The sequence below is a fragment of the Homo sapiens genome, chromosome 3 (genome assembly GCF_000001405.40).
Source record: "Homo sapiens chromosome 3, GRCh38.p14 Primary Assembly".
Lineage (NCBI taxonomy): Eukaryota > Metazoa > Chordata > Mammalia > Primates > Hominidae > Homo > Homo sapiens.
The window spans coordinates 167,175,175-167,435,305 of record NC_000003.12 but is presented as its reverse complement, the minus strand read 5'-3'; the positions used below and the strand labels follow the sequence as shown (position 1 = coordinate 167,435,305).

Below are 260,131 nucleotides of genomic sequence, written 5' to 3'. Positions count from 1 at the left end.
ATCAGGAATAATGTGGGAGGTCGGATTGAAGTCCAGGCCAGGAACAATGGTAATTGTGGGAGACTCAACAAAGAGTGAATACAGCTGAAGGAGCCAGGAAGCAGAAAGTATATGCATCAGGTGTGAGGAAGAACATAGATTTTGGAAATTATGAGAGCTGTAGAGAGTGAGATGAGTATAGTTTGTGATTTTAAGGGCCTCTAAAAGTATTAGGGCAGCAGCAGCCACTGCACAGAGACATGACGGCCAGCCTAAAATAGTAAGGTCAAGTTGTTTGGACAAAAAGGCTACAGGACGCAATCCTGGTCCTTGTGTAAGAATTCCGACTGCATAGCCCTTCACTTCGGCTGTGTGTAATGAAAACGGTTGGGATGAGTCAGGGAGAGCTAGGGTGGGGGCAGTCTCTAAAGCTGTCTTCAAGGAATGGAAAGAGGAGTGGGGAAAGGATTTAGGATCTATGGGGTCAGCTAGGTTTCCTTTTGTGAGTTTATATAATGGTTTTGTTAGGATGGCAAAACCAGGTATCCAAAGGCAAAAGTATCCACATGCCTAGGAAGGAAAGGAGTTGTTGTTTTGTAGAAGGGATTGGGGTTTGGGAGTTTAGCCAGACATGATCAGCAGGGAGAGCACATGTGTTTTTCTGAGGATTATGCCGAGATAGGTAACAGATGAGGAAGAAATTTGGGCTTGACTAAAGTAATGGGGGCTGTCTGTGAAGCTTTGCAGCACTACAGCCTAGGTAATTTGCTGAGCTTGATGGGTGTCAGGGTCAGTCCAGGTGAAAGCAAAGAGAGGCTGGAGTGAAGGGTGCAAAGGAATAGTAAAGAAAGCATATTTGAGATCCAGAACAGAATAATGGATTGTGGAGAGAGGTATTGAGGATAGGAGAGTATATGGGTTTGGCACCATGGGGTGGATAGGCAAAACAATTTGGTTGATAAGGCATAGATCCTGAACTAGCTTGTAAGGCTTGTCTGGTTTTAGGACAGGTAAAATGGGGGAATTGCAAGGAGAGTTTATAGGCTTTAAAAGGCCATGCTGTTGCAGGCAAGTGATAACAGGCTTTAATCCTTTCAAAGCATGGTGTGGGATGGGATATTGGCATTAAGCGGGGTAAGGGGGATTAGGTTTTAATGAGATGGTAAGGGGTGCATGATTGGTCACCAAGGAGGGAGTAGAGGTATCTTATACTTGTGGGTTAAGGTAGGGGGATACAAGAGGAGGACACAAAGGAGGCTTTGGATTGGGAAGAAGGGCAGCAATGAGATGTAGCTGTACTCCAGGAATAGTCAGGGAAGCAGATAATTTAGTTAAAGTGTCTCAGCCTAATAAGGGAACTGGGCAGGTGGGGATAATTAAAAAGGAGTGCTTAAAAGAGTATTGTCTAAGTTGGCACCAGAGTCGGGGAGGTTTAAGAGGTTTAGAAGCCTGGCTGTCAATACCCACAACAGTTATGGAGGTAAGGGAAACAGGCCCTTGAAAAGAGGGTATTGTGGAGTGAGTAGCCTCCATATTGATTAAGAAGAGGATGGACTTACCTTCCTCTGTGAGAGTTACCTAAAGCTCGGCGTCCGTGATGGTCTACGGGGCTTCTGAGGCGATCGGGCGGCGTCAGTCTTCAGCCGCTAAGCCAAGAAGATCTGGGAAGGAGTCAGGCAGAGAGCCTTGGGCCAGAGTTCCAGGGGCTCTGGGAGTGGCTGCCAGGTGAGTTGAACAGTCCAATTTCCAGTGGGGTCCTGCACAGATGGGACACGGCTTAGGAGGAATCCTGGGCTGCGGGCATTCCTTGGCCTGGTGGCCAGATTTCTGGCACTTGTAGCAAGCTCCTGGGGGAGGCAGTTCTGGAGGAACACCTGGCCACTGCGGTTTAGGCGTTTGGAAGTTCTTGTGTGCTGGAGATGTGGCTGGGGTTTGTCTCACAGTGGAGGCAAGGAATTGCAACTCAGAAATATGTTGCTACTTGGCTGCCTCTACTCTGTTATTGTACACCTTGAAGGCAAGGTTAATTAAGTCCTGTTGTGGGGTTTGAGGGCTGGAATTTAATTTTTGGAGTTTTATTTAATGTCGGGAGCAGATTGGGTAATAAGATGTATATTGAGAATAAGACGGCCTTTTGACCTTTTAGGGTCTAGGGCTGTAAAGCGTCTCAGGGTTGCTGCCAAACGAGCCATGAACTGGGCTGGATTTTTATATTTGATGAAAAACAGCCTAAACGCTATCTGATTTGGGATAAAGAAAAAGGAGTATTAACCTTGACTATGCCTTTAGCTCCAGCCACCTTTTTAAGAGTAAATTGCTGGGCAGGTGGGGGAGGGCTAGTCAGGGAACGAGACTGTAAGCCAGACGGGGTGTGAGGAGGGGAGGTGATAAAAGGATTATAGGGTGAAGGAGTGGAGGCTGAGGAAGAATTAGGACCTAGCTCAGCCTGGTGAGGAGGGGAGAGGTCAGATGGGTCTATAGAAAAGGAAGATTAGAAAGACTCAGCGACACTTGGCGTTGGGACAGAGGGGACAGGTGGGAGGGGAAGAAGGAAGATTTGGGGTGAGTTGCATTGGGAACAGAGACTAGAGAGGGACTGATGTGTAAAAGAATGCCTGGACATCAGCCACCTCAGACCATTTGCCTATTTTATGACAAGGATTATTTAGATCTTGTAGGATGGAAAAATTGAAAGTGCCATTTTCTGGCTATTTGGAACTACTGTCGAGTTTGTATTGGGGTCAAGCGGCATTGCAGAAGAAAATAAGATGCTTAGATTTTAGGTCAGGTGAGAGTTGAAGAGGTATTAAGTTCTTAAGAACACAGGCTAAGGGAGAAGAAGGAGGAATGGAAGGTGGAAGCTTGTCCATAGTGAAGGAGGCAAGCCCAGAGAAAAGAGAGTAGAGACACAGAGAAGGGATGGGGGGTTATTGCCCTCCAGAAAAGAAGAGAAGGGGTTGGGGCATGGAAATAAGGGGTTGGGGTGCAGAGATAAGAGGTTGGGACACAGAAATAAGGGATTAGGTTGCAGAGATAAGAGGTTGGGGCACAGAAATAAGGGATCGGGGCACAGAGATAAGAGGTTGGGGTTCCTGCCTCTCCCCCAGAAAAGCGGTACTTGCCGCTAAGGGTGAAGGAGAAGGGGTTGAGAGGTTCTTGCCCCTCCTCCAGAAAAGCAGGACTTGCCACAAAGGGTGAAGGACAAAGGCAAGCATCCTTGCATGGTCTGACACCTCTGAAACCTGGGTGAATAATCAGAGAGGTGTCCCACAATGATTAAACACCAAGGGAAGGCTGCCTTCCCTAGTCCGTGACCAGCACCGGAGCTTTGGGTCCAGGGATAAAACGTGTCTCCTTTGTCTCTACCAGAAAATGAAAGGGATTGAAATTAAGAGAAGGGAGAGATTGAAGTGTGGCACCAAGATTGAAAGGAGAAAGAGGTTGAGGGATAGTGAGAGAGGTTGGAGAAGAGAGTAAAAAGAGGCTGCTTACTGGATTTAAAATTGGCAAGATGTTCCTTGGGCTGGTTGGTCTGAGGACCAGAGGTCGTAGGTGGATATTTCTCAAGGAGCAAAGAGCAGGAGGACAGGGGATTGATCTCCCAAGGGAGGTCCCCCGATCTGAGTCACGGCACCAAATTTCACTCTCTTCAGTGTGAAGAGACCCCTAAACAGGCTTTGTGTGAGCAATAAAGCTGTTTGTTTCACCTGGGTGCAGGTGGGCTGAGTCCAAAAAGAGAGTCAGTGAAGGGAGATAGGGGTGGGGCCGTTCTATAGGATTTGGGTAGGTAAAGGAAAGGGGGGTTGTTCTCTGGCAGGCAGGAGTGGGGGTCACAAGGTGCTCAGTAGGGGAGCTTTTGAGCCAGGGTAAGCCAGGAGAAGGACTTTCACAAGATAATGCCATCAATTAAGGAAGGAAACAGGCCATTTTCATTTGTTTTATGGTGGAATGTCATCAGTTAAGGCAGGAACTGGCCATCTGGATGTGTACGTGCAGGTCACAGGGGATATGATGGCTTAGCTTGGGCTCAGAGGCCTGACACATTCCAGATGTATTTCTCACAAAGATCTTGATCTTTTACATTCTTTATTAATAGTTGTCTCTTTATAGGTTTGAGATTTATTTAAAAACAGCCTATGTATATTTTTACTCATGTCCATGTGTACAGACCACCAAACAGGCTTTGTGTGAGCAATAAACCTTTTTAATCTCCTGGGTGCAGGCAGGCTGAGTCTGAAAAGAGAGTCAGTGAAGGGAGATAGGGGTGGGGCCATTTTTTAAGATTTGGGTAGGTAGTGGAACATTACAGTCAAAAGGGGTTGTTCTCTGGCTGGCAGGTGTGGGGGTCACAAGGTGCTCAGAAGGGGACTTTTTGAGCCAGGAAGAGCCAGGAGAAGGAATTTCACAAGTTAATGTCATCAGTTAAGGCAGGTACCGGCCATTTTCACTTCTTTTGTGATTCTTCACTTGCTTTGGGGCATCTGGACATATATGTGCAGGTCACAGGGGATACGATGGCTTAGCTTGGGCTCAGAGGCCTGCATTCCTGACTTCTTATATTAATAAGAAAAATAACATAAAATAGTATTGAAGTGTTAGGGCAGCGAAAAAAATTTTTTTGGGGGGTGGTATGGAGAGATAATGGACGATGTGTCTCAGGGCTGCTTCAAGCGGGATTAGGAGCAGCCTGGGAACCTACAGTGGGAGTGGTCAAGTTGAAGGAGGATTTTTTTGTAAGGTGTGATATTGTGGGGTTGTTTGAAGGAGGATTTGTCATATAGAATGATTTGTGATGGCCTGGATATGGTTTTGGATGAATTGAGAAACTAAACAGAAGATACAAGGTCCGAATAATAGAAGGAGAAAAATAGGTATTAAAGGACTGAGAATTGGGAGGACCCAAGACATCCAATTAGAGAGTTCCCAAGGGGGTTCAGCGTAATTACTTGCTTGGTTGGTGAGTTTTTGGGCTCTATCCTTGAGTTTTTTTATGTTGTCATACACCTGGCCAGATTTATGTAGGTAAAAACAACACTCTCCATTAAAAAATACACAGCGTCCTTCTTTTTCAGCAGTGAGTAAGTCAAGGCCTCGGCAGTTTTGGAGGACAACTGCAGCTAAAGAGTCAACTTGGGCCTGGAGGACTGAGAAAAGTTTGTGATATGTCTGTGCTGCTAACAGAGAAGTCATTAGAGAGGCTACGGAAGGTCATGACAGAGGTTGAAATGCCTGCTATTCCAGTACAGAGAGCAATAGTGGAGGCAGAAAGTCCAAACCGACAAGCAAGGGAATTAGTGGAATAACCATTTTTTGTCATGTCGGTGTCCATGAGGGGAACAGGGAGCTCTTCAGTCCCATTTTCAAATTGAATTTGGGGATTATGGAAAACTAGTGTGCATGTGCCTGTCCAATTAGCAGGTAGACACATGTAGGTAGAGGATCCACAAAGGAAGAAGAGACCTGTGCAAGGCAAAACTGGAAATGCAAAGTAAAAAGATGAGAAGGAGTGCTGAAAGGGGCGTCTTGTACCCAGACTCTTAGGGATGCAGCTAGGGCGGCAGCCATCAGAGGTTGTAACGGGGACTGATGGGGTAACTGCATAGAGGGTGAGGTTCGATTTTCATGGTGTGTGAGAAAACGCTGAGTGTCTATGAGCAATCTTTCACTGTTATTTATGGGGCTGGATATAAGTAAACAAGAAGCGGGCCTGGGAGGAGAGTCTGATGAGCAAGGGGAAGGTAGCCAAGGATGGAGTGAAATACAGGGTAAGTGTCTTCCTAAGGAATAATTACTGCTATTGTTTTTAAGTTTGCCAGTATTGATAGAGGGCTTTTCTGTACAGAGCTGGAAGGCTCCAATTGTTTCAGTGATGTGTGTAGTTGGGCTTTGGAGATGAAGAGGGAAGGAACATCAAGAAGGTGAAAGGTTACCCAGGGGAATTCCAGTGGGCCTTTGCTGAGAGATACATAAAGGAGCGGCCACAGGAATAGTAGTTTGTGTTGTGAGAGGTCCAAATATGGGGGGAGTAGAGTTGATATAAGGAGAAAGGTTTTTTAAGTAAGTGCAGAGGAGGGCTGCAGCTTGCTGATGTGAAATGTCTGGGGATGTCTTGCTGGACCTGTCTAGAAAGTAAATGAGTTCTTCAGGAGGGTAAAGGTGAGGGCTGTTAAAGGAAGTTCAGAGGTATAAGGAGACAGGAGATATTGCCCAGTCTGTATGTAAGGCAGGGACAGCTGTGTAGATGCTGGAAGAAAGGGAAAGGCAAAGCCAGCAATTGTTCACTAAGGAGGGATTAGAAACGGCTAGGAGAGAGTGAGTAAGGTTGATAGTGTGGTAGAGATAGCTGGGGAGAGGTAGAGGGTGGCGTGAGAATGAGAATAAGAGTGAGTATAAAAGTAAAGAATAGAACTTTATCAAGGTGAAAGTATTGGAGGGTGCCCTGCCAGCAAAGATCATCTATCTACTCTAAGAGGGAGTTAAGAGTGGTTGTTGGGGACAGCACCAGGAGATATCAGCTGTGATGGCTTGGAGAAACAGCATAAACTGGCAGTGTAAACAAGAGTAGGCATTTATGAATAGTTGAGAATGGTGAATAGGAGTATGACTAGACAGAGACAGTAGGGATGACTAGATTTTGGGGCTCAGTCCAAGTAGTGGGGGTGACTGGATAAAGCCCTTTGCAAAAAGTAGGGTAAGGACAAACAGACCTAATAGAATGAAGGGATGTATTAGGCTCATAAGTGTTATTACTCTTCTTCAGAAATGCGAGTGAGTTTAAGGGAAGTAGGAGAGAGTACTTGTGATTTCCAGGAGGAAGAAGAGAAATTAGGCTGGCTGTCCAATGGACACAGCTTTATTCTGGAATGGCGAACCCAGTGGGGAGGATCCTGCAGGTGGAAGGCAGTTGGGGTACTATAGATGACTAAGTAGGGTCCGTTCCATCAAGGTTGTAGAGTTTGAGGGGTCAGATTCTTAACAAGAACTGATCATCCAGCTAGAGTGTCTTCATATGGCTGAGAATCTGGAGTAGGTAAGAGAAGATTAGCAGCCTGGTGAATTTCCTGTCTAGCCTGCTGGAGGACTGGAAGATAGTCTCCTAGAGGGCTGGTGTCTGGGACCTGGTTGGGACCGAGCAAGAAAGTGCATCCATATAAAAGTTCAAATGGACTGCACCCTGTAGCACCTTGAGGACAAGCTCTAATTCTGAGAAGGGCAAGAGGTAAAAGTACTGTCCAGCCCTTTTTAAGTTGGAGGCTGAGCATGGTGAGGTGTGTCTTTAAAAGACCATTAGTCCACTCTACCTTTCCTGAAGATTGAGGACAGTAAGGGATATGAAGATTCCACTGAATACCAAGAGTCTGAGAAACTGCTTGGGTGATTTGACTAGTAAAGGCCCGTCCATTATCAGACTGTATAGAGGTGGGAAGGCCAAACCAAGGAATTATGCCTGACAGAAGGGAAGAAATGACCATGGTGACCCTGTGGGAAAGACCTCTACCCATCCAGTGAAGGTGTCTACCAAGACCAAGAGGTATTTTAGTTTCCTGACTTGGGGCATGTGAGTAAAGTCAATTTGCCAGTCCTGGGCAGGGGCAAATCTCTGAGCTTGATGTGTACGGATGGGAGGGGGCCTGAACAATCCCTGAGGGGTAGTAGAATAGCAGATGGAACACTGAGAAGTGATTTCCTTGAGTATAGATTTCCATGATGGAAAGGAAGTGAGAGGTTCTAAGAGACAGGCTAGCAGCTTGTAACCTACATGGAAAAGGTTATGAAATGATGAAAGAATAGAATGGGCCTGTGAGGCTGGAAGGAGATATTTTCCTTGATCCAAGAACCATTTGCCTTTTGTGGGAAGAGAATGATAGGTGGAAGTTTCAGTGGGGGAGTAGGTGGGAGTGATTGATGAGAAGGAGAAAAACTGGCCATAAGGGATAGAAGTTGAAACGCTAGCTGCTTCTTTAGCTAGCTACCTTACCAGCATAAGCATTGCCTAGAGCAATGGGATCTGATGCCTTTTGATGGCCCTTGCAGTGAATGACTCCAGCTTCCTTTGGGAGTAAAACGGCTTTGAGATGAGTTTTTATTAAAGAGGCATTAATGATGGAGGACCATTGTGTAGTGAGGAAACCTCTTTCTGCCCATATAACAGCATGGTGGTGCAGGATATGGAAGGCGTGTTTAGAGTCAGTATAAATATTGATGTGTAGTCCCTTTGCAAGAGTAAGGGGCTGAGTTAAGGCAATGAGTTTGGCTTGCTGAGAGGTAGTGGAGGGGGGCAGAGCGGTAGCCTCAATGATAGATGTGGAAGACACTATAGCATAGCCTGCCTTTGCTGGTGAGTGGCAATTAGGCCTGGTGGAGCTGCCATCAATAAACCAAATGTGATCAGGGTGAGGAACAGGAAAGAAGGAAATATGGGGAAATGGGGTGAATGTCAGGTGGATCAGACAGATACAGTCATGGGGGTCAGGTGTGGCATCCAGAATAATGTGGAAGGCCAGATTGAAGTCCAGGCCAGGAACAATGCTAATTGTGGGAGATTCAACAAGGAGCGAATATAGCTGAAGGAGCCACAGAGCAGAAAGTATATGCATCAGGTGTGAGGAAGAAAATAGATTTTGGAAGTTATGAGAGCTGTGGAGAGTGAGTTGAGCACAGTTTGTGATTTTGAGGGCCTCTAAAAGTATTAGGGTGGCAGCAGCTGCTGCACGGAGACATGATGGCCAGTCTAAAACAGTAAGGTCAAGTTGTTTGGACAAAAAGGCTATAGGGCATGGTCCTGGTCCTTGTGTAAGAATTCCAACTCCACAGTCCTGCACTTTGGCTGTGTGTAGTGAAAAGGGTTGGGATGAGTCAGGGAGAGCTAGTGTGGCAGCAGTCTCTAAAGCTGTGTTCAAGGAATGGAAAAGAGGAGTGGGGAAAGGATTTAGGATCTATGGGGTCAGCTAGGTTTCCTTTTGTGAGTTTATATAATGGTTTTGTTAGGATGGCAAAACCAGCTATCCAAAGGCGAAAGTATCCAACCATGCCTAGTAAGGAAAGGAGTTGTTGTTTTGTAGAAGGTGCTGGGGTTTGAGAGATCAGTAGGACATGATTGGCAGGGAGAGCAGTGTGTTTTTATGAAGAATTATGCCAAGGTAAGTAATGGATGGAGAAGAAATTTGAGCTTCAGAGGGGGATAACCGATATGCTTTGGAGAATAAATATTGAAGGAGCAGGAGGGCGTCTTGTTGGGAAGATTGAAAGGAGGGGCTACAAAGTAGAAGGTCATCAATATATTGAATAAGGTGAGAAGCAGAGGGGTGGAAAGAAAGTAAATCATGAGAAAGAGCTTGGCTGAGGTAATGAGAGCTGTCCCTGAAGCCTTGCGGCAGCACAGCCCAGGTAAGCTGCTGGGACTGGTGGGTGTCAGGATCAGTCCAGGTAAAAGCAAAGAGCGGCTGGGATGAGGGGTGCAGGGGAATAGTGAAAAAAGCATCTTTAAGATCAAGAATGGAATAGTGAGTTGTGGAGGAAGGCATTGAGGACAAAAGAGTATACGGGTTGGGCACTACAGGGTGGACAGGCAAAACAATTTGGTTGATAAGGCGCAGATCCTGAACTAACCTATAAGACTTGTCCGGTTTTTGGACAGGTAAAATGGAGTTGAAAGGAGAGTTTATAGGTTTTAGAAGCCCATGCTGTAGCAGGCAAGTGATAACAGGCTTTAATCCTTTTAAAGTGTGCTGTGGATGGGATATTGGTGTTGAGTGGGGTAACGGTGATTAGGTTTTAATGGGATAGTAATGGGCATGTGATCAGTTGCCAGGGAGGGAGTAGAGCTGTCCCATACTTGTGGGTTAAGGTGGGGGGATATGAGAGGAAGACGCAAAGGAGACTTTGGGTTGGGAAGAAGGGTGACAATGAGATGTGGCTGTAGTCCAGGAATAGTCAGTGAATCAGATAATTTGGTTAAAATATCTTGGCCTAATAAGGGAGCTGGGCAGGTGGGGATAACTAAAAAAGATTGCATAAAAGAATGTTGTCCAAGATGGCACTAGAGTGGGGGAGTTTTAAGGGATTTTGAAGCTTGGCCATCGATACCCACAACAGTTATGGGGGCAAGTGAAACAGGCCTTTGCAAAGAAGGTAATGTGGAGTGGGTAGCCCCCATAGCAATTAAACAGGGGATGGACTTACCCTCCACTGTGAGAGTTACCCAAAGCCTGGCATCCGTGATGGTCCAGGGGGCTTCCAAGATGATTGGACAGCGTCAGTCTTCAGCCACTAAGCCAAGCAGATCTGGGAAGGAGTCAGTCAGAAAGCCTTGGGCTAGAGTTTTAGGGGCTCTAGGAGTGGCTGCTGGGTGAGCTAGGCAGTCTGATTTCGAGTGGGTCCCTGCACAGATGGGACACAGCTTGGGAGGAATCCTGGGCTGCAGGCATTCCTTGACCCAGTGGCCAGATTTCTGACACTTGAAGCAAGATCCTGATGGAGGAAGTCCTGTAGGAATGCTTGACTGCTGCAGCTTAGGCATGTGCAGCTTAGGCATTTTGAAGTTCTTGTGTGATGGAGGTGTGGCTGGGTTTTTTCTCACAGCAGAGGCAAATAATTGTAACTCAGAAATGCGTTGCTGTCTGGCTGCCTCCTCTCTATTATTGTACACCTTGAAGGTGAGGTTGATTAATTCCTGTTGTGGGGTTTGAGGGCTGGATTCTAATTTTTGAAGCTTTTTTCTAATGTCAGGAGATGACTGGGTGATAAAATTCATATTTAGAATGAGACAGCCTTCTGACACTTCAGGGTCTAGGGCTGTAAAGCATCTCAGGGTTGCTGCCAAATGAGCCATGAACTGGGCTGGGTTTTCGTCTTTACCTTGGGTAGTTTCTTTAAGCTTGTCATAATTAACAGCTTTGTAAGCTGCCTTTTAAAGCCTTTCAACTAGGCAGGAAATCATGTAATCTCGCCTAGCTATACCTGGGGAATCTGCCTAATAGTTCCATTGGGGATCCTCTTGGGGAACTGCTCTAATGCCTTCCTGGAGGTCTGGCTCATGGAGCTGGCAGTTGTCAGTGTGAGATTGGGCCAGAGAAAAACCTCTTTCCCATTCATCTGGGGAGAGGGTAGAAGTTAGGATGACATTTAAGTCACTCCAGGTTAAATTGTAGGACAGAGTTAGATGTTGGAATTCCTGTATATATTTAGTGGGGCCTGATGAGAAAGAGCCTAAACTCCAACTGATCTGAGAGAGGTCTGATAGAGAAAAAGGCACATGTATCCTGACTATGCCTTCAGTTCCAGCCATCTCTCTAAAAGGAAATTTTTGGGCAGGTGGGGAACAGCTAGTCACAGAACCAAACTGTAAGCTGGACTGGGTGTGAGGAGGGGAGGTGATAGAAGGAGTATAGGGTGGAGGAGAGGAGACTGAGGAAGAATTGGGACTTGGCTCGGCCTGGCGATGAGCAGCCTGGGGAGGAGGGGAGAGGTCAGATGGGTCTGTAGAAAACGAAGATTGGAAAGACTCAGCTACACTTGGGGTTGGGACTGAGGCGACAGGTGGGAGGGAAAGAAGGAGGATTTGGGAGGAATCACATTGGGAACACGGACTAGGGAGGGAACAAAGTGTGAAAAATGCCTAGATGTAAGGCACCTCAGACCATTTGCCCATTTTTCAACAAAAATTAGCTAGGTCTTCTAAGATAGAGAAATTGAAAGTGCCATTTTCTGTCCATTTAGAGCAATTGTCAAGTTTGTATTGGGGCCAAGCGGTATTGCAGAAGAAAATAAGGCATTTAGGTTTTAGGTCAGGTGTGAGTTGAAGAGGTTTTAAGTTTTTGAGAACACAGGCTAAGGGAGAAGAGGGAGGAATAGAGGGTGGAAGTTTGCCCATAGTGAAGGAGGCAAGCCCTGAGAAAAGAGAGGGTAGAGACATGGAGAGAAGGGGTGGGGGATTCTTGCCCCCCAGGAAAGTGAGGAGAAAAGAGAGGGTAGAGACACGGAGAGAAGGGGCAGGGGGTGATTGCCCCCCAAAAAAGTGGTGCTTGCCACTAAGGGTAAAGGACCAAGGCAGGCATCCCTGTGGTGATCAGACACCTCTGAAATGTGGGTGAATAATCAAGCAGGTGTCCCCACAGTGATTAAACATCAAGGGAAGACTGTCTTCCCGAGTCCGTGACCGGTGCCAGAGTTTTGGGTTCACGGATAAAACGTGTCTCCTCTGATGCTACCGCAAAAGGAAAGGAACTAAAATTAAGAGAAGGGAGAGATTGAAGGATGGCGCCAAGATTGAAAGGAGAAAGAGGTTGAGGGATAATGAGAGAGGTTGGAGAAGAGAGTAAAAAGAGGCCACTTACCCAATTTAAAATTGGTGAGATGTTCCCTGAGCTGGTTGGTCTGAGGACCTGAGGTCATAGGTGGATCTTTCTCACGGAGCAAAGAGCAGGAGGACAGGGGATTGATCTCCTAAGGGAGGTCCCCCGATCCAAGTCACGGCACCAAATTTCACTCACATCCATGTGAAGAGACCACCAAACAGGCTTTGTGTGAGCAATAAAGCTTTTTAATCTCCTGGGTGCAGGCAGGCTAAGTCCGAAAACAGAGTCAGCAAAGGGAGATATGGGTGGGGCCGTTTTGTAAGATTTGTGTAGGTAGTGGAAAATTACAGTCAAAGGGGGTTATTCTCTGGCTGGCAGGGGTGGGGATCACAAGGTGCTCAGCGGGGGAGCTTTTGAGCCAGGATGAGCCAGGAGAAGGAATTTCACAAGGTAATGTCATCAGTTAAGGTAGGGAACCAGCCATTTTCACTTCTTTTGTGGTGGAATGTTATCAGTTAAGGCAGGAACTGGCCATTTTCACTCCTTTTGTGATCTTCACTTGCTTCAGGCCATCTGGACATATGTACATGCAGGTCACAGGGGATACGATGGCTTAGCTTGGGCTCAGAGGCCTGACATGTATGTGTATATGTATACGCACACACACACACACACATATATATGTATATACAATTTTACTTTTGTGTCAGAGATCTATATCTAGTAAAGCTTTTTGGCTGCCGTTTTGCAATGTAGAGCTGTTGCTGGGCAGTGGTGGGCTCACCAGGAAATTATATTCATCTACACTTGCCTTTACGCAAGTGGAACTTTATAATTGGTTCTCATCAATGGAATGTAGTAGAGATGAATGTATCACTTGTGAGCCCAAATGATTAAGAAACAAGTGTGCCTCCCTAATTGTTCCCTTCTCTGGTACCAGCTTGATGCCAGTGCTCAAGGTGACCCTGTAAGCCATAGTTAGAAGATGACAGAATTTTACTAGTTTTGTGTGTCACAAAGCCCCTATGCAGCTTTGGCTAAAACGAATCAGTCATACCTGCATTGGACTTTAATCTGAGAAAGTTATATTTTCATTGCTATTTTGGGGGCTGTTTTGGTGACAGTAGTGGATGGTAATTTGGTATTTTCAATAGGGGCTTCTATACACAATGCAAAATATGTGGCATAATTTGAAGTTGGAGAGCCATAACAAGAACAAAAACAAAGAAATAGCAGGTTAGAAGGCAGGAAATCTTATTTAGTTGTGGAGCTATCTGGTAAAATTTTTGCCTGTGATAATTTGGAAACACACCATGTGAATACTGACCCAGTATCCAGCCAGAGACTGCATTTCCCATCTCCCTTGAACCTGGTGGACTGCTTGACCAGTTCTCACCAATGAAGTATAAACAGAAATGATATTTGTTACTTCTGGTTATAGTAGTTAGGAAGAGAATTTGCCTACTCTTCTTTTTCTTTTGTCCATTCCATTAGCTGGATTTCAGCATTTTAAGGGTGATCATGGAAGCCCTGTATGGAAGATGGCAGAGGCTGCACTAGCCATGGTCCCTGAATGTTTGCATGGATGACATCCATTCTATCCCCTGTGTCAGCACCACTGACCAAGGATTCCAGCAACAAATACACCTTATGGTGTTAGGCTATAGGAACTAGATAGCTAGTATTCATATAAGTAATACAATTATATTCTTTATACATGTTTTAAATATATTAGCATGTAGTGTATGTTATCCTAGTTCTGGACATGGTAAAACAAAGTTCTGGAATACTTATTAAATTTGCCTAATTCTGTGAAAGAAGATCATGAATGATATTTCAGTGTATTTGCCTATGAAAATCACTCAGATCCATAATAATAATGTATCTGCATCAAAGAGAAGAAAGAACAGAACATAGAAAGCCCCACTAATGGGATGCTTTGCTGTCTACCCCCATACAGGTCTCTTGGTTGAAATTCTTTCCATAAGAAAAAGGCAACATTTACCTTCTCATTTCTGTCTCTCTCTCTGTCTGTCTCTCTCTCTCTCTGTGTGTGTGTGTGTGTGTGTGTGTGTGTGTGGTGGAAATGAAGTGGCATCTTTTAAAAATATTTATCTTGAACAAATTTTTGACTAATATAAAAAATTTTGCGAGGAATGAAGACATTGCTTTGCCAATGATATTTAAAATCATGTGCTTAGTGCTCCACAGAAAACTACAGAAGAAAAGCTGATCTGAGCAAGTTCTCAACTGGCATCTGTGGAGACCAAAACAGATTTTCTGTTAGATTATATTCACATATTAGATTTGAATCATTTGATGTGCATTGGTTATTACAGAGCAAATTTTCTGTAATAAGCTAACTTTTTAGCAATTAACAATAGCTAATATTTAGAGAGACTTACCATTTCTGAGTAATATATACAGTGTCTTACATAAACCTCACCTCTCTGTCACCCTTTATAAAATGAGGAGATTGATTTTCCACAAAGCTAAGGAACTTTGCTTCAGGACAAATGGCAGAATTGGTCGTTGAACTCTGGTTCTGTGTCTCAAGATCTCATCTCCAATCACTAAGCCAGTAATTCTCACCCTTTGCTGTGTATCAGAGTCACTTGGAGGGCTTGCAACATGGCAAAACCCTGTCTCTACTAAAAAATACAAAATTTAGCCAGGCATGGTGGTGGGCACCTGTAATCCCAGCTACTCGGGAGGCTGAGGCAGGGAGAATTGCTTGAATCCGGGAGGCGGAGGTTGCAGAGACTGGAGATGGCACCACTGCACTCCAGCCTGGGCCACAGAACAAGACTCCATCAAAAAAAAAAAAAAAAAAAAAACCCACAGATTGCTATTCCCCAATCCCCACATTTCTCATTTGGCATGTCTGGGATGTGTCCTAAGAATCTGCATTTCTAAAAAGTTTCTAGGAGATGCTTGTGCTACTGGTTTGGGAACCACACTTTGAGAACAACTGAAATGAGGTATATTGCGTCTCTCATCTTATCATATACATATACATATATACATATATGTATATATGTATATATATTTTTTTGCTATACTCAAAATGATCTAATAATCAGTGATAGAAAAAAAGCCACCAGAGTACAAAATTTAATGAAAACAAATTTAATTAGAAAAGATTGCATTAAAAATCTATATGAGGCCAGGCATGGTTGCTCACGCCTGTAATCCCAGCATTTTGGGAGGCCTAGGCGAGAGGATTGCTTGAGTCGGGGAATTTGAAACCATCCTGTACAACATAGTGAGACCTCGTCTCTACCAGAAAAACCCCCAAAATTATGCAGGTGTGGTGTTTCACATGTATAGTCCCAGCTGTTTGGGAATCTGAGGTGAGAGGATTGCTTGATCCTGGTAAGTTGAGGCTGCAATGAGCCGTGTTTGTACCACTGCACTCTAGTCTGAGCAATAGAGTGACATCATGTCTCAAAAAAAAATCCATATGAAAGAATGTAAATAAATGATAAAGATGATGATTACTTATTGTATGAAGAATAAAAGCAAGACTCTTTAGCCAATATTCAAAGCCTTCTATAATTTTATCCCACATTTCTAGACCTCATCTTCACTCATCTGTGCTTGGTATACAACACACCCCCAATCTCCCACGTTGGATGACTGTTTAAGCTGCTTCCTCTGCCTTGGGATGCTTTTCTTTCCCGTTCTGCAAAATTTGTCTGAAAAAACTCTAATTTGGGTTCAAGACCTAACTTAAATGTTTCCTTTCCAAATAAGTCATCCAAGGTGTTGTCAACTTTACTTCTTCTAACACTTCCCTCTATTTCATAATAGTTATTTTTTGAGCTGCTCATACCACAATGAGACAAGAATGAATAATATCTTCTTTTTAACTGCATCATAAGGGGATCTTATCGTCTTTACATTTCCCATAAGATCTAGGACTCTGATGCATCCTGGAAATACTGTTCAGCAGTGGGTTATCAAATTGAAGTTGTCAAATACAAAATCAGATCAAGTTAGGAAAAACTTAGTTTATTGTCAAACAGAAAGTATACATCGTGATCTGGGAGATTTCAAATGACTTGATAAGAGGCTTGCCTTACGGCAATTACAGCACAGTTTTTACAGCATAAAGGAAAAACTATTTTTGACTGTTTTTTTTTTGTGATAGACTTATACATTAACATTCTTTTCAAGGCAAACAGGGCTGTTTAGTTTCACTGAATCATGCTGATAAGGATGCAAAGCTTATGTTTTGTGTTTATAATTGAAGATACCATTTTGGGGAATCAGATTGACTTAAATTTTGGCTACGTGGTTATAGGAAGTTGACCTTGGGGTATGTCTAAATTGTGGCTTCCATTTTTATTTTTCTTTAACAAAGTACATAAAGAAAATGTGGCATATATACACCATGGAATACTATGCAGCCATAAAAAAGAATGAGTTCGTATCCTCTGCAGGGACATGGATGAAGCTGGAAACCATCATCCTCGGCAAACTAACACAGGACCAGAAAACCAAACACTGCACGTTCTCATTCATAAGTGGGAGCTGAAAAATTAGAACACATGGACACAGGGAGGGAAATATCACACACTGGGGCCTGTTGGGGTTGGGGAGCAGGGGGAGGGAGAGTATTAGGACAAATACCTAATGCATGTGGAGCTTAAAACCTAGATGACGGGTTGATAGGTGCAGCAAACCACCATGGCACATGTATATCTATGTAACCTGCATGTTCAGCACATGTATCCCAGAACTTAAAGTAAAATTTAAAAAAAAAGTAAATAAAAAACTTTGTTTACCAATTCAGGTACATGTTGGCCTTATTAGTCTGTATAAGGGCCCAAAAGTTATAGATCATTGTATAACTTAGGACATCTTTCAACTGTAACAGTGACTCAAAAGTGATCCCCAAAATGACTTTAAAAGGACAAAAGTTTACTTTGTCAGGTAAAAGAAGTCTCAGTACAGTGGTTTGGCAGTTATCAGAGATTCAATCCCCTTTAGTAACACTATCCCTATGGTGTTGTTTTTATGCTCATGGTCCGAGGTGGTCTTTGGAGCCCCAGTCATCAAATCAATATTCTAAGAAGCAAGGTGGAAGCACAAGAGAAAGGTTCATATCCTTCCTTTAGGAGATTTCAAAGCATCCCATACAAAACCTACCCTTACAACACATTGGCAGTTCCTAGTCACATCATTACTCCTAAACTTGGTGGGGTGTGGGGTGGGGGGGAGGCTAGGCAATGTACAAAGCTGAAAATAATCAGGGTTTAATTAACTTGAGAGAATGCAGGAATGGGGATTTGATAGGCAACATGCCAAATAATCTCTGACACAATATTCAAATCCATACTTTACCAAAGTAAAGAATAGAAGGAATTTTCTAACATTCTTTTCAAGATATAACCATAAAAATGATTTTTGTATTTCAACCTTGGAGTATAATATGCCATGATATCATCACAATTCTAGTCATGGTCTATATTTCCTTGGTTTAAAGTTAATGTTCTACCTATTTGTCAATATTTAGGGAATATTTAGAGAATCACAATTTAATGTATTTGAATTTTCTTCAACAAAACCATCTTCTTTAGCATGGCACAATTTATCAAGACTTTTTATTCTCAATCTCTCCTACCTTTTTTCTTACAGTTTAATTGTAATAATGGGAAAAGCAATATTTCTTAAAGAGTTTTACTACTTTAAGACAATGCTCTTCAAATTTGGTGAGTGTTATAAGGCTAGAAGGTACTTATTAAAATGCAGAATAAAGAGCCCAGAAATAAGACTACACATCTACAACCATCTGACTGACAAAGCTGACAAAACATAATACTGTCCTGGACATAGGAATGAGCAAAGATTTCATGACAAAGACACCAAAAGCAATCACAACAAAAGCAAAAATTGGTAAGTGTAATCTAACCAAACTTAAGAGCTTCTGCACAGCAAAAGAAGCTATCAAAAGAGTAAACAGACAACCTACAGAATGAGAGAAAATATGTGCAAAGTATTCATCTGACAAAGGTGACATATCCAGCATTTATAAGGAACTTAAACAAATTTATGAGAAAAAAAAAACCCATTAAAAAGTGGGCCAAGGACCTAAACAGACACTTCTCAGAATAAGACATACATGTGGCCAGCAAACATATGAAAATAAGTTCATTATCACTGATCATTAGAAAAATGAAAATCAAAACCACAATGAGATACCATCTCACACCAGTCAGAATGGCTATTCTTAAAAAGTCAAAAAATAATAGATGCTGGTGAGGTTGTGAAGAAAAGGGAACACTTACATACTGTTGATAGGAATGTAAATTAGTTCAAACATTGTGGAAAGCAATATGGCAATTCCTTAAAGAGCTAAAAACAGAACTACCATTCAACCCATCAATCCCATTACTGGTTATATACTCAGAGGAATATAAATCATTCTACCGTAAAGACACATTCACGTGAATGTTCATTGCAGCAGTATTCACAATAGCAAAGACATGGAATCAATCTAAATGCCCAAAAATGACAGATTGGATAAAGAAAATGTGGTACATATATACCACAGAATACTATGCAGCCATAAAAAAGAATGAGATCATGTCTTTCGTGGGAACATGGATGGAGCTGGAGGCTATTTTCCTTAGCAAACTAATGCAGGAACAGAAAACCAAATGCCGCATGTTGTCACTTATAAGTAGGAGCTAAGTGATAAGAACTTGTGGACACAAAGAAGGAAACAACAGACACTGGTTCCCTTTTCTTCACACCCTTGCCAGCATCTATCTGTTATTTTTTGACTTTTAAAAATAAGTCTACTTGAGGAGGGAGGGTGGGAGGATGGAGGAGGCAGAGGAGCAGAAAAGATAACTATTGGGCTCTGGGCTTACTACCTGAGTGATGAAATAGTATGTACAACAAACTCCCATGACGTGTGTTTACCTATGTAATAAACCTTTACATGTACCCCTAAACCTAAAACAGAAGTTAAAAAAAGGCCCAGCCGGTCATAGTTTCCTAAACACAGAGATTGGTTCAGGGGAAATAATAATTCCAGGCAGGACCAAATTCCTTCCTTTGGATTGCTATACGGATCTTGAAGAAGAAATAATATCATTCTTCTGAGATTTCTAAATAGAGAGGATGTGAGACTGAGATTCCATAATGGCCATTTCTATCTGCTAAAGGCACCTCTGTAGAATAGAGCCAACTACAGATATGAGATTGTTGGAGAAAAAATATTGGCTGTGTGAAGGACCCTGTATCTTTTTTTTAGTTAAGAGACAGTCATTTCTCTTTCTATTTAAGTTTCCTTTTTTTTTTTCTGTTACCTGCGACCAGAAGAATCCAGACCAGTACATAGCAAAAGCAAAGAATACCAGGTATGGCATATTGGTTAGGTGCATGCCTGCCTGTGCAGACATTATTGTCTAGATTAATTAGCTATACCTCTTTAATTTATTTTTTCTGTGGTTACTCTACTTTACAACATTCATCTGTCACTTACCAATATTCTTTCTTGATGTATAATGTAACAACAACAGATACTTCCATTCACTTTCACCATTATTTGTGGATAGTGCTAACACAATTTACTTCCACGTATCATATAAATCCTATAATATACAGTTAAATGTTTGCCTTAAGCTGTCAAATAACTTTGTCAAGAATTAAATAATAAGAAAATATTTTATATTTACCCATGTATTTACCACTTCCAAGGCTCTTTTCTTTATTTAGATGTGTATTTACATTTTGGTATAACATTTCTTCCACCTAAACTTAAAAAAATTTTTTCTTATAGTGAAGGTTTACTGATGACAGACTCTTTCAGCTTCTGTGTCTTAAAATATCTTTTTTTTGCCTAAATTTTTGAAATTTTATTTTGTGGATATGGAATTCTTGGTTGATAATTTAGCACTTTAAAGACATTGTTGCACTATGTTCTGCGTGGTGGTATTCCTCATTCCCCTTTGGGTAATGTGGCTCAGTTTCTACCTGCTTTTCATCAATTTGATTATAATGTGCTGCAGTGTTATTTTCGTTGTGTTTACTTTGCTTGGGGTTTGTTGTCTTTATTGGATTTATAAATAGTAAATAGTTAAAATAAAATTGGGGGTATTTTGATTTTTATTTTTCCAAATATTTTTCTTCTCTCTTCATCTCTCTGGTCTTCAATTACTTGTGTGATAAATTATATTGCATTCCTCCACAGAACACTGTAGTTTGTGTTTTTCTCTGTACATGAGTTTGTATAGTTTCTTTCGTAGTGCCTTTAAGTTCATTTATCTTAAGTTAGTCGGTTCTAATTTCTGTTTAATTTCATCCAGTAAAATTTTCACTTTAGATATTGTATTTTTGAGTTCTATAAGTTTTATTTTAAAAATATATTTCCCTTTTCTTCAAAATTTTTAAGGTTATCCTTTAAATTTTTTAATATAGTTACAATATCTATTTTAAGTTCTTGTCAGCTAAATCTACTATCAATTTCATTTTGAGGTGTGTCTTTCTATTTACTGATTTCTCTTTTATTTGTGGATCACATGTTTTACTTCTTTGTAGATGTAGGAATTTTGTCTGGATGCTGGACATTATTACTATTATTATTATGCTGCGATTCTGAATTTTATTGATTGCCTTTAAAGAAAGTTGAGTTTTACTTTAGTAGCTAGAGAAATTACTTCCGGATCAACTTGATCTTTTCAAAGCCAAAGATAAAAAAGTCACCTATATACAAAAAATGATAACATGAAATGAAAGGAAATGATTTGTATGTAAAAGGGTAAAGTCCTGAGACAACTTCTGGGAACTACTGATCAATTTCTTTTCCCACTGATTATTAAAGTCAGTAAAAATAGTCACTTACTTAGTTTTACATACACATTTTTTTTTCATTATGTCTTCACATTAGCATCATTCCTTGATGGAAAACAGCAAAAATCTAGACTCCAACCAGGAAAAAGTAGCTACATATTCTCTCCCAGCACCCTGTGCAATTCAGGCAAACTCTTTCTTGAGTTGCTTTTCCTACCTTTAACATTACCTTAGAACTTTGTGAATGACCATCGTAGAGAAAAGAACAAGGAGATAACTTTAAATATCATGGGAAATACTGAATTTGACATGGAACTAATAATCTAAGAACAGATAGAATATGATTAAATGAGTGCTACTCTGGTGCATTTTCAAGAGATTATAAAAAGAAATTTTTACTTGATCAAACCATCTAGAGATTATTGAAGAAAGATAATTTGTAAGTTGGAGTATTTGAGCTATCTCAAACATACCAAATTATGGCATACCTTCTTTTTCTTTTATAGATATGCAGGATTCTGTAATTTGATTTTGACTAGATTTTATTAGACCAGTAAGTTAGGATAAAAAATATTAAAATTGAAAAATGCTAGAATAGTCCAATTGTATATGTGGGCATTCAAAGGAAAATGTAATGTTAGTAACATAAGGCATTTAAGTAAAGTCAGTTGTTAATTTATTAAGTATGTCTACACTATAAGTAGATATATGGTAGACATATAGTGATATACAGTATGATGAAAAATTAAACCAGTCTACTGCATGGTTCATAGGTACTTTCAGATTCAATTTAAATTTCACCACAGTGTTTTATACACTAGCAATCTTAAAAATAGGAATGTGATTTCCTCTTCAAATTTTTTTTTGGCATAGGATGCCCAAAATATCTAAATTTGGTCAGTTCAGTTAAATGTCCCAACAAAAAATATTTTCTTTTGGTAAAAATACTTTTTTACTTTTCAATTGTTAGGTTAAAGTTGTGATTGTATAATGTACAGCACTTGTTGAAGTATAGCTTGAAGATTTGTAGGGGGTGCCTGAGACTCTCTGAGGTCAAACTATTTACATAATATTATTAAAAATTTTTTGCCTATTTCACCTTCAGTCTTTCATGAGTGTGCAGTGCAGTTTCCATGGGCTACAAGATGTGTAAAATTACAGCAGACTGAATGCAGAGACAGATAGGACTCCATAGCTATTTTCTACTACACATGACATTAAAGAGATATGAAAAATATTAAGAAATGCTACTCTTCATGATTTTTTATTTGAAAAACACAGTTTAAAAATATATTACTTATGTTAACATACATTGAATTTATTAGTTATTTTGAAATGGATTAATATAAATATTAATTGCTCAGTTTTATTATCTAATATGACAAATATTTAACTCATTGGCATGCCCAGTAATTTTTAAGTGTGGAAAGGTATCCTGATACCAAAAAGTTGGTGAAACCCTGATTTTATATATATATATATGTACACACACACACACACACACACATACATATACATATATATCTGCCACATTGACATTAAATAGTTAAGCATTAAAAGAATAATCTTAATGAGTAACTGGGGGGAAAAGTGGAAGCATGCTTCTGCGAAACTGGGAGTGTATGACACTGAAACAGGCACATCACAGAAGATATCTGTGCAATGCGGATAACTATATCAGATACTACAGCATCAAAACCCTTTTTTTTCCTCACACCATAAAAGAAGGCAGAATAACTATAAAATTCTTCATATGACTACAGACAGATGGGTGAAAGCAGAATATAGCCATAGGAAGGTCCAAAGAGAATCAATGCAAATTTGAAAAAAAAATTTCTTTAGGGAATATACAATCATAGAAATTGTTTTTAGAGAACATAAATTAAGAGAAGAGCAAGACATATTTCATTTTCCCAGTGTTTACAAAAATCTTTAGAGTAAATAAGAAGTTCAAGTAATGTTTAGTGAAGGCTTTTTGGTTACAGAAACTCACTCACATCTAAACAAGAAAGAAAAATTTATTTGAGGATACAGGGGTGTTTGATTACCAAGGGAGAAAGTACAACCAAGCTTCAGGAGGGATCAGAACCTGGAGGTGACCAACATCAAGTCCTCAGAAGGTTATTAAGTTATTGTCCTTCTTTTTGGAAAACTATATTTTAAAAAACATCTTGGTTTCTCTCTGGGATCCTGATAAATTCATTTGCTTCTGTAGATTGCCTATTTTGCTACTCCATGCGTATGGCTGAATATGACCCATGTAAGTCCTCATGTTTACAAGGCAAGCCACCAGCAGAAGTTGGCTAGCATCATTAAATTCTGACTCCAAATGGTTAGAATAGTCGGACTGGCCCAGTTTAGGGTATATGTCCAACCTTGATCAAGGTAGTTATTGCCTAGAAGTGTTTGGGCACTGAAGCTCATGAAGGACTGTGTTAGCTCTCAAAGAAGTGACTTGTGAGCTAGACAAACATTGCATCTCAGTAGCAATAAAAGATATGTAAGTATACCCAACAAATTTCTACTTATCTCTAGATAATTTAGTTACCCTACTCAATGTCTCAGCCAATCTAATTTTAGTACGTAATCACCACAGCTTTAGTGATTGGTGTAAACACTCTCTTTACATATAACTCTAGGTAACTGTCTTGATAGAAGTACCCTGGGACAATTCTCTTTATGAAGCTTGGGCTCTGAAGCAATTGCTACATTGTAATGAACTGTATTTCTTTGGGCAATAGACTCACCTAAATTAACCTATATATAAATGGGAGCTGATATGACCTGAGAAAATAACTGTGGATATGCATAGTTCTGTAATGGAATCTCACAGTTGGCTTAGCATTGAGATTAATTTTGAAGTACTGTGTCTGGAGTGTTCCTTGAAGACCTGTTCACTACCGGTATGTTACAACCATATCCAACTGCATCCATACAATGGAAGGCCTAAATGCTATCCCTCCCCGACAGCCTGAGTTCATGAGACATACACCACCAGTTCTCACATGCAACAACAGGACTTTCCTGGAACAGCCAAAAGATGGGCCTATTTTCTTGGAAATGCAGTCTGCTCCCCTTCAATCCTGATTAGAAAATGCTGAGAAAATGTAATTGTTCTTTTTTGGTCATGCACCATGTCTTTTGTCCTTATAGTTAATGGGAGAAATTGGAAGTGGCATTAAAACTTGCCTGTGTCTTGCCAACATCTGTGCATACGTGTCTCTATGTGAATACTCACTTATTTAAAGGGGAATAATCATTTCTATAGCTCCACTTTTGAAACTGGAAAGTTGATCTTAATCAGACTAACTTAGTAACTAGGGCAATATGACATATGCTGCAGTGATAGTTCTTTTTATAAAAAATTCATTGAAAATCCCCATTCTCAATGCTTATCATAGCTGTGCACAGAAATCATATCTTTCTGGTCTTTCACAGATCTAGGGACTTGATCTGATGGGAAAAACCTCCATACCATTGTATAACACAGCTAACAAGTGGTGTTCCCAAAAGAATACCATTTCAAATGTTGACATCAGGTGGTGGTAATAGAAAATAGGACAAGAACTCACATCTCTTAAATCTTCTCTTGGCTGCCTACTGCTGCTCTGGATTCAGTGTCTCCCTCAGACCAAAGCAAGTGAGTCTGTGTTCCATATTATAAACCTCTGCAGGTCCTCCTCCAGCCATGTCTTCTCTCTGAAGAGTTAAAAGTCTGCAAAGTCAAGGGAATTGTGTCTATTCAGAATTTGGGACTCTCTCTCTTTAACCATTCTTTGGATACCTGGAACACTAAAATTTGCTTCCCAAACAGCACCAAACCAACTTCCGAGGTTTATGTAGGGCATTTCCTAGAGGGCATCCTCTTTAGGAAATACTGTCCTATGAAAGGACCCATCCCAAGATTAAAGAAATAGCCAAAGGACTAATGTTTACAGTGGCAGAGATAGAACTTGGACTTGCAGTTTGGGGTGGGCATGCAACCAGGCCTTTTCCTGTGTGGGATGGAGGTAGGGATGGAAGACAAGGGAGGTAAGTTACTCCTTACTGAGGATTAAGAATTGGTTCTTATTATGATACTTTTTTTTTTTCAGAAACCCAATAAATACAAGAATTCTAAATTCAAACTTGGCCTTCCAAGTATTATAAAGATTTATTTATTGAAGTAGAAGAATAGACATATTTCTTTTAAATTTTTGGCTTGATTTATAACTTTCAAATACTTAGATATATGATATGTGGGCCTCCATTTGTACTCTTGCCCAGTAATCCACAAATGGCCAGCACACCCAGATTCTTAAGAGTTTCCAGGAAAGTTCAAATGCTTTATTAATATACAACTTTTGCCCTGACTCTAAAGTATTTGTGTCATAGGGTGAGCTGGATAGAAAGAGATAGAAACATTTTCCAGCCTGTGATAGGACAGCCTAAACTGGAACGAAATCAAGCAGAGCAGCTTGTTTATGTCTCTCTCAAGCCCAGACCTACATTTTATCCCTTTATATTCAACCTTCAAAAGCAAGGGGAGGCAAATCTAAAGAGATGACTGCCAAACAAGCATGGAGGAGAAAAGGTTCACTTTAAGACTTAGAGAACAGGAGATAAAACCCAACTATCCTAGGATTTCTTGTCTGAGACCTCCCTGGTTCCTGATAGACATTTCCTCTGTCTACACTTGACTATGATTTCTTAGTGAAGAGGCATTAAATATTGTCACTGAGGTGTTATTTGTATTTCTTGGGTATTTATTTGGTTAAAAAAGCTATAGGTTGAGTTCCTTCTTCTACATGGGTAGCTACACTTGGCAGACAAACATACAACTACAGTTAAGATTCTTATGCATAGAGCAGGCCAAGAACTGCTCTCAAGCAGTGCCCTTTACAAAATAATGCTTCAGTGAAGTCAGTGTCAACCCAGATGCATCCTAACTTACACAAACACAATCTGAGATGATGCCACAGGGAGAGCTAGGTTTGCTATTGCCCAGCATTCAAGCAGCAACATAAATACTACAGATTCAAATTTCTTATTATCCCTCATCTGGTAAATTAATTCCATAGTCTTTTTTTTTTTAATTAAACCTTGAGATATCTCACCATTCTGCAATATTATCACACTCAATATTAAGGCACAGTTCAGATGTCAATAAAGTTAGCAAAGTCAGTATTACTCACTACTGATCTTTTAATGAACTGCCATATTTTCCGGCAGGCCAAAATGTCGAAGCCAAGTTTAAGCATTATCCACGTGGTCTGCTTTCAAGCTTGATATTATATCTTGCTACACAGCAACATTAGTGCTCATAAAGCTTAATGTTTCCGGGGCTCACCCTCTGTGTAAGCAGGTTAGGTGGCTACTTCTGTGACCTGATTTCAGAGCTTGCAAACCTTTTCTATTCCTGATATTTTTAAACATCTATTCTGCATCTACCATTGTACTAAAACCTGTGCTAAATGCTACTGCCAGAAAGACACAGTGTTGGCCTTCCAAGTCATTAGAGCGATGAAAGTGGCAGACATGACTGGCTTGCTATGGTGTGGAGAATTCTCATAGTGGAGGAGCTCCTTGTCATTAAGTAACTAGGCCTCCATGCTGCCTGTGTTAAAAATGCAAACGTGGGAGGTGAAACTCACTGGTCTATTAAAATCTGTATTAGTTAGGTAAAGGTTAAGCTGCCATTTAAGAAAAAAGTAGATCGCAAATATGGTCGTTTTAAAAGATCTTTAATTTCTTAGCAAATGTTTTCATCTGCATGATCAAAAGTTGAATTGCAAGCATGTGCATGTTCTGGCTTACAGCAGGGGAAAAGAACAGATGTTGAGGGCAAGCAATTTGCTTTTAAACCGATGAAGCAGAAATTGCGCTTATCATTTCCATTCATATTCCCTTGGTGATAACTAGGTCACATTCCAGAGACAGCTGCAAAGGAGTCTGGAAAATGGAGTCTCCAGCTGGGCGGCCCCATACCTTGTTTGAACTCTAGTATTCTGAAACAATAGCAGTATGGATTTTGATAGAAAACCAACTAGCAGTGTCCACTATAGAATCACTCAAAACTTCAGCATTTTCTGCATAGTCCATTTAATAAATTAGCTATTGTTCTAGTAAAATTTCAAGGTTATGAGACACACAACGGAATATTCTTAAAAGGGTGAGAGTCGGTAGGCACTCTGCAGGATAATTGGGCCTGATTGTGAGTTGGGTGCAGAATGGAAACAGTAGTCATCTAAAATAAACTTGGAGAAGAATTTGGTAGCTAAAGATAAACTCGAAGGCACAATGAGGAATCATCTTGGAACACGGTGGAGATATTATACTGAGCTGGTGATATAACAAAGTCAAAATCATCTCAGAGCTGTCTGTGAGCGCATCAGTAATTAGAATACAATTGACCCTCGAGCAACACAGAGTCGACTGCGTGAGATTTGCTTTCACCTCTGCCACCCCTGAATCAGCAAGACCAACCCCTCCTCTTCCTCTTCCTCCTCAGCCTACTCAAGGTAAAGACAAAAATGAAGACCCTTATAATTACCTACTTTACTTGATGAATAATAAACATATTTTTTCTTCCTCATGATTTTCTTAATAACATTTCCTTTTCCCTAACTTTTTTGTGGGTAAGAATACAGTGTATACTGTATTTTGTATTAATAAAAAACGTGTTAATTGACATTTTGTTATTGGTAATGCTTCCATTCAACAGTAGGCTATTAGTACTTAAGTTTTGGGGGAGTCAAAAATTATACGAAAATTTTTGACTGTGCGAGGGATTGGCAGCCCTAATCCCCACATTGTTCAAGGGCCAACTGTACTTACATATTCAGTTTTTGCAAACAGTATTGTACCTATTTTTGTTTCTCCAACTGGAAAAGGCATAGAGGTATGGACATTAGCATTGGACATTTCTACCTATAAAATATTTTAGCATTAATATCAAAAAATCATTTAAAGTTAATGTATTTACACTTGAGATATTTTATGCTGTTTAATTTTTCACATCCTTATTTGGATTTTGTTAGATAAATTTAAAATGCATAGTGAGGGTGATAAGCACATATTTATACTTATTCATTTGAGGTTTTTGAAATGCTGGATGCAGCCTGGATTCTTTAGTTATATGATGATCTGGCGCCACCCAGCAGACTGGGCAAGCATTAACTCTGTGACCACTTGAAAAACAAGGGCTGAGAGTGGCTTTCACAGTGGTGAGTCAGTCTTCCCAAACAACAGACTGTTCTCCTGGTTCTTATGTCAGGAGGCAGTCAGGCTATTCAGGAACTACTTGGATAAAACTGATCTTTCAAGTTAGATTATTTTTTCAAATGCCAAATCCTACATACAAATTAAAAGATTTTCCCAATTTGCCCTATTTCCATTTCTTCCCCCATTTTCAAGAATAGAATTAGGATTTGGCTCTTTGTTTGCAACTTCCCTGATCCTTTCCAATCCCTTCACCTACATTTCTGGAGATCATGGTAGAGAACTGAAAGGGCTTACTCATTTGCGATCAAATTTGAATTGTAAACTACTTTCCTAGCTACGTCCATGGTGTTCAAACAGGGAATTATTCTAAGGAGAAAATGTTTTTAAAATTTATTTTATTTTTAACTTTTATCTATTTATTTATTTGATACTGGATTTTGTGACTGGCTAATTCTTTTGTAATTTGGGTAGAGATGGGGTTTTGCCATGTTGCCAAGGCTGGTCTTGAACTCAGGCTCAGGTGATCCACCTGCCTTGGCCTCCCAAAGTGTTGGGATCACAGGGATGAGCCACTGTACCCAGCTGGAAATATCTTACAAGACTGTGATTTAGATTTCTCTACCATTTACATTTTTTCCATACACCGTTTAATCTCATAAGTTCCCTGGGGAGTGTCTCCAATTATATAAATTACTAAGAACGCTGTGCCAAACCTTACCACTGTTTGTGGTGAAAAATATAAGTAGGCTTTTGTCCAAATTGCCTTTAAATGTTTATCACATTCTTCTTTATAGATTTACGTTTTACCTATACCATTCACACAGACAGTACTGCTTATAAAAAATGTTATTGAAGACTATTGTCTCTGAAGATGTAGCTTAGGTTGAAAATCAGCCAAACTACAATAATGAAAGAAACTACAATAATCTATTTGGGAAGAATTTATTAATTTTTTTTTTAGACTGAGTCTTGCCCTTGCAACCCAGGCTGGAGAGCAATGGCACTATCGGCTCACTGCAACCTCTGCCCCCCGGGTTCAAGTGATTCTCCTGCCTTAGCCTCCCAAGTAGCTGGGATTACAGGCACCTGCCACCACCCCAGGGTTTTGTATTTTTAGTAGAGACGGGGTTTCACCATGTTGGCCAGGCTGGCCTTGAACTCCTGACCTCAAGTGATCCACCCCTCAGCCTCACAAAGTGCTGGGATTACAGGCGTCAGCCACCACGCTCGGCCTGTTGGTTTCTTAAGCTGAAGAGAGTACCTATTGCTTCTTTCTTACAACTCAAGCAATAGGCTTTTAAATTATTGGTGGTACCAGCTTACCAGGAATACCTTCTTCAATTACTAATTTCAGGTTAAGAGTTCCTATTTAGCTTAAATATCAAGCTCCCTGAAAGAATAACCTATACTAAGTTTTTCTTCACCTTCATATTTTTATTGTTTTCAATTTAATGCAGCCATGTTCCTATCACACTTCTTCATGAAAATTACTGGAGTCAGGAGTAACTTTTTGTTCACCAAATGTAATGACTGCTTAAGTCTTCACCTTTTCTGTACCACTTATCTCGCTTCGACATTATCTTCTTAAATTCCTATCTCTCTTTGGTTTTTATGACACACTTTTTCTGGTTCCTGTCTCGTTATCTCATCCTTTTCTTCTTTTCTTCATTGCAGTTTCTTCTTCTGCTGTCTGCACTGTTTATGTCAGAGGTCAAGGGTTCTGCATTTGGTCTTCTTTCTATCCTCACTGGAGTATTCCTACCATTTCAGTGACTACAACCACTGCAATTATCTCTAACCTGACCTCTTTCCTGATGTCATACTCACATATTGAATTGCCCTGTAGACATTTTTAACAATGTCTCACAGACATTTCAAAAGTGTCCAAAAGAGAGCTCATTGCCTTTCCTCTCAGATGTGCTTCTTCTTCTTCACAATGTTTTTAATAAAAAGCATCCATGCAGTCTCCTAGCAAGAACCCTTAAAAATTTTAGATGTCTTCCTATTGCCACCTCTCCCTTGTATCAGACATCTAAGTGACCAGTTTCTATTATTTTCAAACACCAAATATATCTCCAGTTTATTAGCTTCATTCTACTCCCCCCGACCAGTTTCTGCATTAATTAAGGCCATCATCTTGTTTCACTAGATTATTGTTATGGCTGCTAATTTGTAAACCTTTTCTCTGTCTCTCCATTCTTCAATATCTTTTTGACAATGCCACCAGAGGGGAAAAAAAGCAAATCTGGTCATATTATTTCCATGTTAAATGATTGTTCTATTAATTATTGACAGAGGAATGCTGAAATTGAAGTCAGTCCAATTTTCCAACAAGCCAGGTGTCTATAGAACTGAAGCTTGAGAAACTTACATTTGTATAATGAAATGCACCTGCTGTCTGTTGACCAACTTCTTTTCCTTGTCCCTTCTGTTGTCCTTCCCAGCTATATAAACCCTTGAATGGGCGTGGAGAAAGGGGGAGAGTGGGAGAGTGAAGAGTGGATTTAGGGTTTGCCTCCCACCTCTCCAGCTGACATCACCCAAATAAAATCTTCTTCTCTGACAATACTCATTGTCTCAGTGATTGGTTTTCTGTGTGGCGAGCAATGGGACCTAGAGCAAACCCCTGGTTATTCGTAATACAATTTCCTACTATAACTATGAATTTGTCTATTTCTACTTGCAGAAATGTTAATGTCTTCTGTAGATTCGCTTATTTTTTTGTTTCTGTAAAGTTTTGCTTTGCTTACTTTTAAGCTCTATTATAAGTAGCATGCACACTTAGAAATATTATGTATTTTTTTAACGAATTCCATTTATCATTATGAAATATCTCTTTATCTTTGGTACTACTTGTTTTGAAGTTTACTTTGTTGGCTATTCATATAGCCGAACCAGGTCTCTTATGATTAGGAGTTTGCTTTCAACCTATCCATGTTGCGTTTAAAATGCAATTTCTGTAGAGGGTGTACAGTATACTGTTAGTATGCTGACTTTTTTCGCCTCTGACAATATTGCTTTTTCTTCAGAATGTGTAGTCATTTTACATTTAATGCAATTATTGATATGATTTACTTGAAGTTTAACATCTTATTTATATTTTTAATTTTTTGTTCTTCTTTTGTTTCCTTGATCTTACTTTCCTGCCTCCTTTTAATCTAGTATTAGTTTAAAGTAGTATTAAGTTAGCATTCTATTTTATATAACCTGTTAGATTTTTATTATACTTCTTCATTTTATTTTTAAGTAGTTGCTTTGCTTTAGGGACTAAAGTATGCACATTTAACCTACCATATTCTATACTGAATTAATATACTCCACCTCACATATCATAGAGGACACTCATCAAATTATAATTCTATTTATTCCCATTTCATGTTTTTTAATGCTCTTAAGCATTTTACTTTTTCATATATTATTAACCTCACAATATAAATGTTTCATTTTAAATAGTGAAGTGTCTTTCAAACAAATTAGGAGAAAAAATGCTTGCATATTCACCTTGTTATTTACCATTTTTGGCATTCTTCAATTATTTTTGCAGATCTGAATTTCCTACTGGTATCATTTCTCTTCAGATTGAAGAAGTTTTGACATTTCTTATAGTGCAGATATGATGGCAACAAATTCTCTCAGCTTTGATTTATTATTTATTCATTTATCTGAAAAAGTATGTATTTTACCTTTAGTTTTGAAGGCGATTTTTGCTGGATGTAGGATTCTAAGTTGATAATCGTTTTTTAGTTGTTTTCTTTTAGCACTTTAAAATGTCAATGCGTTGGGTTAATGAGATTGTTACTCCCTCTTACATGATGCATTCTTTACTGTGGTACCCGTTAGAATTTTTTCTTTCCCTTTGGATTTCAGTTTGACAATTATATGCTTATGTGCATTTTGCATAAATTTACTCCATTGGAGATTCAGCGACCTTCCTGGATTTGTAGATGTATGTATTTTCAAACATATAAGGAAACTTTTCAGTCATTGTTTCTCCAAGATCTTTTGTACTCTGACTTATTCCCTCTCCTATCCTTCTGTTCTTCCAATTACAGGTATATTTGACTGCTTGATTTAACAGTTTGTTATGTCTTTAACAGTTTGTTATGTATTTAACAGTTTGTTTATGCCTTTTTTTCTATGCTTTACTTTGGATAAGTTCTCCTGACCTGTCTTCAAGGTCACTAACCATTTGATTATTTTGTGATTTTTCTGTATAGTTCATCTATTTTTTTTTTTTACATATTGTAGTTTACAGATATATAATTTTTAACTAATTTTTCTTACTTATTTTATTTTATTCTCTGCTGAGATTACCCACCTATCCACCTATTCTCATATTTTCCTATTGAAGATAGATCTTTTAAATTATTTTCTGCTAATTCCAGTATCTGGATCATCTGTGGTTTGCTTTTGGTGATTTTTTTCCCTTGCGCGTGAGTCCTATTTCTGCCTCTACGTAGGTCTCGTAATTTGTTATTGCATAGTAGAAATTAAGTATAGAAGAAAAATAGGGTTAGAGGATTAACACTGGGTTTTTATTTTCTTTTTGCCAAGAAATTTCAAGTTATTTTTTCATCTGTTGGCTAAAGTGGGAGTTGATTGTTCAGATTTCACCAAGGGTTTATTTATCTGGGACTGAGATGAAGCTTCCCTCTTGTTAACCCAATCGCCAACATTCAGTTTTCCAAGGAAGGGCTAGTCTCATGGAGCTTATCAGGATTTTATTTGGGATTCCTTGCAATATCTTTGAATTTTTAAATTTCAGGTATGGGGAGAATATGGGAGATGCAGCAGATTGAATGATTTCTGTCTGCTTATCAGTTCTTACTTCAATTTCATTGTTTTCAGCAAACTTGGGATAAGGTGGAGAGAATGACTGCGTTGAGCAAACTATTACTGTGCTTGGTAGTCTTTCAGACCGTAATGTAGCCCACGATCTCCACTGTTGCCAATAGCTCAGATGGCTTCATTTCCACCCAGTAAAGTCCTGGGTCTTGACCATTCTTCTGCTCGTCCTGCATCCAGACCTGCCAGATCTCACTGCTTACTTATAATGGGCACCTTTCTCTGGAAATCAGTTCATCAAGCCTTTCATGGTTCATTGACAGTCCCATATGGAAATATGATTTTTATTTTATCTTTTGACATTCTCATAATGTCAGAGGTGTGTGAACCAGAGCAACTCCGTCTAGAACAGGAGCTGGGTAAAATGAGGCTGCGACCCATGGGGCTGCATTCCCAGACAGTTAAGGCATTCTAAGTATAGGAGGTTGGCAGAAGATACAGGTCATAAAGACCTTGCTGATAAAACAGTTTACTTCAAAGAAGCCAACTAAAACCAACCAAAACCAAGATGGTGATGAGTGACCTCTGGTTGTCCTCACTGCTACACTCCCACCAGTGCCATGACAGTTTACAGATGACATGGCAACATCAGGAAGTTACCCTATATGGTCTAAAAAGGGGAGGCATAAATAATTCACCCCTTGTTTAGCATATAATCAAGAAATGGCCATAAAAATAAGCAACCAGCAGCCTTCCGGGCTGCTGTCTATAGGGTAGCCATTTTTTGTTCCTTTACTTACCTAATGAACTTGCTTTCACTTTACTCTATGGACTCGCCCTGAATTCCTTCTTACACGAGATCCAAGAGCCCTTTCTTGAGGTCTGGGTCTGCACCCCTTTCCTGCAACAATAAGAGCTAAGGTCTTTTGTGTCCTAATTGGAAGCAGAAAGTGCCTAGTGAACTTTTAAACGTTTTTTGATACTCATTTCAAATGTTACTTCTTAGAAGTTTTTTATTAAAATTCTCATTTGAAACTAATTCTTCTGTTGTGGCCCTGATATACAATCTTAGATTATTATCTATATTAGTTTAAAATAACTAGTTGTTTATTGGATTTATTTTCTAAAAGACAATACAATATTTGAGTCCAAGGACCACATTTTATTCATCCATTTAGTGTCAATAAATAGTGGTAGATTGTGTTGTGAAATGAAAATAAATCTTGGGGATCCCAAAATCACTAAGCTAAAGGGAAAAGTCAAGCTGGGAACTGCTTAGGGCAAACCTCCCTCCCATTCTATTCGAAGTCACCCCTCTGCTCACTTATAAATGCATATGTTATTGCCTTCTTTGGAGAGGCTAATCAGAAACTCAAAAAAATGCAACCATTTGTCTCTTACCTACCTATACCTGGAAGCCCCTTCCCTGCTTGGAGTTGGCCCGCTTTTCTGGACCAATCAATGTTCATCTTACATATGTTGACTGATGTCTCATGTCTCTCTGAAATGTATAAAACCAAGCTGTGCTCTGGTGCATGTGTCGTCAGGACCTCCTGAGGCTGTGTCACGGGTACGGGCCCTCAACCTTGGCAAAATAAACTTTCTAAATTAACTGATACCTGTCTTATATATTTGGAGTTCACGGTACTATAAGGAATTTAAACAGCAAGAAATCAACAAGAAAAATCAAATAACTCCATTAAAAAGTGAGCAAAGGACATGAACAGACAATTCAAGACATACAAGTGGCCAACCAGCATATGAAAAAATGCTTATCATCACCAGTCATCAGCGAAATGTAAATCAAAACCACAATAAGATATCATCTCACATAAGTAAGAATGCCTATTATTAAAAAGTCAAAAAATTACAGATGTTGGTGAGGCTGCGGAGAAAAGGGAATGCTTATATACTGTTGGTGGAAATGTAAATTAGTTTAGCCACTCTAGAAAGCAGTTTGGAGATTTCTAAAAAAACTACAAAGATAACTACTATTTAACCCAGAAATCCCACTACTGGGTATATACCCAAAGGAAAACAAATCATTTTACCAAAAAGACACATGCACGTGTATGTTCACTGCAGCATTATTCACAATAAAAAAGACACGGAATCAACTTAGGGTTCCATCAATGGTGGATTGAATAAAGAAAATGTAGTACATATACACTACGGAATACTATGCGGCCATAAAGAATGAAATCATTTCCTCTGCAGCAACATGGTTGTAGCTGGAGAGAGTTATCCTAAATGAATTAATGCAGAAACAGAAAACCAAATACTGAATATTCACAGTTATAGGTGAGAACTCAACACTGAGTACACATGGACACACAGGAACAGTAGATGCTGAGGACTACTAGAGGAGAAAGGGAGGGAGGGGGAATAGGGCTAGAAAAACTACCTATTGGGTAATATGTTCACTACCTGGGTGATAGGTTTAATCATACCTCAAGCCTCAGCATCATGCAATATACCCTTGTAACAAACAAGCATGTGTATCCATGAGGCTAAAATAAAAGTTAAAAAAATGGTGTAAATTCTGTGTCACTATGAATACATAATAATCTTGTTGAGTATACCATATTTTCTCTTACCTCCATGACCTTGCACATGCTAAGGTCTCCCCCTATGGCATAAAATTCCCATCCTTCCTTTACCTGTGAAACTCTGGCTTATACTCCAGCGCCCATCTCAGTCAATCTTTTTTCAGTCAGATTTTCTTGATGCTCTTTCAGAGTACCTACCACATAACAGTATATGTTAATTTTAATTATGTTCCCTACCTCTAGCACCAGAGTGCAAGCTACTGACAAGAGTAGACAATAGTAGAAGGGAAGCAGCTTAGAGTGGTTGAAAGACCATTAGTTTCAGTTGTAGATATACTGGGATTTAAATGGACTGGGCTTGTACTTAGTAGTTCTGAAAACTTTAGCAAGTTTATTAAATTTTCTGAAACTGCAAAGGTACAATCCCTGACATACAATTGGTACTCTATAAATGGGAGTTGTTATTGTGTGGTATTAGAAATTTATTGCTACAAAGTATTTACAAAATGTTTAGTGAATGAATGAGTGAGTGCATGAGTGAGTAAGTGAGAATTTTTTTTTTCTTACTAAATAGAGGCTGAGAAGTTTAAGGTCCAGTGTCTGCATCCGGTGAGAGCCTTCTTGGTGGTGGGGACTCCGAAGAGTCTCAAGGTAGCATAGGGCATCACATGGTGAGGGGGCTGAGCACGCTAATTGTTAGCTCAGTTCTTTCTTACTCTTCTTATAAAGCCACCAGTTCCACTCTCATGATAACCCATTAATCCAGTATTTCATTAATCTATTAATCCATGAATAGATTAACCCATTCATGAGGGCAGAACCTTAATAACCCAATCACTTCTTAAAAATCTGGCCCCATCCCTCAATACTGTCACATAGGGGATTAATATTTAACATGAGTTTTGGAGGGGACAAATATTCAAATCATAACATCTTGTGATAATGCCCTGACTACTTAAGAACAATTTACTTCTGGTATAACACATGTCCTAAAATTCTGCTAAGAGGTTGCAAATATCAGATATCTAAGAATTTTTTTCACGTGCTATCATAATTCTTTAGGTAATAAATCCAACCAGTTAGTGATAATAAATGTTCATTAAATATTTATACAGTAGGTTTATATATATTACATAATAAAATTCACTAGGTATAGAAAATATTTTCTAGCTAATAGGACATACATATCATAATTTAAGGCCTATAATTCTAAAGTTCATAAAAATCCAGACTGAATAATTTTCTGAAGCAGTGAAGATATTTTATTTTCCATAATAAAAGCATATTATTGACAATGTTATTGGGCCCTTTAAAGAATCTTATGCCTTTTTATATTTGTTGTAGACTGAACAATACTATATCTGACACTTCAAGATAAAATGAATTTGCATTTCACAGTTAAAGTCAAGTTATCTTTTTTTGCTGTGATAAAATATTCTTAAAAATGGGTAAGACGTTCTGACACAGCTACACATTTCTGAAACATAAACAAAATGAAAAATTTGAGAGCCCACAAATCAGTTTTCCATTGTAGAGATTCATTATCTGTAATCTTGCTTGACTGAACAGCTCTATGACTGAACAAGAATTGAAGCTCGTTCATTTTTTTTTCTCATCTTGTAGCACATTCATGAAACAAAGTGCCAGAACAAAATGGGCACACTACCAACTGTGTGCATTTTTCTTTTAGATGTTAGGATGCTGCCAGCCCAAACATGCTTTGTTTCTTTACCCCTATCCTCTCTGCTTGATTGTTGTCTCCTTAATTTGCAATTTGCTGAGCTTAAACTTATTTTTACAAGCAAACAAATGTAACCTAATTTTTTTTTTTTTGCAAGTGAGTTTGTTTAGTATTTTGAAAATCATATGAGTTTTTTTTTTTATTTCTCCAAATGAAGCTGATTCAGCAGGACATTTTTCCTTTTGAAAGGCAAAGCCATTTCAAGTGAAAGTTCTTCTAAAGATGATTTGTTTTTTCTTAGCCTTATAAGTTTTGTCATCATCTGCATTTCTCTCAGCATAAAAGGCTCTCTCCTGCCTTTCTCTCTTATTTATTGACTACTGTGCTAACAATAGTTTTCCTGGAAGCAGAAAAATTTCTTACCCTCTGACTTCTTGCTGGTCAACACAACTCTCTACTTTGACATGTTACATTTGGGAATGAAATATTAATATATGAGACCAGGCAATCTTTCGAAGAAGATAAAGTAAGGGAATAATCCATTCTGATAATTTTTTTCATGACATGAAAAAGAAAAAAGTGTGTTTTTGTGCATGTGCATATGTTGGAATGGGATAGAAATAAAATTTTATTTATTTTTAAAAGAATTTCATGGGCCATCCATACAGTGTATGTGAGGTGACTTGTGAACATTGACAAACTCAGGGTGGGGTTCTTCATTCAAACAAAACGTAGCAAGTCAATTGATGGCTGTAAGAAAAACCCAGAAAAATGCAAAGAAAATGCAGTCAGCGAAGACAAATGAGATGTAGGAGAAAGCATTTTGTAGAAAGGAGTCAGATTTTTTTTTTTTTTTTTTTTTTTTACCACCAAGAACCTCTTCTTCACGACTAATATCTTAGCAATTCTTAAGGTGAGTAGTTGAATGCTTTATGTTTATAAATTAAATACTCAAGGTTTCAATTTAAAAAAGGGAAAAAAATGAGCAATGCCATCCTTTCCATGTCAGACAAGAGCATTGGGCATTACTCCCTGGTCTTTTCCAATAACAATAACCAGATATGACATTGTGGCAATATTTTATTTAACATAAGACCTGTGAAAAGGAAAAACATAGCAGCATTTTTTAAAGGAGACACAAATGGTCTCTGCTTTTCACAGGACTTAAATAAAATATTCCTGAAGTAATTTTTCCCTATCTCTGTCTTCCTCATATTTTTGCTCTCAGGAAGAAAAGGGCAAGAAAAATTTCTAAAGTAACTTTGTTCAATTCAAATGTTCATTAACAAAACTTTAAAGACATTAGGGTGTCATTATCATCAAGTCTATTTTAGAAGTTTATTTTTACTTAATCAGTTACATACTCTCATTCATAAACCATAAACGTTTTTCACATGCCAAAGCATTTGTGCTTAGTTTCAACAAAACAAAGCAATACAAAATGAAGTGGTGCTACTTAAAAATAAGCCCAATCTGGGTAAAGAAAATACCATTTTTACTGCTAATTTCTCCCTGCTAGTGCTCAATCTAATGCCGGCAGACTTCTGCCTCATGTCTTGTTGCTACACATGGCTACAGGAGCTACATTCTGTGCCATCCTATGTGCCACTGAAGTGTGCTTCAAGGTCAATGTCGCCCCTAGGAGTTGCACAGCATAGAAATCCTGATTCTCTCAATCACTCAGGCTTACAACTATGCAAAGAGATTTCCATTGTCATTCATTTATACATTCAACAACAGAACCCAGGTAGGAGTAGCTGACACAGAGCCAGGGAAATGTATCCTGCAACAGTCAGCTCCACTGCAAGACTGTAGGGCAGATAAAGACTAAAGATGGTTATGAGGGCAAACAAACATACAGTCAGCATAACTTAGATCTATTCAGGAACTGTATTTTTGCATGGATTAGATTGAGCACTAGTAAGGAGAAATTTTGCCAGGAAAACAATGAATTCCGCAATCATGCCATGACAACTGTCTTCTTCCTCAAGTGATTTTTGAGTAAGGTACAATGGAGGCAAAATAAAACACAGAAATACTTTCACTGAGGTTTGTACCCAAGCCTTAAAGTAGACTCCAGGAAGCTAGAGGGAGAAGGTTCCATATATGTCATGCAGAAGTTTCCTTATATGCCAGGTAAGCCAATTCCTCAAACCAAAGTAGGCTACATGGCTTTCTCTCTTAATTCCCTATTCTTGCAATAGCTCTTCCAAATTTGCAATTTATGATATGCATAGACAAAAAGGCAAAATAAGCTAAAATTGAAGGGAACCCTCAGCCTTCAATCCGTATGCACAGTTTTTGGTGGTACTTTTGATAGTGACTTGGAAGTGAGAATGCATCACTAGAAACAAGGTTATTGTGATTTTCCAAACTTCACAGTTTGCAAAGTATTTTTATTATGTGCACTCTTGTGAACCTCATCACAACCTGACAAGGTTAGAAATCACTATTGCTGATATTTTATAAATGAATGCTAAGAATCTGTCCATTGTTGCTGCATGAGGAGCCAGGATTCCACTTCAGATCTCAGAATTATTTACTCTATAATTTTTCCATGGTACTAGGCTGCTTTTCTAACTCTGGCACTCCTGCCTGTTATTGTACACCCAGTAAAAGAGCATTCACATCCTCATTTCTGTATAAAAAGACCAGTATTGCAAGTAAAACCAGTTAGTACCAGAACCTATAACTGTTATTTATAAAACTTAAAATTAAAGCATGTGATATTCAAGAACATTATTTCCTTCTAAAAAATAACTTTACTCATTCTTAAAAAGCCAAAGGAAACACCCATCTAGTTTGATCTATAAATCCCCATATTATTTTTTTCCATTTCAATCTTGGCCTTCATTCTTCTAGTTGCATAAATAACTGGAGCATTTCTGAGAGGATTAGGGAACAAGCTTTAGAAAGTAAAAGAGAAAATGTTAGGTCTCCTCTCAGAGGATAAGTGTATTAGAGTTAATTGGGATGCTTGAACCAGAGGTTGGTTTTAATATGCCTCTATTTCCTTCCATGGCTCTCAAGACAGAGCTAACTCATGGCTCACAAGACAGAGCTAACTTACTCATCTAATTTGTCCTTCCATCAGGGTGGTGCTTCCATATATGATGATTGGACCATTGCAGGTGTTCCTGAAATGAACAGATTCTTGAGGTCCACCTCGGATCGACTAAATCAGAATTTCCATGATTGGACCCTTGATATTTATGAGCACTTAAGTCAGAAATACTGCTAGAGAGAGATTAACCTGATTCTGCATGCAGGAATAAACCTTTTATTGAGGAACTAATTTCTCAATATGTCAAGTTTTTGGCAGCTTTCTGTAGCATCTATTAGAATGAATCAACATTAATGAAGGCTTGCTTCTTTGGGCCGTGTAACCTTTTGTCTCAGAGGATTTGGAATATTAGATTCTTACCTCTCTTCCCAATGGCAGAAAAAAAAAATGAGTTTGAGAGATGAAAGGACAGAATAGCATTTTTTATCAAGTCAATTGTTATTTTCTACTTAACCTCTCTAATCTGCTTATTTTGGGGGAAAATAAGCAACTGTATTCTTTGTCAAGATTATTAAATCCTAAATTGTGTCCATATGCATGTGGCTTCTACTTGATACAATCAGAAAGAAAATAACACCTAAGCCAACAATCTCCAACTATTTCCAGTGGGGATAAAACAGTTTTAAAGTCTTCGAATAGCAAATATTGCTTAGCCATTAGCTTTGTAAAGATTGAGGAAAAAATTAAAAAGAGAACACTGAAAAACCCTTTGAAACGTTCAGTTATGGTACAACTCCACCCAATGGATTTCTGCTGAATTTCACTTGTGTTGAGAAGCACTGTATATACTAAATGCCATCTGAATTTATACTTAATTAATTATAGTTATGTAAAAAGTAAAGTATTAGTTATATAAATAGAGAAAGAATTGGAAGAGAATACATCCAGATATAAACAGATTTTGGTATGTATGGAAAATCTGGATAAAATATATATTCTACTTTTAAAATACTTTCTACATTTTCATTTATCTATCTGTATCTATTTTACATCTATTTAAACTTAGTGAAAAAGTTCAATAAGCATAATTTTACAAGAAACATTTTATGGATATAAAATGTGAAACATGTGGAAGGGCAATTTTTAGGCTGTCTTCACCATAAAAAGGTTACGCGGCTTTAGCTCTTGTATCATGTTTTTAATTAGTTGTGACTTGTAATCTAATAGTTCAATAAAATAGAAGTGAGATAATTGCATTTTACTTCCACCTTTTCCATTAACTTGGTTTGCTATTATGGACAAATAATTTAATATCTCTAGTTTCTTCTTCAGTGAAACGCAAACAACTACATTAACTTTTATTTTCACTCTAGCATCAAGAACTAATTGAGGCAATGACTGGAAAGAATCACAAGTACGTGAAGAAAATATTTATTAACATTCTGCAAGATAACATTATTACTTTATTTCTTGGAGCAGTTTATAAATACTAGCAACTTAACCCACTCTTTGATAAATAAACCCAAATAAGCAATTTTGGTAAAAAATAAGCAAGATCATGATAAAATCAATAAAAATGAATAAAATAAGTAGCAATGGAAATTTGTTACTTGAGCATAAGAAATTATTTGATATGCCTCATGAATTGGTTAAGATGCTAAAAGGAGCTTAAGCTGCTAAACAAACAAAATCTAAATATAGTGGCTTAAATAACATAGAAGTTAATTTTTCCTTTTACTTAGGGTTTCTCTGAAGATGAGCATCCAGACTGGCAGGGGGACTATGTCACTCAAATTTCACTGGTAAGAATTTATTCATATAGCTAGACTTTGCTGCAAGGGAGGCTGAAAAATGTAATCCTTAAGTGGTGTACTCCATTGTCCAGGGAAAGAGGGGCAAAAGGGGGTTTTGTTTTGTTTTAGGCTAGCTAACATTCTTCTAGTTATACTTACATCTTGGTCTCTGAAAATAGTTCATGAAATCATTGCATCATTGGATGGAAACAATATCCTACATTTATTCCTCATTCCATCCCATGGCTTTAAGTTCCTTTAGTATGATGATTATTCCCAAGTTTATATTTCCAGCTTTAATCTCTGCCTTGAACTTCAGATTGGTACACTAAACAGTTTACTTACCCATTCACTTCGATGTCTAACATCTCAAATTCAACATGTCAAATCAGTTAATAGCATTAACATCCACCTAAAATCTGGAAGCCCGTTTTAATTCCTCTGCTTCAGATGAAGTCAATCACCAACACTTTCTTTTTGTCTTTCTTTCTGTGTAATAGAAACCATGAGTTTTAGATGAGCACCTGGCATCTCATCTACAGACCATATCTCTAGCTCCTTTTGTAGGAGGCAGATGGGGTTCAATGACTAATCTCTTTTCAGTGGGATATACGCTGAAGCCATCATGCAACTTTCAGATCATGCTTATTAAAAAAGTGGAGCAGCAACTAGAACTTTATACATAGCTGGTGGAAATGCTTTGGAAAACAGTTTGACAGTTTCTTATAAAGTTAAATATAAACTTACCATACTACTCAGCAATTCTGGTACTAGATGTTTACTCAAGAGAAATTAACAATTCATCCAAAGGAAATGACAATGCTTCCACACAAAGACTTGCACATAAATGTTTACAGCATATTTATTAATAATAGACACAAACTGGATACAATTAAATGTTCATTAAAGAGTAATTATATAAATAAATTATGTTATATTTATCCAGTAGAATAGTCCTCAGTAATGACAGGGAACAAACTGGTGACACACATATTAACATGGGTAAATCACAAAAATGTTATGCTGAGTTAAAGAAGACTTACATGGGAGAGTACAAATTGTGTGATTCCATTTATAATGAATTCTAAAACCAGAAAAATTATTCCTTAGTGGCTAAAAGCAGATCAGTGGTTTCTTGGAGCTTCAGGTGGGTGAGGGTATTGATTGCAAGTGCATAGGGTAGGCAGAAACTTTTTGGGAATTTTATGTATAGATAAATATATCTATATTTATCTTGGAGCTTCATGTAGGTGAGAGTATTGATTTCAAGTGGATGGGATAGGCAGAAACTTTATAGGATTGTAGATATAGATAAGTCTTGATTTATATATATATTTACTTGATTTATCTACATATAAAATTCTAATATATCTTCATTCTAGTAGTAGTTACACAGACATACAGCATATATTTGTCAAAGTCATTGAAATGTAAAATTTAACATATTTGTGATTTATTGTATGTAAAGTATATATATCTGAATAAATTTGATGAAAAGAAAGATGACTTTATTTACAGTACAGACCAATGGTAATAATTAAAAGTCAATCATGTTCCAAAAAGGCAATTCTCAGCCTACCAACCAAAAAAAGCCCAAGGCCAAACGGATTTCCAGCTAAATTCTACCAGAGGTACAAAGAGGAGCTGGTACCATTCCTTCTGAAATTATTCCAAACAATAGAAAAAGAGGGGCTAATCCCTAGCTCATTTTATGAGACTAGCATCATCCTGATACCAAAACCTGGCAGAAACACAACAAAAAAAGAAAATTTCAGGCCATTATCCCTGATGAACATTGATGCAAAAATCCTCAATAAAATACTGGCAAACCAAATCCAGCAGCACATCAAAAAGTTTATCCACGATGATCAAGTCAGCTTCATCCCTGGGATGCAAGACTGGGTCAACATATATAAATCAATAAATGTGATCCATCACATAAACAAAACCAATAACAAAAACGACATGATTACGTCAATAGACGCAGAAAAGGCCTTCGACAAAATTCAACATCCTTTCATGAGAATGACTCTCAATAAACTAGGTATGCATGGAACATATCTCAAAATAATAAAAGCTATTGTTGACAAACCCATAGCCAATATCATACTGAATGGGCACAAGCTGGAAGCATTCCCTTTGAAAACCGGCACAAGACAAGGATGCCCTCTCTCACCACTAGTATTCAACATAGTATTGGAAGTTCTGGCCAGGGAAATCAGGCAAGAGAAAGAAATAAACGTATTCAAATAGGAAGAGAGGAAGTCAAATTATCTTCATTTGCAGATGACATAATTGTACATTTAGAAAACCCCATAGTCTCAGCCCCAAAACTGCTTAAGCTGATAAGCAACTTCAGCAAAGTCTCAGGATGCAAAATCAATGTGCAAAAATCACAAGCATTCTATAAACCAATAACAGACAGAGAGCCAAATCATGAGTGAACTCCCATTCACAACTGCTACAAAGAAAATAAAATACCTAGGAATACGACTTACAGGGGATGTGAAGGACCTCTTCAATGAAAACTACAAACCACTGCTCAAGGAAATAAGAGAGGACACAACAAATGGAAAAATATTCCATGCTCATGGATAGGAAGAATCAATATCATGAAAATGGCCATACTGCCCAAATTAATTTATAGATTCAATGTTATTCCCATCAAGCTACCATTGGCTTTCTTCAAAGAATTAGAAAAAAAAAAACAACTACTTTAAATTTCATATGGAACCAAAAAAGAGCCCGTATAGCCAAGATAATCCTAAGCAAAAAGAAGAAAGCTGGAGACATCACACTACCTGACTTCAAACTATACTACAAGTCTATGGTATACTACAAAGGCTATGGTAACCAAAACAGCATGGCACTGGTACCAAAACAGATATATAGACCAATGGAACAGAAAAGAGGCCTCAGAAATAATGCCACATATCTACAACCATCAGATCTTTGACAAACCTGACAAGAACAAGCAATGGGGAAATAATTCCCTATTTAATAAATGGTGCTAGGAAAACTGGCTAGCCATATGCAGGAAACTGAAACTGGACCCTTTCCTTACACCTTATATAAAAATTAACTCAAGATGGATTAAAGACTTAAACATAAGATCCAAAACCATAAAAACCCTAGAAGAAACCTAGGCAGTACCATTCACGACATAGGCATGGGCAAAGACTTCATGACTAAAACACAAAAAGGAATAGCAACAAAAGCCAAAATTGACTAATGGGATTTAATTAAACTAAACAGCTTCTGCACAGCAAAAGAAACTATAGTCAGAGTGAACAGGCAACCTACAGAATGTGAGAAAATTTTTGGAATCTATCCATCTAACAAAGGTCTAATATCCAGAATCTACAAGGAACTTAAATTTACAAGAAAAAAAAACATCAAAAAGTGGGTGAAGGATATGAACAGACACTTCTCAACAGAAGATATTTGTGTGGCCAAAAACATGAAAATAAGCTCATCATCACTAGTCATTAGAGAAATGCAAATCAAAACCACAATGAGATACCATCTCTCACCAGTTAGAATGGCAATTATTAAAAAGTCAGGAAATGACAGATTCTGGCAAGGCTTTGGAGACATAGGAACACTTTTACACTGTTTGTGGGAGTGTAAATTAGTTCAACCAATGTGGAAGACAGTGTGGCAGCTCCTCAAGGATCTAGAATCAGAAATACCGTTTGACCCAGCAATCCCATTACTGAGTATATACCCAAAGGATTATAAATCATTCTACTATAAAGACACATGTACACATATGCTTATTGCAGCACTATTTACAATAGCAAAGATTTGGAACCAACCCAAATGCCCATCAGTGATAGACTGGATAAACAAAATGTGGCACATATACACCATGGAGTACTATGCAGCCATAAAAAAGAATGAGTTCATGTCCTTTGCAGGAACATGGATGAAGCTGGAAACCATCATTTTCAGCAAAGTAACATAGGAACAGAAAACCAAACACTGCATGTTCTCACTCATAAGTGGGAGTTGAACAGTGAGAACACATGGGCACAGGGAGGGAAACATCACACACTGAGGCCTGTCAGGTGGTCGGGGGCAAGGGGAGGGAGAACATTAGGACCAATACCTAAGGCATGTGGGGCTTAAAACCTAGATGGTGGGTTGAAAGGTGCAGCAAACTACCATGGTACATGTATACCTATGTAACAAACCTGCATGTTCTGCACATGTATTCCAGAACATAAAGCAAAATAAAAAAGAAAAGAAAAGAGGTAATTCTCAAAAATAGAAATACAAACTGTCATTAGAAAATGTTGAAGCTTATTATAAAAGAAATGCAAATTTAAGACATGATCTTCACATATTAATTATTAAATAAACAAACAAGGGTGTGCTTTCATTTTCTGTCTTTCTTCTTTGAGTCTCATTGGCTTGAACGCTAGCTTGATGGCAGGAGCTGGGTCATTTATCTTAGACCAGTAAATACAAAGTGACATGTTGAGAAAGGCAGAACAGCACAATGGAAGGAGCCTAGGTACCTTTTACCCTCTGGACACAACTAAATTCTGGATTGTGTTCACTTACATGCTAAGTGAGAGAGAGGTCAACGTTTATTTTGTTTAATCTATTGCTATGTCGGATCGTGTCATAGTAGCCATCCTGCATTCTAATGCAGTGATTGAGTCCTTAATACCATAACTTAGTGATTGTCTTTTCTGGAAGATTGCATTAATATTCTCACTGATCTCCCTGTCTTTAACTCTCTATAGCCAATGTCCTCTGGTTGCCAATGTTATCTTATAAAAATATAAATCAGTTGTCACTCCTCTGTTTAAAGCCTGTTCGTAACTCCCTATATTAGTTGGCATGGGATGCAAACCCCTTATTTTGGCCTTCATCTCCTATCTTACTGCCTATCCCTCCATATAGTCTTATCTCCTAACATTTTCACCACATTTAAACCACACTCTCATTTGTTCCACCCTAGGATATTGATGTTCCTCTTCTAGAAACATTCCAGACTTTTGCATGGCTTGCTCCTCATTTAACGTGGCTCTTTGCAAATGTTGCTCAGAGAGGTTTTCTGTGACTATTCCACCTAAAATAGGATCTCATCCTAGAAAGGTGTCTGTTGATCTGTTTTATTCTCTTGATGAAATAAACTAAAACCGGTGTATATTTTTCTATCCCATACAATAGAAACTTAATGAAAACAAATAGGTTGTTACTTGTGTTCAAGGTGCCAGCTTCCAAAACAATACCTGGCATACGGTAGGTATCCAATGGCATGTTTGAATTAATAAATGAATGTTCCTTAATTCAGCGTAGTTTGAATCATTTTAAATTGTATCTTCAGGGTCATCCATAAATACACGTGGGTCATCCTTCACTCCTCAGCCTCTCATCTAGTTAATTCCAAGTCCATTGATAAGATTTTGATAACTAATAGCTCCTTTCACTTCCCTTCAGCTTTGCTTCCTCTGCTTTGGCCTAGTCCATTAGTATCTCCTATACAACAGCGATGACCTCTTAATGAATCTTCCCTTCACGGAATTGTATGACTTCCTTCCACCTCTTCTCTCTTTCTCCACGTCTCTTGAGTCCCTTGTATGTTTCAGTAATGCTAGAAATTTTTAGATTCTCTATGCTTATATTCTAACTCACTGCAGGGAAATTTGTATATGCTTTCTTTTTTCTATCCAGAACAGTAATTTCACCCACGCTCCATACCAGTATGATGTTCCTACGCAACAGACTAGGCCAACATTGAACATCATTGTGACTGAAAATCATTATGCTACATTGAACATCATTATAGATTATGCTAAGAAGTCTTTGTTGAGCCCCAACTATTGAGCAAGTATCCTTTTTCTGATAATATTCTCACAGTTTTAGCAGTTATTATTCTGAATTCTTGTCTGTGTCCCTCATCTAGCCTATATTTTTCACAAGTACAGAATACAAATCTTTCTGTTCATAGTTATGCCCATTATCTGTAAGAATGCCTAAAGCATAGTAGGTCCTCAATAAGTGTTTGGTGAATATCTGAATGAGCATTACCTTCACCAAAGCTAGCCATGTTAGGTGCATTGTAATTTTCTGAATTAATGTGAAAATGGGTACATGGGTAATATTAACTCACAATGGGCATAAGAATGATACCTTTCTTATGGACAAAGTTGTGACAAATCTTTTGAAATATTGTGGCAGTAACTTTCCCAAAGGTAAGGCAGTTATTATAAAATATTTTACAAAATCTAATGAAAAATCTGCCCTTGGGGATTGGAACTGTAAGAGAATAAAGTTGATGAAAGAAAATTACTGTTAGACATCTCATGTCAAACAAACCTTGTAACTCTTGTTTTGTGCCTCCTAGCTTGAGTGCATAAGAGAAAAATGCAAATTTTCCAAATGAAGTACAGCAAACAGTGCATAAATCTCAAGAAGACAGTATGATACACTTATTGAAACTTGGCAAGGACCAGAAATAAATGACTTTTTCTCTGAAATGCCAGCTTTTTTCTTTTTAAGATGAGCTTTTCCCTAAAGCTATATCAATTATAAATAATTGTTTGCTGGCAAAACTGGCACAGCTAAACTTAAAGCAAATAAACTAAGAAACTTAAGTGATTAAAAAATAAACAAGAGATTTTAGCTTTTTTTTGAGGAGATGACTTCAAAAGCATGCTAGAACAACTCACTTATATATGCCTATGCAAGAATATTAATTTGCAATTATGAGAGTTACAGATCAACGCTCTACTGCTGTTTAAAAGAATTCTCTGGGAATCTATACTTTGGAGTTTCCTTATAAAGAAAGTTACTTTGGTTTTACTTTATGATTCTTCTGGTAGTCATTTAAGTCAGGGTTCTCTGTTCTGCACAACCAAAACAATCCATCCTAGTTTAAGTAATTAATAAGGGAATTTTATTTTAAAGATGCAGGAGTGTATCATTTTTGGATGTAGCTAGTCTTCAGGAAGGGGAAAATTTCCAGAAAATCTGAAATCTGTCTCTCATCTTTGCTTCCTTCTCTCCCTGCCTCTACTTCCATCCTTTATTTTTTCTTTTTTTACCTTTTATCCTTTCTTTCTTTCTTCTGTCCAAATGACAGAATATTTTTGCCCCATGATTTTCTCTCTCAATCTCAATCTCTTATTCTCACAGGAGAGTATCTGACTGGTTCAGTTTGGACTCCTGTTCAATAAACCATTACAAGGGTAGGTTGGGTCACATAATGAAACATGGCTGCCAAGACTGACAGATTGTTGGCAGGCAAAGGCAGGAGGAAGAGTGGCAGATTATTGTTGTCCACCATATCTGCTTATCAATCCTTGGGTGGAACTAAGAAACACTAACCTTATACAGTTATGCACCATGTAAGTTTCAGTCAGTGACGGGATGACATATACAATGGTGGCCCCATATGATTATAATGGAGCTGAAAAATTACTTATCGCCTGGGGATGTCTTGATGATCCTGACTCTGTGTAGGGCTTGGGTAATACATGTGTTTGTGTCTTAGTTTTTAACAAAAACAGTTTTAAAATTAGAAGGAATAAATAGAAAAAGGCTTATAGATAAGTATATAAGGAAAAAAAATTTTGTGTACATCTGTACGATGTGTTTGTTTTGAGTTGTCATTACAAAAGGGTCAAAAAGTTTAAAAAAATTATAAGTTTATAAAGTAAAGTTACAGGAAGGTAAGGCTAATTTATATTAAAAGAATGAAATTTTTAAAAAAAATTTAGGGTAGCCTAAGTTTATAGTGTTTATAAAGTCTATAGTACCTACTCACTCATCCAAAGCAACTTCCAGTTCTGCCAACTCTAATTACGGTAAGTGCCCTATATAGGTATTCCATTTTTTTTGTCTTTTATACTGCATTTTGGCAGTCCTTTTTCTGTGTTTACATATGCTTAGATACACAAATACTGACCATTGTGTTAGAGTTGTGTATAGTATTCAGTACAGTAGCATGCTATAAGGGCTTATAGTCTAGAAGCAATAGGCTATACCAAATAGCCTAGGTGTATAACATCTAGGTTTGTGTCAGTTCACTCTTTGATGTTTGTACAATGACAAAATAACCTAATCACATATTTCTTAGAACATATCCTCATCATTAAGAGACACATGATTGTATTAAATTGAGGTTATAGTGAAAATAATGTTATTTATGTTCAAATAAAGTGTTCTGTTTTTTGAAACTGACTTTCTAAAGACTCCATCATGTGAATTGTGTCTTCACCTTCTCTGGACCCATATATACACCAACAATTTAAAAAGTTTTGTATTAGGAATGTTGATATTGGCAATGCAAGCTTCAATGACCAGTGCTAGTTCTTCTTTTTTACCAGCTGATGTAGTGCATGCTTGTCTGCAGTAAATGCATGAGAACACTGAGAAGAATAGATGATTACAGGAATAAATTCATTCAGGTTGCCAACCTCATTTGCAGAGACCCTGCAGTAAAAACACTGCTGGATAAAGAAGGTCACATATGGGTTTTATATTGGTCTATTTTAGGAATGCTGAATGAATGCCTCTCTCAATACTATGTCTTCTGTAGTTTCTCCGAGAAATCCTTGGACAATTTAAACTTTTCCTTCAGCTCTGGTTACTATCTGATTACATGCTGATGGTAACCTAATATATATGGTTGTCTCCTAAGTAACTAGAGCTATGTCATATTTTTGTATTCCTCCCTACTGCTATTGCAAAAGTAAAAACTCAGTCTGCCCTGCCTTCTTGACCCCACTCTCTGTGAGCTTATTTATTCTCTTGCTCTTCCACGGCTGGTTATCAGTACCATCTACTTATTTACCAAGCTATCAAATGTAGAGACAAGCAGCTCTGTTCCATATTCCTAGCTAACCATGTATCTGTACTTTCCAAGCCCTATTGAGAGTTTACAAAATCCTTTGAAACTGTTTCACTTGGCCTCTGCCCTCTGCCTTGATTTATTCAAGACTTATTATTTCTATCTTGGACTAATATAACCATATTTTAAAAGTGTCTCTTGTCCTCCTCTTTTCCACTTGCTCTATTTTTACATTGCCACCAGAATTACCCTTGAAAGATGCGGCTATACACATACTGAGATGCTTAAAGATCTGCTTTAAAAATTATTTGAGGGTATTAAGAGGAGAGAAGAAAAGAAAATTTCACAGTTTCCATTGTGAATAGGGTAACATTCAAAGTGCTTTTTAATGTGCTCCTAGCACAACTTTTCATTCTTATCTTTTTGCCACATATACTATGTTTGAACCAACTAGAAATTCTGCCCATGCCACAAACATGTAATGCTCCCATTCTTTTTGAACGTAGTACTTAATACATTACATATTAATTAGTTGCAAACTCTCACTTGAATTACTCAAGGACAGAGACGGTGTCTTTGTTCACCTTTGTACCTATCTTAGGGCCGTGCCTGGAATAGAACAGGTGTTGAATAAATGTTGATTAAATTTAACTATGCTCATTCAACAAGGCTATACATTTATTTTTCAATTTGGAAGACACTGCACATTGCAGGAATCGAAAATTTATCATAGGCCCTGATGATTCTCCTCCATTTGTGAAGCATCAGTAATAATTGCCTTGTGTTATGAAAATTTATTTGCTTAGAAATTCTGTGTCATGGATGATAGGCAGAAATTACAAAGCCGAGAAAAATTATAAAAGGCCAATGTCACCTCTTAACTCTAAGTTTCTTTTTATTCTTCCTCAAGTTTAGCCATTCGGATGCATTTAAATATATTTATATCATACTAATTTGGTTTTTGCTAAGGATTTTTTGTAATTTTATGTTGTCTCTAAAGCTCAGTTTTCTTGACAAGTTGAAAAACCCCATACATATGTAATAGGATGTTATATTTAGCATTTACCAAGGCATAAAGAAAGTAGATGCTTCATGTAAAAGTAAAACCACATTTCAGGGCTTGTAAAAAAGGAGATGGTAGGAATTTGGTTTTGCTACCTTGAAATGCCCACAAACTTTTGCCTATAAAAGAATCTGAAGGGCCAAAGAGCAAATGGAAATTGAGAGAATACTTCTGGAAAGCTGCAGATATGATATTTGTCCCATTTTCTTCCAAAGGTTTGGTATTATCAAAATATAATTGCAATACTTAAAAACAAGATATTCTTTAAGTAGAGAATATACATGTGATACAGTTTAATTCATTAAGGACGGAATTATTAGAATGGTAAAGCTGGTTCAAAGAAAATTTGGTAGCTGACTGTATATAGGAATTGAGATAAAATATTAGTATGAGATTTCTAGGTTAGATACAAAACTGGTTAAAGTTGTATAGTGCAATAAAACCATTAGCTTTGAAATTATTTTATTTAAAGGAAAGACATTATTTACATATCCAGATACAAATGATATGAAAAATGCAGGTGAAAAAATCTTCAAATAAACATACAACATTACACAGAGACTTTATCAATAGTTAATGATAAGAAAAGCAACACTTTTTTTTAGAAAATCATGTAATGCTCAGATTATCTTAAACAGTATTCTAGTATGGCATTGAAAAGACATGCTGTTTTTGGCTTTACCTTATTTCTAAGTTTTGGATAATGCTTGTTTACAGTCCCTGACCCTTATTTCAAGCTTAGTAAAATGAGTCATGTAAATCTGTGCTCTTAATTTCTGCATTGCCGGTAATTTTTATCTCTTTAAATTGAATATCTCCAGTTCAGAAAACTTGTATTCAAACCTTGTCTCCACTGTGGCACAAAGAAGCATGAGTTTGGAAAAACCCTCAGGAATACTGTGCTCTTGATATAGTTGTGGTAAACTGTGTGCGGCATTGCTGGTGTGCCAGTTAAACGCATTTTACTTCAGTGGAGAGAATATCATCTCTCTAGAGCTGTAATTGTTTTGACATGTTTCATTTCATTTTGTCACTAATCATCATTCTGAAAGACAAGCACTTCATACTTTTTATTTTACTATGTGACTTAGCATAGGCTTAGTTTTTGTCTCTGCTTTGCCTTTTCATAACTGTGCATAAGCTATTTTTCTAAATATAAGATAATGTTCTTTTAATGCTTTCAAAAAGTGCAAGAATACTTTATACATTATTTTTATGAGTTTAATTTTACTATTGTGTAAGTAAATGCATTGTAAGAATCATTTTTTGGAGTAAAAGTCCTTTGTAGAAGTGAGGAGAAGTTATTTGCAAAATAATCTTTACTGGGACATAATTGACATGTGTTTACTGTTCTCTCTGGACTGTTTCTTCCTCTAGTGGCCCATGTCTTTCTCTTTCCTTGCATTCAGATACTTCCCTGGCCATCTACCCTAAAACAGAACTCAATTAGTTTCTATTTCTTTATTTGGCTTTAGTTTTCTTCATAGCAGCTGACATGCATTTATACTTGTTTATTGCCTTTCTGCTCCTGTTAAAATATATTTGAAAATAGGAGGGGCTTTGACGATTTCTTCACTCCAGTATTTTTGGGATCTAGGAAATGGACTTTCAATAAATATTTGTGGAATAAATAAATAAATGAATAGATCAGTAAATGGACGAAAGCTGAAAATATCTTTGGTAATTTGAAGAGCGCGCCTGTATGGGAAATAGTCTGTGCAAGAAAACCAGTAGTATCGCACATCCACCTGAAACTAGTTCTTGTATTAAAGTTAAAGGAAGGACGTGGTAAAGTTATACCATGAACACGTTAATAGCAACCATCATAGCCACACCAGCACCACTGTTTCTTACTGTTTATTAAGCACTCAATATGGGCCTGGCTTAGAGCTAAATACTTAATATTTATTGTTTCATTTACTCTTCCATACTACATTACGTATGGACTAACTGTACTGTTATCTCATTTAAGCAGTTAGACTGAGCATTGTTACTTGCTCATGGTCACACAGCAGGTAAGTTGTGGCAGTACTGGCACTCAATCTTGAATCTGCCTGACTCCAAAATCCAGACTTATAACCAGAAGACTACCATTGTCTTCTCTTATCCATAGTGGTTGTAATCTTATATAATTGAATATGCCAAGTGAAATCATTATTTTTTTTTAAATGGGTATTGGCAGGCATAGTAATGTCAAAAGTAATGGTGTAAAGATTAGTACATTAACTGTAATAGTTAGGATTGTTAGTCTGGTACCGAGACAGATGCAATGTGGTTAAGCATAGAAGCCTATACAGTGCAGTACCAACCACACATCCTACTTGCAGTATTTAAAAAGGGAGATAAAAAACAGCATATTTAGGAAGCCAAAGATAAATTCACTACAGGTGCAGCTTTGTTCGGAAGAGTTGAGTTGAGAATTGTGGGTTAACTGTGTGTGTGTGTGTGTGTGTGTGTGTGTGTGTGTGTGTGCATATATTTGCTTTTGCTTTTTGTTTTATACCCATTAGACTCCACGGGTCATGTATTCGGTACAAAGAAAAGAGAGTTCTGGACTTTTGAAGAGACCTGGAATCTCTATTGACTTTGCCTATGGTAGCCATTGATAAATCATTTAAACATAGCATAAATGTGGGAGTTCTGAGACTAAACTCCTTGAATTAATTTGTAGGTCTGCCATTTGCTAGCTTTGTAATTTTGGATTAAGATAGTCAAATTTTTTGTGCCTTAATTTTTTTAGATTTAAGCTGGCTTGCTATGAGGAAGAATCAAATATGACATATAAGTCTCTCACTTGTGCTTGGAATATGACACATGCTCAGGTTTAGCACATACATAATCTCCAAGATCCTCTCTGGCGGAAAGCTTCCAGAGCCTGTTGAGTTTTTCCGCCCTTTTCCTTCCTGTGATCACCATTCTCTCTCATTTCGCAGGCTCCTTTTCGCCCTCTGCCGGCGGACAGTGGCAGAACCCAGCTTTCTGGTTGCTATGGGTACCGAGGTAACGCGGTAACCAAGGAGACCAAGACGGAAACTCCCGGCAGCTATCCGCGGCCATCCGGCGGTGGTGACGCGAGAGGCTGGGGTCTCCAGGTGGGTTGTCTGTCTGCGGGTGGATGAGAGGGGAGGATGGTCTCTGAGTCCGCCTAGCGGGCAGCAAGCCCGGGCTAGTTGGTGCGGGGAGCAGAGCGGGCAGCGCGGCTGGGAAGCAGACTCAGCTCGGGTGGAGCTGGAGGCACCGGCCCAGCAAGTGTTTGCTGAGCCCCTGCCATAGGCTGACATAGTGCCAGGCCTGCAGGCAGCAGGACGGGGCCCTGGCCTCAGGAGTTGAAAGCCTTTGGTATACACCAAAGACTTCCCAGCCCAAAATGCTAATGGATAAATGAATCAAGAGTGAACCCCAGACAGTGAAATTGGGGACTTCATCAGTTGTACCCCTTCTGCAGCCCGACCCTTTCAAATACTAGCCCCTTTTATCCTTTGAAGTCATTTGCACCTTATGAAAAATTTGGCACCCTGAGAAACCATATTTCATCCCCTTTTGTAGCCTTTAGTCTGCCTGCGCGTTCACATGCACCCACTTACTTCTTGAAGTCTACTCCTCACAAGTAAGGGCTATGGTGCGGGGTGCCCGATTCCTGAGAAATCTGAAGATGTGGAAGTTTATTTTTTCTTCCCAAAATCAGCAGTAGAGGGACTCAGGTATGTAAGGTTCAGTTATATATATTTTATAGCTTGACTTAAAATCTAAAGTTAACAAGGCTCATTAAAAAATATAGTAAAGTTGAAACTACACAGGATTAAAATTATACAAACTGTATGCTTATGCAAATGTAATGACTCCCTCTGCCTTTCTCCAATTTAGCTTATCTTATAGTCTACACAGAGGGCTGCCCTGACCTGTCATAATTTTACCAATTGTATTACAAATGAATTGTTTGAAAGTAGTTCCTTTATGTCTTTCAAGACACTTAATAATTCTTGCAATTATTTTATTCGCTTTTTAATTTTTACCTACTTCCTTCACCAGAGTGTAAGTTCAGTGAAGACTGGTATTATACCTGTCTGGTTGACCTTGATCCTCAGTGCTTAACCTGACACCTGGCAGGGAGAGAGTGTTCAATGTATATTTGTTGATTGCTCATCAAGATCGTTAGGAAACATGGAAAAAAGAAAACAAAAAGTTTAGTTGAAGTGGGAAAGAGGGCGTGTTTAATTTTTTCCGTAGGGTAGGTTGTGCAAAAAACTAAAAGCAGTAGAAAAAAAATTACATACTTAGCACATTATTATTGGCACTACATTATGTATAGGGACTGTATTGATTGCTGGGGTTTCAAAGGTCAATGGTAGGACCACTCTCAAATATTTGGGCTACTTAGGGAAACAAAATCTATATAAACAAAGATGCAAAAAATAACACAAGGTAACATACAATAGCAAATGAGTTTAATAAACATGGTCTTTCTATACAAGGAGAAGCTCGGTTTCGATGGAGGGAATCTTCATGATACAGGCAGCCTTCGAATTGAGCATTGAGTAGAATAAAACTTGGTGAGCAGAGAGGTAAACACTAAAGCTCATTATGTAAAAAAGATGAAAGCAGAGATGCTAAGGGTAAAGCACAATCTTGATGCTCCATTTTCTTCTCTAGGTAGTTTCTAAGGCTGTGCCTTCTCTAGGTAGTTTCTAAGGCTGCCCCTTTCCCTGAACCGTGAGCTCTCTGGAGGTCTTATAGAAGCCCACAGCTTGACAAGTCAAGTCACAAATCAGACACCTTTTGTTTAATATCCTGCAAATTAGAGGGGGAGAGGATCCTTACCATTTTCTACATGGATAAGCTGAAGCTCAGAGATTTCTATCACACAAAGATCTTATGACTTTAAATCCAGTGAATTTAGTCTACCTAGGTTTTCTGACCTTAAATTCAGTGCCTTTTAATATTGTTTATTATTTTTAATCAAAAGTATTTTAAAATGGTATCTTGTCCCTTGATATCTAAAGGCAAAGTTTCTCAGTTGTTCTCAAGAGAACCTGCCTATAGAGCATAAAAAATGGGCAACTTGGGTACCATTTAGCACCTTGAAGCAGTATTTTACTATCAGATATCTTGTTTGGCTGAAAGATTGAATGCAACCTGAAGTCAATACCTATATTAGTCCATTCTCACACTGCTATGAAGAAATACCCAAGACTGGGTTATTTACAAAGGAAAGAGGTTTGATTCACAGTTCTGCAGGGCTGGGGAGGCCTCAGGAAACTTATAATCATGGCAGAAAGGAAAGCAAACACATCCTTCTTCACATGGTGGCAGGAAAGAGAAGGATGACAGCTAAGTGAAAGGGGATAGCCCTTATAAAACCATCAGATCTCATGAGAACTTACTATCACGAAAATAGCGTGGGGGAAACTGTCCCCATGATTCAATTATCTCCTACCAGGGCCCTCCCACCACATGTGGGAATTATGGGGATTACAATTCAAGATGAGATTTGGGTGGAGACACAGCCAAACTATATCAATACCTGCTTTACTTTTAGAGCTTTTGCTATGAGAATGTGGCACACATTTATTTAGTAGGACACTCCAGCACAAGATACTATTCTAGAAATCATGTATTATCAGTTCTTGCCTTATAATTTTTTAAATATTTTAAAAAATATATATATTTAAAATAAGGATAATTACAGATAGAAGAAATGTGAAAAGTAAAATTCTTTTAATTATTAAAAGCAACTATTTTAAATTCTCATTTAACATTTCTTTCTTGGGTCTCTGATTTCTAAGTACTATGGTACTAAATGCCTAAACATGTTAATTCACCCAAAGTTGTTTGCTAATTAGACCATTTCAAAATATTGCTACAGTAAGGGAAAATCCCTATTTATGGTATGGTTTTTAAGTCTTGTGCCTAGCATGATCTGAGTCATTAGAAGAATTAACTAAACTTAGATAAGTTTTCAGTTACAAAAAGTGGCCCATCTTGTAAACAGTGGTTTCCCAAACCTCCCATTCTGCCAATGGTGTTCTCTTGCACCTCTGGCTGAATGCTCTGAGTTTCTACCTGTATAGAGCATTGTACGTTCCTTGTTTCCATTCTGTGGCAGTAGGTTTTGATGTGTGGGTTGCTTTCTCAAAATAGGAACATGTGTAGAAGGATCATCAAACCATCATGGACAATTTTGGGTTATATTGGGTATTTTGTGTGAGGAAAAATGGGGTTGTAGACAGAAAAATAATGTAGTCTAATAAATCAGGTAACTAGAAATTTTTCCAAATCACTACTAAATTTTTGGTATTTAGTTATAAAAAAAACTGAATGACCAAAAGACACAAGGAAGTATAAGTTTTGCATAGTAAGGAGTTTATCTGTATTCCTCTGGTTTTATTAGGTGTCTAAAATTTTGTGCTTTGCTATTCTTGCTGCTGACATTGTTATATCCTTGCTATCCCCAGAAAGGTGACTAAATTCTCTGTTGGCTTTACAAAAGGAAACAGGCAGAATAATATGACTCAGAATTATAATCTCCCCTTTTTCTTCATACAAGGAAATTAGCTTATGTAGGTGACTAGATAAAATATGTAATTGAGAAGAAGCCTTACTAATTGCATTCAGTGAAGTGAAATCCCCCTTGAATAAGACCATTTATTGGTTAAATAACATTATCAGCAGAGCTATAAATCTGAGTCATCTTATTGTAATGAGATTTACAGAAGTTCGTTCATTTTTTGTATCAGTAAAATCAATCATATATCAGTTTAGCTTTATATATGTACATACACATAAAATTATATTGTATATCTCAATGTGTAAGCAAAATTATAGCAATTTAGATTATTTAGATTATTTTAATAATCAGACAGATTAACTTTGGAAATTATTTTATCTCTTTAATGATAATAATAACATTATGGAAGTTTTTGTGACAAAGTTATCAATTGTAGGCAAGAGGCCAGTATTTGGATTCCCTGAATATGATCAGAAAGCAATACAGATTCCATGTTATGGAGCAGGATTATTCCTGGAGGTTTTTGAAAGGTGCCTTTGGTAGCTGCTATTTGATGAAAATGGGACAAATATACTACCTACAAAAATGAGGGAGAAAAAAGAGAATTACATTTGAAAATGCTACCACCTCCCTCCCAAAAAGCAAACCAAATCTTAGTTTGCCATTCCTATGGTATCTTTATTTCTTGTTGACACTTAATTTAGCTTTGAGAGACAGGACTTGGTGGTTGAAAATTGAGTCTGAGTGAGACGCCTGCTGTAGATTCTTCTATCAAAATGCCCCATGATATTGTGGTTGCTTTTGTGGATTTCCCCTTGATTGTGAGGGCCTCAAGGGAAGACACCACGGCTTATTTGCCATCATGACTTCAATACCTGGGACCACTAATAGGGATCACAAAGGAACAGTTAAATACATGTTTGTGGATTGAAGGTACAAACATAACTAGTCCCATAAGGCAACCGCTACCTTATTTAAAATGTAGTAATTATTTTGTGTAATTCCATTTTGCAATTATATTTAGAGAATAAATTCCTAGAGAATTTCCTCCAAAATGGTGAAGATCTACCCTTTCAGGTTAGATTTAATTTTTGGAGATAGTCCAAGTAATTTGGAGGTAGGTTTGAGTGAAAAAAAAATAGTTGCTCCTATTGCACAATCATTTTTAATTTCAAATGAGGCACAACAAGATGAATTTGTGTGTTTGTTGGTGTATAATGGATTCTTTTTTTTTTCTTTTTTGAGACAGAGTCTCACTCTGTCACCCAGACTGGAGTGCAGTGGTGCGATCTTGGCCCACTGCAATCTCGACCTCCCGGGTTCAAGCGATTCTCGTGCCTCAGCCTCCCAAGTAGTTGGGATTACAAGTGTATGCCACCACGCCTGGCTAATTTTTGTATTTTTAGTAGAGATGGGGTTTCACCATGTTAGTCAGGCTGGTCTCGAACTCCTGACCTCAAGTCATCTGCCCACCTTGGCCTCCCAAGGTACTGGGATTACAGGTGTCAGCCACCGCGTCCAGCCATAAAATGGATTCTCTAGACAGTTTCAAAAGAGGCGTCCCAAAAATGTTTTCAATCAGTGGTTGCATCGTTGAAATATAAGATAGTCTCCCAAAGGAACAACGATGAAGAACCACTTATTTGGTTGTGTAGACTTTGATGTCACAATAGCCTTTTATTAGGTAACTCCAGTTTTGGTGCTGTCCTTCCTTAAGTCTTAGAGCAAAGCTTCTAGACTTACGTTTTCCCTGCTAAATCCCATTAGACTCTTGTTAGCTACAGAATAAATTCCAAATGCTATAAACTTGACATTTAAAGCCACTCATTATTGGGCCTCAGCCACTATATCTAAACTCATGTTTATTTTTTTTCTTCCACGTAACCTGCACACCAAGCAAGTGTAACTATTCATTAGTCCCTTATCCAAGAGCTATTCTTTCCAACAGTATGGATTGTTCATCTAATCCATATCTTTATCTGTAAGCCTCCTTTCTCCTTCAAAGCTTTACTTAAATGCTAGCCAGCTGAATTCTCTCTTTTCTTTCACTTCCTATATTATCACATGTATAAATTTTATAGCCCTTATAATTTTTACCTTGTTTTATGGCTTTTATATTTAGGGTCCTATATGCCCTATTTGACTCTAAACCATTTGAGCTCAGAAAACAAACCTCCCTGGGCCTTGACTCCTCTCCATACCTCTCAGCACATTGCCTTGTATATAGCAGAACCTTAATAAATGTTTATTGTGGTTATGAGCACACACATAGGAACACATATATAAATGACAGCATCAAATGGTGTGGGCATTTAAGTCTATGGTCACTATAATATTGACTCATATTTCTTTAAAAGCTCTTAGAACTTGGAAATTTTTATTCCTATAAAAATCTAATAGTTGTTCATGTGATTTAGTAATTCAGCATTACAGAGTAAATTATTATAGAACCATGAATAATTGGGATACTTGGGAAACAGGGTGTTCTGAATAATTTTATTTTCTGGTTAACTCAAAGTTAAGCAGAAAATCCTTTTTGTTTCTTGTTGAAAAATTCTTTCTAAAATATGCTAATTTCTGATCTGAGCCAAAGAGTATCATTAAAATTTTCTTTGATAAATGAGGATATTAGAATGCCTTTGGGTAATTATTACATACCTTAATTTTCATTTTATATAACCATATATATATATAAAAAGGATATTGGGTTTAGATTGTATCTCAAAGATTCTTTTCGTTTCTCTCTGCACGGCCTTGGATATTATTTTTAGATAGAACAAATACTTGGTATACTTTTATAGCCTTAGCAATAGAAAGAGCCAGAATATGTGCTTTAGTTTGTTTTAATGAATGTATCCTTCACTTTTAGTTGACTATTTCCCTAGTCTTTTGCTATACAGTTTACCCTTGAACATCATAGGTTTGAACTGTGCAGATCCACTTATAAATAATTTTTTAAAAAATAATAGTTACACTTGTGTGCCTGTCCCTCTTGCTTTCCCTTCCATGTCGTCTACCACTTCCATCTCTGCCACTCCTGAGACAGGACCAACTCCTCTTCATCTTCGTCTTCCTCAGCCTGCTCAATGTGAAGCCCCTGATCATGATTCACTTCCACTTAATAAATAGTAAATATATTTTCTCTTCTTTATGATTTTCTCAATAACATTTTCTGTTATCTAGCTTACTTTTTAAAAGAATATAGTATGTACATACATATAACATGCATAATATATTCATTGATTATGTTATCAGTAAGGCTTCTGATGAACAATAAGTTAATAGTAAAATTTGGGGGAAATTAGAAGTTGTACACAGATTTTTGGGGGATTGGTGCCCCTAACCCTTATGTTGTTGAAGGGTCAGCTGTACATAAATATTGGTGAAATTTTAATTCCATCAGACGTGTTACATTTCTAACTTTATTAGCACATAAATAGTTACATAACTTAAAATACAGTCATTTCTAGGTTTCCACAGGAGACTGGTTCCAGTAACTCCCTCACACCCTGCAAACACCAAAATCCTAGGATGCTCAGGTTCCTTATATAAAATGGCATAGTATTTGCATATAGCCTACACATAACCTACTGTATACTTTAAATCAGCTCTTGCTTACTTATAATACTTAATACAGTATAAATGCTATGTAAATAGTTGTACTTTTTTTGTATTTTTTATTCTAATATTTTTGATTATCTGGTTGATATGTGGCTGAAGGGGACAAAGGGCTAACAGTGTATAATTTTTGCTGTTTAAATTTTGATTCAGCCTTTTTGCTCATAAGGTTTTAAAAACATTCCTGAATTATATGGAGTTTTGAATTTGTAACTTATACTGCTTCACCTCTGCCATAATTCTTTTGTCTTTGTTACTTTTACAGAAGTGTTTACAAATCAGAATAACTTTTAGACAATATTAAGGTGGTAATCATGAACAGAAAAGATTTTGTAGTTCTTCCATGGGGAAAACCTGGAAATTCTGTAAAGCTAAAATATAGGTGAGTTCATATATATTTATTTCTTAATAGGAATAGTTGCAAAGCTTCTGTATATTGTAATTTTGACTATTTTGTGAATTCTTATCTTCATTTTTCACATTCCTGTATTTTTATCTATAAGAATATAGCTTTGAAATACTATAAATCTATAATAGTTTAAAAATGAGGATTAAAAATATTTATTCCACAAGAACCAATGTGACAAGTTATAAAGGTTTGGTTCATTACCTATTAAAGTAATACAACAGAATGTTAAACATATTTTTCATGGCCCTTATTCAAAGTTAAGTAAGGATTACCCTGAAATTTAGGGAGACTATTAGGATAAGAGACCCTAACCAGGAAATAGAAAGCACTACATACTTTAGCCCTTTACATAAAGGATGTTATGTTGAATTGACCTTTTCCAGGAGAGGTCTGTCCTAGATGACTGGGAGATGCATTCAGCCAGAGCCAAACAATTACTGGCATCCTGGGAATTTTATGACCTTGCAGGGGTATGGGAGAGTATAGCTCCCTGTTTGTCTTTGATGTCACCTACAGTCACTGGAAATACTTAGGGCTTTCCTCTTCAATATCAGTAAGAGCCAGCCAGCATAGGATGAAGACAGACTTTTTTTTTTTAGACGAAGTCTTGCTCCCTCACCCAGGCTGGAGTGCACTGGCACGGTCTCGGCTCACTGCAACCTCCACCTCCCGGCCTCAGGCAATTCTCCTGCCTCAGCCACCGGAGTAGCTGGGATTACAGGCGCACGCTACCATGCCTGGCTAATGTTTGTATTTTTAATAGAGATGGTGCTTGGCCATGTTGGCCAGGTTGGTTTACTCCTGACCTTAAGTAATCCTCTCACCTCTACCTCCCAAAGTGCTGGGATTACAAGTGTGAGCCAGTGCACCCAGCCCAGACTATCATTTTTAATTGGAGTTTCTGAGTTTTTTGATCCAGATCAATAGTTTTGTGGTTATTTGGTGTCTTCAAAGCTATTCTAATGCTCTCTTCACTTTGAGATATGGGGTATAAAAGTATTGTGTAAACTGGAAATGTTATAAAAATATATGGCATTATCATTTTTAGGTATACCATGTATTTGGTGGGGAGGGGAGCTATCTAATTGCTAGGACTACCAATTTTGTTAATAGAAAAAGAAAAAGGGACATGTGTTATTTGATTTTAGTGACATATTTCAGGGCCACGTGTCTATACCTGTAAACATTTAGCCAACAAACATTAATTAAGTGTGCATTTTCTATACACTGTGCTAGGGAATGATGGCTACAAAAGCAGGAAGTCATAGTCCTGGCACTCCGAAAGCTTAGAGAGAATATGAATGAGTACAGTTACACTGACAATATAGAATGAAGCATGGTGTGATGTGTAAAGGCAAGGGACTAGGAGAGAACATGGCTCAAACTGCTAGAGCAGGAGTGAGGAGGTACCCAAGTTCTGAGTGAGAGATGCAGTTAGTTGGGTAGTTATTGGGTGAAACTTATGCAAAGACACAGAGACCACATGATTTTGGGGACTTCTCAGAGACCACATGATTTTGGGGACTTCTCAGACATATCCAATTGTCTAAGAAGAAAGGTGGAGAAAAAGGCAGGGTCTAGATGATAACTAATGTGTATGTCATAGTAAAGAGTTTGGAAATAGGTTGGAATCACTATTCCCTGGCCTGTACGTCTCCCTGATCCACAAACCATTAAAAACCAGGACAGGAATACCCACTCACAGTAATTACCGTAGAGTTCTCTTTCTCACTTTTTCCGTGTTCCAAGCCTGTTCTCCTTGGACATTGCCTTTACATTGTCTGACATTCTGGTGTTCTTCCAGTCCTCCTGACCTCTTTCTCAGCCCCTAAACCATTTCAATCTTATTTCTAGCCCTTGGATTTGTTTTGTTGATTAGAAATTATTTTCTAATTTTCATATCATCTGTGTTGCCTCTAATCACGTAGTTTGATGCATAATATTTAAAATAACAATTTTTTTTCTATATAGGCAACATACATATTTTTGCTGAACTTATCATTTTGGAAATCTTAAAGAAATCTCTTAAACAATAAATTAAATAAATAAAGCTAAGGATCAACCTTAGCTTTCCTCAAGTGGCCTTGCTTTCCCTTTATGGCTCCGTGTATAACATTGTCTCCAGGGGGAATCCTCTGTTTTGTGTGAGATCCATACAATCCAACCTTGCATAAACTTGACCGCTTGGTCAGTAGGCCACTCTTTTTCTACAGCCTTAACCTTTTCCTCTACCACAGTGGGACTTCAAAAACGTCAGAAGTCTTCTAAGCAAATGAGTGACACAATCATATTTGTTTTTTTAACTCTTCTCCTGTAAGCAGTTTGTGAAGTGTGGTAGGCTTTCAAGACTTTAAGCATGGAGATAAACTGTTACTCATCCTGAACTGTACCTGTGGCCCATTTCAGAATGGTCTGTTTCAGGAAAAGACACCATTGTCCTCCTGACAGCTCAAATAAGAAACATGGGATTATTTTAGATTTCTTCCTTGTTCCCTCTCTAATCAGTCACCTACTTCTGGTCAGTTTCCAACTTGTTAATTATATCTTCTTAAATTTCTCAAAAGCTCCATTTTTCTCTCCATTGCCCCTGCTCAGTCAGACTAGCCCAAATTCTCTATTATTTGGATTACTGGAATAGTCTACTAATTGGTTGTCTTGCTTCTAGCCTTGCACCCTCTAATTGATTTCCTTTGATACAGCCTGAGTGATCTTTCTAAATGTAAGTCTGATCAATTCTCTTAAAACCCTTTAATGATCCTCATTGTTCATACAATATAAATCCCAATTTCTCATCATGGCTTACAAGGCTCTTCATGATCCTATCCACTTCAGCAGTTTTATTTTTTGCTACTTTTCCTATTCTGCACTTAATGTCTGGTCACAGAGAACTTCTAGTTCCTTGACCCACCCATTGCTCTTTGCTACCTATGTCCACACTCCTTTCTTTCTGGAACACTGCACTCAGCACTTCCCTTTGACTGGCTAAGTCCTTTCATCCTTTAGGTTTCAGCTCATACTTCACCTTCTCCAGGAACTGTTCCTGCATTCACAGGGCTGGGGTATGTGCTGTTTCTTTGTGCCCAGGTAGCCCCCTGTACTTCCCCAATGACAGCACTATTCCACTATATTTCAATTACCTTTATGCTCATCTATTCCTCTCAATACTGGAAGCTCCATTGTATTTCACATCCTATCACCTAGCAGTGTTTGTTTGAGGTAGTAGCTGCATTACTCATTGTGGAGTAGATACAATGCAAATAAATGCCTCTCTTTCTGTATCTTAGCCAGCTTCTCTGAACCCTCTGGACAGCCCTTCCTATCACTTTCTGTATATCTTCCTCGATTGTGTCCGCTTAGGACATATCCTTGGCCCGCTTGCTTTTTGGTAATTGCTTGCTACCTCTAGAAAGATTTCTCCTTTATGAACTTTATTATGCCTTGATTTTGTTCCATGCCATAGCATGCGTGGGTGCCCACACTGCTTGATTGTAGTAAAACACTAATGTAATATTGAAGGAAGAGATTTGGACTTACAATAGTAAAAGCTAGAGAATTAGTTTGGGTTAGATCTATGAAAGAAAGAGTCGGTGGCTAATACTGATAACCAGACTTCGTAAAATGAAGAAAATGTCTTTTGTCAAAAACTTAGTGAGTTTCAGATGTTATCAAAATCTCTTGTACAGGAAGCTCCCGTACCAAAACTGTTAATAGGGGCTTTATTCTTAATAGGTCTCAAACAGGTACTACCTTTTCCTCCTCATCATACATATATGACATAAAGGTAGAGATTTAAAATTTTGGAGGTGACCAGTTCAGCAAAAATGTATATTTCGTCTATTGTTTTAAATACTGTGCTTCAAACTACTTGACTACATTGGAGGCAAAACAATATGAAAATTGGACAATATTTTTATTTCGTTTTCTGTTTGTATGTCATAGATATTTGTTCATATATAAAAACATGCCTTATATATGAAGTTAATTATAATTTTGAACCCCTAGCAATGTAATAATTAAAACAAAAGTCTAAGATTTGAAGAGATAATTTGCTTCAGGATTTTGATGGAAGGCAAATGCTAACTTTAAAAACCAGATTTCGGAGAAGTACAAAAGAAATAGGTAAAATATTTTATTTATTATTCATGATTCTAATTTAACAGGAAAAGATTATATAAAATTATTTTGGCTTCGCTTGTTTTTCTGCTTTCTCCATTTAAATCTTATGTCTTCAGAAATGCTCAAGAACTGCGAATGGAGAAAGTACAGTTAGAGTTTGAGAACCAAGAGATGGAGAAGAAACTGCAAGAATTCCGATCCACAAGAAACAAAGAAAAGGAAGATAGAGAGTGAGTGAAACTCTTAGAGAATTTTAGATGAATCAACTAAATTATATAAAGAACTATTTTATATACTGTTGTCATTCCAATAAAAACATTTAATGGATGGATAATTTCTGACTTTTCCTGATGAACGAGCAATAGCAAAGGCCTTCTATTTTTTGTTTTTGTGCCACTTAGATGAGACATGTTGCTTTTTAAAATTACCATTACTTTTGTTTCTTCTGAACATTATTGGGTCTTATCCTTTCTTATTTCCTTTTTATTTAACTTTTGGCTTCTCATTGATTTATGGTCTGGAATGTTTATGACAGCAGTGCACACTTTACCTTTTGCTCTCAGAAAATTGCCATCAATAACAAATAAACACCAGTTTATGTTTAGAGCCATTTTTATGTATTCAAAAGCTTTTGGGAGCAAGAGTTCACATATATATACATAATGAAGATCTGAAAAATAAATGCTATTACATATATATATGTATATATATATATATATATACATATATATAATCAGAATTGCTCAAACCCTTATGTATATTTAAAATATATTTAGCAAATGCTGGTTAGCTGAAATTTTATTAATGAGAACTTTCTAATATTATGCTTATATATTTGTACTAATTATACTGAATTTGTTGTTTTGTTATAAAATAATATAAATGATAACAAACAGAACTAATAATTATGTGATGGAAATTCTCTCTTCTTAGCTCTAGGCTAACTCCCAGCCCATTTTCTAGCACCCATTTTAATGACTAAAAATTTTCTCCACAAATGTCTTATCTTTGTGTAAGTATACGTATATACATGTGTGTGAATGTATTTTGTTTTCAGTGAGTATATCTGTTGCATATATTGTATCGTTTACTTTTTTTTTTTTACAAATGAGTTCATCTAAAAATATGGGAATTAATTCATGTCCTACTATTTTACTTAATATATCTTAATGCTCCTATCACATCAGAATGCATTGATGTGATAAGAAAATTAGCCTAATTTTCTTAGTGGCTACGTAGTATTTTTTGTGTGGATATAATAGCATTTATTTTTCAGATCTTTATTATGTTTTTAGTATCTTATGATTATAAATGCTGCCATGAACATGCTTCTTCATGTATTTTCGCTTACATATGCAAAGCTATTTGTGGGATAAATTCCTACCTCTGTAATTTTAGGTCAATGTGTTATTTGCATTTTACATTGTGATAGACATTGAGAAATTGTCTTCCAAATAGGTGTCAAAAGTTCATAATCTTTTCCTACAGTGTATGAGAGTGCATGTTTCATGTCCGTTTGCTGGTACTAAATATCACCAAACTGTTTGTATATTAAATTAACTTTTGTTTAGTCCTCAAAGTGATGACCATCAAATACCTAGAAGTACCTTCTTAACGTTTAATGACAATTCAAATGTGTTCATTATACTTTCAGTAGTATTTATCTTTAGAGTCCATTTCTTTGAAAAATATGCATAACTTATATACATACCCCCTCTAATAGAGCATTGGTTTAATCAGAGCATCTCATGTTGTATGTCATCCAGGATGACAAAGTTTATTATGTGTCTTGCTGCTTTTAATGACCCAGTGGCCAATTCTTTTACCTTCACTGATTTGGACTTAGTTTGGACTTCTAAATGGATCATGATACTCATCTGAGAATCGGAGTTGCTGGAATCAGCCCTGATAGTGAGTTTTTCTTAGCTGTGGAAGCTTTTCTAGATGATTCTTAACATTCTAAAGCTTGACTGAGTTTTCAGAATAGTTACATTGTTTTCTGAGGTCACACAGATATTAAATGTCATAGCCAGAATGAGAACCTGCCACTCACTAGCCAGGAAAATAGAAGTCTAGTGCTCCAATCTTAATTATTTATTCTGTGTGATGTTGGGCAACTTTTTGTCTTATTGTTATTTTTTAATGATAATTGGACTCTCTGCCTTGATAACTTCAAAAATATTTTGTTATGCTCAAGTAAACAAAGCTCAAGTGCTTTAAAAACTGTACAGCTAAAGTATGCCTTCTTTGTAATCTCTGTTATGTTTCAATGTGGGAGATCATTAGAGGTTTTAACAAGGAATTCATCACTTACTAGATCCACTGAATATTTTGGGGTATTGGTTTGCTTGCTTTTCTTCTTTACATTTGTGGACATTTAGCTTTTAAAATTTCATAAAGACCTGTAAAGTTTCCTACAAATCAATAAAGCTATCTTTAGTCATTGTGAATATCAAGGAAATAGAATTCTTCATTTGTGTTTGGACATTTCATTTTATTCATTTCTCCACAAAGGTCATAAATATGATAAAGCTACATTTTAAAATTACTGAGGATATTGTGACATTATTGATATTTATTTTTCATGTTTTGCTTGTTTACTGCATGTTAACAACTGAATTTCCATTTTCTGAAACAGGAACACTGTATTTCTTTTCATTAAAGGGAGAAATGTGTTTAGTGATTACATTTTATCTTGTTTATATATATTAAAGGTCAAGCGAGTATTACTGGAAATCTGGAAAAGTGGGCAAATTGGTCAATCAATCATATATGATGTCACAAAATAAAGGAAATGTTGTTAAGGTAAGAAGATACTATTTGATTCTTATGCATTTTGCTAAGCAAGAAGATATTCTTTTTTAGGTCTTGCATTTTCTTCTATACTCAGGAATATACTCTTCTTATTTTAACAACTTTGCATATTATTCACTTGTTGATTTATTTTGCAGGGTAATATGCAACTTTCATTATTCAATTATGTTTTTGTTTTTCAGCTACAAACTGATTTCAAAATTTTACCTTGCAGTGAATTTTCCCACATCCCAAACTGAATTTTTCCATTCAGTGTGGATCTGGTTTAAAGTATATAAAATAGAACTAAATACTTCTAAACTAAGGTGAAAGCTATTGTTATTTAATATAACAAATGAGAGACTTTATTCCTACTTTTATATCACATTAGTTTAATGTTTTATATTCTGCTTCAATAATAATTTATTATTCATATACTGTTGATTCCATGTGTAAAGATACTCAAGAAAAAAATACTTTTCAGTTTCCCAGCTATAGAATTGCTGCTCCTTTACTGTGTGCTATAAAATATAATATTATATTTAAGATGAAAATCAGATAAGTGTCTTTACATAAAGAAAACAATTTTGCTTCTGGATTCTTTAGTGCAAGATTCGTGACTTTGTAAGTATTAGCTTACACAGTTTTTATTTTTTACGTACCTATCATTAAACTTTCATTGGGTCAGTTGGAATCTACAAAGATCTTACTTGGCGCTTCTAAAGTTTTTGGCTTTGAGAAAGCGTTTTATTCTCTGGTGTCATTCCCTATCTTAGGGAAAAATCAATTATAAAAGTTTTGACCCCAACGTTTAAAAAAAACTTATCTCACTAGAAACAGGCTATTTGTAAGACTATTAAAATAATCTAGAGGTCAGATGAAAGGAGGCTGAATTAAAAGGGTAGGAAAACATATATAAAGAAAAATATGGAACCATAAAACAGTGAGAAAGGAGAGGAGGAAGTCAAACATATAATTGATATTACAGGCTGGATTGACTAAGAGACAGCATAAAGAAAGGACTTAGAAAAGTACGGGGTATACATTTAGAGTTTTGTTTGAATTTTCAAGTGATAGTTGAAGTTAAGGGAGTAAATGTACTCCCTAGGATTTGTAAAACATAGAGAGGTGTAAAGAATAAAGCTTAAAGAAAGCCAGTGTGTAAACTATATTGGCAAAGAGAACTTTAATATTCACTCAATAAGCTCAATAAGTTTTAATACCAGTCAACAGTTTCGCTTCTTTTCCTTTCTTATCTCATTAAGTGCTTATATCACTCCTAAGAGGATGTTATTATTATTCCAGTTTCACAGATGAAATAACTTAATATAAAAAAAAACTAAATAACTCACTCAAGGTCAAAAGTCAGGGCCAAGATTTGACATGTAAGCTCTCAGGCTTGTCTAAGATAATTTGCCAGCTCTCTAGTGAAGAGAGATTGAGAAGAAAAAGAATGGCGAAGTAAAATCGAAGTAGTTCAATGTTATAAGGACGAAAGTAAAGGAGAACATTTTTGGAAAATATGAAGTCAATAATGTCCAATATATTGTGTAGTGAAAAAAGTTTTGAGTATCTATTTAGACTAGTGTTTCTGAAGGGGGCAATTTTGCTTCCCAGGAGACATTTGACAAAGTCTGGAGACATTTTCAGTTGTTAACATTGAGAGGTATATTTTTGTTGTTGTTGTTGTTTTTGCGTATTTTTTTTTTTTGCTAAAGATATATAGTGAGTAAGGGCCAGGGGTGCTGCTAAACATCCTACAATGCACTTGACAATCCCCACAACAAAGAATTATTCGGCCCCAAATGTCAGTGATGCTGAGGTCTAGAAACTCTGTATTAGATTATATAGATTAACATTCACTTAACCTTTCCAAGCCTCTATTACTACACTTGTAAACTTGCATAATAATACCTACTAACCACTTCAAAGAGCTTTTGAGCAATGTCAAAAACTCTTGAAATATGTGAAACCACTTTGTAATGATACCTAAACATTACATTAAAATGTCTATTTCTGGATAATGAAAATATTTAAAAGACCTAAATTTGATGATTGTGTCAATATTAAATAAGAGAGTAGATTTCAATTGGTTGAAAAGAAAACGGTGGGAAGCAATGAGTAAAGACTATTGTTGCAGCCAGCATGAAAGCAGTTGGTGACCTTTCAAGGGTTTAATAGAATCAAGGAAAGACTTTATTATATTCTTTTCTAGAATTGTCAAGATGATGTGGGCCAGTTTGTAGAATGAAAGATGGACATCCTAGTAGAGGAAAGAGTCAAAATGTAGATGAAAGAGGTGCCAGTTGCTGGGTGTGTGGTCTTTGAAGAGGTAGTCCATTAAAGAGGCCTTCACCAAGGAAAGGAAGACATATTTTTTGTGTGTGTGTGAGACAAGAAAGGTGGAAGAAAAAACAGGTGGCAATGAAAATAAATTTTAGAGATTGTTTTTGACAAGTGGTGAGGTGGGACACTGAAAGATTTTAATGGGAAGACCTCAACTTTCTTAGGACAGTTGAAGACAATATCGTCTGCTCAGGTGAATTAAGGGAAATGGGATGAATTTGAGTTCTTGGGAATGAAGAGGTTTGGAGTAGCCACTGTGGGAATTGTGGTTGGGGATTAGCAGCAAATGAGTAAATGGATTGCCAAAGAGCCATATAGCCCATTGAGGCTGATCAGCATGGATTTGTAGGAGGCTCTATAGTATTATTTTTATCACAGTGGTACATAGATATTGGAGGCATCAGAAGGAAGAGATAAGGTGATTGAGGTTGGCACTGAAAAACTTTAGAGTCTGAGATTTTGAAGGTGTGGCTATTCAGAATGCTGCTTACATGCCAGATTTGGTTATAATGGTGAGGTGGCTGAAGAGGCATTTAGATGTTCACAGTAGCCAGCATGTTGGAGGGTCTTCAAACCAGGATGTCAGGTGAACATGTGCATTGAAGTCTCTAAGACTGTCAAGCAGAAATGTGATGGAGAGAAATACCGAGCAGGTTGCTGAAGTTCAGGTGGAAGAGACCCTAGATATTGACACAAGCAATAAGTGGATGGTGGGGACCTATAGTAGAGGCACCTTTGCTGAATCATGATAGCACAATAATATTCTGGAAACAGCACTGAAGAGCAAATAGAAAAATTTTCTCTTTCCTGGTATGTGAAAGGAAGTGGAAAGGGGCTAGGTCCTGTGGGAAGTGCTTTGGTGAAGATTGTGTCTAAGCAAAGGTGGCTTTCAGTTGATGTAAACTTTTGATGAAACATTTTTGGGAAAGGTTTAAAGCATAAGATACATAAATGACTATTTAATAGAAGATCCACGGAATGGCAGTGGGGGCTTGGAAGGAAGGACAATTAGTACAGAATTGCGAAGTTTCAGTAGCTAACTGGGTTGACAGTGAGAACGTCTGAAAGATGACTGTAGGAGAAGTTTGGGCTCAGTGTGGCAGATGAAGGCATTGGTGGGAGTTCGGAGGTATTTGTGAATGCCAGGGAGGCTGATGATGACAGCATATTCTGACCCCAGTGGCATAGATAATATGTCTGTGTGGTAAATCCACTAAGCTTTCCTGGCCCCTGATAGCACCCCTTCAATACCTACTGGTGGAGGAGTCAGCATGTTAATAAGGCATAGGCTTTAGTATATTAAGTTCCTGACATTTGTATATACAAACATATGCAGATATCCATCTTTCTATCTATATGTATATATACATATGCATGTATTATATATGTATATGTACATGCGCATATATGTGTATATGTGTGTTTGTGTAAGCATGTGTATCCTTGGTTCAACCCTACCTCCAACCCTTTCCCTAACAGATAAAAATCAGACCTATGAGGAAATTCTATTTGTCTAAAAATAGCAGCTAGAGGTTTGTTCACTGAAATATTTTTATGCAGTTTGAATCACTTGAAATAAATATGGCTGTATTCATAGAGCAGAACAATATTATTCATAATAATAAAAACAAATTATACAATTTCCCTAATAATGGGTTCATTTTGCTTGGGCATATCTATCCATTCCATCCAGGGTAGCCTACAACCACACTGATCATGTTTCAATTCAGATGTATCATTAAGGTAGTCATACTGGATAATTTGGTTATGAAAAATGAGATTAGATTATCTGTAACTTGTATAACATTAGCAATTTAAAAATAAAAGTGTGGTTCATAGAAAAATTGATGATTTCAATCTTATTTTCTTTTCTGCTGTGTTTAGTACATAGCATCTGAGCAGTTACTTTGAAGAATGTGAAAAATAACTGCCCCTTTGAAGCAAAACCACTAGATTCACTGAGAATAATTAGGCCTACATTTTCAGATGACTGCAGTTGCTACAGCCATAGATATAGAGGCAGTCATTGTTCTCAGATTCTCATGTACAAATTGAGCAATTGAGCATGCAAATTGCAAATTGAAAACTAGGCCTGAATTGACAGTATCTATATAAATGCACACCATCCTTCATTCTCGTTTGTGTACTTTAAATGTTGGTTTTAATAAGATCAAGGCAAGCATGTTCAATTGGCAAGAGTATTTTACTTCCTAAAATATTAAAATCCCAAAATTTTAAGTGATGATTTATTTGAAATATCTAGCAGTGAATCTTATTTATTCATTTTTTTTGGCTAATATTTAGGAAAGTCAGTGATCACAAATAATACTTTTGAAGGATAAGTCTGTGATGCTTACACATGCAGTTCTCTAAATTGGGCAAATAAAATAATATGGGTTTCTATAGTAGTGTAAGCAGAATAGCTTAGTCACAATTCAGTTTAGATTCAGCTTACACAAATATTAGACTGTGTGTCTCAGAAAGAGCAGAAATAGAAAAGATGTATTAAACCTTTACAATATTTGAATACTAGCAAATAATTTCATAATGAGATATAATGGTTTTTGTTTAAAAGCCAAATTATGTTTTCAAAAACTGGTTTAGATATATTTTTAAAATTTATTTTCTTTTTTATGAATTTCTATTAGATTAATTAAAAGGTACATATATGCTTTAATGATGATCTCCTATTAATTTTATATTATTCTTTAAAAATAAATTTTTGTTCGAAAAGCACCAAAGCTACAGCTTTCTAATATTTTTGTTGGCAACTTTCGTTGAATAAGATAATATATACCTGACAAATAGTATCTATTTTATTAATACAGTTTTCTGCTGGAAAAGTGAAATTAAAATTGCTGAAGGAACAGATTCAAGGTAAATAATTTATCACCATGTTAATAAATGCTAAAGACATCCCTTTCTTTTACATTGTAATTACAAATAAAGTTAAAGTTTTAGAATTGTCCGGGCAGTATAAAGATTCTAAACCCCCAAATCATGACACATTGATTTTCAACATAAATTTTATTCGGGTGGTTAGGGGGGCTTTTGTGTCAAAAAATGTAAACTTAGTACATGATTATAGTAATAGTATTTTTCAAAAGTGAGGACTTTTACAGCACTGTTCCTTAAATTTTATTGATGTAATGTTTTAATAAGGAAGATAATTTAGCAGTGTAAATTATAAATTAAAATTTCACTCTAGAAAATTTTTAAAAATAGAAAAATTGCTTTATATTTTAATAAATTATTTAATAATAGCAAAACCAAAAATATAATTTGAATTTATAATAATTCCCAAGGAAATAAGATGTTTTTCTGGAGGATAGTAAACACAAATGTTGCATGATTAATATAGTTTGGTAGAAAAAATTCAGAAATATATATAATATATATTTATATACATATATTTATTATGAATATATATAATTATAAATGTTTAGAATTTGTTCTATGTGGGCTTCAGTTTGATACAGAGATGGGAAGTATGCATAGTTTCATTAATTTATCAATTGGAAAATTTAACATATTTTTAAATGATTGGAGTAATATTATTTTTTATCTTGCAGAGCCAGTGAAACCAACAGTTAATTATAAAATGGCAAATTCTTCAGAATGTGAAAAACCCAAGATAAATGGGAAAGTATGTGGACAGTGTGAGAACAAAGCTGCTCTACTGGTATGTACGTTATATAGTATATATACATATACTGTATAGTAGGTATATTAAGCAGTTAGAATAGAACTTTCACATGGCCTCATACACCTCTCCCAACTTAACTTGCTTGGTAGCCATATACTTTTTCTTCATTACTGTTACTGTGGGTTGAGCATGCATGCTGCTGGGGACAGTCAATACCTGTACTTATTCTCTGAATCTCATCTTCTCATTCTTGTTTAAAGACATCAGCTTAGACCTTGTCTCCGCTCCTTTGAGTCATACCTATTAGCACACAAACATGTTGCAGTATATCCCATCCAAAACCAAAACCAAACCAAAACTACAACAACAATTCTTTTTGACCTCCAAGCCTGCACCCCATTATTGTAAAACTCTTCTGAAGAGTTGTCTATACTTGCTGTCATCATATTCTATCCTCCCATTGTCTATTTTTTTAATATTGAGGCATAATTTACTATGAGATGGATGGACTTAAATGTACAGTCAGATGCCTTTTGATTAATGTGTCCACCTCTATCAAGACCTAGAAGATTACCTTTACCCTGGAAAGTTCTCATGTGCCTTTTCCAATCAGTCCCCAACACCAAGGCAACTACTGTCCTGATTTTTAACACTATAGATTTAGTGATATCTGTTCTTGAACTTTATGTAAATGGAATAATATAGTATATACTTTTGGCTTCTTTTGCTCCACATGATTCATCCATGTTAAATTTATTGGTAATGTGTTCATTTGTATTATGGAGTAGTATTCCATTGTACAGTTATAACACAATTTGTTTATCCATTCATACATTGAATGACATTTGGGTTGTTTCAATATTTTTGCTATTATGTTTAAGGCTGCTATGGACATTTGTGTATGTCTTTTTTTTCTTTTCTCACAAGTGACATATTCTCTCTCTTTTTTTTTTTTTTTTTTTTTTTTTTTGAGATGGAGTCTTGCTCTGTTGCCCAGGCTGGAGTGCAGTGGCGCAATCTGGGCTCACTGCAACCTCCGCCTCCAGAGTTCAAGCAATTCTCCTGCCTCAGCCTCCCAAGTAGCTGGGATTATAGGCACGCGTCACCACGCCCAGCTAATTTTTTGTATTTTTAGTAGAAATGGGGTTTCACCATGTTAGCCAGGATGGTCTCGATCTCCTGACCTCATGATCCGCCTGCCTCTGCCTCCCAAAGTGCTGGGATTACAGGTGTGAGCCACCACGCCTAGACTATATATCCTCTCTTAAAAGCTATAATGTGAAATGAAAAAATTACAGAAAATTATGACTTCTGACTGCTCTTTAACTTCTCATTGGTACCAATTTCATGAACATTTAAAAAATTATAGTGAAATACATATAACATAAAATGTGTCAACTTAGCTATTTTAAGTATACAGTTTAGTAGCATTAAGTATATTAACATTGCTATGCTTCATTCACAGAACTGTTTTCATCTTGCAAAACTGAAACTCTGTATCCATTAAACAATCACTTCCCCATCCCCATTCCCCCCATCCCCTAGTAAATAGTATTTTACTTTCCGTCTCTGAGAATTTGACTACTCTACCTCATATAAGTAAAATCATACACTATTTGCCTTTTAGTTACTGGCTTATTTCGCTTAGCATAGTATCCTCAAGGCTTATTCATATTGTGGAATGATAGGATTTCTTTTTTTATTATTTTTTTATTTTACTTTATTTTATTTTATTATTATTATACTTTAAGTTTTAGGGTACATGTGCACAATGTGCAGGTTAGTTACATATGTATACATGTGCCATGCTGGTGTGCTGCACCCATTAACTCGTCATTTAGCATTAGGTATATCTCCTAAAGCTATCCCTCCCCTCTCAACAACAGTCCCCAGAGTGTGATGTTCCCCTTCTTGTGTCCATGTGTATTCATTGTTCAATTCCCACCTATGAGTGAGAATATGCGGTGTTTGGTTTTTTGTTCTTGCAATAGTTTACTGAGAATGATGATTTCCAGTTTCATCCATGTCCCTACAAAGGACATGAACTCATCATTTTTTATGGCTGCATAGTATTCCATGGTGTATATGTGCCACATTTTCTTAATCCAGTCTATCATTGTTGGACATTTGGGTTGGTTCCAAGTCTTTGCTATTGTGAATAGTGCCGCAATAAACATACGTGTGCATGTGTCTTTATAGCAGCATGATTTATAGAATTTCTTTATTTTTTAAGGCTGAATAATATTCCTTTGTATGTATGTGCCATATTTTGTTTAACTATTCATCCATTAGTGGACACTTGGGTTGCTTCCCCCTTTTGGCTATTGTGAGTAATGCTGCTATGAACATGAGTGTACAAATACCTCTTTAAGACCCTGCTTTCAGTTCTTTTGGGTGTATACCTAGAACTGGAATCACTGGATTCCCATTCTCTCTTGAATTCTCTCCATTCAGTCTTGGGTCTCCACTACTATCCAGGAACTGTTTCTGTCAAGGTCAACCAGTGACTTCCACATTCTCATATACAATGGTCAATTCTCAGTTCTTAATGTATTAGGAATATTTTATAGTACAGTATCCCTCCCCTTATCTATGACTTTCTTCATTCAGCTGGCTTCCTCTGGGACACTATGATTTCTTGATTTCATTTGACATTGATATCTGTTTCTTCTCTGTTCTTTGCTGGTTTTCTGTATTGACCTCTTAATGTTGGAATGCCACAGGGCTCTAATCTTGTCCATCTATACTTACTCTTTAGCAATCTCAACCCCTCTGTTGGCTTTAAAGACCCTATCTATATTGATCATCCCCTAATTTACACATCCACCTTATACCTCTCCCCTGAAGTTTTGGCTCAATCTACCTACTCAACACCTTTATTGGATGTCTAATAGGCATCACTATTTTAATGTGTTCAAAATTAAGCCCTTAATCTTTTTCCAATAAATAGTCTTCCCTCACAGTTTCCTCATATCAGTAAATATCAACTCAAATGTTACTTACATTGATAGCCCTTTGTAAAATAGTAAAAGCTGAGTTGCACTCTCCAGTTTTGTGAAGCTAGTTCATTTGTCTATGTAATATTGATCATCATTGATTATATGTTTATTTATTTTCTACTTATCTGCAATGTAAACTTCATGAGGGTAGGAGTGTAGTTTTGTTCACTGCTGTGTGCCTACCACCTAGAATTATGCCTGCAGTGTGGTAGGCACTCAACAAATATTTAATGAATGAATTATTTCTTTGAAACTATTTCATAATATAGACATTCTCTTAATTTACACATATTTTCCTTTCAGTTATCATTGAAGGTACTGCAGCATCATTTGCAATTTTAAATATAACACATAGGTAAAAAGCAGTTTCCTCTTCAAAGAATTTAATGGTTATGTATACTAATATTTGTATATTATGTTACAGTTTTAGAGAACTTAGCCATAATCATTTCTGACTTAAATCTATATTGTTAGGTTTATTTAATGGCAATTTTAACTGGACTCTGAGTTCGAATGCTGCACATCTAATAAAGAGCTAATAACAATATTAAATGTAAAACCCCCGCTCTTGGTAGTAGAATACTCTTCTTATTACATTATATTATTTTCTTATTTGATATGATGTTTGGCAGTAATTTAAGGAATCTTAAAAAAATTGCTGTCCAGAAATTTGTAAAAATTATAAACAAATGCTAATATTTCCTAAGTTAAAAGTGTGAAAGCTAAAAGGCACTTACAGGTTGAATTAAATTGTTGGGATCTGCTTCTAATGATCTGAAAACGAATTATACAGGAGCTATGAGTCAATATTTTTTGTGACTCCTACTCTGTGGTAAGCACTTGAGCCATGGAACTTGAACAGTATGACACAAGTAGATAGGGCTTGACCCGAAAATAAAGGATCTGTTTTTCAAGAAAGAAGGAAAAGTAAGAAGAAGGATGTCCCAGACAAGATAAGCAGCAGGTGCCTTGGCTGGAAAGCACAGGAGAGTGACATTGTATGCAGTGATTAAACAGCTGATTTACCTGAAAAACACTGTGTAGACAAGCCAGAATTTAGAATAAAGAATTTAAACATTCTTTAAAATGATTTTGAGAAAGAATGTTATTTTATTTGAATAAAAAGAATATCCCATGTTAGTTGTCAAAACATAATAAAAAGCTATTTAAAAATTCAAATTAGGCAGATTTAGTGAAGTAGACCATGGTATTGTTAAACTCTGATGTTATCTTGTGTTCTTAGCATCTGTCATTGCATATGGTTATGCTGACTGGATAATGAGTGAATATATATATTTGAAAGCCACATATGTGTATATATGAATATATATATAAAGGATATATATATCTATGTATATAGATATAGATATATGTATATCCTTGGCCTTCACCAGGGAAAATTGTGTATGGGAGATAGGAGTTAAGGGCTTGTGTTTTGGGAGTTTGAAACTCAACTTTACCTGTTATTAGCTATGTGACCTTCAGCAAATGACTTAATCCCTCTTTATCTCTGTTTCCTCATTTGTGAAATAGGTTACTACGGATAACAGTAATCTGTACCTCAAAGTTATCACACGTAATGAGTTAATACATGTAAAATATTTAGCATTGTGTCCAGCACATAGACGGAAGACAATAAACAGTGTGTTTTGTTGTTGGCAAATTTTTAAATGACCTATCCATTTACATATATTGATGGCAAAGACGAAGCCCAAAAGTTCCACTTTTCTTATATATTAATTTGGCAAATGTGAATAATTTAATTAAACTCAAATGGATTCTGAAGCTTAGCACAACTGATCTGGCATTCATCAAATTAACAAGATATTTGTTAAAACTGCAGTTGGATATTCCATCATTGAGGAAGCATCTGTGGTGGGAAGGAGTCCTTATTTACATTTTTAGCATGTTTCTGCCAGTTGTACAAACTGCCTAAAAAGATTTTCCAATTGGAGGTCATTTTAACTCAATTTTAATCCAAATATCCTTGTATAACAAAATATATAAGCTTACTCTGCAAGTCCAGCATTGATCTTCCAGTCTACAAATATTCGTTTGGCTACTTTTACTAAAAGTATGTTGTTAACAGACACTTGGCTTAGAATTATATGCTGAAACTCATTTTCAGTTTTCTGCATTATAGTGTAAAAACAGTGCCAAATGTTTAGGAAAAATTCACTTAAAATTAGCAAGTTATATTAAATAAAAATTATGCAGAATATATTTTGAAATCCATATTAATATAATGATATAACCATGTATTTATATAAAATTATAGTTTTAAAGTTTATTTTACACTTAAAATTACGGATTTAGGATAATGTTTTTATCATTTCTCTAGAAGAATGAAGCTCATGAAACAAGAATGGAAAGAGGGGACTAGTTTCTATGCTAGGGATAGTGTTTTTTTTTCTTCAGATTAAGTAAAAATTCCATCATCTTTTAGCTAATCACACTTGAAAAACATACATTTGGATTTTGATACATACCAGACCATGCATTCTTTTTAAATACTGAATTTTATTTTATTGTGGATTTTATCAAGGTTTTTCGATATAAATGGTCCCTGACTTACCATTTTTCACTTACAATTTTTTGACTTTATGATGTGTAAAAACAGTATGTATTCAGTAGAAACCATACTTCAAAGTTCGAATTCTGATATTTTCCCAGGCTAGTGATATGTGGTAAAATACGATGCTAGGAAGCTCATAGTCAGCCATGTGATCATGAAGGTTAAAAAAAACACAAGATATTCAACAATTTATTATAAAATAGGTTTGTGTTAGATGATTTTGCTCAAATGTAGGCTAATGTAAGTGTTTTGAGCACATTTAAGGTTAGCTAGGCTAAGCTATGATGCTTAGTAGGTTATTTGTACTAAATATATTTTCAACTTACAATGTTTTCAATTTATGATGGGTTTATTGGGCAGTAGCCACATTGTAAGTTGAAGAGTGTCTGTAACTGATCACTATTTTAGTTTATTGTAAATGATTAATTTAAAGATTAGTAATGTTTGTTGTGGTTAAGGGTTTAAGCTTTGAGCCACATGGTAGGATTGAATTCCTGTCCCCACCACTATTAGCTTGTATGACTCTGGACAAATTCTTCATCATTATGTTCTTTTGTTATCTCTTCTTCATTATGGAGATACAAGGGTGATTGTAAATTTATAGAGTTGTTGTGAGGATTAAATGAGATAAAACATATAATATCACTGCTCTGTTATAATTTATTATTATTATTTTTATTTTTATAGATTTAGTTGGTACAAGTGAAGTTGTGTTATCTGGATATATTGTGTAGTGATGAAGTCTGGGCTTTTAGTACCCATCATCTGAATGGGAACATCATAGCCACTATGTAATTTTTCAGTCTTTACCCCTTTCCCACCCTTCCAATGTATGGAGTGTCCAGTGTCTATTTTTCTACTCTGTATGTCCATGTGTTTAGTTAACACCCATTGTTTAGCTCTCCCACTTACAAGTAATACATGCAGTATTTGACTTCTTGTTTATGAGTTATTTCACTTAGGATAATGGCCTCCATCTAGTTCCTTTCATGTTGCTGTAAAAGATGTAAAATCATTCTTTTTCATAGTGGAGTAGTATTCCATGGTATATATCTTACAATATTTTCTTTATCCAATCAATTGATGAGTGTGTCAGAGAAGCCATTAGGGTTTTCTAGGCATAAGATAACATCATTAGCAAACATAAATAATTTGACTTCCTCTTTTCCAATTTGGATGCCTTTTATTTCTTTCTTTTGCCTGATTGTTCTGGCTAGGAATTCCAGTACTATGTTGAATAGAAGTGGTAAAAGTAGGCATCCTTGTCTTTTTCTAGTTGTTAGGGGCAACGTTTTAGACACTTCCCAGTTCAGTAAGATGTTGGCTGGGGTTTGTTGTCTTATGACTTTTATTATTTTGTGAATGTTTCTTCTGTGCCTAGGTCGTTGAGGGTTTTTATCATGGAGTGATGCTGAATGTTATCAAATGCTTTTTCTGCATCTAATGAGATATGATATAGTTTTGTTTTTATTCTATTTATGTGGTAAATCACATTTATTGGTTTGCATATGTTGAAACATCCCCCATCCCCTGGATAAAACCCACTTTATTATGGAGTAGTATCTTTTTGATGTGTTGTTGGATTCAATTTGCTAGCTTTTTTTTTTTTTGAGAATTTTTGTATCTATGTTTATTAATGGTATTGGACTCTTAAGTTTTATTGTGTCCTTGCCTGGCTTTGGTAGCAGGGTTACCCTGGCTTCTTAGAATGAGTAGGGAGTATTTCCTCCTTGATTTTTTTGAAATAGTTTCAGTGGTATTGGTATCAATTTTTCTTTTTATGACTGGTAGAATTTGCTGTGAATCTGTCTGATCTTGGCTTTTTTGTTGTTGGGAAAATTTTTATTACTGATACAACGTCACTACTCATATTGGTCTGTTCTGGATTTCTATTTTTTCCTGTTTCAACCTTGAGAGGCTGTGCGTTTCCAGGAATTTATTCATTTTCTATATGTTTTCTAGTTTGTGTGTGGAGATGCTCATAGTAGTCTCTGATGATCTTTTGTATTTCTATGGTATCAGTTTTAATGTCACCTTTATCATATCTTATTGTGCGTATTTGAATCCTCTCTCATTTTTCTTAATCTAGCTAGTGGTCGATCAATTTCATTAATTTTTTCAAAGACCCAATTTTTCATTTTGTTGATTTTTTACATTTTTTAGCTCAATTTTATTTATTTCTTCTCTGATCTTTGTTATTTCTCTTTTTCTGCTAGCTTTGGGTTTGGTTTGTTCTCTTTTTTTATGTTCCTTGAGATCTTTCTATCTTTTTGATATAGGCATTTGATGCTATATACCTCCCCCTTAGCTGGCTGTGATAAGGAGGGGTGGACTGATCCCAGGTCACCAGCTGAACACTGGTGGGTCAGCGATGGCTATGTTGTGGGCCAGCAACCAGGAAGGGCAGAACATTCTCTAATGGAAAGGCCAGCAGACAGTTTTGGGAGAGACTGACAGGAATGGGGTGCTTGATCTGAATGCACCAGGTCATGCATCAGTAGTGGCAGAGCATGAGAACACCCAGCTTCCCCTCTTGCTCCCCAGCCCTGCAGACAGGAAGGGCACCAGTGGTCTCTGGGCAGGACTCAGACCCTTGGGGTATGGGCTCCAGGAATGGCACCTTAGTGCAGCTGCTCAGCACTTGGAAGCCTATGGGACTTCACATGAATTCTAGCCATTCCTCTGTGTGATATCCAGGCACCTCTCTAGGCCAGTGTGGAGGCCTATGGGGCTCCTAGATCTCTCCATAGTTAGGATTGCAGAGGTCCATGGTAGGAATGAGGAGCATTGGAAATCCTTCACTTACTCCTTCCCTGGGTCCAGGTCCCAGTGACCCCAAGCAGGAAGCCCTGTTTCTCTTTTCTTCACCCTTGGTGTCTCCCATCATCTCTCTTCTGAATTCCAGTGTTCTCTCTCAGGCAATCTATTTGAAATGTGAATATCTACTTGATACTTTGGCTCCTGTCTATAGAAAGGCACACCCAAGCTGCATTTAATCATCCATCTTGAACCTGACATCCAATTTCCATTTCCTTTTCTCTTTAGTTTCAGTTTTGCTTGGCACCATCATAGGTACGAGTATTTTACATTATTTAACTTGTCCAACAATTTTAAAATTACATTTTTAAACATCATAATTTGGAAGTTAAATATAAACTTGCCCATAATCATTTTATCAGTTATTAACATTACAGACATGGTAATGTAGTTCCATCTAGTATTTTTTTCTTATACTTTTTTTTTTCCTTTAGAGATGCTTGTAAGAAAAATTTTAAAGCCATACTTTGAGAACCACCAGTAAAGGAGTACCTTCCAGGGAAGTGTATAGGGATTTTGGAGGGCAAAGAGTATGCATATCACTTGAAACTAATTATGTCATGTAAATCCATACAGAAAGATAAAATAACTCATACAAATGAAGGAGTTTTCACCCAGAGATAATGCTGTTTAGTTTTTACCAGGTCAAGAAGTTTGACCTGAGGCTACTGGTTGTTTTATAGTTTATTCAGAAACTATGCATACATCCATGCATCTAAAATATACACCCCAAACCTACATTAAAACTACATTTATTTTGATATGAGAATAATTAGTGTTTTCGAATTAGTTTTCTTCAAAGAGTTAAGTCTTAACTGGGACAACTAGTCCCAGTTAAGGGACTAGTTGAGAAGCCTGGGACAGGCTTCTCAATTCTGATGATATAGGTATTTAATTAGAGAAATAAATATTAAAAAACAAGACATCTTTATGCAAACACTTTCTAAAAATCATACTATTTTATAAGATTGTATAATTTTTTAAAAAATATCTTTTTAGGTATGCCTTGAATGTGGAGAAGATTATTGTTCAGGATGCTTTGCTAAAGTTCACCAGAAAGGGGCACTAAAGCTCCACAGAACAACTCTTTTGCAGGTATGGCTTTCTAAAATGATTTACTTGTAGTGTGTTTATAAAATGTTTCCACATAAAGACATTTAAAATGTCTTTAGTTATCTAGAACTCAGGATGATTTACGCTAATTTCTAAAATTCTATTATATACAGACAATCCTGATGCATATTTTTAAATTATTTTATTGAATACTAATCTAGACTCTATTTTACTATTTAAACTGTTTTAACGTAGTTGCAGAAACAGCTTAGAGTCTTCAGATTATGTATTCTGACTGTGAACTTGACACTTAAAAATTAGAAAATATTTTATCTATTGTGATTTCAAATGAACACATAGGTTATTTTAAATATTATTTCTATAGTTTTTAGGTATAAATCTCTTATGTTTTCAAGTTTATTTAAAAATTAGTTCTTATTTATCTTTGCCCATTATTATTTAGGAACGCTTATCTCTCAGGTTTCTATTTTTCCTTCTGTACATATAAGGACCTTTTGTTTATCCTTATATAATCATTGATTTTGGAAATGCCTAAACTCAAACCCTGTCAAGTGGCTTTAAGATTCTAATACTTAAACTATAAATAGAATTAGATATAGACATGGCATTACACTAGTTACAGTTAATGATGCATTGCTTTGTCATAGATTTTATTCATTTTATAGTAATTTATTCAACAAATATTTATTGAGTACTTTCTAGAAGGCAGGGTATGTGCTAGGCTGTGACCTTATAGAGATGAATAATGGTAGGATCCTACTCCTAATTAGTTAAGGGTTTTAATATTATCTGTAGGCAAAGGAATAGAGATAATCAGATCTGTGTTTAGAAAGATTACTGGTAGATTTCAATCTTTGCGTTTACCTGAACATGCTAATAAATATCAGTAGCCATCAAGGGTGCTGATGACCCAAATAATGATAACCACAAAATGTAAAATATACCTAACTAATATTCACCAAAGTCAGTGACTTTTGAGTGACCACTCAATGTTTAGCGCTTCTGGGCAGAAAGGATGCAGGGAGAAAAAAACAAAAACCAACCTGCTACTTCTCTCTCTCATGGTATTACAATCAGATAGTCATAAGAAATGAAAATTAATTGATACAGAAGTGAGTCTAATTGTTAATATATGAATAATATAGAATTTAACAAAAGGCATTCTACTTTGTAGATAAATACTGTAACAAAATTATCACAGATGAGTTCATATTAGGAATTTTTCATTCAATGATTTATTGAGCACATTTTCTGAGTTATCACTCAGTGACGTTAAGCCCTGTGCTAGCTGTTGTAGGAGATACAAAGAACAATGAGACATGGCTCCATTTCTTCAGTATCTGAGCTTCAAGATTTATCCAAATTTGATTTTCTTCTTCTTGCTCTCTCTCCCTCCCTGTCTTCTCCTCTCCCTCCCACATAATTTCAAAAGATAGACTTTGCTGTGATATGGCTTATTGTGATCCAGATGCAGATACGACACCAGTCAAATAATTACTGAAAGCAACATGGCATACAGTATGCTTTCTAAACGTTGAGCATTATTTTGTTTTGTTAATATTATTAAAGTGTATGTATCCTGTATCTTAACAGAAGAAAGTGATCATTGTAGGTTGGAAATTTGTAAAATTCCAAATGTAGATTGGATTAAATTAGTGAGAAAATATCTACCGAATATACACTTCATATATATATAGTATGTTTACTGTTTCTTTTGTATAACTTCCTTCGGGTTACATAGTTCTTTTGCACAGAACATGTATGGCAATCTACAGACTCTCTCTACTCCCTTTCTATCTTTATTGAGCCATAATTGACAAATAAAAAATGTGTACAATTAAGGTGCATAATTTGATGTTTTGACATATATATAGATACACATTTTGAAATAGTCTCCAAATTCAACATAATGAATGTTTCTATCACTTCACATTACATCACAATTTCCTCTCTTTCTTTCCTTCTCTCTCTTTCTTTCTTTCCTCTTTCTCTCCTTCTCTCTCTTTCTCTCTCCCTCTTCTCTTTCTCTCTCTCCTCTCCCTCCCTCCTTCTTCTTTTCTTTTCTTTTTTTTCTTTCTTTCTTTCTTTCTTTCTTTCTTTCTTTCTTTCTTTCTTTCTTTCTTTCTCTTTCTTTCTCTCTTTCTTCTTTCCTTCCTTCCTTCCTTCCTTCCTTCCTTCCCTTCCACCCTCCCTCCCTCCCTTCCTTCCCTCCTCCCTCCCTTGCTTCCTTCCTTCCTTCCTTCTTTCATCTTTCCTTCTTTTTCTCTCTTTCTCTCTTTCCTTCTTTCATGGTAAGAACACTTAAGATACTGCCAGCATCACATTCTTTGGTTTTGATTGCAGAGGAGGGAAGGTTGGTAAGCCACAAATAGTAAAATGGTATTTAAGTTCCTAATAAATCTCATTGTAGAATATACATTTATCTCTAAAAGTTAGCATACATGGATTACATAATATGTACACAAATCAAAGAGCTTGGCAAGGAACTATGATTCTTTTAAAGGTTTCTTCAAATATTGGGATTCTTTTATGTATATAAATTTAAAGTTAAATACAATAAAGAACTATGTCTCTTCCTTGTTCATGTTACTCCTTTATGTTTCCACACCATCTGTGGAGACCAAAGTTGCTACTTGGTGCTGCTGTTGGGGAGAGTCCTAGGAAGTGTATTGTCTACTAGGGAAGTGGAATTGTGAGGTTGGCACTTAGCAAAGAGCATACACAGACTTCCTGTGCTGGGAGCTAAACCTATAATGATGTTATTCTCTTTTTTATAACATTATTTCACCTAACGGAATTACTAAGGAATAAAGTACTTTGAAGGAGACAGCTTTTTTGTTCAGCTAATTCTTAAAGCGAATTTGTCCCTTTATTCATAAAACAAAAATTTTAAATGAAAAGTTTTTAAAAAAAATTTGGATTCTGCATGTATGTGGTTTCATGTAGTATTTTTCTTTCTGTGTCTGGCTTATTTCATTTACTGTAATGTCCTCCAGGTTTATCTATGCTGTCATAGTTAAACATATCTTCTTTTTAAAGGCTGAATAATATTCCATTTTTTATACATAGGTGCTTTTAGTACTAAAAAGAAGCAACTGTGTGAGGTGATGGATATGTTAATATGCTCAATGGTAGTTATCATTTTACATGTATATGTATGTCATGTGCATGTACATGCATACCAAAACATCATGTACATGTTTGTATACTTTAAATATATACAATAATAAATAAATTAGATAGATGTTTTTTGAAAGAAACTATTTCAAATTGTACTACGTACTCCCTCCTGTAAATAGAGCACAGTGAACAGTTTCACTATGTGTGAGTGACTCATGCCTGTTATAATAACCACCTTTATTATAAGAAATAGAATAAGAAAGAGGCCTCAAATAGCTGATATAGTGTTTATGATGATATATTCCCCCTCAGAAATTCACTATTCTGATTAGTACTTAATTTTTCTCCTTTATTCTGGTCTTGCCCATTCTCTGTCATCATTTCTTGATTTTAATCAATTGTCTTGTAGCTCTCTGCCATTTTCTTTCTATCTCTAGTCTCTGTTTAACCTTTCACTTCTTTTTTCAGTCAACATGCTTTTTTGTCTTATTGTTTTTATCATTTTCCTATGCATAAAGTTTTTGTTGTTGTTGTTGTGCTTTGGCTTTGATGGCCATTTGGTCAGATATCTCTTTTTCTTAGCTCTCACTAACCAATCTTGTAGTGGTTTTTGTTTTTTATTGTTAACCATTAAAGTCATAAGGCTTTGTTGACTGCTGAATCCATTCCTAATTTGAGAAGTTAGGGAAGACATCCGACAGATGAATATTAAGCATTGCTATATAAAAAGCAAGTATTCTAGGCTGACGGTGATTACACTTTATATTCTTTAACCTGTGCTGTCATTTGTGGTTAATATAAAGTGTAGCCAAATTTGATAGTTGTAAACTGTTTCAGCCTTTATCCAACAGCCCAGTAGGTCCTGTGAGTTTAGTCAGTATGGATCATTTTGTATCAGCATACCTTGTTTTACTTACGATCTCTGAAAAATTGAAGGCAAATATTTACATGTTGACTAGTGTTGTAATTTCAAAGGGCCTTTCCTTTGATTTATGATTGATTTGTACTTGGCAGTGATTCAAAACACTTCAAGTTTCTTTGCCTTTTCCAACCTCTGTTAAATATTTAATTAACTGAAAAATGAGGCATAAATGCATGAGAGGCAATTATTAAGGATTAAAATTTTACTTCTACATGTAGAAAGATTGTCAACACTAAGGGTTGAAACAAAAGTTATTTTCAGATGAGAAATGAGGTCTTAATATATCAGGCATTCCTATTTCCTTTTAGCAACGTAAGATCAGACAGAAGAGACAATGTTAATTAGAGAGAATAGAAGATGAGGGAAAACAAACAAAAAGCATTCTATTTGTGAAGTATGACATGCACAAGGGGGGTTAGTTTAAGTAAATTATTAATAGATTATGGTAAATACATTTTCTTAATTGGAATGGAAATTTTCTTAACTGAAAAGGAGAAACCTTGGGAAGGTGGGTGGTATTAATGAAAGAAAAGATAATTGAGGTAGAATTTCCATGCAGTTTTGGTTACTGTAGCCTTGTAGTGTAGCTTGAAGTCAGGTAGCGTGATGCCTCCAGCTTTGTTCTTTTTGCTTAGGATTGTCTTGGTTATATGGGCTCTTTCTTGGTTCCATATGAAATTTAAAGTAGTTTTTTCTAGTTATGTGAAGAAAGTCAATAATGGTAGCTTGATGGGAGACCACAGAAGGGGCAGAGTTGAGAAACGCAGTTCCTTCTCTCAGAGTTACCAATAAGATTGAAATATGTGGATGACAAGTAAATGTTCTCCCAAAAAAGGAATTATCATAAAGTCACATGATTTTAGAGTCCAGGTATGTAAATATTTTGAAAAAATGTATGAATTTTCTATTTGTAAGTATTAATGTTATACTTAAGAAAAATAAAATATTTTAAATGTATGTGAACAATTGAGTATTGTCATATTTTTAACTTATTTCTTAAATATGAATAATGCATATTCCTTATACTACAAGTGCATGTTCATTCCCTTCAATGATTGTTATCACCTGGCATTTCTTCTATCAAAAGATTTTAAAAACCATGTTGCTATCGACTATCATATCTTCTGATAAATTTTAGGACCTTGTGAGAAGGACTCTTTTTTGTCTTGTTCATCACTGTATCCTCAGTGCTTAACATTGTACCTGTGCTGTATAAATCAATTTTTTAACAAATAGAAATGTGAATGAGTCCTTAGTGGTTTGATTAAGCTCCTGAAATAGCGTAAAACTGTATTTTAGGGCAAAATTTATTTTTCTCTGAATTTTGAAAGCAAGGGAATTTTTAACCAAGGATTGGATAATTAAAAGGATTTATGGTATGTTAAGTTGTTATATCAGTGAAGGGTTAACAAAAGCTTTTCCTCCTAAATGTGAGCATTTGACCTTTAATTAACTTTCTCGCCCTTTCCCTGGGAAACAGATAAAGGTAGTCATGTCAACTACATTCCTAGGCAACATACTTATGGTAAGTGTAACCTCTACTTGGCAAATTACATCTAAACAAGGAGAACTATACATACTTGAAGGAAGATATAGCTCCCTGAGTGCAGTGGGCTTTGTAACTGAAACATTCCACTATGGAACTAGCTCTGGAGCTATGAGGTGGGGATTGGCTCTGGTGGAAAGTAAGGTTTCTAAATCAGGTGTATTCCTTATCTACCTGAACTGTACTTCTGCTTGAACTCCTGCAAGAATACCACCAAAAAGGAACAGCTGATGCTGTCCTGCTGGCAAACTGTTATTCCTGTCCTCATCCTTCTGAATAGACTGATGCCAAGAGGATTTGATAGCAGTCTTGAGATTTTAAAGGTTTAGTTAACACAGGCAGACTCTGGTGAGCATGGCATTTAAGTCCTTGATGAGTCAGAATTTGAAACATAGAATGTTGGGATAGCCAAAAGACAAATGAAAAACACTTGTCCAGGAATCATTGACAAAAAGTTTTTAAGAACAGCATTATTGCGATATAATTCATATACCACACAATTCATTCATTTGAAGTGCACAATTCAATGAATTTTAGTATGGTTACTGCTAAGTGAAACTATTAGCATAATTGACTTTAGAACATTTTTGTCACCTCAAAAAGAAACCCCATACCCTTTTGCTCCATCCTCCTCCTATCTCCCTATATTCTCGGGACCAATACTCCTTTCTCTCTCTCTAGATTAGCCTATTCTGGACATTTCATATAAATAGAATCATGTCATATGTGGCCTTTTATGAGTGGCTTCTTTTACTTGCATAACGTTTTCAATGTTCATCCATGTTGTGCCATCTATCAGCATTTCATTTATTTTTAAGGTTGAATAACATTTCATTGTTTGATATAGCATATTTTGTTTATTCATTCATCATTTGATGGATATTCGGGTTGTTTCCACCTTTTGGCTATTATAAGTAATGCTGCCATGAACATTTGTGTACAAGTTTTTTGTGGCCATATGTTTTTAGTTATCTTGGCTAGATACCTACTGGTGGAATTGCTGGGTCATATGGTAACTCCATTTTTAATTGTTTGAGGAACTGCAAGACTGTTTTTCAAAGTGGCTGCAGTATATTGCATTCCAATCAGCCATGTACAAGAGTTCTGATTTCTCTACCTCCTAGCCACCACTTGTTATTATCTGACTTTTTGGTCTAACATCCTAGTAATATGAAGCAGTAGCACATCGTGGTTTGGTTTGCATTTTGATGACTAATGATGTCAAACATCTTTTCATGTGCTTGGTGGCCATTTGTATATCTTCCTGGGATAAATTTTGACAAGAATTTTTCGAAGACCTGGATGTGGGACAGTTCAGTAGCCTGCACTTTAGTGAAGTTATATCTGTGCTAATTACTTTTAGATGCCAGTTCTAAGAAAAGCTAGGGAAGGGGAAATAAAGACAATTGAAAGGGGTAGGGAGAATGGAAATTAGAGTTAATGAAGAGTTGGGAGAATGTAAGTGGCTTAGTGAGTATATTACAGCAGCAAATGACAGAGCAACTGACACAGTAGAGAGGGTAGTGGCAGTACAGGGGCTTAACCCAGAGATGGCATGAATCAACCTTAAAGGGAGAGGTGAGTATTTCTGTGATGTTTATGCTGAGGAAATTTTGAAAGATCATATTTATATATGCAAGCTCAGAAGCTTGCAGGGCTATTGTGAAAATCACATTAAATGCCAACAATTATAAAAATATTCTGCTCATAGAAGGTGCTCCATCCATTAGGTTTTATCAGTCAGGATACAGTATTAGTAGAAATTCAATCCCATTCCTATATTATCTACATTTAAAGCCCAGAAAACAATGTAATATTAATGATGAGTCCAAAGGATTAACAAAAAGATTAATTTTGTGTTGAGGGCTGTTTTCTTTTTTATTACAGCTCTATTGAGGTATAATTGGTAGATAAAAACTGCACATCTTTAATGTACACAATTTGATGGATTTGGACATGTACATATACCCATTATATCATCACCAGAATAATGGTAATACATCCATCCATCACCTCCAAAAGTTTCCTGTGTCCCTTGTTGTTTTTTTTTTTTTGTGGTAATAACACTTACCATGGACCAGAAAGATATTATGATAATTGAAATAAGTAAGTTACAGAAGGACAAATACTACATAACTCTGCTTATATGAGATATTTTAAACAGTCAAATTTATAGAAGCAGAAATTAGAATAGTGGTAGTTAGTGGATAGGGAAAATAGATATTGTTCAATGGGTAGAAAGTTAAAGTTAGCAATATAAATGAGTTCTGGGTACCTGTTGTACAACATGGTACCTACGGTTAATAATACAGATGGATGCATGTAGGGGTGTTTTTTTAAAAGCATTATGGTTACACATATTTTGGAATGGTTTTGTATTTTAAAAACCCATACAGTAAAAGTTTTAGAGCTCAATTTATCAGAGTATATATAAAAATACAGTCTTCCAATTTATTCACACATAGAGGATAATAGAATCTCAATTTTGGAGGGGACCATAAAGATCATTAGTCTAACCCACTGTCTGAACCTTTAGTCAATCATGTTGATGCAGAATATTTGAGGGACTTTTGTAATTTGCAGGTGCTACCTATGTTATCTCATGATTTCTTTCATGGAACCTGACAAATTTTTACAGTAGTTTGTTTGCTATATGTTATGTTCATTGGTCTTTATGGGATACCAATTATCTAATTGTCATATAACAGCAATACTATATTTAAAAACCAAATGTAACAAATTATTGATTGCTACTTGTTAGTAAGTTTATTCTTCTATACCTAAAGATGTTATTCATTTCATTTCATATGAAATTTCTTCCTTATGTAGCTCAAATGAGCTCATGATTTTTTTCATGGAATCTGACAAATTTTACAGTAGTTTTGCTTGCTGTAATATACGTTATGTTCATTGGTCTTTATGGGATACGAATTATCTAATTGTGATGTAACAGCAATACTATATTTAAAAACCAAATATGACAAATTTTGTTGCTATTTGTTAGTAAGTTTATTCTGTTATGCCTAAAAATGTTATCCATTTCATTGCATATACAATTTCTTCCTTGTGTAGCTCAAATATGAACAATTGCTGAAAGCAGTTAACTCATCTGGATGCAACATACTTGTAATATTAGTTGAAAAAAATTGCAAGTACTTGCTAAGATAATTAATATAGTGCATAATTATATGGCATCAAAACTGCAAATAGAAAGCAAAATTACAGGTGTGAGTTTCTTATGTTATTTTGTTTTTGCTATTCTGTCTCACTTTTGAGATTGCTTTCTAAGTAGAATTTTGTAGTGTAATGAAAATTGAAAGGCACAGTTATTTAACCAAAATCCAATGTTGTTATGTTTCCTGAGACCAGGTGCTTTAAACTTTTTTGACAATATGTTACTTTTTCAGCTATTCCATTTATATGTTGTCTTATTTTAAAATATTTTAACTGGATTTGATGTGTTTTATTTCATTATTTTCGTGTTATTTTATAAAGTACTAAATATTGAGTCCAAACTGAGTCCAGATTTCATGTTATTTTATAAAGTACTATATATTGAGTCCAGTTTTATTTAATCTATCTATTAAATAATAAGGTGCATTCATAAGCAGGAGCATGTGTCCAGGTCTTTGCTTTTTTTGCCACTCTATGGGTCAAGGAGGAATAATAATACATAAATCTTTAATTAATAAAACCAGATAGAAATCAGACCTTTAGAGGAAAGGTTAATCTAACAGTCTTTTAAGAACTACTTAAAGTAATACTTACATGATGTTGGAATAAGCAATAAATTTCAGCCACATGAATTTCACATTTGCAGGATTTGATTTCTATCTAGCTTGCAATAAGTAGTTTTTTATACCCTTGATATTTCTGTACCACTACTCTTGCAAATACCATATCTGTTTTTAGAAATATGATGAGCAGAACAGGATTTAAGAACATGATTCTGCTGTTAGTTCTTCCATTGCAATTTTATTTCATCTAATAAATATTTATTTTCCTCCTGTTTCTCTATGTATTTAGATGGGGGCTTTTCCTCAAATTTTTTTTTCTTTTCCAGTTGTCTTCTATATACAAATTTCTTCCCTTTGCTTCTCTACCTTTTCCAGTTGGCCCAAAGTTTACTCCCCTGCACCCCCCAACCCTTTCTTTTGATTCTAACAGTAGATGAAAACTTTGATCCAATCATTTATGGATAGCTTCCTTTAATTTTCAGCGAGAATTCAGACTTGACTATGATAAAGCCTATTTTCAGGGAATAAATTTGGTCTAAGACTATCTATAAAGAAGGACCCATAAGAAAGGTAAAATAATAGTTTGCTTTAAGAATATAAAACATATTTTAATAATGTAAAAAAATTGAGAGATAATGCTCACCTTTTTCATTCTTGTTTAATGGATTAAGATGTTCAAAATTATGTATTTTTTATATGAAAATTACTTTTATTTTGCAAAGATATTTTTACTAAGTGGAAATTTGATGGGTTTATTGCATCCTGCCATAGGTCTATGATACTTTGAGGAATTTATTTGCTTGGTGTAACTAGTACCTGCTTGATGTAGTTAGGTCTATGATAATATGAATAATTTATCTACTTGGTGTAGTAATTTCCTTATAGCTCCAAACTTAGAGAGATTTAGTCTAATTTGTTATTATCAATTTTAGATAATAGGATCCTCATACTCATAGTGCAATGTATTCCATGTAATGTGTAAATAGAAATATCCTGGCAAAATAATCTGTACAGGTTTCTTTGGATAAATAAACTTTAGCAAATGTTTTGATGACTTCTAATAAAAGAGTTTGTTTTACCATAAATTAAAGCATAATTCTTCAGTATACATGTGTTGCTGCCACAACACGGTATATGATTCTTGATGGAAGAAGCCGGAAACCATCATTCTCAGCAAACTAACACAGGAACAGAAAACCAATCAACTCTCACTCATAAGTGGGAGTTGAACAATGAGAACACATGGACACAGGGAATGAAACAACACACACCGGAGCCTTTCGACGCGTGAGAGGCAAGGAGAGGGAGAACATTAGGACAAATACCTAATGCATGCAGGGCTTAAAACCTAGATGATGGGTTGAGAGGTGCAGCAAACCACCATGGCACACGTACACCTATGTAACAAACCTGTACATTCTGCACATGTATCCTGGAACTTAAAATAAAAACAAAACAAACAAACCATTTCTCATTTGGAAAATTGCCCACCTAATTAACAGGGCTTGAGGGAAGATTAGGGCTAGGAGAAGGCCACTCAAATCCTATGGTGCTTTGTAACCAAAACCCAAACAAAAACAGTTAACAAATCCTAGTTAAAACACTAATGCATACTTCTTGAGGACTTGTTCTTACTTCTTGGTGATGTAGTTCCCAGTAGTAATTCACTTCTAAGAGAGATTATTTTTACCAAAATGAAAAATCTAAATCAAGATATAGCCTCCTTTATTTATCTGTTGCTTTAAAGTCAGAGGAGGTGTCTTTACAGCTTCTTTGTGCTCATAGTTTTTCTAGATGGCTTAACTTAGTGAAATGCAGGGTTGTTGAAGTCCCTAAAACAGTCAGAACTTAAGCTAAGGGGAGGCATTTTTATATATTTTTCAGGTTTTTTTCTTATGGTTTTCATATGTTGTTAAGATTTTGGCTTTAGTTGTAAGAAAGCTTGCCCCTGATTGCTTCAAAACAATAACACGTTGGGAAAAAAACCTTAAGAATCAATAACACTCTGGAGTTAATACAGACATCATTGCCCTATTTACCGACTGCATATGAGGTAATTCACATCAAAGAAATCAGAACAGATTGTACTTTGAAATATTCTTGATATGAGAAGGAAGTGTTTTCTCAAAAGCCAGGCCAAAAAAAGATTTATAGAATATATATAACAATTTTAAAATTCCCATTAGTCCATAACTTGATCATCCTGAAATGATTTTGTAAATAAAGCCTTCCAAGTTCCAATCATATCGAACAATCACTGCAACCAATAAGTTTATGTTACTTGAGTTCTGCTATAACACAATTTTTTCTCTCTGTGTGTATATGTGTGTATCTCTCTCTCTACCTCTATATCACTTTGTCTAACAAACTCAAATAAAATAACAGAACTCTTCTGCAGAGTTTAGAGTTTTCAGTTTTTAATTCAAGGCTGTGGTTACAATAAATCTCTTCTAAAATTTTGTGACTGAAAAATCAATGCAAGTTAACACTAGGAAAGGAGACATTCTCATTCCTTTCCCCCTCAAACTTGCAAAGTAATACAGGTCTAAACTATGTGTGAACTTTTTTTTTTTTGATCTGGAACTTCTGGATCACTTAAGGAGATATGGCTATGTCAACATGATTATTAATATTTATTGCTGGATAGCCAGAGTTTTGGATGATGATGGTAGTTAGAATTTTGAAGCACTGACTATACCATAAAGTATATCATTTTTCTAACTAAACTAAAACTTTTATTCTTGGGCTTTAACTTCTACAAGGTGCCATCCATTCCAAAATGCTATAAAATATCAACCCTCTTTACTTTGATTAATGATACATTGTCAGAGTGATGAATTCTTCTAGAGTGTAATTTGAAAGATAATATCATTCTAGGCAGAAAAAAAGTTTAGGTGAGAATTTAGAACAGTTACCAGATGAAATCCTACCATTATACAGTGTAGTGAAGGATGTGGGGGAATCTGGAAATGCTGGCAGTAAATCACATCTTTTGGCTCTAGTTTAGTTTCTATCCTAGAGTGAGATATATGATTTACTATGTGCCTTGAAGGCTGTTTTGGTTTGATTTTAAAACATTTTTAGCATGTAGAGCAGTTGCACAGGTAATTTTATACATTTTCAGTCTCCTCCTGCTCCTATTGTTACCTATTAATACTTCACATTTAAATTTTTATACTTAGAAAATGGAAATAAAACTATCTTTAGGTTGAGTTTTAACATTTGAAAATATTTTATTAATATATGGTACAGTGTTATGATACTTAATATGTATAGTTATCTATTTTAAATATTTTCTAAAAATAACCTTCATATTCTTATTCATTGTTGTTACTCAAAATGATTATTGTTATATTATTAAGTGAAAGGCAGTGTGTTTTCTTTTGTAAATCTAGATATGCTCTTTTAAGAAAAGACAAAGATTATACGATATGCCCATTTAAGAAAAGACAAAGGTTATAGGATAAAAACTGTTAACAGTAGTTACTCTGGGGAGTACTATTTTGCTATAAACCAGATTTGTACCAAATACGGGCAGTTATTTAGATTGACTACTGATCTGAGTGTGACAATGTCCTAGATAAACTTTTTTTTTCTGAGATGGAGTCTCACTCTGTCACCCAGGATGGAGTGCAGTGGCACAATCTCGGCTCACTGCAACCTCTGCCACCCCAGTTCAAGCGACTCTCCTGCCTCATCCTCCCGAATAGCTGAGACTACAGGCATGCAACACCAGGTTCAGCTAATTTTTTGTATTTTTAGTAGGGATAGGGGTTCACAATTTTAGCCAGGTTGGTCTTGAACTCCTAACCTCAAGTGATCCTCCCACCTCGGCCTCACAAAGTGTTCGAATTACAGGCATGAGCCACCCTGCCCAGCCTAAATAAGCTTTTATCAGCTCATGTTAATATAATTAAACTATAGTTATATTGATTCTTTGGCAATAAATGAACTTCGAATTTTAATCTATGTTATAATCCTCATTCTTTTAGATACCACTCACCTTTTCCCTGCAGTTCAAAAACTGTAAGTTAGCCGAAGTCACACAGCTTGTTATGTGGTGACCAAGTCTGGGTTGAAATTAAGTCTGTTGAGTTCCAAACCCATACTCATAGATATAGAATAAAACGTACTCTGTGCTAGTAGGACCTATTTTCAGCAGAGAAAGTATGCTTGAAAATAGGAGGAACCTCCATTCCTTAAATTTTTTATATGGTATGACTATGATTTATTTCTATATACTTGGTCAAATATAAAAATAAACAGGCAAAAATAAGTTAAAAGCAAAGAAACAAACAAAACTAAACCCCTTAATCCTTGCATATGCAATTGAATACAGAATTAAAGTTTTGTGAGTTTTTAAAGCAAAGAACAATGTTCAAATCTGTTAGAGACAAAATTTAATATTTTCAGTTTCGGGAAATCAAAGGTAAAACACATTTTCTGTATCACAAAGACTAACATAAATCTAGTAGGGAAAAAGGTTAATTAAGCTAGAATAGATAATTTGACTCTATTTCAAGTCACGACATTTTGTAGCCATTTGACTTTGGCCTAAGCTTTCTGAACTTGAAATTCCTTGTCTATGTAATGGGAATCATAATATCTGCTCTCTTTCTTTGTATGATTGTTCTAAGATTAAGAAAAGTAAGGTATACATACACAGCCTTACAATGGAGAAAAGTAATGTTTAAGAGTATGATGTTCTAGAAAAGAACATTTCCATTTATTTGCATTGTATTGATTTCATTTATGTACTAAAGTAGCAGAACTTTAAGATAGTCAAATATGGAATTCTATTTTATCAGTTACCTATGATGTTTATCTTATTTTTTAGCATAAAAAATGTGGGTTTTTCACTATTTCTGATTCTCTTAATATGCTACCTAAAAATGTTATAACAATTATTATAACATTGATAGCAGGATTCATTTTAGGACAGAAATAATCTTTGTTTTGTGTTACTTAAATAAACATATATTTGAATGATAATTTTATATAAAATTAATCCTATAGCTTTTGATATTTTAAAAAAAATAAAATGAAAACCAAACATGGAACTAACTGCCTCTGAAATCTACAGACCTTTATTCTAGGACATTTTAAATGAGGCTTAGTTTGGATTATTCTGTTTTAAAAATGTTGGTAAAACTACAGATGTTTCTGAAAGAGTGAAGCATTACCATTGACTTGAATTTCTTTTAAAAATAAAAGGACTATATAGGCCTATATAGGTTTTCTGAGAATCATTGGGAAAATTTGGAGCAGATTCCACAGATTTGCATACAGACAGCAATATATATGCATAGGTCACGTTCATCATTTTTCATAGGTATTTTATTAATTCAGTATGAAATAACACTAGTTAATTTGATGTTCACTGATATATTCCAGAATCAGACTGCAATGAATCTTAATAGATTTACAAATGTCATAACTGAAAAAGTTTCAATGTAATGTTAGCTATCTAAATTGGCAACTAGATGAAAATTTAAAAATAGGAGCATTTTCATGGCAGAGTACAAAATAATTTTATCTGATCCCTGCTAAATTTTTCTTGTTTGGAGGATATTTGCTAAGAAATAAGAGCTACTTCCTGTCTTCCTCATGCCAAGTTCTCACAGAGCATCTGACGATTCTGAATCTTACCCCTGGAGTTTAATTCAAACTCAGATAGGATCCTAAATCCTGCAGTCCCTAGGCAGACTCTGGTAGTTTCTGATAGAAAACCCTTCAGAGAATGGGGCCTTCCCCAAATTTGCCAGTTCTTTGTCAGTCACTCTGACAGCATGTGAAAAGTTTTTCTTTAAATCCCTTTTCTAAATTACTTATTTTAATTCTGTAGCTCTTTTCCTTCCCTGACACCTTATTTTTACCGTATGCTATTTTTCCAGAAACTGTAGTAGCCATAAAATCATTAAAATATATATGTTTTTTCCTTTTGTGAGCTTATGTGATATGAGGAAATGTGAAATCAATATAGTTAGGGCTGGTAGAGATCTACGCAGGATATTAAGAGGGTAAAGAGGGTAAATACCGTGTACAGTTGGGGTAGTGCAGTGTGCAAGGAAGGGTTCCTAGACTTGTTGGAGTAATGGCGTGAATGCAGAGGAGAAGCAAAAGCCTGCCAGGTAAAGATGATGGTAGAGGAGAGAAAGCCTCCCTAGTAAGTGAGCCTCATGAGCAAGGAACAAAATGAGAAATGACTTGGAGTTTATTAAGGAACTACAGAGAGAAGTGCTTCCTGATGTACCCCTTTGGATAGTGAAGGCTTTCTAAAGACGTTTTATCACCATGGAGTAGTCATTACTGCTTATTCAGTCTCCTACTAGATTAGCTATATTTAGTTCTTTATTTATGATGTGCACAAAATATCGCATCTATCTATTTGGGGGTGTGCATAGTGGAAAGTTTATGAGTCATTAGACTTATACACACCTGAGGTCACTTCCTAACTCTGGCACCCACTCAGCACTGTGACCAAGGGCAAGTTGTTTAAACTCTCCGAGCTTTAGTTTCTTTTCTTTCTTTTTTCTTTTTTCGAGATGGAGTGTTGCTCTGTCGCCAAGGCTGGAGTGCAGTGGCTTGATCTCAGCTTGCTGCAACCTCCGCCTCCTGGGTTCAAGCAATCCTCCTGTCTCAGCCTCCCGAGTAGCGGAGACTACAGGCACACACCACCATGCCTGGCTAATTACTGTGTTTTTAGTAGAGATGTGGTTTCACCATGTTGGCCAGGCTGTCCTGGAACTCCTGACCTCCAAATGATCTGCCAGCCTCAGCCTCCCAAGGTGCTGAGATTACAGGAGCGAGCCACCACGCCCGGCCTAAGCTTTAGTTTTCTTAATTCCTAAAACAGATAAAAATATTTATGTTTTAGAATTGCCTTGATGATTAAGTGATATATTGTTTTTAAGATGGTTTGAATTGTATGAGGCCAAACTAGTTCCCTCAGTAGATGGCAGCTGTCACTATTATACTTGTTGATACAAATGCCAATTTGTCTTTTTAAATATTAAATTGAATTTATTTAATTCTGGGAGTCATAGAATAACACAAATATGAGTTAATGTATATAAATTATTTAGGTTAACATATGAGGCGCTTTAATTATATTGTTACTTTTTTAATAGGCAAAATCTCAAATATTATTCAATGTATTGGATGTTGCCCATCAGTTTATAAAGGATGTTAATCCAGATGAACCCAAAGAGGAGAATAATTCTACAAAGGAAACCAGTAAAATTCAACATAAACCCAAATCTGTACTTCTCCAGAGGAGCAGCTCTGAGGTAAACTGAGGAAAATATAGTAGACATTTTCTGACATATGTAACTATGGCAGGTGCCATTCATGTACTTAACTTGAGCTATAGAATTTCACCAATAATTTCATCACATTTTTATTTCATATGGATTTGTTCTTCATTAACCAAATACATCTTGACTATAAAAATATTTTCAAGAAGCCTGCTTTGATTCCACTGAACACTACTCTTTTTGGTGAATGATCTTTTGACCATATGTCTTTCTGGACATTTTCATCCATGTCAGGAATTGGATGAGTATTTGGGGAAAACATTTTTTTAAAAACCACAATGCAATATAACAATTTTATATTAGTCAGGACTTCATTCAGAGAAGCTAAAAATACAAAACCTTGCCCAGAGTTTTAAGTGACAGGCAATTGCACAGTTATATAAAACCAGATTTATACCAAATTCTGGCAGTTATTTAGATTGACTGCTGATCTGACAACATGCTAGATAAGCTTTTATCAACTCATGTCTATATATTTATAATAGACATATTGATTCTTTAGCAAGAAATGAACTTCAAATTTTGATCTATGTTATAATCCTCATTCTTTTAGATGCCAGTCACCTTTTCCCTGCAGTTCAAAAACTGTAACTTAGCTGAAGTCATTCTGCTTGTTATATTTTGACCAAGTCTGGGTTGAAGTTAAATCTGTTGCGTTCCAAACCCATGCTCATAGACATAAAAGAAAATGTGTTCTATGCTAGTAGGACCTATTTTCAGCAGAGGGAGTGTGCTTGAATTTTTCAGGAGTGTCAGCATATTTGTGTGGATTTCGCTTTCTAATAGACCTGTCAAGGATGTTTTGTGAAGAATCACTGCCTCCTAATTATAATAATAATGTATTGAAGACCAGACACTGCCCTAAATATTTTACACATTATCTCCTTTTGTCTTTTCTTAATTATTCCTCTTTTTCAAATGAGAGAATAGTGGCAGGGAATAGTTTTTATAAATTGCCAAAGGTAGAATTGATAATGGAACTTAGATTTCAGCTCAGACCTTCTGACTCCAAATTTCCTGCATTTAACTATTTTGCAGAGACTGTGGTTTTAAAAGTTTCTTCTTCGTGCCTCCCTTTTCATCTAATTAATCCTATCAAAAATAAATCAGCAACTAACTTTTATTGAACACCTTATGCTAGGCATTGTGCTTAATGCTTTACTTGCCTTATCCAATAATCTCAATAACCATGTAAGGTTTGTGCTTTTATTACCCCAATTTAACAGATGAGAAAGATGAGAGATTCAGTAACTAGCCTTACTAGAAAGTGATAGAGTAGGCTCCTCTGTGTTATTTATTAATCTTTACACTAGATGTTTCTTCTGGTCTTCATAGGTAACTATGCATGCTGTATACATTGTCTGCCTCATTGTCTTAACTTAAAAACCATTAATTCAATGATTTCATCCAGGAGTGTATATTAAAATCAACTAGAGAAACATTAAAGAAATACATATGATTGAGTTCAGCATCTCCGTGGGTGGGGTTCAGACGTGTGTGTGTGTGTGTTTGTGTGTGTGTGTGTGTGTTTAACTCCTCAGTGATTCTGGTGAGTGTTCTTGTTGGGAGTCACTGCTATATACGACAGAGTACACAATGAAGAGATAACCGCTTCATAGGCTTAGTGTTCCTCTGTGCCAAAGAGCAGTGCTCCTCCAACTGTAATAAGCATCATAAGAATTGGAGATTGTTAAAAACTTGCATTCCTGGGTCTGCCACCAAATTTGGATTTTTAAAAATATTTACATCTGGGTTAGGGCTCAAGAGTCTTATTTTTAATTTAATGGCTAGAAGAGCCAAATGGTACCAATGCCTGATGCTTCTCTTATGGCCTTTTTAATGGATCAAAGCCAATGGCACATCCTTGGAAAGAGGTACAGTTCACGAAAGAGCTTACATCTTATAAGCCGAAACCTGGGTTTGAAATAGTGATGCTGTTTTTCTTATAGCATTGTAATATTGGGCAAGTTACTTAGCTTTTTTGCTCTTCTGTTTTCTCCTTTGGAAAGTGGGGATATTAAAACACATCATCTTACAGGGATATCATGTGCTTACAGGGTAATGAATGTACAGCATTGAATTTCTATGTGCGTCTTCAAATTTCTTTTAGCATTGGGCAAGGTCATATTGGACTCTGAGTGGACGTGATATATGACAGTTTTGAGCTGAAACGTTTAAGAGCTAATGTACAACCCTCCAGCTTTTTCTACCCTGCCACAGCTATGTGGAAGCCAGGTATTCCAATGGCATAACTCCAATATGAAAATGTCTGACATCTCTGATTCATTGCTTGGAAGGAAGCTTCCCTGGAGGGCTGCTGAAATTGCTGCATGTTGAAATCATTTTGTATTAAGCCACTGAGTTTTCAATGCTTGTTCATTAGTGTAGCATGTATACATACATACACTGACATATTGCTTACTGGATACCAATAAGTACCTTCTCACAAATACTCCTAAGACTCTATCTTTAAACTAAATTTATCCTGTCTTTTCCAAAACCTATAAATGTTATTGTTGGAGGCGCCCTACCTAGCTTTCCAAGCCAACAAAGGCAGTTATTTTCTGTAGTATTTTCACTTCCTCCTCTGCACATTCAGTTGGTTACCTTTATTAGCCTTCTCAGGCTGCCATAACAAAATACCTCCAACTGAGCGGTTTAAACAAGAGAAATTTATTTTCTACTGTTCTGTAGTCTAGAAGTCCCAGATAAAGGTGCTGGCAGTATTGGTTCCTGGTGAGGCTTTACTTCCTGGCTTTTAGATGGCTGCCTTCTTGCTGTGTTCTTATGTGGCCTTTCTTCTGTATGCACATGCATACAGAAGGGGAGTGGGGGAGAGAGAGAGAGAGAGAGAAAGAAAGAGAGGAGAGAGAAGAGATATATGATGCCTCTTCTTCTTCTTCTTCTTCTTCTTCTTCTTCTTCTTCTCCTCCTCCTCCTCCTCCTCCTCCTCCTCTTCCTCTTCTACTTCTGCTTCTGCTTCTCCTCCTCCTTCTTCTTCTTCTTCTTTCTTCTTCTCCTTTTCTTCTTTTCTTCTTCTTCATGTGAGACAGAGTCTTGCTCTGTTGCACAGACTAGAATGCAGTGGTGTGAACTCAGCTCACTGCAACCTCCTCCCATGCTCAAACATTCCTTCCACCACAGCCTCCTGTGTAACTGGGACCACAAGTGCATACCACCACGTCCAACTATCTCCCTCTTCTTAACAGGATACCAATCCTATTAGATTAAGGCCTCAACTTCATAATCTCATTTAACCTCAATTACCTCCTTATAGGCCCTATCTCAAAATGTAGTCACATTGGGGGTTAGGGCTTCAACATATGAATTTGTGCACGGTGATGCAATTCAGTCCACAATAGTTATCATGTCCCATATAGGCTCCCAGCTAAAAACTCTTGAATGTTTGGTCATTTATTCTATCCTTATTGCTCTTTTAGATACTGAAATTTCTTCTTTAAAAAAAGGTTTATAAATGGAAAGTGCATTTCATTCTCTTCTAGGAGTCAGGCAACCCTTCTGGTTTTGTATGTATTTTTTACACAAACGTTAATATGTTTTCTCTACAAACATGTTTGCTCTGCATTTTTTTTCACTTAACTTTGTAGTTTTTATATTCACATAAGTACATCCTACAACCTTCTCATTCTATGTAGTGGCTGTAAAATACTCCATTTATTGGATGTGAAAAGACTTTTAAAAATCTATCTTCCACTGATCAGCATTTATGCTATTTCAGTCTTTTGCCAGTATATGCTAAAATATAAAGTATAATTTTGAATAATGTGGTTTTGCACAAATGTAAGTATATCAGTATGATAAAATCCTGAAACTCCTAGATAAAAAATTATGCATTTGTAATGTTGATCAATGTGGGCAAATGTCTGTAACATTTTAATTGGTTTCCTTGCAGCCAAACACACTATTTTATAATTTCCCTCTCTTTGCCACACTGGTATATGGGACTTTACAATGGTTTTACATGTCCAATGGGTTTAAGCTCCTCTGTGCAGCAGGCAGAGCCCTTGATATTCTTCCCCTGCTTCCTTTCTACCCTTTATATTTTCTCATTCTTTACTTTTTGCTACATCAATGCAAACTGCTTATAGTTCCATGCCACCAATGCTGTTTGACTCCCATGTCCTAGCATACGTATCATTTCCTTTCTCTGGAATGCTGCCTTTGGCACTTTTTGCTTATGGAATTCTTGTTTTATCTTTCAAAATCCAATTCAGACATCATTTCCCCTGAGTTTTACCTGCTTCTTGCACCTTTTTCTGTTGTGGACTTATTAACCTGTGTTTCTGTGGCCAACGGTTAGCATGGTGTCTAGTGTCTGACAGGTCCTCAGATACTTTTTGCTCGTATTTAAAATTTCTTATATACGTCTTTAACAATATACCCTGAATTGTACTCTAACAAGCTGCCTGTTTATTTTTCAATTGCGGGCTGAACATAGAGATTTATACTCTCATGTCTTAAAAGATACACATGGATATTTAGCAATTTGACCAGTGTAGGTAATCCACATTTGATAATTCAGCCATTGGTGTGGGTTTTACTTTGCTTGGGTTTCCTAATGTGGCTGTTCTCTCTGATTCACTGCATAGCTTCCAAATACTTCCTTCATTTTCTTGTGTGCTTGGACTGGATTTATATTTTGTACTGAATTCATCTCTCCACAACCATCATTAATCTGAGGAGCATGCATTGTATTACATGCATCGATGAACTTCTTCATTCATTCCACTGACTTTTAATGAACACCTACTTTGTGCCAGGCACAGGTCTTGGCACTAAGAAAAAAGACAAAATCCACAACTTCATTATATACTAATGGGGAAGGACAGGCAATAAATAAACATATAGAATAAAGTCACATGGGAGTAAGTAATGGGAGGAAGAATAAAACAGTTAAGGAATTATTAAATGGGGGAAAGGGGGCCTATTAGTTTTAGAATTGGTAGTGAGGAACTCTCTGAGTAGGTGATATTTGAGCATTTCATTGAGTCAACAAAATGAGGGAATGGCTATGTAAAGATATGGAGAAGGCTCATTCCAGGCATTGGGTATAGCTAATACAAGGCCCTGAAGAGGCAATGTGCTTGATGGGTTCTCAGAACTGCAAGAATGTGAGACTAGCTGGTACAGGGTGAATGAAAGGAGAATGGAAGGAGGTAAAGTAAAAGGCAAGGAAATACAAGGTTGTGTAGGGCGGTGTAGGTCCTGGTAGGAACTTGGGGTTTCATAGACAGTCAACAGAGAGTTTTGAGCAGGGGAATGTCTGATCAGATTTACATTAAAAAAAAACCCTGTTTTTTTGATATGAGAAGGTTGCGGGGAGTAGGAGATTGGAGGCGTAGGGAGAATGGATACAAGGCAATTGCACCTTTACAGAGAGAACACTGGTGAACAGCATAATGATAAGTCATTAGTTCTGTAGGCTGTCATCTTCATGATTTCTGAAGAGACCATTTATAATTGCCAATAGAGTTTTAAATAACAGAGTAAAGCATATAAATAAGCACAACTTAAAAATATTCTAAGTTTAAAAAGTCTGATTTGTGATGACTAATAATTAGTTCTACCTGTATTTTAAAACACAGAATTTTTTTATTAAAACAATTTTTGTGGGTAAATACAGAAAATTTAATAAAGCATGCCTATGTATCCTTTTAATTAGGTAGAAATTACAACGATGAAAAGAGCACAACGTACAAAACCAAGAAAGAGTCTGTTGTGTGAAGGGTCATTCGATGAAGAAGCTTCTGCACAGTCCTTTCAGGAAGTGTTAAGTCAATGGAGAACCGGAAATCATGATGACAACAAGAAACAGAATTTACATGCAGCAGTAAAAGGTATGGCTTTTTTTTTTTTTTTTTTTTTGAGACAGAGTCTCACTTTGTTGCCCAGGCTGGAGTGCAGCGGCGTGATCTTGGCTTACTGCAACCTCCACCTTCCGGGTTCAAGTAATTCTCCTGCCTCAGCCTTCTGAGTAGCTGGGATTACAAGTGCGTGCCACCATGCCTGGCTAATTTTTGTATTTTTAGTAGAGACGGGGTTTTGCCATGTTGGGCAGGCTGGTCTCAAACTCCTGGCCTCCTGACCTGCCTGCCTCCCCTCCTAAAGTGCTGGGATTACAGACATGAGCCACTGTGCCCAGCCCGTATGGTTTTTTATACCATGAATGTTTTAAAATGAAGCTGACTTTAGTTTATTTACCTCCATTCTCTGTGAATATAAATGTGATATTCAAAATCTATAAACACTGGGACAGCAGTTTGCTATAACTCCTCAAAGGAGTATGCACTGTGTGATCATTGGTGAGTGGTTTAATATTTATAGGCCCTGAATTGGGCACTAGGGGGATTTGCATTTGTTTTCTGTGTAAATTCAGACTGTCAAATGAATGGATAATTGGATTCTTTCAGTTCTTCTTCTAGTAGAAATTTTTGCCAGGACAACTATTGCTTTTTTGAGCAGTAATTGTAACACATAAAATGGGAGAGTCTGTGAGATAAAGAGGAATTTTTTTTTTTTAGAATATTTGACTTAAAAATACAATTTTAAGGACCACTATGAACTTCAGGAGGAGAATTGATTTGCGTTCTCATTGTTTTTGTTTCTTTTTGAACTACTTTTCGTTCTTTTTTTTTTTTTTATAATTTCGCTCCTACATTCTAGACATTGATGATCCAGATGACTGAACAGTATGTTGAAGTTTCCCAGTATGTCTTGAGGAAAACCATAAGTTTTAAAAGTATTCAATTTATTAATTTTATTACTCAGAATCTTGTAGTGTCTTCCAATTGCTTTTCATTTAATATAAAATGTTAGATAATAAATTTCAATCATGTATCTTACTTGCCAATTTTACTATTTTTATTTCATTTTTTTTCCATTGGAGAAACTCTTCTGACTATTACACTTTTATTACACAGTGTAATTTCTAATCTCAAAGTATCAACAATGTCTTCTAATTATAATTAAACTTTTAAATAAATTTTCTTCAAGTATTTTTCTACATTTCTTTATCACACATCAATTTCATTGACATTTTCAAGACATTATTTGGATGCTGTCTTCTTAGTAGTTTATATCTCAGTATACACCTCATTTCTCATTGGCTGTGTTATTTTATGTGCTTTATGCTTGCTACTTCATGCAATTTTTTTTTTGACTTGTCAACTCTGAAAAGTACTAATTATTCTATAGAAATTCTTCTTTGTCTGCTTTGGAAGCCATAGTATTTAAAATAATACTGTACCAAGTTGAAAAGTCACCAGATCAGAAGTATAACTCTTTTAAAATTTGTTCTTCATAATGGAAATAACTGTATGATAAAATAATGAATGCTTATTTTGAAAGACTTGGTTATAACAAAAAGTTACCAAGAAGAAAATGAAAATACCTCAGTCTCATCATATAGAGAAAATCCATGTTAACATTTTGGTACATGTTTTTCAATAACCATAGTTATGTACACACACATACTCACACAAAAAAATGAGGTAACACTAAATACTATTAGTTAACTTGCATTTTCACTGAGATTCTGTAATGGGCAACTGGCCATCTAAATAGAGATACACACAATCATTTGTAACTCTTGTAGAGTATTCTATATGGCATGATTTAATCAGACATTTATCGATGGATATTTTATTTCTAATTCCCAGTATTTAAAAGATATTATGATGGGCATCTTAGCTATTTGTGCACTTACATATTTACCTTAAAATAAATTTCTAAATATAGAAATGTTGCCTCAGTGGTGACTTGTTTTATAAAATTTTAATGAATATTGTCAAACTGGCCTCCAAAAAGATTACTGTGTTGGTTGTACTCTCACTGGTAGAGTGTGACATGACTATTTTCCTGCATTTTCTGGTTCTTTAACTTTAGCCAGTTTGGTTGACAATAAATTATTATCATTATAACTGGCTTTTTACTGTTATTTGTGAAGTAGACAATATTGGCTATTTTTGTCATTACCTTTTATTTTTATTATTTGCTAATATTTGGGCACAAGTAATGTTTTACATATTAGAGGTATACAACATTACTCTCAATAATAATTCTATCAGCGAATATTGAGTACACGCTATGTGGTGGGGTCAAATGATGTGCAAAAGCAGTAGCAACTTCGTCTGGAACTTACAGCCTAAGTGGAGGTCAAAAAAATCAAATGATTAGTATAATTTGGATGAAGAAGTGCAATGCCCACGTCCATACCAGGTGTTATGGTTTGGCTGTGTCCCCATCAAAATCTCATCTTGAATTGTAGCTCCCATAATTTCCACGTGTTGTGGGAGGGCCCCGGCGAGAGGTAATTGAATCATGGGAGTGGGTCTTTCCTGTGCTGTTCTCGTGATAGTGAATACGTCTCACAAGATATGATGGTTTTATAAATGGGAGTTCCCTGCACAAGCTCTCTCTTGCCCACCACCATGTAAGAAGTCTCTTTGCTCTTCCTTTGTCTTCTGTCATGATTATGAGGCCTCCCCAGCCATGTGGAACTATGAATCAATTAAACCTCTTTCCTTTATAAATGACCCAGTCTCGGGTATGTCTTCATTAGCAGCGTGAGAACAGATTAATATGCCAAGTGAAAATAGCAGGCACTGCCTCTTTTCAACTGTATCACACGAGTTTGGAAAGCAAGTAGAAGAAGACATTTAACAGTGTTAGATTAAGAAATAAAAAACAAATCAGATTAGATGAGATTGTTTTTATCAATGTAGATGTACTCGCACAGGATTTGGATCTTAGTGTTTTGTCTCAAGCACTTCAGGAATGGCAGTAACAATTGGGCGGGTTGGTTAATTGAAAACTGGACTTGATTTGAAAGTTTATGAGATTGAGATGCTGTAATTTCCCTGCCATTTTGTAGAAGAAGAAGTTGGAAGGCTTTGGGAGATAGGAATTTTGGAACCGATAATGTGCAACCTATTTAGCTGTCATTACCAAGGCATTAAGCACCGTAATACTTAAAAAGGTTTGTTGTGGCCTTCCTCTATAGGCTGAAGATGACTGGAGGGGAATGCTTCAATGGGACCAAGCATCCTGATTTCAAAGAATGGAAATGATAGAGGCCAGGTGTTGGCACACAATCTTCAAAATTATGGTGAAAAAGTTACCGAAGTAAGGGTCAAGGAGGAGTAGTGATCAGTGTTTCAATTCACAGAGATTTCTGACGATAATTGGTGTGCCTAGGAATGAAAAAGTCATGCAGCCTACTGTTTTACCTATAGTAGAAGAAAATTTCTGTTTAATGGGCAGAGAGCCGGCTTCAGCCACCATATTGGGGATTCAGTTTTTTATGAAGTCCTCAGACCTAAGCCAGGTCACAGCTCTGGAATCCCTTAATTAAGAAAGAGACTGGGTCTGCTGGCTTATGTCTGTAACTTCAGCACTTTAGGAGGCCAGGAGGTTAAGACCAACCTGGGCAATGTAGTGAGACCTCATCTCTACACAAAATTTAAAGAAAAGTCATACATGATAATGTGAACCTATAGTCCTAGCTACGTGGGAGGCTGAGGGTCAACAATTACCTGAGCTCAGAATTTCAAAGTTACAGTGAGCTATGATCATGCCACTGCACTCCACCCTGGGTGACAATGTGAGAGCCTATCACAAAGAAAAAAAAAAGAATTTTGTTTGCTTTCCATTATCACTAACATTTAATATTGTGAGATTTAAAAATTTTTGCTTAATAGAGATGATTTTGTGTATCTCTTATTACAAATGACATGAAACATCTTTTCACATATTTCTTGACCATTCAGCTTAATAGTATGCTTTAAATTTCTAGTTTTCTAGTTATTTCTGTTATTGATTTTTAACTTGGTTTTGTTTTAGTATTCTAAAATCTCATTTCCTTCTATGTGAAAGGCAGGTACTTTCAATGGCCTAGAAAGTTATGTGTGATCTGAAGTCCATTATCTCAGACATCTCATCTCCTGTTACTCTCCTGCAGGCATGGCTGGTTTCGTTTCAGCCACTCTTGACTTCTACCCGTTCTTCACATACTTTAGGCATACTTTCCCATCAGGACTTTTGCACTATCTATTAAGGAAAACACCCATGATCCCATCAATTTGAGGATGGAGAATCTTATGCACATTCTTATACAATGTAGCCAGTGAACCATGAAAGAAGGGAGCAAATAAAAACATAAGTTACATACCTTATTTGGCATTTCCCAGGGAGCCATGCCTCATAAATCCGTAAGTTTGTTTACGACAAGCAATTCTAAACAAGAGCTAGCATTTTAAATACACCATATAGCTAAAGAGTCTCCTCCCAGCAAATATTATTAATTCATTTGCCTGTAGGTCCAGTTATCAACATATTCACAAACAAATTAACCCAGGTCACCTCCCATCTTTATTTCTTGGGAATGTGCCATTGGTAAGGGAGAAAAGTGAATCACGGGCCAGCTGCTTTATCTTCTTCCTCTTCCATCACCCTTCTGTGTTTAGAGTTTATATCTCAAGCACAGTGGCTCTTCTCTAACATCTAGACAGCAAAAACAAAAGAGTTCTTTCCCCCCCCCCCCTCTTTTAGCTCTCCTGTCAAGAAATCTTGTTTCAAAATGAAAAGGGGGACTCATAGTGGAGGCATTTCTTCTCTCTCATGACTTGCTCATGTCCTTAACTCTGCTCTTTCAGTTCAAGGGATTCTGATCAGTGTTTTCCCAAACTTTTTCCAATTGCTTTCTTCAACACTGCTCTACTCTTTGGGAAAAATAGAAGTGGGATTCCTTACTTTATTTTTACTTTAATTTGTTTCCATTGCTGGCCCGTAGCTGTTTCTGGCAGTTAATCATTGAAGTCTACAATATGAGGCTGGGACACCCTCTAGCCTTAGTTTATAAAAAAATGTTTTTCCCATCTTTACTATTTCCCTTGATTCTCCTACATTTTTTTTCCCCTGTGATGTTCAGTTTGGAGACAGGAACGATACGTGGGAGGGTGGAGAGACTAGTAATCATGGATTTACACTGCTTTCTTTCCTAGATATCTTCATCAGTTTTAAATATCTCTGAATAGTGATTTTAATTTAGTAGTGCTTCAGAAATATCTTAAACATCTGGAAGTAAATTACCATGTAGATATAAATTTGTGAAGAAAATTGTCTCCTCCAGATGTCATTATGAATTATTTATTTCCTGTTTCTCATAATGTGTAAATATTATTGTCAGTGGCTATAACACTTTATACATCTGTGTATTATACCTTTATGTATGTGTTTATACAATGTACAATGAATGTTTGTATTTATAATTTTTATTTAAAAGAATGAGTTGCTTTAACAAACCTTCTGAATCATAAGATCCCTTCATTTCAAGAGATTGTTGAAGAAAACTGTCTATCCAGTCCCTTAATAAATTACCAATATTTAATACTTTTGCATTATTTAAACCTTAACCTATTGATTGTATAAGTAAATATTAAAGCATATATGCCCCAAAAATGATGAGTTCTACATCTTAAGAGAAGATATAGTAATTTGTAAACTTGCTTATTTTAATTATGCACATTGTGTTTATTTTTACAGACTCATTGGAAGAATGCGAAGTACAGACTAATCTGAAAATTTGGAGAGAACCACTTAATATTGAACTTAAAGAAGACATTCTATCCTATATGGAAAAATTATGGCTTAAAAAACACAGGAGGTATTTTCTGAAATTATAATACTATTAGGAAATATGAAAGTTATTTATGTTTCTTTCTTGTATGACATGCCTTCCTATAGCAATTTTATATGTATATTTCATATTTGCATACATAATTTTAAAGCAAGATTAAATCCCTGTGAAGTTGCTGTTCCAATAAGAATTTTAATTCTATTTATGTATATGATGCATCATTAATTTACAGTTTTCCTTGAGAAATGGAAATGTGTATATAAGGAAAAGGCGCAAATGCAGAAATGAATTTAAGAAGAATAATAAAAATAATGTGATAAATGAAATATTACTTTGAGAAGACACCAGTTTTTTATATTAGCACTAACATTTGAGACTATAATTTTCAGAATCTAGTTTTAAATTAATTAAACATTTTTCTAATTTTATTAATAGTAATTAAATATACTTTATTCAAAGAGATATCACCAGATACAATCAGCTAGAAACTGTGGCAAAATATGGGTTATTTTTTCGTAGATCTGAAGTGAGGCCTGAGATTCTGTATTTCTGAATTTCTAATAGCTCCCAGGTGATAATGGTTGGATGAGGCTGGTCTCTGGTCTTTTTTTGAGGTGCAAGTTGTTGGAGGAGCTCTCTAGAATTTGCCTGAGAAGTGGTCATCACACCCTTGCTTCACCTTCAGTTACGCAAAACCATCTCCCGAGGTGGCCCATTCCATCTGTGGAAGAGATATTCATTGAACTGTAATCTGTTTCCAGCTAATTTCTAAACTTGGTTCTAATTCTACCTATTAAGCCCATACAGATAAAATCTAATTTTTCTTCTCCATGGTATCTCTTCAGATTTTTGAAATCAGCCCTCATGTTTCCCGTGAAGCCTCTGCTAGATAGGTTAATACCCGCACCACCACTCACCTTCAACTGTTTGTAATGTGCTAGATTTTTTTTCTTTTGGATTATTTTGAAAAGAAGATATACAGATGGGTTTCAAAATAGCACAAAGAATTCCCAAATAACATTCACTCAGCTTTCTCTAATGGTAACATCTTACATAAACATAGTGCATATCAAAACCAGGAAACTTACATAGGGACAATATTATTGAGAACTGTACATTTTACCTTAATTTTATCATCAGCATTTTCACTATTATCCTTACCCCATTCCAGGATCCAGTCCAGGATTACACATTGTATTTTTTGTCATATTTCCTTATCCATTACAGTTCTTCAGTCTTTCCCTGCCTTTCATGACCTTAACACTTTTGAAGAGTACTTGCCAGGTGTTTCATAGAATGTGCTCAATTTGGGCTTGTCTGATGTTTTTTCATAATTAGACTGAGGTTATACACTGTGAGGAAAAATGCCACAGAGAGTATGTGTCTTTCTCAGTGCGTGACATTCTGGGATCGTGATGTCAATATATCTTATTACAGATGATGTTAACCTTGATCACATAGTTAAGGTGGTGCTAAGTTTCTCCACTGTAAAATCACTACTTTCCCTTTATAATTGATAAATATTTTAGAGGAGACACATTGAGATGATACATCAACTCTGTTTTCCCTTAAACTTTCACCTCCTAATTTTAGAGTTTGTGAGTGAATTTTGCCTGCAGCAGTTAGTACTCTCCTGCTCTATTGCAGATATTCTATTTCCTTTGTTCCTTCTAAATTTATTAGTTGGAATTCCTCTTAAAAGAAGTGTTCCTTCACCCACTTTTATTATTTTTTCTTTATGTCAACTCATGAATATTTATTTTATTTTGGGGATTGATATCTAATATTATTGTTATTTATTTTGCAACTCAAATTATTTCTGCCTTGGCCATTGTGGACTCTGTCGGGTTGACTCTTCCATCCTTTTGATTTGTTGTCATCAATTTTTTTTTTTTTTTTTGGTTAGTTTGCTTTGAACATCTCTTTTTTTTCTGGAACTCAAGATGCATTTTCCCTGCCCAAGCCAAGGAATTGTTTTTCTAAAAAATACTGGTTCCCTTTATTGGAGAATGGTGCTCAGAAACAAAGATCTGGACTCTAGGTGTGATCATTACTATTCTGGTGCCACAATTCTAGGCCTTCTCAGAGGAAGAAACTGGGAAGTACACACACACACACGTGCGTGCACACACACACACACAAATCCACATACACACATATAAATTTTTTTCTGTATCTATCCATCTGGATATCTATTAAAGTAACATGCATTCACACCCAGGCATTCCGAATCCAAACCAGCATCACATGATTCATTTCCATTCTCCCTTTGCTTATTTGACAAATTTCTTTCACTTACAGTGAGAAACTTGGCTTTCATTATCTATAATATATTTATTAATTAGCCCTAAAATATATATGTATGTATACATACAGTAGTTTCAGAATCACAAATATCACTGAGAGAAACAAGGGACAATTAATTTCAAAATTACTGTTAATAATATCACTGAAAGAAACAAATTTTCCACCTAGAGTACAGTCTTTGTGTGTCATGCTTTTATCTGTAGCCTACGGTATCTAGGCCAAACCATGTTTTCCAACATTACTTTGGCCATAGTGCTCATTTATTTCTTACCTCCTTTAAGGTTGGTATGACTTTCATTGGGTTCAGCCCATATCCTCACTGATTTTTAAAATTTGAATAAACTTGTGGTGTACAGTTCTATGGGTTTTTAGCAATGCATAAAGTCATGTGTCTACCACAGTACCCCTGCCCCCACAAAAAACAGTCTTACAACCACATTCCCTTGAGCTTCCTCTTTCTTCTCTTCCCTTTCTTAGTCCGTAACAACTATTCATCTGTTGTCCACCCTTACAAATGTGCCTTTTTTTGGAGGTCATATAAATGAAATCATACAGTATCCGTCCTTTCATGTCCTTCATTTAGCAGAATGCATTTAAGATTCATCCATGTTCTTGTATGAATCAATATTTGTTCTGGCTGGTTTCCAGTTTTTGGCAATTATCACTAGGTCCTTTAAAAATATTTTCATAACAGGTTTTTCTTGAATATAGGTTTTTAATTCCCTGGGTAAATACCTGGGACTGTGATAGGTGGGCTATATGGTAAGTGCATGTTTATTTTTATAAGAAACTGCCAAACTCTTTTCTAAATTGACTGTACCATTTTGCATTTGCTCCAGCAAGGTACGAGAGTTCTGGTTGCTCCAAATCCCTGCCAACACTTGGTATTCAGTTTTTTTTTCTTTTGTTTGACATTTTAATAAGGCGTGTAGTTGTATCTCATTGTAGTAGCTTATATGGCAGAGGTTTAAGGTAATTCATTTATAACTAATGTCCAGGCTGTATATATTTTTTAAAGTATGATGCCCATAATAGCTCTTCAGGCTATTTTTTTTGGGGGGTACTGTGGTCCATATGACTTTATGCATTGGTAAAAACCCACAAAACTGTACACCACAAATTTATTCAAATTTTAAAAGTGAATGAGGATATGTGTAACAGTAGTGTGTATCTGTTAATTGCCTTTTTCTAATTAACAATTGGCATATAAATGTAATTCCAAAGTCACTTGTCAATTTTATCAAAATTTTAATGCCTTTGAAAGTTGCAGAAGAGGCATTACAAAGGAAGTACGTGGTTAAGAACATGGTTTTTGGGAGGCAGACTCCTTGAGTTCAAATTCCTCTTCTGCATTCACTACCTGAATGACTCAACAAGTCGGTACACCACTTTGTGTCTCAGTCTCATCCTCTGTAAAGTTAAGATCATACTAGTGCCTATTTAATATCTAATAAAATTTAATGTACCAAAATTAGTTAGAATGGAGCCTGGTATATTTTAGATTTTGTATCCATATTAACTACAAATATCACTGAGAAGGCTCTGGCTTTTACATGGGGACTTTATGAACTTGCATGGTATGGAAAGGCTGTGCAGCTACTCATATTCTTGGTTAAAAAGTGACCCTTCTCTCCAATAATTTGGTTATATACTATGAAACCAAATATACACTCTTGACCTCTGTGAATTCCTGGGCTTCACTGCCTTCCATATGAAATGGGCTGCAGCAGTCTTCATTGTTAATTAAGTAATAGATACCACAGCCTGAACACCTTACATTTTTATTGTAGGAGCCTATGTTACCACCCTGCTGGTAGGATGGAAATTTAGACAAATGCCCTCAGGTTCCCGTAGAACTCATCAACACAATGCCAAGACTGTGAACTAAAACTCACATTCATAAATTAGCTTTTTAAGTAGCATGGTGTTTTTAATGGACTCCATGTGGCTTTTGAGAGAACACTGACTTGTAGCATAACTTTGATTTTTAGCTTAAACAAAACTCAGTAGGATATGCAATTTAAAAATCTTCTGTGATGTCAAGTTGATTTACACAGTTTTTTTTTAGTACATTAAGATTCTGTTATACAATTGTACTTATCTTTGAATTAAAGGTACAGTTACGGTTTCATCATTAATTTTGTATACTCATTCATTTGATAAATAAATCAAGAGCTTGTCTGGGAAAGTTTCAGGTAATATATTTCAGTCTCTTAATTGCTTCTTTCTTATTTTGTAGAACTCCACAAGAGCAACTTTTTAAAATGCTACCAGATACGTTCCCACATCCACATGAAACCACTGGTGATGCACAGTGTTCTCAAAATGAAAACGATGAAGATAGTGATGGTTAGTTCATACTTGATTAGATATTTTTAAAATGTATTGTCTCAAGTTATATACACTAAGCATTAATCAGAATCTGCTTTTGGTTTTCTTTAATATATTATTCTCAGTTGTACCATGTAATCTTTTCTCTTTAGATGAAAATCATGTACACTCACTTCTTTCCCTTTCCCTAGATATACTTTGCCTTGATTTAGATAGTTTCATTTAAAAATTGAATGCTAATAAATGTGTATTTCACTTGAACTGGGAAAATTGACAGTATTTGTATTTTTGTGTAGATACACATGAGAACACTCTTCTTTTTTGGTGGCTATCTTATTTGAAGAAATTATAAAGTAAGATATATTCTTTGATGATATTATTTGTGAATCTTATTTCCTAGGTGAGGAGACCAAAGTACAACACACAGCTCTTTTATTGCCAGTAGAAACATTAAACATAGAGAGACCTGAACCATCTCTAAAGATAGTCGAACTGGATGATGTAAGTGCATAAGTGCATAATGACCATTCATGATTTTTAACAGGGAATTCATAATGTATACTTACATCTGCATATTATTTTCAATAAGATTTCTCAAATAACTAACATAGTTTAATAGGAAATTTACAAGTGTTTGGGTTTAAATATGCTTATAAGAATAAAACAATATTATTCTGAATGTAAACAGTAAATTTGTGAGCTAAACTGGTATTGTCAATTTTTTTGGATGAATATATTATGGGAGGTAAGAAGACATTTCACTATTTTAACTTATAGATATGTAGTTTGATATTTTATTAGTTTAGTTCTCTATGTTATCAAGTTTTTAAACAAATATCAGTCTCGTTACATGGTACCTATTAAAATATAAGTGTAAATTTAGTTTCTTGAATGTCATTTAATATTATTTTCCGTTTAAATGTAGAAATAGTGTGTAAGACTTAAGAAGTTCAGTCAAATAACTTGAACATAACTTGAACATATGTAGAAGACACCAATAGCATCAACTAGAGCCAGACCCTGTCAGAGCTAGAGCTCTGGACTGAAGGTTTAGGGTGTGATACACTCAGTGCATTTCTGACTTTCTAGTAATATAGTAGCTGAATGTGCCACTTGTCCTAGATATTTCTCTTACTGTGGTTGTTAAGAAAATGACTAGAATGGAGAACTTACCTCTTTTAAATACTGCTTTCTTCCTTTCTTCTTTAGGTTGAAAGCTTCTGCTATTTTTGTTATTTGTGTTTTTTGGCTAACAACATTTTTATTTCTCCTCTGGATAAATTTGAGAGACTGGACAAAAACACACACACTACATACATGTGGGCATGCCATTCATTACATTGTTGATACACAGCGTAAGTTTATGATGAGCCAGTCAGAGAACTGACAACTTCCTAGTCACTAATCTACTTGGCAGGTAGTAGCTACATACTTAAATATAAGTTATTATTGTTGGATTGGGGTATTATAATAGTGATAAAGTAATTGACATATCAACCAATGTCAGTTGAATTTGTTTAGTTCTCCTAGAACTTATGTGTTATAAAATATAATTAGAGCTCTCATAACATCATTTGTAGGAAAAATGTACTCCAAATATCACCCATAAGTAAGTTGGTTAATGTGTAATAAATTTTTATGAACTTACTAATATTATATAACATTAATTTAATAAGACTTATGAAGAGGAATTTGAAGAAGCAGAAAATATTGTGCCTTACAAAGTTAAATTAGCTGATGCAGACAGTCAACGAAGGTAAAACCTTTCTAATTAACTTTGTGTGCATATTGAGCCCCCTCCTGACACACACACAAAATCATCTGTCTTTTTAAATGTGAAATATGTGGTGTGAAAAAACATGTGACATTAATGTCAGAGTATATTTTACTTAACCCATGCTTAAATATGTATACAATATTGCTGATATTTAATAACATTCAGCAATTAGAAAACTGTCTATAGTGATAGGTTTGTACTCTTACCTAATATTTGGATTATTTAATACATTCTTCTGAACTTAGGGGTTGTTATCCTCTGAAATGGTTGATCAACTTTGATATGTTTCATATGAGCTTTCTTCTTCTCTCTAAAGATACTCTGGATTTTGTTCAGTTTTCTATGAACCCTAAATAAAAAGTTTTATAAATGATTAGGCTGAGAGACTAAAAGAGCTCCTGTACTATAGATTACTTCCTAGGTAGATTTTAACGTATAATAAAGTAAACAAATGAAGTATAATGGTTCACTTTGTAATTGCGTTGTAGAATTTTCTCATTTCCAAATGAAAAATAATATCTAACTGTATCTGTTAGTAATGTTAAAACAGTTACTTTCTGCTGTTGAAACTTCAGGATTTGTAAACAGTGGAGTGGAATTCCTGTCAAGTATCCCCTCTACCAATTCTTGATTCAGATCAGTTTAGGCCCCCGTCCACATTTTGCAATAGCTATGGGCCTGAGTGATTCCCCTGAACAGAAAAATCCCATGTTTAGACACACAGAACCAGCTCTCTAGCAGCAAATGTGCTTTTGGAAGTGGGGTTTTGGCGGGAGACAACTTTCTGTTCAGCAGATAAGAGGTTTATATGCACCACTCTATCTCTAAGGAAATGAATAGCATTTCTGTTCTCTAATCGGATTCTTTTATATATCTTATCACATGTCTTTGCTTTGACTCCTATGTAAGGTGTTAGAGAAGGCAGAGAAAGTTACTGATCATGATTTGGCAGTAGTTTTACAGCTTTGGTTTGGAGGTGCCCATAGAACTACATTAATTTTCTCTCTCTCCTGGAGATCACGAGTGACACAAGAGGGCCTTTTCGGTTGAATATAATCCAGAAGTTTTATAATGGTATTCTGTAGAGCTTATATAAATATCAGGTATTACTAAATATATTATTCAGTTCATAAAGAATGTTATTTAAATTGTAACTATGCATATAGATAGTAATCATTATTAAACTTTGAAACCTAAATATCACATACTGCTTTTAAACTCATATCTTGTTGATGAACAAATAATATGTTTATCTAGTAGTAAAGCCTTGATTTCATCAGATTTTAATGAGCTTGAAAGAGAACACTCCCTTTTTAGAAGAAACTGTAAGAAATCAAACTTATTTCAATATATTTTGGAAAACAAACTTTCAACTGAAATTTTGCAGTTAAATTAGATTTGGTCCAGTTACCTATTCATCTTAAATCCACAGTGTTATTAGTTACTTATAGTTGAGAATGTGTTCACATAAGGTTAAAATAAATATTAAATTAATGTAAATAACCCTATTAAAGTTTTACTATATTTGTTTTAATGACTTGGGACTTTTAAAATTTTCTTTTTAAAATCATTTTTTCAACTCTATTATTTTGTTTGTTCCTACATGTGAAAGTTGTGCTTTTCATGATTGTCAGAAGAATAGCTTTCCATATGAAAATGGCATCCATCAACATCATGTTTTCGATAAGGGAAAGAGAGACTTCTTAAATCTTTGTCTGAGAAACAGCTCTACTTATTATAAAGATAATTCAAAAGGTAACATTTTTCTTGTTGCTGGATATTATTAACAGTGCATGTTGATAATTTACTATTGCAGTCTATAAAAGCTTTGTTATGCTGTTCATTTTAAAACCAAAAAAACCTCAGTACTAAAATGAAAATTAGTTGAAAATATAATTTTCTAGTAAATATGCAATTTAGTCAATGGACAACAGTGTTTGTATGTGTAAGAAAAATCAGCCAATATAGGGCACTCTAAAAGTTATTATAGACTCAGCTAGCATTTAAAAGATTACATGGAAGGCCTTTCAGTGACAAAAGTCTGACTGGCACCCTCTTGCTCTCACTTGCACTAAATATTTTTCAAAAATATTCAAATCTGATATAAAGTTTCACATGAGAGATGAACCAAAATAAAACAAATCACTGGCCGGGCTCGGTGGCTCAAGCTTGTAATCCCAGCATTTTGGGAGGCGAGGTGGGTGGATCACCTGAAGTCAGGAGTTTGAGACCAGCCTGGCCAACATAGCAAAACCCTATCTCTACTAAAAATAAAAATAAAAAAAATTAGCCTGGCATGGTGGCAGGTGCCTATAATCCCAGCTACTCAGAAGGCTGAGGCAGGAGAATCGCTTGAGCCCAGGAGGCAGAGGTTGCGGTAAGCCGAGATCACACCGTTGCACTCCAGCCTAGGCGACAAGAGCAAAACTCTGTCTCAAAAAAACAAAACAAAACACATCATCTTGCTTATATATCTATGTTGCTATTACTAGTAGTTCCCTAGGTACCTGTAGATTAGAATGCTGTGTTCATATGTGTGGTTTCAATTTCCAGATTGTGAGATCATTTAAAGACAGTCACAGCAAAGTATCCTGGCCTAGGAGTCAGATTTTGTTTCCATTTGTGCCTTTAAATCACTGTCTGACCTTGAACATCTCACTTACTTGCTTAGACTTCATTTTCCTAAGCAAAAATGTAGGAACTAGATAATTTTCAAGCCTCCTTTTAACTATTAGATTTGATCTACCTAGAATTTTAAGAAAAATTAATAAATATATCGTATGTGAAGATTAGATTTTTGAGAGATATCGGAGGGCATATTTGAAATAAATAGTTGTAAAACTGATGATTACATTCTGATTGGGCAGCAGAAGATAGAAAGCAGTGGTAGATTTGTGTAAATCCTGCTGGTCTTGACATTTTCAAATACTAAACCACTAAATTATTATGGCCAAATATAAAGTACAGCCACATGGGAATTTAGGGACAGTATTCCAATCTTGTCCTGAAGATGAGTATAGTTTGATCAAGCTAGTTCCTGATGTTCCTGTTGCCTCTAAGAAAATGATGCACATAAATGCCCATGTAATTGTTACTTTAAAGACACATTTTTGAAATGTTTACTTTTTAGAGCAGTTTTAGGTTCACAGCAAAACTGAGCAGAAAGTACAGAGAGTTCCTATATACCCTTTGCTCTATACACATACATAGCCTCCCCCATTATCAGCTTCTGCAACCAGACTGGTACATTTACTACAATGGATGAATCTACTTTGATACATTATTGTAACTCAGTGTCCATAGTTTATATTAGAGTTCACTCTTGGTATTGTACATGCTATGAGTTTTGACAAAAGTATAATGTGATACATATTCACCACTTATAGTATCATACAGAATACCTTCTCGTCCTAAAAATTCTCTGTGCCCCACCTGTTTATCCCTCTCTCTGACCAACTCCTGGCAACCACTGATTTTTTTTACTGTCCTCATAGTTTTGCCTTTCCAGAATGTCATATAGTTAGAATCATACAGTACATAGCCTTTAATAATTGGATTCTTTAACTTAATAATATGCATTTGAGGTTTCTCCTTGTCTTTTTGTGGCTTGATTTCTCATTTCTTTTAGTGCTAAATAATATTCAATTGTATGAATGTACAATAGTTTATTTATCAATTCACCTATTGAAGAACATTTTGGTTGTTCCAAGCTTTAGCAATTATGAACAAAACTACTATAAATATTCATGTATGGGTTTTTATTGGGACTTAAGTTTTCAACTTATTTGGGTAAATACCAAGGAGCATAACTATTGGATCATATGGTACAGGTATGTTTAGTTTTGTTTTAATAATTGCCAAACAGTCTTACCAAAGTAGCTGTACTATTTTACATTCCCACCAGCAATTAATGAAAGTTCCTGTTACTCCATATCCTCACCATCATCTGGTGCCAGTGTTTCAGAATTTTTCCATTCTAGCAATTGTGTAGTGATATTTCATTTTTTTTTTGATTTGCAATTCTCTGTTGACATATGATATCGAGAATCTTTTAATATGCTTATTTGCCAACTGTATATCTTTGTTAAAATATCTGTTCAGGTTTTTAGCTAATGTTTTGATTGGGTTGTTTATTTTGTTATTGTTGAGGTTTAAGAGTTTTTTGTATGTTTTGCATAACACTCTTTTATCAAATATCTTTTCCAAATATTTTCTTTCAGTGTATGGATTGCCTGTTTATTCTCTGGACTATTTTTCATAGTGTATAAGCTTTTATTTTAATAAAGTTTAGCTTATCAATTTTTTCTTTGATGTTGTATCTAGAAAGTTATTGTCATAGCCAGTGTCATCTATGTTTTATCCTATGTTATCTTTTGAGAGATTCATAGCTTTGCATTTTATATTCAGGTGTGTAATCTATTTTGAGTTAATTTTTGTGAAGGTGTAAGGTCTGTGTCTATATATATTGTTTCACATGTGGATATCCAGTTGTTCCAGAATCATTTGCTTAACAGATTATATTTTCTTTGTTGTATTGCCTTTATTCTTCTCTCAAAGATCAGTTGACTGTATTTATATAGGTCTACTCAGGATTCTCTATTCTGTTTCATTTATCTATTTGTCTACATTTATTCCAATACCACACACTCTCTTGATTGTTATAGATTTATAGTAATCTTGATGTAAGGTAGTATCAAGTCTTCTGACTTTGCTCTTCTTCGATATTGTGTTCACTATCCTGGGTCATTTGTTTCTCTATAAAAAGGCGGGGATTTTGATTGGGATTGCAATGAATCTATAGATCAAGTTGGGAAAAAATATCTTAACAATATTAAATCTTCCCATCCATGAACATAGAATATTTCTCTATTTATTTAGAATTTTGATTTCTTTAATCAGAATTTGTAGAATTCCTCATATAGATCTTGTATATAATTTTTAGATTTCTATCTATGATATGGCTTGGCTCTGTGTTCCTAACCAAATCTCATCTCAAATTGTAATCCCCATGTGTCAAGGGAGGGACCTGGTGGGAGGTGATTGGATCATAGGAGTGGTTTCCTCCATGTTGTTCTCATGATAGTGAGTGAGTCCTCGTGAGCTCTGATGATTTAAAAGTGTGTGGCAGATCCCCAGCCCTCGCCAACATGTAATACATGCCTTGCTTCCCCTTCACCTTCTGCCATGATTATAAGACTCCTGAGACCTCCCAGCCATGTGGAACTGTGAGTCAATTAAGCCTCTTTCCTTAATAAAGTACCCAGTCTTAGGTAGTTCTTTATAGCAGTTTAAAAATGGACTAACAGAGAAAATTGGTACCAGAAAAGTGAAGTAGTGCTGTAAAGATACCTGAAAATGTGGAAGTGACTTTAGAACTCGGTAACAGGCAGAGGTTAGAACAGTTTGGAGGGCTCAGAAGAAGAAAAGAAGATGTGGGAAAGCTTAGGACTTCCTAGAGACTTGTTGAATGATTTTGACCAAAATGCTTATAGTGATAATGGACAATGAAGTCTAGGCTGAGATGGTTTCAGATGGAAATGAGGAACTTATTGGGAACTGAAGTAACGGTCACTTTTGCTATGCTTTAGCAAAGAGACTGGCAGCATTTTGGCCCCCTCCTCAAACTAGACATCTGTGGAATTTGAACTTCAGAGAGATGATTTACAGCATCTGGCAGAAGGAATTTCTAAGCAGCAAAACAAAGCATTCAAGATGTGACCTGGCTGTTTCAAAAAGCATATAGTCATATGCATTCACAAAGAAATGGTATGAAACTGGAAATTATGTTTAAAAGGGAAGCAGAGCATAAAAGTTTGGAAAATTTGCAGCCTGACCATGTGGTAGAAAAGAAACACCCATTCTTTGGGGAGAAATTCGAGCCACATGCTGCAGAAATTTGTATAAATAAAGAGGAACCAACTATTGATTGCCAAGACAATGGGGAAAATGTCTCTAGGGCATTCCTGAGATCCTCACAGCATCCCCTCCCATTACTGGCCTGTAGGCCTAGAAGGGAAAAATGGTTTCATGGGCCAGGCTCAGGGCCTCACTGCTCTGTTCACCCTCAAGACATGGTACTCTGTCCCAGTGGCTCCAAGTGCAGTCAGGGTTAAAAGGGGCCAAGATACAGCTTGGACCTTGGATTCAGAGGGTGCAAGCCCCAAGCCTTGGTGGCTTCCACATGGTGTTGGGCCTGTGAGTCACAGAAGATAAGACTTGAGGTTTGGAAACCTCTGTCTAGATATCAGAGGATGTACAGAAATGCCTAAATGTCCAGGTAGAAGTCTGTTGCAGAGGCAGAGCACTCATGGAGAACCTCTACTAGAGTGGTGCAAAGGGGAAATATGTGGTAGGAGCCCCCACACAGAGTAACCACTGGGGCACTGCCTAGTGCAGCTGTGAGAAGAGAGCCACCATCCTCCAGACCACAGAATGGTAGATCCACTGACAGCTTGCACCATGCAAGCCAGTGGTGTTAGACAGCAAGTTTTATTAAAGTAGCAGTGTACAGCAGTGGCAAAGGCAGTGTTCCTTTTGGAACAGATTTACCCCATAAGCACTGTACCCAGAGTAGCATCTCAGAGGTGGCTCTGCAGTAATATTTTTAGCCACTTTTAATTACATGCAAATTAAAAGATGAGTTACTCAGAAATTTCTGGAAAAGGGGTGGCAACTTCTGGGTCATCAGGTTGTTGCTGGGGAAACAGGTGATAACTTCCAGATGTTGCCATAGCAGTGGTAAACTGACATGTCACTGGTAGGCATGCCTTTTTTTAACTTTTAAGTTCAGGGACACACGTGTAGTTTTGTTACATAGGTAAACTTGTGTCATGGGGGTTTGTTGTACATATTATTTCATCATCCATTTATTAAGCCTTGCACCCATTAGTGATTTTTCCTGCTCCTCTCCCTCCTACCACCCTCACCCTTCAATAGGCCCCAGTGTGTGTTGTTCCCCTCTAAAGTGTCCATGTGTTCTCACCATTTAGCTTCCTCTTATAAATTATAAACTAGTGCTTAGTTTTCTGTTCTTTTGTTAGTTTGCTAAGGATAATGGCCTCCAGCTCCATCCATGTCCATGCAAAGTACATGATCTTGTTTTTCTTCATAGTATTCCATGGTGTATATGTACCACATTTTCTTTATCCAGTCTGTCATTAATGAGCATTTGGGTTGATTCCCTGTCTGTGCTATTATAAATAGTGCTGCATTGAGCATACATATACATGTATCTTTATAATAGAATGATTTATATTCCTTTGGGTATATACCCAGTAATGAGATTGCTGGGTTGAATGGTATTTCTGTCTTTATGTCTTTGAAAATCACCATGCTGTCTTCCATGATGGTTGAACTAATTTACATTCCTACCAACAGTGTATAAGTGTTCCTTTCTCTGCACAACCTCACCAGCATCTGTTATTTTTTTTACTTTTTAATAATATCCATTCTGACTGGTGTGAGATGGTATCTCATTGTGGTTTTGATTTGCATTTCTGTAATGATGAGTGATGTTGAGCTTCTTCTTATAGGATTGTGGTCACATGTATGTCCCTTTTAGGAAAGTGTCTGCTCATGTCTTTGCCCACTTTTTATTGAGATTGCTTTTTTCTTGCAAATTTCTTTAAGTTCCTTATAGAAGGTGGTTCTTAGAGCTCTGTTGAATTCATGGTTTGCAAAAGTTTTCCCCCATTCTGTAGTTTGTCCGTTTATTCTGTTGATAGTTTCTTTCACTGTACAGAAGCTCTTTAGTTTAATTGGATCCTATTTGTCAATTTTTGCTTTGCTGCTATTGCTTTTGGCATCTTTGTCATGAAATCTTTGCCTATACCCATGTCCTGAATGTTATTGCCTAGATTGTCTTCCAGGGTTTTCATAGTTTTGGGATTTACATTTAAGTATTTAATCTATCTTGAGTTAATTTTTGTATATGGTATAAGGAAGGGGTCCAGCTTCAATCTTCAGCATATGGCTAGCCAGTTATCCCACCATCATTTTTTGAATAGGGAATCCTTTCCCCATTGCTTGTTTTTGTCAGGTTTGTTGAAGGTCAGATAGCTGTAGGTGTGTGGTCTATTTTCTGGGTTTTCTATTCTGTTCCACTGGTCTATGTGTCTGTTTTTGTACCAGTACCATGCTATTTTGGTAACTCTTCAGTATAGTTTGAAGTTGGGTAGCATGATGCCTCCAGTTTTGCTCTTTTTGCTTAGGATTGCCTTAGCTATTGGAGCTCTTTTGGCTCTCAGCTTGACTGTCATTGGTGTATAAGAATGCTAGTGATTTTGCACATTGATTTTGTATTCTGAGACTTTGCCAAAGTTATCAGCTTAAGAAGCTTCTGGGCTTAAGCTATGGGGTTTTCTGGATTTAGCATCATGTAGTCTGCAAACAGAGATAGTTTGACTTCCTCTCCTACTATTTGGATGCCCTTTATTTCTTTCTCTTTCCTGGTTGCCCTTGCTAGGACTTCCAATATTATGTTGAATAGGAGTGGTGAGAGAGGGCATCCTCGTCTTGTGCCAGTTTTCAAGGGGAATACTTTTGCCCTTTCAGTATGATGTTGGCTCTGGGTTTGTTATATATGGTTCTTATTATTTTGAGATATATTCCTTCAATACCTAGTTTATTGAGAGATTTTAACATGAATGAATGTTGAATTTTGTCGAAAGCCTTTTCTGCACCTGTGTGGGTGTGTCTTATGGAGAGAGGTACTTTTGACTTCCTTGTTTCCACTAGTTCTAAATACTATCTGAAATTGGTGAGTTATATAAACATTTGATTGCAACAAGCAAGTCCTTTGTAAAGCTGTAAAGCATTTACATCACAGGAGACAGTTTTATTCAGAGTTTCTACTATTTTACATAGTCTACTTATAGAGATATTTGTCTTTGGAACAGAGTAAGGGATAACCAGAAGAAGCTATATTCAGTCTGGATAATGGTGTACATTTATTTAAAATGAAAGTAGTATGGTATAAACATTCAAAGAATTTTTATTTTTCAGAAAATCTAGACCAGTGTTTCACTACTGTGTTACCCACTATAATCACCTGGACAACTTAGCAAGGGGAAGTTCAAAAGACCAATGCCTGAGTTCCACTCTCAGGATCTGATTTAATTGGTTTGGGGTCAGGCCCATACACTGACAATTTTAAAGAGTGCCTTCAGATGATTCTACTGTGCAACCAGGTTAAAAACCGGTGATGTAAACCAAATGATTTATTTAAAGCAGACATAATGAGGTAGATGACTAATACAATCTTGTTCACTTTGTAGCTTTCTAGAAGCAGGTGTCCCTGCTACACATTTTCTGTGCCCCCAACTGCTGCTCTTCTTTCATCTGGCACATTTCCCTGTGCCCTCTCTTTATTGCTAGGCATGCTAGGGAAAAATGGCAAAATGAAAAAATGTTCCCCCTGTGTTACTTCTCATGAATTACTGTTGTAAAATTTGAGTGAGAGGAGGAGGTGGGAAAGTGAGAATTGAACCACAGGCTGAAATAAAAATTTGCATCAATTTTAAGATTTCATTGCAAAATAAAATATTACCTTCTTTTACTAGTCTAGCTCATTAATGTTTGGTTCTATAAGTGAATTATGATTACCACTTATGAATATAAGCATAGTAAAAATATTTTAACACTAAAACATCAGTAAAGGAATTTGTGAAATAGTGTTTATTGAGAAAGTTTTTTTACCACAGAACTTTTGGTTTATTAACAGTTTAATTATTTGTTTAAATTTATTTATGTACCTTTTGTAACTGTGTGTTTTTAACAGCAGAAACTTCAAACACAGATTTTGACAACATCGTGGATCCTGATGTGTATTCTTCTGACATTGAAAAAATTGAGGAAAGCACCTCCTTTGAAAGAAATTTAAAGGAGAAAAATATAGGTTTAGAAAGTAATCAAAAGTCTGATGATTCCTGTGTATCACTTGAAAGCAAGGACACTTTGCTAGGTAGAGATTTAGAAAAAGCTCCCATTGAGGAGAAATTATCTCAAGACATCAAAGAATCCTTGGAATTGAGCAATCTGTATAAGAGGCCAAGCTTTGAAGAATCAAAAACTACAAAGTCATCACTGGTAAATCTCTATTATGTTTATTATATTAAAATTTTATAAGAAACCTCATAAGAAAATGTCTTAGTGACACAATACATTCTCAAGTTACTTCCTATTAAAGTTAAAATGTGCTGCCTTATATTATTATGAGATAGTTGAAGAGTGACTCATACGGGAGAGAACATTAATGGCCTCTAGGACAAATTCTAATATGAGGAATGCCATTTTAATAAATGGCTTTCTGTGATAAATGATACTTTAAGGCCCACCTTATGCAGCATAGTAAGAGCATGGAAAAGTAACAACTTTTCCAAATGAAATTCATTATGAATAATACAGTATAATAAATACTTTCTAGTTTTTTCCGATAATATAGTCAATGGTCAAAATGAAATAAATGCAGATATCTAGACAGAACCAGTTACTGTGGTTTAATGTAAGTATAAGATGAAGAAGGTAATTCTTTCAGGAAGATGGCTAATAAGGAAATAGAGGTGTAGATTTTGTTTCTTCTCATAGGAAAGGTAAAGTAGCTCATTATTGCATTGTTACCATGTTTTAAAACTATATTTGAATTTCATTCTATATACTAGAAATCTTTACTAATTGTAATTATTAATAATACATTCTTAGGAAATTTAAGTGAGGCAAACATTTTTAACAATGCTTAAAAGTCATTTAAAATGAATTCCTATGGTTCCTGAAGAGGGAAGCAAAAAAGCAGAAGGATGAATACTTGAGTTGCTGCTACTTCTGCTTGGAGGATTGGCTTTCTGTGCCCACTTTGTGGCAGATATTGTACCTTTGTGAGATAAGAAATTGGAACTGAGTCCTCTGCAAAAACTTAGACCCCTAAATGTCTGATCAGTCATTAAAGGAGTGCACTAGGAACATACCCATAGGTGCAACAAGATGAAAGGAAACTGATCTCTGCAAGTGATCTGGGCTAGGCCAATAAAACGTTTCACCTGGAAAATAGATATCTTGGGCTTTCATTTAGCATAGGTTTGGATATACATACCCAAATATACATTTGCATATGTATTTCTTGCTTGGAAACTTGAAGCCAAGACATTAACATTATTGTTAATCCGTGCCTATTAATATCCTGATGTATCTGACAGAAGTAAGTACTAATACTTTATAAAAGGACATGCTTACACCTTATCCCACAATAGATTCCACAAAATAAAGCTCCACTTCAGATGGGCTTATCTTCTCGTTCCCCCAGTGAAGAAAACGATTGATCATAGCATGCATTTCAGCAGAGAAAACAAGAACTTCAATTTCCAGATTTCCACAGGGCAACATGAAGAGTACCAGGTGACATCTATATAAACAGTGAGCTGTGTAATAAGTGAGGAATCCTGACCTTAAGAAACCCGATCTTTTACACTGGGCAGTAAGCCTGCCAGACCTTTGTCCTAGAGGAAGACTATCTTCATTACACTAGACAGTAAACAAACCTGCTCTTTGCTCTAGAGAGAGAGACTCAATCTCTATCCTGTGAGACTATATTTAAAATGTTTAAAAATAGAAAGGAAGAAATAAAAAGAACTTAAGAATAAGACAGTATGGACTGCTCCATTTATGAAGGCCAATAAAAATTTCTAACATTCGAAATATATTTATTCAAATTATAATAAAATGGATATAAACAGCATATTAAATACAAATAAGGAGAGAAATATTACCCTGGAAGATAAGTTTAAAAAATTGCTTGTATTGCAGCAAAGACATATGAAGAGTTAGTAATATGACAGATTGTGAAATAACAAAGTACAATTCCTGAACAATATAAATAAAAACAAATTCGCATTATGACTTATTTTTGAGATACCTCATAGACAATCTTAAAAGCAATAAAAGACAACAGATAATTATCTCCAAAGAGCAATTACTAGATTGACATTAAATTCTCATGCACAGCAACAGATAGCCTCAACAGTGTAACACAGTGGAACATTATCTTTAAACTTCCAATAGAACTGACTAACAATCTAGAATTCTAAGGCTTGCAAAACTTTCATTCAAGACCAAGAATAAAATAATGGCAAGTTTAGAGAAAAATTCAGGTAATTTAGTTATTTCGCCTCTTGAATGAACATCTGAATGATATACTTAAAAAAGGAAGAAATTAAACCTGGAAGGAAGAAGTAGGATGCAAGAAATAATGGTGTGAGGGGAAAATGGCAAATATATTAGATGTATTACAAAATAATTATTAGAATGCCCAATTTGAGAATTATAAAAGAAGAAATTTGAATGAGGATAATATGTACCATAACTTGTAAGACTGTTAGATATGTATGATTAGAGTTAAAAGTACTAAGATTCTGTATTATAAAGGAAGGTAGAGATCATTGTAGGGATTGTTGACTTAGTGTTTTAGTTATACATGTTAAATACTTTGAGTAACAATTAAAATGTTACAGACATAATGTATGTCATCCAAAATACTAAAGGAAAAGGGGACCATAGAAAATCCAATTAATTAAAACAGTCAGGAAATAAATGCATCAAAGGAAAAATAGTATAGTTAAGTATTGGGTGTACAATTCCTCTTGGGTCTCTCATGTTTTTTTGCACATCTTTTGAGCAAAACCACTGACTCTATTTGTTCCAAAGTATATTTTCAAGGGTGCTTGTATAGATAACAGCCTTGAAATATAGAGATTATGTCCCTCTTCAGAGCAAAGACTAGGTTTGTTTACTGTCTGGTGTAATAAAAATAATGTTTTCCTCTGGCAAAGGTCAGGCAGGCTTACTGCCCAGTATAAAATAATTGGATTTCCTAAGATCAGGATTTCTCTCCTGTAACACAGCTCAGGGTATGTGCAGATGTCACGTGGCTCTCTTCATGATGTCCTGTGAAAACTGGGTTCTGGGAATTGGTGCAAATGATGATACTCTGGCAACTGCTATTGTTGTGAGTGATAAAGTCATTTGTCTCTGACCAAGGAGTCTTGTGTCTTCGTCCAGCATCCATGAAACTATAACAGGCTTGCACGTAGGATAAAATCTCAGACCCTTCACAATTCTTGACAGCAAGTAGAAAGAGTAAAGCTGACGGGAATAAACCCAATCATATAAGTAATTAGAATAAATGTGGATAGTGTGTGTGTGTGTATAGTTATTTTACCAGAAACCTGCTTAAAACATGGGGTGGGGGGAGGAATTTCAGAGTAAAGGCAAGCACTAATTTAAAAAAAAATTTAAGGTAATAAAACATTATCAGGGTAAAGGGGACCATTATGTACATGATAAAATCAACTATTTAATAGAAAGATTAAAGGAAATCTGAATTTGTATGTACCTATCAATATAGCCTCAGATATATTGTAGCAAAAATGGACAAAACCACATGGTATTATTGACAAATCCATCAATCCAATAAGATTTTCTATTAGTAAAGATAGAGAAGATTTGATCAATACAAATAAGTTTAAAGAACATATTTTGAACCACATACTCAATAATTAGAGAATGTGTGTTCTTTGTAAGAACACATGGAACATTTACAAAATACATGTTACAACACATTACAAAAATAAATCCACAAAGGAAGTTTCAACAAATGCTAAAGAAATCATATTACACACGGTGTTTTCCAACCATAATACAATAAATTATAAATCGATAGCAAAATGCTAACAAAATTAATACAATTCAAATATGTCTAGGTTTTTTTTTTTTTTTTTTTTTTTTTAACGGAGTCTTGCTCTGTTGCCCAGGCTGGGGTGCAGTGGTGCCATCGTGGCTCACAGCAAGCTCCGCCTCCCGGGTTCCCGCCATTCTCCTGCCTCAGCCTCCCGTGTAGCTGGGACTACAGGCGCCCACCAGTACGCCTGGCTAACGTTTTGTATTTTTAGTAGAGATGGGGTTTCATCGTGTTAGCCAGGATGGTCTCGATCTCCTGACCTCGCGATCCAACCGCCTTGGCCTCCCAAAGTGCTGGGATCACAGGCATGAGCCACTGCGCCCGTCCAAATATGTCCAGGTTAATGAAAAAATTAAAATAGAAGGTAGAAATATTTAGAACTGAATGTAAGCAAAAACATCACAGGTAAATAATGTATAGGATGAAACTCAAATACTACTTACTGGGAAATTTATAATCCCAAATGCAAGAAAAAAGTAAAAATTAATGAACTATGAATCTGACTCAAAAGTAATAAAGCAGTAATAAACTCAAAGGAATTCACTGGGAAAACTCTTTCCTGCCGTTCTCTTCAATTCAGTAGGAGAGGATAAGGAAACATGTATTGCCCTCAGGCCCTGCCTATTTATCCAATCCACTTTCTCAGGGAATCTTTCATTTAGTTAGATAGTCTGATGATTTGCATCCCATTGAATTCCTGGTCTACTCTCAACTGATCAGAGTCTGTCAGGATAGCTGTGACTTACATAGCACCAATAATTTACAGCAGGGTTCCTTTCCTTCTTTTATATGTTAATGCATACTACTCTATTCAATTAATGTAACAGGTGTGTCACTAAGTTTAGATGTTTCTTAAAAGGAAGGTGTGTGACATGAACATATAGAGGGGAACAGCATACACTGGGGCTTATCAGAGGGTGATGAGTGGGAGGAGAGAGAGAATTAGAAAAAATAACTAGTAGGTACTAGGCTTAATGCCTAGGTGATGAAATAATCTGTACAACAAATCTCCATGACACAAATTTACCTATGTAACAGACCTGCACAAGTACTCCTGAACTTAAAAGTTAAAAAAAAAAAAAAAAAAGGCCAGGCACAGTGGCTCACGCCTGTAATCCCAGCACTTTGGGAGGCTGAGGTGGGTGGATCACAAGGTCAGGAGTTCAAGACCAGCCTGGCCAACATGGTGAAACCCTGTCTCTATTAAAAATACAAAAATTAGCTGGGCGTGGTGGCAGGTGCCTGTAATCCCAACTACCCAACTACTCAGGAGGCTGAGGCAGGAGAATCGATTGAACCCGGGAGGCGGAGGTTATAGTGAGCTGAGGTCGCGCCATTGCACTCCAGCCTGGGTGACAGGGTGAGACTCTTATCTCGTAAAAAAAAAAAAAAAGGGTTGGTGGGGGAGATGGGAATGTGTGTGTGGCTGGTATACATTCTTGTTTTATTCAATTTAAGACTATCCATTGCTCAGTATAAAATATTGCTCAGTGTAAAATATGTTCTGACAGAGCTAGTTCAGGAAACAATCTGAATGAGTGTTTAAGTGCATAGGATCCATAAAGTTCTCAGCAGCTCAAAGCTGCTGACATAATCAAAAACCAGTGACTGTTGTAAAATGGCTTACATGGTTATTGTTTTTTTTCAATTAGGTGAGACTAAAGGTAGTCCTGGACAGTAATAAAATAGTGTTAGGTAAAGCTTGCCTTTTCCTCATGGGGGATATTGGATTGAGAGATTTGAAGTTTTTTCAGGAATAATCTGTCATAGGATTTTAAAAGAATTCTCAACAAACTAATGGGTTTCTGACTCCAGGATTGCCCCTTTTATAAATAAAATAATGTTTTAATCCATTCCTAGGTAATTATATCTGAGGAATAAAAAAGTGTAAATAGTTTCACAGAAATTTTCCACCACTGGTAAGACAGGACTTAAGCTGAGTGCCAAAGGTTCTCCCTGAGCATCTTATTATAGGAGATGGCCAATCTCTATAAATAATTAAGTTGTTGGATCACAAGAGAATTTGAAGAGTTGCAAAACAAAAGGTGAAAAGCAGGTGGAGGGGAGCTGTAAAATAGAGCTTTCTAAAGTGGCCATCATAATTGGTACTTCACAGTTTGCAGACTGAGTTCCTGCTTCTGAATAAAGTGGTTGAATCTACTTTCTTTTCATTCCTAAGAACTATACCTGAACCTATTTCCCTCTTTTTCTGTCCTAGTAGAAGCCATTCCATCAGAAGAAATGACTTAGAAATCTATGGTGCTCCATCCAAATTGAGTATAAAATTGTTCATTTTGTACTTCAGTTTTCAGAAAATGATTTCTGTGTAAGGTAGTACTTCCTACGGAATTAAGTACTAATTTGTAGGGCAGTAGTTAGGAAAACAATGGACTAGTTAGGGGTCCTTTGTTCTGGCTCTAAAACTATCAATAGTTAACTTTGTAAGTTTGTGCTAAAAGTAGACAAAACATAACTATTTTAGGATTTTTATCTGTAAACCAAGACATTCAAAACTCTTCCAGATTTGCGATTGCATAATTCAAATATAAGCTTCAGTAGAGTGGAAAGAATTCTGTAATTGTTTATTGGTGTCTGGGAGGGCCAGGGGATATGTGCTGAGAATTTTGATTTCGATTTGTCTTTGAATGACATGCTTTATTGGTCACTAGCTTTGTTCTTTAATATGATCTCATTTATATAATTTATAAATTTATAAAAAATTAAAGCAAGTTGCTTTACATTGATTTATGGGAACAGACTATATTTGGGCATTAGTTAGATTCATTACGGAATTATTAAAAACTGATAGCTACTCTGATTATACTATAACCTCATCTAGAGCTCTTACTAATGAATTCCTAATCTGTTTCTACTGGATTCACATTTTTTAAAATCCCAGTTATATTCAATCCTAGAATAAGAACATGTAAAAATGAATTAATAGGGTGGCAGGATAAGTCTAGGTTTCAAATCAGGCAGACCTATATTCAAAGCCTAGGTCTGCTAGTTTCTAGCTATATAAACGTCATAAATTACTTATCTTCCTCTTGCCACAGTTTCCTACTTTATATTTGCTTCATGATGAGTGTTTTGTTAACTTACATTTTTTTTTCCATGACCATTGTCAGGGCAGATAGTTCCCATTGGTATTTCACCTTCAGTTTTGAAATTATTTTATATATAGACAAAGACACTAGTTCAAAGCCACTGCGTGTGAAAGTAACTCTGTATTCCAGGATAATTTATGTGCAAAGACACTGAGGGATGAAAATAAAGGAAGAAAGAGAAAAAAAGTTTATTTTATTTCATGAACTTCTGTCCTCTTTGGATTAGTATCAACTTTCAGAGAATTACTGTAACTGTAGTTAGAACTTCCTATATATAAATGTTGTTTTATTATTTGTCTCCACTGTTAGAAACTAAACTTGATGAGGGAAGAATTTGTGCCAAGTATATCAGATACCAAGTAGGTATCTGATAAATGAATATGCTTGTTTGTGTTAATGAGTTAGAAAATAATATTGTTGAATATTTTGTTTCTTAGTTGTTACAAGAAATAGCCTGCAGAAGTAAGCCTATAACAAAACAATATCAAGGACTTGAGAGATTCTTTATTTTTGATACAAATGAAAGACTCAACTTACTTCCTTCTCATCGTTTAGAATGCAACAATTCCAGTACTAGGATTACACTTGCAGGTAAATTTCTAGCTCATTTTTCTAAAACAGTCTGTTCTCATCTTAGGAAATACTGAGCAATTCTGTTCAATGGATAAAATCATTTTCTTCTTGCCAGCCTAAAATTATTAACCTTGTATTAGTTGCCATATATTTACATTTAAGGTTACTATCAGAATGTGAGAAACTATGACTTACAATGAAACTAGGAAAGATTTTTTAGCATTTAGAAGTGTGGTTATTTTAGACCTTTTAGTGTTGCTGTAAAGGAATAACCAAGGCTACATAATTTATAAATAAAAGAAGTTTATTTGGCTTAGAGTTCTGCAAGCTGTATAAGTAGTATGGTGCCAGCATCTGGTTGGTGTTTTACATTACTGCCAACAGGGCACAAATGTTCCGATTATTACATATTCTTGACAATACTTGTTCTTTTATTTTTTTGGTGGGGTCGGGGGGAGAATAGTCATCCTCATGGGTCTGAGGTGGTACAATATTGTAGCTTAGATTTGCATTTTCCTAATGATTAATAATGTTAAGCATCTTTTCATGTGCTTAATAAGTAATTTGTATATACTCTTTGGAGAAATGTCTATTCAATTCCTTAGCTCTTATTTTAATTGGGTTATTTGTTTTTTCATTGTTGAGTTATAGGAGTTCCTTATTATATTCTGGATACTGCTTCTTCTTAAGATATATTATTTGCAACTATTTCCTCCCATTCTGTGGATTGCCCTTTTACTCTGTTGATAGTGTCTTTGGATGCAGTTTTTTTCCAGTTTTTATTAAGTCCAATTTGTCTACTTTTGTGGCTGCTCTTGCCTGTTCCTTCAGTGTCATATTTAAGAATTCATTTCCAAAGCCAATGTCCTGGGCCTATACTTTCTTCTAAGGTATTTGTAGTTTTAGGTTTTACATATAGGTCTTTGATCGATTTGAGTTTATTTTTGTACATGGTATCAAAGGTCCAGATTCATTATTTTGCGTATGGATATCAAGTTTTCCAGCACCATTTGTTGAAAAGACCTTTCTTTCCCCCATTGAATGGTCTAGGCACCCTTGTCAAAAATTATTTGGCTGAGAGAGTGAATTTTAAGTGTTCTCACCACACACACAAAAAAATGATTGGTGAGATAATACATATGTTAATTAACTTGATTTAGCAATTCCACAATATATACATATTTCAAAATAAGTTTTATACCATAAGGATACTTTTTAAAAAATCATTATAATTTGATTGTATATGTGAGGGAGGATATATTTCTGGGTTGTTTATCCCATTTCATTGGTCTGTATGTCTGTCTTTTTACTGGTATCACACTGTTTTGATTACAGTATCTTTGTAATAAGTTTTGAAATCAGAAAGTGTGAGTCTTCCAGCTTTGCTCTTGTTTTTAATATTGTTTTGGCTATTCAGGGTCCCTGGTGATTGCATGTGAATTTTATGATGGGTTTTTTTATTTCTACGAAAAATGTCATTGAGCTTTTGATAGGGATTATATTGAATGTGTAGATCACTTTGGGTAACATTGGCACCTTACCACTATTAACTCTTCCAGTTCATGAACATGAGATATGTTTCTTTTTATGTGTGGCTTCTTTAATTTCTTTCAGCAATGTTTTATAGTTTTCATTGCATAAGTCTTCCACCTCCTTGGTTATGTTGATTTCTAAGTTTGTTTCTTTTTTAGGCTGTTGTGAATGGAATTGTTTCTTTAATTTCCTTTTCCGATTGTTCATTGTTAGCATATAGAAATACAACTGGTATTTGCCTATTGACTTTGTATCCTACTACTTTGCTGATTTCATTTATTCTAACATATTTTTGTGGAATCTTTAGTGTTTTCTACATATAAGATCACACCATCTGTGAACAAAGATAATTTTACTTCTTCCTTTCTAATTCAAATGTCTTTTATTTCTTTTTCTTGTCTGTTCTGGCTACTTATATTGAATAGAAGTAGCAAAAGCAGGCATCCTTGCCTTGCTCTAGATCTTAGAAATGTTCTATTTTTCACCATTGAGTTTGATGTTTGCTGTGGGTTATTAGCATATTACTTTTATTGTGTAGAGGCATTTCCCTTTTATTCCTAGTTTGTTGGTTGTTCTTATCATAAAAGTGTGTTGGATTTTGTCAAATACTTTTTCTGCATAAATTGAGATGATTATGTGTTTTTTTCTTTCATTCTATAAATGTAGTGTATTACACTGATGGATTTTCATATGCCGAACCATCCTTACATTTCAGAAATAAATTTTATTTGATCATGATGTATAACCGTTTTTAATATGCTGCCGAATTTGGTTTGCTTGTACTTTGAAGATTTTTACATCACTGATTATAAATGATATTGTTCTGATGTTTTCTTTACTTGTAGTGTCTTTATTTGGCATTAGTATCAACGAGTTGATGTCCCTCCTCTTCAATCTTTTGGAAAAGTTTGAGGACTGGTGTTATTTCTTCAAATGTGTGATAGAACTCACCACTAATGCAATTAGGTCCAGGACTTTTCATTATTGGCAAATTTTTGTTAACAGATTTAATCTCCTTACTAGTTTTTTTTATATATATATATATATATATATATATATATATATATATATATATATATTCCAATTTTTTGTTTCTTCATGATTTTTTTTTAAAATTTCACTTTAAGTTCTGGGTACATATGCAGAACATGCAGGTTTGTTACATAGGTATACACGTGCCATGGTGGTTTGCTGCATCCATCAACCCATCACTACATTAGGGATTTCTCCTAATGCTATCCCTCCCTTATCCCACCACCCCCCAACAGGCCCCAGTGTTTGATGTGTCCATGTGTTCTCATTGTTCAACTCCCACTTATGAGTGGGAACATGTGGTGTTTGGTTTTCTGTTCTTGTGATAGTTTGCTGAGAATGATGGTTTCCAGTGTCATCCATGTCTCTGCAAAGGACATGAACTCATCCTTTTTTATGGCTATATAATATTCCATGGTGTATATGTACCACACTTTCTTTATCCAGTCTATCATTGATGGGCATTTGGGTTGCTTCCAAGTCTGCTATTGTGAACAGTGCTGCAATAAACATATGTGTGCATGTGTCTTTATAATATAATGATTTATAATCCTTTAGGTATATACCCAGTAATGGGATTGCTGGGTCAAATGGTATTTCTAGTTCTAGATCCTTGAGGAATTACCACACTGTTTTCCACAATGGTTGAACTAATTTACACTCCCACCAACAGTGTAAAAGGATTCCTCTTTCTCCACATCCTCTCCAGCATCTGTTGTTTCCTGAATTTTTAATGATCACCATTCTAACTGGCGTAAGATGGTATCTCATTGTGGTTTTGATATGCATTTCTCTAATGACCAGTGATGATGAGCTTTTTGTTTGTTTGTTTGTTGGCTGCATAAATGTCTTCTTTTGAGAAGTGTCTGTCATATCCTTTGCCTACTTTTGGATGGGGTTGTTTGTTTTTTTCTTGTAAATTTAAGTTCCTTTTAGATTCTGAATATTAGCCCTTTGTCCAATGGATGGATTGCCAAAATTTTCTTCCATTCTGTAGGTTGTCTGTTCACTCTGATGATAGTTTCTTTTGCTGTGCAGAAGCCCTTTAGTTTAATTAGATCCCATTTGTCTATTTTGGCTTTTGTTGCCATTGCTTTTCGTGTTTTAGTCATGAAGCCTTTGCCCATGCCTATGTCCTGAATGGTATTGCCAGGTTTTCTTCTAGGGTTTTTATGGTTTTCGTTCTTACATTTAAATCTTTAACCTATCTTGAGTTAATTTTTGTATAAGGTGTAAGGAAGGGATCCAGTTTCAGTTTTATGCCTATGGCTAGCCAGTTTTCCCAACACCATTTATTAAATAGGGAGTCCTTTTCTTTTAGTTGTTTTTGCCATGTCTGTCAAAGATCAGATGGCTATAGATGTGTGGCATAATTTCTGAGGGCTCTGTTCTGTTCCATTGGTCTATATATCTGTTTTGGTACCAGTACAATGCTGTTTTGGGTTACTGTAGCCTTGTAGTATACTTTAAAGTGAAGTAGTGTGATGCCTCCAGCTTTGTTCTTTTTGCTTAGGGTTGTCTTGGCCATGCGGGCTCTTTTTTGTTTCCATATGAAATTTAAAGTAAATTTTTTCCAATCCTGTGAAGAAGTTAATGTTAACTTGATGGGGATAGGATTGAATCTATAAATTACTTTCAGCAGTAGGACAATTTTCATGATATTGATTCTTCCAATCCATGAGCATGAAATGTTTTTCCATTTGTTTGTGTCCTCTCTTATTTCCTTGAGCAGTGGTTTGTAGTTCTCCTTGAAGAGGTTCTTCACATCCCTTGTAACTTGTATTCCTAGGTATTTTATTCTCTTTGTAGTAATTGTGAATGGGAGCTCACTCTTTATTTGGCTCTCTGTTTGTCTGTTATAGGTGTATAGGAATGCTTGTGATTTTTGCACATTGATTTTGTATCCTGAGACTTTGCTGAAGTTGCTTATCAGCTTAAGGAGGTTTGGGCTGAGACAATGGGGTTTTCTAAATATACAATCATGTCATCTGCAAACAGAGACAATTTGACTTCCTCTTTTCCTAATTGAATACTCTTAATTTCTTTCTCTTGCCTGATTGCCCTGGCCAGAACTTCCAATACTATGTTGAATAGGAGTGATGACAGAGGGCATCCTTGTCTTTTGCTGGTTTTCAAAGGGAATGTTTCCAGGTTTTGCCCATTCCATATGATATTGGCTGTGGGTTTGTCATAAATATCTCTTATTATTTTGAGATATGTTTCATCAATAGCTAGTTTTATTGAGAGATTTTAGCATGAAGTGCTGTTGAATTTTGTTGAAGGCCTTTTCTGCATCTGTTAAGATAATCATATGTTTTTTGTCATTTGTTCTGTTTATGTGATGGATTACATTTATTGATTTGCGTTTGTTGAACCAGCCTTGCATCCAGGGATGAAGCCGACTTGATTGTGGATAAACTTTTTGATGTGCTACTGGATTTGGTTTGCCAGTATTATTGAGGATTTTCGCATAGATATTCATCAGGGATATTGGCCTGAAATTTTCTTTTTTTGTTTTGTCTCTGCCAGGTTTTGGTATCAGGATGATGCTGGCCTCATACAATAGGTTAGGGAGGCGTCCCTCTTTTTCTATTGTTTGGAATAGTTTCAGAAGGAATGGTACCAGCTCCTCTTTGTACCTCTGGTAGAATTCGGCTATGAATACATCTGGTCCTGGACTTTTTTTGGTTGGTAGGCTATTAATTGCTGCCTCAATTTCAGAATTTGTTTTTGGTCTATTCAGGGATTCAACTTCTTCCTGGTTTAATCTTGGGAGGGTGTATGTGTCCAGGAATTTATCCATTTCTTCTAGATTTTCTACTTTATTTGCATAGAGGTGTTTATAGTATTCTCTGATGGTAGTTTGTATGTCTGTGGGATCGGTGGTGATATCCCCTTTGCCATTTTTATTGCATCTATTTGATTCTTCTCTCTTTTCTTCTTTATTAGTTTGGCTAGTGGTCTATCTACTTTGTTGGTCTTTTCAAATAAACAGCTCCTGGATTCATTGGTTTTTTGAAGGGTTTTTTGTGTCTCTATTTCCTTCAGTTCTGCTCTGATCTTAGTTATTTCTTGTCTTCTGCTAGCTTTTGCATTTGTTTGCTCTTGCTTTTCTAATTCTTTTAATTGTGATGTTAGCATGTCAATTTTAGATCTTTCCAGCTTTCTCTTGAGGACATTTAGTACTATATATTTCCCTCTACACACTGCATTAAATGTGTCCCAGAGATTCTGGTACATTATGTCTTTGTTCTCATTGGTTTCAAAGAACATCTTCATTACTGCCTTCATTTTGTTATTTACCCAGAGTCATTCAGGAGCAGGTTGTTCAGTTTTCATGTAGTCGTGCAGTTTTGAGTGAGTTTCTTAATCCTGATTCCTAATTTGATTGCACTGTGGTCTGAGAGACTGTTATGCTTTTCATTCTTTTGCATTTGCTGAGGAGGGTTTTACTTCCAATTATGTGGTCAATTTTAGAATAAGTGTGATGTGATGCTGGGAAGAATGTATATCCTGTTGATTTGGGGTGGAGAGTTCTGTAGATGTCTATTAAGTCCACTTGGTCCAGAGCTGAGTTCAAGTCCTGGATATCCTTGTTAATTTTCTGTCTCATTGATCTGTCTAATATTGATAGTGGGGTGTTAAAGTCTCCCACTATTATTGTATAGGAGTCTACATCTCTTTGTAGTCTCCAAGAACTTGCTTTATGAATCTGGGTGCTCCTGTGTTGGGTGCATACATATTTAGGATAGTTAACTCTTCTTGTTGCATTGATCCCTTTACCATTATGTAATGGCTTCTTCGTCTCTTTTGATCTTTGTTGGTTTAAAGTCTGTTTTATTACAGACTAGGATTGCAACCCCTGCTTTTTTTCTGCTTTCCATTTGGTTGGTAAAATTTCCTGCTTTCTTTCGTTTTGAGCCTATGTGTGTCTTTGCACGTGAGATGGGTCTCCTGAATACAGCACACTGATGGGTCTTGAATCTTTATCCAATTTGTGAGTCTGTGTCTTTTAATTGGGGCATTTAGCCCATTTACATTTAAGGTTAATATTGTTATGTGTGAATGTGATCCTGCCATTATGATGCTAGCTGTTTATTTTGCCCGTTAGTGGATGCAGTTTCTTCATAGTGTCAATGGTCTTTACAATTTGGTAGGTTTTTGCAGTGTCTGGTACCATTTGTTCCTTTCCATATTTAGTGCTTCCTTCAGAAGCTCTTGTAAGGCAGGCCTGGTGGTGACAAGATCTCTCAGCATTTGCTTGTCTGTAAATGATTTTATTTCTCTTTTGCTTATGAAGCTTAGTTTGGCTGGATGTAAAATTCTGGGTTGAAAATTCTTTTCTTTAAGTATGTGAATATTGATCCCCACTCTCTTCTGCTTGTAGGGTATCTGCTGAGAGATCTGCTGTTAGTCTGATGGGCCTCCCTTTGTCGGTAACCCAACCTTTCTCTCTGGCTGCCCTTAACATTTTTTCCTTCATTTAAACCTTGGTGAATCTGAGGATTATGTGTCATGGGGTTGCTCTTCTAAAGGAATATCTTTTTGGTGTTCTCTGTGTTTCCTGAATTTGAATGTTGGCCTGTCTTGGTAGGTTGGGGAAGTTCTCTTGGATAATATCCTGAAGAGTGTTTCCCAACTTGGTTCCATTCTCCCCGTCACTTTGAGGTACACCAATAAAACGTAGATTTGGTCTTTTCACACAGTCCCATATTTCTTGGAGGCTTTGTTCGTTTCTTTCACTCTTTTTTCTCTAACCTTGTCTTTCCGCTTTATTTCATTGAGTTGATCTTTAATCTCTGATATACTTTCTTCCGCTTGATCTATTCAGCTATTGACACTTGTGTATGCTTCATGAAGTTCTTGTGCTGTGTTTTTCTGCTCCAGCAGGTCATTTATGTTCTTCTCTAAACTATTTATTCCAGTTAGCAATTTGACTAACCTTTTCTCAAGGTTCTTAGCTTCCTTGCATTGGGTTAGAACTTGGTCCTTTAGCTCAGAGGAGTTTGTTATTACCCACCTTCTGAAGCCTACTTCTGTCAATTCGTCAAACTCATTCTCCGTCCAGTTTTGTTCCCTTGGTGGTGAGGAGTTGTGATCCTTTGGAGGAGAGGAGGCATTCAGGTTTTTGGAATTTTCAGCCCTTCTGCACTGGTTTCTCCCCATCTTCGTGAATTTATCTACCTTTGGTCTTTGAAGTCGATGACCTTCAGATGGGGTCTCTGAGTGGATGTTTTTTTTGTTGATGTTGTTACTATTCCTTTCTGTTTGTTAGTTTTCCTTCTAACAGTCCAGCTCCTCTGCTGCATGTCTGCTGGTGTTTGCTGGAGTTCCACTCTAGACCCTGTTTGCCTGGGTATCACCAGCGGAGGCTGCAGAACAGCAAAGATTGCTGCCTGTTCCTTCCTCTGGAAGCTTTGTCCCAGTGAGGCACCCACCAGATGCCAGCCAGAGCTCTCCTGTAAGAGGTGTCTGTCGGCCTCTGCTGGGAGTTGTCTCCCAATCAGGATACACTTGAGGAGGCAGTCTGATCCTTATCAGAGCTCAGACGCTGTGCTGGGAGATCTGCTGTTCTCTTCAGAGCTGCCAGGCAGGGATGTTTAAGTCTGCTGAAGCTGCACCTACAACCGCCCCTTCCCCTAGGTGCTCTGTCCCGGGGAGGTAGAGGTTTTATCTATAAGTCTGTGGCTGGGGCTTCTGCCTTTTTTTCAGGGAGGGACTCTTGAGAAGGCAATCTGGCCATGGTGGCTTTGCTGAGCTGTAGTGGACTCTGCCCAGTTTGAACTTCCCAGCAGCTTTGTTTACACTGTGAGGATAAAACCACCCTCTCAAGCCTCAGTAATGGCAGACACCTCTCCCTTCACCAAGCTCGAGCATCCCAGGTTGAGCTCAGACTGCTGTGCTGGCAGTGAGACTTTCCAGCCAGTGGATCTTAGCTTGCTGGACTCCATGAGGGTGGGAACCGATGAGCCAGACCACTTGGCTCCCTGGCTTCACCCCCCTGGCTTCTGTCTCACTCATGTTCCAGGTGCCACTCGGGTATGAGAAATAAACTCCTGTGGCTAGCTCGGTGTCTGCTCAAGTGGCCACCCAGTTTCGTGCTGGAAACCAAGGTCCCTGGTGGTGTAGGCACCGGAGGGGATCTCCTGGTCTGAGGGTTGCGAAGACCACGGGAAAAGCACAGTATCCGAGCCAGAGTGCAAGTTACAGTCCCTAATGGCTTCCCTTGGCTAGGAGAGGGAGTTCCTTTCCTTCCTGGGTAAGGTGACACCACACCCTGCTTTGGCTTGCCCTCCTTGGGCTGCACCCACTGTACAACCAGTCCCAATGAGATGAACCAGTCCCAATGAGATGTACCTCAGTTGGAAATGCAGAAATCACCTGCCTTCTACATCATTATCACTGGGAGCTGCAGACTGGAGCTGTTCCTATTTGGCCATCTTCTCTTCATGATTTTTTAGTTTCCATTTTGAAAGCTAGATCTTGGTGTCATCTATATTCTTAGGCATCTTATGTATTCAAATGTGTTTATTCATGTAGAAACAATTATACTTTATGTTGCATTGTTATATACTTTTTAAATTTTTAAAATTAAAATATATTAATTTAATGATTTTTATTTTGTAATAAGATTTTGTATTTCATAATATATATCACTGTTGTAAATATTCTTTATTCAGTTAAATATTGTCCAGTAAGACATAAATATAAAACTAATAAAATGGATTTTCTTCTTTTCAAACTTTATGTTATCTTACTGTTTTTCAATTTCAGAAGACAGAGAATGGATTCCAGACCATAGCTTAAGTGAATATGCTGATAATGCAATTGTCTTGGGTGTTCTGCAGGGTGCTCAGAGTCCATCATCAAGTAGAAAACAGCAAAAGATGGGTAACATTGACTCAAAGGCAGCAGTGCCATGTTGGCAGCTTACTTCCTTTAGTAGTTTGCTTTTTTAGCAGTTTAGTAGGCACCTGCAATTTAGTTTTTGAAGTTCTGTAATTTAAATTCATTCATTTTAACTAAATGTCCTCGACTTTTCTTCCAAAACCAAAGCATAAAAACAAGTGAGCTCATTTTTCCAAAGGCATGAATTATCATCTTAGTTATTTTCTATAACAATGTATTAGGAAATAATATTTGCAAAATGTAGTTAAGGATATGGCATATTTTGAACAATCCTTATAAAATACATGGTTTCATTACTCACTCAGGAAGCAGTATGTTTATACCAGATTTTGCATACTCTTTCACTTGATATATATTATGATCAGACAGAGCCATATGTGAAATGATTGACTTAGGTTAAGATGCTGTTTCTTGCTGGGATTGAGAAAGCTTAGTTCTAAATATAATTCTGTATGCATTGACCCTGGAATCTTCATTTCAGTTCATTACCTCTATTCTCTAAACAAAGTAATTATAAGATTTTCCATAGAATAATTCTTTTGACATACTGAATATCTATTTTGATACTTTCCTAATGAGTGTATACAGAGCATATAACATCATTAAAATCACTACTATTATTAGGACATTACTGTTATCCCATTATACCAGCTATAGTGGGTTTGCTCTATGCCAAAGTAGGAAGTTGTAGTAGACAACTAATGAATTCAGGTAATTCAGCATATATTTTGAGGATATTAGCACTTGGATTGGCCCCGAGGATAAAAGAGATATGTAAGTAATATTCCCTGATCTTATTGAGCTCACAGTTTAGGAGGAATACCTGAGAAAGGGGGCTATTTGCCTTGGTTTAAAGGCTATCTTCAAGGCAGAAATTTAATTGCATATGATTTGCCTCTCTATATAAGATATATATGTCTCTCTTGCCCTAAAATCTATGATTAAAACTCTCTGGCTATCTTAGATCCTTTCCATGTGCATTTATGTTGAGAATCTGTCAGATATAAAATTTTTAGGGAGAAAACAATGTATTTATGATTTTTTTGGCTCTATACTTAGATGCCTATTTTTACATCAAAGTCGACAGCAACTTCAAAAATTCTGGTTGCTTCCCTCTGAGGCAATCAGAAAGAACTGCTTTAAGTCACTGTATATTGATGAAAACAAATTCATATACGTGCTATGAGAAATTTATTACAAAGACAAATCTACAAATCCATAGTCAAATGCTTTTAAGTATCAATTTGGACAGATCAGTCAAAATCAATAATTTGCTATAAAAAACATTTGTTCAAGCACTACTGCCAGACACTGTTTATACAAAACAAACTCTTATCTCTATTGCTTAAGAGCTTAGAGTCCAGTATAAAATTTTCTCAAAAGTCGCTGTGGGCATAATCACCTGGGAAACCTCTTGCAATGCAGATTTCTGGATCTGACTCTTAGGGATTCTGATTAATTAAGGCTGAGGTAATGCCTAAGAAATTGCATTTATTTTCTGAACAACAACAACTCCGTGTTATGCTAATATAAACAGTCTGAATACCATATTTTGAGAAAAGTGCTATAAATTTTTTGATATATATAAAATGTGTGTGTGAATATGTAAATTATACCACATATAAGTTTTATAAAAAGACCTATGAGTAATTTACTTTTGGACCTTAATAGGTAATTAATGATAATATGTCCTATCAGCTATAATAGTTAGATATATAAGCAAGGTTTTTTTTTAGAAATAGAGATGATAACATAATGACTTTGCTATTGAAAAGTGTAGATTGGCAAGATATTAGAGACTAGGTAACATTCAGTTGAGTCTTTAAAAAGTTATAATATTTACCAGTTAGAGAAGGTAGGAAATGGCTTTCTGAACAGAGACAATGGTCTAAAATAAACTAAAAATTGCCTGGCTCTGTCACAAGTTATAGAAATCTTGTATTCTGCACTGATGCCAGTATATAGAGGAATTCCCATTTCCATAACAATTAAGAAGTCATGAATGTAAAAACATCGTAGCTATGTGTGTTTAGCAGCAAGTTTATTCATTCTTCTCATCCCTGCCACAACTTAATCCTCCCCTAGCCCATCTTCCTGCCTCTGGAAATGGCAACTGTATCCAAACATTGATTAAGTCTGAAATTTGGGAGTCATCTTGCCTCTCACTCAGTGTATCCTATTTATTTTTAGATTCTGCTGATTTCAGCTCTAAAATCAAGCCCAACACTAAACACTTTTACCTTCACTATTCAAGATTAGTCCAAGCCATTTGTCTTCATCTCTCATTTGTCTCCCATTTTCACTTTTACTTCTCCCAAAATCATGTTGCTATAATTCATTTCCATTATATTCTACTATTTATAGTCAGTGAGTGAATTGTTTTTACTCATAACAGTATTGATATTTATAGTTTATAGGAAGTGAATCGTACTTTCCATAAATGTAAACCATATATTGTATCATGCCATTCTATTGTCTAAAGCATTCCATGGATCCCTATAGAAAGTAGAAAAAAGTATGCCTTACCATGTATCACACAGCAACACCTTGGTTGGCTACCCGTCTCTCCTAACTGCATCTTCTCCTACACTGTAGCCACATTTACTTTCTTTCTGTTCTTAAGCCACTCTCTTACTCACTTCTTAGCCTTAGAATTAGATCTTACCTCTTCTCCAGGATGCTCTGAAATTTCCCTCTCCATTCTCACACTCTTCATATGATTGATTCTTTTCCATTATTCAGCTTCAGTCCAGATGCTACCTCCATAGAGAGACCTTCTGGCACCACCCTATCTAGTGCTGGTCTCTTGAGTTCCTCTATCACATTTACCTTCTTTTATTTTTCTTGTAAAAGCTATCACTATTTAACATCATCTTATTAGCTTTTTTCCTGCTTTCTCTTACCCTTGGTTGGAAAGAAATCAAGGACTAGTCTGTCCTGTTCATTGGGGTATCTTCAGTAATGGAACAGGGCCTGGCCTATTGTAAGTGCTCAGTAAGTGTTTTCCAATTAGTAGAGTAGGCTAGTAGAACTGTGTGTTAGTTTGGAGTGCAACTTGAGGGTGGAGGTGATGTCTTATTCCCTTTTGAATACCCCAATCCTGACACAGTGCCTGGCAGTTTTAGAGGGTGATAAATAATTTTATAATTGAATTTGATTGAGTATTAATTCACAAGCTCTCAGAGTTGGAAGGAATTTAAGACGTTCTACTATCCAGTTCCTGAATTTTGTATTTCACAGGTCATAAGCTGTTTTCTAATTCTATAAGATAACACAATAACATTCTTAGTTACCTAGTTTAGTATTCTTTCCACTTAACCATGCTGCTAAATAAAATTTGTATATAAATTTAAGAATTCTTAGAAAATACATTTCTAAGAATTCTTTTTATGTATAAATTCTCAGCAGTTGATACAGTGAAACATGAATGTCAATAGACAACAGTGTTTTGCAAACTTTATTTAAGATCAAAATACTGGGTCCTTTGATAAGAATATTATTTGTTATTAAAACGCTACCTAAAATTATGTTGCTATAGTTACATTTCATCTAATTCTATTGTTATATTTAGAATAGCAATAACGATTATCATTCAGTGAATTATTCCTATTTTTTATATCCTTACCAGTAATATTGTATCCATTAATATGATTTAAAGTCACTATTGAATTTTATCTTCCCAATAGTTGGCTTAGTTTTATTAGTAATCATAGAGCATATATTCTTCAGTTAACACCAAGGAAAATTTATTTTGTTACATTTAGAATATAACTGATCAGTGTTAACCAATAATTTCTTATGATTACATTGACAGTGATGGCGCATGTTACTCCAAAAGTAACTTCTTATGCTTTTAATCTACAAATTGAGATTTTTTTTAAAAAAAATATGGAATGATCCCCTCAATCATGGCATTTTTAACTAGTGCCAGTGTTAATGTTGTGTTATATCTTAAACTTAACCGTAACATTAGTACCCTTATATATTAAACATTAGAAAGAATGATATATTGGCTTAAAAGAACAATAAACAAAATCAAGAATCAAACTGGGGCCTCTTCTGTCTGTTTCTGTGTTTTAGTTACTTTAAATTACACTTTGAGCATATTTCCAGTAAGAAAGATGGTCTGTTTCTTTGCTGTGTGCTAAGCATAAGTCTGACCTGTCCTTTGTGTACTTTTTCTCAATGGGGATCAATTACCTTTAAATACTGTGGCAATCAAATGTTCTTATTAGTGTTCGTACTCTTCTAGATTTTCTGAAGGGCATCTACATTATATTAAATTTTTCTTTCTTCATTTCTGTGAATTGGCAGAAGTCCAGTCCTTACTCATAGTATTTTCGTTTGGTTTGTTTTTTTAAAGAGTTGTGAATTCCTTTAAATTTTACCTTGATTGAGACATATCATAGTACAGATACTAAAGTGTGGTTTACCCCATAGAGTAGAACTTTTGATTTATATTGCGAATTATTGTTACACTCTCTGACTTGTGCAGCTACTGCTATTGCCTGTGCTATTGCTTCCTTATGTAGACTTGGAGAGTTTGGTTCTTGATTGCTATAAATATGGTTCTTTACATATTATAGATAAAAGAGGAAATCATTTCTAACTTATAGTCATAAAAATAATTCTCAGGGATAATTATATATATATATAGATATAGATATATGTTTTTAACACTTAGGCATATTTTAGCCCATTATTTTTATCTGAGCACAAATAGACACAAAAGATCAGTCTTATTTTAACTTACTCATAATTTTATTTCAATTAAAATTATTTTAAAAATTGATTTCTGAAATTTTCACTAAAGTTGGTACCCTTTGAGACTTACCTTGGCCAATTTTAATTGCTTAAATAATTACATACTGTATTGAGAGTCTTCTTGAGGTATTAGACACATTCGAAGTAGATTTTTTTTAAGTTAAAAAAAGACAAACTCCACTTTGGTAGGCTGAGGCAGGCGGATCATGAAGTCTGGAGATCAAGACCATCCTGGCCAACATGGTGAAACCCCATCTCTACTAAAAATACAAAAATTAGCTGGGTGTGGTGGCACGCGCCTGTAATCCCAGCTTGGGAGCCTGGGGCAGGAGAATCGCTTGAACCTGGGAGGCAAAGGTTGCAGTGAGCCGAGATCGTGCCACTGCACTCCAGCCTAGTGACAGAGCAAGACTCCTTCTCCAAAAAAACTCCCAAAACCCCCCAAAAACAACTCAATAGTCATTAAATATTTAATACATGATTACCGCCTGTAGTCACTTTTTTGAATTTTATATTTTTTGTTGAGTCACTAGAGTGAGAACAATGTTATATGGCATAGGTTCCATCAAATTAGGGTTTTTATGATAATGACAATTGCACCCACCTAATAGTTTTACAAAGCCAGTTTGTGTTAAGGGAGTGCAAAGTTATCTTATAATATAATTATGTTTACTATAAATATATTTACCTAAATCAGAACAATAATTTATTACATTAAAGCATTTACCTGCCCTATGAATTTTTAAATATGTACCTTGAAAACTGTCTTGGCCTTATTAAGTAATATTTTGTGAGAAATACCAAATTAGAAATTAGTTATGTTGTGTTAGTATAAGATTTGAAGAGATTTTTTTTTCCTACTGTTAAAGGAGCAAACATGTTGAAGAAACCAACTAAGTCAACTTTCAAAACAGGTGAAGACAAAGTAGCGACTGTCCTAGAGGAACAATGTAATAACCTAATTTAGATCGGTGCTTCTGGAACTTTTCCAGAAGAGAGTGAGCTCATCCGTAGGAAAATTAGAGACGTGATCTCAATTTCTTTAAAGCCTGTGTTTTTCCAAATATTCATATAGATTTTGTAAATTAGTCTCTTTTGTTGCCATATTTTTAAATGTAAGAATAAATTACATATCATCAAGTAAAATTGGTTTACTAGGAAGTGGCACGATGCTTTTTCTAAGGTTTTTTTTCTTACAAGGTATTAAGTTTGGTATTGTCCTGGAATTTAAGACACATGTCGTGGTGCTTGGCTTTGGAATACGTTATAAAATTGTGTGTTGTTTCTCTACAAAGTTGACTTAGTTTATAGATATTTTCCTTTGTGAATATTAAAATTAGTTTGTTTTCCTCTGAATGTAGGAAAATTAGGAAAAAAATACACAGAAGTGTTCTTTATGACATTGGAAAAGTAATTTGAGATTAAGAAAATGTGGTTAGCTAGAAAGGGTGATAGTCAAAGTTAACTTTTCATAAACTCTGTTACATGAACTTAACTTCTCTGTGTGCAGGGACCTGGTATTTTGTATCTTTAAGTACTCATTCAAATTTTTAAAAGTTGATTTAAAAACTTTTTACTTTTAATTTTAGGTCAGAAATCACAGAGACCTTCAACAGCAAATTTTCCACTTTCCAACTCTGTTAAAGAAAGCTCCAGTTGCCTTTCATCCTCTCATCCTCGATCAAGAAGTGCAGCTGCTCAATCATCATCTAGAGCTGCTTCTGAAATTTCAGAAATTGAATATATTGATATTACTGACCAGAATGAGCTTTCCTTAGATGACACTACTGATCAACATACTTTAGACAATTTGGAAAAAGAATTACAAGTGCTGAGATCTCTTGCAGGTAATCCTATTTTTTTTTTCACTTTAGATAATGCTAATTAACTCTGCCCTCAGCCGGATTCTTCATATCTTGCGCTAACAAAACAAGCCAGCAAACAAGAAAGCTTTCCTTTTTCTTCTTTAACCATCAACCGTTGTGTCTGTTTTCCTGGAAATCCCCGATATCACTCTGAATATGTTTAAAAATGTGTGGATGCCCAGCCACACCAAAGATGGACCCCATAGCCTATAAAACACAGCTAAATTGTGGAATGAATAATTTCATGTGCACGGAAAAAATCTTTTTTTCTCCTTTCTGCAAACCCACTATAGGATTAATCTCTGTAGCTTTATGTAAGCCGCTGTTCAATATCCTTATTGGAAAATTGAGCCATTAGATCTTTTAAAGCAGTGCTTTTCAAGCTTAAATGTTTATACAGATCATTCAGGGGATCTTGTCACCATGAAAATTCTGATTGAGTATGTCAGGTAAGGTAAGATTCTGCATATCTAACAAATACCCAGGTGATGCCAGTGCTGCTAGTTGGCAAACCACATCTTGAAAAATTATACTTGCGCATTTTATTTCCAACTTAAGTGGACATAGTCAGCAATATAGTGACCATATTCTTGAACATGTAAAGGTCTGGCTCAGTAGCAAAACATCAGGGGAATTAATCCTTTTATTTGCATTATAAAGGCACTCACACAGTTTGAAAGAAGCCAGCTGCAGATACAGGAGACAGGCTAGAAAATTCTTTGGTCCCATATATTCCACACTTGCTTTTCCGTTGTTTTTCCTGTTAGTGGTCTCTTCCTTTATTGATCTTGGAGTAACGACTTTGCTATTGTTCTATAAATTATACATCTTTGTTTTGAAAAATTAAAGCAATACAAAATTACAAAAAAAGAAATAAAAACCCACCACAAATTCTAACTACTCTTAAAATAACCATTATTAACATTTAGTGAGAATCATTTTTTACTTATTTATTTATTTATTATTATTATACTTTAAGTTTTAGGGTACCTGTGCACAATGTGCCATGCTGGTACCTCTGCATACATGTGCCATGCTGGCGCGCTGCACCCACTAACTCATCATCTAGCATTAGGTATATTGCCCAATGCTATCGCTCCCCCTACCCCCACCCCACAACAGTCCGCAGAGTGTGATGTTCCCCTTCCTGTGTCCATGTGTTCTCATTGTTCAGTTCCCACCTATGAGTGAGAATATGTGGTGTTTGGTTTTTTGTTCTTGCAATAGTTTACTGAGAATGATGATTTCCAATTTCATCCATGTCCCTACAAAGGACATGAACTCATCATTTTTTATGGCTGCATAGTATTCCATGGTGTGTATGTGCCACATTTTCTTAATCCAGTCTATCATTGTTGGACATTTGGGTTGGTTCCAAGTCTTTGCTATTGTGAATAATGCTGCAATAAACATACATGTGCATGTGTCTTTATAGCAGCATGATTTATAGTCCTTTGGGTATATACCCAGTAATGGGATGGCTGGGTCAAATGGTATTTCTAGTTCTAGATCACTGAGGAATCGCCACACTGACTTCCACAATGGTTGAACTAGTTTACAGTCCCACCAACAGTGTAAAAGTGTTCCTATTTCTCCACATCCTCTCTAGCACCTGTTGTTTCCTGACTTTTTAATGATTGCCATTCTAACTGGTGTGAGATGGTATCTCATTGTGGTTTTGATTTGCATTTCTCTGATGGCCAGTGATGGTGAGCATTTTTTCATGTGTTTTTTGGCTGCATAAATGTCTTCTTTTGAGAAGTGTCTGTTCATGTCCTTCACCCACTTTTTGATGGGGTTGTTTGTTTTTTTCTTGTAAATTTGTTTGAGTTCATTGTAGATTCTGGATATTAGCCCTTTGTCAGATGAGTAGGTTGCAAAAATTTTCTCCCATTTTATAGGTTACCTGTTCACTCTGATGGTAGTTTTTTTTTTTTTGCTGTGCAGAAGCTGTTTACTTTAATTAGATCCCGTTTGTCAATTTTGGCTGTTGTTGCCATTGCTTTTGGTGTTTTAGACATGAAGTCCTTGCCCATGCCTGTGTCCTCAATGGTAATGCCTAGGTTTTCTTCTAGGGTTTTTATGGTTTTTGGTCTAAAGTTTAAGTCTTTAATCCATCTTGAATTGATTTTTGTATAAGGTGTAAGGAAGGGATCCAGTTTCAGCTTTCTACATATGGCTAGCCAGTTTTCCCAGCACCATTTATTAAATAGGGAATCCTTTCCCCATTGCTTGTTTTTGTCAGGTTTGTCAAAGATCAGATAGCTGTAGATATGCGGCGTTATTTCTGAGGGCTCTGTTCTGTTCCATTGATATATATCTCTGTTTTGGTACCAGTACCATGCTGTTTTGGTTACTGTAGCCTTGTAGTACAGTTTGAAGTCAGGTAGTATGATGCCTCCAGCTTTGTTCTTTTGGCTTAGGATTGACTTGGCGATGCGGGCTCTTTTCTGGTTCCATATGAACTTTAAAGTAGTTTTTTCCAATTCTGTGAAGAAAGTCATTGGTAGCTTGATGGGGATGGCATTGAATCTATAAATTACCTTGGGCAGTATGGCCATTTTCATGATATTGATTCTTCCTACCCATGAGCATGGAAAGTTCTTCCATTTGTTTGTATCCTCTTTTATTTCATTGAGCAGTGGTTTGTAGTTCTCCTTGAAGAGGTCCTTCACATCCCTTGTAAGTTTGATTCCTAGGTATTTTATTCTCTTTGAAGCAATTGTGAATGGGAGTTCACTCATGATTTGGCTCTCTGTTTGTCTGTTATTGGTGTAGAAGAATGCTTGTGATTTTTGTACATTGATTTTGTATCCTGAGACATTGCTGAAGTTGCTTATCAGCTTAAGGAGATTTTGGGCTGAGACAATGGGGTTTTCTAGATATACAATCATGTCGTCTGCAAACAGGGACAATTTGACTTCCTCTTTTCCTAATTGAATACCCTTTATTTCCTTCTCCTGCCTAATTGCCCTGGCCAGGACTTCCAACACTATGTTGAACAGGAGTGGTGACAGAATCCCTGTCTTGTGCCAGTTTTCAAAGGGAATGCTTCCAGTTTTTGCCCATTCAGTATGATATTGGCTGTGGGTTTGTCATAGATAGCTCTTATTATTTTGAAATATGTCCCATCAATGCCTAATTTATTGAGAGTTTTTAGCATGAAGGGTTGTTGGATTTTGTCAAAGGCTTTTTCTGCATCTATTGAGATAATCATGTGGTTTTTGTCTTTGGTTCTGTTTATATGCTGGATTACATTTATTGATTTGCACATATTGAACCAGCCTTGCATCCCAGGGATGAAGCCCACTTGATCATGGTGGATAAGCTTTTTGATGTGCTGCTGGATTCTGTTTGCCAGTATTTTATTGAGGATTTTTGCATCAATGTTCATCAAGGATATTGGTCTAAAATTCTCTTTTTTGGTTGTGTCTCTGCCCGGCTTTGGTATCAGGATGATGCTGGCCTCATAAAATGAGTTAGGGAGGATTCCCTCTTTTTCTATTGATTGGAGTAGTTTCAGAAGGAATGGTACCAGTTCCTCCTTGTACCTCTGGTAGAATTCGGCTGTGAATCCATCTGGTCCTGGACTCTTTTTGGTTGATAAGCTATTGATTATTGCCACAATTTCAGATCCTGTTATTGGTCTATTCAGAGATTCAACTTCTTCCTGGTTTAGTCTTGGGAGAGTGTATGTGTCGAGGAATTTATCCATTTCTTGTAGATTTTCTAGTTTATTTGCGTAGAGGTGTTTGTAGTATTCTCTGATGGTAGTTTGTATTTCTGTGGGATCGGTGGTGATATCCCCTTTATCATTTTTTATTGCGTCTATTTGATTCTTCTCTCTTTTTTTCTTTATTAGTCTTGCTAGTGGTTTATCAATTTTGTTGATCCTTCCAAAAAACCAGCTCCTGGATTCATTAATTTTTTGAAGGGTTTTTTGTGTCTCTATTTCCTTCATTTCTGCTCTGATTTTAGTTATTTCTTGCCTTCTGCTAGCTTTTGAATGTGTTTGCTCTTGCTTTTCTAGTTCTTTTAATTGTGATGTTAGGGTGTCAATTTTGGATCTTTCCTGCTTTCTCTTGTGGGCATTTAGTGCTATAAATTTCCCTCTACACACTGCTTTGGATGTGTCCCAGAGATTCTGGTATGTTGTGTCTTTGTTCTCGTTGGTTTCAAAGAACATCTTTATTTCTGCCTTCATTTCGTTATGTACCCAGTAGTCATTCAGGAGCAGGTTGTTCAGTTTCCATGTAGTTGAGTGGTTTTGAGTGAGATTCTTAATCCTGAGTTCTAGTTTCATTGCACTGTGGTCTGAGAGATAGTTTGTTATAATTTCTGTTCTTTTACATTTGCTGAGGAGAGCTTTACTTCCAAGTATGTGGTCAATTTCGGAATAGATGTGGTGTGGTGCTGAAAAAAATGTATATTCTGTTGATTTGGGGTAGAGAGTTCTGTAGATGTCTATTAGGTCTGCTTGGTGCAGAGCTGAGTTCAATTCCTGGGTATCCTTGTTGACTTTCTGTCTCGTTGATCTGTCTATTGTTGACAGTGGGGTGTTAAAGTCTCCCATTATTAATGTGTGGGAGTCTAAGTCTCTTTGTAGGTCACTCAGGACTTGCTTTATGAATCTGCTTGCTCCTGTATTGGGTGCATATATATTTAGGATAGTTAGCTCTTCTTGTTGAATTGATCCCTTTACCATTATGTAATGGCCTTCTTTGTCTCTTTTGATCTTTGTTGGTTTAAAGTCTGTTTTATCAGAGACTAGGATTGCAATCCCTGCCTTTTTTTGTTTTCCATTTGCTTGGTAGATCTTCCTCTATCCTTTTATTTTGAGCCTATGTGTGTCTCTGCACGTGAGATGGGCTTCCTGAATACAGCACACTGATGGGTTTTGACTCTTGATCCAATTTGCCAGTCTGTGTGTGTCTTTTAATTGGAGCATTTAGTCCATTTACATTTAAAGTTAATATTGTTATGTGTGAATTTGTTCCTGTCATTATGATGTTGGCTGGTTATTTTGCTCGTTAGTTGATGCAGTTTCTTCCTAGTCTCGATGGTCTTTACATTTTAGCATGATTTTGCAGCAGCTGGTACCGGTTGTTCCTTTCCATGTTTAGCGCTTCCTTCAGGAGCTCTTTTAGGGCAGGCCTGGTGGTGATAAAATTTCTCAACATTTGCTTTTCTGTAAAGTGTTTTATTTCTCCTTCACTTATGAAGCTTAGTTTGGCTGGATATGAAATTCTGGGTTGAAAATTCTTTTCTTTAAGAATGTTGAATATTGGCCCCCACTCTCTTCTGGCTTGTAGAGTTTCTACCGAGAGATCCGCTGTTAGTCTGATGGGCTTCCCTTTGAGGGTAACCCGACCTTTCTCTCTGGCTGCCCTTAACATTTTTTCCTTCATTTCAACTTTGGTGAATCTGACAATTATGTGTCTTGGAGTTGCTCTTCTCGAGGAATATCTTTGTGGCGTTCTCTATATTTCCTGAATCTGAATGTTGGCCTGCCTTGCTAGGTTGGGGAAGTTCTCCTGGATAATATCCTGCAGGGTGTTTTCCAACTTGGTTCCGTTCTCCCCGTCACTTTCAGGTACACCAGTCAGACGTAGATTTGGTCTTTTCACATAGTCCCATATTTCTTGGAGGCTTTGCTCGTTTCTTTTTATTCTTTTTTCTCTAAACTTCCCTTCTCACTTCATTTTATTCATTTCATCTTCCATCACTGATACCCTTTCTTCCAGTTGATTGCATCGGCTCCTGAGGCTTCTGCATTCTTCACATAGTTCTCTTCGAGCCTTGGTTTTCAGCTCCATCAGCTCCTTTAAGCACTTCTCTGTATTGGTTATTCTAGTTATACATTCTTCTAAATTTTTTTCAAAGTTTTCAACTTCTTTGCCTTTGGTTTGAATGTTCTCCCGTAGCGCGGAGTAATTTGATTGTCTGAAGCCTTCTTCTCTCAGCTCGTCAAAGTCATTCTCCATCCAGCTTTGTTCCGTTGCTGGTGAGGAACTGCATTCCTTTGGAGGAGGAGAGGCACTCTGCTTTTTAGAGTTTCCAATTTTTCTGCTCTGTTTGATGATGGTGATGTACAGATGGGTTTTTGGTGTGGATGTCCTTTCTGTTTGTTAGTTTTCCTTGTAACAGACAGGACCCTCAGCTGCAGGTCTGTTGGAGTACCCGGCCGTGTGAGGTGTCAGTCTGCCCCTGCTGGGGGGTGCCTCCCAGTTAGGCTGCTTGGGGGTCAGGGGTCAGGGACCCACTTGAGGAGGCAGTCTGCCCGTTCTCAGATCTCCAGCTGTGTGCTGGGAGAACCACTGCTCTCTTCAAAGCTGCCAGACAGGGACATTTAAGTCTGCAGAGGTTACTGCTGTCTTTTTGTTTGTCTGTGCCCTGCCCCCAGAGGTGGAGCCTACAGAGGCAGGCAGGCCTTCTTGAGCTGTGGTGGGCTCCACCCAGTTCGAGCTTCTGGGCTGCTTTGTTTACCTAAGCAAGCCTGGGCAATGGCGGGCACCCCTCCCCCAGCCTCGCTGCCACCTTGCAGTTTGATCTCAGACTGCTGTGCTAGCAATCAGCGAGATTCTGTGGGTGTAGGACCCTCCGAGCCATGTGCGGGATATAATCTCCTGGTGCGCCGTTTTTTAAGCCCGTTGGAAAAGCGCAGTATTCGGGTGGGAGTGACCCATTTTCCAGGTGCTGTCTGTCACCCCTTTCTTTGACTAGGAAAGGGAACTCCCTGACCCCTTGTGCTTCCCGAGTGAGGCAATGCCTCGCCCTGCTTCGGCTCGCGCACAGTGCGCGCACCCACTGACCTGCGCCCACTGTCTGGCACTCCCTAGTGAGATGAACCCGGTACCTCAGATGGAAATGCAGAAATCACCCGTCTTCTGCGTCGCTCACGCTGGGAGCTGTAGACCGGAGCTGTTCCTATTCGGCCATCTTGGCTCCTCCCAAGTGAGAATCATTTTAAACATCACTGTTTATATCATAAGTAAACATAGAAGAATATATATTTAGTAGAATGAACAGATTGAAGGAACATGATAAAAATTGTACAAAAATAGGTTTATGCACTCCATAATATATATTTTAAGTATATATTTAGCCAACTTAATAAAAGGAAAATCAAAATCAAATTAAAATTAATTGTACATTTCAGATAAATGTTTTTCCACCACAAAAATATTAAGTTGAACTTATTATAAATGAATTTCCGATGCCGCAAAAGAAACAGCACTCGAATATAAATTTAGTTTCCTCATCAAGGCAATTTTCTTTTGCAAAAGGGTGCCACTTGTGTCAAACAAGGTCACAAGTGCACACTGAACAAAGGACACCAGGGGGTTTTTATATCCTTAACGCGATCCCTATCTCTGTGTCCTTCCCCCATGGGCTGGGGTCAGACTGCAAAATCTGAGCTCATCTGATTGGCTACTTGTAAATATTTTTCTAAATATGGAAAGGAGGGGGACGTGAGGTACAGTGGTGGAGCTTGTGAGACGTGCAGTTTCAAGGGAACGATGGGTACAGGTAACCAAGGGAACAGATGTGAGTTATTGATTAGAACTGACGGGAAGGGGGTAGGCTGTTTACAGTAACTGTTGGCAAGGAGAAACAAGAAAGTTAAGTTGGAGAACAAAGGGTAAGGAAGTTAACAGGCTAAACCTTTTGAAAAGAAACTCAGAAAGATTCATTGTATCTTACAATTCCTCCCTTTTAAATTTTTATAATCTTTTCTCTTCAGACCTTTTTAACATGTTCTGGCTTTGCTGTTCAACTTGGTCTTCTAAAAGGAAAAGCTTATCTGAATAGGGTGGAGGAGAACTAAGGGAGGTTTTAGTGAGTGTTGTCTTTATAAGCTTTTGTACTAGCCCACGGATGCATGGTATGATGCAACACCTAACAAGAATAAGCACACCTATCATGACTGCAAGAGAAGTGAAGATTGGGGCCATGACTCCTTTCCATTTACCAAATCATCTTTCTAGCCATCCTGAAAGAGGGCTATCAATTCCAGAATTTTTAGCTAGTTCATTGGACAAAGCAGTCAGTCTCTGTAAGGCCTTTGTTATGCTTCTGTCGGGGGCAGTATTGTTTGGGATAAAGGTACAACATTGGGTTTTGATCATAATACAAACTCCACCTTTTTCAGCTAACGTCATGTCTAGGGCCATTCTGTTTTCCCAAGCCATTTGGCTAGTAGGTCCTAATTGCTCAACTATTCCTTTGACAGCATTTCTAGTGTAATTAATAAATCATTGCTGATTATAGTAGATATAATTTATCCAATCTACATTTTTATTAATAGTTACCCATGGAAATAATGATTCAAATCCTGCAGCTATTTGATCTCAGGCTTTGAATCTATCAGGTACCCCCTGTGGGACTCCAATTGCATCTAAATAAACGTCAGAGTCAAAAGACCCATAAGGGGCTTCTTTTATTTTGTGGCGTTGTGTTTTTTCTTTTTCTGGTTGATGAACTGCCAGGGTGAAAGGGATAGCCAATTGGACAAGAGCACAAGTACCGCTCCAGTTACCTGGCAGAGTGTCCAGTAAGGGTCCACCATAACACCACCATACATCTGCTTGAGGATGACTAAGGGGCGACTGATGGGTAAGCTCCTGCAAAGGCTTAAGCTCACTGCGTCCTGCTAAGCTGCCAAGGAACACTAAGTTCTCCCCCTGTCATGAGAGACACGAGGTGAAATGAGCAGAAGACCGAAGCTGAATGGCCCTTGGGGGCTGACCCACAGGGTGTTGCACTTTGGGATATAGCAGAGAGAGAGCTTGCCACAATTTGTTGCCCCAAGCCATGGAATCTTAGAAAAGAGCTACCATGCAGCCCATGCCCAGTTGACTGGGAGACCATCTGAGTGGAAAGGGGATGATCTGGGCCTCTGGCCAGCCATGTGCACGAGCATAACAATTGCTTTTATTTAATGTGAGACAGAATATTTGATCCATTCCAACCAGGCGTTTACATCTTGATATCCTGTTTCAATTTCTAAAGTTTGCCTTAGACCATCTACTGCTACAATATCTACTTTAGTATTATCATTAGGTATAGAAGAGATGGCAGTCTGATTAGAAGAAAGCTCAGAAGGAGAAGAGAAGGAAGGGGGTGAAGAGAATGAAGGATTAATAAAACGCATTTCAAAAGACCCTATGAGGTCTGTGCAGCCAAGTTGGCTCCTATGTTATAGAAGCGACTTAAAGTAGGTTTAGGATCAGTAGAGGTGGGAATGAGAATAGAAATGTATATGGGATTACATTGGTTACACTGGCAACTGGGGGAGGTGCTCTCCTTAGTAAAACGAATATATGGTTTTAAGGATATACAACCACTCGCTGATGAGGTCCAGCCTTGATATTCGGTTTTCCACAGGACATCATTCCAGCTATGACAGACTTGTTTTCCTACATTTGTTAAGGAACAAGAGTCTTGGTAGGGGGCGCCTTTCACTTTAAAGGGGCAGAGATACTTTTCTGAGGCTGAGAGTTGCCTCTGACTTTGGAGATCTCTACAGGGTATGACTAGACAAGCGTCAAATGTAATAACTTGGGGTGTGTTTGATTTAGTTAATTAATAACAAGGTGGTCAGCATTGGAAGGTGAAAAGAAGAATGGAAGAGAGTTAAATTTTTCTTAGCTTTAGTTTGAGGGGGTTTTCCCCTGGAATAATGGCCCATGACTTCGGGGTGGACGGTGCTTTCTTGACTCAAGTGTCAAGTCTCTGCTGTCCGGACTGCAGTTCAGTGGTCAGGAGCACTAGATAGGGTCCTTCCCAGGCTGGCTCAAGTTTGCATTCTTTCCAGCTTTTGATGAGGATATGATCCCTGGGCTGATGCTAATGGACCAGGAACTCTAGGAGTGGTGCCTGTACCATGAGACCTTTGGCTTTAAGAGAAGAGAAGGTAAAGGAGAGACCAAATATGTAATTCCTGAGGAATTGATCTTTTGTCTCAAACGTAGGGATATAGGTAGTGGAGTGTAAATAGGGCAGTCCATAGGGCATTTCATAAGGAGAAAGGCCTATATCCTTCTGAGGTGCAGTTTGGATTCTTAACAGGGCAATAAATAGGAAGACATTTGGTCCATGGTAACTGAGTCTCTAGAACTAATTTGGTTAAGTGATTTTTTAAAGTTTGATTCATCCTTTCTACTCTCCCTGATGAAGATGGATGCCAAGGTGTATGATATTCCCATTTAATGTCTAGGTCTTGGGACAACTTTTTAATGATGTGTGCTGTGAAATGGGTTCCATTGTCTGAGTCAGTGTTCTCTGTTAGTCCCAATCTAGGCACTGTATTTTCAATTAGTGCTTTTACTACATTATTGGCCGTTGCATTTGAAAAGGGAATAGCTTCGATCCAGTGAGTGAGGTGATCTACTATTAATAACAAATACTTTAGATGAGCAACTGGGGGCATTTCCGTGTAGTCACTCTGAATACTTTGGAATGGTCTTAGCCCTGGATTCCTCCCCACCAAGGGAGATTTCTTTATAACTTGTTTGTTGGGTTTTTTTTACATATTAAGCAACTGTCCATGACTTGTTTGGCCAAGGTATAAATTCCTATACACCCATGAACTCTGAGAACTACGTCACACATGGCTTTGGGTCCCCAGTGGGTCCCTTGATGCAAGTGAGGCAGGATTTCTCTCAGGAGAGGTTTGGATAGCATTTCCCTTTGGTCTGGTAATACCCATTTTCCTTCTGAGTTTTCTTTGGCCCCTATTTTTATTAATTTTTCTTTTTCCACGGCTGAGAAGACAGGGACTGCAGTAGAGGAAGACAAGGGGTTAAGTGAAAGACAGGTGTTCCAGATGAAACGGCAGCCTGCTTGGCTATCTGATCTGCTAAGTTGTTTCCCTAGCTTTCAAAAGAAAGGCTTTTCTGTTGTCTGGAAACATGAACAATAGCTATTTCTTCAGGAAACTGAAGATTATCTAATACTTGGGTGATTAACTCCTTGTGAACAAGGTCTTGGCTTTTGCTATTAATAAGACCTTGTTTAGTCCAAATTTTTCCAAATGTATGGGCCACCCCAAAGGCATATTTAGAATCAATATGGATGGTTCCTTCCTGCAATTACTTTAAAGCTTGGATGAGTGCAAACAACTCACAAGTTTGGGCAGACCAATTATTAGGCAATTTGCCTGACTCTATTTCTTCAAGAGTTTCCCCATCAATTACTGAATACCCATTGTGTCTTTTTCCCTCAATCACCCAGGAGGAACCATCTATGAATAAGTGTCATCCTGTTTTGAAGGTGGTATCCCCTAGGTCTGGTCTGACCTTTGGTAGTCAATTAAATTGAGACATAGGTGCTCCCTGTTTAGAGTTGGATCTCCTGTTAAGAAACCTGCTGGGTTGAGTGAATTATCAGTAGTTAAGGTTAAATCATCTTTTTCCAGCAAAATAACTTCATATTTCAGGATTCTGGAGTCAGTAAGCCACCTCCCAGCTTTTTGATTTAGTATTGCTCTAACTTCGTGGGGTGTGCTTGCAGTCAACTTTACCCCTAAAGTTAACTTTCTGCTTTCTTCAACTAATATTGCCATAGCAGCAACAGAGTGGATGCATTGAGGCCATCCACAAGTGACTGGGTCTAAAACCTTTGATAAGAAGGCTACAGGCTGCCGGCAGCCACTGTGCTCTTGGGTAAGCACTCCTATAGCCACTCCATTATTTACACTGACAAAAAGGTGAAAGGGCTTTTCTAGAGAAGGCGAAGCTAAAACTAGGGCAGTCATAAGCCTTTCTTTTAATTCCTCAATTTGGTTGACTTCCTCAGAAGTCCACAGGAGATGGTCAGGTTTTTCTGGAGTAGGCTTCTGGTATAGCAGCTTACTGTGTAAGGCATATGAGTCAATCCATAAGCGGCAGTATCCAACTAATCCTAGAAATTTTCTGAGCTCATGCTTAGTTTGAGGCAAGGGTAAATACACGATGCCTTCAACTTGCTCCGGCACTATTCTCCACTTGCCTGCACTTACGAAATGGCCTAAATATTTGACCTCAGGTTCTGCATACTGAAGCTTTTTCTTTGAGACTTGTAGCCCCTCAGAATGTAGATGATCAAGGATATGTATGGAAAAACTGGTTACTTTTTCCACATCCTCTCCTGATATGAGGATATCATCAACATATTGGAGCATGCATGTATGCTTTGGAACAGAAACCTTTCCTAGCACTTGTTCTAAAATCTGACTAAAGAGGTTGGGTGAGTCTGCAAACCCTTGGGGCAAAACTGTCTGCTGATACTGTTGTTTTTACCCTGACTGGGTGTCTTCCCACTTAAAAGTGAATGTGCCTCAGCTATCTTCAGCTAGGGGACATGCCCAGAAAGCATGCTTTGAGTCTGTTACAGTAATCCATTGATGGATATATGGAATTTTACTGAGAATAGTGTAAGGGTTAGGGACAACAGGGTGAATAGTTGGTACTATTTGGTTGATAGCTCTAAGATTTTGTACTAACCGGTATGACCCATCTGATTTCTTGACGGGCAGTATTGGGGTGTTATAAAGAGACATACAAGGCTCAAGAAGCCCATCTTTCATGACACTTTCAATTATGGGCTTTAACCCTATCTGTCCTTCTGAAGGAATAGAGAATTACTTCCTCCTCACCACTTCCTCTGGGGTTTTTAGCTTGATGTGGATTGTGGGAATCTGAAGTTTTCCTTGGTTTCCTTCACAACGAGTGAATACATTTCTCATCTGTGGTGGTGAGTAAATTTAATGAGGCAAGGAATCCTTTTAGACTAACTTATAAGACTATGCCTAACTTCAACATTAATTCTCTTCCTAATAAGTTAGTTCCTGCCTCAGGGATCAATAAAAATTGGATATGAGTCAATCAATCTTAGAATTTAACTTCTGTACTTTCTAAGACTTTTGCTTTAAACCCTTCCACTTTTATCCCAGAGACTCAAAGGTCTTCTGAAGAGCAGGCAATGTCAGATAGAGGGAAACAGAGGAGCGAGCGGCCCCTGAATCGACTAGAAAGGTGATAAGCTCATGATTGGGTCCCACTTCTAAATGTATCAAGGGCTTCTGGTGGGACTTGAAGTAAAAGAGACAGAGCCCCTGAGCCCCCTACTCCTCCTCAGAGGTAATGAGGGAAAGGGCTTGTCTCTCCCTTTGTAATTTGGGACATTCTCTTTTGAAGTGGCCTGCCCTTCCACATCTGTAACACCTCTCTTGTCCTTCTTCTCTCCCAGCTCCAGGACTTTGCAACGTTGTTCCCCCATACTCTTTAGAGGGTCTGGTAGATGAGGGTCTGGGTCCTCTAGATGGAGGCTTGGTTCTTTTAAACGGGGGTCTGGACCTGGTATAGTTTCCGGCCCCCTGGAAGCTTTGTTTAGAAGTATGTGGATTTGGTTCCACCAAGTTTTGCCCTTTGTTTTTGTTTCTCTTCATCTCTTCTAACATATACTTATTGATCTTCTCTGAGAAGTTCACTCAGAGGTCGGTCTTCCCAATTTTCTAATTTTTGTATCTTCTTTGAAATATCTGGCCAACTCTTAGTGACAAAGTGGAGTTTTAACATTCCTTGTCCAAGGGGGTCTTCTAAGTTTAGGCCTGAATATTGTCTCGTTTGGTCCTTCAATCTGTTTAGAAATTTCATAGGCCCCTCATCTTTTTCCTGTTGTATATCAAGTGCTTTAGAGAGGTTGTGGGTTCAGGGTACTGATTCCCTAATTCTCTTTATTATCATCTCCCTTAGGTCTTGTATATTTTCCAAGTGAGCTGGGTTATTATTGTCCCACCAGGGGTCTTGGCCAGGAAGCTTTTGATCTGCGGTAGGAACGTCTTGACTGGGAGGGTGTTCACGCTCCCAAATTACCATAGCAGCCCTACTGATCATCCCTCTTTCTTCCCCCGAGAAGAGAATGCCTAAAATGGACATTAACTCAACCCAGGTGTGTAACTGAGGTCCCAGGGATTGATCAACTTGATCTGCTAACCCATAAGGGTCATCTAATAATGGCTTAAGTTCCTTCTTTAAATTCCAGACTTGTGAACTAGTTAGGGGAGCACTTACAAAGCCAATAGCACCTCCTCCTTGTGGTACCTCTCTCAAGCGGAAGAGAGTCAGAGCTGACTCCATAGATGTGGAGGGAAATGAGAAATTTTGGATATCTCTTTTACATTGTTCTACTTCATGTTGGAGTTCCTTCAGGGAGGGGCACTTAGGCTGAGAGGGAACAGGTTTATGGCATGATGATTCCCAAGAATCAGGATTATAAGGAGGAGGAATAACGTAAGGAGAAGAAGGATCTGGGGCAGGATCCAGGGCAGCAGCAGCTGCCTGAGGGGAAGGATTGGGGGCAATGAGTGGGGGAAGGTGGTCTAGGGGATCCCATGCGCTGGAGTCCTTAGCCATGGAAACCAGGTTTTTTGAGTCTTCATTGTCGGATGCTAGATCGGGCTTTTCCCTAGTTGTTTTTAAGGGATAGAGGAGAACAGGTCCCTGTCTCTAACAAAGAGCATAGTCCAGTTTCTCTTGAGAACACTGAACTTTTATCATTTACATGTTGAATTAGGAGTTGATACATTACATCCTCATTTGACCCAAACTGGCCAGAAGATTGAGGGCTTGAGGAGTGGACCCTGGGTCCAAACAAAACAGCAATATTTTATCATTTGTTGCTTTTTCTTATGTTTAGTTCTCTCAATACCTTTCCAATATTTTAACATGAGACCTAGGGGACTATCTGGGGGAATATATTTATTGCTATCTTTATCCTTTTCACTTCTCATAATACTTGGGGTATTTCCCATGTTGGGTCCTAGTTAGGCTCAATTTCTCATATTAGAAATTTCTTGCCTATCCTTCCCTGGAGGCTTATTAACGCTCAATTCCCTTGTATGAGGAATCTCTTGCCTATCCTTTAGCCCTACCTGCTGAAGGTTCCTTGTACCCTTCTTTAGCTTCGTCCACTCTGGATGCTTCCCTTGCAGAAATATTTCAGGTCCCTCTTATCATGGATGGTGGGCCAGTATAAACCCCTGACGGGACCCCCAAAGGGCCACCCTAAGCCATATGAGGTGACCGTGGAACCGCAGATTGGACTTACTCTGCACAGCAGTGGTAATTGTTACCATTCACACACTTTCAACTTCCAAGGAAATACTTTGTCGCCCCTGTGACTTTTCTTACCTTGGTTTGTGCACAGAGTTTACCTGGTCGCTGCAGTATGTGAGCCCCATTTTCCCAAGCTGCCGGCTTGTTCCTTTCCCGGGTTGCTGAGAGGCCGGGTTTATTCATCACACTGGGTGGGTCTCGATTCCTCAACCTGAAGCCACTGCAATGAGGTGGCGGGGCGTGCCTTCTCACGGGAAAGGACCGGAAATCCCTCCCCAGAGAAGAATGGGCTCCCCATACGAGCCACCAAATTGTTATAAATGAATTTCCGATGCCTCAAAAGAAACAGCACTCGAATATAAATTTAGTTTCCTCAGCAAGGCAATTTACTTTTGCAAAAGGGTGCCACTCACGTCAATCAAGATTGCAAGTGCACACTGAACAAAGGGGACCGGGAGTTTTTTATACCCTTAACGTCATCCCTATTTCTGTGTTCTTCCCCCGTGGGCTGGGGTTGGACCGCAAAATCTGAGCTGACCCAATTGGCTACTTGTAAATATTTTTCTAAATATGGAAGGGAGGGGGATGTGAGGTACAGTGGTGGAGCTTGTGAGACGTGCAGTTTCAAGGGAAAAATGGGTACAGGTAACCAAGGGAAGAGATGTGAGTTATTGATTAGAACTGACGGGAAGGGGGTAAGCTGTTTATAGTAACTTTTGGCAAGGAGAAACAAGAAAGTTAAGTTGGAGAACAAAGGGTAAGGAAGTTAACAGGCTAAACCTTTTGAAGAGAGACTCACAAAGATTCATTGTATCTTACAAACTGTACGAAATTACCCTTTTGTAGACCAAAAAAAGTAGAATATTGGCAACTTTATATGGTTTAATCCATTATTTTTACAAATATACCTTCAAAAGTTGAGAAAAAAGGGGAGGAGAAACATGGCAAAACAGAAGCCTACATCATTCATTTACCCATCCTCCCCGACACTGGAACACCAAATTTTAACAACTGTCTACACATAGGAAAGCACCGTGGCAGGAACCAAAACTCAGGTGAGTAATCACAGTACCTGGTTTTAACTTCATGTTGTGGAAAGAGGTATTGAAAAGGGCAAGAGAGACATACTGAATTACCAATGCCACCCTTCCCCCACCTCCTGGCAGCAACCCTGGAGTGTGGAGAGAGAATCTGTGCTCTCTGGGGAGGGAGAGCACATCAACTAGAGGACTTCACATTCAACTCAGTGCTACCTGGTCACAGCAGAGAATAAAGCTGTGCTGGGCTCAGCCAGTGCCCATGCATGGAGGAAGCATTTGGACCAGCCACATTCCAGAGGGGAATCATCCATTCCAGCGGTCAGAACTTGACTTCCTTGGGAAGCCATGCCACATTGAGCTGAAGTGCCTGGGGGTCATAGGTAAACTTGAAAGGCAATCTAGGACACAAGGACTACAATTTGTAGGCAGCAGCTAGTGCTAGGCTGGGCTTAGAGTCAGTGAACAAGCATGGCACATGACCTAGAGAGACACCACCTGGCACAGCTAAGGGAGAGCTTGCACCATCCCTCCCCCAACCCCAGGCTATGCAGCTCATAGCAACAAAAGTGACTCCTTCCTTCTGCATAATGAAAGAGAGTGAAGAGTAAGGAGGGCTTTGTCTTGCTTCTTGGCTACCAGCTCAGCCACAGTAGGAGAGGGCACTGAACAGAGTTGTGAGCCCCCCATTTCAGGTCCTAGCTCCTAGATGATATTTCTTGACACAACCTGAGCCAAAAGTGAATCTGCTGCCTTGAAGGGACGAGAACCCAGTCCTGGCAGGATTCATCACCTGCTAACTGAAGAGCCCTCAGACCCTGAATAATCTCCAGTGATACCAAGGGAGTACACCACAGGCCTTGGACTCTAAGATGTGCTGGCTTCAGGGGAGACCCAGCACATTCTCAGCTGTGGCAACTACAATGAAAATGATGAAAAATTGCATTTTGCAAAGCAGAGGGAAAAGTAAAGGGGACTTTGTCTTGTACCCTGGCTACCAGCTTGGCCACAGTGGAATAGAGCAACAAGCAGGTTCGTGGGGACCTGAAGTCCAGACCTAGATTCTTGAACAGTATTTCTAGACTTGGCCTGGCATGGGCCAGATGGGAGCCCAGTATCCTGAAGGGTGAGTCCCAGGCCTGACAGCATTCATCATAAGCCGATGGAAGAGCCCGTGGGCTTTAGGCAAACATTGGTGGTGGCCGAGTAGAAATCCCCATGGACTAGGGGTGGTCAAGGCCACAGAGACCTCTGCCTATAGAAAGGGAAGAGAAGAGTGGGAAGGACTTTGTCTTGTGGTCTGAGTGCCAACTTAGCTGCAGTAGAATAGAACCTCAGGTAAACTGCTGAGATTGTTGACTGTGAAAGTATAAAGCTCACTGGTATAAACACAGAAAAAAGCACAGAATAGTATAACACTGTAATGGTGGTGTGTAAACTTTTCCTGACTTAAGTAGAAAGACTAAATGATGAATCAACCAAAAATAGTAACTATAACAACTTTTCAAGACACAGACAGTACAGTAAGACATAAAGAGAAACAACAAAAAGTTAAAAAGCAGGTTCATAGTTTAAAGTATAGAGTTTTTATTAGTTTTCATGTTGTGCATTTCTTTGTTTATGTAATCAGTGTTAAGTTGCCATCAGTTTAAAATGATGGGTTATAACATATTACTTGCAAGTCTCATGGGAACATCAAATTGAAAAACATACAAAAGATATAAAAAAATAAAAAGCGTAAATTAAAGCATACCAGCAGAGAAAATCACCTTCACTAAAAGGAAGAGAGGAAGGAAGGAAAGACAGAAGAGAAGACTACAAAACAACCAGAAAACAAATAATGAAATGGCAGGAGTAAGTCCTTATCAATAACAACATTGAATGTAAATGAACTAAACTCTCCAATTAAAAGACAGAATGGCTGAATGGATGGAAAAATAAAGCCCAATGATGTGTTGCCTATAAGAAACTTACTTTACCTGAAAGATACACATGAACTGAAAATAAAGGAATGGAAAAAAGATATTCTATGACAATGGAAACCAAAAAAGAGCAGGAGTAGCTATACTTTATCAGACACAATAGATTTCAAGACAAAAACTGTAAGAAGAAGGTCATTATATAATGATAAAGGGGTCAATTCAGCAAGAGGGTATAATGGTGACAAATATATACATACCAACACTGGAGTACCCAGATATATAACGCAAATATTATTAGAACTAAAGAGAGAGATAGACCTCAATACAATAATAGCTGGAGACTTCAACACTCCACTTTCTGCATTGGGCAGATCTTGAAGACAGAAAATCAATGAAGAAACACTAGACTTAATATGCACTATAGAACAACTGGACCTAATAGATATTTACAGAACATTTCATCCAACAGCTGCAGAATACATATTCTTCTCCTCTGCACATGGATTATTCTCAAAGATAGACCATGTGTTAGGTAACAAAACAAGTCATAAAATATCCAAAAATTGGAAATAATGTCAAGAATATTCTCTGACCACAGTGAAATAAAACTATAAATCAGTAACAAGAGAAATTTTGGAAAACACATGTAAATTAAACAGTATGCTCCCAAATGACCAGTGTATCAATGTATAAATTAAGAAGGAAATGGAAAAATTTCTTGAAACAAATGATAATGTAAATACCATATACCAAAACCTATAGGATACAATGAAAGCAGTAGGAGAGAAATTGTAGCAATATGTGCCTACATGAAATAAAAACAAAAACAAAATAACTTCAAATAAATAAAACCTGTATCTTAAAGAACCAGAGGACAGGCACCATAGCTCATGCCTGTAATCCCAGCACTTTGGGAGGCTGAGGCAGGTGAAACCCCGTCTCTACTAAAAGTACAAAAATTAGTTGGGCGCAGTGGTGCGTGCCTGTAATCCCAGGTACTTGGGAGGCTGAGGCAGGAGAATTGCTTGAGCCAGGAGGTGAAGGTTGCAGTGAGCTGAGATTACATCACTGCACTCAAGCCTGGGCAACAGAACTAGACTCCATCTCAAAAAAAAAAAAAAAAAAAAGAACTAGAAAAGCAAGCACAAACCAAACCTCAAATTAGTGGAAGAAAAGAAATACTAATGATCAGAACAGAAATAAATGAATTTGAATGGAAGAAAACAACACAAAAGATCAATGAAACAAAAAGTTGGTTTCTTGAAAAGATAAAGAAAATTGACAAACCTTTAACCAGATTAAGGAAAAATGAGAGAAGAGCCAAATAGATAAAATCAGTGATGAAAAAGAAGACATTACAACTGATACTTCAGAAATTCAGAGGATCATTAGTGGCTACTATGGCAATTATATAACAATAAACTGGAAAATCTAGAAGAAATGGATAAATGCCTAGGCATATACAACCTGCCAAGATTGAACCACGAAGAAGTCCAAAACCTGAACATACCAATAACAATGAGATTGAAGCCATAATAAAAATGTCTCCTAGGGAGAGGTTGCAGTGAGCTGAAACTGTACCTTTCCACTCCAGCCTGGGCAACAAGAGTGAAACCCCATCTCAAAACAAACAAACAAACCAAAAATGTCTCCCAATATAAAGAAGCCCAGAACCTGATGGTTTCACTGATGAATTCTACTAAACATTTAAAGAAGAACTTATACCAATCCTATTGAAAGTGTTCCAACAAAAACGGTTAGAGAATGCGGGAGATTATGGCAGACTGGAGGCAGGACTAGATTGCAGCTCCAGAAAGAGCAACAGGCAGTGGCTGGCTCGCATTGTGAATTTTAGTTCCAGATGGACTGCAAGAGCAAACCAGAAATCCTGAGAGGACCCACAGACCCTCTGAAGAAAGCAGACTGCTCCTGCAGGACCTGGGAGACGCCCCCCCCGACCCACAAAAACTGAGTGCCCCAACTGTTGAAGTGGGAAAGAGAGACCCCCTCTTCCAAACATACATCCCCACTGGAGAAGCTGAAAGCTGAAGTTCTGTTTGCGTGAGAAGTTTCCGACTTTACCTGGAGCTGAGTTAATTTGGAGAGCCGAGCAAAATACAGGGGTAGAGGAAGAAGCAGAAAGGCCCTGGGAGCTTGTTGGGTCACCTACCAGGCCATTCCTGCCTGCACCACAGGGATCCAAAAGAGCAAGGGGTAAAACTACACAGTGATAAGCAAATCTCTAGCTGAACTTTGTAACCATTTGATTGGGGTGGGAAGCCTTCTGTCCAGAATTTGGGGGAGGGTGCAAATCTGGTGTGCAGACTCCACAGGTAGGGGAAGAACCAAGCCCCCGCCCCCACTTTTTTTTTTTTTTTTTTTTTTTTGCAGTTGGGAGGCGGGTAGCCTGGGACAAGTTTTCAAACCCATATAGCTCCACACCTGGAAATGATCTGGGTGTGAGGGCTGTTGGGTGGTGGGGCATGGTGGGAGTGAGACAGGCCCTTCAGTTTGTGTGGGAGCTGGATGAGGCTTGTGACTGCTGGCTTTCTCCCACTTCCCTGACAACCTGCATGACTCAGCAGAGGCAGCCATAATCCTTCTAGGTACACAACTCCAGTGAACTCAGACCCTCACTCCCATTCCCCACAGCAGCTGCAGCAAGACCTGCCCAAGGACAGTCTGAGCTCAGACACGCCTAGCCCCACCCCCACCTGATGGTCCTTTCCTACCCACCCTAGTAGTGGAAGACAAATGGCATATAATCTTGGGTGTTCTAGGGCCCCGACCACCGCCAGTTCCTCCCCCATACTACCACACCTGATGATCTCTGGAAAGCACCACCTCCTGGCAGGAGGCCAACCAGTACAAAAATAGAGCATTAAACCACCAAAGCTAAGAACCTCACAGAGTCCATTGCACCCCTCCGCCACCTCCACTGGAACAGGTGCTGGTATCCATGGCTGAGAGACCCATAGATGGTTCACATCATAGGATGCTGGGCAGGCAACACCCAGTACCAGTCCAGAGCCAGGTAGACTCTCTGGGTGGCTAGACCCGGAAGAGAGACAACAATCACTGCAGTTCAGCTCAGAGGAATCCACATCCATAGGAATAGGGGGAGAGTACTACATCAAGGGAACACCCTGTGGGACAAAAGAATCTGAACAACAGGCTTTAGCCCTAGACCTTCCCTCTGACAGAGCCTACCCAAATGAGAAGGAACCAGAAAACCTTCCCTGGTAATATGAGAAAACAAGGCTCTTCAACACCCCCCAGAAAACACACATGCTCACCAGCAATTGATCCAAGCCAAGAAGAAATCCCTGATTTACCTGAAAAAGAATTCAGGGGATCAGTTATTAAGCTAATCAGGGAGGAACCAGAGAAATGCGAAGCCTAATGCAAGGAAATTCAAAATATGATACAAGAAGTGAAGGGAGAAATATTCAAGGAGGTAGATAGCTTAAAGACAAAACAATAAAAAACTCAGAAAACTTTGGACACACTTTTAGAAATGCAAAATCCTCTGGAAAATCTCAGCAATAGAGTTGAACAAGTAGAAGAAATTTGAAGCTCAAAGACAAGGTCTTTAAATTAACCCAATCCAACAAAGACAAAGCAAAAAGAATAAGAAAATATGAACAAAGCCTCCAAGAAGTCTGAGATTATGTTAAACAACTAAACCTAAGAATAATTGGTGTTCTGAGGAAGAAGAGAATTCTAAGAGCTTGAAAAATGTGTTTGGGGAATAATCGAGGAAAACTTCCCGGCCTTCCTAGAGACCTAGACATCCAAATACAAGAAGCAGAAAGAACACCTGGGAAATTCACTGCAAAAAGATCTTCACCTAGGTACATTTCCATGAGGTTATCCAAAGTTGAGACAAAGGGAAGAATCTTAAGAGCTGTAAGACAGAAGCACCAGGTAACCTATAAAGGAAAACCTATCAGATTAACAGCAGATTTCTCAGCAGAAACCCTATAAGCTAGAAGGGATTGGGGCCCTATCTTCAGCCTTCTCAAACAAAACAATTACCAGACAAGAATTTTGTATCCAGTGAAACTAAGCATCATATATGAAGGAAAGATACAATCTTTTTCAGACAAACAAATGCTGAGAGAATTCACCATTACCAAGCCACCACTATAAGAACTGCTAAAAAGAGCTCTAAATCTTGAAACAAACCCTAGAAACACATCAAAACAGAACCTGTTTAAAGCTTAATTCACACAGGACTTATAAAACAAAAATACAAGTTAAAAAGCAAAATAGGCCATAAAATGAGCCTCAATAAATTTTTTAAAAATTGAAATTATATCAAGCACTCTCTGACCACAGTGGAATAAAACTGGAAATCAACTCCAAAAGCAATCTTCAAAACCATACAAATACATGAAAATTAAATAACTGCTCCTGAGTGAGCACTGGATTAAAAATGAAATCAAGGTAGAAATTTAAAAATTCTTCAAACTGAATGACAATAATGACACAACGTATCAAAACCTCTGGGGTAAGGCAAAGGTGGTGCTAAGAGGAAAGTTCATAGCCCTGAACGCCTATATCAAAAAGACTGAAAGAGCACAAACTGACATTCTAAGGTCACACCTCAAGGAACTAAGGAAACAGGAACAAACCAAACCCAAACCCAGCAGAAGAAAGGAAATAACCAAGATCAGAGCAGAACGAAATGAAATTGAAACAAATGAACAAAATACAAAAGATAAATGAAACAAACAGGTGGTTCTTCGAAAAGATAAATAAAATTGATAGACCATTAACAACATTAACCAAGAAAAGAAGAGAGAAAATCCAAATAACCTCACTAAGAAATGAAACAGGAGATATTACAACTGACACCACTGAAATACAAAAGATCATTCAAGGCTGCTAAGAACAGCTTTACCCGCATAAACTAGAAAACCTAGAATACATGGATAAATTCCTGGAAAAATATAACCCTCTTAGCTTAAATCAGGAAGAATTAGATACCCTGAACAGATCAATAACAAGCAGTGAGATTGAAATGGTAATTTAAAAATTATCAAAAAAAAGGGTCCATGACCAGACGGATTCACAGCAGAATTCTACCAGACATTTGAAGAAGAATTGGTACCAATCCTTTTGCCACTCTTCCACAAGATAGAGAAAGAAGCAACCCTCTCTAGTTCATTCTATGAAGCCAGCATCACCCTAATACCAAAACCAGGAAAGGACATAACCAAAAAAGAAAACTACAGACTGATATCCTTGATGAACATAGATGCTAAAATCCTCAACAAAATACTAGCTAATCAAATCCAACAATATATCAAAAAGATAATCCACCTTGATCAAATAGATTTTATACCAGGGATGGAGGGATGGTTTGCCATAATCAAGTCAATAAATGTGATGCACCACATACACAGAATTAAAACAAAAATCACCTGATCATTTCAATAGATGCAGAAAAAGCATTCAACAAAATCCAGCATCCCTTTATGATTAAAACTCTCGGCAAAATCAGCAAACAAGGGACATACCTTAATGTAAAAAAGCCATCTGGGGAAAAGTTGAAAGCATTTCCTCTGAGAAGTGGAACAAGACCAGGATGTCTACTCTTACCACTCTTCTTCAACATAGTACTGAAGTCCTAGCCAGAGTAATAAGACAACAGAAAGAAACAAAGGGCATCCAAATCAGTAAAGACGAAGGCAAACTATCACTGTCACCCTTTTAAACAAATGGTGCTGGGATAATTGGCTAGCCACATGTTGGAGAATAAAACTAGATCCTCATTTCTCACCTTATACAAAAATCAAATCAAAATGGATTAAGAACTTAAATCTAGGATGGGAAACTATAAAAACCCTAGAAGATTGATACCCAGTAGTGGGATTTCTGGATCAAATGGTAGTTCTACTTTTGGTTCTTAAAGGAATCTTCACACTGTTTTCCATAGTGGCTGTACTAGTTTACATTCCCACCAGCAGTGTAGAAGTGTTCCCTGTTCAACGCATCCATGCCAACATCTACTGTTTTATGATTATAGCCATAATCAAAACTCACTGGGGATATTGGAAAAACCCTTCTAGACATTGGCTTAGGCAAGCATTTCATGACCAAGAACCCAAAAGCAAATGCAATAAAAACAAAGATAAATAGCTGAGACCGAATTAAACTAAAGAGTTTTTGCTCAGCAGAAGGAACAGTCAGAAGAGCAAACAGATATCCCACAGACTGGGAGAAAATCTTCACAATCTATACATGTGACAAAGGACTAATACCCAGAATGTACAATGAACTCAAACAAATCAGTAAAAAAAGAAAAAAATCCCTTCAAAAAGTGTGCTAAGGACATGAATAGACAATGCTCAAAAGAAGATACACAAATGGCCAACAAACACATGAAAAAATGCTCAATATCGCTAATGATCAGGTAAATGCAAATCAAAACCACAATGTGATACCACCTCCTGAAAGAATGGCCATAATCAATGTGATACATCATATCAACAGAATAAAGGACAATAACCATATGATCATTTCAATTGATGCTGAAAAACCATTTGATAAAGTTAACGTCCCTCCATGATGAAAACCTTTAAAAAACTGGGTATAGAAGGTCTTAACATAATAAAAGCCATCTATGATAGACCCACAGCTAGTATTAAACTGAATAGGGAGAACCTAAAAGTTTGCCCTCTTAAACCTGAAACATAACTATGCTGTTAATCAGCATAGTACTGTATGTTTTAGAGCAATTAAAAAAGATAAAGAAGTAAAGGGCATCCAAATCGGAAAGGAAGAAATTAAATAATCCTTGTTTGTGGATAAATGATGTTAAATTTAGAAAAACCTGAAGACCACCAAAATACTATTAGAACTGATAAACATATTCAGTAAGTTGCAGGATACAAAATCAACATACAAAAATCACTAGCATTACTATATGCCAACAGTGAACAATCTGAAAAAGAAATAAAAAACTAATTCCATTTGTAATAGCCACAAATAAAATTTTTATACAAAAGACAGGCAATAAAGCCTGCTGGCAAGCATGTGGAGAAAAGGGAACCCTTGTACACTGTTGGTGGGAACATAAGTTAGTTCAAACACTATGGAGAACAGTTTGGAGGTTCCTTAAAAAGTTAAAAATAGAGCTACAATACGACCCATTAATCCCACTGCTGGGTGTATACCCAAAAGAAAGGAAATCAGTATATTGAAGAGATATCTGCATTCTTATGTTTGTTGCAGTACTGTTTACAATAGCTAAGATTCAGAAGCAACCTAAGGGTCCATCAACAGATGAATGGAAAATAAAATGTGATACATATACACAATGGAGTACCATTCAGCCATAAAAGAGAATGAGATCCAGTCATTTGCAGCAACTTGGATGGAGCTGGAGATCATTACATTAAGTTAAATAAGCTAGGCACAGAAAGACAATTATAGCACGTTCTTGCTTATTTGTGGGATCTAAAAATCAAAACAATTGAACTCATTGAGATAGAAAATAGAAGGATAATTACCAGAGGCTTGAAAGGGTAGTGGGGTGGGGTGGGGTGGGGTGGGGTGGAGGTGGGATGGTTAATGGGTCCAAAAAATAGTTAGAAATAATACATAAGACCTGCTATTTGATAGCACAACAGGGTTACTATAGTCAATAATAACTTTAATTGTACATTTTAAAATAACTTAAAGAATGTTATTGGATTATTTGTAACTCAAATAATAAGTGCTTGAAGGGATGGATACTCCATTCTCCATGATGTGCTTATTTCACATTGCATGTCTATATCAAAACATTTCATGTACCCCATAAATATATACACCTACTATGTGCCCACAACAATTTAAAAAGTAAAAAAAGAAACCCATATATCCAAGAGATATCTGCCCTCTTATGTTTGTTACAGCACTGTTCACAATGGCCAAGATTTGGATGTAACCTAAGTATTCATTAACAGATGAATGGATAAAGAAAATGTGGTACATATACATAATGAAGTATTATTCAATCATAAAAGAGGATAAGATTCTGTCATTTGTGACAACATGGATGGCACTGGAGATTGTTTTGTCAAGTGAAATAAGCCAGGCACAGCAAGACGAACTTTGCATGTTATCACTTATTTGTGGGATCTAAACATCAAAACAATTAAACTCATGGAGATAGAAAATAGAAGAATGCTTACCAGAGGCTAGGAAGTATAGTGGGGAGTGTGGGTGGAGTGGTGGGAATGGTTAATGGGTACTGAAAATAGAAAGAATGAATAAGACTTAGTGTCAGATAGAACAACCCAGAGACTATAGTCAATTATAATTTAATTGTACATTTAAAAATAACTAGAGAATATAATTGGATTGTTTGAAACACAAAAGCGTAATGCCTGGGGAGATGTGTTCCAAATTTTTCATGATTTAGTTATCACACATTGCATGCCTGTATCAAAATATCTCATGTACCCCATAAATATATATACCTACTTTGTACTCACAAAAATTAAAAATAAATTTAAAAATTGAGAGAAAAGGTAAAAATAAAGAGTAATGGAGGCCATTTCTAACTATATGCTTTAGTTTCAGATAGTAATAATTCCCTATAATAAAAGATGAGGGCTCATTTGTTTATTTTTTAAAACCACATGCTAATCTAGATCATACTGAATACATCCCTTGTTGTAGTTATAGTTTCTTGTTTTGTAAAGTTTTCCTTTTATTTTTTTCTTAGTGAAAATCAATATGGATTAAATGTTTAGTACCAGCATTTTCTTCTATGACTTCCCAATCCTGAGCCTTTTATCTTGATTTCATCTCTTGATGGTTTTATTATAGCATTCATGATAATGTCTGTTTTTTGTCTTATTGCCGAATGGCACATTAGATGTATTTAGTAGGTCACAGTTTCCTTTCCTCTGTATGTAGCAGACATTTTCCTGTTGTCGTCTGACCCTGAATATGGTGCTAGTTAGCCCTTTATCACAGCTTTTTTCATTAAACTTTTGTTTGGTTCAGTTTAATTATCATATAATTTTTCCCTGCAGGTAGAATTTATAGAAGTTTTATTACCTGAGTTTTCTTTATATTTGAGAATACCTGCTACATTTCTATTTAGATGGCAAATTGGCCGAGGATAATATCATTTGGTCACCTTTGTCTTAAACCTTGTATATAATGATTTGCCATTTTCTGGCTCCGAATGCTGTGAAGTAATCTGAAGCCTCCTAGATTCTCTGTCTCTCTCTCTCCCTTTCTCTCTCTCTCTCTCATTCTCTCTCTCTCTCACACACACACACACATGTGACAGGCTTCTTTCCTGACTGAATGCTTGGAGAAATTTTTCTTAATCCTTGAAAGTCAGTAACTGGTCCAGGATTTTGTTTTAGTGTCAATAATTCAGCATTTTTTTTAAACACAGGGTTCTCTCTCTGTCTGTAGAGTACATTACCCGTTATTTTCAAAGAAATTTTCTGTTTTTATATCTTTGAATTGCTTTTCTGTTCCATTAGGCTTTCTCCTGCTGAGAAACCTATTTTCTTTATGTTGGCGTCTCTTTAAAAAAGTATTACTTATATTTCTTCAATTGTTTTAGCTAGTTTTTAATTTCCCTTTGTATTTGCTATCATTATCTCAAGCTTGTCTATATGTCAGGATTTTAATTTTTACCTAGTTATAGTGTACTCTTTATCACTTGACTTTTAAAAAAGTCATTCTCTAAAGATGTTGTAACTTTTTCTTTGACATTTTTTGGTAGTTTTCTATTTTGATATAAGTTAAAACAGAAAATTTGCAAAATACAAGTATAGTACAAAGAACTCTTCCCCCACATACACTGTACCCGGTTCACTAGCTATGTTTTGTCCTATTTGCATACACACACGTGTGCACACACATGCACATACACACCCTCCTTTTGTACCTCCTTTTGTTCTGAACAGTGAGAGGAAGTTAAAAACATTGTAACACTTTACAAAAAAATATGTCAGTGTGTGTGTCCCAGAAAAACTGCTTTCTCTTATATAACCATAGCACAATGATCAAAATCAGGAAGCTCACATTACAAGATACAATGTGATTTTCTAATCCACATGGCATATTTAGTTTTTTAAAACTACCCCATTGATGTTTGTTACAGCTTGTTTTTTTCTGGTATAGGATCCAATCCAGGAGCAGGTGACCATTTAATTAGTTTTCCTTTGATGCCTGTCATGTTGTTGCTCCATCTTTGAGGTTAATTTTGCTCTTTTCAAAAAGTTTGCTTTCATTACTTCTTTTGTAGCCAAAGGACTTGTGGAAAATCTTATGGTCCTGATCTATGTTTTCTACCAAATTTTATGTTTTTTATTTTTTTCACCCGTTACATGCTAAAGATACTAGTTTGTTTATATATCTAGTTGTGTCATTTCTTTGGATTTCACTTGCCTATGCTTATTGTGAGTGGCTTTGTTCCTACCTTCCATCTTTTCTGATATAGTGAAACTAAATTCTTCCTGAAATTCTCTTCACTCTTACTGAGCTCTCTCAGTCTTTTCTGGGGAGCTACTGTTTGCGGGTTCTGTATTGTACTCTTCTGTATCCTGCTAGCTCCAAGGCATGGGGAGGAGGATAGGACTGGGGAGCTCAGCTTTCTCTGTTGAAAGATCTGGGCTTTCTTGTCTTTTTCTGGATTTTATTAAATGCCAGATTTCTATTGACCTGTTTTCCTGTGTGCTGTCTCTGTGGGGAAACCTTCAGATTTGCAATTTTCTTGTCTCTGTTAAGATTTTTCAGATAGATGATTAGCCAGCTTTAATAAGGATTTCAGATGTCTCCTCCTTACTTCTTTTCACCTACTTTTCTCCCTATTGACGTGGTATTGGTGAGACTAGCCTGTTCTTTTTATGACTGTCTCTTTCCTATTCTTCATTTGGTGTCTGTGTGTTGGGCACACACTGTGTATTGGAATAACACCCAGCCACACCTCAATAAATTTTATTTGGTTGACTCTTCTCAAAGTTATTATGTCAATTGTATCCCTTTGTTTAGCTCCTTTTATGATTTTATTTTTATTATTCTGCTTTTTCTATTTATTTAATAGGGGTTAGAGGAAAAAGTCAATAATCCATATTTACCCATCATTCATTTACCTTGCTTGAATTATTAAAAATCAAACATAAATCTTCCTAGAGATAATTGTTACATTACAGGCCAATTCTGAAATAAAGTATGTGAAGTCTGAACTGGATCTAAAAGGACAAACATACAGTTTTTAATTTTAAAAAGAGCTTTGTAATTTTAAAAATTGATACATTTTATTATTTACAAATTGAATGCAATAGTGTACAAACGCTAGTCTTTTTTTCAGCCATTCCAGCTTTTCCATTTTTAAAAATTATCTTTGTTCCTATGTGCTTCAGTTTTTTCCTGTGTCACTTATTTTCTCATACACTAACATCAGTATTTTCACTAGAACACATAACTTTTTATATACAAAAGCAAGCACACACTTGGTAGCCTGTGAACTGCCAGGGCTTTGCTGATGTCCAACAGCAGAAGGCAACCACTTTCACACTTAACGCAGACATGGATTTTTTTTTTTTTTTCTGTTGGGAAGATTGGCTTTGTATGAGTGCACTGTTCATGAATACGGTCACTCTGAGAAAGGAAGAAGATGACATATCAGGCTAATCAACCCAACAGTCAGTGAGGTGACAAGTGCTACAGTGACATAAGGCTTCATTGTAGAAAAGTCACTGACTCTGCACAAGGCCTTTTTACCCTGTTTTGCGTCAATGAGCAGAACAATTCCATTCACCTTTCACTACTCAGGGTGCAGTCTGGAAAAACTTCATGAGGTTTGCTCTCAGACATACACCTCCACACCACTGGATGCTTATATAAATGTAAATATGTTCAAATCTCTGTGAAAGCTGCATTATTGTGTACAGCAACCTCTCTGACTTGTTTTCTGCTATTTCTAGGATGCATCCACTTCTTCTTTCTAAGTTCTATGAAAAACAACCATGTTAAGGAGCTGGGAGAATAAGACAGAAAATAACTACATTAGGTAAACAGTTTCTCCTTTGATTCAAATTGCTGTGGCTGATATCAGACTGCCATTCTAGAAGTACCTGAGAAGGGCAGAGGTGTTTAAGGAAACAGTTTCTCCTTGGATTCTGATTGCTGTGGCTGATATCAGAGTGCCATTCTAGAAGTACCTAGCATGGACAGATGTGTGTGTGTGTGTGTGTGTGTGTGTGTGTGTGTTGCAGGCACAACATCATGATGAATCGAGAGACAAGAGACAGAAAGCAGATTGGTTGATAACCAGGTTCCCCTGTCAGGGCGTGTGGTTTGAAACGAAACCACCACTTACTAGCTTCATAATATTGGGCAAATTACTTCCCTAATCTGTCATTGCATCAGATTCCATATTGAAAGATGAGCATAATAATAGAACCTATCTAATAAAATTATTTGATCATTAATTAAAATTATATATATGAGATATTATATTTATGAAAACTTATCTCTCTCTCCACACACACAATTAACAGTGCCTAGCACATAGTAAGTCCTCAAAAAACTGTTAAGTTATATAAGAAACCAATAGGTAGTGCTTTTGATACCGGAAAGGATCCCCCGTCCCCCTCACAGGGCGTGCGATGGGGGTGTGGCTCACTTCTTCAGTACCCCACTGCTCAAACCTCTAGGGAGCATACAGACAGGCTGACTGTGGGGCTCCAACTCCACGAGAGTGTCTAGGGGTGAATGTTTACAGATGCTAAGGCCCCAGTGGGTGTGTGTTACAGGATGCCGTTTTAGTTTGCCATCTATAGGTGGCTTGTGTTAACCAGCTCAGTTAGACCCTCTACCTTGTCACAAGGATGGAGGGCTTTCTGTATCCCAGGTTCTTGCCTTGGGGTACCAGAAGAATCGGATCACACGTGGTCTTGGAGAATGAGTGCAAAGTTTTATTGAGTAGAAGTAGCTCACCACCACTGGGGGAGCCAGAAGGGAGATGGTATTTCCCTGGAGTTGGGCCACTCAGCAGCCCCAGCTCTCCTCCAACTGCTCTGGCCAAACTCCACCCCATCCTGCTGGTCAGTGGCCTGCTGGTCAGTGGTCTGCTGGTGTGCTGGTTTCTGTCGGTGTGCTCTTCTGCCAGTGTGCTGCCTCAACGTCCTCTCGCTATCCAGCTACTTGTGTCTTTTTCCGCTGATGTACTGCTCTTGACATCTGGCTACCTGTGTGTTTTTCCACTCGGGTCTCGGGTTTTTATAGGCCCAGAATGAGAGCATGGTGGGCCAGAGTGGTCTTGGAAAATGCAACATTTGGGCATGAAAGCAGGAGTGCCTGTTGTCACCTAGGTCCAAGGGAGTGGAGCCCTAGCCAGGGACCTGCCTTTCTCTACTCAGCACTTCCTCGACCCCTCCGGTATCATTCTCCCCTCTGAAGATGTACATCTAACTACCTTTAGAATATGGACTGTGACCTGTCTTTGCTGCTTCCTGCTGACAGGGGGCATTGTTCTGGGGTAAATGGCAGTCAGACTCCTAGCGGTCTAAGGGTTCCTAGACAAGGGGAGCCATCTTTCGAGGCTCCGGTTGACCATTTGGATTTTGATGGCTTCTAGGCTTGAGAGTAAAAAAAAAAAAAAGTTTTATAAGGTTAAGTATGCATGGGTGAAACATGTGTATTATACAAGGAAAGAATTTAGTGCCAGAGATTACAGAGATAAGAAGTGAAATATACTAACAGCAACATTCTACCCTGAGCTGTTTCACCCTGGTGAAAGAAATTAAACGTTTTATGGGAGCAGTTAAACTTTGGAAGAGAAATAACTGTTCTTGCCGTATCTTTTAGCAGTTAGCAGGCACATCCTGGGAATTTTGGGGTTTGTGGGCTTACATGGTGGTCATCAAAGCTTTTGTCTGTTTCCTGCATCTCCTCTCGCTTTTTTAGGCCTCCTGTCTCTATTATAAAAGACCAAGTTGGCCACTTTCAGGAGGTCCTCTAATGTACTATCTGGTCCCAGGGCCCATTTTTGCAACTTCCTCCTGATGTCAGGAGCTACCTGGGTAATACATTTATCTTTTAGGATTAGCTGTTCTCGACTGAATCAGGAGATAGAGGTGTGCTTTGTCAAGGCCGCTCTTAGCCTTTCCAGGAAGGCAGTGGGATTTTCATCAAATCCTTAGTCGATCATGGACAACTTAATATAATTGAGAGGCTTAGTCTTAGTCCTACGTAAGCCCTCCATTATGCACACCTGAAAGTGTCTTCTTTTCCAGTCTTCCATCTCGTCACTGGGATCCCATTTAGGATTATTTACTGGTATTGCTTCTCTTCCAGTTGGATAATATTCATCCCCTTCTCTGACGCTATATATGAAAGAAAGCTTATCCCCAAATCTCTCCGCTGCTGACAGAGCAGCCTGCTTCTGAGTGTCCATTGGGGTTTGATTCAAAAGTAACATAACGTCTCTCCAGGAGAGTTCAAATATTTGGGTATAATTCTGGAAAGCCTCTATTTATCTATCAGGGTCATCTGAAAACTTGCCAAGATCCCCCTTAATTTGCTTTAAGTCCTATACGGAGAAGGGGACCTGGACCTTACTAGGCCCAAATTTACTGGGCATTTGTTGGAGGGTTAAGAGTGAGACTGGAGTTTGTCTAGAGCAAAGATTTTTAGGAGGAGGCAGGTGGGAAGCTGAAGCTGTATAGGGTGGTCTGGGTGGACCCCGAGTAACAGGGTCAGAGGTAGCTGGATCCTCTGCTGGGGTTGCCCCTGGGACTCATATTTTTAGTTGCTTGAGCTTGCCCCTTGCAACCTTCCCTGAGATGCCAAACAGGAGGGCAATCCTACTCTGTCAGCAAAGGTCTGGATTGCCTTGCAAGCTATAGAAAGCCTACACTTATGGGGCCTCAGGCCATCTGTCCTCACGTCTATAGAAAAGTTCCAAATGCCAGATGGTATAGAAATGAATGGTTCCTTCCTGAGGCCAAGCCACTCTTTCCTGTAAATCATAATTTGGCCAAACCTTTTTGCAGAGGGCTAAGAGGCACTTTTCCTCCAGATTCTGAGGCTCAAGGCAGTCCTAGTGGTTCAGAATACACTCCAGAGGAGTATAGGCTGAGCGTGGTGAAAATAACTGGTTGCCCATTCTGAAAGACAGTGAATAGAGGTGTCCCTCATTCCCTTTCTTCTTTCAACAAAGACTCAGAAAATGAATGTCCTCCTTTCACTCTCCACTGCTTATCCCTGAGCCCCGATGACCTTGGCAGGTGCCGGCCATGGATACTGATGCAGTATGTACCCACGAAGCAGGGAAAACCTGGAGAATAGGAATTAACCACCCTCACCTTTGCCCCCATTTCTCCCTGCTTTCAGCAAACCTTGAGTTTCCTGAGCCTGTTTATGCCATGAAGCATGGCCTCCTTCCGTGAGGTGGGGGGTTTAGTTGGTAGGAATTGGTTCTGCCCATTTACATTATACCTGTTGCCTGGCTTTGAATCCTTCAAACCTTGTTTTTCTTTCTAGGGCCTCAGCCTGAAGCTTGGAGTCCAGTTTGGGACTGAAAAGGTATTTTAGAGGCTGTTTATATCTGTTTAGAGTGTCTCAAATGTGCCCTGTCGAATTTGCAGTTATCAGTCAGCAGGGGCCATTACTCTGTTAACTTCCCTATTAGAAACAGAGTTGGTGGTGGGGGACGCCTCTCACTTAGAAGAGGAAAAAAAAAAAGAAAAAAGAAAAACAGTTTAAGAGGAAAAGGGGGAAGATTCTGGGGGAAGAACCCCTTGCTTAGTACAACTGGAACCCTCTAATCCTTATATTTTTACCCGATTTCAGACTAGGCTGAATTCCTTGGCCAGGGAAAGAAAGGTTCCATTAGCGTGGTGGGTGAGAAGCACCCATTCGTTGACCCTGTGGGGTCATGGTTACCGTCGCAGCTTTGTTCCATACCCACTCGTGGCTGTTGGGCTTGGCCTTTGCCTGCTGCTGGCATGCCTAGGGACCCAAGCTGGGAGGGGAAAGGGTAAGAAGAGGTGCCCTGAGCTGTGTGTGTCTGTGGCTGTTAAGGTGGAGGCATACATGGCACCTCTAGGAAAAATTGATCTGATTTGCACCTTTGATGGCTGAACCTAATGCTCGTTTTACTTAGTAACATTGCCATAGCCTGTAGCAAAACTCTTAACATTATAAAGAAAGAGATAAAAGCCATTTCAAACCATATGAGAGAAAAGATACGAAGTCTGGGAATTTTGACTGGCTGGTAAGGGCAGAGTTTTGAAGGGAAACAGAGCTTCTTACCCGCAGAAAAGAGAGAAGTGGGAGGTTTTGGAAGAGAGGCAGACATGACAGTTTCACATTCATTCACACTCATCTTCCAGGATCCTGGCAGAGCTCCCATTTGAAATGGGAAAGGTTCCCTAGTCCCCCTTGCAGGGCATGCAATGAGGGTGTGGCTTGCTTCTTCAGTGCCCCACTGCTCTAACCTCTCGGGGATCATACAGATAGACACTTAACGACAGTGTCTAGGGGTGAATGTTTACAGCTCTGGAAACCCCGGTGGGCATGTGTTACAGGGTGATCTTTTAGTTTGCCCTCTGTAGGTGGCTTGTGTTAACCAGCTCAATTAGACCCTCTAGCTTGTCACAAGGACAGAGGACTTTCTGTATCCTGGGTTCTTGCCTTGGTGTCCCAGAAGAATTGGATCACACGTGGTCTTTGAGAATGAGTGCAAAGTTTTATTGAGTGGAAGTAGCTCTCCGCTGATGGGGAAGCGAGAAGGGAGATGGTTTTCCCCTAGAGTTAGGCTGCTTGGTGGCCCCAGCTCTCCTCCGACTGCCCTAGCCAAACTCCATCTCAACCCGCTGGTTGATGGGCTGCCAGTGTGCCAGAGTCTGTCAGTGTACTCTTTTGCCAGCATGATCGCTTGACGTCCTCTTGCCGTCCAACCACTTGTGTCTTCTTCAGCTGATGTGCTGCTCTCAACATCTGGCCACCTGTGTGTCTGCCTGCTAGTGTCTCAGGTTTTTATAGGCCCAGGATGGGGATGTGGTGGGCCAGGGTGGTCTTGGGAAATGCAACATTTGTGCACAAAAGCAGGAGTGCCTGTCCTCACCTCGGTCTGTGGTGTGGAGCCTTAGCCAGGGACCTGCCTTTCTCTATCCAGCACTTCCCTGCCGTACTTCCGTATCACTTCCTACATACAGTAAGATGTTCTTGGTAAACCCAATTTTTAATAAACTCTAAAAGCTGTTTCCATTCTAGAACTAATTATCATCTGTATTGCTTTGAGGATTATAGTTAGCTGTAGTTCATGCCACTTACTATTCCTTCCACAAATAGCTTTATATAAATAACATTATAACTACTTCCTTGATGAGCTTAACATATTGGTATAACTTACTTATAAAGACACTTTGTCAGTTTTTGGATGTTGCTGTAGCCTGAAGAAATTTAGGAAATACACATTGTGAAAAAGTATTAGTAATAATGCACTTTAAAGCATTTACTTCTTCAATAGTTAAAAATGATTTATTTGTTTCAAACTCAATCTGATTTGTGGTTTAAGAATCTTCATGGTCTTTAAGTTCCCACAACAATCTTGTGTTTGTATGACTTCACAGATAATTAACTGACCCAAGTAAAAGAGATGAAAGCACTTTTTCTTACATAAGAAATAATAAAAATGCACCAGATACTAGACAATAGGCCATACTGTCAGTGAAATAAAACAGTGAGGCAGTGGCTTTCTGAGTAACTGGAGTCTCTGTTCATAGGTTGACCATTAAGTAATGTATTAAACTGTAAAAGTGCTAATCTAATCAGGATTTATAGTTCACAAATTAACTAGATAACCCTTGAAAAGGCAGCCAAATTACAAAGAGATAGAATGACAGTCTTTTTGCTTTAGTGTGTCTTTGAATTGCAGAAAACAAATTGGGTGCACATAGAAGTGAAAACATATTTAAAAGTTAATAAAAGGAATATGACACCATTTAATCAGTAATAATAATTACTGGTTGCTTTTATATGTGATATTGCTCCATTTGATCTTACCAGCTATTTGGTGAAGTAGATGGGGCAGATGCTACTCTTAATTTCCTTTCTTCATATTCAATAACTGAGGCTCTGGGCAATGCAGTAATTGCCCATGGTCTCCCCCAAATGTATAGCAGAGGCAAGGCACAACCCCAGGCAAAGCTACTCCCACATTTCTTTGTCTTGCCACTGTATAACAATGCCACATAAATAATTTGAAACCTTTACTTCAAATCAATTTTGTAATCACTTGTATTAGTTAATTCTTACACTGCTATAAGAAATAACTTATAAAAAAAACTTACAACTTATAAAAAAAAAAGAAGTTTAATTGGCTCAGTTTTGCAGAGTGCACGGGAAGCATGGCTGTGGAGGCCTCAGGAAACTTATAATCATGGCAGAAGGGGAAGCAGGCACATCTTCACATGGCCAGAGCAGGAGGAAGGGGTGGATGAGAAGTGCTACACACTTTTACACAACCAGATCTCATGAGAACTCTCTATCATGAGAACAGCAAGGAGGAAATCTTCTCCCATGATCATGTCACCATTCATTAGACCCCTCCTTCAACACTGGGGATGATAATTTGACATGAGATTTGGGTGGGGACACAAATCCAAACCATATCACCACTTAAGAAGGGGAGGGTGTGGGCAGAGTGAAGGTAAAGGGATGCAAGCATGGAGAGAATAGGAAAAGGAGAAATAAACAAGACATAGTGCAGAGGGGAGAGAAGATGGAAAGAATAAAAATTAAGGAAGGCTAAAGTGTTAGAAATAGGTTAGAAATAGGGCTTTGTCGCCCAGGCTGGAGTGCAGTGGTGCGATCTCAGCTCACTGCAAGCTCCGCCTCCCGGGTCCGCTACCATGCCCGGCTAATTTTTTGTATTTTTAGTAGAGACGGGGTTTCACTGTGTGGGCCAGGATGGTCTTGATCTCCTGACCTCGTGATCCGCCCGCCTCGGCCTCCCAAAGTGCTGGGATTACAGGCGTGAGCCACCGCGCCCGGCCCACACTGTCTTTAATATTAGGATGTAGATATGTAGCTATTCTAGATAGTCCTTTAGAGTTGTTGTTGTTGTTCCTTATTGGGAAATAGCCTCTCTGATTGGTTCTCATTCTTTGAAGTTTTTATATTTCTTTCTTTAGTGTTTTATTTCATGTAAGTGCTTATTTATCTATGGAATATAGTTTTATGTATGTGTTTTAAATGACTTCAGTTTTAGAAATGCACCTTAGAACTCTATATTTTATCTATTTTTTTTCTCCTTAGTCTAATTGCTATTATTTTTAAAGAGATTCCTCAATGATCAGAGAAGGTACTCTTACTCCAGGGATAGAAAAGGTTTAACTATAATTTATTTCTCAACAATCAACTGACTTGCCAGTTGTAACTTTTCTAATATAAATGTTAATCCTGTCTTACCTGGTGCTGAATTAGAAAAATCAGCAGACAGATTTGTGTACAATTGACCTTTTGAGTTTAACACTAACCTACAATAGGGTTGTTATGAGCAGTTTTATTTTTCTCTGCCTTGATTTTTCTGTTACCTAAAATCAAGTGGTATCACCTTTGTTCCTGTTAACTTTACAGGTATTCTGAAATATAATTTTGAGAATAAATAGTTCTAGAAAAATAGACTCATTCTATTTGCACAACTCGGAACAGCTTTATGCTCATTCAATTAGCTCAAATGCATAATAGAGTTTGGATATCTCACCTGCTGGTATTCTTTAGATCAAAGCATTGCTGTTGGGTTTCAGTACTGTAATTCTACCAGTTCCAAATCCTGAATTTACTGCTTTCTTGTGGGAGCATTCCCTTTCATTAGGACATGTAAAGGTGCCTTGGGTCTTCTTTTACCATACGGAAAAATAGGAGAGAAGATAATAGCTTAAAGCTAAAGAATTAGATTCTGGAACAGAGTGATTTACAATATTGGTGAGCTACCAGAGATTAGTTCTAGTTTCAGCTCTTCCACTATATGGCCGTGTGACTTTCAGCAAGTTATTAGTTCTTCATGGGCCCATAATTCCCTGATCTCTAAGTGAAGATGGAAGTAATTAGGAGGTTTAAAAAATTTTAACTAAAAAATCTTTTGTCTTTTTCAAAATTAATCTTATATAGAGCCCCTAAATTTAGATCAGGTAAAGTCCTGATTGCTGAGGATATGGTGGGAGCAGGAACCAAATCCTAAGCTTATTGAACGTACCCATGCATCATGATTTCAAAGTCAAGGGGCTAAACAAATTTAGGGACACTTCCATGTGTAAATTTATTGAGGTCTATTTTTCAGTGGGAATAATCTGATTTACTTTCAGTAGGGAAATCTCTATTTGCTCAAAAATGTCAAGTTGATACTAACCACCAAAAAAAAAAAAAAAAAAAAAAAAGTCAAGTCCACTGTAGAACACATGTATGTTGATGTTTGGTTCCTGTGACCAGGAGGAGGTTTATTTGGTCCTCTCATAAAAGTAAAGGGCTTTGGAAGGCCGAGGTGGGCAGATCACGAGGTCAGGAGTTCAAGAGCAGCCTGACCAACATGGAGAAACCCCGTCTCTACTAAAAATACAAAATTAGCCGGGTGTGGTGGCACATGCCTATAATCCCAGCTAGTTGGGAGGCTGAGGCAAGAGAATCATTTGAACCCAGGAGGCGGAGGTTGCGGTGAGCCAAGATCACACCATTGCACTCCAGCCCAGGCAACAAGACCGAAATTCTGTCTAAAAAAAAAAAAGGGAAGAATAGCAACCAGTAATTTTGACAGTTTTAACAGTCATCATAGTATAACTTTATGTATAAGTTAGGTGGCTCATTATAATTTCAGCAGTGAAAAAAGAAGGCATTGTAGCCTTTCTAATATACAATGATATTTAGTTACATACTTGAATTTTTGGTAGTTTATATGAAGATACATTTGCCTAAAGACTTTGTTTGTTTAACTTGCAGTATTTGTCCTTAGCTAGGCTAAATCATAAGCCAGCTTCATGAAAAGAAAAATTTAAGGCTTCTCTGCTTTCAAATATGAACAGTTATTATCTACTCAAACAAAGCAAGGAAGTCAAAAAAGAAAGAGCAACTTTGCCAAGGCTAATCTTTCCCTTAGACTGTGTGGGAGTAAAGCTTTTATTTCTTATAAGAAAAAAGATAACAAAATGTCCAACAGGTTGAGTGGCTGCAAAATATTGTAGCTTTAAAGGGGGTCATTTGATTTTTTTTTTGAAATTTTATGAGGTCTCAGGACATTTGACACATGTTATAAATGTAATGTATATTTACAAATCAATATGATAAAAATGACTTGCTACCCATGCCCCAATTTGGAATCTCAAATCAAACTTACCTCACAAACATTAGAAAATTGAGGAATAATTAAAAATCTATGCTGACCTTCTTTGTATTGCCTGTAATTTACTCTGGGTAAACATTCAGCACCATATGCTGTATATTTGTTTCTTGAATTTATGTTTTGACAATGCATGAAATAAAATATTTCAGATACTTCAGAAAAGCTTTACAGCTTAACCTCAGAAGAGTTCCCAGATTTCAGCAGCCAATCACTGAATATAAGTCAGATTTCCACAGATTTCCTTAAGACCTCACATGTGAGGGGTCCCTGTGGAGTTGAGGAATTGAGGTAAGTTAAGCCTGCAGTTTATTTATTAATATAGTATGTAGTAAAATTTTGACAAGCTCCAACTAGTTATCTTTATTATATATAGAAAGATTGTCCTCATGTGTATACTTTATATGATCATTCTTTATAGAATGTTTGGGTCCTTTGCTGATCTATTATCGAGATTTAGTAAAAGGCTTATAAAGTTGTTACTTTAATGTGAAGAGATCATTCTCTACTGTACAATATGTATCATAAAAATGAAAAGATATTTGGAATATAATAATCCTTCAGCATTTCTTATTATATTGAAAATCAATGGCCTTATTTGAATTAATTAACCTAATAAATGTCAATACTTTGTATTAATAGAATCCTACCCAATGTGAATAAGGTTTTTAGAATCAAATAGTAAGTTTCTTTCTTGAAATCAAGCCTAGAAAATTAACAATAACATATTTTAATTTGTATGATATCATTCTTTCCTCACATAAAATACATTTAGGGATGGTCAGATCAGCTTACAAGGAATGTAGGTTATACTAGTAAATGTTTCAGAAAAGTAGTCTATTGTTTCAGTCTATTATTGACACACTGCAATTCCTTGAAGAAGGAGCAGGATTTCTTCTAGAAAGACTAAAATAAGTATAAAATAAGTTATTTGTATTGTAAATTTCTTTGATTGAAATTTAATTGAAATCTGATACTGCAGTAAAAAGGGAATCAGGAGTTTCTTATTCTTTCTGGAAGAGGAAATCATTGAGTTGTTGTTCTTGGTTTTTACATTTCTTTCTCTTGTAAAAAAATTTTTTAAGACAGGGTATCAACATGTTGCCTAGGTAGGTCTGAAACTCCTGGGCTCAGGCTATCCTGCTTCAGCCACTTAAACAGCTGGGACTACTCAGGCCACTGCACTCAGCCTGGATTTTTGCATTTCTATTATCATTTATATTTGTTTAAAGGATCAATGTAAGATTGATATTTTCTTCCCTTAGATAAATCATTAAAAACAAACTACACCTACAAGTATTCTCATCATTCATAAAACAAATGACATTCAATACTAAAAATATAAGGGGACCTTACTAACAGAATAAGGTGCCCCCTGCTGCCACCAATAAAATGCAACAAAATAAAATAACAAACAAATGCCGTCATTAATTTTTGCTTCAGCATATCTTGACTGGCTATCTACATAGTCCTAATTTACAGTATACAAAAGAGATGATTTATCTGGCAGTCTATTCACTGGGATTCTATTAAACAGCCAATGTGATGATGAATGTTCTTAATGATGACCCTGAGGCTCTGCAGGTTTCTAAAGTGCCTCTGAATCATCAACAAAAGACACAATCAGAGACCATAAAGTCTCTCCTTGATTCTACTGTGGCTGTATTTCTTGGGAGAGGGAGAATGATGAGAATTTCTCATTAAAAGGAGGCTTGGTATATTGGGCACATTGAAAATTATGGCCCCAGTCTGATACAGCTCCCTCACATCTGCTTGCCTCCAGCAACTCCAACATATGTAGTATTGATCAGAAGATAAATGAAGAGTTGAAACCCGGTTCTGTATATTGTGTATTGATCTTGTTATGTATTTTCAGCTGTTCTGGAAGAGATACCAAAATTCAGTCTTTGCTGTCACTTTCTGAGAGCAGTACAGATGAGGAGGAGGAAGATTTTCTCAACAAGCAACATGTCATCACACTACCGTGGTCAAAGAGTACTTAAAGATTATTTGTTCATTACTGTTTCCATTTTGTACCCAGAGTAAAGCAAACAACTGAGAAAAGTAACCAAGTGATTACCTATCCAAGTGCTGGAGATTTTGATTACTAATGTCTTTGATGTTTCAAGGCTACAAACTAATAAAAGTAAAATTATAAGTTCAAGGGCTTATTCTTCCAATGATATATTATATGTCAACCACTAATCTATATTGCAGATTATGTTAGTAAAATATGGTGAATTTGAAGAAATAACTGTTACAACTGTGTCTATAAAACCTACTATAGGGCAGAACATGATTATACTTAAAGAAATATTTCATCGTCCAATTATATTTTAAATAATTATGTCATCAACAAGAGTGTGCATTTGACAGCCAAGTCACACTAGTTAGTATCATCAATTGAACCTATAATTACACTGTTTATTTTCTGGTTTTTAACATTTATAGAAGTTCTGGTATCTTCAAAAATTTGCAATAAAAGAAAAAAAGAGGACCAAAAATAAAATGGGTGTGAAACTTTTCATACTCTGCTCTAGCAAAACACAGTAAAGACCTCTAAGCATCTTTTTTTAAGAAGGTCAATGTAGTGATTAGCTTTATGTGAAAATGTGACTGGTCTACAATACCCAAATGATATGGGTTGGCTCTGTCCCCACCCAGATCTCATCTTGAATTGTAGTTTCTATAATCTCCAGGTGTCCTGGGAGGGACCTGGTGGGAAGTAATTGAATCATGGGGGCAGTTACCCCTATGCTGCTGTTCTCGTGATAATGAGTTCTCATGTGATCTGATGGTTTTATAAGGGGCTGTCCCCCCTTTTGCTCAGGACTTCTCTTTGCTGCTCCACTTGAAGAAGAATGTGTTTGCTTCCCCTTTCACCATGATTTCCTGAGGCCTCCCCCACCATGCTGAACTGTGAGTCAATTAAACCTCTGTCCTTTATAAATTACTCAGTCTTGAATATGTCTTTATTAGCAATGTGAGAACAGACTAATACACCATATACTTTGTCAGACCTTATAATTGATTCATGAATAACACAGGGACTTGGGGCACCATCCCTTTGCACAGCCAAAAATCTGTGTATTACTTTTTACTCCCCTCAAATGTAACTAATAGCCTATGGTTGACTGGAAGTCTTACCTATAATATAAATAGTCAACACATATTTTGTATGTTATATGTATTATATACTGTATTCTTACAATAAAGTAAGTCAGAGAAAAGGAAATGTTACTAAGAAAATCATAAGGAGGAGAAAATATATTTAATATTCATTATGTAGAAATGGATTATTATAAAATCTTCACCATTGTCTTCATATTGAGCAGGCTGAGAAGGGCGAGAAAAAAAAGGATATGAGTTTTGTGTCTCAGGAGTGACAGAGGCAGAAGAAAATCCATGTATAAGTGGGCCCTCACAGTTCAAACCTATGTTTTTCAAGGGTCAATTATATTCTAGATGTTTCTGTGAGAGTATTTTTTTAGGTTAGATTAACATTTAAATAAGTAGACATTGAGTAAAGCAAATTAGTTTACATAACGTGGGTGGGACTCGTGAAATCAGTTTAAAGGCCTTAAGAAAAATAAAATAGCTGAGGTCCTCCAAGGTAGAGGGAATTCTTTCTTCAGACTGACTTCAGGCTTGAGCTGCAGTATCATATCTTCCCTGGGTCTCCAGCCTGCAGGCCAGCCCTGTGGATTTTGGACTTGCTAATCCCACAATTGCATGAGGCAATTCTTGAAAATCTCTGTTTTTCTATAGATAGATCAACTGATAGATAGGTAGATAGATATATAGATAGATATAGATATATAGATATAGATGTGTATAGACACACATATCTTATTTGTTCTATTTCTCTGGAGAACCCAATACAGCCAGTTTGAAGGACTGTTGTGATAGTCAAAAGAAAGAAGACAAAGGGAAGTATTTTGCTGGTGTTGAGTAGTTGTAGATTTTGATATTGGTGGGAGTCCATGGTTATTTATAATCTTATAAGTCGAGGCTTAAGAAAGAGGAGAAAACATGGGATGATAATTTTGTGGTCATCACTTTGTGACATTTTAGGACAGTTTTCCCTTATGGAGTTTGTTGACTTAACAGAAAAATATCCCTGAAAGTTGGCCACACTCTGACAACAATGTAGCCATGACTCCAGACTCAAACTCTTTTGTCTTCTCTGTGAGTCTTATACAAGACTGATGGTTGTTTAGTGTAAATTTACCTTTGATACTTTTTCTGTGGCATTAATAAACTGTACTAAATTCACACACATCGTCTACTGACAGAATAGAAAATTATGAAGAAGAGACCTATAGCCATTTCCATGTCTTTTAATATAAAAATGCATCCTATTGAAACTGATTAACAAACGTGGACAATAAGCAATCAAGAAAGCAAGTAATATTATCAGAATAAAATGTTGCAAAAGATATAATTTTTAAAAGAGTATGACTCCTCCACAATTATTACTGCCCTCTTAACATGTCCTCTGTCACAATCCCATAGACAGACAACAGTGAGTCACCAATGAATCTTCATCATTTGTGTCCAAAGCCCTTTTGGCATCTTGTCCTGACACTACTGGCTTTCTGAATTTTAGTATCTATAGTTAAAATGAGCATTACTGTTCGTCTTTTAACATAGAAAAATATATGTACATATTTTAGCATATCTGCTCAGGTTTAAGGTTTCATGACTCTTTCTACCCTCCTTTGCTCTAAGACATCTTCCTTTTCCCTTGTGATGAAGAAACAAATTGTTCCTCTGGGTTTGATTTATACCAGTGCTTCTCTCAGATAAAAGGAATATGGTGTTGTCCTATTCTTGTTAGGGAAGGATTGGACCACTACTGTTTTCTCTTGTGTATTCAGCCATAGCTTGAGTCTTTTGTGAACTAGCTCAGAAGATCATTTTATATGATGCTGCTACCTTTTACAATATAAGAATTTTGAAATAAATATTAAGCTGATAATTAATTGTCATCAGTACATCTCTGGCCAAATCTGAGATAAAAAAATTGTCATTTGACTTCCAATATACATTGAAATTAAACATGAGGTTCCTCTGTGGCAGCGTAGACTAGGCCCCCTTCTGCTTTTATTTGCTTCCAATAACCACTCATATAGAAAGTTCTTTAATTCCATTGCCATTAGTCTAATGAGGAAATAAAAACTAAGTAAAATTAGAGCCTTTGCCTGAAGCAGCTTCAATGTGTTCTCTCATTTTAAAGCTCATGCTTAAAATTGCTGCTACGGACCTGGTTCTAACTATGGAACTGAGAGAGTTACAGATATTCCACAAGAACCTCAGCCATATTACTAATAGTGGAGTCAGTACAGTGCGCCTTTAACCACTATTGGATAAATGACCACCTGATTTTACATGCTTGTTGAAATTCGTAGTTTATACCCAGACTTGTGTAGTGCTGTAATAGTCATATGAAATTCTATAATTTTACAGCCTCTGGACATGCACATGCTGCAGACAAATTAACATTAAATTTTATTTAATAGTTTTAGTATTTTTTATATTCATTGAAGTAATTCATATCTAGTGTACGCTGAGTATGTCACATAACACAGGCCAGTGGTATCTGTTACCTTTAAGATCACTTAATGCTGGGCATTATATGTGAGGTGCATAGAAAATATTTCTTGAAAAAAATAAATGTTATGAAATGGCTTCTCAGCTATTTTAAATAATATCTTGATTCAGAAAAAAGCAATTCTCTCTGTCCCTTTATTCAGTTTTTGAAAAGATCTTGAGCAATGCTCATCTTATCCTTGTTTTGGCACATGCTATTTCTCATCTCTTAAGTCTCAAAATGTATCTTCTCAAAGAGCATTTATCTAATCTCTATCCAAATTAATTCCTTTTGCCCCTTTTTTCTTCATTGTTTCTCGTTGCATCCTGCCTTTTGCTTCATAAAACTTATAATTATTAATGTACAAATGTGATTTTTGAAGATATGCCTCTTAACTAGACTATACATTTCAACAGAGTATAGATCATGTTCCATATTGATTGTCACAGAACTCAGCCTCCAGCAGATGCCTCGCTCAGAATGGGATGTCATTAGTAGGGGAATGAATAAATAAGTGAACATGCAGGATCCAATTTAGAAGCCCTGTCGGTCCCTACATTTTCCCAAAGGAAGATGATATATGTAGTGAGAAAAACAGGGTATATATTCACATTATCAGATTACACTACTTACTAACTGGAAAGTGACTAATATGAATGTATTTCTTAATTATAAAATGGAGAAAAAGATACTGACTTTCCTTAGCTCAAAGGAACGTTGTTGAAAATCAAATGAAGTAATGAATTCAAAAACACTTTTGCAACTGGAAAGTGCTTTGCTATGCTTATTATCATCACTTTTTATGAGCTTATGCTGTAATCTTTGAATATACAGGCAAACTAATGTTGGATAAATAAATGAATTTAGGTGCAAGTTGACATAAGTGATCCACAAAAATCATTCAATATCAAAAGTACAGAATGCTTGCAGTGAGATGGATAATTAGATTGAATGATGTAAAAAGCCAGTGTTTATGTTAAAAGCTAGATATATAAATTAATTTTTAAAAAATATTTCTGAAACATCCCATCTGTTTATAGCTTTCTTCTATTCTGTGTAAATTCAAAGCTGTTTTAAATACTAAAATTTTACCAGAATTTTATGAACACCTTGTGCATCATTCTTTCAGACAGGAGAAATTTTAAAAACGTATATACTATTTATGCCTCCTAAAATACGTTATTATAGGATATTCTGTTTCATCATAATTTTCACCCCCGGTTATTTATTACTAGCCACATTTGCATGAAAACAATGTTTATTTCCTCAGAGTTCATCTGTGCCTGTAGTTTATCCCCTACCTAAAGACATAATTCTTTGTTAGTGACACCATGATTGTTTGTTGAGTAAATGATTATGATGTTGCAAACAGGATTATGAGTTTAGCTGGGGAATAACCGGCAGCATAGATGAACTCTAAAGAAATAAAGATCCTCCTATTTTAATGCAAATGTCTACTATAGTTAAGCAAAAGGAGATGATATTTTTAATGTTCTCCATAAGGTGACAGTTATGTTTAAAATGAAAAGAATTAATTGATTGATGGGGTTTATTTCTTCAAATGTATAGTAACAGTTATGAAAACATAGTTCTGAAAGGCTATCTATATGCTCTTCTGCCAGAAGGAATCAATATGTGTATTGCTTTCTATCCAGAAGAATATATATATATATATTCACATTTTTATCCAGAGAAATTATATATATCTACACATTCTAGTTACAAATGCTTTTAAAGATTTCCAGGGGGAAAATAGACTTCATCCATATTTTATAATTAATTAAACCTTATATACTTAAATATGAAATAAGTCTTTTAAACTGTTATATAATTTCACATTTTTTTACATAGTCAAATTTTTATAGGATAACATTTTGTTGTTATTCATTCTAGTGATGAATATTCTTAAGCAGCTTCTGGAGGTGCAAGCAGGAAATGAGCAGATGCACATTTTATTTTAAAGATATTTATCATGTTTACTTTCTCCTCTGACTTTCTATGTCATAGCCCTATAAGAATACCTTGTAGGTTAGGCTACTGGATAAGTTAGGATTTGTTTTGTTTTAATTGTGTATTCCAAGAAACACTAAAGAGCAGTGAAATTTACAAAGTATATTTCTCTGGTAAGGAAGTTAAGTCTGGTAGTAGACAGTCATGGACTACTACAGCAGCTACATCTTACTATGTTATTTCAACCTTCAAGATTACCTCACTGTAAATTTGTTTTGTTGGTTATTTTTTAGCCGTCACGATGAGTTCCAGGCATCAAGAAGGAAGAAGTGGGAAGAGTAAAATGGATGTCTCCTAGCTGAGGTAGCTTTCTTTAAACAACACTTCTTGCATCTTATTGGCTAGAATTTAGCTATGTCTAGATGCAAGGGAATTTGAAAATGTGGTTGATTAAGTGGACACATTGGCTCTTAGAATAAAATTGGGGTTTTATTCCTAGAGAAGATGAGGAAAGTGGATACTGAAGGCAACTGGCATCTTTGTCACAGTCTCTACTGTTATCTTTATTACTGATCAATAGCTACTTGTTTCCAGTATACAAGAATTTTCCATTAATGTGGTTTGAATTATGTGGTAAAACCAATTCTTTTGAGATTTAAATAAGTCACATTTAAGGGACGCTATTATACTTAAATCACCCAGTTTCTTATATAATCAATTCCTCTTTTTTAGTCTTTTTATGTCTTTACAAAAGCATCTTTTAGTTATACAAACAGAGACCTCCTCATTATTCAGCTTCAAGTTTTCACCTTAGGATTTCTCAAAACACATTCCACATCTCTTTAAAATTCAGTCTTTGGGCTAAGGCCCAAATCCAATCTGCTTTTGCAAAGATTTTCAATGCACTGTGTAAAAAAATGGTATGATACAATATATTTATTTCAAATGAGTGTTCCAATATTAGGGTATTTTGTAACCTGTGATGGAAATTTTCACAAAAATACATAGAGAACAAATATAAAATAATACATTTTAAAGGAATGTTAAATATTAGTACAGTAGAGCCAGGAATTACAGATGGTCTCAGAGATAAAGCCTCACTATTCTGTTCCCGTAAAGCAGTATTTAAATCTTTTAAACTCCGTGTGTAAAATGAGAGATTAATTGCTTTCCAACTGAATTCTAGGGACACTTAGGGTTTCCTGATTAGGGAAAGGAGTATGAAGAAAGACTGAATTGCTGAACAAAAGCATGAATGTCTGGGTATATTTTATATAAAGGGATTCTTTATAAGACAGAAGAAAGAATTCTACCATAACAGTTTGAGATCTGTGGCCTAAAGCCCTAGGAAGTCTCTGGGCCCCCTTCTCAGGCTGTTATCCTGGAATTTATGTTGTCACAGGATTGTTGAGATATGTGATTGGATATACATCCTTTTGCTATAAAACCAGACTCCAGAGAGCCACACAGAGAAGATAACCTTTTCACAATTCATTGAAACTATTCCAAGAAATAACCCAAATTTAGATAGCTGTCTATATTTCTAACTGACTTCTATTTAGATATTTGTTTCTTCAAGTAGAGATACCCACTCAAGATACTTAAAGGGGGGTTATGGTAGTGAGAAGTAAAATTGTGTAGAAATCTCAGAAGAGGAACCATGGAAGAGCTGGCCTCAAGGGGAAATAACAGTTTCTGGGACCTGGGACAGCTTTTAAGGATGGCCATTGATGATCATGGGTGCTTTTCTTGGCTCACTGGCTCTATTTCTTTCTCCACTAGCTGGCTTCTTATGCTCATTTCTACCTTTTGTTCACTCCTGGGCCATTCATCTGGGTTCATTCAGGTCTCTAACTCTATCTCAGAGCCTTCCTCTCAGCTTTACTCTGACAGATATTTAAGTCCCTTGAGTTTGTTTTTTAATTGTATATTTAACTCTAGAAGCTAGATTGTTCTAGTTCATGTTTTTGAGCCAGGCAACATGGTAGCCTAAGGAGGGCCCAGAGTTGGTTCAGTTCCAAACAATTGTTGCCAGGCCATGGTGAGGGAAAGGGGAAGAGAGAAGGATGGGTAATTTGTGTTATTGAAACATGGCCTCAGCAGGCCCAGGGTTATGACTTAAGGCAGTTTTTAATATTGCAGTGGGTCTGGTATGCCATAGGCTTCTCTGAAAGATTCTCAGGGAAGGGACTCAAAGGGAGGTTTATAGGGCAGAGTGCTAAGCCTTAAGGTGGATGTGAGGAAAGGGACATTAAGGAAAAAGATTATTAAAGGCTTTTATTTTATAAAAGGGGAAAGGTGACAATTCAGGACCACTCTGGCTCTATGGTAACCATTCAGGTCATACCTCTAGTCCCAAACCAGCATCAACCCAACAGGGAGGTGTTCTCACCAGACCTCTTCAAGGCCATTCTTTCACGTGTAATTTGAGTGTAATTCTCACTTTCTCCTCAAAGAGCCATTGGTGGACATGAATAGCCTGGAGCTTTATTCTGATTTTGTTCTCTAAGTTATCATCATAAACACTTCTTAATTTCCAAGGACTGGTCTATTTAACAAGCTCTGAAGTGAAATTTTACACCTAATTCCCCTCTAGGCAAAGCATTCTATGAGAGTCCTAAGAGACTTCCAGAAGTGGCATTACAGATGTGGCAGGTGCTTTTTCTCAACTTGTCTGACATCCAGGGCCAGATGATTCTGATGGGAACTCAAGTCTGTCTCACACAAATTCCCCTTTATTGGCTCTTGAAATGGACCCATTTTCTTCTTTATGGAGGAGGAACTAAATCCAACAGATGGTTGTGATTAAAATAAGTGATAATGATAATAGAACTTTTACCAAGGATGTGCCTCTTCCTGCTATCAGATAGATGCCAAGGTGAAAACGAGCCATTTATCTGCAAATAAACATTGCACTAGGAGTAAATGGTTTATTTTCCAAGTTGGAAACAATTATTCTTTGACAGCATCGCTCTCCTCTTAAGATTTTAGGTTTATTATAACATCATTAAAAACACATTTACTTGGTATTAGTGAAACACAGTTCATTGCACTGTTATGTAAAAGACAGTTTTGACATAAAGTTAATAAAAAAGCAGTCTCAATTTTAATTTTTCATATTTCTAAAAAGTATGTCCCATCTTTTCATGAATTAAAGTATCTGATTCACTGAGACTTCTTTGAGTAAATGGAATTTTATTTTCTTTCTCTACAAACAAGAATGATAGACTACAATCATATCAAATGGCCAATTTTTCATTGTATAGTATTTTCTTCTCTGGAAAGTAGAAGTAAAAATGATTCACTTTCTGATTAGATTTAGAAAAATTATTCTATTTCATTCTATACCGGTCAATATAAATGCTACCTTAGAAGAATGAAAGTGTATTTCCATTTTCTTTATGGAATTCCAACTGTACAAAGTTTAAATTCAGGTTAAACATCTAATTTCTTGGAATGAATACCTTTTAAAATACCCACCACAGATTTGGGAAAACTTGTTTAAAAAGGAGGCAGAATTCCAATCTCTTGCTTAACCCAAAAAGTCCCTCTTAGTAAAGGGACAGCATACTGTCATGTCTTCCACTGCAAAATAGATTTCTTTGAATAATATCTTTAGCTTTTCCTCTCACAAATATTTTTGCTCCCCTCATTAGTAAAATTTCTCAAAAGAAAGTCTATACACACTTTGATTTTTTTCACTGGCTGTATTCTATTTGACCCATTCAAATTAGGCTCTTGTTCCCACTGTTTGATTGCAATGATCTTGTCAACAATTACCTTCATATTTCTCAGAGGTCATCTTAGTCAGGGTCTCAGCATTATTTAAAGTGGTCGACCAGTCTGTTGTCCTTAAAATTGTGCTTCAAATATTCTTAAGGACACCACGCTCTCATGATTTTGCTTTTATTTCACTGACTGCTCCTTTTCAGTGTTGTCTGAAATTTCTTCTCCTTTTTTACAGCCTCTGACTATTGCTATGCTTAGGGAAGAGTCTTTGTCCTCTTAGAGACTGACAATCTCTCTAGCTGATTCTGTCAAACCTCTAATGTATAATTTCACCTTAAACATCACCACTTAACGCTTAGCTCCAGATTAGTGTACTGACATACCCAAAACAGAATCGTAAATTTTCATTGGCAAACTGGCTTTTCCTTTGGTCTTCTCCATTTTATAATTGACAACACTATTTACCTAATTGCTCAGGCCAAAGACTCTAGGAGTTTCCTTCGAATCCTCTTTTTCTTCACAGGCCCATATACATTTTGCAGTGAGTCTCGTTAACTCTATTTTAAAATACATGCGAAATATTGACTCTTCTAACTGGCTCCACCACTCCCACCTGACCTGATTCATTCTTCTCACACTAATCCAAAATCTCCACTTCATAAAACAGAGTTATCTTTTAAAAATGAAGATAAGATCATATTCCACCATGGTGCAAACTCCTCCACTGGCCTTGCATTACAATGAGAACTAATGCCTACTTTTTCCCAATCGCTTCCAAAGCTCATTTGATCAGGTCACTGCCTAACTCTAGGGCCTCATAACTTGCTCCTCTTTCTTGAGCTCACCCTGCTGTGAGCACCATTGCCTGCTTGCTGTTGTTCGGACTCAAGGTGGTTCTAGCTTCAGGACCTTTACCTTGACTCCCTTCTTTAGCACTCTCCCCCTAGATTCTTGAATGAATGTCCCTTTATATTATTCTTGTCTCATCTTAAATATTTCTCAAAGAAGTCCTTACTGGCCACTGTATATAAAGGAGACATTCACTGTTTCACTCTCTCTTCTTGCATCTTCTTTTTACAATATTACTACAGAAAGTATTTGTTCACCTTTTTACTAGTGCCTTCCATTATTGGAATATGTTTCCTGATGGCATATGTTGTCTCATTAATAACTATGTCACTAGTGGGTGTTTGGCACAGAGAAGGTATTTATTGAATATCAACTTAATAAAGAAATGTTGTTTTTCTTTGCAAAGATTTAGAGAGGGCAGCTGCTAGACAAGGTTTTCTATAGTAACTTCCATATCATATGTTGAGCACCTACAATATGTTGTAAGCATTTCTCATGTGCCTCACAATAATTTCATATAGTAGATACTGTTTATTAGTCCCCATTTTACATATGAGAAAACTGAGGCACCAAATGCTTAAATAATATGCCCAAGGTTAGTGAGCAGTAAGTGGGGATGCTGCATTACAAATATAGGCATTCAAATTCCAGATTTCATACTTGCCAACATAAGCAATAATTTCCACTTCAATGAATGTTTAAAAGATAGCTTACTATTGATTTGTAGAAAAGATATAAACTTTAGTTGCTTGAACTGAACTTAGGGTTTTCTTCATAAAATTTCTGAATATGGCCTTATTACAGGTGAGTTATGGTTTAATTCTTTAAAATATGTTTCCTTGAAAAACATTGTTTAAATACATCTTCTGCATTGTCCTCAACCCAGTAGATATTCAATAAGTCTTGATTGAATAAAATATCAAAAGCAAAACCTAAGCATGAGGTAATTTTTATACTCTTATTATTACAGTGGTCATTTTTCTTCCAGAGGTAGAAGATGTAATTTTGTTGATGGATGGGAGGTGGCAGTAAGAAAGCTAAAGCCAGCATGGGGCCTTTCTGTCCTTGACTGTAGGCTCAGATAGCACTTGGATCATCATATTTCCGAAGTATGCCTACTCACAAAATAATTCTGTGAGATACTTTATTTATATCAATAGTCAGTGTCATCCACCTAATAAACATTTTCGACAATTCATTATGTGTTAGGCCCTGAGGCAGACTTTGGGGCATAAATGAATAAAATATGAATTCTGCCTCAAGCAATTTATGGTCTGATAGAGACAATAGAGACAAAAATAATTGCACTAATAAATGCAGATTGACCTCATCTCTGTGAGATTTGTATTAAGGAAAACTTCACAGAAGAAGTGACGTTTAATTCGGGTCTTAAGAATGAGTTAAATTTTGTCCTCTCAATTGGGAGAGATGGGTGGGGAATGAAAATCACTCCTGACAAAACTTACGTAGCAGAAATAGCTCAAATGAAGAGGGCATCCATTGTCTTTGGGGGCTTCTCATTAATAAGTTCATTGATGATCATTTAGTTTTATGATTAGGCAATTTGTAAACTGAAGACGAAAGATACTGAATTCATGCACAATCCACTTGCTAAGTTTATCTTAAGGTTTGCCATCAGGGATTAGCAGATCCTTCTAACCTCTAGGGATTTACCATTCTGTTCTATAGGAGCAGGAAGCAACATAGTCTATTTTTTCAAGTTGTACATTAGATAGTGGTAACAGGGTGGAAAAAGAGCAAGCGAGAGTTCCACTCATTCGTGGGAGCAAGCTGAAGCCAGCCCCATGTTGTTCAAACAATGATGAACTTCTTCACCTTCTCAAATTCCTGGAAAAACAATCATGAGGAACTCACAGCAAAATGAATGATGGGGTCATGGGCTGTCTTTCTTTTTGATATTTTGGAAGATAGGAAGGATTATCTAAACTGTTTCAGAAATATTTAACTACTGTATTGTCAAATGCAGCTTAGAATTCAACACAGATAAATACTTTATGTCAATGCTTTTCGAACTACACAAAGGATTAGTGGTTCCAAGAAGCCCCCTAGGAGTGGAGGGCATCAGGGAATGCAAACGCATTGTGGGACCACAACTATTCAAGTTTTGGTCACAGAAACTACTTCTATGTCTTCCCTGTCATTCTTTTGTGTGAGATTTTGTCCATCAAAGATATTTCGTCTGAAATGTTTAAATAGCACTGTTCTAAGTCCACTATAATGAGAAATGAGTCTTTCTTGAGACTGCTATTTTAATTGAGTGGAATACTACCGTGCACATGTTTAGTGCAGCATAATGCACAAATGCAGAAAATGGACTGCAGAGCACTTTGCGGTGGAAAAACTCAGCTTGACTCAGAAGCTGACTCATTGTTCTGATGATGCACTTTTATCAATTTAAGAAACACTTTAACTCTTTGGCCTCTGCTGAAAAGAAATTTAAGAGGAAACACTTTAATATATGAAGTGACTCTACAACCTCTTTTTATCCACTCATAGGAAGCTGAACAAATGAAAGAATTTTTAAGTCTTTTCATTTAAAAATACTCAGTATCAGAGGATTCTTTCTAGTTTTAGAGATCATGTTTGAAGGTATTTTTGGGGTGAAACTGTAGAGATCAAGAGGGCCCAGAATCTAGACCTAAGATATATTCCCTTGAGTGGAACTGGCACTGGGGCTCAGGGAAGGAGTCATTATCCAGCTATACACAAGGAAATTGTTCTAGCCTTACAGACAACACACTGAAAATGATGGTGAGCCCGTGCCTTGTTCCTAATATTCAGGACAGCAAATAAAGTAAGATCAAGGCAGGACTACAGCAAGATAAGATCAGGGGTATGTAGTCATCAAAACAGGGCTCAGAAATAATGGGATACATGTAGGCTTGGTCTGAGAACTGGGTAGAAATCCATTTCTTAGCTTGAGGTCTTTGGAATATTGGGAAAAGTGGTCCCTGAAGAACTTTCAGGGGGTTTGTGAATCCTGTAAAATTGTAAACTTGTATAATTTTGTACTGTGGAAAGAGGCCATGCCTTTCTTCAGAGTTTAAAAGGTGACCACGTATGAAAATGTTTCAAAATTTTTTTTATGAAACTAAAGGTTAGATTTGAGTAAGACCAAGATGGACTTGATGCTGAGATATCTGAATAGCAAATTTGCTTCCCAAGGAAGGATAAGAGAGACCCAGAATGTATGCAAGAATCAGCCTACCAGTAGAGTTAGCTGGCTCCTGCTTTGGGGACGGGTAGAGGAAATCAGGTAAAATATAATGCTTTGTCCTTCCTAAAGGCTTCTCTTATTCAGAATTAGGTAAATTTGTAAGAAGTTTTACACCCAGACTTACTAATGGGGTATCTGGATGCTTCTTTTCCACTAAACACCATCTATAATAGTCTAGGACTTGGATTCATTCCTGTGTTCATCAAATGCTTATTTAGCACCTACATTGTACTAGACTCTGCGTAGGAATATGGTAGTTTCTAGCTCTTATGAAACATACATTCTAGTAAAATTTTCTGAGTATAAAGAATATAATAAGTATTTATAGATTGTAGTTAGAGATACTAAAGAAATAAGCTGGCTTCTGAGATTGCATTAGTTAGGACACACTGGGTGATGTTAAAATTGTAAACATCTTCCTGCAATTTGTGGATAGATACAACTCATATCATATATCCATTGTTGCCTGATTGGGGCTTCCACACTGGCATCACACAAAGATACAGGCTGATGAAATCTCTTCCACCTGTAACATTATTAGTTATTACGCATAGGGAAAGAGAATAAGGCAAGTACATACTCTCTAAACTTCTGACAAGAAGTGGCATGCCACTTCCATTCATATTTCTTTGGTTAAGTAAAGACACATGATGGTTGGGGAGCTACTAAAGTAGTCATTAGGGAGTAAAGAAAGTTTTCCTTAAAGATGTTGTATTTCAGTTGAGATCTGAAGCATGAGAAAAGACTACATGAAAAAGATAATCAGATGAGGAGAAAAAAAGCATCTATTCAGAGATAACATTCATGGCCAAGATTGAGCTTGGAATTTTCTAGGAACGTAAGAAGATTGATGTCATCTAAAATCTGTTTCCAACAGATTTTCTATATAGAAAATTTGCGTGGTAAATGCTAGTTCTGCTACAATATTCTTCACAGTGGTAACAATGTTCCATTCCAGGTTTCCTTGGGTTATATGGGTCTCTGGAGAAGAACTTTCTCACAACTCTACAGATTAACTACTCTTTGCTTAATAATAAGGGGAGGGACAGCATGTCATCACTCATTTGTTTCCGAGAGTCTAGAAAAATGCTATCATGGCATTTTACATGCCCATATAATAAAATGGTATTTATGTGGGGGTTACAAAAGACCTATAAATGTATGTTAACTATATGTCTAATTGAAACATGCCCAGTCATACTGGTCTTGCAGAAAGGAATCACACATTGGAGATTTAGGAAGTCTGAAAATCTGGCTCTAACTCTTTTATTATTGTTGTCGATGTTATTATTTTTATCATTATTATCTAACAAGGCTTGATTTCTCTGAGGTTTTTTTTTCTTTTTTTTTTTTTAATCACAGTCACTGCCAGGGCTACTATTTATAGTTGTGCAGTTTGTGCTGGACCAAGGGAATGAGTATGGGCTAAAATCCAGCCTGTACTCTGACAAGCTACATGCCCTCATGAGGGATCTATATCCACCTGAATAGGCTTTTATAACTGAAAGGAACCCTGTGGATAACTAGAACCCTGTGCACCTCAATTCAGGCAACAAGAAAAGCAACTGATCTTAGTAATAAACCACCTCAAAAACTGCACTGTTCCATGAAATCTCCAGTGTGCTCTCTGGATCCTCAACCATCAGAGGAAGATCCCAGGTGATGGAGTACTGTGGTAGCATCGAAAGTTACTCAATTTGCATGAGTTTAAGACTTGCAGAGCACCCCGTTCCCTGATAATACTGGTCCTGACTGAGGCAGTAGTTTGAGTAGGAAGATGCATAGTATATAGAGAAAAGAAAGACAATCCGAGCCCCCGATAGTCAAATCAGTCTTGGTGACTAGTGGGATAGTTATGATCCAAGTCAGATTACTCTTCTATCTATTTAGCACATAATGAGGCTTAGTCACTGTGTTTTCAATGATTGCAAAACAAGTGAGAGCCCATCAGCAAGGGGCTTTTAGGGTCTGGGTATGAGCTGAAAGTAGGCAATGTGTTGGAGCCATCTTATTCTCTGTTAAACTATTTATCCCATGTATAATTTAGGAACCTAGTTGTTATTCCTACCATTCGTGATGATGGTGAAGACAAGATACACTATTTTCTTAAGTGTTTTGCAAAGTGCTCAATACATAGCAAGTATTTTAAAAATTAAGAAATAAGGGTAGGAGCAGTGCAGAGGAAAATAACTCATGGCAGCAGCAGTAAACACGTGTCTAGTGGAAACTCAGTTTTGAGCTGGGGCCTTCTTTCTTTCTGATATTTGGCTAAACTTGGCTTAAACTCCAATCTCACCTTTATGAAATTCCACAGTTTCTCTAACTTGTTGGAATTTACTGCCTTTGTCCTTTCCTTGTGTCTATTCCATATCAACACACACTGCTTCAGTTCCTCCTGCTAAGTTGCAATTGTGGAAGAACCAAAAAGGGTCCTCCTGCAACAAGAAACATTGTGAGGGGTGCCATTTTGTTGAAGCTATTTTTGTGGGGAGGTGATAAAATGTAAATTCTGTGGAGGATATCATTATCTCTGGTGGTAAAAAGAAGGGGATATTAGGCTAGACTGGGAAGAGCTGGAATATGGTGGATGAGAGAGAGAACAGTGGAAAATGGCACTGAAGTTTTAAGTTAAATTGGGAGATAGTACTGCCATTTGCAAGATTTTTTGTAACAATGGACAAACTTCAAAACAAATATTACACATGATTGTATATTTAATTTATGTCATACTATTTTCCAAATATACTTTTGCCAGAGTTAAAACTACCCACTCTCACCATTTTAATGATGATTTTAACTTATTTTGCTATTAACGATGGCATGTTTTCCAAACGTATTTACTTATTAACAGATAAAATTGTACATATTTATTATCTACCATAAAATGTATTGAATATACCTTGTAGATGGACTAAATTTGGCTAATTAACCTGTTTATTACCTCACATAGTTATCATACTGTTTTGAGAACACTTAACATCCATTCTCTTAGCATTTTTCAAGAATATATCATTATTAACTATAGTCACCGTATAGTGACAACAGGAAAAAGAGATTTCCTAAACTTATTCCTCTTATCTAACTGTAATTTTGTATCCCTTGATCAGCATCTCTGTAATGATATATATCATGTTTATAGAAAAATAAAGCCTTTAGAATGCCAGTTTATAAAAAAATACATGGAAGTAAGCACGTATAAATCAATTTATTTATGAGAAGTCTGAAAATAATACAGTAAAATGTCTTTAACTGATATGTATTAGAATGTGATGGCTGGTTAATTCAGAGGCTTACTGGGAAACAAATCTAGCCCTGATATGGGAATAATGGACTGCTAATTGGCATGCAGTTGAGCCTGTTAATATCTTGTTTCCCACCCGCTATGTCCCCTCCTGTTGGCATGTCTGCCAAGCAGATCGACCTGAGCTGTTGGGTAAGGTTAAAGTGCTTCAGGCATTAAAATCTCCAGTCATTTCACTCTCATCTACTGCTAATGTCTTTTTAACATTTAAAAAAGAAAGTAGGAACAATTAACTACCGTAGAGAAATCATTCTGTTTTAATGCTGCACAGTTTATATGTGGAGCAATAAGGACATAAAAATTGAATCTTGGGGCTCGCTAAGAACACCTTTAATAAGAGTACAACATAAAAGCTATGAATTCTTAAGGACTAAAAATATTTGAACCTGGACCAGAAAAAACATAAAATAATGATTTTAAGGCAAAAATTTTGCCTGAATTTCCAAGTTGACTAATCATTTATAAGGGGTTCTTGTTCATTAATCATACTTCCGACAGCAGAGAAACAGTGTTAATGGAAAGTTAAAAGCTAGAATTGACATGAAAGATCAGTTTAACCCAACTCAATGATTTTATAAAGGAAACCTGAGGTCCAGGAAGGTTAAGTGATTTGCCCAAAGTCATAGAGCTAGAGGCAGAGCTAAAACTAAATTTCAGCCTTTAAGACTCTGACACAAAATCCCTCCCAGGATGTTTGACTTATAGTTTTCCAGAATATCTATCCCAACAAAAGTCTAATTGGCTTTTTATTCCTTTATTGAAAGAAACAAAAACATTTTCTTGAAGACCTACTGTGTTTGCAGCACTATGCAGATAATTTTAGATTTAAGAAGAAATAAGACCTTCACTTCAAGGGGCTTAGATAAAAGATGGGTGGGTAATATAATGATTAACTCAAGCAAAAGGCCAGAAATCGGTATGGGGTGAGGACTCTGAGGGGAAGGCCTGACTGGTGGGTGGTCAGGGAAGTCAAGTAGAGTCTCTAATGATAAGTAGGTGACTGACAGGTCAGGAAGATAGAAATCAGGATCTACTGCTGGGCTATGAGACTTTTTTTAATTGATATGAATATTTGTACATATTTATGGGGTACATATGATATTACGTGACATGCATAGAGTGTGTAATGATCAAATCAGTGTATTTGGGTGTCCATCACCTCAACTATTTATCATTTCTATGTGTTGGCAACATTCTAAGTCTTGTAGCTATTTTGAAATATACGACACATTGTTGTTAAATATAGTCATCCTACAGTGCTATAAAACATTGGACTTTATTCTAACTATATGTTGGTACCCGTTACCAATCTCTCTCTATCCCACTAGCCCACCAAAAACACACCCTTGTCAGCCTCTGGTGTCTATCATTCCTTTTCTAAAATTTTTTATGTTTCATTTTTATTATTTTTAAAATTTTAAATTTCTGAGGTTATGTAGTAGGTGTATATATTTATGAGGTACATGAGATATTTTGATACAGGCATACAATGAATAATACATCAGGGTAAATGTATTCATCACCTCAATCATTTCTTCTTCCTCGGTGTTACAAACAATATAATTATATGCCTTTAGTATTTTAAAATGTACAATAAATTGTTGACATAGTCACCCTGCTGTGCTATCAAATACTAGATCTTATTCATCGTAATGTACCTAACTATTTTTTTTGTCCACATTAATCATCTTCCTCCACCCCACCTCCTACCCTCCACTACCCTTCCTGGCTTCTGGTAATCATTGTTCTACTCTCTATCTCCTTAAGTTCAATTGTTTTGATTTTTAGATCTCATAAATAAGTGTGAACATAAGAAGTTTGCCTTTCTGTGCCTGGCTTATTCCAGTTAACATGATGACCTCCAGTTCCATCCATGTTGTTGTAAATGATAGAATCTCATTTTTTTTTTTTTTGGCCAAATAGTACTCCATTATGTATATGTGCCACATTTTCTTTATCTATTCATCTGTTGATGGACACTTAGATAGCTTTCAAATCTTGTCTATTGTGAATAGTGCTTCAATTAACATAGAAGTGCAGCTATCTCTTGAATATACTGATTTCCTTTCTTTTAGGTATATACCCAGCAGTGGGATTGCTGGATCATATTTTTAGTGTTTTGAGGAACCTCCAAACTGTTCTCCATAGTGGTTGTACTAATTTACATCCTCACCAACAACATATGAAGGTTCCCTTTTCTCCACATCCCCACCAGCCTTTGTTATTGCCTGTCTTTTGGATAAAAACCATTTTAATTGGGGTGAGATGGTATTTCATTGTAGTTTTGATTTGTATTTCTCTGATAATCAGTGATTTTGAACATCTTTTTACATAACTTTTTGCCATATGTATGTCTTCTTTTGAAAAATGTCTATTCGGATCTTTTGCCCATTTTTAATTTTAGGTTGGCTTTTTACTTTATTGATTGTTTCCTCTTCTGTGCGAAGCTTTTTAAATTGATGTGATCCCATTTGTCAATTTTTCCTTTCATTGCTGGTGCTTGTGGGGTGTTACTCAAGAAATCTTTGCCAGTACAATGTCCTAGAGAGTTTTCAAAATCTCTAATTGTAGTAGTTTCATGTTTTGAGGTCTTAGATTTAAGTCTTTATTTCATTTTGATTTGATTTTCATAGTCAACAAGAGATAGGAGTCTAATTTCATTCTTCTGTATATGGATATTCAGTTTGCCCAGCACCATTTATTGAAGAGACTGCCCTTTTCCCCATGTATGTTCTTGATGCCTTTGTCAAAAAATGAGTTCATTCTAGATGTACAGATTTGTTTCTGAGTCCTCTTTTCCATTCCATTGGTCTATGTGTCTGTTTCTATGCCATTACCATGCTGTTTTTTGTTACTACAGCTCTGTAGTATAACTTGAAATCAAGTAATGTGATTCCTCCAGTTTTGTTCTTTTAACAATTTTAGGATCATTTTTCTATTTCTGTGAAAAATGTCTTGGTATTTTGATAAGAATTATATTTAATCTGTAGATTGCTTTACATAGTATGAACATAGTAACAATATTGATTCTTTTAATCCATGAACATAAAATATCTTTCTATTTTTTTGTGTTCTTTTCCATTTCTTTCACCAGTATTTTATAGTTTTCATTGTGGAAACCTTTCACTTCTTTGGTTAAGTTAATTCCTAGGTATTTTATTCATAGCTATTGTAAATAGCATTACTTTCTTGATTTCTTTTTCAGATTGTTCATTGTTGGCATACAGAAATGCTATTGATTTTTGTATGTTGACTTTGTATTCTAAATGTGTTTATCAGTTCTAACAGTTTTTTGGTGGTCTTTAGACTTTTCCAAATTTAAGATGATATTATATGAAAACAAGGGCAATTTGACTTCTTCCTTTGCAATTTGAATGCCCTTTATTTCTTTCTCTTTTCTAATTGCTCTAGCTAGGACTTCTAGTACTATGTTTATTAAGAGTGGTGAAAGTGGGCATTTTTGTTATGTTCCAGATCTTAGAGGAAAGGTTTTCCTCATTCAGTATAGATACCAGCTGTGAGTCTGTCGTAGATGGCTTTTATTGTGTTGAGATATGCTCCCTCTATACCTAACTTTTTGAGGGTTTTCATCATAATGGGATGTTGAATTTTATCCAATGCTTTTTCAGCATCAGTTGAAGTGATCATATGGTTTTTGTCCTTCATTCTGTTTATGTGATGTATCACATTGATGAATTTGTGTACGTTGAACCATTGTTGCATTTCTGCAATACATCCCACTTAGTCTTGAAAAATGATCTTTTTAATGTGTTGTTAAGTTTAGTTTGTTAGTATTTTGTTGAGGATTTTTGCATCGATGTTCATCAGAGAAACTGGCCTGTAGTTTTCTTTTTTTGATGTGTCTTCGTCTGATTTTGGTGTTATGGCAAAACTGGCCTCCTAGAGTAAGTGTGAAAGTGTTCCTTCCTTCTCTATTTTACAGAATTGTTTGAGCAGAATTGGTATTCATTCTTATTTAAATGTTTGGTAAAATTCAGCAGTGAAGCTATTGTGTCCTGGGCTCTTCTTTTTATTACAACTTCGAACTCATTACTTATTATTGGTCTGTTCCGGTTTTGGATTTTTTCATGGCTCAATCTTGGTAGGTTGAATGTGTCTAGAAATTTATCCAATTCTTCTGTGTTTTTCAATTTATTGGCACATTGTTCCTCATAGTAGCCTCTAATAATTCTTGGAATTTCTGCAGTATCGGCTGTAATGTTACTTTTTCATTTCTGATTTCATTTATTTGGGTCTTTCCTTTAGTTAGTCTGGATAAAGGTTTATTGATTTTGTTTACCTTTTAATAAACAATTTTTCATTCATTGATCTTTTGTAGTTTTTTAAATCCAGTTTCATTTATTTCCTCTCTAATCATTATTATTTATTTTCTTCTACTAATTGTGGGTTTAGTTTGTGCTTGCTTTTCTAGTTCTTCAAGTTGCATCATTACGTTGTTTTTACTTTTATGATGTAGACACTTATAGCTATAAACTTTCCTGTTAGTACTGCCTTTGCTGTATCTAATATGTTTTTGTATGTTTTCTTTCTATTTTAATTTGTTTCAAGACATTTTAAAATTTCTTTATTTCTTCATTGACCTACTAGTAATTAAGGAACATATCATTTAATTTCCATGTGTTTGTGTAGTTTCCAAAATTCCTCTTGTTATTGATTTATAGTTTTATTCCATCATGGTTAGAGAAGATACTTGATATAATTTCAGTTTTTTTGAACTTTTAAAGACTTGTTTTGTGACCTACCTTATGATCTATCCTTGAAAATAATTTATGTGGTAGTAGAATCTGTATTCTGTATGTAACCTTTGGATAAAGTGTTCCGTAAATATCTATTAGATCCATTTGGTGTATAATGCAGATTAAGTCCATTTTTTTGTGGATTTCCTGTCTGGATTATCTGTGTAATGCTGAAAGTGGGGTGTTGAAGTCTCCAGGTATTATTGTATTGGGGTCTATTTCTCTGTTTAGCTCTAATATTTGTTTTGTATATCCAGGTGCTCCAGTGTTGTGAACATATTAAACTTGTTATATCCTCTTGCTGTATTGACCCCTTCATCATTATATAATGACCACCTCTGTCTCTGTCTCTCTTTTACAGTTTTTGTTTTGAAATCTATTTTTTTTTTGATACAAGTATAGCTACTCCTTTTCTTTTTGGTTTCTGTTTGTATGTAATATCTTTCTCCATACGTTGATTTTTCAGTCTATGTGTGTCTTTACAGAGGAAGTGTGTTTCTTGTAGGCAAAAGATTATTCAGTTTTGTTGTTATATTCATTCAGCTATTCCATGTCTTTTGATTGGAGAGCTTAGTCCATTTATATGCAATCTTATCAGTGGTAATTGAGAACTTAATCTTGCCATTTAGTTATTTGTGTTCTGGTTGTTTTGTGGTCTTCTTTTTATTCTTTTCTCTCACTCTCTTTTTTTTAGTGAAGATGATTTTCTCTGGTGATATGCTTTACTTTCTTGCTTTTTATTTTTTTGTGTATCTGTTGTATTTTTTATTTGAGGTTACCAAGAGGCTTGCAAATAATATCTTATAACCCATTATTTTAAACTGATGACGACTTAAGAGTGATTGCGTAAACAAACAAGCAAAAAGAAAACCAGTAAAAACTTTACACTTTAAGGCAATTCCCTGGCATTTTAACTTATTGTTGTTTCTATTAATATTTTTTATTGTACTATGTCTTGAAAGGTTGTATTTATTATTTTTGATTAGTTGATTTTTTAATTGTTCTACTGAAGATATGATTAATTTATACAACCCAATTACAGTGTTATAATATTCTATGTTTTTCTGTGTACTTACTCTTACCAGTGAGTTTTCACTTTCAGATGATTTTTTAAATTATTATTTTATGTTTGGGAGTTCATGTGAAGGTTTGTTACATAGATAAACACATGTCATGGGGGTTTGTTGTACATATTATTACATCACCCAGGTATTAAGCTCAGCACTCAATAGTTATATTTTCTGCTCCTTTCCCTCCTCCCACCCTCTCACTTCAAGAAGACACCTTTGTGTTCATAAGTTCTTATCATCTAGCTCCCACTTGAAAGTGAGAAAGGGGCCGGGTGTGGTGGCTCATGCCTGTAATCCCAGCACTTTGGGAGGCCAAGGTGGGCAGATCACAAGGTCAAGAGATTGAGACCATCCTGGCTAACTGCACTCCAGCCTGGGCGACAGAGCGAGACTCTATCTCAAAAAAAAAAAAAAAAATAGTGAGAACATGCGACATTTGGTTTTCTGTTCCTGCATTAGTTTGTTAAAGATGTTAGGCTCCAGCTCCATCCATGTTCTCACCAAAGACATGATCTCGTTCTTTTTATGGCTACATAATATTCCATGGTGTATATGTACCACATTTTTTAAATCCACTGTGACATCGATGGGCATTTAGGTTGATTTTATGTCTTTGCTATTGTGAATAGTGCTGCAATGAACATTCACGTGCATGTGTGTTTATGGTATAATGCTTTATATTCCTCTGGGTATATGTCCAGTAATGGGATTGCTGGGTTGAATGGTAGTTCTGCTTTTTGCTCTTAGAGGAATCACTATACTTCTTTTCACAAAGATTGAACTAATTTACACTCCTACTGTGTATAAGTGTTCTCTTTCCTCTGTAACCTTACCAGCATCTGTTATTTTTTAACTTTTTAGCAATAGACATTCTGACTGATGTGAGATGGTATCTCATTGTGGTTTTGATTTGCATTTCTCTAATGATCAGTGATATTGAACTTTTTTTCATATGATTGTTGGCTTTCATGTATGTCTTCCTTTGAGAAGTGTCTGTTCATGTTCTTTACCCAGTTTTTAATGGGGTTGTTTTACTCTTTTAAATTTAAGTTCCTTATAGATGCTGAATATTAGACCTCTATCAGATGCATAGTTTTCAGAAATTTTCTCCTATTCCATAGGTTGTCTGTTTACTCTGTTGATAGCTTATTTTGCTGTGGAGAAGTTCTTAGGTTTAATTAGATCCCACTTGTCAATTTTTGCTTTTGTTGCAATTGCTTTTGGCATCTTCGTCATGAAACCTTTGCCCATTCTTAGGTCCAGGATTGTGTTACCAAGGTTGTCTTTTAGGATTTTTATAGGTTTTGATTTTACATTTAAGTCTTTAATACATTTTGAGTTGAGTTTTGTACATGATATAAAGAAGGGGTCCAGCTTCAATCTTCTGCATATGGCTAACCAGTTATCCCAGCACCATTTATTGAATAGGGAATATTTTTCCCATTGCTTGTTTTTGTTAGCTTTGTCAAAGATCAGATGATCATAGACGTGCAGCCTTATTTCTGGGTGCTTTATTCTGTTCCGTTGGTCTATATCCCTGTTTCTGTACCAGTACCATGCTATTTTGGTCACTGTAGCCTTGTAGTATAGTTTGAAGTCAGGTAACATGACTTCTCTAACTATTTGTTTTGCTTAGGATTGCCCTGGCTATTCAGGCTCTTTTTTTTGTTCCATATAAATTTTAAAAGAATTTTTTCTAGTTCTGTGAAGAATATTGTTGGTAGCTTGAGAGGAATAGCATTGCATCTGTAAAATGCTTTGGGCAGGATAGCCATTTTAGTACCATTGATTCTTCCTATCAATGAGCATGGTTGTTTTTCCATTTGTGTGTGTCTTCTTTGATTTCTTTGAGTAGTGTTTTGTAATTCTCATTGTAAAGATCTCTCACCTCCCTGGCTAGCTGTATTCTAGATATATTATTTTTGTGGTAATTGTGAATGGGATTGCCTATTTAATTTAGCTCTCAGTTTGGTTGTCGGTGGTGTATAGGAATGCTTGTGATTTTTGTACATTGATTTTGTATTTTGCAACTTAGCTGAAGTTGTTTATCAGGTGAAGGAGCTTTTAGACGAAGACTATGGGGTTTTCTAGATATAGAAGAATCATGTCATATGCAAACAGAGATAGTTTGACTTCCTCTGTTTTTGTTTGGATGCCCTTTCTTTCTCTTGCCTGATTGCTCTGGCTAGAACTTCCAGTATTATGTTGAATAGAAGTGATGAAAGAGGGCATCCTTGTCTTGTACCAGTTTTCAAGGGAAATGCTTCTAGCTTTTCCCCACTCAGTATAATGTTGGCTGTGGGTTTGTCATAGATGACAGATTATTTTGAGGTATGTTTCTTCAATACCTAGTTTATTGAGAGTTTTTAACATGAATCAATGTTGAATTTTGTCAAAACCCTTTTCTGCATGTACTGATATAATCACATGGTTTTTTCCCTTAGTTCTGTTTATGTGGTGAATCATACTTATTGATTTTTGTATGTTGAAACAACATTGCATCCCAGGGATGAAGCCTACTTGATCATGGTAAATTAGCTTTGTGATGCGCTGCTGGATTCAGTTTGCAGGTATTTTGTTGAGGATTTTTGCATCGATGTTCATGAAGAATATTGGCCTGAAGTTTTCTTTTTGTCTTGGGTCTCTGCCAGGGTTTGGTATCAAGATGATGCTGGCCTCACAGAAAGAGTTGGGGAGAAGTCTCTCCTATTCAATTTATTGGAATACTTTCAGTAGGAATGGCACCAGTTCTTCTTTGTACGTGTGGTAGAATTTGAGTGTGAATCCATCAGGTCCTGGGATTTTTTTGGTTGTTAGGCTATTTATTACTATTTCAGTTTTGGAGCTCATTATTGATGTGTTCAGGAAATTAATTTCTTCCTGGCTCAGTCTTGGGAGGGTGTATGTGTCCAGGAATATATCCATAACTTCTACGTTTTCTAGTTTGTGTACATAGAGGTGTTCATAGTAGTTTCTGATGATTGTTTTTATTTCTATGGGGTCAGTAGCAACACACCCTTTGTTATTTCTAATTGTGTTTATTTGGATCTTCTCTCTTTTATTTTTAATTAATCTAGCTAGTGGCCTATTTTACATCTTTAAAAAAAAGCAGTTCCTGGATTTGTTGATCTTTTGAATTACTTTTCATGTCTCAGTTTCCTTCAGTTCTTCTCTGATTTTTGTTATTTCTTGTCTTCTGCTAGCTTTGGGATTGGTTTGGTATTGCATCTCTAATTTTTTCCGTTGCGAAGTTAGGTTGTTAAATTGAGATCTTTCTAAGTTTTTGATGTGGGCATTTAATGGTATGAATTTTCCTCAACACTGTCTCAACTGTGTCCCAGAGATTTTGAAATGTATTTTTGTTCTCATTATTTTTGAAAAACTTTTTTATTTCTGTTTTAATTTTGTCGTTTACTCAAAAGTCATTCAGGAAAATGTTGTTTTACTTTCCACGTAATTGCATGATTTTGAGCAATTTTCTTAGTCTTGACTTCTATTTTTATTGCACTGGTCTGAGATTGTGTTTGCTATGATTTTGGTCCTTTTACATTTGCTGAGGATTTTTTTATGTCCAAGTACGTGTTTGATTTTAGAGTATGTGCCATGTGATGATGAGAAGAATGTGCATTCTGTTATTTCGTGTGGAGAGTTCTGCAGAGGTCAATCAGATCCATTTGTTCTAATGTTGAGTTCAGGTCCTGAACATCTTTGTTAATTTTCTGCCTTGATAATCTGTCTAATACTGTCAGTGAAATATTGAAGTCTCACACTATTATTTATGTGGGAGTCTATTACTCTTTGTAGGTCTCTAAGAACTTGCTTAATGAATCTGGGTGCTCCTATGTTGAGAGCATATGTATTTAAATTAGTTAGGTCTTGTTGAATTGAGACCTTTACCAATATGTGATGTCCTTTGTCTTTTTTTATCTTTGCTGGTTTGAAGTCTGTTTTGTCTGAAATTAGGATAGCAACCCCTGCTTTTTTCTGTTTTCCATTTGCTTGGTTGATTTTTCTCCAACACTTTATTTTTAGCCTATGGGTGTCATTATGTGTAAGATGGGTCTGGGTGCTGCTTTTTTTATTCAGCTTGCCACTCTGTGTCTTTTAAGTGGGGCATTTAGTGCATTTACATTCAAAGTTAATATGTCATTGTGCCCTTAGCTGGTTATTATGTTGGCTTACTTGCGTGGTTGCTTTACAGTGACACTAGTCTGTGTGTTGAAGTGTGGTTTTGTATTAGCTGGTAACCATCTTTTCTTTCTACATTTAGTGCTTCTTTCAAGATCTCTTGTGGAAACAGGTCTTCTGGTAATGAAGTCCCTCAAAATTTGCTTATCTGAAAAGGATCTTATTTCTTCTTCACTTAGGAAACTTAGTTTGGCTGGATATAAGATTCTTGGTTGAAGATTTTTTTTTTCTTTAAGAATATTGATTATAGACCCTCAGTCTCTTCTGGCTTATAAGGTTTCAGCTGAGAGGTCTGCTATTAGCCTGATAGGGAGCCCTTTGTAGGTGACCTGCTTTTTCTTTCTAGCTGCCTTTATAACATTCTTTCATTTCGACCTTGGAAAATCTCATTATGTGTCTTGGGTTGATGTAGAATCTTGCAGGAGTTCACTGTAGTTCCTGAATTTGACTGTTAGCCTCTCTAGCAAAGTTGGGGAAGTTTTCATGGATGATATCCTGAAATATGTTTTTCAAGTTGTTTGTTTTCTCCCCCTCCCTTTCAGGGGTGCCAGTGATTCATAGATATGGTCTCTTTATGAAACCCCATAATTGTTGGAGGTTTTGTTCCTTGCTTTTTATTATTTTTTCTTTATTTTTCTCTGACTTCTTATTTCAGAGAACCAGTCATCAAATTCTGAGATTCTTTCCTCAGCTTGGTTTATTCTGCTGTTAGTACTTGTGATTGCATTGTGAAATTCTTGTATTGTGTTATTCATCTCTATCACACCCCCATTAGGTTCTTTTTCTACAGGCTATTTCCTCCTTCAGCTCTGGTATCACTTTATTGTGATTCTTATTTTCCTCAGATTGGGTTTTGCCATCTTCCTGAATCTCAGTGATCTTTGTTCTTATCCATATTCTGAATTCTATTTCTGTCATTCTAGCCTCTTTGGCCTGGTTAAGAACCATTGTTGAAAAACTTGTGTGATCATTTGTAGGATATATGACACTCTGGCCATTTGAGTTACTGGAGTTCTTGCATTGGTTCTTTCTCATCCCTGTGTGTGGGTTTTCCTTTAACTGCAGTGTAGATTGAGCCCAGTCAATAGACTTATAATCTTGATGTTTTCGCCTGGCTGAGGCTTTGTGTAGGGTCTTTATTTGAAACTGACTTCTTGTCTCTGGTTTCAGAGGGATGGTATGTTGGTGAGATACTTTTGGTGTTGAAGCTTTGGGGTGTGATCCAGCAGGTGACACTTAGGCTTATTGGTCAGGTGGTAGACTCTTGCTCAGTTCTGTGACTCCTCTGTATTTCCTCACAATTGTAGCCATGGTCCCTGTCAGTGCTCTGAAATTGTGGGTTCCTCTTCCCTTTGAGTGCTGGCTGTAGTTCATGACTTGGCACTTCTGGATTGCCCACTGCAGCTCTAGAACAATCTCAGTGTTTATGTTCCTGCCCCAGCTTAGAGGCAGCAGAGGAAGAGATCTTAGTAGTGGTTGTAGCCAAGGGTCATCAGTGCAGTTAGCCCAAGATGAAGGGTTTGTGCTGTGGGTCCACGCCAGGGGTTCCTTGTCTGGTAACAAGCTGTGGGAGTATGTGGGTCCCATGGGAGATGGACTGGCCTCCTCTCCTTGGGTCAACTGCAGCTTGTTGGAGCTGTGGATAAGGCTTAGGGTCTTTGTTCCTTCATTAGTCCCAGGATGGCAAGGGCAGTTCCACTGCAGAGGCAGTGGCAGAGAGGCTTTCAGTTGTTCCTACAGTCTTTGTCCAGGGAGGTGCTGAGTTGGTACTGGCTCAATGGCTCTGGTGGGAGGTGGCTGGAGGCCCAGGCCTGGAAGAACTGCTCGGTGAGAAGATATGGGAATGGACAGTCAGGTAACAGTCTGGCAACTTTTCTGTAGAGCTGCTGTGGTATGCTTGGGACCACCTCCAGTCCTTAGTCACATCGGATTTTCCAGAACTTGAAGGTGTAACCAGTGAAGGCTGCAAAACAGCAAAGATGGCAGCCTGTTTCTTCCCCTGGGAGCTTTGTCCCAGGGAGGGACAGACCTGTTGTTGGCCCAAAGTCACCTGTAGGAAGTGGCTGGATACCCTGGTTTGTAGATCCCACCCAGTGAGGAGGAATGGGATCAGAACCCACTTAAAAAAGCAGTCTGACTACATTTTTATAGTGCAGCTGTGCTGTGCTAGGGGATCCCTTCCACCTCCGGTTGGCTCAGACTCTCCAAAGCCCAAAGGCTGGAATGGCTAACTCACCCATACAACAAAGATGGTGGCCCACTCCTCCCTCTGGGAGAGCCATCCCAGGGGCAGTTCAGATCTCTGTTGGCTGGAGAGTTTGGGTGAGGGTGGCTGGAGGTCCTGGTTTGGAGGTCCTGCCCAGTGAGGAGGAACAGATTAGGCACCTGCTTAAAGTAGCAGTCTGGCCATGTTTTTGTAGACAACTGTGCTGTGCTGGGGGATCCCTTCTGCCCTGGGTCAGTTCAGACTCTCCAAAGCCTGAAGGCTGGAATGGTTCAGGTACCCAAACAGCAAAGATGGCAGCCTTTCCCTCCCCCTGGGAACTCCTTCTTAGGCAGGTGCAATGCCGCTACTGCTAGCTGGCTGGAATTCCAAGCCAGTGGGTCTTATCTTGTGAGGGGCTATGGAAGTGGGGCCTGTAGGCTATTGCTGCTCAGGCCCCTGGATTCAGCTTTTGCCTAGGGGTATGTACAGGAATGTAACCTCCCACTTTGCCAGAGCTGCAGCTACTTTTGCCAGAAAGCCCAAGTATCTGTCTCCAGAATCTCCACACAAGCCTGAGTGGCTGCTCTGCGAAACTCCACGTAGCTCTGTCTGTCAAGCTGAATAAAGACTGAAGGCCCTAGCGAGTGGGTTCACAAGGAGATCTCCTAACCTGAGAGTTGCAATGATCTGCAAGAGAGGTGTGGTTTCCTGGAGGCACTCATTCTCTTACCACTTTCCTGGGCTGGGAAAGATCTCCTGGCTCAATTATGTCTCCAGATGGGCCATTGTCTTGTCTTGTGGGTCAAGTTGTTTCCTCGGTTAATTCCAATGCATATACCTGGATATTTCTGTTGAAGGTGTTCTATTTACTCACCCCTTCTGTTCCTTTCTGTGAGAATCACACACACTAGCTGCTTCTAATTGGCCATCTTGGCCACTCCCCCCAGATGATTTATTATTGCTTATTAACCTCTTTTTTTTTCATACTGATGACTCCCTTTAGCGTTTCTTGTAGGGCAGAGCTGGAGTTGATGAAATCTGTCAGCTTTTGTTTGAGTGGGAAAGTATTTCTCCTTCATATTTGAAGGTTATTTTTATTGAATATAGTATTCTAGTATTCAGCCTTTTCTAGGTTTAGTTTTTATTTCCTTCAGCACTTTAAATATGTCATTTCATTCTCTCCTGGCCTATAAGGTTTACACTGAAAAGTCTTCTGCCAGATGTATTGGAGCTCCATTGTATTTTTTTTCTCTTGCTGCTTTTAACATCCTTTCTTTAATCTTGACCTTTGGGAGTTTGATTATTAAATATTTTGACGTAGTCTTCTTTGGATTAAATATGCTTGGTGTTCTATAGCTTTCTCATACTTGAACATTGATCTTTCTCCAGATTTGGAAAGTTCTTTGTTATTATCCCTTTGAATAAGCTTTCTACCCCTATTCCTTTCTCTAGCTCCCCTGTAAGTCAAATAATTCTTAGATTTGCCCTTTTAAGAGTGTTTTCTAGGTCTTACAGGAATGCTTTATTCTTTTTTATTCTTTTTTCTTATGTCTACTCTGATGGTGTCTTTTTGAATAGTCTGTTTTCAAGTTCACTATTTTTTTCTTCTTTTTGATCAATTCTGCTGGTGAGGGATGCTGATGCATTCTTTAGCATGTCAATTGCATTTTTCAACTCCATAATTTCTGCTTGATTCTTTTAAATTATTTCAATCTCTTTGTTAAATTTATCTGATAGTATTCTGAATTCCTTCTCTGTGTTATCTTGAATTCCATTACGTTTTCTCAAAACAGCTAATTTTATTTATTTTATTTTATTTTATTTTAAGACCAAGTCTCACTCTGTCACCTAGGCTGGAGTGCAGTGGCATGACATTAGCTCACTGCAACCTCCACTTCCTAGGTTCAAGCAATTCTCATGCCTCAGCCTCCTGAGTAGTTGGGACTACAGGCACATGCCACCATGCCTAGCTGATTTTTGTATTTTTAGTAGAGATGGGTTTTCGCCATGTTGGCCAGTCTGGTCTTGAACTCCTGGGCTCAAGTGATCCACCCGCCTTGGCCTCCCAAAGTGCTGGGATTACAGGTGTGAGCCATCACTCCCAGCCAGCTATTTTGAATTCTGTGTCTGGAAGGTCATACATCTCTATTTTTCCATGATTGTTCCCTGGTGCCTTATTTAGTTTGTTTGTTGATGTCATGATTTCCTGGATGGTCTTGATGCTTGTGGATGTTCGTCAGTGTCTGGACATTAAAGAGTTAGGTATTTATTGTAGTCTTTGCTATCTGGGCTTGTTTGTACCTATCCCTCTTGGGAAGGCTTTCTAGGTATTCAAAGGGACTTGGGTCTTATAATCTAAGTTTTTAGTCATTGCAACTATATCTGCATTAGTAACACTATTTCTTGCAGACTCATAGAGGTACTGCCTTGGTGGTCTTGGATAAGATCCAGAAGAATTTTCTGGATTACCAGACAGAGCCTCTCATTTTCTTCCCTAACTTTCTCTCAAAGAAATGGAGTCTCTCTGTGCTGAGCTTTCTGGAATTGAGGAGGGGGGTGACACAAGTACCCCTGTGGCCACCAGCACTGGGACTGTGCTGGATCAGGCCAGAAGCCAGCACAGCACTGCATCTCACCCAAGACCCATGAGAACTAATGCCTGGCTAACACCTCAGTTTACTCAAGGCTGTAGGGCTCTACAGTCACCAGGTGGCAATGTCAGCAAGGCTGAAGTCAGAAACCTTAGGAATCTACCTGGTGCTCTATTCTTCTAAGGCTGAACTGGCCCAAGTCAAAAGAAAAAGTCCTTCCCATTCCTCCCTTCTCTTTCTACAAGCAGAGGATTCTGTCCCCATAGCTACCACCATCCCAGGCCCATGGAAAGTACTGCTTGGTTACTACCTATGTTAACTCAAGACCCAAGCGCTCTTCAGCCAGCTTGTGGTGAATCCTATCAGGCCTGGGACTCTCCCGTTAATGCAGTGGCCTCTCTTCTGGTCCAGGGCAGGTCCAGAAACGTTGTCCAAGAGCCAAGGCCTGGAATCAGGGATCTCAAGTACCTGCTTGGTGTTACCCCACTGTGTCCCAACTGGTGCCTAAGCTACAAGACAAAGTCCCATTTACTCTTCCCTATCCTTTTACCAGGCAGAAGGAGACTCTCTTCACAGCTATCACAGCTGGGTATGCACTGGGTCACATATGAAGCCAATATATCTCTGATTCTCATCTAAGCCTATGGGAAGTAATCCGTGGCTATGACTGCTGATCATTGAGAGCCCAAGGGCTCTTTAATCAGCAGGTGGTGCTGCCAGGACTCATTCCTTCATTTCAAGTCTATGGATTCACTTCTATCCCAGGATGTGTCTAGAAATGTTATCCAGGAGCTAAGGCCTGGAATGAGGGCCTGCAGACTCAGACCAGTACTCAATCCTACAGTAGCTGTGCTGGTATCCTAGTTGCAAAACAAAGCCCTCTGTACTCTCCTCTCTCTTCTCCTCAAGGAGAGGGAAGGACTCTTTTCTGGAACTTTGAGCTGCACTGACATTTGTTGGAGGAGAAGGAGCACAAGCACTTCCTTAGCCACCTCAGCTGGTTTCTCGCTGGGTCACATGCCCCCAAGTCCACTGGCTGTGAGCTTAACACAGCACCAGGACTGGCCCAGGATTTGCAGTCCTTGTGGCCTAGACTGCCTTTCAAGTTTCTTTGGTACCCCAGAGCACTTTAACACACAGTGGCTTGGCTTGCTAGAACTTAAGTTTCAACCACTGGGATGGGTGACTCCCCCATGCCTAGGGCTGGTATAAATGCTTCCTTCATGGGCACTGGCTGAGTTCTGTGTGATGTTGCTTTCCACTGTGACAGGGAAGCACTGAGTTCCAATGCTAAGTATCACAATCACTGTACTCTCCCTCCCCCAAATGCAGATTCTCAGTGCCATGAGGCCACTTTTGACGATGGTAGAGGGGTGGTGTAGGCAATTCAAGAGTGTCTTTCCTACCCACTTCTGTCCCTCTTTCAGTGATGTAAAGCTTAATCCAGCTCCTGTGATTGCTCAACTGATTTTTGGTTCTTATGAACATGCTTTTTGATGTGGATTGTTGTTCAACTTGCTGTTCTGTGGGGAGGGTGACTGGTGAAAACCTCTATTTGGCTACCTTGCTCCCCCAACTCTCCCCAGGTTCCTATTATTCTATTGTCTTCATCTATGAGATTAAATTTTTTAGCTCCTACTTATGTGTGAGAGCATGTAATAATTGTCTTTCTGTGCCTGGCTTATTTCATTTAACAATGACTTCCAGTTCCATCCATGTTGCTGTAAATGACATAATTTCATTCATTTTTGTGGATGAACAGAACTCCATTGTGTATATATACACCACATTTTAAAAAAGTGTGATATTTTAAAAGGTGCCTTCTTTGGGTATATAGCCACAAGATCTATGGCTTGGATAATAGAGGCAGCACTGGATTTCAGTCTGAATCACTATCTGGGATAGAATAAGCTGAAGAATATTTCAAGTGGAGGGGACCACACTAGGAAAAAACACATTATCTTACATCTGTGAGTTATTATTAATTTAAGAAAGGTAGAAAAATGTCTGTTCAGGACCTTGAACCATTTTTAAATCAGGTTATTTGTTTCTTTGCTATTGAGCTGTGTGAATTCCTTACATATTTTGGATATTAGAACCTTATCAGACATGTGATTTGCAAATATTCACAAATAGGCTGCCTTTTCATTTCAGTGATTGTCTCCTTTGCTGTGCAGATACTTTGATATAGTCCTACTTTATGTCTGTTTTTGTTGCATGAACTTTTAGTGTGATATCCAAAAAAGTATTGCCAATGCAAATATCAGGAAGCTTTTTTGCTATGTTTCTTCTATTAAGTATTATTGGTTTAAGTGTTATGTTTAGGTCTTTAATCCATTTTATGTTGATTTTCTATGTGGTATAGGATGGATCCATTTCATTCTTTTGTATGTGGATATCCGGTTTTCTCAAAACTGTTTATTGAAGAGGCTGTCCTTTCCCCATTGCGTCTCCTTGGTGATCTTGTTGAAAATTAGTTAACTATATATGGTTGGATTCATTTATGAGCTCTCTATTCTGTTCCATTTGTCTATGTGTTTAATTTTATGCCAGTACCATAATATTTTACTATAGCATTGTGATATAATATGAAATCAGAAAATGTGATGCCTCCAACTTTTTTTTCTCTGGACTGTTTTTGCTATTAGGGGTCTTTTATAATTTAATGCAAATTTTAGATTTTTTTTTGGCAGTGAAAAATGCCATTAAAATTTTGATAAGGATTACATTCAATCTGTATATTGCTTTGTATAATGTGGGGATTTTAACAGTATTAATACTTCCAGTCCAAATTATGACATTTTTTTTATTTATTTTTATCTTCTTCAATTTTCTTAGGAAATGAAATCAGCATTTTGTAGAGATATCTGTTCATTTATGTTCATTGTAGCATTATTCACAATAACCACAATATGAAAAACTCAGCATCTATCAACAGATGAATGAATAAATAAATTATAGTATGTATGTGTGCATGTATATATTAATATTATTCTGCCTTTAAAAAGGAGATACTGCCATTTGTGATAACATGGATGAAACTGGAGGATATTTTGCTAACTGATATAATCCAGACACAGAAGGAAAAATACTATATGATCTAACTTATGTATAAAATCTAAAAAAGTCAAATACATAGAAATGGATAATAGAATGGTGGCCACTGGAGGGAAGAGTAAGAAATGAGAAGTAGGTCAAAGGGAACAAATTTGCAAGTAAATAAGATAAATATATCTAAAAATCTGATAAACCAAATAAGGACTAGAAATAATAATATTGTACTATATGCTGGAAATTTCCTAAGAGAGCAGATTTTAGGTGTTCTTAACAAACACATGCACACAAAGATATAGATGATTGATCGTTAAGTATTCATTTTGCTGTATATACAGCAGAGAGAGAGGGAGAGGTGGAAGAATTACTATATATTTTTTTCTAACTCTAACTGCCCAATCTAACTACCAGAAAGTAATACTTTACATTTGCTTACAATACAGATTAATTAACATAAATTACTATTTTATTCTGAGATGTAATAGTGTAGTTATTACAGGTTTTGAATCCTGGTTCCACCAATTAATTACTTATTAGGTTTGTGAAAAAGGGCAAGTTATTTCTCTGTGCCTTCATTTCTTCTCCTGTAAAATGCAGACAAAATATGCAATAGGAACGTCATGACACTCTTGTGAGGGCTGAAAGAGTAAAACTATCTAAAGTGCTTCCAAAAGTGCTTGGCATATAGTAAGTCCTGCATAAATGTTAGCTGTTATTATCTCATTTGATTGATTCAGTAATTCTATAAAGTCAGCAGTAGTACATAATTATCCCATTTAACACATGACCCAGATATCACTTGAGATCACAAAACCACTTAAGATCTTTATATGATTGATCATGTATAATGGAAGACTAAAGCTCTTCTTTAGTGTTTTATTTTTTTTCTTTTCAAATTCTTCATGGCTTACATTCTCATGCTGGCCTCAGTTACTTCACCCCAATCCTGAGAACTTGCTGTTTCCCATTGAGTAATTCCTCCTTCCTCCTCATAGTGTCATCCCTTCTCCCTCTGCATCTCCCACTATTTACCATCAACCATCATTATAAAGCTCTTCAGTGTAATAGACCTTCTATGGAAAAGTTCACGGTTTTAATGAGGGGTCAAATTGCACCCTACATAACAAACAACTTAAAATTGAATTGTATTTTAGATCTTTCTCCTGCCCTGCCACAGAAATTTCTAATACCTGGGTTATCTCATGTTGTGCCCCCATATTGTCACCATGTCTTCTCTCTCTGCCTCCTCCTATTTCTTCATCATTTTTTTCCTTCTCTTCTCATCTTCTCCATCAATAGTAAGAACCAAATTTATCTCTTCTCTTTTTCTCCTGCAAGAAAACTGAGACTTACTTTTTTTTTTTTGGTCTGAGTTCCTGTCCTCTATATCTTATCTTCTATCTCAAGTATTTATCACAGACCTTTTCTAAACAAAGACATTCTCTCCCTGAATCTGGATCAGCTGTTAAGAAAATTGATTTTTCTAGTTCTAGAACCCAGCCATCCCATTACTGGGTATATACCCAAATGAGTATAAATCATGCTGCTATAAAGACACATGCACACGTATGTTTATTGCGGCACTATTCACAATAGCAAAGACTTGGAACCAACCCAAATGTCCAACAATGATAGACTGGATTAAGAAAATGTGGCACATATACACCATGGAATACTATGCAGCCATAAAAAATGATGAGTTCATATCCTTTGTAGGGACATGGATGAAAATGGAAACCATCATTCTCAGTAAACTATCGCAAGAACAAAAAACCAAACACCGCATATTCTCACTCATAGGTGGGAATTGAACAATGAGATCACATGGACACAGGAAGGGGAATATCACACTCTGGGGACTGTGATGGGGTCAGGGGAGGGGGGAGGGATAGCATTGGGACATATACCTAATGCTAGATGACACATTAGTGGGTGCAGCGCACCAGCATGGCACATGTATACATATGTAACTAACCTGCACAATGTGCACATGTACCCTAAAACTTAGAGTATAATAAAAAAAAAAGAAAAGAAAAGAAATTTAAAATGAAAAAATTAAAAAAAAAAAAAAGAAAAAAAGAAAATTGATTTTTCTTCTGCATTATAAACTTACAAGTAAACCAAGGAACTTAAGAGAACTTCTGTGGATGATTGGAAGTTTTCCATGTGATATTCAATAGAACAAGGACTTAAATTGAATTCCTTGAACTAAATTCAGTACATTGTCTGTTGTCTTCTTATTTAAGGAACAGCTATGAGATATTTTAGTGTCTTATCTTTTGACATATTTATTATGTGTTCAGTTGACAGCATTATGCTAGAGATTAAAAGTTTCAAAGATGAATAAGACTTAGTCTGTGTTCTCAGAGTACTTAAAAATTTATTGTGGGCAACTGAATGCTTTACGGGTTACAAGGAAAATAACCTTGCATCAACTAGAGTAGTTCTGCTCTTGCCAATATTACATTTCGGCTATGGTCTAAGATTTTTATTAAAGAAATAGTTTCTAATTTTAACAAAATAAAATAAAAAGAAACAAAATAAATACAACAGGAAGATAATTGCTTATAAAGATAGGTTATTGTAGAATTTCTTTGGCTCACTGTTATATGCTTCCTTAAGCAACCCTGATATTTTATGGCTAGTAATTTTATTCATTTCTTTTTAAATAAACATACATTGTCTTAAAATTAAGAAGAATATAAGGAGAAAAAAAACTTCACTTAACCTACTTATTTGTTTGTTAACTTTTCTGTATATATCCTTTCATTTTGTCTTAGCATACGTACACATACACACAGAGAAATTTTTTTCTGCATATAATTGGTGTTATGGGCTACATTATGTCCCCTCAAAATTCATATGTTGAAATCCCAACCTCTAGTACCTTGAAATGTAAGCATATTTAAGGATAAGGTCTTTAAAGGGGTGATAAGATTAAAATGCACATGTTAGGGTGGGGCCCTATCTTAATATGACTGGTGTTGCTATAAACAGAAGAAGAGACATCAAGGGTGAATGCACACAGACGAGAGGTCATGTAAGGACACATTGAGAAGGTGGCCACATGCAAACCAAAGACAAAGGCCTCAGGAGAAACAAGGCCTGCCAACACTTTAATCTTGAACTTCTAGCCTCCAAAATTATGAGAAATTTTTTTTAGGTCAGCTAGTTTGTGGTATTTTGTTATGATAGTTCTAGTAAACTAATATAATTGGCATCATGCTTTTCCCATATTTTATATTAGATCATGATCATTTTGCCATGTCAATAAAAATTCTTCATGAACTAATATGACACTATGGGGAAGCATCACACTTTAATGAACTATTCCCTATTGTAAGATATTCGGCTTTAGTACCTGTTTGCTAGAAGAACCTTCGAAGTTGAGAATTAATGAAATAATGGGTCCCTCAGTTGGTCTGAATAGGAAGCTATTGGGTTGATAATCTGGGGGTGTGATTATGCTGACAGTTTATTTCTACCAAGAGTGGTAAAACAGGTTTTACCTTTTCCACTGAAACATGCTGCTCATTGCAATGGTACCTCATAACTGCTATGACGGCATGCCCATTATAAACTTCCATTTTCAGGGTTTTAAAACATAGCTATTAAGACTTGATTTGAAACAAAACTGCAGAATCAATTTTCAAGTTTTCCTTTTTAAAGCTTTTATTTCTGAACTTGTGACTGGGTTTGCATTTCATTCAAGCAATAAAGGAGATTACTAGCAGAAACTTACTAGTTTCAGATATTGTCTTTAGATTCTTTAAATCTAATAGCTTTGCTTTAAAATAGAATTTCATAGACCATTACTTGATCATATTGATTAGTTTAGTTTGCTAAATTATTTTAAAACAAAATCACAGAGATATTAAACTCTAATGAAGTTTGCATATCTCCAATAGCTGTTTCTCAGCGATTTAACACACATTCTGATAATGCTTCTCACAAATATGAGGCAAAGAGAACAGTGGCTCAGTACTCTGCCCTTGTACATTATTTAATAAAACTAAACTTTTCCTGAAACAATGGAACTTTATGCCATTATATGAAGACCACTGGATATTTAATCAAGAGCCTCAGGTTCAAGCCCTTCTCTCACTAAGAGTCTGTGTGACCTTGGATATCTCCAGTAACATTATTATGCCTCAGATTGACTACTGACATGGTAAATGTAATGCCACCTGTAGCCCCTACTCTACCCATCCACAACTCATAGGGACCAAATGAAACAGAGCAGGAACATGCACTTTATAAACTGCAAGTGGTAGAAATTATTGTTACTTAGCATGTAGGTGAGAACTATGTCGATCATTTAAAACAGATAATGCATACATTGGTGGTCTGTTTAGATGAAGATGGTGTATGGCATGAAACTGTTGTGAGGTTTTTCTAAAATAAAGAGAACAAGAAATTTCTTAAAGAACTTAAGCATTTTCCATCCCGTCAGGCAATGTATCTGTATACGTTCACATTTCTATTTTGACTGTTTTGAGGAATAGCTTTTTCTTTAAGATTATTTAAAATGCAGAGACACAACAAGCAGCAATCTGCATCTCCTGGAGTTTGACGCACCCTGTTATTTTTAGTTATTTGAACTATTATTTCTAGAAATTGGTGATTTACATGAAAAGTTAGCCAGTTCTATTTTAATGCAATTTACATGATGAGTTTCTGATTTGTTTACATCAGCATAACCTAAAACAAATAACCAATTAGTGGAGATTAGTTCAGTATTATTCATTTTAGGTGACTAATGGAAACCATCAGTAATGGGGCATTTACATATTAGTTTGAACAAGGGAATTAGTCTTTGACTTTTTAACTGTTCAATGAGGAATAAGTAACAGGAAAAACATTTTAGTATGTGGAAAGAAGGATAGAGGGTCTTGTGTTAATAAAAAAACTTCTTGGCTATAAAATTTTCAGATCACTGAATAGATTTAAAATAACATATGTTGTAGAAATACCAGATAGATTTCTGTTCTCAATCTACTCCTACCTAACCCAGCCCTAGTCTAACACATTAACCTTGGACTGCTCTATGAACAAAATATAAACTTTGTCTTTCAGCTACTGTACATTTGGATCTATATTTTACTTTGTAATACCTGGGAAACTTTTCAAATCATTAACTATCTTGGGCCTATCAAATCAGCACTCTTTGGGATGAACTATAGGAATTCAACATACAGGGGATTTTGAAGCATAAAGAAGTTTGAGAACAACTGAATTAGGTGATTCATTCATCCTTACCCAGGCTCATGATGCCTATCATTGGTCAAGTTATTCTCTCTACTTAGGATATTCTTTATCAGCAATTTCATATTTCCATCTTATCCATCTTGTAAGGCCCAATTCCAAAGCTACCTCTCCATGAAATCTGACCTGAGCCTTCCAAATGGGTGGGATGTCAATTAGTTGAGATTCCTTCCACTTTTGTGGCACACTTTGATGGCACATACTTTGTCTACCTCACAGTAATTATTTGGGAGATGTCATCCTCATTACTAGAACTAATCTGTAGACTCTTTGAGGAAACAGAGCGTATTTACTTCTCTTTCTTTATTACATAAGTGCCTGTACTCATTATTCACACATATTCTCATATATTGTGAATAACTGAATAAATATTTATCAAGTGGAATTCAAATAATGACTTCAGACTCCTTGAGGAATGGGATAAAGAAGAAAGAAGGTTGATCCAGATGCGTATGCAGTTACTTAGAGAAAGTAGATTAGAATTCAAGCCTCAGGACACTCTGAGAGTCTTTGACACTTTTCTTTAATTTCAGGCTCCAGTTTCAAAACCTGAGAGTCTTCAAAAAGCATGTATACATGAGATGATGCTGAAGACTAAATGCCCTCTAGCAGAAAGCTTTAAAGATAAAAATACCTGACACCTAGTTAAATTTTAATTTCAAATCAAAATATTTAGTGTAATTATGTCTCATGTAACATTTGGGGCAATATTCATTGTTTATCTGATATTCAAATTTAACTAGGTGTACTGCGTTGAATCATGCTCCCCTCTCCTCTGCCAAATTCATGCCACCTAGACCCTGAGAATGTGACCCTTATTTGGAAATGGGTCTTTGCAGATGTAATCAAGTTGAAATGAGGTTATGCTGGGTAAGAGTAGGACTTAAATTTCATAACTGATGTCCCAAGAAGAAGAGACATAGACAGACAGACACACAGAGCCATATGAAGACAGAGGCAGAGATTAAATTGATGTATCTGTAAACCAAGGTACAAAAAGGATTGCTTGCAACCACTAGAAGCTAGAAAAATCAAGGAAGGATCCTTCTGTAGAAACTGTGGAGAGACCACAGCCCTCCTGACACATTGATTTCAAATTTTAAATCTCCAGAGCTGTGAGAAAATGAATTCGTGTTATTTTAAGCACTCCGTTTGTGGTAGTTTTTAATGGTAACTCTTGAAAATGTATGTGCTGGATGTTCTGTATTTTTATTTGCCAAATCTGTAAACCCTATGGAGGATATCTTCAATCTCCTAAAAATAAGTATTTAGCCATATTACTAGACATCTAATGGCCGTAGAATGTATTGTGACCATAATCTCAGTAGACATTTGAATTGATTGTGGGAGGAGATAGCTTTTTGAGAGAATCCTACATTAAACAAAAATCCACTGGTCTCTTGCATTACCATGTGTATGTAACAAGACCTTTTAGAAATTTCCCTGGTAGTATTCCTCTACTTAGTGTAAGAATCATGATGGAATAATAAACTTTCAAGTGTTATTTCCTGAGTCATGTGCATACAATTCCACGTATGTATGTTAATTTCTATGGACCTGTATATAATTCCCAGGAGGGAAGTCTCCTGCCCACAATTCCCATATGGCTTGATGATTACTTGCCTGAGAGTCTCACTGCCTAAAGTATTCCCCAGATGCTGCAGCTGATATACTTGACAAAATAGGGCCAGATGAACTGGAAAGTTCATGCCTTTGCAGTGACCCTCAACCAACAAAAGATGAGAGCTGGTGAATTCATCAGCTTTCAGTGGTACAATTCAATTACAAGGCATATTTCACAATCTCTCACATGTCCCCAACAGGATTGAGTCCCAGTTGCCCACAAAGGTGGCCTGTTCATCAACTCACCCTTTAATGCTTCTCCTGCTTCTCTATCTCACTTCCCCATTCTCTTATGTGTTTCCTGAAATCACCTACCCAACAATTTTTGTCTAAAACTTCATTTCAGTGATTTGTTTTTCTTTCTCTCCTGTTACTTTTGGGAGAACACAAACAAAAACAAAGTAAATGTACATTTTTAAAACTTTATGTTTTAAAATAAATATCATTGAATTGCTTTCCAGAAAGGCTAAATCCACATGCACTCTTACCAAATAACCTTTACTTTCATTTTTAAACTGAATTAAAGACCTACCCAAACTTCTGAATCCTGTGTGACAAAGATAATCCTTGGATACCTGATAGTTACAAAGCACTTTTGAAGGTGCGTTTGTTATTAACAAATCCAGTGGCTTTACTTGTAATGAGTTGTTCAAAATGCCTAACTCAAAAAACAGCTATGTATTTACTCAGTGGTTTTAAAGCTTTGTGTTTCCATTCATATCTGATAAGTATTTTCTTCTCTTTTATTTGACTGGAAATTTGTCACAATTTTAAATGGGAACATTTAGACAAGACTCTTTCACAATCACTATTATATGGCTTAAACTTAATTCATTTTTCTGTTTGAAATAGCCACAGGATCTATATTAATATATTTTTAATTGACTTTTAAAAGAAATGTACCATCCAGAAATTTAACAGGTGAAAGTACTGTTGATTTTCTTGTCTCTGCCATACTATGTTTCAAGAATTTTACAAATAATATTTTTACATTATCATATTAGGATATCCATGTGTCTGTGACAATAAAACAGTCAAGGAAAAGGAGGGCTCCTTAAGTTTAATAAAGCCCTTATAACAACTCTACTCAAATTCACTTAAGCTTATAAAAATATTGTAAACCAAAAAGGAAAGCATAGGTATGATTCTGAGAAGCTGTTTCTGTCACACTAGATATAACACTATCAGAACATACCTCTTCAAGTAACCGAGATGCTTGGAGAAAGGTTATTATGGTTTCATCTATTTTGGGTACTTGCTAATTCTCAAATGATAATTTAAAAAATCAATGTCAATCTTCTAAAAGAGATCCTACAAATGAACTGATTTTTGTTAAGGAATGAATCCTGGAAATAATTTCTTCATTGTTGATCAATAGATTTTTGTAAAATAGCCTGTAAGCACATTGGTACTTATATGGTACTTACAGCTCAGACCAAGGCTTCTTATCTATTTCCTATGATAAGATAGGGACTGTATAACTTGTTGGATCAAATATCTGGACACATACTGTAGTTCTTATATGTCAATATTATTTCATACAATTTTTGTGCAAACAACATTAGAAAGTAATATACTTTTCTATATAGCATAGCAAGAATAGCAAGATTTGATGACTATTATCTTTAATAACAACTTAATTTTTTAAATAAAATAATCAACTTTCGGAATATGACTCATTCTGACAGCATGTCAATAGCACAGTATTTTTTGGAATTTTTCTTATTGTATATGCTCTCAAAGACATCTGTCAATCTAGATTTTCATGGAGCTAACTATGTAATTTAATATACTGAAGTGACAAGTTACATTTTAAATTCTTATTTTTATTTTTTATTTTTTTTGAGAAGGAGTCTCACTCTGTTGCCCAGACTGGAATGTGGTGGTGCAATCTCGGCTCACTGCAAGCTCCACCTCCTGGGTTCACACCATTCTCCTGACTCAGCCTCCTGAGTAGCTGGGACTACAGGCGCCCACCACCACACCCGGCTAATTTTTTGTATTTTTAGTAGAGATGGGGTTTCACCGTGTTAGCCAGGATGGTCTCGATCTTCTGACCTCGTGATCTGCCCGCCTCAGCCTCCCAAAGTGCTGGGATTGCAGGCGTGAGCCACCGTGCCCAGCCTACATTTTAAATTCTTAACTCCTTAATGAGAAGAGCTCTAGTAGATTTTTGTATAATTCTATTCTGTGGATATTAGCATTTTTTGAGTGGTTTGCAACTGGTGCCTCCCAAGACAGCTTTTGGTTGAATGCCTCTTTGTCACCAAATGGAAGGCATCACTGGTAAGAAATAGTGCATTGCAATCATTTCCATATATCAGCAGTTTCTGCTCATATACCGTATGTCAATATTTGCTTGATGTTTTGGCATTTTCTCCCTTTGCTGTCATTGTCCTTGAAGAAAGAAATTATGGTAGAAATCGTATAACCTTTAGGATGCTTGGAGTAGCTACTCTCATTTTGGTACTATTTCACCAGGGATTCTTTTTGTTGAATGAATTCGATAATATCTATGTGTTAGCATAGGAAAAGGATACATTTTTTTTTAAACTCAGGTACCCAAACACAACTTCTTTATGCTTTAAATAAGTTTTAAATAAGTTTGTCCTTTATTAAGCCAGTGATTAAAATATTTTAGCAAATGCCTGAAATCCTAATACCCTAGAAGCTTCTATTGTCAATAGTATTAGCAAATGAATGATGCTAAAATTGAAGTATTACTGAATAAACGAGAGTCATTTTACCATCCACAATGTTGCTACCTTAGTAATTATTAACAGTTGATAAGTCTGGGCTACAGAAAAAGGTCCACTTAAGTTATGTATTTACTTAAGAATCATCTGCTTAAATAAGAATCATATGGGATATAAATCCCACACATTGATTTTATTGAATGTTTTATAGATGATTTTAAATATAGCCGGGATGGACTCATGTCTAAGCAGCTTTTCTAATGCCAATAAAATGATTGGTATGTTTTACTATTTAAGTAGTAAAAAACTTTTTGTAAGGTGATTAGACTTATTTTAAATTTTCCTCTTGCTCCATTAATTGCATTTATTTCTTTCACAACCAGTGTGATGTTTGAATCTTGATGAAATAGAATTGGTTTCACATGATAGCATATAGATTCTTCTCAAGACTCTTTGTGAACTAGTCCTCAGTTGGTTCTAAAGGGCTGTTCTCTTGATCATACCACAGACACTGATACATCAGTATCAAAGGGGCCTTTGTAATAGCTAAAGAAATGGGTTGTGGGGAGGCAAAACTCATCATTAGAGTATTCAGTGATATCGCTATGTGATATATGTCATGCAGAAGAATGTATAGTGGCCATAATGATTTTAACAATTAATGGGATGAGAAGATACCTGGGAATGGCTTCACTGATTTCAGATATACCCCAAATATTGCTGTGTGTATATGTTGTTTTACTTTGAATTCACTGTGAAATCCCAAAGTGATTTAACACAGAGAAGATAAAACTCTTGAACTTCAACATTAAGTGAAGACTTGGGTTTCTGTGATGCCAGACGGTGTAAACTCTTGTGACAGTTTTTGATTAGTTTATGCTAGGAAACACTGCTATAGATTCTGGCAGGTAGAGATGGCTTGGGGCTTTCTTTAGGCCGTTATAAACGTCAGATTTGATGCATTTAAAGGCTACCGTTGGCTTCAATTTTAACAGCATATACAATGATTTTATAAATATGTTTGTTCTCAAAGAAATCCCCAAAATGTTAAAGTTAGAGCAGATGGTGTGACTCTGCAATATAAGAATTACTGTGCCTACCAGGAAGAAAAATGGTTTCGTTTAATTTCAGTCTGATAAAGACTGATGCTGATTAAATGTAAGTTCAACACAGCTACACATCTTGAATTTATATGTAAAAGATTGTTTGGAAAAGGGTTAGTTTGGCATATGTTTTGTTTCTAGGTTTTAAAGTATATTTCATGTTGATTTTTGGGATACTTTATATTATTTTATTCTATAATAAGAAAGCCTTCCTGTTTATAATTACTCAAAAGTTACACTAATTTCTTATTGCCAGAGTAAATTTGAATGGTTAAGCTGAGTTAGTGATAAATTAACTCTGAGAAAAAAACCATCAGAGAATTGTAGGCCTTTAGTGTTCCTTGGGAAGACCTTTGATGCTACATTTGCTCCATCCCAGCCAGGTCTTTGCTGTCACTGATTATCCTCCCAAGACTACCTTCTCCCCACCTTGGACCATTCTTTAGGAAGGAAGTTGCATCTAACACAAATTTTTCTCCTTGGGGTAAAACATGGAATCTGGTTGCTAAGAGAGATATGATGGCACCGGTTGTTTCTGGAGACTGTGTAGAAGATAGTGCTGGAAGCTTGCTGACGTTTCTCGTGGCCTGAAACCTTAAAGGGTAATTTTCAGGAAGGCAGGAGCACTCAGTGCTTCTGGTCCTTGTCAAGGGTCATTGCTTCCTCCTGGTGCTCCTGAAAGAGAATACACTGAGCCTTGGGAAGTTCCTATACAAGGGAAAGGCCTGAAGCTTGAGCTTCATTAGCTTCTTGGTGAACCAGCCTCTAGTCTTGTAGGTCAAACTACAGTTCCTTAAATTCTTTCTACCTAAGGTAAGGATAAGTCCTGGTGGCTCTGAGGAGCCCAAGCCAGCAGTTGGGATAGTCAAAAATGTCCATTTGAGGAAAATGAGGACTAGTGGTGACAGTGGAAACCAAACAAGTCTAATGAAAATGTCATTGTTTATCTTCTGCTTTAGCCCCCAGAATTTTGTCATTGACAGCTCTCTGGCTGATCATTGCCATATTTTTTATATTTGCTCAGTTTTACATACTTCTCACTTCCAAATTCTGAAATACGCACAGGAGTCCAAGATCAAAACACTACTTTCATTCTGTGAAATAGTTTGGGGAGTTAACCTTGGACTTGAAATTGAAATACATCCTGCTTCCTCTGCCATGAATTCATTCATTCACCCAGTCATAGACAGGATGCTAGATAATGCATATCTTCCCTTCTAACCTTGCATAGGCCATGTCTAGTGTGGAGGACTGAATTCCAAGGGGAGATGCAAGTAAACTGAGCTTTTACAGTTCTGTGCTCTATGAATCAGTTTTAAAAATGAATATACATATATATATATATATATATATTTAGTACATATTTAGTACATGTGATATTTTGAAACATAGTAATAATTAATCAGGGTATTTGGGATAGCCATTACCTCAAACATTCACCATTTCTTTGTGTTGTGAACATTTTGAATCTTCTCATCTAGCTATTTTGAAATATACAGTAAATTATTACAAAATCTAGTCACCCTACCAGTTATTGAACACTAAAACTTATTCTATCTAACTTTATGTTTGTACCCATTCCCAACCTCTCTTCAACTTCCCCCAACCTTTCTAACTTCTGGCAACCATTAATCTATTCTCTACTTCCATGAGACCAACCATTTTAGCTCTCACATATGAGTGAGAAAATGCAATATTTGTGTTTCTGTGTCTGGCTTATTTCATTTAACATAATAACCAGCAGTTTCACCCATGTTGCTGCAAATGACCAGATTTTATTCATTTTAATGGCTGAATAGTTTTCCACTGATTATATAGGTCACATTTTCTTTATCCATTCATTTGTTGATGAACACTTAGGTTAATTCCATATTTTGGCTATTGTGAATAGTGCTGCAATAAACATGAGACAACTTTGGAATTCTCCCATGGGAGAACATGGGAGAACCACCAAAATGGTGGTGGAGAAGCAAGCTGACTATATTACTCACCACAGAAAACCAAAAACAAACATGCATTGCCAGGGAACCCAAGATTGTAGGGAACTACAATTGTTCCTGTCTCAATCTCAATAGAAGCATAAGAGTACATAGATGGACAAATACCACTGAGGATAGCCAGAGACAAAGAGGGGAGGCAGGATGAACATCTCTAACCCTGAAATCTCTGCTCTGTAACTCTGTCAAAAAGAAGAAAAATCAGAATGGCTGTTCAGCAACAGAATGTGGTGAAAGGTTTGTTTTCACAGATTTCCTGGGCACAAACTACCACACAGCCTTCCCACACTACCAGGTTAGCCCCTTTGGAACCACCCCCATTCAGGACATGTGATACTTTGATTGTTTACTAGAACTGAGGCAAATCTGGGTTTAAGGTGCCATTTAATTCCAAAATGTAGGCAATAACCTAGTGGGGAAAAAAGAAAGACAACCAACAGGTAAATTACAGAGAATCTCTGAGCCAACCTAGACAACAAAAGCCAAAACAAGCCAGGCAGAGAAGACTGGAATAAATAATAAATACTTCAATGCAAAGACATAGGTGTACACCCACAAAAACGAACAGCAAGCAGGAAACCATGACCTCCTCAAAGGGTCAGAGCAAGGAACCAGTGAGTGACTCTGAAAAAATGGTGACATGTGAATTATCTGACCAAGAATCTAAAATAGCAGTTTAAAGTAAACTCTGTGATCTCTGAGATAACACAGAAAAGTAATTCAAACATTTTCCAAAGAAATGTAATGAAGAGATTAAAATAATTTTAAAAATCAAAGAAAAATCTTAAAGCTGAGAAATACATTTGCTGAACTAAAAAATTTGATAGAGGCTCTTAACAGCAGAAAAGATCAGGCAGAGAAAAGAATCAGTGAGCTTGAAAACAGGCTATTTGAAAATGCATAGTCAGGGAAAAAAGAATGAAAAGGAGTGAATATTACCTATAAGATAGAGAAAATGACCTCAAAAATGCAAATCTAAGAATTATTGGTGTTCAAAAAGGAGCTGAGCAAGAGAAAGGGATACGATTAAAGAGAACATCCTGAAAGCAACAAGAGCAAACAAGCAAATAACATATAAAGAAGCTCAAATTCATACAGACTTTTCAACAGAAACTATACAGGCCAGGAGGGATTAGAATGATGTTTTCAAAGTCCTGAAAGAGGAAAATCCTTTTTATTCAAGAATACTATACCCAGCAAAGGTCTCACTGAAACATGAAAAAGAGAAATAAAGTCTTTCCTAGACAAACAAAAGTTGAGAGAATTTACTACCACCAGATATCTTACAAGAAATGCTAAAGGCGACTCTTCAATCTGAAAGAAGTAAATAACAATGTGAAAACAAATAAACAATGTGAAAATAAAACATTTGAAAGTATAAAACCCACTGGGAAAATTAAGTTACACAGACAAACTCAGAACATTCTAGTACTATAAATATGTGCAATCCACTCATAACTAAAAGTATGAAGCCCAAAATATAAAACTATCAAAAACAATAATACCTACAGTAACCTGTCAAGAGACAAGCAATATAAAAATATGTAAGTTGATAAAAGATAAAACCTAACTATGGGGAGATTGAGATAAAATGAAGAGGTTTTTTTTGTTATCTAAGATAAGCTGACATTTGATTAAAATAACTTGCTCTATATATATATATATATATATATATATATATATATATATGATTTTTGTAAGCTTCATGATAACCACATTGCAAAAACATTCACTAAAATGAAAAGGAACAAGTAAAGCGTACTACTAGAGAAAATCACTCTTGAGGAGAGAAAAATGAGGGCCTTCACAACAAGATCACAAGATCCCCTACTAATACTTCTGTATTAGTCTGTTTTCACACTGCTGATAAAGACATACCAGAGACTGGGCAGAAGAAAGAGGTTTAATTGGACTCACAGTTCCACGTGGCTGGGGAGGCTTCACACTCATGGTGGAAGCCAAGGAAGAGCAAGTCACATCTTACGTGGATGGGGGCAGGCAAAGACAGAGCTTGTGCAGAGAAACTCCCATTTTTAAAACCATCAGATCTCGTGAGATTCATTCACTCTCAGGAGAACAGGAGAACAGAACCAGAAACAAACATTCTCATAATTTAATCACCTCCCACTGGGTTCCTCCCACAACATGTGGGAATTGTGGGAGTTACAATTCAAGATGAGATTTGGGTGGGGACACAGCCAAACCGTATCAGAGAAAAGAATATCAATTCCTGAGATGGTGGAAGATCCAGAAATGTGGCAATGGAGAAAGATGATTCCATCCAGAATGGCAAAGCTCATGGAGGCTCTTAATTTATAAATTTGCTGTTGCCTCCACAGTTAGCCACACACATTGCCTGTGCCCTGGTCAGCAGAGACAGATTGTTTCTCTTGATTCTTTAGAGACTGGATGTGACAAAACCTGTTTGGGATTTCCCCAATTCTTACTTTTACAGTGGATGCTCCTAGATCTCTAGAATGAGGTTTCTACTTTAGTAACTTGGTTGAAACAGAGAAAGGTTGGTAGGTCTCTGCAAGTCTCTTGCCCTTTCAGGATGGAACCAGCAGGGTCTATATTCCCCTTGGTGTTCACTGCCTCCAGGACAATGCTGGGAGCTGTCCTAAAGCTTTCAGGCCAGGACTGAGCCATGCCTTAGTGAAGATAAGCATAGACCCTAATTCCTGTACCTGGCTTAGGAGCCCTGGTAGTCTTTTTGCGCCAAGATATTCCTAAGTTCACCTCAAAGTCTGTTCAGCTCACTGGCATCCTCTTGTCAGCACTCTGTGCCCCCACCTCAACTCATTTTGGTGTGAATTTCAGTGAATGGTCCTGCATCAGAGGAGTGATAACAGCTGACCAAGTTGATAATCTCATGACCACACAAAATCTCTAGTGATAAAAACATGGGCCGGACGCGGTGGCTCACGCCTGTAATCCCAGCACTTTGGGAGGCCGAGGTGGGCAGATCACGAGGTCGGGAGATCGAGACCATCCTGGCTAACACAGTGAAACCCTGACTCTACTAAAAATACAAAAAATTAGCCGGGCGTGGTGGCAGGGACCTGTAGTCCCAGCTAGTCGGGAGAATGAGGCGGGAGAATGGCATGAACCCGGGAGGCGGAGCTTGCAGTGAGCCGAGATTGCGCCACTGCACTCCAGCCTGGGCGACAGAGAGAGACTCCGTCTCAAAAAAAAAAAAAAAAAAAAAGTAGGTAAGTTTTAGTTCCTAAGAGAAATGTTATGTATTTTATATTATTTCATCTTAACAATTCCATAGAGATTATTTTATTGATGATGAAATTATGGTTTCACTTTGTCAAAGTTTTTAAAATTGCAAATGATGTAACTGTAGTTGAACAAAACTTTTTTTATGATTCTGAAGACAATGATCTTTCCCTCTATACTATCTAGACATTATGCATATAATGTCCAAAACATATGCATATACAAGACATGACAATATTTATGAAAAAGGATGTAATTTCAGCCTTGTTTGTGATAAAAAGGAAAATAGAAAACTAAATGTCTATCAATAACATATTTCTAACTAAAATACATGTGTCCATGTGATTCTATGACATTATGAAAAAGTAAGGTAGCTCTACCTGGACCCTGACAGAAAGCTGTTTAGTGAAAAAGGAGGTTTCAAATAACTAAGTAAAATATGAAAAATCTGTTCAAATTGTCTGTCTGCTGCAATGGTGGAATTGTCATTATATATTTATCCAAAAACCCATTGAATGTAGAGCATTAAGAGTGAACATAATGTAAACTATGAATTTTGGGTGATAATAATATATCAGTGCAGTTTCACAGCTCATAATAAATGTATCACTCTGGTGTGGGATGTTGATTGTGGCATAGGCTATTCCCTTGGGATGGGGTTATATGGGAAGTCTGTATGTTCCTCTAAATTTTGCTGTGAACATAAATCTGTTCTAAAATGAAAGTCTATTTTAAAAATGTATACGTCTGTATGAAGTAGACAATATTCTGAAAAAGAATTGTACTTAACTATTGATAGTTATTACTCTGGGATGTGGAATTTATGGGAATCTGGTGTGTGTGGATGTGTGTGTATGTGTGTGTTTGTGTACACATGAGTGTGTGCATGTCTAGCATTCACTTAAGCATACTTCAGAATTATTTTTGAAACTTCTGAGAAGCACCACACACTTGTTCTGGGCTTGCAGACATCCGTCACAACTTGGAAGGCACATATTTTCATATTAACTGGGGTGAGTGTAAGAAAGAGTCTCCAGATGCCAATATGAAGAGAAATTTTCTAAAAGTGGGTATATTTTGTTCAGATAACAGGGATATATTTTCTCCTCCAATATCTGAAGGCTTTGTATGACTTTCAGTCTTCTAGAGTCATGTAATCTGAGGATATAGCGGACAGGTACTTTGTCCTGTTATGTTAAATTTTTGGCAATTTAACATAATTTGCATTTCAGATGATACTCTAGACCAAACTTAATTCTGAGAAAGAGGCATTCTCAAATATTTTATGAACTCCCAAATTGTAGGAATTTTCCAAGTTCACTCCCATGTCTATACATCTCTCAATCCCAAAATGCAACAATTCACCTTCATAAGATAGGTAAAGTATGAAAATCACCTGTAGCTTTTGTCCAGAAGATTCTTACTGTGTCTTTTTAAATCTCAGGGTTTCCTCAATAACTTCTTTTAAGGCTTTTTGCCAAAAAGCCCCAGCTTTGTTGTAATATGCCAGATCAGAAGAAACCTACACCCTTTACCTTTTCCACCACAGGTTTGTTTATCTGGGACACTCTCACCTAGGACAAGGTCAAGAATCAGACTTGCTTATTCAGGTGTTTTAACTAAAGCAACTGGCAGTAAATGAATAAAGGAAAGTTATTATGTAGATAAATGACAAATAAAAGTTATCAGGTCTTGAAGTCAGCAAAAGGAAAAGGAAATAAGTTTGTTTGTGGTCTTAACACCTCTTATCATAAATATTAGATGTGTGTCTCACTCTCAGTAACATGGTGATAAATATTTTAAATTACATTGTAGATTTTTTTCTTATGCTGATCACAAACTGATCAAATTTATAATATTTATTTATCCTTTAAGATTTATTTTAGACATCATAGCCTATCAGAAAATTTTAGTGCCCCTCTTAAAGCGTTATAAATGTTTCCCTTGTACATAATTCCATTACAGAATTTTCACATCGTTTTACACAATCTGTCTAAGTGTCATCTTCTCCCACTGATTGGTGAGATTCTTTAAAAATACATATTTTATATCTATCTTTTTTTATCTGAAGATTTTACTAAAAGGTCAGAAGCAGTAGATACTCAATGAATGTTTTGATAATTGAAAGTATGAATGAATGTATAAACAAAATCTTCCCTGAACACCAATACTATGTTAAAAAATTGCCTGGTTTCTTTCCCCATGTTTTCCTTCCAAATAATTGTTTTTATGGTAATTCCACTGATCCCATGGAGTTTAATTACATTGCCTTTAATCTGAGTAAGATTTTTTCTCTATTGTGATTTCTTTCTTACAATCCCAAATTTTCCTGTTTGTCTTTAATGTAGACTTTGGAAAATACGTAATTCTGGAAATTCCTAGGATTCCAGGGTTTGCTAGTTTAAGCCATTCTACCAATTATTATAACAGTAGAATGCATTGCAAATATTAACTGTTTTATCTGGTAAGTTCCTGTTGTGTGATTCAGTTCAGGAAATGAACATCGTAAACCATATGTAAGTTTTCATAAATATTGATTAATGAAAAGGTGGGCAGTGTTATGTCCAACTCCAACATTCATTTTGTACCCCTTGCCACCTTGGATAGTAATATACTTAAGTATATATTTTCCACGAGTAGTCTGCTTCAGACATATTTGTTGGGCTCATTTCAATTTATTATTCAAATGCTAATTGGAGCTGCCGAATGTTGCATGACTTACAGCTAATGTTCCAAATAATGTTTGCTTTCATTTTACTAAGCTATAGCACAAGGGAATTTAGTGTGACAATGGAAGGTGCTGTCACTCCTAGTAAAAAGAAATATGTTGTTTGATTCTAGATCCTCTGAAAACCTTCAATGTCAGTCACAAATTACCACTTCTCTACTTGCCAGGATTATTCCAGCTTTGCTCTGATGCACACGCTATTATCTGGCATTAGCAGAATTGGCTCTGAGCACTCCAGATGGGCTACCAATATCCCATGAGCTACTCTTTCTGGGGTAGGGTGAAGGGAGAAGATTTTGCATAGTAAAATTCTCACGTAGAACCACCAATCTGTGATTTTGCTACTCCTTGTCAAAGATGGATTTCTCACTATTACCACTATTCTGCTAGATAAGTACTTGTTACTTTTGCCGTTTCACTTGGCAAACAAGAATTCTTCATTTTAATAAGGCTGGTATCTTATATATTATAATGATAGGAGAGGGGAAATTAAACAAAACCGAACAAAATAAAGCTCATCAGCTTGGGTCTACGGTAGCAAACCTTCCCTATTTTAGAATTTTTTACTCTGCAAAATAAATGGTCAAAGCCCCCAAAGCCAAATACTTCAGGGTTGTCACTTTTTCCTGTATAGAAATATAGTATTCCTATTGCAGGTGATGCTTCATCCTCACCTTGGAAATAAAAGTACATTTTAAAGATGAATAGGTAAAATTTAAAATGAGAAAAATATGACACACATTTTAATACCTGCAACAAAAATCAGCAAAATATGACAAGCTATGGAAGCTTTGTGACTATGGCGACCTATTCAATGTGACTTCATTCCTCTATCTGTATCAGCAATATATTTTAACATGAGTATTTCTTTTTAAATCTTCAGCTTAAACTTCTCTGCTCATTTTATTGATTTTGTTGGTTGCAGAAACCCTTTATGTATATATTTGACTGTTATAATGTAAATTTACTGAGGTCTGTCATTTATTTTGAATCTGTGCTTCTCTTTGTAATGTCCTTCTGAAGCAAAGGAATTAAGCAATGTAGTTGCAGGTACCTTGGGAGTAAAACCAAGGGGATCCAAAATGAAATAAGAAGGGCAAAAGTTAAGCATTATCTCAGAAAGCCTTCTTTCAGATCTGCCTCTTAAAATTATTACTCCTTGTTTATAACTGCTTTTCCAATGAGAAATTAGCTTTTTCCATCCCTTCTTCCCTCTCTTCCTTTCCTTCCTTCCTTCCTTCCTTCCTACAAATATTTGAGTACATAGCACTATGGCAGCCAGTATGTTAGCTGCTTATGAACAACTCTTGGTCCCTAGTTTCATTTTATTTAGTTGTCTATGTACAAAGGGCATGGATAGACCATGCTTCAAATGGATATAAAATTGGAAGCCCCCTTTTGAAATAAAGTAATCAGTAATATGCAAGAAAAATGGAAATTAAAACAAAATACTCTATTACTCATATATTAATTAAAAATATTATATATACCATTTTTATCTACCAGTAAGTATAAGATATAATAAAATTGTTAAAGCTTCAATTGTGAGCAGAAACATAAGCAAAAATCTTTCTGGAAAAACATGAATAGTATTTATGAAGGAAAATAAAGTATTTATCTCCTTTGCTATAATGCTGCATATTGAAATTTACCCCAAGAGGAAAAAAAGAAAATTTGGCTGTGTATAAAGATATTCAATGGAGTCTTCTTTATAATGCTAATAAAATTAATATAGCCCAAATGTCCACCAATGAGGAAAGGCTAAGTCAATTATATCTTAACTACCTAGATTAATGTACATATGGAAAATGGTCATTATGAATATGTTTCTATTAAAAATACTTACTTGTAGGTGGAAAAGCAGTATGTGTTGAATTCAGTCATAGAATTACAACATATATAGGCCGTACATGGAAAAATGAAAAAATGTAACATTCTGGAATGGCAAGGTTGTGAATGATATTAAAGAATGCTAGAACTGCAGTTTCAATGTTTTTATGTGCTATCAAAAAGCTGAAAGATAATCTACTTTTTGTGATAATAATAGGACTTAAGTATTCAGCAAGCAAAATAATATAACCTCTTTTCTATTTTCATTTTATTTAAGGTAAAATTTATATAGAAAAATCCACGATTTTTATTTTGTAATTATAAAAGTGTTGAAAAAGTATAAATGTATGTAACTGGAACCACAATCAAAATATAGAATGAAATATCACAAAAGTTCCATTCCTATTCCACCAAATTTTACTGTACCTCTAATAATCAACCACTGTCCCCATCCTCAGCTTTGGTTTTTATTGACCTATAGTTTTACTTCCGAAAGGATGTTATATAACTGGAATTATATACATAGCTTCTTGGGTCTGGCTTCTTTCACTCAGCATAATAGATTTGAGATTTTAAAATGCTGTTGCATGTATTAGTATTTTTTTCTTTTTATTGCTAATTGGTTTTTCATTGTATAGATGTACCACATTATTTTAATCCATTCTACAGTGGAGAAACGTTTAGGTTTGCTCCAGTTTGGAACAATTACAAACCAAGTCTCTATATATACATTAATGTATAGGGTATTTGTTTTCCATTTTAATTGAGATAAATTTAGATTCACATGCATTTGTAAGAAATAATACAGAGAGATCATGTGTACAATTTACCTAGTGTCCCCTAATTGTAACATTTTATGAAGCTACAGTATAATACCACAAACAGTATTGTTGACAATAATGTTGATGATACTGACAATAATTTGGGTTCTTATATAAATTCTTTATTTTGGCAGGCACTCAGCCTGTTTAGGTGTAGCATGCACATTCTGGCCTACTTTTATGGGCTGTATTACCAAATTTAAATTGCCTGGTTACTTTGTTCTGCTTGGTTTACCTGTTGCCACTGCGGCTCCCACTGGTTCCTGCTGGTACTGCTTTCGGAGGTGGAAGGACATTCCCAGGCTAGGACACTGGGTGTCTCTGGGTAGCAGAGATGGATCTCAGGCCTGTTGGAATTATGAGGACTCCTGGACCTGGCTGCTTAATGTAACCGGTTTCCTGTTGACTATTCCTTGAGCCCATCCATTATATATAGGTTTTTATGTGAAAATAAGTTTTCATTTCACTTGGGTAGATACCAGGGAGTAAGATTTCTGGGTCATATGATGAGGGCATATTTAGTATTATAAAGAACTGCCAAGGCCAAGCGGGGTGGCTTGGGCGATCACTTGAAGGAGTTCGACACCAGCCTGGCCAACTATCTCTATCATTTGGCCTAGGTTTGAATAAAGAATAGGGAGCCTGGATAGTGCATAACATCTCAACACAAAGGTCAAGAAGCAACAGGCATGCACCAAAGGAAAACAGCCATGTTATGTGAATCAGTTTTCAAGGCTTAACTTTTTCTCTTGGCATAATGAATTTGAAAAATTCTGAAATTTTATTTTCTTTTTACATATGCATAAATGAAAGTTATTTATGTTTCTCCTATGGGTATTCAATTTGTTTTTAGTACCATTTGTTGAAAAGACAATCCCTTTCACTGAATTTCTTCACGTGTTTATTGATAATCAATTAAACATAGAATTGCAAGAAAAATGGTCTATTTCTGAACTCATCATTCATTTTCATTAGTCTATAGATGTATCCTTTTTACAACACAGAATTGTCTTTACTGTAGATTAAAAATAAGTCTAAGAATCAGTTCTCATGATTCCTCAGACTTTTCCTTTTTTGTTGGGAACAGGCCCCTAAATCTGGCCATAAACAGGTCCCCAAATCTGGCCATAAAAAATAATCTCTGCAGCACTGTGACATGCTCATGATGGCTATGATGCCCATCCTGAAGGTTGTTGGTTTACCAGAATGAGGGCAAGGAACACCTGGCCCACCCAGGGCAGAAAACTGCTTAAGGTGTTCCTGAACCACAAACAATAGCATGAGTGATCTGTGCCTTACGGACATGTTCCTGTGGCGGATTACTAGCCAGAGCCCATCCCTTAGTTTCCCATTTTAGTTAAATTATAATCTACAGGAACAATGCTTATCACTGGCGGCTTCCTGTCGATAAATATGTGGGTAAAACTCTGTTTGTGGCTCTCAGCTCTGAAGGCTGTCAGCCCCCTGATTCCCACTCCGCACTCTATATTTCTGTGTGTGTGTCTTTAATTCCTCTAGCGCCGCTGGGTTAGGGTCTCCCTGATCGAGCTGGTCTTGGCAAGTGGTGCCCATACATGGGGCTTGAACCCGGGTCAAAGGGTCGCCGGAGCAATGGTTGGAGAACGTGGAACTATGCTGGAGGACACCCGAGTACTCTTAAGCAATCCCTGTGGTGAGTAAGAAGGGGAGCTTGGAAACATCAGGGTAATAGTGGGACAAGTGTGGGCTCTGGTTGGTTCCACCTTGGAACCTTTTCACACTGATGATGAGGAGGAAGGAGAGTATAACGAAGTAACAGAAGAGGTGACAGAGCAGGTTTGTTTGCCAGCTAAAGCTAAAGTGGCAAAGGAGGGAGAGGTTTGTCCCTACCCTTCTGCACTCTGTCATTATTTTGAAGAAAAAGAGTGGCTAACCCTCCAGATCTTTCTTTTCCAGAGAACACTGGCTGAAAAATAGCGGCCCCAGTGACTGTTTGGGCAGCGCCTAGAGCGACCACTCTCAATTCTATTCGGGCAGGAATTCAGCAAGCTAGATGAGAGGGTGATATAGAGGCATAGCAGTTCCCTGTTAGGATACACCCCCCAGATCAACAGGGAAATAATATAGCTACATTTGAGCCTTTTCCTTTTAAATTACTCAAAGAATTTAAACAAGCTATTAATCAATATGGACCAACAGTCCTTTTGTAATGGGACTGTTAAAGAATATTGCTGTTTGCAGTCAGATGATTCCTATTGACTGGGACACTCTTACTCAAGCTTGCCTGACTCCTGCTCAGTTATTAAAATTTAAAACTTGGTGGGCAGATGAAGCTTCCATTCAGGCTGCTTGCAATGCCCAGGCCCAACCTCAAATTAATATAACTGCAGACCAACTTTTGGGGGTTGGTGACTGGGCTGGTTTAGATGCAAAAGTGGTCATGCAGGATGATGCCATAGAAGAGCTTAGAGGAGTGTGCATTAGAGCTTAGGAAAAAATCGCTTCAGGAGGAGAGCAATACCCTTCCTTTAGTGCTGTAAAGCAGGGACCAAAAGAACCGTATGCAGATTTTACAGCTCAGATATAGGAGTCTCTTAAAAAGGTGATTGCAGATTTGGCTGCTCGGGATATAGTGTTGCGGTTACTAGCTTTTGACAATGCTAATCCCAAGTGCCAGGTTGCTCTGCCACCTATTAGGGGGAAAGTGCATTTAGTTGATTATATCAAGGCCTGTGATGGTATTGGAGGTAATCTGCATAATGCTACTTTGTTGGCACAAGCCATAGCAGGACTGAAAGTGGGTAGAGGATATACTCCATTTCCTGGAGCTTGTTTTAACTGTGGGAAGCATGGTCACACTAAAAAAGACTGTAAAAAAAATCAGCGAGTCAGGCTGCCAGTTGGGGGGAAAAAGAAAACTGCTGAGTCTGGAATATGTCCAAAATGCAAGAAAGGAAAACACTGGGCTAATCAGTGTCACTCTAAGTTTAATAAAGATGGGACCCCAATTTCGGGAAACACCATGAGGGGCCCGTCCCAGGCCTGCCCCCCACCACAGCTGGTAGTGCCACAGTAGATTTATGCTGCACAAAAGATGTTAGCCTTCTGCCTGGGGAACCCCTACAAAAAGTGCCAACAGGAGTCTATAGACCCTTGCCAGCGGGGACAGTAGGATTACTTCTAGGTAGGTCTAGTTTAAATTTAAAAGGAGTGCAAGTACATACAGGAGTTATTGATTCAGATTACAATGGGGAAATTCAAGTTGTTATATCTACTTCTGTTCCCTGGAAAGCAGAGCCAGGAGAGTGTATAGCACAGCTCCTGATTGTGTTGTATGTGGAAATGGGGAAAAGTGAAATTAAACGAACAGGAGGATTTGGAAGCACAAATAAGGCAAAGCAGCTTATTGGGTGAATCAAATTATTGAAAAACATCCTGCCTGTGAAACAACTATTCAGGGAAAGAAATGTAAAAGTTTGTTAGATACAGGAGTGAACATTTCAATCATTTCTCTACATCATTGGCCTTCCGCATGGTCAATTCAACCTGCTCAATTTAACATAGTTGGAGTTAGTAAAGCCCCTGAAGTATATTAAAGTAGTTATATTTTGTATTGTGAAGGGCCTGATGGACAACCTGGGACCATTCAACCAATTGTAGCTTCTGTACCTATAAATTTATGGGGGAGAGATTTATTACAACAATGGAGAGCACAAGTTCTAATTCCAGAGCAATTATACAGCCCTCAAAGTCAACATATGATTGATGAAATGGGGTATGTCCTTGGTATGAGACTAGGAAAAAATTTGCAAGGTTTGAAGGAACCGCTTCAAGTGGAAAGACAAAGTTCCTGCCAAGGTTTAGGGTATCATTTTTGATGGCGGCAGTTGTTAAGCCTCCAGAACCTATACCTTTAAAATGGTTAACAGATAAGCCAATTTGGATAGAACAATAGCCACTAACTTAAGAGAAACTGGAGGCTTTAGAGGACTTATTTACTGAACAATTAGAAAAAGGACACATAGTTCCAACATATTCCCCCTGGAATTCTCCAGTCTTTGTTATTAAGAAAAAAATCAGGTAAATGGGGAATGTTGACAGATCTTAGAGCCATTAATTCAGTTATACAACCCATGGGGGCATTACAGCCAGGATTGGCTTCTCCTGCTATGATTCCAAAAAATTGGCCTTTAATAGTCATAGATTTAAAAGACTGTTTCTTTACTATCCCCTTAGCTGAACAAGACTGTGAACAGTTTGCGTTTACAATTCCTGCGGTAAACAACCTGCAGCCTGCTAAGCATTTTCATTGGAAAGTGTTGCCACAAGGCAAGTTAAACAGTTCAACAATTTGCCAGACTTATATAGGGCAAGCAGTTGAATCTACCCATAAAAAATTTTCACAGTGTTATGTTATTCATTATATGGAGGATATACTTTGTGCTGCCCCCACTCAAGAAATATTATTCCAATGTTATGATCACTTGCAAAATTTGATTTTTCACACTGGTTTAATTATAGCTCCTGACAAAATTCAGACTACTACTCCTTACTCCTACTTAGGAATGTTAGTAAATGACACTACAATGGTGCCACAGAAAGTAACCATTCGTAGGGATCAATTGAAAACATTAAATGACTTTCAAAAATTACTATGGGACATCAATTGGATACGACCTGCTCTAGGCATTCCTACTTATGCCATGAGTAGTCTGTTTTCTATCCTTAGAGGAGATCCTAGTCTCACTAGCCCTCAGCAATTAACAAAGGAGGCTGAGGCAGAGTTACAGCTAATTGAGAAACAAGTGCATAATGCTCAAATAAATAGAATAGATCCAGAGAAGACTCTAGATTTGCTCTTTTTTTCAACCCAGCATTCACCTACTGGTGTTGTTGTTCGAGAGCAAGATCTTGTAGAGTGGCTTTTTCTTCCACATACTAATTCACAGACTTTGACTTCTTATTTGGATCAAATTGCTACTATGATAGGAAATGGGAAAACTTGGATTGTTAAATTACATGGATGTGATCCTGGAAAAACTATTGTCCTCACGAAGGCAAAAATACCGCAAGCCTTTATAAATAGTCTTACTTGGCAAACCCATTTATTTGACTTTGTGGGTATTCTCGATAACCATTTCCTAAAATGAAACTGTTTCAGTTTTTGAAATTAACTAATTGGATTCTCCCTAAAATAACTAAATTTAAACCAATTGAAGGTGCTGAAAATGTCTTCACAGATGGGTCTAGTAATGGTAAAACTTCTTATTCTGGCTCAAAAGGTAAAGTTTTCCAGATGCCCTATACTTCAGCTCAAAAAGCGGAGCTTGTAGCTGTAATTGAGGTATTGACTGCTTTTGATATGCCTATTAATGTGATTTCTGATTCTTCATATGTGGTTCATTTCACACAATTAATTGAAAATACTCAGTTATGATTTCATACAGATGAACAACTGATGACTTTATTTACCCAATTGCAAACAGCAGTTAGGAATAGAATGCACCCTTTTTACATCACTCACATTAGGGCTCATACCCCTCTTCCAGGACCTTTGACTGCAGGGAATCAAATGGCTGATGGCCTAGTTGCTACTGCAATATCTAATGCCAGACACTTTGACAATTTAGCCCATGCTAATGCCTCTGGTCTCAAACGCAAATACAGCATTACCTGAAAAGAAGCTGAAGCTATTATCCAGCAATGCCCAACTTGCCAAATGGTGCATTCCTCATCTTTTAGAGGAGGAGTTAATCCTCAAGGATTGGAACCTAATTCTCTTTGGCAAATGGGTGTCACCCATGTTCCCTCATTTGGGAGACTAGTTTATGTACATGTATGTGTGGACACCTTTTCTCACTTTGTCTGGGCTACATGCCAATCATGAGAGTCTTCTGCCTGTGTTAAATGTCACCTTTTGCAGTGTTTCTCGGTGATGGGCATTCCAGCTTCTCTTAAAATGGACAATGCCCCAGGCTATACTAGCCAAGCTCTCTCTATGTTTTTCTCTATATGGAATATTAAACACATTACTGATATCCCATATAATTCTCAAGGACAAGCCATAGTGGAAAGAATGAATCTCTCCCTGGAGCAGCAGTTGCAAAAGCAAAAGCGGGGAGACAGGGACTAAGGCACACCACATATGCGATTGAATCTAGCATTATTGACTTTAAATTTTTTGAGCCTGACTAAAGGCCAGATGCTATCAGCAGCTGAACAGCATCTACAGAAACCAGATGCAAAGAAAGAAGCAGAACAACTGGTTTGGTGGAGAGATCCGATAACAAAAAGTTGGGAAGCAGGTAAAATAATAACTTGGGGTAGAGGTTATGCTTGTGTTTCTCCAGGACCTTATCAGCAGCCAATTTGGGTGCCGTTGAGACATCTGAATCCTTATCATGAGCCAGATGCCGAAGAAGAGATTCTGGGAGGAACCTGAGGATCCCCCAGTTGCAGCCATGTCAAGACTGATGCTGAGGAGGACCCCAACTGTCACGAGCAACACCCGTCGAACACAGCCACCTACCTGTGGACAGATCACGAAGCTGTCACAGATGGCGGAAGAAAACCTGAGGAAAGCAGGACAACCAGTCACAGTGAGTAATTTAATGATAGCTATGATAGCGGTGATCACCATTGCCAAGAGTATTCCTTTAGCAAGGGCTGACACAGAGAATAATTATACTTATTGGGCATATTTACCTTTTACACCACTTCTACGGCTTGTAACTTGGCTAGACACCCCAGTGGAGGTATACACTAATGATAGCTCTTGGATGCTAGGTCCTACAGATGATAGAGGCCCATCTCACCCACATGAGGAAGGAACTGTTATGAATATTTCTTTAGGGTATGAACATCCGCCTATCTGTTTGGGAAAGGCCTCTAGTTGCCTACCCCCTTGCTATCAATCTTGCCTGGCAATAATGCTTGGATGTAATCACTTTATGACACAGTTGCATGTGCTTTCTGGTCTCAGTATTTACCATAATGAATCTCCTCCTATAATTGAGACATACCGCCCTCAAAAACCTATTTGTAAACAGGATTGGACCTGGTCAGAATAAATGAACGTACTTGTTTGAGAAGATTGCATTGCAGAACAGGCAGAGGTGCTGCACAATGATTCCTATGGAATCGTTATTGATTGGTCCTCTAAGGGGATGTTTAGCTTGAATTGAACCTCTCTTTCTGCGTGCCATGGCCACACTATGTTCAGCTGGTCTGAACAAAATGGTCAGATGGTAGAAACGGTAAGAAGTATGGCAAGAGTTCCTATTATCTGGAAACATGGCGGTGTAGTGGCACCTCATCCTCAAATGATATGGCCCACTCTAGGAGCTAAACATAAGGATTTGTGGAAACTATAAGATCAAAATTTGGGAAATAATAAAAAAGTATCTAGAAGGACACTCTACAAAGTTGTCTTTGGATTTTGCAAAATTAAAAGAACAAATATTTAAAGTATCCCAGGGACACCTGACCTTAATGCCAGGAACTGGAGTGCTTGAAGGAGCTGCAGATGGATTAGCAGCTATCAACCCATTAAAATGGATAAAAACACTTGGAGCCTTTATGATTTCTATGATGGTTGGCTATTAATCTGTGTTGTTTGTCTTTGTATAGTCTGCAGATGCGGATCCCAACTCCTGTGAGTAGTTCACAGTGATAAAGCCGCCTTTGCTTTTATCGTCTTGCAAAAACAAAAAGGGGACATGTTAGGAACAGGCCCCCACATCTGGCCATAAACAGGCCCCCAAATCTGGCCATAAACAAAATCTCTGCAGCACTGTGACATGCTCATGATGGCTATGATGCCCATGCTGAAGGTTTTTGGTTTACCAGAATGAGGGCAAGGAACACCTGGGCCACCCAGGGAGGAAAACTGCTTAAGGTGTTCCTGAACCACAAACAATAGCATGAGCGATCTGTGCCTTAAGGACATGTTCCTGCTGCAGATTACTAGCCAGAGCCCATCCCTTTGTTTCCCATTTTAGTTAATTTATAATCTGTAGCAACAGTGCTTATCACTGGCTTGCTGTCAATAAATACATGGGTAAAACTCTGTTCATGGCTCTCAGCCTGTTGAGATATCTGATGTATGGCCCAATGACATAGCCCCAGAAATAGGGAATTAATTTTTTAATATCCTTTCCTCATCTGCAATGGTTATTCATCAGTACCCTGAAGGCAACAAGATTTTGCTACCCTAACCCCAGCTACTAAACACGATCTTGCCCTAAGTTTTCCGTTGGGGAGATGGGTGAGAAGAGTTCAGGCAGAACTTTGTGCCTTTTCTACTTTGCTGTTTTCCTTCTGAGCACTTACACTATGGGGGAAGCTTTTTCAAACTATGAGTGATCCCTATCCAGTGTTTCTTGTGAGCATCATTTAGGTCTTTGGAGGAGAGTACTTGTGTTGGTGTGAATTCACCTAGTATCCTTGGCTTCCAGAAATTCTATATTCTCATTCCTGCTCACATCTGGACTTTAGGAATGGGTTACTAATTGTACCTGAATTCTTCTCTTCATATTGTTTGGCTTCAGGTAGATTCTCTCTATAGTAAGCAAGTGCTCTTATCATTCTTCTCTTTGGATTTATCTCCTTAGATTTTCAGATTAGTTTTTGTGCTGACCTGAACTCTATAATGGGTACCAGAAAAGTGGTGAATTTACTGTTGTTGTAACAATAGAAGTAATGTTTTTTAAGCCTTCTGTATCTTAAGCAGAAGTCACGAGTCTCTCTGGTTTCTTCTAGAAAATGAAAGAATGTAAGGACAACTTTAACTTTCACTTGAATGTGATTTTTAGATTAACCCATTTAGCCAAACTGATCTGAATCATGGACAAAATCATAGCCACACACAATGTATCCAAATTCTTAAAACACTCATGAGAGCAAGTCATAGGTAGTGTTTGAAGTTGCTTTGATCATTTGTGCATAAATATAGAGTTGAAGTAAAACTATCTATAGGCAGTTAGTGTTAAAGGATACTACAACAGGCAGTTATCATGTTAGAAACTACTATTTACATAATCTCATGTCGAAAATTGTACATACATTATCTATAATTTTTACAACACTACTTTCAAGTAGGGGTTATGGTTCCACCTTCTACAGATGAGACAACTGAATTCAAAAAAGATTAAATTATATCCCAGGTAATAGAGGTAATAAAAAGCAGAATCATAATTTGACTCTAAGTTTAATTAGCTCCAGGACAAGTCCTTTTTTTCTTTACAATTTCAAAATTTGTGTAACCTCAGATTTTTTTTTTTTTTTTTGACAGAGTCTCACTTTGTCGCACAGGCTGGAGTGCAGTGGTGCGATCTTGGCTCACTGCAACCTCTGCTTCCCGGGTCAGGTGATTCTCCTGCCTCAGCCTCCTGAGTAGCTGGGGCTACAGGTGCATGCCACCATGCCTGGCTAATTTTTGTATTTTTTAGTACAGACAGGGTTTCACCATATTGGCCAGGCTGGTCTTAAACTCTTGACCTTGTGATCCACCCACCTCGGCCTCCCAAAATGCTGGGATTACAGGCGTGAGCCACCACACCCAGCCTACCTCAGATTTTACTGTACGATTATAGACTTACTGACACTTGAAAGGACCAGTGGATTTTAATTTCCTTGGCTAGATTTAAAACAAAATGACAACAAAAATGAAAAATTGCTATTTGGTCTTCCCTTACCTAAGGATTTGAAAGGAGGAGATGATAGTTGGAGATTTTTGGTTTGTAATAAAGTTTTATTTTTCAACATGGCCTCTATCAGCACTTAGCATATTTTTCATCTTAGAAATGGTTGTAATTCTTAATTTTCTAT

General features: G+C 36.8%; 1 protein-coding gene and 1 long non-coding RNA gene across 24 annotated transcripts; one reads left to right on the top strand and one right to left on the bottom strand.

The window, feature by feature from the left end:
- Window positions 1–26,786: 26,786 nt before the first annotated feature.
- LINC01327 (long intergenic non-protein coding RNA 1327) lies at window positions 26,787–42,510 on the bottom strand. The gene is made up of 4 exons (NR_126353.1): window positions 42,441–42,510; window positions 35,729–35,811; window positions 33,869–33,969; window positions 26,787–27,067 (listed from the first exon to the last, which is right to left on the bottom strand). It is a non-coding gene; the product is annotated as a long intergenic non-protein coding RNA 1327 (long non-coding RNA).
- On the top strand, window positions 27,420–256,904 carry ZBBX (zinc finger B-box domain containing). Of its 23 annotated transcripts, none has more exons than XR_924174.3 (24): window positions 54,901–55,059; window positions 55,514–55,668; window positions 61,519–61,600; window positions 62,356–62,472; window positions 66,732–66,845; window positions 69,330–69,420; window positions 74,583–74,631; window positions 75,327–75,436; window positions 84,791–84,886; window positions 101,321–101,479; window positions 107,190–107,364; window positions 113,069–113,189; window positions 117,709–117,818; window positions 118,201–118,301; window positions 119,477–119,556; window positions 121,190–121,332; window positions 129,356–129,663; window positions 136,848–137,001; window positions 146,323–146,439; window positions 152,091–152,135; window positions 152,811–153,068; window positions 200,347–200,416; window positions 251,843–251,996; window positions 256,654–256,904. XR_924174.3 is itself a non-coding variant. In XM_011513148.3 (24 exons), the coding sequence occupies exons 4-24, from the start codon at window positions 62,405–62,407 to the stop codon at window positions 195,424–195,426; spliced, it is 2,640 nt and encodes an 879-aa protein (XP_011511450.2). In that variant the 5' UTR covers window positions 54,901–55,059; window positions 55,514–55,668; window positions 61,519–61,600; window positions 62,356–62,404; the 3' UTR covers window positions 195,427–195,429. The 23 variants fall into 23 exon arrangements, 20 of the variants coding, with proteins under 20 accessions (NP_001364418.1, XP_011511450.2, XP_016862675.1 ...); XR_924173.2 differs by lacking the exons at window positions 200,347–200,416; window positions 251,843–251,996; window positions 256,654–256,904 and adding exons at window positions 183,095–183,180; window positions 186,657–186,698; window positions 192,663–192,747; XM_011513148.3 differs by lacking the exons at window positions 200,347–200,416; window positions 251,843–251,996; window positions 256,654–256,904 and adding exons at window positions 192,663–192,801; window positions 194,387–194,505; window positions 195,341–195,429 and having other exon boundaries at window positions 129,359–129,663.
- The last annotated feature ends 3,227 nt before the right edge of the window (window positions 256,905–260,131 follow it).

What these genes read in the sequence shown, in the direction of transcription:
- ZBBX (XM_011513145.4), top strand. Translation starts at nt 62,405, where the DNA reads ATGAACAGAAAAGATTTTGTAGTTCTTCCATGGGGAAAACCTGGAAAT. An exon ending in TAGAAAACAGCAAAAGATGG is followed by an intron (nt 146,440 to 152,090) that starts GTAACATTGACT and finishes CTACTGTTAAAG; the next exon opens with GAGCAAACATGTTGAAGAAA. An exon ending in TAAGTCAACTTTCAAAACAG is followed by an intron (nt 152,136 to 152,810) that starts GTGAAGACAAAG and finishes TTTTAATTTTAG; the next exon opens with GTCAGAAATCACAGAGACCT.